A 288,358-nucleotide genomic window follows, 5' to 3' on the forward strand; every position below is an offset into this window, starting at 1 on the left:
GATTCGGCTGCTGCCCGAATCGCTGCGTTCTAAGAAGTGACATGTCACTTCTTTCGTGCGGTTTGCATGCTGTCTATAGGGAGAGGCAGCAGGCAGAGCGCACGTTCTCTGACAGCACCATGCGCTTCAGAACCTTTTCGGTGCGGTGCAGAGTGCACACGTGCGCACATAGCCTTAAGCAGTTTGTATAGTGTGGGCAGTATACCCGTCCAGGCCACATGTTGCCATTAGTGTTGGCTTCTTTTTCTGAGTGAAGCAACAACTGGTCCTGGCAAGCCAACACTAATGGCAACATGTGGCCTGCACGGGTATACTGCCCACACTACACAAACTCACACACCCAGCCATGACTACATCTTTCATGTAACATGCCGGGGTGACCAGATTAAATCAATCCCTCGCCTACAACTGCAGTCCCTCTTGCTGCTACAGAGGTATCCAGTCTCCAGCAGCTGTTCCCCCAATGATGCAACCTCAATGAGTTGGACCAGTTCACATATGGGAGCTAGTGGGAGGTGAGTGCGCAGCTCCTCTCACTATGAGCTGGTGCTGTGTGGTGGCTGCTGTTGTTGTGGTGGTGCCATGTCGGTGGGGCGGCGCGGCCTGGAACCTTGGGGGCTTTGCATTGCAGCATGGGTGCTGTGAGGCACCAGGTCACCTGCCCTGCTGGCGCTTTGTCGCTGCAGCAGTGGTTAATGCACAGTGCCGCACTAAAAGGTTTAGTATAGGGACCCACTCAAGAGGTTTGCCGTGACGTGGTAGTGGGCTTAATACAATCTGATCAGAATGGTAACAAAAGAACCTCATGTTCTATTTAAGTTTTTGCTTAGTGGCTTTAGATAATTGTATTTTTTGGGATGTGCGATCCATGTCTTTTTCTTCATAGTGTGTTCAATGAGCTGGAACATTGTTGTCCATGAAGATGACATTAGGCCTGTGTTGTTCATGCCGAATATAATGACTGGATTAATGGTGTTACTCAAGTAGTAGGGGCTAGTTACTGAACCATTCACAAAGTGTAGGACAGTTCTGTATTGACTAGACGCATCAGCCCCCACTGTAACATCACCAAACACGCGTCTTGTGACAACAGTGAGAGTGATGCCCTCCTGGATGTCTCCAACATCGTTGGTGGCCATCATTTCTGCTCAGCAAGATCAACTTTTATCACTGAACAGCACTGCGGCTCACTGATCCTGTGTCTAGCGGAGATGTTCCCGTGCCTGGTGATGTGGTGAGGTACCCTTTCCAGGTCATCTAGGATGCAGAATACTCTGTAAACAATTTTGAATGCTCTGACATGACACTTGGGTGATTCTCATCTCCCTTAACCCCTTAACGACCGCCGATACGCCTTTTAATGGCGGCAAATTAGGGTACTTCTTCCGATCCGCCGCTTTTTAACGGCGGTCGGAAAAAAGGGTCTAGCGCCCCCCAGAGTCAGAAAATTTCCGGGGTCTCAGCTGCCGGGGGTAGCTGAGACCCTGGAGATCATGATTCTGGCCGTTTTTTCCGGTCCCCGCTCACCTGATGACCGGTATACACCGTATACCGATGATCAGTTTACAGTAAATGACCGCGCCGGTAAAAAATGATTTATCTCCCATCTGGCATGATCAAAGATGCCAGATGGGAGATAAATCTTTTTCCCGGTTCCCTCCAGTCCCCTCGGTATCCCCAAAGTGCCCCCCCGACCCCCAACCCCCTCCCGAAAATCCAAGATGGCCGCGCGCACCGGCGATCACAGCAGCGCGCCGGCCGCATTTCCCCCTTTCCTATAGTTTCTGTCGCATGTGCCATAACACATGCGACAGAAACCTGCTCCCCATGCCCTGCCAGGTCCCCCCTTATCCCCCCGGTGTTCCCCGGTGTCATACATACCTGTCGGAGCGCTGATCCCCCGCGGCCCCCTCCTCCGGCTCCTTCTCAGCAGACGCCGGTCACATGTGCCGAGCAGCTGACAGCTTCCTGTGTTCAGGACGCTGGCTGCTGCTGCTGCTCGGCACTGTGCAGCTGTGACCCAGGGAGGGTGGGTGCAGATTCTTTGCACCCACTCTCCTCAAATGGAGGGTCTGCCCTCCTAGAAAATGGGGGATACGTTCCCTGAACGTGTCCCCCATATTCTAGAAGGTCCAGAGTCGACGTGGGACGTCCAAATGGATTACAGTGGATTTTTTTTTCTTTTCTTTTCAATAAATTGGTCAATCAGGGAATGTTTTGGGGAGTGTTTTTTCAAATAAATTTTTTTTTGTTGTGAATTTTTTTTTATTACTGTCAATTAGTTATGTCGGGTATCTGATAGACGCCGTGACATAACTAATTGCTGGGCTTGATGCCAGGTGACATTACACATCTGGTATCAACCCCATTTATTACCCCGTTAGCCAACGCACCAGGGCGCGGGATGAGCTGGGGCGAAGCGCCAGAATTGGCGCATCTAATGGATGCACCACTTCTGGGGCGGCTGCGGCCTGCTATTTTTAGGCTGGGAAGAGTCCAATAACCATGGCTCTTCCCACCCTGAGAATACCAGACCCCAGCTGTCAGCTTCACCTTGGCTGGTGATCTAATTTGGGGGGACCCTATGTTTTGGTTTTTTTTTTAATTATTTATTTATAAATAATTAAAAAAAAAAAAACAGCTTGGGGAGCCCTCCAAATTGATCACCAGACAAGATGAAGCTGTCAGCTGTGGTTTGCAGGCTACAGCTGTCTGCTTTACCCTAGCTGGCTATCAAAAATAGGGGGGACCCCACGTCATTTATTTTAATTATTTTTTTTTTCTTTTTGGGCTAAATACAAGGCTAGGCACCCTTTTGTGCCACATGAAAGGCACTAAAGGGCGCCAGCTTAGAATATGCAGGGGGGTGGGACGTTATATATGTTTGACATCTATCCATTCATCCATTGTAGCATTTTAGGCTATGTGCCCACAATCAGGGTTTGCAGCGTTTTGGGCGCAGATTGTTTTCCCTGCGTCCATAACGCTGCGTTGTGCAGTAGAAGCACAGTTGAAGGATTTTTAGAAATCCCGTGCCCACTGTGCTTCTTTTCTCCGCAGCATAAACTGACCTGTGGGGCAGCTTCCCGAGCCTCAGCATGTCAATTTATGCTGCGGAGATGAGTGTGCTCTGCAGGTAGCATAGAGCTCCACAGCAGCCTGAACCCAAATCGTGGGCATGGGCAGCTGCGTTCTCCCGTGGACAACACTCACATCTCTGCAGGAGGCTGACACTGTGTACTGGACGCCGTGTCGCTGGATCATGGCCACATAGCCTAAAAGAGAGAAATTTGTTGCTACAGCAACATTTTTGTGAAGTACCTGTGGATTAAAAATGCTTACTATACTCCTTAATAAAATCCTTGAGGGGTCCAGTTTCCAAAATGGAGTCACTTGTGGGGGGTTTCTAATGTATAGGTACCCAACAGGCCCTGCTAATGTGACAGGGTGCGCGCAATTTATTTCAACTTTTCCAAAATTCAAATGGTGCTCCTTCCATTCCAAGCCCTGCCATATATCCAAACAGAGGTTTTTGGCCACATATGGGGTATCCCTGCGATCACAAGAAATTGGATAACAACCTGTGGGGTCCACGTTTTGTTGTTGCCTCTTGAAAAAGTGAGAAATGTGATGCTAAAGAAACATTTTTGTGAAAAAAATGAAAATTTTCAATATGGCAACCTAAGCTTATCAAATTCTGTGAAGTATTCGTGGATTCAAAATGTTCAATATACACCTAGATTAAAGCCTTGAGGTTTCTTGATTCCAGAATGGGGTCACTTGTGGGGGGCCTCCACTGTTTAGGCACTTTAGGGGCTTTCCAAATGCGACATAGCATCCACTAATTATTCCAGCCAAATGTTCAGTCAAATTGCACTCCTTCCCTTCCAAGACCTGCCGTGTGCCCAAACAGTTGATTTCCACCACATATAAGATATCACCAAACTCAGGAGAAATTGCAGAATACATTTCATGGTGATTTTTTTCCTGTTACCCTTGTGAAAAAAAAAGCTACCTGGTTGAAGTAACAATTTTGTGGTAAAATATTATTTTTTTATTTTCATGGCTCAACGTTATAAACTTCTGTGAAGCACCTGGGGGTTCAGGGTACTCACCAAACATCTAGATAAATTCCTTGAGAGGCCTAGTTTCCAATATGGTGTCACTTGTGGTGGTTTTTTGCTGTTTACGTACCTTAGGGGTCCTCCAGATGCAACATGGTGCCCGCAATCTTTTTCAGCCAAATTTCCTTTCCAAAATTCAAATATTGCTCCTTTCGTTCCAAGCCCTCCCATTTGTCCAAACAAAGGTTTCAGACCACATGTGAGGTATCACCGCGCTCATAAAAAAGTGGGTAACAAACATTTGGGTCAAATTTTTGGAATTACCTCTTGAAAAAGTGAGAGAATTGATGCTAAAGCAACATTTTTGAGAAAAAAATTACAATTTTCAATATGACAAAGTAACGTTATCAAAATCTGTGAAGTACCTGTGGGTCCAAAATGCTCAGTATACCCCTCGATAGAAGCCTTAAGGGGTCTAGTTTCCAAAATGGGGTCACTTGAGGGGGGTTCCTGCTGTTTAGGTACCTTAGGGGATCTGTAAAAGCAACATGGTGCCCGCAATCTGTTTCAGCCAACTTTGCTTTCCAAAATTCAAATATTGCTCCTTTCATTCTGAGCCCTCCCATTTACCCAAACAAAGGTTTCTGACCACATGTGGGGTATCGGCGCGCTCATAAGAAAGTGGGTAACAAAGTGTGAGGTCCAATTTTTGGTGTTACCTCTTGAAAAAGTAAGAAAATTAGTGCTAAAGTAACATTTTTAGGTAAAATGTTAATTTTTATTTTTTTCATTCCATATTACTTTAGTTCCTGTGAAGCATCTGAAGGGTTAATAAACTTCTTGAATGTGGTTTTGAGTACCTTGAGGGGTGCAGGTTTTAGAATGGTGTCACTTTTGGGTATTTTCTGTCACCCAGGCCTCTCAAAGTCACATCAAATGGGATGTGGTCCCTAAAAAATTGGTTTTGTAAATTTTGTTGAAAAAATGGGAAATTGCTGATGAACTTTGAACCCTTCTAACTTCCTAACCCCAAAAAATTTTGTTTCAAAAATTGCGCTGATCTAAAGTAGACAAGTGGGAAATGTTATTTATTAACTATTTTGTGTGACATAACTCTCCAGTTTATGGGCATAAAAATTAAAAGTTTGAAACTTGCAAAATTTTTAATTTTTTTGTCAAATTTCAGATTTTTTCACAAATAAAATAAAAAAATATCATCCTAAATTTACCTCTAACATGAAGCCCAATATGTCACGAAAAAACAATCTCAGAATCACTGGGATCCATTGAAGCGTTCCAGAGTTTTAGAGTTGAGCGCGGTTCGTGGTTCGTGGTTCTCCAGTTCGCGGCTCGAGTGATTTTGGGGCATGTTCTAGATCGAACTAGAACTCGAGCTTTTTGCAAAAGCTCGATAGTTCTAGAAACGTTCGAGAACGGTTCTAGCAGCCAAAAAACAGCTAAATCCTAGCTTGGTTTCTGCTGTAATAGTGTAAGTCACTCTGTGAATCAAACTATTATCACATTTCAGTGTATAGTGTGCGTGAACAGCGCCTTCAGATCACTGCTGTTTCTATAATGGCGATCGCCATTTTTTTTTTTTTTTTTCTTGTCTTCCTTCCCTAAGCGCGCGCGTCTTGTGGGGCGGGCCAGCATGTCAGCCAATCACAGACACACACACACCTAAGTGGACTTTGAGCCAGAGAAGCAACGGCATGTGTGATAGGATCTGCATGTCACATGTCCCTGCATTATAAAACCGGACATGACCACTGAGGAAGGATTCTCCGGTCGTGATGGTTAGTATACCCAACTTAACCTAATAAATAATACACCGACTGCATGCGACTTGGTTAAACAAATTGGCCACAGCAGCCTTTATTACCTATTATTAACATTCTAACACAAGGGGGCGCCGTCCAACGGGCGACCCCAAACCAATAATAGGTAACACATAAATAATAACAGTCCATGTAAACCCATGTAGGCCCGGTCCAGAAACCACTTCCTCCACCAATATCCCTGGCCGCAACACTCCGACCCAGAGATGAGGTATTAATCACCCCGTGGATTAATACCCCCCAAACTTTGCAGAACCCCGTGCCTGCAATTTACCGGAACCCGGAGACACCATACCAAGACAGTGCCTCTCAGTCCAGCCACCAATCCCTTACAACCGCCTCTGGACCAGACCTACCCCCGCTGCTGCGACAGAACATACGACTCTTTCCAACCTGTATACCTTTTTTTTTTTTTTTTAAAAAAAAAACTGCATCATTCCATTTTCTCATTTTGTTTTCTTTGTTTTTTTTTGTTTTTTTTTTAAAAAAAAAAACAAACCAAAACATAGCCAAACGAACTCGCAAAACACAAGGGCGGGTGGGCGGGAATCCTTTGCTGTCCGGAGTCACAAGGAAGGTAAGACCCCTCCCCTATAGTTTATATACTAGCCCCCTCCCCACCCTACAGTGACCCTATTCCACCAATCCCCTAAAAGGGCCCATAATGCCCTTTAATTCACTTTATTAACCCCTCACTCCCTCCCTTCCCTCTGGTCATGTCGCCCCTCCCCCCTATGGGGTCCATGGCTTTCTTGACCACTGAGGAAGGATTCTCCGGTCGTGATGGTTAGTATACCCAACTTAACCTAATAAATAATACACCGACTGCATGCGACTTGGTTAAACAAATTGGCCACAGCAGCCTTTATTACCTATTATTAACATTCTAACACAAGGGGGCGCCGTCCAACGGGCGACCCCAAACCAATAATAGGTAACACATAAATAATAACTGTACATGTAACCCCATGTAGGCCCGGTCCAGAAACCACTTCCTCCACCAATATCCCTGGCCGCAACACTCCGACCCAGAGATGAGGTATTAATCACCCCGTGGATTAATACCCCCCAAACTTTGCAGAACCCCGTGCCTGCAATTTACCGGAACCCGGAGACACCATACCAAGACAGTGCCTCTCAGTCCAGCCACCAATCCCTTACAACCGCCTCTGGACCAGACCTACCCCCGCCACAGGACAGGACACGTGACACCTTACGTGGCCTGGACCCGCCACACACCCAAGGCTTGCTCCACCATCACGCAAACCCGAGGCCCATAGATCAGAACCCAATCTCATTAAGGTGAACCCCATCACCCCTCCGAAACTGCCACTTCGGCGACTCCAGATCCGCATGTCGCACTACAATACCGCTGTTTCTCCGCACGAAATGCGCAACCACCCTGTTCACTTGAGCCCGGGCGCGATTAAGCTTCTCAACTGCCCGTGCCCCCCTCCACACCAATGTGGCCACAATATCCGACCATACCACTATCAAACCCGGATACCTGGTCCATAAATGCAATAGATCCATCATGATGTCCCGGATCAAATCACGTGATGCCTGCGCTCCCAAGTCATTTCCCCCCCCACGTGCAAAAACCAACACGTTCGGAGGTCTATCCGCCCTGCAATAGCATTCAAACTCCGTCACGACCCTGCTCCATTCCATGCCCCGCACACCGAACCACTTGACCAACGCAAGCGATCTGTCCCCACCAAACTGCCGACCATTCAGGCGAGCGTCGGCCCGACGGGCCCCCCAGAACACGAAGGAGTGCCCCAGAATCCATATCAGGCAGATTCCTACAACCACAGAAACTTTAACAAACACACCCCACCAACACCAATTTGCAGCAAGGAACCCCAACAAAGCCACAACCAACTACTCCATAAAGCCCTCACTGGGACAACAACTGTGGGCGTACATAACCCCGAAAACGATAAGACTCCCACCAACCGATTCGTCTCACCATGTCATCACCCACAACGCGAAGCCTCCGCAGCCGCCCCGATCCTGAAGGAATGAGGCCCGTAATCTCCCGGGCATTCCCCCGCACAGCGCAAACAACTCCTCAGTACGGCCACAAACTGGTAACGAGACAACCAAGACCCATCCACGTGTCGTAATAGCGGGCCCAGAAGACCGCCTTCCTCACCATCTGCACCGGGCACAACGCATCCATCACAACCAACCTGCCTCGACCCATCTGGTCTGTTTTTGGACCGCTTAAGCCGACACTCTACTCTCCGTCCCACCACTGCCACAACCTCGGACATCAGACCACCCCCCCTGAACCTGGAAGGGCTCACCAACGCCCCAAAAAAGGCTAACACAAAAGCCGTTTCAAAAGCACCCTCTCATAAACTGAGACACAAATTTCCCGCAAACCATCCACCAATCGCCGTAACAAAACCAAAGAAACGGGCCGCCTAGTGTCCCGCTCCTTCGCCCCTTTACGAAAACCCTTCAAGGCCTGCCGCACCCAAAATTCCGCGGCACGCCCCACTCACCCCTGACCTTCAACCAAAGGCCACAGCCGCCACCCTAAGTATCATTGCTGATGCTGACTTCCCAGCCCTGAAATCCTCGCTCACCAGTGCCAGTAGCGCCAACAAGTAATTTGCTCACCCGTCACCAAACATAACTCCCAGCATCTCCTGCCACTCACCGAATTCCTAATTAAACCCACAATCAATGCCTCACCAGGCTCCACAAGTCCTCTGGACACACTGCTCCGATCTCGTCTGCCCCCCGGCATTAACTCCCACAACCTGCGGACTGAAAATGAGATAAAGCGTCCGCCACCCCGTTATCACCCCCACCACATGTTTCGCAACTACATGAACGTTCCACAGTAAACACTTGAGCACCAAATGCCGCAGATAAGCCACTACCGGTCCGGACTCTGCTGACAAGCTGTTTATCGCATGCACCATCGCCCGATTATCGCAGTGATAGCACACTTTACGTCCTGAAAATTGCGACCCCCCCACAATTCCATCGTCACCACGATCGGAAATAACCAAAGCAAGGCCAGATTCCTTACCAGACCAACCTGCCGCCATTCCTCAGGCCACCTCCCAACGTACCAATGTCCCTGAAAAAGGGGTGACGAAACCCGCCGACCCGGCCGCGTCCCTGTACAGTTCGAGCACACCATTGGGCACCACCGTCTTCAACCACAAGGCTCGGCCGTTAAAACATTGCAAGAAAAACATCCCAAACCAGAAAATCCTCCTTGATCTCCCGCGTGACCCGCACAAAGTGCGCCGGGGGGGACGTACGCCTGCCATAGCTGCCGCCAAAATCCTGGCGAACACCCGCCCCATTGGCATAAGCCTGCACGTTAAGTTCAACTTCCCGAGCAAAGACTGCACCACCTTCAGCCGCCCTTTCCCTGCTGCCAGCAGTGCTGCTACCACTCACCACAAGTCCACCATCTGCCCCTCCGGCAGCCTGCATTCCATAGCCAAAGAGGCAATCTCAATCCCCAAAACCGCATAACCATCGCCGGCCCCTCCGATTTATCCTGTGCCAAAAGGAATCCCAAAGCTATCCGCCACTCTCTGTAAGGTGAACAACGAGCCAGCGCAAACCATGGATCCCGCCGGACCGACACCAAGAAAATCATCTAGATAGTGGATAATGGAGGACAAGCCAGACACGGCCCGCACCACCCACTCAGCCAAGGAACTAAACGCCTCAAAATACAACAAGAAATTGAAACAGCCCATAGGCAAACAACGATCAACATAAACTCATCACCCCACCAGCAACCCAGAAGGTGCTGGCTCTCCGGATGCACCGGCAGCAAACGAAACGCCGATTCTACATCCACCTTTGCCAGCAATGCACCGCGTCCCGCCGCCCGCACCAAGTCCAGCGCCTTGTCAAACAAGACGTAGTACACTGCCGACAATTCTGGCGCGATGCCATCAGTCACTGACGACCCCCCCCCCCGGAAATGAAAGATGATGGATGAGCCAAAATTTATCCGGCTCCGTCTCTGGCACCACCCCCAACCGGGACACCACCAAATTACTGCACTGCGGGCTCTCAAATGGACCCCCCATCCTGCCCAACTCAACCTCCGTCCCCAACTTCCCACCCACAACCATAGGGTGGTCCCTCGCCGACCGTAAAGTACGACAAAACCGGAGGCAATGCCTCCACCGCTGACGGAATCTGAAAACCGTATAAAACCAAACCGCAAAATTGACGCCGCTGCCCCGTCCGGATACCTATGTAAAAATGGCGCCATTGCCCCTATGTTCACTGGCGTCCTCCCTTTTACCAAACCCGTCCCCCCCGCAGCCGGAGCACTCATGCTTGAACCTGCATGCTGCCCCAAATTTGCACCGGCCGTCGTGAACTTGCCCACACACTCCCTTTTTCTGGGTACCCGAGGGCCCGGCTCCCTTCCCCCCCAGCGCCGCCATGAAAGGGCTGGCTCGGGGCCGCCATTAAACGCATCCATAAGGAAATGTCCTCATGGTCCCATCGCATGCCAGGCCGCAACGCCTTCCGCTGCCTAAACTGCTCATCATACCGCAGCCATGGCAAGCCCCCTGTCCGTGCGATACGCCTCCCCCATTGCATCCAGATAACCAAACAGAGCCGACCAGTGCTCCGGCTCCTTTTCCCCTATTACACTTGCCAAAATTCCGAACGCCTGCAGCCAATTGGAAAAGGAACGAGGAATGAGCCCATAACGGCGGTTTTCTTCCTCTTCCCTTTCCTTCTTGGAGTCGTTCGGCTACACCTTGTCCAGATTAAATTTTTTTTTTTTTTTTCCAGGGGTAGCAGGGAAAATATCTTCACATACTCCCCCTTCCCAAATCTCGTCCCTCACCTCCCTCTTGAGGTGAGCCCCTAACGGTCCCTCAAAGCATACGTAAACTTGGCCCTATCATCCAAACGCACCACCTCATCCCCATTTACCTTTTTTACCGCTGTGTACCCCGCGGGCTCCACTACTCCACCAACCGCACCCGTCCCTATCGGCGCCGCCTCGCTGCTGACCGACGCTGCGCCATCCACCGCCGACCCGTCCATGCCGCTGCTGCCGCCGACGCGCGCGCGCTAAACCCCGCACCAAGCCCAGCAACTGACTAAACAATGCTGACCCCCCCCCCCCCTCTGGCGCTGCCGTGCCCGCAGCCACCTCCCCAAAACCAGCAACCCGCGCCGCAAGCAATGCCGAATCCACGGCTAGCTCACCCGACCGTGGCGCAGAAATGGAAATTGGTACCGCGACGTCCTCCGCCATCCACTCGTCAGATTCGTCCCCCGACCTGAGGGCTCCCTCTTCTTCCTCGCTGTAGGCGTCCTCCACCATTCCAGCTCCAGAGGACGCAGCCGATGCGTCCCCTCCACCACGGCCGCCCTCCTGGGCCGCCGCGTGGGCACTGGTGGTCGACATCCGTCGCTTGCTGTGCGGCGACAGCCCACGAGACCGTCCTGTCCCCTGGGCCGCCGCTGACCGAGGCCTCTTCCTGGAGGAGCCGCTCCCCGGACTCAGGGGGCTCCCCACCGTCGTCCCTCGCCCTCCAGGGCCTCCGACCAGAACCTCCTGCTGGTCCTCCCCCGCCCGGGGGAGACCGCGGCCGCCGGGCGCAGTGCAGCTGCTATGAGGGACCTGGCAGTCACCGCCGGGCTCCCGCCGTCCCCCCTTACTCTCCCCAGCCTAGCAGGTATCCGGGTGGCGCCTGCCCACACCGGTCCCCCTGCTGGCTGCCTGCGCTCGGCTCCCTCACGGTCCTTGGAGGGTACTGCCAGCCTCATTTCTCTGCCGGGCACGCTCCTGTGTGGTCGCTGCCGCCGGGACGTGCCCCACCGCCGGGGGCCTGGCGTCCAGAGCGGGCCCCAGGCTGGACACGCCCCCTCCCCGGGCCTCCGTCCCGCGCCGGGCACGCCCCCGATCCCGGGCTGCCGCCGGCCTGGAAAATTGAGCCCGAGGCCTGGGACCGGAAGTAGGCCCCAGGCCGGGCCCGCCCCCATCCAGGCCACCGCTGGCCTCACATCATCGCCGGGCTCGCTCCCGGCCGGGAGACGCCGCAGGGGTTCGGACTCCAGCCCGAGGCCGGAGACCGGAAGAAGGCCCCCGGACTGGCCACGCCCCCTTCTCGGCCACCGCGGCCTCGCCGGAGATTCCTCCCGGCGGCCGGGGCAGACGCAGGGAGCTGCCGCTGCCCGCCCCGCCGCGGAGGGTCCCGAGGGGGGCTCTCGCTGTGCCTCCTTGCCCCCCCTTGCGCCTGGGGAATATCGGATGGGGGGGGGCCTGGAACGCCGCCCGCATCTATGGGGGGGTGCAAGGGGCAGGTGCCGACGGGGAAGCCCAGGCAGCCCTGACGTGGGACTGCACTGCCTGGGCCCCGTGCACCGCCATCGCCGCTCTGAGGAGCCTATCGAGCTCCTGGAGGCCCCTGGGTCTGAATCCTTTGCTGTCCGGAGTCACAAGGAAGGTAAGACCCCTCCCCTATAGTTTATATACTAGCCCCCTCCCCACCCTACAGTGACCCTATTCCACCAATCCCCTAAAAGGGCCCATAATGCCCTTTAATTCACTTTATTAACCCCTCACTCCCTCCCTTCTCTCTGGTCATGTCGCCCCTCCCCCCTATGGGGTCCATGGCTTTCTTTTTCTTCACGAACGCCATTATCTGCCTTCTGCGTCTTTGGTGTCAGACATCAGTGTCGCAGCTCCGTCCTCCTGAGTCCTATAGCCGATACAGCTGTATGCGCTGCATACACAGCGTTAGACAGCTTAGGGAGAGCACATTCTAGCAGTCCTTTTAAGGGCTCAAAGCGGCAGGGTCAGAGAGCCATAAGTGACAGGTCCTGCAAACAGCAACAGCGTCTGTGTAGCCCAGGTCAGGGATTTCCTCCCTGCATTTCACCATTAGGAGGGAATAGAAAGGCAGGCTTCCATTCCTCTACCCAGAGCACCACAATCCTGCCACTGTACCCTCTTGTCCTCTGCACACTCCAACTCATTCTAAGTAAGCCATTATACTAGCAAACACTCAGTGTACCTAGTGGCATCCTATACGTGGCTATTGGACTTTGCTATAGTCCCACTAGTGCAAAGACATTTGCAGAGCACGTCTGCCTGCATTGCACACTACAACTTTTTTAAACTAAGCAATTTTACTAGCAAACACTCAGTGTACCTAGTGGCATCCTATACGTGGCTATTGGACTTTGCTATAGTCCCACTAGTGCCAAGACATTTGCAGAGCGCATCTGCCTGCGTTGCACACTCCAACTAATTATAACGAAGCCATTATACTAGCAAACACTCAGTGTACCTAGTGGCATCCTATACGTGGCTATTGGACTTTGCTATAGTCCCACTAGTGCAAAGACATTAGCAGAGCACATCTGCCTGCATTGCACACTCCAAGTTTTTTAAACTAAGCAATTTTACTAGCAAACACTCAGTGTACCTAGTGGCATCCTATACGTGGCTATTGGACTTTGCTATAGTCCCACTAGTGCAAAGACATTTGCAGAGCACGTCTGCCTGCATTGCACACTACAACTTTTTTAAACTAAGCAATTTTACTAGCAAACACTCAGTGTACCTAGTGGCATCCTATACGTGGCTATTGGACTTTGCTATAGTCCCACTAGTGCAAAGACATTTGCAGAGCACGTCTGCCTGCATTGCACACTACAACTTTTTTAAACTAATCAATTTTACTAGCAAACACTCAGTGTACCTAGTGGCATCCTAAACGTGGCTATTGGACTTTGCTATAGTCCCACTAGTGCAAAGACATTAGCAGAGCACATCTGCCTGCATTGCACACTCCAAGTTTTTTAAACTAAGCAATTTTACTAGCAAACACTCAGTGTACCTAGTGGCATCCTATACGTGGCTATTGGACTTTGCTATAGTCCCACTAGTGCCAAGACATTTGCAGAGCGCATCTGCCTGCGTTGCACACTCCAACTAATTATAACAAAGCCATTATACTAGCAAACACTCAGTGTACCTAGTGGCATCCTATACGTGGCTATTGGACTTTTGTCAATTCACAGTATTGGAACGTTATTTGCAGGACATCTGCCTGCCTTGCACACTCAAACTTTTTTAAACTCAGCCATTATACTAGCAAACACTCACTGTACCTAGTTGTATCCTAAACGTGGCTATTGTACTTTTGTCAATTCACAGTATTGGAACGTTATTTGCAGGACATCTGCCTGCCTTGCACACTCAAACTTTTTTAAACTCAGCCATTATACTAGCAAACACTCACTGTACCTAGTTGTATCCTAAACGTGGCTATTGTACTTTTGTCAATTCACAGTATTGGAACGTTATTTGCAGGACATCTGCCTGCATTGCACACTCAAACTTTTTTAAACTCAGCCATTATACTAGCAAACACTCACTGTACCTAGTTGTATCCTAAACGTGGCTATTGTACTTTTGTCAATTCACACTACTGCAAATCTATGTGCAGCACCTCTGCATGACAACCTCGTGCTCTGTTTTTAATAAGCTATAATGATAGCACAAAATACTGCCATTTTGTGGCATCATAGAACTGGCTGTTGTATTCCATTAGTGCCCCACTGGTGACAAGCTATTTCTAGCACCTCTACATCACACCCTCATGCACATTTTGCTACGCTAATGTTATAGCAAACTCATGGAATTCATTGCTGCATTTCATAATTGGGAGGGATAGAAAGTCAGGCTTCCTTTAGCTTTTCCTTCTGTTCATAGACAGCATCTCCAAGACAAATTTCCCCTCCACGTCTAAGTGTGGAGAGGCAGCTAGTGCGCATGCGTGTGCCGATGTACCCCAGCTGCAGCATAATTACAGTGTTTCGCCTAGTGAGTATGCTCAGCCTGACTGTGCCATTCCTGACGCTAAGTTTTCATTTCGGGATTCAGCGCATGCTCCCACACTAAGTGTGAAAAGCCTCTTTGCACAGGTGCTTGCATTCCGTGCCGGGTATAAGTCCTGTTTTGGGCATAGACACCATGCTAAAGCTGATAGTCTTTTTTCAGAGACTGTATTTCATGCTACTGAGCATGCTCAGGCACTTCCTGCATCAGAGACTAGGTCCGGTAATGAACTCTTTGGCCCTGGCCCTGATGTGGGGGTCCCATATAGACCACAGGGCATCAGGTGTCCTCCCAAATGGCTTGCAGAGGCCCACACCTATGACTTGTCACCGCATTATTGATGCTCAGACGATGACTGGTGAGGTGTTTGGGTCATGGCAGCCATGAGGTCATCATTGAAGTTGCGTTTCCAAATAGGACGCTAGTTATGCCACTCATGACGTGTCACTCTACTTTTGTCTCCAGGAGGTGCATTGTGGTTCACCCTGGTTTGGGGCGGACCCAGGTTATAAAAGGGGCTGGAGCCAACAAGGAGGTGCGCAGTCTTCTATTATGCTCCGAAAGAGCACACCTCCATGTGTTGAACCCATTGCGGCTTTAGGCCAGAGGTAGGCAGGGATCGGGTGGTGGATGCAGGCCACCACCACAGTTGGTAACGCAGAACGGTTAAGACCAGCTCCTGTCCTAACAGTCCTGCTTGTGCAGCCCAGTGGCATTAACAGGCCTGCTGCTGCTGATGCGCCTGCTGTCCACAGGTGTGGCCCCTACGCACACGGTCAGCGTACTCAATGGCCCCTGTGTTGTTAACAGGGAGTTCCTGGGCTGGGTGGGCATGTGGACCCTGTGACGCTAACAGGGCTCACAGTCTCCAGATCCGAATGGCGTCTAACTCGGTTCAGGCTACTATTAGTTTCATAGCCACACAGCTCTGTATCCTCCACCAAACCTTCAAGTTGCCAACCTCTCCTTTTCCAACTGGGAGCACGGTGGACACTGACTGCTGATGGGGATATATACCTTTCTCTTTCTTTTCTTATTAATTTTCGTTATATAGCGGTCACAGATTATATACCACTTTATCCAAATCTGCCAGTCCCACTGTAACAGATGTTGTTTCTTCAGCAAATGTTACAGTTGCTTAACCACCAAATCCACGGACCAAAACTTTTTTCCCCTTTCCAACACACCTGTTCCCCTTTCCAACAGCATCTGTCCTTTTTCAACTCATTTTGGGATATGACCAAAAGTGCAACTGTGCAGGGACACCGTACTCAACGCCATCTCAGCACAGCAGCCATCCCTCGGTCCCTCCGATGTGGACAAGTAAAAGACCATTTCCTCCTATCCATGACAAAGCGTTGAGATTCACTCTGTGCAGCACTGGTGTTTAGTGGACAAGTAGATCTAAGATTGCGTACCACATTCTGCAGATACTCCTGTATACGTGCGTCTATTTCTATGGCAGGAATTAGTTCGCCAAATTTTGTCTTGTACCGGGGATCTAACAGTGTGGCAACCCAGTATTCAGGATTAGTTCAAATTCATACAATCCGAGGGTCATGTAGGTAGTGCAGCAAGAAGGCGCTCATGTGTCTTGTGCATCCAGGAGGACCAAGTCCTTGGTGTGTTGGTGGCAGAGAGGTGAGAATCGTGCATCCTTCCTCTGCCCTCTCCCCCCAACCTCGCACAACCGAAATGTGAGCAAGCTCTCACTCATCTGCTGAGTCTTCCATGCCCATCGCCAGTTCGTCCTCCATTTCTTCATGGGCTCCTGCACTTTCATCAACACTTTTTGCTGATACTATGCGCCCTTGTTAATCCCTCTCCCTCACCATGACTGCCGCATAGGTGCCGCTGACCATCTGGACCTCGTAGATCTTGTTATCCCTTCCGCATATGACTCCTCCTGTACTTCCTCCCCTTCCTCTTGTCCCAACACCTGACTCCGAATAATAATTACAGTGTGCTCCATCATGTAGATGACCAGAATTGTCACGCTGAGAATGACATTGCCAGTGCTAAACATCTTCGTCGACATTTCAAAACTGTGTAGCAGGGTGCATAGGTCCTTGATCTGACACCACTCCAGCAGCGTGATCTGCACCACCTCTGGATCAAGTTATCCCAGGCTATATGTCTTACCGTATTTCAGCAGGGCTCTGCGGTGCTGCCACACACGCTGCAACATGTGCAGATTCCAATTCCTGCGTGTCGAAACATCGCATTTACGGCGTTTAACTGCCAGACCCTAAGACTTCCGGAGTGATGAAAGTTGTTGAGCTGCTGTGTGCGCACGATGGAAGTGAGCACATAGCGAGCGTGCCCACTGCACAAGGCCATGTAGGCCGTGATGGTGTTTTAAAAATTGCTGGCGAATTCGGTTCAACACGTGAGCCCTAAAAGGCACGTGTGTCACATTGCCCTGAGGATGGCCCGCAGCCAGGTTTGCATCATTGCCGCACACGGCTGTTAAGTCACCAACGGAGTCCGCTCCGTCAATTTGTACTCCGGTCGCCAGGTGACAACGTGTTCCTTTCATGAATAGTGCTGATGATGGGAGAGTAGTCGATGCCAGCGGCGCAGGTGGACGCAGGTTATGCTCACCCACTGGGCTGCATTACCTTGACAGATGCAGAATCTCTGGCTGAATGTAGCTGGTGGGTATCTCACAGATGAAATACCATCATTCAGCTACAACCAATGGGAAGACACCACACCCTTTTTTATGCCCATCCTGTCTGCAGACCACTGCCAGACATAGCTATGAACCTCTGGTTAATTTTACCCCCAGTTCAGTTTTATGATTTTGTGTGCTTGTTACCTGACTACTTTTCCTGCTTGCTGTTTATGTACCTTGTTGGCCGATACGCATTTCACCTCTGCTTGTTTTCTGATTCTTTCCTGGCCGTCCCATTCTGTTCCTGTTCCTCAATTAATGTTTTGACCCTGCCTGACTACGGTGTGGCTCACATTTCCCATACATTTCAAAGTAAAACTTTGACCGCCTGATGGCATTGAGCTCTGCTGCCAGCATAGTAAGGAGGTGTGTGGTAGTCCTTGTGCGCAGTTGCAAGGAAGGGTGGCCTGACCACACAGGGTTTGCGCCAAGGTAGAGGACCCACACGAGGTTGAAGAGGCAGAAGCAGTGTATTAACTTCTACATACAGAACAAGGATTGAAACAACTCGTGGGGACGGCAAGACTTGTACAGCAGACCCTTCTCCATCTCTCACCATAGTTTGCCAGTGCCCAGTCAGTGACATGTAATGACCCTGTCTATGCTTACTGGTCCAAGTATCTGTGTTGAAATGCACCCTGTCGCACACAGATTTTCTCAAGGAAGTGGTGATGTTGTGTGCGACATGCTGGTGTAGCGCGGGCATGCTTTTCTTGGAGAAGCAGTGGTGATTGGGCATCTGGTACTGGGGCACAGCGACAGACATAAGGTCTGTAAAATCCTGTGTGTCCACTACGCGTAAAGGCAGCATTTCGGTAGCCAACAGCTTACAGAGGGATAGAGTCAACCACTTAGCTTTGTCATGGGTCGCAGTAAGTGGCCTTTTATTTGACCACATCTGAGGGACAGAGATCTGGCTGCTGTCTGTAGACGGTGTTGAGTAGGGTGTCCCTGGAAAAATGCAGGTTTGTGAGAAAAGTGCAGGCGGAGACATGATGTTGCCTTCATCTTGCCTTCAGATCTGTTCATCTTGTATCATTTTTAAAAAACACAGCAAGCAAGGGTTACTCCAAGCGGAGTCTACCTTTTTTCCCCAAATTGGGCACACAGACACCCCATCAGTGGCAGGACTTGTGCCCTAGTTGCAAACAGGATGTTTTGATTTGCATCAAGCACATTCCAAATCCACAAGCATTTACTCTCCCCAGGATGACACAGGGGTAGTAAATTCCTTCTGGATCCATGACTTGTTCATTTTGATGAACGTCAGTCTGTCCACATTGTCACTGGACAGACGCGTGCGCTTATCTGTCAGCACACACCCAGCAGCACTGAAGACACGTTCAGAGACAACGCTGGCAGCTGGACACGACAAAATCTTCAAGGCGTAACTGGAGAGCTCTTGACATTTTTCTAGATTTGAAGCACAAAAGGAGCAAGGCTCCATTTGCAAAGTCATTGCATCGATGTTCATTTGGAGATACTCCTGTATCATCCTCTCCATCCGTTGACTATGTGACACACTTGATGTCTCTGGTGGCCTTGCAAAGGAGGGTCTAAAAAAATTATGAAAAGATTCCATAAAATTGCTGTTACCAGCACCAGATACGGTCCTACTGGTACGGGTAGACTGTTGAAGATGACGAGGCCGTTCCATGTTTGTCAAGTTACAACTGGGAGAATCACTCCCTTCACCTGCACGGTTGTTTGGTGGAAAAGCCGAGCTAAGATCGAGTAACAGCTTCTGCTGATACTCCTGCATACGTGCGTCCCTTTCTATGGGTGGAATTATGTCACAAAATTTGGACTTGTCCCGGGGATCTAATAGTGTGGCAAGCCAGTAGTCATCATCACTTCTAATTTTGACAATACGAGGGTCATGTTGGAGGTAGTGCAACAAGAAGGCACTCATGTGTCTTGCGCAGCCATGCGGACCAAGTCCACGCTGTGTTTGTGGCATAGAGGTGCTAACCGTTCTTTCTTCCTCTGTCATCTCCCCCCAACCTCTTTCAACTTAAATTTGACCAAGGTCCCCCTCATCAGCTGAGTCTTCCATGTCCATGGACAGTTCGTCCTCCATATCTTCATGTCCTCCTGCACCTTCCTCAACATCTCGCCTGCTACCATGCGCCCTTGTTGATCCCTGTCCCCCATGGTCCCATGCCTGCCGCGTTGGTGATGATGAACGTCTGGACCTTGGTGATGTTGTTGTGTCTTGCGCATATGAATCCTCCTGTAGTTCCTCCCCTTCCTGTTGTCCCACCCCCTGACTCCGAATAGTGTTTAGCGTGTGCTCCAGCATGTAAATGACTGTAATCGTCATGCTGATAATGGCATTGTCAGCGCTAAACATATTCGTCGCCATGTCGAAACTGTGCAGAAGGGTGCATAGGTCCGTGATCTGAGATCACTCCATCAGGGTGATCTGCCCCACCTCTGCATCTCGTTGGCCCAGGCTATACGTCATGACGTATTGCACCAGGGCTCTGCGGTGCTGCCACAGTCGCTGTAACATGTGGAGAGTTGAATTCCAGCGTGTCGCCACATCGCATTTCAGGCGATGAACCGGCAGGCCGAAAGACTTCTGGAGCGATGCAAGTCGCTCAGCTGCGGCGCTTGAACGGCGGAAGTGAGCACTGCAGACAGTTTCCGTGCCCTGGTCAGAAGGCCATCTAGGCCGGGATAGTGTGTTAAAAATTGCTGGACAACAAGGTTCAACACGTGAGCCATACAAGGCACGTGTGTCACCTTGCCCAGGCGAAGGGCCGCACCCAGGTTTGCAGCATTGTCGCACACGGCCTTACCAGGCTGCAGGTTGAGTGGAGACAACCATTTATTAAACTCGGACCGCAGAGCTGACCACAACTCCTCAGCTGTGTGACTCTTATTCCCAAGACATGTCAAGCTAAAGACCGCCTGATGCCGTTGCGCTCTGCTGCCAGCATAGTAATGAGGGGTGCGTGATTCCTTCTGCGCAGTGAGAACGCTGGTGGCCTGACCAGGCAGGCTTGGGGCGGAGGTGGAGGACCCAGATGAGGTGGAGGATGCAGAAGCAGTGGCGGAACTTGGACAGACAGAGGATTGACACACAAGTCGTGGGGACGGCAAGACTTGTGCAGCAGACCCTTCACCATCTATCACCATAGTTACCCAGTGCCCAGTCAGCGACATGTAACGTCCCTGTCCATGCTTACTGGTCCAAGTATCGGTGCTGAAATTCACCCGTTCACACACAGAGTTTCTCAAGGAAGCGGTGATATTGTGTGCGACATGCTGGTGTAGCGCGGGCACACCTTTCTTAGAGAAGTAGTGGCGACTAGGCATCTGGTACTGGGGCACAGCGACAGATATAAGGTCTCTAAAATCCTGTGTGTCCACTAGGCGGAAAGGCAGCATTTCTGTAGCCAACAGCTTACAGAGGGATAGAGTCAACCTCTTCGCTTTGTCATGGGTCGAAGGAAGTGGCCTTTTATTTGACCACATCTGAGGGACAGAGATCTGGCTGCTGTGTGTAGACGGTGTTGAGTAGGGTGTCCCTGGAAAAATGCAGCTTTGGGAGGAAAGTGCAGGCGGATGTTGCCTTCATCCAAAGTTGGTGCTATCGATGTCTGAGAGAGCTGTACACACTCACTTGTTTCCCCTTCCAAACCAACTGACGACCTACCAAGCAAACTGCCTGTTGCGGTTACAGTGGTGGAAGTTGTGGGTGGAAAAACAGGTGTGACAGCTGTCCCCACAGTCCTAGAAGATGACGAGCGCGCGGATGCCCTGGAAGGGGCAGGCGGTGGATGGTTGGCTCCACTAGGCCGCATTGCAGCACGGTGAGCTTCCCACCAGGCCATATGATATTTATTCATGTGACGATTCATGGAAGAAGTTGTCAAACTGCTGAGGTTTTGACCTCTACTAAGATAACCATGGCAAATGTTACAGATCACATAATTTGGCCGATCTTTTTTTATGTCAAAAAAGGACCAGGCTAGGCAAGGCTTAGAGGCCATGCGACCTGTTGATCCACCCCGAATAATGCTCAGAGGCAGAGTGGTGGCTGAGGATGCAGTTGTAGACGCGCTACCAGTGCTCCGACTGTGTCCAGGAAGGCGCCAGGTTACTTCGACGTCGGTTGCATCCTCCTCCACCGCCTCTATTGACCTCCTCGAGTGTCTGACTGTGGGTTGACAGTAGGTGGGATCTAGAACTTCATCATCAATTGTTGTGTTTGCACTCCCCTCCCCCTCAGACCGAGTTTCTTCTTGCCCTGACCGAATATTTAAGTTGTCATCCCAATCGGGTATCTGCGTCTCATCTTCATCAGTATGTTCCTCATTGCCTATAACCACAGTTGTTGGAAAGGCAGCATTTTGGTAGCCAACAGTTTGCATTTTATGAAAGTCAACCTCCAAGCCATGTCATGCCCTTCTAAAAGCATGTATAACACAGCGAGGGGACTCCAACCACAGTCTCCCTCGTTGCCACTCACTGGGCCACACACACCCCACTTGACTGGCATCGGTTGAGCCCCCTTTTGAAAAAGAAAAAGATGCTTTGCATGAAGCACTCTCAAAAATACGCGTGCCTTTCCCGTCCCCTGGCTGACCCCGGGGAAGAAAAGTCCTCTGAGAGCCATGACTTGTTCATCTTGGTTCTTTTAGAAACACAGCGAGGGGACTCCAACCACAGTCTCCCTCGTTGCCACTCACTGGGCCACACACACCCCACTTGACTGGCATCGGTTGAGCCCCCTTTTGAAAAAGAAAAAGATGCTTTGCATGAAGCACTCTCAAAAATACGCGTGCCTTTCCCGTCCCCTGGCTGACCCCGGGGAAGAAAAGTCCTCTGAGAGCCATGACTTGTTCATCTTGGTTCTTTTAGAAACACAGCGAGGGGACTCCAACCACAGTCTCCCTCGTTGCCACTCACTGGGCCACACACACCCCACTTGACTGGCATCGGTTGAGCCCCCTTTTGAAAAAGAAAAAGATGCTTTGCATGAAGCACTCTCAAAAATACGCGTGCCTTTCCCGTCCCCTGGCTGACCCCGGGGAAGAAAAGTCCTCTGAGAGCCATGACTTGTTCATCTTGGTTCTTTTAGAAACACAGCGAGGGGACTCCAACCACAGTCTCCCTCGTTGCCACTCACTGGGCCACACACACCCCACTTGACTGGCATCGGTTGAGCCCCCTTTTGAAAAAGAAAAAGATGCTTTGCATGAAGCACTCTCAAAAATACGCGTGCCTTTCCCGTCCCCTGGCTGACCCCGGGGAAGAAAAGTCCTCTGAGAGCCATGACTTGTTCATCTTGGTTCTTTTAGAAACACAGCGAGGGGACTCCAACCACAGTCTCCCTCGTTGCCACTCACTGGGCCACACACACCCCACTTGACTGGCATCGGTTGAGCCCCCTTTTGAAAAAGAAAAAGATGCTTTGCATGAAGCACTCTCAAAAATACGCGTGCCTTTCCCGTCCCCTGGCTGACCCAGGGGAAGAAAAGTCCTCTGAGAGCCATGACTTGTTCATCTTGGTTCTTTTAGAAACACAGCGAGGGGACTCCAACCACAGTCTCCCTCGTTGCCACTCACTGGGCCACACACACCCCACTTGACTGGCATCGGTTGAGCCCCCTTTTGAAAAAGAAAAAGATGCTTTGCATGAAGCACTCTCAAAAATACGCGTGCCTTTCCCGTCCCCTGGCTGACCCCGGGGAAGAAAAGTCCTCTGAGAGCCATGACTTGTTCATCTTGGTTCTTTTAGAAACACAGCGAGGGGACTCCAACCACAGTCTCCCTCGTTGCCACTCACTGGGCCACACACACCCCACTTGACTGGCATCGGTTGAGCCCCCTTTTGAAAAAGAAAAAGATGCTTTGCATGAAGCACTCTCAAAAATACGCGTGCCTTTCCCGTCCCCTGGCTGACCCCGGGGAAGAAAAGTCCTCTGAGAGCCATGACTTGTTCATCTTGGTTCTTTTAGAAACACAGCGAGGGGACTCCAACCACAGTCTCCCTCGTTGCCACTCACTGGGCCACACACACCCCACTTGACTGGCATCGGTTGAGCCCCCTTTTGAAAAAGAAAAAGATGCTTTGCATGAAGCACTCTCAAAAATACGCGTGCCTTTCCCGTCCCCTGGCTGACCCCGGGGAAGAAAAGTCCTCTGAGAGCCATGACTTGTTCATCTTGGTTCTTTTAGAAACACAGCGAGGGGACTCCAACCACAGTCTCCCTCGTTGCCACTCACTGGGCCACACACACCCCACTTGACTGGCATCGGTTGAGCCCCCTTTTGAAAAAGAAAAAGATGCTTTGCATGAAGCACTCTCAAAAATACGCGTGCCTTTCCCGTCCCCTGGCTGACCCCGGGGAAGAAAAGTCCTCTGAGAGCCATGACTTGTTCATCTTGGTTCTTTTAGAAACACAGCGAGGGGACTCCAACCACAGTCTCCCTCGTTGCCACTCACTGGGCCACACACACCCCACTTGACTGGCATCGGTTGAGCCCCCTTTTGAAAAAGAAAAAGATGCTTTGCATGAAGCACTCTCAAAAATACGCGTGCCTTTCCCGTCCCCTGGCTGACCCCGGGGAAGAAAAGTCCTCTGAGAGCCATGACTTGTTCATCTTGGTTCTTTTAGAAACACAGCGAGGGGACTCCAACCACAGTCTCCCTCGTTGCCACTCACTGGGCCACACACACCCCACTTGACTGGCATCGGTTGAGCCCCCTTTTGAAAAAGAAAAAGATGCTTTGCATGAAGCACTCTCAAAAATACGCGTGCCTTTCCCGTCCCCTGGCTGACCCCGGGGAAGAAAAGTCCTCTGAGAGCCATGACTTGTTCATCTTGGTTCTTTTAGAAACACAGCGAGGGGACTCCAACCACAGTCTCCCTCGTTGCCACTCACTGGGCCACACACACCCCACTTGACTGGCATCAGTTGAGCCCCCTTTTGAAAAAGAAAAAGATGCTTTGCATGAAGCACTCTCAAAAATACGCGTGCCTTTCCCGTCCCCTGGCTGACCCCGGGGAAGAAAAGTCCTCTGAGAGCCATGACTTGTTCATCTTGGTTCTTTTAGAAACACAGCGAGGGGACTCCAACCACAGTCTCCCTCGTTGCCACTCACTGGGCCACACACACCCCACTTGACTGGCATCGGTTGAGCCCCCTTTTGAAAAAGAAAAAGATGCTTTGCATGAAGCACTCTCAAAAATACGCGTGCCTTTCCCGTCCCCTGGCTGACCCCGGGGAAGAAAAGTCCTCTGAGAGCCATGTCCACATTGTCAGTGGACAGACACGTGTGCTTATCTGCCAGCAGACCCACAGCAGCACTGAAGACAGGTTCCGAGAGAACACTGGCTGCAGGACACGACAAGATCCCCAAGACGTACGTGGCGAGCTCAGGCAATTTATCAAGATTGGAAGCCAAGAATGAGCAGGGCTCAAGTTGCACAATAATGGCATGTTTCCTTGCATATACTCATATATCTGTGTGTCCTCCTCTTTTTCCTTGTCCAGCTCTTTTGTTTTCGCATGAGTATATGTCCTTGTCACTTTCCCATGTGTTGTGAGTTGTTTGTGACCTTTTGGACACCTTTGAGGGTGTTTTCTAGGTGTTTTTCTGTGTTTGTGATTGCCTGCCATTGTTTCCTATGCAGTTCGAGTTCGGTTCGTCGAACGTTCGACGAACCGAACTCGAACGGGAGGTCCGTTCGGCGAACCAACCTCGAGCCGAACCGCGACCGGTTCGCTCATCTCTAGTTATAACCTCATAAAGTGACACTGGTCAAAATTGCAAAAAATGGCCTGGGCATTAAGTACAAATCTGGCTTCGTCCTTAAGGGGTTAAATATGCCTGGAGTTGTGTGGAATTAATGTTCTAAAGGACATTGTTTACAATGAAGTAGCCATCAGTGTTGGATGTAACCAAAGGACGCCCACTTCTATGCTGTTTCTCTGTTGCAACCTGGTGATGACACTCTGTGACACTCTAAGGTCCTGTACCCATGAGAAAATGTACCTGCGGAATTTTCTGCAGGTATTTCCATTGGGTCATCAAGCAGCTCCCCAGAATCTGCAGCTATGCATTATTGTGGATTTCATGCGGAATTGTTGCGTAAAACCTACGGAAAATGTGCTAAATTTGTGCATTTGTACTGCGGATTTGCCCCCCTGTATCTGGACAATCTGCAGGAATAATTGACATGCAGTTCTTTGCGGCGGTGGAAAATCCGCAGCATTTCCCGCAGTTGCAAAATCCGCAGCATAGAAACAGCACACCTCAAATCACATAGGATAACATGGGGAGTCTCTGTACTTGCGCAAACCTGTGGATTTATCTGGAAAATCTGGAAAATCCGCAGCAAAATCCTCAGGTATTTTCTCCCGTGGGCATAGGGCCTAAGCTCAATGGCAACTTCCGTTTGAGAACATCCTGCTTGAAGCTTCACAATGGCGAGGTACTGTTGATCAATTGTTAGGTGTCATCTTGGTCTCATGATGTCAAAATGTCAACAGCATGATAAGGAGGGCAATTTAAATACCAATTCTAATTGAACCCTGAAATGTATAGGACGATTCATGAATTTCAGAAATCTCATGCACACATTGCTTATTTTTGTGGGGAAAAAACATAAAAATGTGTATTTTATGTAGCGCTTTTCCTGCTAACGCAAATCCTGAACATGTGTACATAGCCTTAGCCCCTTTCCTCTGTGTCCCCCCCACACCCACATTCATTATAAATTCTTGATAGTGTCATGATTTAAGGTGTGGAAGAAGATGTTATCAGGTCTGATATAATGAATAATAATCTGAATAATGAATTGGGGGATCGGAAAGGATGCTATCAGGTATTTAGCAAAATTTGGACCTGGTTCCTCACCTACATGCTAGTTTGTATCGGCCCATGTAGCGTTCTAGATCATGTAAAGAAGCGTGTTCACCCCTATATAGTGATGTTCCCATCCTAGTGCCTTTTTGGTATAGTGTCCCCATCCTATAATAATGTTCCCCATTTCTGAGACAATTCCTCACATAATGTCCCTCATCCCGAGCCCCTTCCTGGTATAATATCCCCCATTCTGGGCCCTTTCAAGTAATAATGTGCCCCATACTGGGCCATTTCCTGGGATAGTGTCTCCCAACCTGGACTCCTTCTTGGTATAATGTGCCCCTTCCTGGTCCCCTTCCTGTTATAATGTGCCCCATCCTGGGTCATCACTATCATTTGTCAGTCGACATGAGCTGCCGGCCTCTGATTGGCCGGTGGTGTGTAATGCAGCATAGGAGGATGGCACATCCATCTAAAATAGTTGCAGGTGTCGGTGGGCCCCCCTCCAACTCTGGGCCCCGGTGCAACTGTACTGGTGATAGCATAATGTCCCACATCCTGTTATAATTTCCTACATCCTTGGTCCAGGTATTATGGCCCCCAATCTGGGCTCCATCCAGTAAAAATATTCTCCATCCTGGTATAATGTCCTCCATCTTCGACCCCTTCCAATAATAATGTCCCTGTTCCGCAGCTCTTTTGCAACAAATGTAAAAAAAAAAATTATTCTCCATACCTTCCTCCCGATCCTATGACATGTCATGCGCCACCTGTGACTTGCACACCAATATCAGCTGCTGGCCTCTGATTTGCCGGTGGCATGTATTGCAATGCATTGAGCTTTTGGGTCTCTGCACTGCACTAAATTCCAGCTGAATGTGTGATTTCCTTTCAAATTGTACAAAAAAATCATATACTCCAGAATATTTTTTCCAGATTGCTGTGCATGAATTCAGCAATATAGTGGCCAGTTCCAGATGCCATTTTTCAGAGCCATAGAAATCAAGAAAAAAAGTTTAGAGGGGTTGTCAATGTCAATGTCAATGTCAATTGATGATAGGTCATCAATGTCTATTCAGCTGGGGCCTGACACCCCACATCTCTGCTGATCAGCTGTTGTCCGTGTCGGCAGCAGCAGCATGCATATGAAAATGCTTACCTCCAAAGTTGCCGAGTTTTCTGATAATGGCCACTGCCAGGTACTGCATATCCGCCTCCTGTTGATTTGAATTGGAGGCAGATGTGTAAGAGGTGGTAAAATCCTTGTGGAACAGAATGTTAATACAATGTGTACTGTGATATGATGTAAAGTGTAATATGTTTCTGCATAGCAATGTATAGTACTATGGAATAATGTATAGGGTAATATACCGTACCCTAATACCGATATAAGATAGGTTGCCTGGCAACCGACTGCAGGTGCAGGACAAGTGACAGTTGGCAGTTGGGATTAGCTCTTGGGGCGAGGAGCTCGTGCTGAGGGAGAGGACAGCATCCATCTTGTAAGTCAGATAGGGTTTCTGACTGAGAAGAGAGTGGAGTGCTAGCTTAGGTTCGAGGCGTTACCAGATATCTCATTGTTAGCGCCTGATCGTCTTGACCGTCGGCTTGTATTTGGTGCCAGGGTGAGCATTCATTTTTCCTCCAACAGGGGATTTGGACATGGCATTCGACAGTGGGAAGAAGTAACAAGCCTGTTAAAAATCGCAGACCTAAGCCATGGGGGTTCGGAGTATAATGGACAGACTTAATGGAGATATATCAGCTGGAAACCAAAAGAAAATCTTGAAGTGAGTTGTAACCCGGATGGAAGGCAAGAAAGTGTCTTGGCGCATGTGTTGTGCCACCATTTGTGGAAAAACACTGTTCAGTAAAGTAAGTTTTGAAGAACTTTGGTGTCCTGTGATTCATATGTGGCCAACCCCGAGTGCTGAAACTTGGAAGATGGCAGCAAAATACAAGAAACCTGTGAGTGTAATGCACCGCACTCACATCAACACACACAACCAATAATTCTTCTTCAATGGGAGGTGCCAGGGTGCAACAATATGGCCTCGCCCACGACTACCGCCCTCTGTCACCTTACAAAAAGTGGCATAGGGGAGGAATGTAAGATGGTGGTTGAGTTCCTACCCCTGAAGACACTAAATGTGTTCTTAAATACATAAGTACTTGAGAAATGGATATATATTTTTAATCGAGTTGATATAAATAAAGAAGCATTTTTATTTATCCCTTTGGAGTCCAGCTGGATTTTTCCACTGCTTTCTTCTTAAATACATGTGTCATAAGAAACGTAATGTAGGAAAGTAATGTAAAATATAGGAATGCATAAGATGTACTATAATGTATAGTTGTAGCAGTGCTGGTAGTTATAACATAGGCTGTTGATAAGATATGTTGCTTGGCAACCAACTGCAGGGCAAGTGACAGTTGGCAGTTGGGATTTGAGTTGAGCTCATGGGGAGAAGCCAGTGCTGATGGAGAGGACAGACTCCATCTTAAAGGTCAGTTGGAGAACAACTAGAGTTGGGTGCGGACGTATGGGTACGTCAGGTCATTTTGGTCGCATTCTTTGGGTGACTTGTGGAGGATGCAATGTCGATATTGCACAAGAGTAGTGTGAGAAAACATATGGACACATGGAGCATGTTTGTAGCCCAAAATGAAAACCAGTAGCAAAATCTAGGATTGGTCGAAGGCCGTAGCACCCCTTGTGGGTGGGGACTGATGTTGCACATGAGACGAGTATGCAGTCCAGTGTGGCAGAGCCAAGAGCGTCGCTAGTCCCTGTTGCTGTGAGGATGTGGAACCACATAGGGACTTGATGACTCTCACAGATGGCTCCATTGTGCAAGGTTCTGCTTTGGCAGGAGGACTGAGAACATCCACAATAATAACAGCTGAGGTGAACTTAGAAGAAATGTGTCTATTGGTGTTTGAAACTAATCATACATACAAGTGCATCTCAATAAATTAGAATATCATTAAAAAGATAATTTTTTTTCAATAATTCAATACAAAAAGGGAAACACATATATTATATAGAGTCATTACACACAGTGATCTATTTTCAAGTGTTTATTTCTGTTAATGTTGATGATTATGGCTTACAGCCAATGAAATCCCAAAAGTCATTATCTCAGAAAATTAGAATATTATATAAGACCAACTGAAAAAATGATTTTAAACTCAGAAATGTTGGCGCCTACTGAAAAGTCTGTACAGTAAATGCACTCAATACTTGGTCGGGGCTCCTTTTACATGAATTACTGCATCAATGCGCCATGGCATGGAGTCAATCAGCCTGTGACACTGCTGAGGTGTTATAGAAACGCCCAGGTTGCTTTGATAGAAACCTTCAGCTCATCTGCATTGTTGAATGTGGTGTCGCTCATCTTCCTCTTGATTTAGATTAGGCGAGTTTGCTGGCCAATCAAGCACAGTGATACTGTGGTTATTAAACCAGGTATTGGTACTTTTGGCAGTGTGGACAGGTGCCAAGTCCTGCTGGAAAATGATATTTCCATCTCCAAAAAGCTTGTCGGCAGAGGGAAGTATGAAGTGCTTTAAAATTTCCTGATAGACGACTGCGCTGTCTTGATAATACAGAGTGGACCTACACCAGCTGATGATATGGCTCCTCAAATCATCACTGATTGTGGAAACTTCACACTAGACCTCAAGCAGCTTGGATTGTGGCCTCTCCACTCTTCCTCCAGACTCTGGGATCTTGATTTCCAAATGAAAAGCAAAATTTATTTTCATCTGAAAACAACACCTTGGATGACTGAGCAATAGTCCAGTTCTTTTTCTCCTTGGCCCAGGTAAGACGCTTCTGGCATTGTCTACTGGTCATGAGTGGGTTGACAAAAGGAATGTGACAGTTGTAGCCCATGTCCTGGGTACGTCTGTGTGTGGTGGCTCTTGAAACACTGATTCCAGCAGCAGCCCACTCCTTGTGAATATTCCCCAAAATTTTGAATGGTCTTTTCTTAACAATCCTATGAAGGCTGCGGTTATCCCGGTGCTTGAGCAACTTTTTCTCTACCTCACTTTTTCCTTCCACTCAATTTTTCATTAATATGCTTGGATACAGGACTCTGTGAACAGCCACCTTTTGTGGCTTACCCTCCTTGTAGAGTGCGTCAATGACTGCCTTCTGGCCATTTGTCAAGTCAGCAGTGTTCCGCATGATTGTGTAGCCTACTGAGCCAGACTAAGAGACCATTTTAAATGCTTAGGAAGCCTTTGCAGATGATTTGTAGTAATTATTCTAATTTTCTGAGATAATGACTTTTGGTTTTTCATTGGCTGTAAGCCATAATCATCAACATTAACAGAAATACACACTTGAAATAGATCACTATGTGTAAGGACTCTATATAATATACAGTATGTGTTTCCCTTTTTGTATTGAATTACTGAAATAAATTAACTTTTTGATGATATTCTAATTTATTGGGATGCACTTATACTATGAGATTTGTGCCCACCACTATAAAGAGTGGAGAAACAAAGTTAATGGGGAGGGGCAGAATTGAAGCTTATGCTGTTGTCTGAGCCGTCTCCAGAGGCAGAGGGAGTTAAAGGTATAGGGAGACAACTGCACCAGTTTCTTATAGAGAAACATGGTTTTTAGCCTTATTCTCAGCCTCTGTCCTTGCCAGTTATAGTTTGAGATGAGCCTATGGATGTCAGAGAATGTTTTTGCGCTGATATTGATGGCGAAGGATCAAATAGATACAAATATCTGGGAAGTGTAATCACTTTTATTGAATTCTGCCAATCCAGGATAGGGAACTAGGGGCCCATTTGTTAAGATCTCTTACGAACACCTGTATGAGTGGCGTATAATGCCATTTATAAAGGATGGTTTTATTGGAGGTTAAATTAATACCTAGGTAGGTGAGGTAGCATTCATTTCTTTCTAAGCCAAATTGTTTTGTGATGTGCAATTGCTCATGCTCTGTCATATTAAGAAAAAAAGCTTCTGCTTTGTCTTTCAGCCCTGATATTAATTAAAATTTTCAAAGGAGGGAAAATAAATAAGGTTGTGACATCTGCAAATAGACTGGCTTTGTATGTTTCAGTAGGGCTCTCAAAACCCTTGATGTCCGGGTGATTCCTGATGGCATCCGCCACAGACTCCATTGTTAGGGCAAACAGAGCCAAGGATAAGGGACAGCCATGTTTGGTTCCTGTTTGGATGTAGATTGGGGTTGGCTCTTCAGTGGGTAATTTAAGCTATACCATGGAGGAATCATAGAGCAATTGTAGAGCGGATATTAGTGAGTGATGAAATCCGAATCTGTGAAGTCTGGAAGAGATAAGGCCAAGTGACAGAGTCAAAGGACTTTTCTATGTCTAGTGCCAACATCAGAATAGGTTTCTTGTGTTGGTTAGCTTTTTGTATTATGTTTAAGTTTCTTCTGATGTTGTCTGTAGCTGGTCTAGTAGGGATGAATTAATGCAGCACAAATACCAGTAAATACGCTTAATTGTCATTCAAAAGTTGAGGGGATCAGCAAATGGCTAAAATTTAACTTTTAATAAATATCCTGTGGAAGGGGAGTCTTTGGGTGTTAGTAGGGATTTTAGTTTCCCCAGGAGATGTTACGGTCAGTTTCATTATTGGATAACTGTGGACCCCGCCTTGGTGGAAATATCCTTGCACCCCGACTTATATGGAATAGTCTCACCAAATCTATATATCTACGCAATATAGATTGTACATGGTTGACCACTGTCACTGTGAAAAACTGAGTATTCTGTATAACTGAAAGGAACTGTATATTCTTTGTTTACGGTTTTGTTTTTTTGTGACATCATCATTAATGGCATCCTAGGTTGGTTATGGTCAAGATTCTTGACATGATGTAAGATTATGATTGATTGTATGACATTTATCAATCAAAAAAATATTGACCATCCCAGGAGCCTGTTGGTATATGTTTGTCATGAGAGACTTTAAAAACGTTTTTATGTTTTTTTTTATTAAAAGTTAAATTTTAGTCATTTGCTGATCCATTAGTGGGGATGAAACCTACCTGATCAGGATGTATTAGGGATGGGAGTATGCTATTACGGTAATTTCCTAGGCAATAATAGTCGTACATGAGGAACAAGATTTTTAAAGTAGGGAGCCGAGGAGGGCAACATGTTTCGAATGCAAACCAACGTTCTTTGTCAAGCCTGATGGAAAAAAAATCTCATCAACCCTATATATTGTCAAGAGCCAATCACAAACATAATTTAAAAACACGTTGCAAGCCATAAAGAAATATATCTACATAAAAAACAAATAAAACATTCAAAACACATAAAAATAATAAAACAATAGAATGTGACAATATTAGCAGTGAAACGTCACAGGTTTAATCCATTAGGAAATCCGGTCCACAAATTGTCCAAAATGTTTCTCTGGTCAGCAGAAGCCGTTTGGTATCACTCAAGAAGACGGTTTAACTCTTTAAAGCCCAAAAATCCGCAATGAACTTGTTTGACATTCATGCTGTGTAATGAAGTGTCGAGCTGCAGATATGTTTTGTTAGTCTTCGTAAGTTTACTGGAGTTGGTGATGTCATTTATATGTTCATTAATACATATTGTTAATTTATGGATGGTGCAACCTATATATAATAGCTGACAAGATGTACATTTGATACCATAAATTATGTTTTTGGAATTACAGTTAATATATTCTTGAATTGGATAAGATTTGGTATGATCATGATTCCAAAAAATATTACATGGTGATGCATGGCTACAGGTGAGGCCACAATTTCTGCTGAATTTAAAAAGAAAAAAAAAAAAGCCTTGCCCTCCTCGGCTCCCTTCTTTAATATCTTGTTCCTCCATGATGTATGCCACAAATTTTAAAAAGGATGAAATAAAGACTTCTTGTTTTACATGAAATCGGAAGTTGGAACCACAATTTCTTTCTTCAGAGTCTAATATAAGACCTATAAGGTCTATTGCCAAGTGGGGGAAGTGCAAGATTTTTAATATTAACCTGTTCCACTAATAGGTAACACCATGCCATATTTACTTTAGACACAGCCCAATTAACCCTACAAATGTGTATCGGGGGCCTTTTAGGCCCCCATGCTTACTTTTTTGCTATTATATGCAAAATTACTTTAGTTAGAATTTTGAAACTATAGGTATTCCTCAAGTATGTCATTGTTGATATTATCCAGTTGTTCATATAATTTTTTTGATAGGCATTTTGGTGTAACAATGCTTTTTTGGGAAAAACCACATCTGTACGGAATGGGGGCCTTTTAGGCCCCTGCTATTTTTATCATGTACTCAGCAGTGTTTGTGTCTCAAGTTAGTTTTTTGTAGTCAGGGTTGCTGGTGGAGGAGTCGGGGGGTGGATCATGCCATGTGAGGATGTCATATGATTTTGGGAAGGAGGGATAAGGCCATGACATTGTCGCGGGCGGGGGGGTGCGCTGCTCGACCGCGCTTGCGGCTTGGGTCCGGCTGCTGCTGCTGCTCGGTGGCTCGAGCGGTGGGCCGGATCCGGGGACTCGAGCAGCGCTCCTCGCCCGTGAGTGAAAGGGGTGGTCTGTTGGGGTTTGGGATGTCGGTTTGTGACGCCACCCACGGTGTGTGGTGAGGTTGGAGCACCACCGCTGCTCTGTATGGGGATCCCGGGAGCGATGACAGGGAGCAGGCTGGGATGTTTCTCTCCCCTCCGTGGGTAGGGGGATTTTGGTAGTCCCGGGGCTCGGAGTTGTTGACGGTAAGGTGGATTGCGGGGCTTGGCCGGGTGCAGGGTCGCGGGGGCAGCGCAGTGCCAGATGGCACGGTGGTACTTACTCAGCCAGTAACGTACACGGAGTCTCTGGTAAAACAAACGGCTGGATGGACGAGTCCCACAGACGGCTGCGGCGGTCACTCCCGTAGGTTGGCGGTAACTGTCTCTCCCTGCACCGGTGTTGTGTTCTCGGCCCCGATGGCTTCCCACTGGTAACCCGCTCCCCAGTGGTATATTTGCCAGAGGAGCCCCTTTTGCCCGCAGGCGCTGGCCCTGGGAACTCTAGCTGTGGCGGTAGCTGTATTTCCCTTCACGGTTGAGCGGTTGCCTTTAGTCGGGTCTTTACTGCTGGGAAACCCCGGAGGTTCCCGTCGCTGACGGATTTGACTGGTTTAACGGCGACTCCAAGCCTGGTCGGGGTCCGCAGGCCCTGCCGAATGGTGCTGGCCTCTCTTCGCTCCCCGGTCCGGTACCGGCGAGCCACCGCCCGTCCCCGGTCCTTACGGTTGTGCGTCAATCGGCCTCGCCTGCAGATGGTCACCACCATCTGCCAACCTTGCTGTTTCTGTGCCCGGGCCACGTACCCGGACACGGCCAGTCAGCTCCTCCACTACTACTTTCTCAACTCTCCAAACTCAACTCCCAACTCAACTCAACTGAACTCTTTTCCCGCCTCCAGGACTGTGAACTCCTCGGTGGGAGGAGCCAACCGCCTGGTTCCTCTCTACCTGGTGTGGACATCAGCCCCTGGAGGGAGGCAACAAGGATTTTGTGTGTGTGGCTGATGTGCCTAACCGGGGTGTGTTGTTGCAGTACCTGTGACGTCCTGGCTTGTCCAGGGCGCCACAACATTATCTCAGGTTCTTCTGAGCACAGTAATGAGCTGTGTAGAGAGTACCGAGTACAGTATACACCAGTGTTTCCCAAACTCCAATCGTCATGGCCCCCAACAAGTCATGTTTTCAGGATTTCCTTACTATTGAACAGGTGATGGAATCATTATCAAGGCATCACCTGTGGTATATTAAGGAAATCCTGAAAACATGACCTGTTGGGGGTTGTCAGGACTGGAGTTTGGGAACCACTGGTATACACTGTGAGCTAATTGCTGAAGGACCTGTGATGATATGAGGTTGGGAGGAAGTCTGACTCATTTTCAGTCTCTGTTTCTATAAGAAGCTTGCAAAGGGTAAAGCTTGTGAGCCACAAAAATCCAGAGAATTGTGCACCACCTAGGGCCCCCTTCACATGATTTTCACGGACGTATCAAAGGTGCGTATTGTCCTCCATGAGCCGGTTTTATGGCACAACGTGTGTTCTCCATGTCTTATCCGTGATAAGACTCGGAGAATGGGAACGTTCTGCTCACCTGTCCCTGGCGTTGCTTCCGTGGTGCTGATCTTCGGTCTCCGGTCCTGCCGACTCCCCGCTGCTGCTGCTTCCGGCCCGCAATGGAGTGAATATGCAATGAGCATAATGAGCGGGGGTCGGAAGCAAGTGACAGCAGCGGCAGAGACAGCAGTGCTGGAAAAGGTGAGTATAGAAATTATTATTTTTTTTTTACAAACATGTGTGTTTTCTTCGGTGCGTGTCACACGAATCACATCCGTGCGGGCCGTGTGACACCCGTGATGCCGCAGAAAAATGGACATCTCTACATGTGGAGCACACAGGCACACGTATGCTTCACACGTACACACGGTCCATAGCAAAACACGTGTGCGCAGACCCATTGATTTTAATGGGTCGACGTGTGCCCATGTCTCCGGCACGTGAGGAAACAGAACACACACGTACCGGAGACACAGGCGTGTGAAGGAGGCCTAAAAGAAAAAAGAAAATATAAAAAGGTAAGAGCTGCTGAGGATGATTGGAGGAAGGGGGCACTTTACCCTTATAGTGTGTCACACACAAGCAAGTAGTGGACAATCCTGATTGTGTTCATTGTTTTTTTTCTTTTAGTTTGCTAACATCTAGTCAGCAATGGCACGGTCTTCTGTGGCGCCCTAGGACCTGGTCGCCACAACGGCATTGCCCTCCTGAGGGTTAATGCTGAGCCTGGAGGTAATGGGGAAATCTACTGGCCAGTAAGTTAACATCCACCGCAGTTTCTCCCTCAGGCCAGTAGGGGGAGCTCTGAACCTGAAGTTTCAGGGAGCTTCCTTAAGCCTGACCTGGGGGAGGAGTTAGTCAGTCTGTAGGGAGCAGTAGAAGTGAACAGACGCAGAGTGAGCTGTCCTGTGAATCTGGGGCCTGGAGCTAGAGTAGCTTGGTCCAGAGAAGCAGGAGTAGCTGAGAGGCAGCAGAGAGACTCGGACATCGGAGTCTGTGGCCACCAGGGCTTAAACATATTCCCTGGTAGCCGAATCCGAAGGGCAGGAGAGCTGCAAGCCCCTGGCCCAAACATCCCAAAGGTACAGCTGCAGCATCGAGGCCCGGTGTGGACTTCAGCAGAGAAGCACTAGAGAGAGGGCCTGCGCAGCCTGCTACAGAGGGAAAGGGACGTACCATCAGTCCCAGCAGCAAAGAGGGCCATTGCTGGATTCAGAGAAGCAGGGTCCTATGATAACAAAGAAAAGCACAGGAGTAGGCCTCATACTCAGCTGGCCAGAAAGATCACCCCAAGTACTTCCAGGCCGACTGGATCCCCATCACCACCTGTAACGGTCTCCCAGGACTGGACTGTGTTCGAAGTAAAAGAGGAAAAGGTAAAGAGACTGTTGTTTATGCCTGATTCTTTCATTGCCTGTCGGCCCTGCACCGTGTTAGCCGCACATCCCCATAGACTCTCACAAGCACCAACAGCGCCCCGGGCATTGCTCCACCTGTGGGGAGCAGTACCAACATTGCTGCCACATCATCACCCCGGAGGCCTTACACAGCAGCGGCGGCTTAATAGCCGCATACCACAGGTGGCGTCACGAACACAAACTTTATTACTTCAAGCCACATATTTTACTGACACCCACCAGGGCCACGGAGCCGGGCCCAGCCACCACTGACTATCACCGGACCAGTTCTGCCCGGCACCGGGTGTCCCATAGCCCTGGGGTGGGCGAGTCACTTCCTCCAAGCGTCTGACTGACCAAGATATTGAAGCAATTACAGTCATATGAAAAAGTTTGGGCACCCCTATTAATGTTAACCTTTTTTCTTTATAACAATTTGGGGTTTTCCAACAGAAACAGCTATTTCAGTTTCATATATCTAATAACTGATGGACTGAGCAATATTTCTGGATTGAAATGAGGTTTATTATACTAACTGAAAATGTGCAATCCGCATTTAAACAAAATTTTATCAGTGCAAAAGTATGGGCACCCTTATCAATTTCATGATTTGAACACTCCTAACTAATTTTTATTGACTTATTAAAGCACTAAATTGGTTTTGTAACCTCAGTGAGCTTTGAACTTCATAGGCAGGTGTATCCAATCATGAGAAAAGGTATTTAAGGTGGCCACTTGCAAGTTGTTCTCCTATTTGCATCTCCTATGAAGAGTGGCATCATGGGCTCCTCAAAACAACTCTCAAATGATCTGAAAATAAAGATTTTTCAACATAGGGGGAAGGATACAAAAAGTTGTCTCAGAGATTTAAACTGTCAGTTTCCACTGTGAGGAACATAGTAAGGAAATGGACGAACACAGGTACAGTTCTTAAGCCCAGAAGTTGCAGGCCAAGAAAAATATCAGAAAGGCAGAGAAGAAGAATGGTGAGAATAGTCAAGGATAAGCCACACACCACCTCCAAAGACCTGCAGCATCAACTTGCTGCAGATGGTGTCACTGTGCATCGGTCAACAATACAGCGCACGTTGCACAAGGAGAAGCTGTATGGGAGAGTGATGCGAAAGAAGCCGTTTCTGCAAGCACACCACAAACAGTCGCCTGAGGTATGCAAAAGCACATTTGGACAAGCCAGTTACATTTTGGAAGAAAGTCCTGTGGATTGATGAAACAAAGATTGAGTTGTTTGGTCATACAAAAAAGCGTAATGCATGGAGGCAAAAAAACACGGCATTCCAAGAAAAGCACTTGATACCCACAGTAAAATTTGGTGGAGGGTCCATCATTCTTTGGGGCTGTGTGGCCAATGCCGGCACTGGGAATCTTGTTAAAGTTGAGGGTCGCATGGATTCAACTCAGTATCAGCAGATTCTTGACAATAATGTGCAAGAATCAGTGACGAAGTTGAAGTTACGCAGAGGATGGATATTTCAGCAAGACAATGATCCAAAACACCGCTCCAAATCTACTCAGGCATTCATGCAGAGGAACAATTACAATGTTCTGGAATGGCCATCCCAGTCCCCAGACCTGAATATCATTGAAAATCTGTGGGATGATTTGAAGCATGCTGTCCATGCTCGGCGACCATCAAACTTAACTGAACTGGAATTGTTTTGTAAACAAGAATGGTCAAATATACCTTCATCCAGGATCCAGGAACTCATTAAAAGCTACAGAAAGCGACTAGAGGCTGTTATTTTTGCAAAAGGAGGATCTACAAAATATTAATGTCACTTTTATGTTGAGGTGCCCATACTTTTGCACCAGTCAAATTTTGTTTAAATGTGGATTGCACATTTTCTGTTAGTACAATAAACCTCATTTCAATCCAGAAATATTACTCAGTCCATCAGTTATTAGATATATGAAACTGAAATAGCTGTTGCAAAAACCCAAATTGTTATAAAGAAAAAAGGTTAACATTAATAGGGGTGCCCAAACTTTTTCATATGACTGTATGTTTCAAAGTGATGGTGAAAGTGAACTATCTTTTTCCGAGTACCTGCCACCAGCTAATCAAGCATCCTCATCCAGTAGATATTCCAGGGCCAGGAGAAAGAAAACGAAAGCATTGTTTCATTTGTACAAGAAGCTTAGAGCGGAAAACTGAGCGATATTTTACTACTTGTGGGGAAAATGTCTGTAAAGAACATTCTTCAGAAAAGATAATTGTTTGGAAGACCAATAAAATTGAAAAGAAAAAGTTAGAAAAGAAATGTAGCTGCAGCTAGTTTACTCTAGATTTATGTACCTTTGTGTGTTTTTAAGATCGTAGAAATTTTGAAAAAAAATGTTTTTTGGTGTTTTCTGCAAAAAATTATAATTAAAATGTTGTAGATTTGTGATGTCACGCATGCTAGGGTTAAACAATGGTAACGTAGATTTACTATTGGTCTTTTTTAACAGTAACAGTCACACACTTTTTTTAATCGAACAAGCCTTTTATACAGCAAGATGTATATTATCATCAACATACAATAGCATCACTTCCATAACAAAGTTAATATTTCACAATACTCCATGGAAAAATATTATATACATTACTTTCAATTGAAGTTTAGAAAAGTCGCTGAGACTGTGACCACTTCAGATAACTCACAGCCTAAACAAAATGCCTGCGTACAAAAATACACCCAGAATGGCCCTCGATCACACAGTATGCTGCCACCGCTGCACAATGCCACTGGCTGCCAGTCCCTGCCGCAGGACACCCCACTTTGTCACAGAGGTCGTATTATGGGGGTAGTCTTACTAACTTTGCCAAAATTTGATGCATTTCCTGCCACTTTTGGGCACAAATTGCGGAATTTTTAAACCAATTACTTATGTATTTAAAACACTATTTAGGCATCACTTCCAAAAGGGTGTGTGACTTTACAGTACATGGTTTAGCTGGCTGCAGAATGAGTTAACAGAGAATCCATCAGTGAGCTTCTTCTGAATGGAGACATGGTAACGCTCACCTTCCCTCTTCTGAGCTCATGTTTGCCGATTTATGACCATATAAAAGTTGGGCTGAACTTTGTCATCATAAATCAGCTGAAAATAATAATTAAAAATGTAAATCATGAGCTTAAGTGTCTTCATTGTCCTTTAACAGGTACTCCACACACACTGGAAATCGGCTGTATCTTATGCTCTTTACAAAGGGTTGATTTTACAATATTTATTTATTTCCTTTCTAACCGAGAAATAAAATTGACACATAGTAGTATAGTGACTGGGATTCGGACGGTGGGCTTCTGAATCTGCACAGAATGTATCAGCCAATGTGAAGAAGAAGAGCTGCAGTGTAAAGTATTAGAGGAAAAGCCTGAGCATCTGTCTGGAAAGATGACATATTTCAGGCTAAGACCCTGTTCACACCACATGCTTTTATTTTACAAATAGTGTACACGGTAAATGTGCCTATTGTCTCCATTGTCAGATACAGGCAAAAGAAGTGTCGACGTTTATAATACTACAAAAAAGCGCAATAGAATAGCTTGGTACACCGTTATTTCATCCGTTAAATTGATATATCCTAAGCTTTACAATAGCTGTTCATGACGAATGTGTGCCATCCACCATCCATGGGCTATATTGGCCTTCATTTAATGGGTATATCATGAAACTGCTCCCAATGACTCAGATAACGGGATCCCATATTAGTCTATAGGTGACCGCTGACGCTGTATATACCTCAATATACGCCAGGAGTAAAGCGGTGTTTTCTGATCAGGACTATAAATGGAGCAAAACTAAAATTATAAATAGCTGTAAAAATACTAAAAAGGTAGTAACTACTATTTTAGGCCCAGATCTGGAAGACCCCTTTAAGTGCATCCCATACCTAGAATCCAGGAGTCCTCTCCAGTCTACACCTCACAATATGAGCCGTGTCTGTAGATTACATGGGACTGTTCTCAATAATGGCCGCAGAACTAGAGCTTCTGTGTTTTCTAATCAGAAACTTTTCACCGCAACCCAACCTAATATTTTATACCAGGCAATTAATGAAAAGACCAGACATCAAGTAGGACACGACTATTATACTCCCCCCTTCTACAAGTCTACTATATAGACACATGTCCCTTATATAAACCAAATATTGGTTCCAAAAGCAAAGAAAAAACATGGTAAGAATCATGGTGTTAAGAAAAAAAAAAAAAAAGAAGAAATCTGGCCTATGGCTTATGGGGGACGCCATACCAGATTGTTCAGCCCCATATGTTAAAAGACACTTGCTATTCTTTGCATAATAAAAATGAAAATAAGGTAAGACGCTGTTACGTCTCCTCAGCCCGACCCTCCGTAAACCATTCATGTTCACTACGTTTAGTTCTTCAAATATAATAAACAGGGGTCAAGGATTATGGATAATAATAAATGTTTCTCTAATACAATCCCTGAGTATGTAACAATTAGCAATTGTCAGATCCTTCAACAACTTGGAATTAGCCCAACAGAAAAGGGATTGTCTCGGGAAACGCACAAAATTAATAGATTGTACAAGTCTGCAGATACAGCCATGGGTTTCTCAGCCAGCCTTACTTCACGCCTCTATCCGTGCAGCCTCATAGCCGTACATATAACACGTATTATGTGTCTGGGTGAAGCACACGCAGTTCGGCCTCCTATGATACAGTGCAGGGTCACTGAGCATTGATATCAGCCGATATATTAACACAAGCTGATCACTGATGAATTACATTATCTTCTACGTTGCAATAACCCATCTGACGGCCGTGACGGGGACGGGCGGAGAGTCACAGCTGGGGCTTAGAAAATCTTTTAAATACTCAGATAAAGAAAACAGATTCAATTAGTCCATAATATACACACAAGGATCTGACAGCCGCATGTAATGTACCCACACAACCTCTGAAGCTTGCCCATCAGACAGCCATTGCTGGAGGTGGGGATTCAGCGCGGAGAATCTCCCGTATGTGCAGACAGTAACTCGAGGACTTGTCCATGATCTATGGCTGCTGTTGATATTGCGCTTCTGTTGCTGTGTAGAAATCATCCAAGACACTTTGCAAGTAATCGAATGTGGGTCTCTCCTCAGCTTTCTCTTTCCAGCATTGTTTCATGACCTCGTACAGTTCTTCAGGACAGCTGTCCATGCGTGGTAGCCGGTAGCCGCGCTGCAGCGCAGACATCACATCTGTATTACTCATCCCTAACGAAAAAAAAAAAAGTTACATAATGAGAATTTTGCCCCAATATTAGCTGCATGGTTTTCCCAACTCTCTCCTTATACATGTATTCCTACTTCATTTTTTCATTAATGGCGTTGTCTAGTTTGGATAACTCTAGTCGTTTTGTTGGAGCTGTAATTGACTAGGTGACGACGGGCTGAAACCCAACACTATCCTATGGGGTAACATAGGTTGAACTCTGCGGACGTGTGTCTTCTTTCAACCTTAACGTGAATCTGTCATCATGGTTTTGCCACTTAGTCTGAGAGCAGCAATATAAACAGACAGAGACCCTGATTCCAGTGATGTGTCACTTGATGAGCTGCTTGCTGAGTAGTTTTGATAAAATCACTGATTTATCAGCAGGAGATTATCACTAGAAGATTAGTAGACCTGTTGCCATGTACTTCTCCATATTCATAAGCTCTGTGTAACATCACCCCCACTACTGATTGGCAGATAAAACATCACATCAGTGATGTGGGTGCGGTTATACAGAGCTCAGCATTCAGAGAACTGGTAGATCTGTATCAGATAAGGCATATAAAATACTACAAGCAGCCCATTAAGTGACACATTGTTACAATCAGGGTCTCTGCCCCTTTATTATGATGCTTTCAGGTTATTATTATTATTATTATTATACAGCCTTCAGCTCAATATTGAGTCCTCGCAACTTGCTGGATGAACGCTCTGTAAGAAGATCAACCATGTGCAAGCCTAGATGGGTCCACCAGGGTCAGGAAGCAAAAATCTATCAACAGAATCCCTTTAAATCTATGAAATATTAAAGGTATTTGTCCTCTCCACAGACAACCCCTTCTCAATCTGTATGTCTCCTCCTTTTTAAAATAATAACAACACTTATACTCCCATCCGGTGCCGGCGCTGTTCCAGCGGTATCACATGACCGTGTTCTTTCACAGAATCATGGTGGCCAATCAGTGGCTCCTGCCTTTGGACGTATCACATACATTCAGAGGATGTGAGAGCAGTAGTGCTCATTTACTCAATGTAAACGGTGTGTAAAGGTGGGAGGAGAGAAGTGGCTGCTGATTGGCTGCCATGATCATGTGATGTAACACTGTTATTTGATCCCGCTGGAACAACATCGTCACCGGAGTATAAGCGGTATTATTTTAAAATGTGGAAACACATGGATTGAGAAGGGGTTGTATGAGGAGTGGACAAACACCTTTAAGAAATAGAAGAGCTGTCCATTTATATTAATACATATGTAAGGTGCTCCATCACTGACTGCACCCTTATTTATAAAATGGCCATTTTATTCATAGCCCAACTAAATACATTTCTTCAAAATGTTTGAAGGATAAGATTTGCATTGGTTACGATTTTTTTGGAAAAAGTAGATTTTATTCCACCTATGTACTATAAAGAAATGTTTAACCCCTTTAACACCCACCAATCTGTAACTTACCTGGATATGGTATCTTTCCATATGTTATAATTTCATACAGCAGAATTCCAAATGACCACACATCTGACTTAATGGTAAATGAGCCGTAGTTGATCGCTTCTGGAGACGTCCATTTGATTGGGAATTTTGCACCTGAACAGCAAATAGATTAATCAAACACAGGAAAGAATAGACATTTCTATAGAGCTCTTCTCACTTGGGACTCTAAGTGCTAAGGAAGTCACTCCATACACATTTCTGCAGATGTTCTGTCCAGATTTGTAGGCCGGCGTATAAGACGACTGGGCGTATAAGACGACCCCCAACTTCTGCCCTAAAAATATAGAATTTGGGATATACTCACTGTATAAGACTACCCCGCTCCCAAATGAAAAAAAGTCTGCTTTGATTGCAACATGTTAATTTTAATTCCGCGAGAGCCGTACAATATGTTTTTAAAGGGCCATTGACAGATCAATTGCTCCAATGTTCACTTAGTACAGCAAGGAATGCTCCTCCCTGCTGTATAAAGCCACAACTGGACTGAAACAATGGTACTACACTCTGCTACAAACAGACACACACAACTCTGCTACAAACAGACAAACACACACAACTCTGCTACATACAGACAAACACACACAACTCTGCTACAAACAGACAAACACACACAACTCTGCTACATACAGACAAACACACACAACTCTGCTACATACAGACAAACACACACACACAACTCTGCTACATACAGACAAACACATACAACTCTGCTACATACAGACAAACACATACAACTCTGCTACATACAGACAAACACATACAACTCTGCTACATACAGACAAACACATACAACTCTGCTACATACAGACAAACACATACAACTCTGCTACATACAGACAAACACATACAACTCTGCTACATACAGACAAACACATACAACTCTGCTACATACAGACAAACACGTACAACTCTGCTACATACAGACAAACACATACAACTCTGCTACATACAGACAAACACATACAACTCTGCTACATACAGACAAATACACACAACTCTGCTGCTCTGTGGGGCCTGCACCCGCGGCTCGGCGGGTACAGCACCCGCGGCATCGGCGGGGGGGGGATTGGCAGGGCATACATCTGGGGGGTTAGAAGCAGCTCACCGGGGCCCATAATGGGCACAAGTCCCCCTGTGTTAGATATCTCCCCCATAGTGCTGCCCATGGCCCCTATATAGATCGCACAAGTCCCCCTGTGTCAGATATCGCCCCCATAGTGCTGCCCATGGCCCCTATAGATCGCACAAGTCCCCCTGTGTCAGATATGGCCCCTAGGCTGCTGCCCAAAGTAAAATAAAACCCTCTTTCCTTATCTCCTCCAGCGCTGAGCTCCCTCCTGTCTCCCTCCGTGCTTCTGTTCTTCCACTTCCTGGTTCTCAGTGCGGTCATGTGATCGGCACAGCAGCCTGAGATCTCTGCCTGATCACAGTGGAAGCAGGGACACGGGGAGAAACGCTGCAGGGGTAAGTAAAGCTTTTTTATTTTAGAATGAGCAGCAGCCTGGGGGCCAAATCTAACACAGGGGGGACATGTGCGATCACACTGGGACGCAGGCTCATAATATGCACCGCTGCCCCAGCCCCTCACTGCGTGCGATTTCAGCACCATTGGAGATGGACAGCGGCTGTGCATATTATATGAGCGGGTGCAGGAGATCAAAGGATGCAGCCCGCAGCGTTCCCCTGTGCTCCAGAGCTGCTGCCCCCACCTCCCCTGGACCCTGCAGTGTACATACACCCCACCCCCCCCCCGTATATCCGGCGTATAAGACGACCCCCCACTGTAGCCATTATTTTAAGGGGGTAAAAAGTTGTCTTATACGCCAGTATATACGGTAATTAGCAACATTACAGTACCATCAAAGTGGAAGAAGTATAACATACATTATATCTTCCACTAGCTGGGCTAAAGATCAATGCAGGAATTGACATGGAAGTGTTCAGTTTCAGTTCTCAGGACGTTGATTCTTTCAGCAGACATTAACTAGACATTTCACCTAGTCGAATGCATGTTTAATCCTTTAAAGAGTCCACAACATTTTTTTTCCTCACATAAGGACATATCCTTATGGCACTAGAATATCGTTGTGGTTTGATAGTGTAAGGAGGTGGTCGGCGTACGAAGAACTTCCCACCGAAGACCCTAACCAAAATGTTTTATGATATTTTATGCTGGTATTGTTGTAAGTTTGGCCGGCGCCATCTAGTGGCTGAAAGGGTACAGTGTAGTATTGAATTTTACGTTTTTGTAATGTATACTGTGTTCATACATATGCCTATATGCCTTTAAGTGTAGAGAGTATAATGTGTTCTATATAGGTCCTTTTATGATAGGAAAGACTATATTGTGCAAAGTATAAACACGTATTAGATAAGGCTTAGTGCAACTAGGTACAAGGGAGCAGGAGTAGGTGAAGTGGTAGATAAGGTGTTAAATGTTAGATTAAGGTTCAGCAGGTAGCTATTGAGTCATTGGTAGTAAATGAATAGGCTGGATGGAATGCAATAAGCGGGTACTGCAGCTGCATTTAACAGCAAATGCACTATGGATTAAGGATAAGGTTTAGCCCCTGGGAGGAGTTTGGGAAGTAAATCCCTGGACAGGGAAAAGTACAGAGAGAAGAAGATGGCTGCCTGAGGCGCAGGGTGTGAGTTGTGCCGGGGTCGGACCAGTCCCCCTATGAGCAGGCTCCGTTGTCGGTGGGCCTGCTGGGTGAACAGGTGCACGCAGGACCCTCAGAACACGGAACAGTGCAGTGCTGGGACCCTAGATAACAGTTAGGGTTGGACCTGTCTGCTGTGACGAAACACTGCTAATAGAAGAAGTTCAGTATAGTGCAAGAGTGCACAGAGAAAGAAAGGAACAGACTGAAAGGAACAGACTGAAAGGAACAGACTGAAAGGAAGCAGTAGAGAGGAAGGATTTATAGTGACTATAACCTGTATGAGAAAACCCTGCTGAAGTACAAGTAAAGTTGTGTTTAAGAAAAGAAACCCTGATTGTTGTCGTCTCCTTGCTTAAATCTGACCCCAGAGAAAAGAAGGACCCGAAGTATCCCAAGTGGCAAGTAAGTGGAAGAACCCCAAATGTCTACTGGCCTGACAACCTGCCTGTAGCAGGGCCTTGAGGTTGCACTTTGAGGACACAGACCACGACTACAGCACTCCCTGTGGCCCCTGTTTACAATCGGCCCAAGTTATTGACCATTTTAAATGTAAGGAGGTTAGTCTACAATAAATAAGATGAATATTTTTGGGGTACATTTCCTAGCAGCCCATCTTGTGCCACCTCTAACGCTTCAGGTCCTTTTCTACATGATCATCTTATAGCACATTACTTCACGAGTGTGGAAATAAAATGCCTGTATATATTGTCACAATTTTTTGGGATGAATCTTCTGCTTGGTGTGCCATCTTCCTAAAGATTTTCCACCACCACTACTATGCCATGCTTCCTACAAGTTTACTGGATTATGCAATGTGAAAAATATTCACAATAGTGTACGAGACACTGGAGTGGTGCTTTCAATCTAAGCTCCATGCCCCCGGTCTTAGACTCACTATCTGGCATTTTCACCATTTATTGGCACCACTTAGGTCCTGGGGCACCATCTTTTGACTACAACGTCTGACTGCCTGGTAGTCAGAAGTTACGTCACAATCGCTCAATGCAAGTCTATGAGAGCCAGAATGAGGCCAGAATGAGGCTCTCAGACTTGTATTGATTTCTTAAGTCCAGCACGCTCCATGAAACACTGGAGCAGCCGGGAGGTCACAAATCACCGCAGACTGACTGGAGCGGCGGTGATGAAAAATGAAGATAATGGCAGCTAAGTATGAGACAAGAGGCAGGGAAATTAGATTGGAAGCTTCATTCCAGCAGTAAAATAATGAAAACAAAATGCTAGAGTGGTGCTTTAAGCACACAGTCTGGAGGCCACTTGCTGTCCCACAGGTGGTCATCTGTGGTCCATAGGTCACTGGAGCTCCCGAGACATCAGGAAAACAGAGATCAGAATGGAAGAGGAGCGTATCAGCAGCCCTTAATAACATTATGCTGGAACACAACATGTCAAAGCACAGTGTATGGGGCGGACGTGCATCTTACTGCATTGTTGGTTGTATGGAGAAAGTTTTTCTTCATAGTCTTCCCAAACATCCGCCATATTTGTACGGCATAGCAGGTGGTGATTCCACGCAAATAGACATTTACAGCTCAGTGATTGCGTCAGCACCATGTGTGGCCAGTCAGCTTCAAATTTCTGCTACATTCGTCTCATTTACCTGGCTGAGTTTGAGACCCCTTGTGTATGTGGCGCCCTGGACAAGCCAGGTCGTCACAGGTACTGCAACAACACACCCCACACCCCGAGATAGGCACACCAGTCACACACAAATCCTTGTTGCCTCCCTCCAGGGGCTGATGTCCACACCAGGTGGGGTGGAGCCAGGCGGTTGGCCCCACCCACTGAGGAGTTCACAGTCCTGGAGGCGGGAAAGAAAGTCAGAACAGAGTGGTTAGGGAGAGTGAACGAGCAGGAGTAAAGTGGCAAGTGAGGAGCAGACTGACCGTGTCCGGGTACGTGGCCCGGGCACCGAGAGCAAGGTTGGCAGACGGTGGTGGCCGTCTGCAGGAGAGGCTGATTGACGCGGTACCGTAGGACCGGGGACGGGCGGTGGCCCGCCGGTACCGAACCGGGGAGCGAAGAGAAGCCAGCACAAACCGGCTGGGCCTACGGACCCCGACCAGGCTTGGAGTCGCCGTTAAACCGGTCAAATCCATTAGCGACCGGAACCTCCGGGGTTTCCTAGCAGCAAAGACCCGACTGAAGGCAACCGTCCAAACCGAGAAAGGGAAACACAACTACCACCACAGTTAGAATTCCCATGGCCAGAGCCTGCAGGCAAAAGGGGCTCCTCCGGCCCATATCCGAGTTGGGGAGCGGGTTACCGGTGGGAAGCCATCGGGACCAAAGATACACAACAGGTGCAGGAAAAGGCAGCCACCACCAACCTACCGGGAGTAACCACAGCAGCCGGCTGCGGGACCCGTCCATCCAGCCGTTTGTTTTACCGGAGACTCTGTATCCATCATTGGCTGAGTGAGTACCTCCGTGCCGTCCGGCACCGCGCTGCCCCCGCGACCCTGCACCATTCCAACCCTGCCTCCCTGTCCCACCTCACCGGGCCCCGGGACCACCAACCCCCCTATCTACGGAGGGGAGAGAAACATCTCGGCTGCTCCCTGTCATCGCTCCCGGGATCCCCGTCCAGAGCAGCGGTGGTGTCCCAAACTCACCACAAACCGTGGGTGGCGTCACGGACCAACTCCCCAAACCCAAACCACCCCTTTTCACTCACGGGCGAGGAGCGCCGCTCGAGTCCCCGGATCCGGCCCACCGCTCGAGCCACCGAGCAGCAGCAGCAGCAGCGCCGTACCCGAGCGCCAGCGAGAGCGCAGCAGCGACGGCTCCCTCCCCGCCCGCGACATGTACAGTATATATTTGAATAGGTTTCATGATATTCAGGAATGATTAGGCCATACCTTCCCTCGCTGTATATTCATTATCTTCAATAACACGAGCCAGGCCAAAGTCTGCTATTTTACACATCAGAGCCTCGGAAACGAGCACATTCGCTGCTCTAAGATCACGGTGAATGTAGTTTTTTCTTTCAATGTAGGCCATACCTTCAGCAATCTGAAAGAGATAATGTAATAAGAGAATATTCATGTTGCACATACTCATAAATTATACCTTGATACTGACTATAGTGTAGATTCTTCTGATTGTCACATACAGTAAGCGTATAATCTACTGGACACTTTTTCCCAGTTACAGTATTCTTGATATGGGTTATTCCCCTGCCAGCACCTGGTAGATCTACTGAAACCTGAACCAACAGATCATTTAACATTTCTGTGCACTAAGTGATCTGGTAAAACACGTTTCTAGTAACTGGAAGAATCCAGCAGAATGCAGTGAAATATGCACTACAATGTGGAAAGGAAATGTAAGAAATACAGGTAAAGAAAATATCTAACATAAATATGGAAAATAACCAAGTATTCAAAAACAAAAAACCCATGCATAACTACAAGCATCAGTCCACTAGGTAAGGAATATACGGAATTCCCGCAGCGGAGCAGCTCCAGTGATGCCGCTCCAGCGATGTCGGTCACATGACAGTGTTGTGTCACCTATCTAACTAGACAATCAATCACTGCTGATCAGCTGCAGCCTTTATTTTGTGGTCAGAGAAGATATCTGCTCTGATGGAATATTGATGAGCAGCAGCGAATCAGCGGCAGCGGAGACTGCTAAATGACAGTAGCTCATCAATATTCCATCAGGGTGAATGACCACCTTGACAAAAAAGTAAGCAATCAGGGATGGCCGATTAGCTGCAGCAGTTACGTTACACATCAATGTCACATGATCTGCGGGAATCCTGCAAGGGGAGAGTAAAGATTGTTGGGGGGGGGGTTATTGAACATTGCCGTTATTAAGCAAGGATTTTCCAGGAACGGACCCTTTAAGCTGCATGGATTTCTCGCTTTTTAGGTAAACCTCCATGCTTCTCTCGGTGCACATTTGGGATTGAGTGTTCATACAACATCTGTGTCAGGTATGGCCAAAATTGTCTCCATTAGTAGATTTACGGGCTTCATTCTAAATAAGCAATGTTGGGTGGACTCTGGCTTTTATAATTTGCCACAACAACACAGAACATATGTACTGTATAAATAGATATATATTATGAAGACATTGAGCCTTGGCAGCATTGTGTCTTAGTTCCCCTTCTGGGGCTTCATTATATTTTTTCACATTCTGACCGTGAAGACTCTCAGTTCCTCTTTATGCTGCTGGTTTTACAGTTACGATTATACTAAATGTAAACTTATTGCCTTCATTATACTATTTAAGATTGATGTTATCACCACTAAAGGCCTCCATACACTCACTAAAGTTGGCCGAACCAGCCAATATAGTCTGGATCAGACAACAGTCTAATGTGTATGGGTGCCACCTGACTCTTCCCAGGCAAATCATGTTGGGGGAAATAAGGGCTGGGCATTTCTCATATATCGACCATTTTTCAGGAGATAATCCACTGCAGAGTTGTTTGATAGAGGCTTTCTCCCCTCCTCTGTGATAACATATGAAAGTTTGGCTGAGGTGCATGGGGAAATCAGGAGAGAGAGCGGTTGATCTTGGTGAATGACAGTCGTTAATGTGTATGTGATCTTTAAAGGGAATCTGACACTAGGATCAACCCTCCTTGGCATCTATATGGGCATGCAGGTCATAGAAGGTTACATAAAATGATTCTTTGATATCTGATTGTTTTCTTATTAAGGAACACATTGATTTCTCTGAAATATGTAAATGAGCTGTTACGATCTATGGGCCGGTCACAGATCTCCCTGAGAATCTGCCTCCAGAGATTATTGTAAATGAAAGGGGCATTACCAGTGTGAGACATGTAATGACTGACAGTCTGCTCTCCTGATCTACATGTCTCACACTGGTAACATCTATGTTCATTTAAAAAGTTCTGGAGGCAGATTCTCAGGAAGATTGGTGTTCGGCCCATAGATCTTAAAGGGAACCTGTCAGGTGACTTATGCCCTCAAAGCATGCAGCATTTACATGTCAAAGTTCCCTTCCTAACCTTCCCTGTATAACATCATTCTAGACTAGTCGGCTCGCTTTACATGTTATCACACCCTTGTGGGCATGATGATTTCCATGAGCTGGCAGGGTGAGGTGGAACATTATGGAGAGGTGCGAAGTGTGGGTGATCATTATTGAGCAGTGTGGGGGATATTATGGAGAGGTGCAGAGAGTGGAAGAACACTATGAAGCAGTGCAGGGTGTGGGACAACAAAATGGAGCAGTCCAGGGTGTGGGACAACATTATGGAGCCGTGCAGGGTGTGTGGGAACATTATGGGGCATGCGGGGGAGTATTATGGAGCGGTGCAGGCTGTGAGGGAACATTATGGAGCAGTGCAGGGTGTGGAGGAATATTATTGAGTGGGGTTGGGTGCGGGAGAACATAATGGAGAGGTGCAGGGAGTGGGAGAACAATATGGAGTGGTGCAGGGGATATTTGTATAGGAAGCACAATGAGGGTGAAATATTTATTTAGGGGCACAACATGGGAGACAATTTTATTTTTAAGGACACCATGTTGAGTTGTGCTGCAGAAGACCAGAGAAGAGGGAAGTCTTCAGGGGCAGGTTATGGATGTGAAACGTCATCATGGCGTTGGTACTATGATAAAAGGGTTGGTGACAAGAGATGGGAACGACTCCAATCAAAGATGATGTAAATGATCATTTGTGATATTGACTATGTCTCATCACTATTGTGGTTCCTGTATGACCTGATGACTGATAACTGCCCAGTATTTAATTACCATTGTTATGGACATAGTAATAGTAGGTTCATATGATACAGGTGTATCATGGGGATGACCTGGACCTGCAATTGATCACTGGTGATTTATTCCTGAACTGACTGTGGTTTTGATCATGCAGCAATCCAAAACAAGCTTCATGTTAAAACTGAAAATTTTTCCAAACTTAGTTTAGAGATTATGAGTAGGATTTAGTTGAGTTTCTACTCTAAAACCTCAGTGTAAGTTGGGTGTGTTCACATTGAGCAGAAACTCTCCAGATCCTTCCCAAACACTCAAAACTTGATTCTGCTGATATATTAATTTAAGTACCGGTACCCATTTACATTCATTTGCTGGTCTTTGGATTGGTGCAGTATGACAATGTGACCCTTGGCCAAAAATGTGCAGTCTTGCATTCTATAAAACTTGTTGAAAAGTGCTCATTTTAGTTACACTGATTTCTGCATATTCGGAGAATTTGAAGCATGTTTGACGTTATAACCACTTTCCATATTTTGGACACCAAGGAATTTGTGGCCACTAGCAAAAACTTGTACCAAACTTGTTGACTGTCAACTAGGAGTAGCCTCGATAATAACTTGAAACATATACACCGCTTAATAGAGGTAGAGCGGGTGATTAACAGCTGATGAGGCCCTCAACCACTTCAGTCAGCTCTGTGAAACTGTGCATGAACTCAGAAGCCACTTCCATGGGTCAGTCTTAGAAGAAAAACTAACTCCTGAACTACTAACTGTGCCACAGGATTTTATCACTTTGTGACCATCGTACCTTCTACAACTGTGGTGAATAGCCGCTATTTTTTGGGTACTAGATATGCTGGTGCAATGCACATATTGTGATAACGGACCTTAGGTGGAATTTCTGCTACAATATAATTTTTTCTTAAGCACTGTCACTTTGATAGTCCCAAACTTAAGATGGCGGGACAAAAATGGTTGCCACCATGAGACATCTACCTCATGGACTATGGGACTATCCTTATCAGCACAATTCCATCTAATGACTATTGCTTGCCAATATTCTTCAACATGGCTCCCACTCACAAGCTCTTTTTTATTCTGTCTTTCTTCTTCCTTCTGGTCAAAATAAACGTGAACACAAACATATAATGGGAACAACAGACACCCATAAATGAGGAAAGAACAGACGGGACACATATCCATGGGAGAATGCAGACACAAATATTAGTCTGCTCTGGTACCTGACTACAGGGAGGTGCGCTGCGAGGACTAATTGTTTTTGAGTGTAACTAACCAAGTCTTAACCCTAAAACGCATACCTGAGGCCTCGCAGGCCTGCTAGGTACTTGTTTTCTATTGTAGATTTCTATGGTTGCGCGTTCTAGGGTTAAATTACTGGCATTACAAGGTTACATCAATGGTAGAAACTGTTGATAATGCTGAACGACACGAAATCTGACACATAACTTCTGTCGCATTAGATTAAAGGGGACCTGTCAGGTGCAATATGAACCCAGAACCACGAGCAATTCTGGGTGCATAATACTAATCCCTGCCTAACTGTCCCAGCCTATAGTAGCATAGATAAAGAAATCTTTAGAAAAAGTATTTCTAAAGATCCTTTATAGTTACATAGTTACTTAGGTTGAAAAAAGACCTAGGTCCATCTAGTTCAGCCTTCCTCCAGCAGTTCTACATTTGGTCACTTAAGGGTGCTTTACACGCTGCGACATAGCTAGCGATTGCTAGCGATGTCGCGAGCGATAGCACCCGCCCCCGTCGTTGCTGTGATATGTGGTAATCGCTGCCGTAGCAAACAATATTGTTACGGCAGCGTCACACGCACATACCTGTTCTGCGACGTCGCTGTTGCTGCCGAACAATCCCTCCTTCAAGGGGGAGGTGCGTTCGGCGTCACAGCGACGTCACAAAACGGCCCTCAAATAGCAGAGGAGGGGCGGAGATGAGCAGCCGAAACATCCCGCCCACCTCCTTCCTTCCTCATTGCTGGTGGACGCAGGTAAGGAGATGTTCGTCGTTCCTGCGGTGTCACACATAGCGATGTATGATGCCGCAGGAATGACAAACAACCAGCGGCATGCACCACCAACGATATTATGAAAAGGAGCCACGTGTAAACGATCAACGTTTTTTGCCATTTTTGCGATCGTTGATCGTTGCTCCTAGATGTCACACGCTGCAATGTCGCTAACGGCGCCGGATGTGTGTCACGAACAACGTGACCCCGACAATATATCGTTAGCGATGTCACAGCGTGTAAAGCACCCTTAAGTAATTTATAACCAACAATGTTTTGTGTACTGAGGAAATCATCCAGCCCTTTTTTAAAAGCTGTTATAGTATCTGCCATTACTACCTCTTGTGGTAGGGCATTCCACAGTCTGACTGCTCTAACTGTAAAGAACCCTTTTTATTTAGCTGCCGGAATCGCTTTTCTTCCACTCGCAGTGAGTGCCCCCTGGTCCTTAGTATTGTCTTTGGAAGAAATAAGTCATGTGCCAGTCCTTTATATTGACCACACATGTATTCATACATATAAATGAGATCTCCTCTGAGATGTCTTTTTTCTAAGCTAAACATATCTAACTTTTTCAACCTCTCATCATATGGGAGGCCTTCCATTCCTTGTAATAGTCTAGTTGCCCGCCTTTGAACTGACTCTAACTTCTGAATGTCCTTTTTAAAATGTGGAGCCCAAAACTGGATTCCATATTCAAGATGTGGCCTTACAAGTGATTTATAGAGGGGTAACAATCGTCCTTGGCGATTTTTGTTTCAGTAGCTAATTTTGCTTGCTTGATTTCTTTTTTACATTTCCTATTGATATCTTTATACTTCTGAAATGCTATTTCTGTATTCTCAGCCTTTACGATTTTAAACGCCCTTTGTTTTTGTTTTATTATACTTTGTACAGTCTTATTTATCCATAGTGGTTTCTTTTTATTCCTGGACATTTTATTACCAGAGGATATAAGTTTTTTACAGGACTCTAGCAGTATATCCTTAAACTTACCCCATTTATGTTCGGTATCCCCAGTTACCATGACTTTGTCCCAATCTACACATTTAAGCTCTTCCCTTAATTTGTTGAAATCAGCTTTCCAAAAATTGCAGGTTTTAGCATTTGCCCTTTGAAATGTTCTATTGAATATTACGTTGAAGTTTACCATATTATGATCACTGGTGCCCAAGTGCTCCCGGACCTGTAGATCTGAAATTGTATGATATGCTAATGAACACAGTGACTAGTCTCAAGGGCATTAGTTCCTTCGCTCATTTCGCCCTCTTAGAATGTTAGTATGCCCACAGGAGCGTGCTAACATGCTATTCATTGCCCATGGTCCAGCATCATCATCAGCAGTGACGCGCATGCCTGTGTCTGTTGCACTGCCTCATACTCTGAGCTTAAAGTTAGTGTGCATGAATCAGAATGCCCTGCACTTCTGGTCATGCGCACTATGAAGCCGGGTATAAGCATCCCTGCTACAGAGAGGTCTGGTGCGCATGACTGGAAGTGCGGTGACTTCTGATCTATGCGCACTGACCCTAAGCTCGGCGTCTTAGGCGGTGCAACGGAGACAGGTATGAGAGTCACTGCCGATGATGATGCTGTGGGCGTACTAACATGCTAAGAAGGCGGAATGAGCGAAGGAACTAACGCCCTTGCAACTAGTCCCCACGCTCATTAGCATATCATAAAAGTGAAGCGACCGATGGGAGGGCCGCGGGTGTGTGTGTATGCTCTATTCCAACAAAATCCCCATACTCAGATTTTACCGGTAGTAACATTTCTTTACTAGGAAACATGTTTATAATACAATCAACTGAGCTATCTGCACACATGGGTATAGGAAGCCCCTGGACTTTCACTCCTTCCGGGTATGCAGCAAGAAAAAAAACAACAACAAAAAATGGCGGCAACTTTCCCTAACTTTCCCTACAAACACGTACCAGTCTATCCCGAAAGAAGATGTCGCTCCCACGTCGCAGGCCTGGGGTCTCGCGGTGATGGGTCCCGGTGCAGCGCTGGAGAGATGAAGCTCCTCGGTCTTTTCTTTTCTTTTATCTTCCCCAGCTGGTGACGGATTATAAGTAGTCTTTTGGTCCCGGAGCACGCCGGGCAGAAGAAGGCAGGTCACAGTCCCTGCAATTACACTCAGATGGCGGTGCTCGGTAGTCCGGTTAACTCCCTGAGGAAAACAAAGTTCTGCAGACTGGGAGTGACAGAAACTGCTTTCACCGGGTGATTTCTTCCTGACTTTTGCGGCAAAACGAGCCCTCTCTTCAGGGAGACCACACGCAGGACTCTCCTCACTGAGCTCCGGAGCTGAACACCACTTTCCCGCGTCTTCTCTTCTGGTTTTTCACACACCAGCTCCTGTGGGGAATTTCCCAGCTCTGTGTTTGTCGTTGTACAGTACGACGCTGCCCCCTTGTGGGCAATTGCTGGAACAGTATTCAAAGCCATTTCTACAGAAGGGATACAGTCGGACTTGTTGACCCCATTACATACCCCCCCACTTAAAGGTTGGCAGTCCCTGTCAACTACCGTCGGTTCCCAGGCAGCGATGACTGCAGACGTTACAGGGGTTGGTTGAGAAGTGGGCCATACGTACTGGTCCCTGTAAGACCGCCCGGGCGGGATCCCAGCAGTGGTGCGGTCAGTGCGCCTCAAGGGTCGGTTGTTCCCCTCCCTGTCACTGTCTCTACGCCCCACTCCAGTCAGCACCCCGGGGAAAGAACTGGGTTGTGTAGGGAGGTCACTGATCTCAGAGTCAAGGTGATCACTGTGCCGGGAAACGTCCGTGTCGTCAGTCGTGTTGGTAGTGTCATCCCCTCCGGGTACTGTGGTAGGGGAGTCAGGCTGGGATCGGCAGGGCCGCAACATATTTCGGTGCACAGTGCGGATGCTGTGATTGTCTTCACCCCGCACTCGGTATACATGCCCGTTGGGGTAGGGGCGTTCGATTACCCGGTAAACCTCAGTCTCCCACTTGGCTCGAAGTTTCCCTTGGGGCTTCTTGATACGGAGCAGGACTGGCTGTCCCAACTTCAAGGGTTGCTCTTGCACGGGGAGTGGATCAGCATGTATCTGGCCCCGGATTTGTTTGCTCACCAGTCGGTGTACCGTCTCCATCTTCTGTCGGTGAGCATTTAGCCAGGAGGGGTAGTTATGGCAGACGTCAACTCCAGGGCGAAATAGGTTCAGGTCATGGACCCCTTTTCCGGGGCGACCAAAGAGAAGGGTGTGTGGAGTGTAGCCAGTCACAGAGTGGACCTGGTTGTTATAGGCCCATACTAAATCAGGAAGGAATTGAGGCCATTGGTCTTTCTTATCATCGGCCAAGGTGCGGATCAGCTGGAGTAGGGTCCGGTTGAAGCGTTCACATGCACCGTTCCCTTGTGGGTGATAAGGAGTGGTCCTCGACTTCTGGATCCCATACATCTGGTGCAGCTCTTCGATGACTCGGCCCTCGAAACAAGCCCCCTGGTCGGAGTGCAACCTCTCCGGGCACCCGTAGACATGGATGAACTGTCGACAGATGGCCCGAGCAGCCGATTCAGCCGTCTGGTCTTTGGTAGCGACAGCGACAGCGAATTTTGTGAAGTGATCCACCATGACTAAACAATACTGATAGCCACTGCTCGCCGTCCCAACCAGCAGATAATCCACCATCAACAGCTCAAGGGGTCTGGATGTTTTAATTGTCTGAACAGGTGCACGCTGCTCAGAGGACTTGTGTAGTTCACAGGTGCGACAGGTCTGGCAGACGTCTTCAACCAGCTTGCGGAGCCCCGGACAATAGATGGACTGTTGAACCCACCGAAAAGTCTTGTCCATTCCGAAGTGTCCATTCCTTTTGTGGGCCTGGACCACCATCTCACGGGCCAATTGTTCAGGCACTACAACTTGTGCGCATTCTTCCAGCATGTGTGACAAGAGAACCTTCCGGTATAGCACTCCTTCTCTCAGAATCAGCCGGTCCCACTGGCTGAGCAGGGTCAAGGTCCCGGTAGACAGTCGCGCCCGTATATCGGCGGGAGGCTTCTGCTGCCGTTTCACCCATTGTTTGAGTAGAGCCCAATCGGGGTTCTGGTCCTGAATCCTGCACCACTCCTGGGGTGGCAAGGCGACTCCCACCGGAGTTCCAGCTTCGCCCACAACGAGCTGGCGGTGATCCACCATCTGTTGGGCGAGCTTTGCAAAGTCAGGTGTCTCGTCCCCTTCTAATTCTTCATCCCGGTCTCGGTTGAGTAAGGGGTATGACACTCTAGACAGGCTGTCCGCATTTTGGTTCTCAGCGCCAGCCCGATACTTGATCTTGTAATTGAACTTGGAGAGCCGAGCCATCCAACGCTGCTCCATGACTCCGAGCTTCGCATTTTCTAGATGGGCCAACGGGTTGTTATCGGTCAGGACTAGTACTTCGGTCCCCGTGAGATACCCTGCAAATTTCTCCGCCATAGCCCACGTTAGGGCCAACAGCTCCAGCCGGAACGAGCTATAATTGGTGGGGTTCTTCTCGCCCTCATGTAGGGACCGACTGGCATAGGCTATGACCCGTTCCTTGCCGTCTTGGACCTGTGAAAGTACTGCCCCTAGACCCTGTAAACTGGCATCGGTGTGTAGTTGGAAGGGCAGGTTGTAGTCCGCATATGCCAGGATGGGGGGAGACGTTAAGGCACCCTTTAGGGCTTGGAAGAAGTCTTCCTGGCTGGGTCCCCAGCGGATGAGTCGTCCTCTGGGGCTGTTGGTGGTCCCTCGAAGCAGATCCTGCAAGGGTGCAGCAAGCCGGGCGAAGTTTTTGACGAACCGGCGGTAGTAGCCGGCCAACCCCAGGAAAGCCCTGACCTCCTTGACGTCTGTGGGCTGCGGCCAATCCCGTACGGCGGCTATCTTCTCTGAAGATGGCTGGACGCCTTCGGCTGAGATCCGGTGACCCAGGTAATTGATCTCGGGCTGCAGAAGACGGCACTTGTTGGGTTTCAACTTCAGGCCATGTTCCCTCAACCTACTGAACACACGGCCCAGCTGCTGCAGGTGTTCTTCAAATGTGGCCGAATAGACTACAATGTCGTCCAGATAGATGAGGGTGAAGTCGAAGTTGAAGTCTCCCAAGCAGCGCTCCATCAGCCGCTGGAAAGTCCCCGGCGCGTTGTTCAGACCAAAGGGCATCCGGTCAAACTCGTACAGGCCCATGGGTAAGATGAAAGCAGTCTTCTCTCTATCTTTCTCATGCATAGGTACCTGCCAATATCCGCTGGCCAGATCCAACGAGGAGAAGTATTTGGCTTTCTTCAGGGCTGTCAGGGATTCTTCGATCCTTGGCAGAGGGTACGAGTCCCGGATGGTGCAAGCATTCAAACGGCGGTAGTCCACACAGAATCTCAGGGATCCGTCCTTCTTCTTGACTAACACTACCGGCGCCGCCCAGGGGCTCTGGCTTTCCCGTACCACTCCCGCGTGTAGCATGGAATTCAGGAGATTTTTCACTTCTTGGTATTGCTGGGGAGGAATTTGGCGGTACCTTTCACGGATAGGAGCAGTGTCACCGGTGGGGATCTCGTGTTTGATACTGGTGGTGCACCCAAAATCGGTGTCGTGCCGGGCAAAGGACGCCTGATGCTCTTGGAGTAGCTCTTCCACCTGAGACACCTCCCGTTTGGAGTATTGGGATACGTCCAACTGACACTTCTCTCGGAGTTCTCGCCCCACGTTGGTGTCACCCGCGACAGCGGCCATGGTAGAGACCGTCACTGTCCAATCTCCCTCTGTAGACGGTACAAACTGGAGGGGGCTCATAGGGGTCACCTCTTCGGTTAGAGCGTAGACTCGGCCGAGCTGTGTCCCGGCTTCTAGGTCAACGCTCACATTAGCCGTGTTGCCCAGCCTGACAGGAATTCTTCCCTTTCTCACTACTGCTAGAGTTCGAGCGACTAGTGGGTTCAGCTTCCCCTCCCTCGGGGAGCGCGGCTCAATCAGCACCTCCACGCCTTCAAACTGTCTCATGGTGCCAAGGGGTAGTGAGATAACTGTCTCTTTTCCAGCTGGTAAGGTGATCCTAGTATGGCGGGGTACGGTGACCGTGGCCAGCGGCAGCTGTTCTTCGGTCATTCGCTGGAGGTTGCAGGTCCGGACCACTTGTTGAAAGGCACGGCGGGTGGCCTTATGTGCGGTCACTCCTTGCCAGTACTTGGGCCCCTTCTTGGTAAACAGCACCAGATTCAGGTCCTTCAAGATGTTCATCCCAATAATCATGGGCGTTTCTGGTTCAAAGCCTTCCCTGACCACAATTATCCCTCTCTTCCCGAGATCTTGGCCACAGATTTCGGTGTTCATCCAGGCAACTCCCGACACCGGAATGGGTAGATTATTGGCTGCTTTGATCTTGATGGCGGTATCAGGGTCATAGGCAACTCGCGGTTTTAGACATTCTTCGTAGAACTGCTCGGAGATAGTGGATACCTGAGACCCAGTATCCATTAACCCTTGTACGGCGATCCCTTCCAGTAATACTTCTAGGGTGGGGCTATTTGATGCAAGTTTGTTCCGTGGCTGGCTCTGTTTTCCTACACCCCTCTCTTTGGCATCCCCTGTCGAGTGAGCCTCTTTGACAGGGGCGTCTAGTTTAAAGGCGGCCTCTGTTGTGGGACCTGACTTGCTGGTTCTGGTAGATCGGACTGTGGAGGAGCTTGAAAGTTCTGAGGGCAACGGTTGGCTCTATGGCGGGGATCGCCGCATGTCCAGCATCTTCCCATCGGCCGGCTGGGTTGTTGTCTCGCTTGCCGGCCCGCCTGTTGATCTAAGGTGAGCTGTAACACCTGTTTCTGCAACTCTGCCACCATCTGTTTCAGTTCCTCCGTGTTGCTGTTCGGCGTCCCGATATCAGATATGGACCTGCAAGCCGCGGTATATGTCTGTGTCTCCACGACAGGCCCCCTTGAACGTTCTATAGCTTCTTGTTTGACCTCAGCGAACGTAAAGGCCGGATTTATCCGGAGTAGATCTTGCAATGAGCGGTTAAGGTACGGGTCTCTCAATCCGGTCACAAACTGATCTCTCAACACCAGGTCACGGGTACCCGTACTAGCTATCTGTTCTTCTTTTCTACAGGCTTGTTCTAGTAGCACTTGAAGGGCATTGGCATATTGAGGGATGTCCTCCGACTCGAGTTGCGTCCGCCGGAAAAACATATAGCGCAATGTTCCCGCATATGTGGTCGGTCCATAGGTGTTCTCCAGCACCCGCACTAAGTCATCCAACGTACGCTGGCCCCTAACCGTCTCCAGCCTGACTGTCGTCCACGCTTCCCCTTCTAGTGTTAGCATGGCCATTTCTGCTAAGGTCTTAGGGTCAGTGTTATACATTTCCCCCACTATCTTAAGTTGTTCAGTCCATTCCGTTACAGGATAGTTCCGTCCGTCAAACTTCCTCACCTGATTGACAATAGACGGCGGGGGAGCTGTCTGGTTATAAGTTACTACCGGGGGATGATTTTGTTGGTCACACATCCTGCCGACTACGCCACATGAAGCGACCGATGGGAGGGCCGCGGGTGTGTGTGTATGCTCTATTCCAACAAAATCCCCATACTCAGATTTTACCGGTAGTAACATTTCTTTACTAGGAAACATGTTTATAATACAATCAACTGAGCTATCTGCACACATGGGTATAGGAAGCCCCTGGACTTTCACTCCTTCCGGGTATGCAGCAAGAAAAAAAACAACAACAAAAAATGGCGGCAACTTTCCCTAACTTTCCCTACAAACACGTACCAGTCTATCCCGAAAGAAGATGTCGCTCCCACGTCGCAGGCCTGGGGTCTCGCGGTGATGGGTCCCGGTGCAGCGCTGGAGAGATGAAGCTCCTCGGTCTTTTCTTTTCTTTTATCTTCCCCAGCTGGTGACGGATTATAAGTAGTCTTTTGGTCCCGGAGCACGCCGGGCAGAAGAAGGCAGGTCACAGTCCCTGCAATTACACTCAGATGGCGGTGCTCGGTAGTCCGGTTAACTCCCTGAGGAAAACAAAGTTCTGCAGACTGGGAGTGACAGAAACTGCTTTCACCGGGTGATTTCTTCCTGACTTTTGCGGCAAAACGAGCCCTCTCTTCAGGGAGACCACAAGCAGGACTCTCCTCACTGAGCTCCGGAGCTGAACACCACTTTCCCGCGTCTTCTCTTCTGGTTTTTCACACACCAGCTCCTGTGGGGAATTTCCCAGCTCTGTGTTTGTCGTTGTACAGTACGACGCTGCCCCCTTGTGGGCAATTGCTGGAACAGTATTCAAAGCCATTTCTACAGAAGGGATACAGTCGGACTTGTTGACCCCATTACAAAAGATCTTTAGAAATACTCTTTCTAAAGATCTCTTTATGTATGCTACTAGATACAGTGACAGTTAGGCAGGGATTAGAAATATACGCCCAGAACTGTTTGTGGTACTGGGTGCATATTGCATCTGACAGGTCCCCTTTAAGCTACATCTGAAATGACTTTTCTTCATATGGAAATGATAATTGTATTGCATGATGCATAAACTAATACCATTTACTATGCAACTTTTAGCTTTTACACCATTGCCCAGAAAGCCTCCGGCATAAAAAAAAAGCAAAGGAGATAAAGAAATCAAATGTGGTTGGTTTGTAAATGCTATTTCATGAATTATTTTCCTTAGACCCTTGAGTAATATAAAAGGGAATATAAGAAAAGTGCCTGATGTGTGCGGATGAGTATGAGACATTAGTCGGTCAGTTACACAAAGTTGTGCAATGAATTCTGTACAGGAACCAACATAAGAATCAATAGCAGACAATTATTAACCTGGGATAATACGCTCATAAAGAGAGGGCTGAGGCTTCATTCCTTTCCACTTGAGTTATTGGAGATAAAGGAGACAAGCGTTCCTCCAGGTTTTATCTAACCTCCACATTTTTGTGGGTCGTTACTCGTGTAATTTGCATGCCTATCTCCACTTCCTAGTTTCTCGGCTATAACCTTACAGTGAGCCCTTTGTCTGGGGCATCTGTGTGTTCTCCTTTACATATAAACAGACAACATCTTCATGGACACATAACACGGGACCGCCGCGGCCCACGCTGCTCACAATGACCCATTGAATGTGAGCTCAAGTAGAGGGCTAAACTTTGCATCCTTGGTTTATATAAAATGGTGGCTGGGAGCCAAAGACTGACACTCACAGTTATATTGTTGGAGAAAAGAGCGGACTACGGCCTCCTCTCCAATAGGAAGATGATTATTTTCACTGTAAACAGTTTCCTGTACCGTAAACAACAGGTAAGAATCTGCCAGTCAAGTCAATCATTTCTCTTTCACCAGAAGAGGTCATTAAAACACAACGCTTTTCCAGGTCAAACCCAACCAAGTCATCTGAAAAAGCACTTAAAAAATTTGCTATGCATTACAGTGTCAAAAAAATTCTTCAGTATACGGCCAGTCCTTCTGAATTTCTTTTAACTGTTTCACGCTTTGAAAACCACAAAGCAGTTAAAATAAAACACTGGTCTATTCTACAGGTGGAAGGGGCTCACTATGTTATACATACATATAGGGGGGTTAACAGAATTTAAAAAGTTGGTGGCAAGGCTGCTGCCATAAAAAGTCAGAAAAGACACCTAATAGGATTCTTCAGGAAAACACTGCCGGTGTTTTTTCCTGAAGTGTCTTATACTTGAAAAACTTGAGGAGTTCATCAGTAGAGATGAGTGAACCTATGGACGTTTGGTTCACCAGGAACATTCGAACCTTAAAAAAGTTTGGTTTTTGACCCCGAATTGATCAGAACCTCAATGGAAGTCAGTAATTGGGAAGTTCCAGTCTCTGCCACATGCAGCCAGCCATAAGCAGAACACTTCCGGGGGAGGGTGGGCAGGTTTTTTCAAATTCTTTTTCTTTGCATGTGTGTTCACACTACATCTGATCACGCTGATTTTAGCCCAGTGCGAGCCGTTCAAACACTGCACGTGGCTCACACAGGACTGAGCATCACTCATACCCCAGCACAGCGCTGCTCGCTTGATTGGTTTGCACTCGTAACTGACTCTTAACTTTGTTTTATTGGAAGTCCATTTCCGAACACAAACATCGAACCTCTGGTTCACTCATCTCTATTCATCAGCATCTAAAATAAATTGGTTGTACACACCTTAGGGTGCATTTATGCCTCAGAATCATCATCAATGACAATTCCTAAGAATGCTCAGATCCTGATAATTATTCAGTATATGCAGCCTGCCCATGACTTCAAGGACGAGCAAAATGCTATTTGGTTGAAATGAGCATTTGATCAGCTACAAAAGCAACCTCGTCCTGTGTAGATAGGATGTGCTGCTGAGAGCAATGATAATGGTTGTTTAATAGCCTGTTTGGACATCTATATTACTGATCGTTCTGTGTGAGTGGGAGATGCGATCTGCCAGTCTTAACAGAATATTAGATGACCACCAAACACCAAATATGTATGTAACCCATTAGTGGTCATTCAACGCCACATGTTGTGCTGTCTAAAGGAGCTCTTAGACATTTATGGCATATCTAAAAGATTCACAAGATATACCATAAGTGTCTGATAAATGCCAATTCCTTGCGTGGGCAACTTTCTCTCTGACTGAGTCCTATGAATCAGAACTGGCAGCCGCTAAGTAGTATTGGCTTACTAACTACATGACAGCCATATTTAGGCCTGGGCTGCGCAGACTAATACTGCGCTACTGATGGATTTTTATTATTTAATGACAGCAGAAGTCCGCAGAATTGGATACAACTTAACACATGTTGGTGAAGATTCGGCTGCGGTGTGGTTTCAACATGTGGACCCAATAGTATCCTTAGATAGATACAATTGTCATAGAAAGAAAATAGTATAATCCACAATGCAGACACCATAGTACACATACCTGAGCAGAGAAGTCAATCAGCTTTGGAAGAAGAACTTTAGAACCTTCATCGCTCTTCAGAAAATCTAGCAAGCTTCCTGATAAATAAAGAGAGGTAAAAAAGAGATGATGCTATGAGAGTATGAGTATAAGACTATAGTACACAAGAGTATTATTAAAAGGAGTTGCTGGTCATATGATATTGATGACCTACACTGTAGATAGTCATCAATATCACATCAGTGGAGGTCTGACAGATCAGCTATCATTAGCGCCATCAGACCTGCACTGCGCAGCTCCTTTCTATGTGTAACAGACACTGCAGAGTACTGCAGATCGGTGACTGTTCCGCTGCATAAAAGCGGATTTACAACTTTTAATATTAAATATTGTGTTTTTCCAAAAATAAGACCGCCCCCAAAAATAAGCCCTAGCAGGAATTTTCAGCATTAGGCTTCTACAGTTAGGTCCAGAAATATTTGGACAGTGACACAAGTTTTGTTATTTTAGCTGTTTACAAAAACATGTTCAGAAATACAATTATATATATAATATGGGCTGAAAGTGCACACTCCCAGCTGCAATATGAGAGTTTTCACATCCAAATCGGAGAAAGGGTCTAGGAATCATAGCTCTGTAATGCATAGCCTCCTCTTTTTCAAGGGACCAAAAGTAATTGGACAAGGGACTCTAAGGCTATGTGCGCACGTTGCGTAAATTCATGCAGTTACGCTGCGCTTTGCAGCGCAGCGTAACTGCATGCGTCCTGCGTCCCCTGCACAGTCTATGGAGATTGTGCAGGGGCCGTGCGCACGTGGCGTCTCAGAGCGCAGCGCTTCGGCTACTGCCGAAGCGCTGCGCAAAAAGAAGTGACATGTCACTTCTTTCCTGCGCTTTGCCGGCAGCTCCTGCTCTGTCTATGGCAGGAGCTGCAGGCAGAGCGCATGGAATCGGCGCTCACTACGGACATTTCTGCAGCGATCTAAAGCGCACATGTGCTCTTCAGATCGCTGCAGAAATTTCTGCAGGCTAGTACGCAACGTGCGCACATAGCCTAAGGGCTGCAATTAACTCTTAAGGCGTCTCCCTCATTAACCTGTAATCAATGAAGTAGTTAAAAGGTCTGGGGTTGATTACAGGTGTGTGGTTTTGCATTTGGAAGCTGTTGCTGTGACCAGACAACATGCGGTCTAAGGAACTCTCAATTGAGGTGAAGCAGAACATCCTGAGGCTGAAAAAAAAGAAAAAATCCATCAGAGAGATAGCAGACATGCTTGGAGTAGCAAAATCAACAGTCGGGTACATTCTGAGAAAAAAAGAAATTGACTGGTGAGCTTGGGAACTCAAAAAGGCCTGGGCGTCCACGGATGATAACAGTGGTGGATGATCGCCGCATACTTTCTTTGGTGAAGAAGAACCCGTTCACAACATCAACTGAAGTCCAGAACACTCTCAGTGAAGTAGGTGTATCTGTCTCTAAGTCAACAGTAAAGAGAAGACTCCATGAAAGTAAATACAAAGGGTTCACATCTAGATGCAAACCATTCATCAATTCCAAAAATAGACAGGCCAGAGTTACATTTGCTGAAAAACACCTCATGAAGCCAGCTAAGTTCTGGAAAAGTATTCTATGAACAGATGAGACCAAGATCAACCTGTACCAGAATGATGGGAAGAAAAAAGTTTGGAAAAGAAAGGGAACGGCACATGATCCAAGGCACACCACATCCTCTGTAAAACATGGTGGATGCAACGTGATGGCATGGGCATGCATGGCTTTCAATGGCACTGGGTCACTTGTATTTATTGATGACATAACAGCAGACAAGAGTAGCCGGATGAATTCTGAAGTGTACCGGGATATACTTTCAGCCCAGATTCAGCCAAATGCCGCAAAGTTGATCGGACGGCGCTTCATAGTACAGATGGACAATGACCCCAAGCATACAGCCAAAGCTACCCAGGAGTTCATGAGTGCAAAAAAGTGGAACATTCTTCAATGGCCAAGTCAATCACCAGATCTTAACCCAATTGAGCATGCATTTCACTTGCTCAAATCCAGACTTAAGACGGAAAGACCCACAAACAAGCAAGACCTGAAGGCTGCGGCTGTAAAGGCCTGGCAAAGCATTAAGAAGGAGGAAACCCAGCGTTTGGTGATGTCCATGGGTTCCAGACTTAAGGCAGTGATTGCCTCCAAAGGATTCGCAACAAAATATTGAAAATAAAAATATTTTGTTTGGGTTTGGTTTATTTGTCCAATTACGTTTGACCTTCTAAAATGTGGAGTGTTTGTAAAGAAATGTGTACAATTCCTACAATTTCTATCAGATATTTTTGTTCAAACCTTCAAATTAAACGTTATAATCTGCACTTGAATTCTGTTGTAGAGGTTTCATTTCAAATCCAATGTGGTGGCATGCAGAGCCCAACTCGCGAAAATTGTGTCACTGTCCAAATATTTCTGGACCTAACTGTATATAAGCCATAACCCGAAAATAAGCCATAGTCGCAGTTCAATAATGAAGTGTCCATGCAACTAAAAAAGTTACAGAATACTATAGGATATTTCATTATAGAAAGCAGACACCCCCAAAAAAGAGAAGAAAGAAGAAAGAAGACCCTGCAAGCATACTCACCAGACACCAAACGGGAGGATTTGCAGTGGAACGCACACCCACACACATCAGATCACACACCCATACACATTAGATTAGATCACATACACAATCGCACATCAGATTGCACACACACACACACACACACACACACACACACACTCACCACATCGGGCGATACCGATTGCTTCTGGCTGGCAGAAAATCATGGGAAGCAGTGCAGTGGAATGCATAGAGGACCTACGGTGGAACGCATCGATGCATTCCACTACAGGTCCTCACACTCCACTGCACTGCATCCAATCTTCCCCGGCTGGCCGGAAGCAATCCATATCACCGGATGTGGTGTGTGTGTATATGAGTATGAGTGGGTGCATGCGATCTGATGTATGTGAGTGTGTCGACCAGAAGTAGGGGAGGATGCGTGGAGCATACCTGCTGAGAGCACCCATCAAAGATCTCAGGAGGACCTGGGAGCGACGCAGATTTGGGTCTGCTAAGTATGATTCTCCTGGGAAGGGGGTTCTGTTTTTTTGGGGGGGGAGGGTATAAAATTACCACGAACCGTGTTTCCCCAAGAATAAGACCTACCCGAAAATAAGCTATAGCGCTTTTTTGGGGCAAAAGTATAAGACAGTGTCTTATTTTTGGAAAAACATGGTGTGTAAAATACATCAATAGTTCTATTTATTACATTTACTAAAGTAATGTATCATGTTCAATACTCCGTTCGGTCTTACAGGATTGGCTTATCTGTAGGCAGTTTACTTACCCTTTGCCATATATTCAGTAATAATGTAAATTGGTTCCTCTTTAGTGACCACAGCATAAAGTCTCACTAGTTTGTCATGTTGGAGCGTCTTCATCAAGTTGGCTTCCTCCATGAATGCTTCCACAGACATGGATCCTGGCTTCAAGGTTTTAACTGCGATTTTTGTGTTGTTATTATAGAAACCTAAAGTGGATGGAAAGGTGACCAGAAAAAAAAATTATAGTTACTAGGAAGAAGTGTTAGATTTTAATTACTAGAACATGCAACATAAAATGCTGGGTAATCCTATGGCAGTGTACATAAGTGCGGTTGTCTCATTCTGCCGGTGCTTTCAGCAAACAGCCGATTTTGCCAGGGAAAGCAAACATTTTCCCTCCAGCGGCCATTGTGGTTTTAATGTTGCAATACATGGCAGCCATTCTGATAAATACAAAGACGATTGGAGTCTGCCAGAATGAGAGAAGCCGGGACAAAGGAAGGGAACCCCTGTATGATGTCCAATGCCCTAATAAAGGAACTATTTTCACCTAAATGACACAATGTTTTGTGTAGAACGTCAGTCTCCGTACATAGCAAAAGGAAACATCTTGAAACTCATATTTCAGATGATTTGCAAAACTGCTGAAGTCATTTCCTGTTCTGTAAATGTGGAAAGGAAGAAGCGGCGAGTGTCCATTACATTCCAGGCTTTGTGACTGGTGCACATATTTCTCTCTTCATTATTAGAATTATATTGAGGAGAACAGTAATTTCAGGTTTATTCATTCTAATGCCTTTTATAGGACTACATTATTTACCTTCAAATTATTTACATTGGTAATTTTCAAAGGAAATCACATTGAAAATATTAATGCATTCTGAAGACCATTAGATTTCATTGTTCACAACCTTAAAGGGTTAAAGGGAACCAGGCTGTCACCAGAATTGGCAACTATAGGCTGCAGCCACCACCACTGAGCCCTTATATAGAGCATACCAGAATACTTTATATAAGAGCCCAGGCTGATCTGTAAAACGTAAAAATCACTTTTATAATACTCACCTGCGGGGGGTGGTCTGGTCCGATGGATGTCACTGCTCTACGGTCCGGCGCCTCCTCTCTGCTGCAATATCAGTCCTTCTATCCAGCCCAGCCTTGCATTGCTGTCCTGCGAAGGCGCACTTTGATCTCCCCCACTAAGAGAAGATCAAAGTCCTGTAATGCGCAGGTGTGAGGAAAGGTGAAAGACCGCCCGCGCATGTGCACTACAATACAGTTTTTTGATCTGCCTTGAGCAGGACCTCAATGTCGGCTAGTGTGGATGACGTTAGACGCGTCATCCATACTGAGCTTGTCGAAGGAGAACGACAATTGTCGCAGAGAGGAGGCACTAGACTAGAGAGAGGAGGACCCGGACTGGAGAGAGGAGGACCCGGACCGGAGAGAGGAGGCGCCGGATCGGAGAGAGGAGGCGCCGGAGCGGAAAGCAGTGACACTCATTGGACCAGACCGCCCCCATAGTTGAGTGTTATAAAAAGTGTTTTTTTTACTTTATACAGAGCAGTCTGGGCTCTTATATACAGTATTCTGGAATGCTGTATATAGGGGCTCACTGGTGCTGGCCGCAGCTTGTAGTCACCAGATCTGGTGACCGGTTCCCTTTAAGTGCATGTACTTTGATGCCATTTTCACACTTGTATATTTTGACCAGTATTTTATACCAGGGGTTGTAAGCTAAAACCAGTAGAGCGTTCAAAGCACAGGTGTAAATCTGTCCATTACATTCCATGGTTCCGGCTTGTAATATATAATGCAAGTACCTACTACAGTGCCTTGCCAAAGTATTCGCCCCCCTTGAATTTTTCAACCTTTTCCCACATTTCAGGCTTCAAACATAAGGATAAAAAAATTTAAATTTTATGGTGAAGAATCAACAACAAGTGGGACACAATTATGAAGTTGAACGAACTGTATTGCTTATTTTAAACTTTTTTTCGTTTAATATTTCTTTATTATTTCAAAAGTTTTCATATAACAGAAGATAAGAAATGCATAAGGGTCTTTCATGTTACCCAATGTTACAGCATATGAAGATTATAAAATAACCTATGTCTTGAAGTCTCGTAAAACGTATGGTACTATGAAATGTATCGCAAATCATGTGGAAGGTAAAATCTGTAAAACATCCTATAGAACATCTTAATTTTAACATGTAATAATCTTCTATCTTTATATTTATTCCGTGTAAAGTGTTAAAGGCAACTCCTTCTGTATAGTCTGGTTCAATAGGTATGAAAACATGACCCTATGTATATCAATTAGGTGAGAAAGAGATATAGAGAGAGGGAGAGAAAGATAGGTAGAGAAAAAGGGAAAGAGGGGAAGACATGGGGAAATGGGGGGGGGGGGGGGGGGGAAGGTCTGTATTGTGATGCCGCGCCACTCCTGTGTCCGGGAGCCCATCCCGGCTTCTTGAATATTTATTGTGATAGAGCGCCTGTGAGTAACCAGGTTTGGAATTGCTGTGTTTCTCTATACTGAAGCCACGGGTACCAAACCGAGAAACACAAGGAGTCTTTCCCTTCGTCAAACGCTCTCAACTCCTCCAGACGCCGCAGGCTATCCATAGCCTCTACCCAGTCTGCTCTCCTCAATGTACAGGGGGATCTCCAATGCCTCGGTATGATTTGCCTCATTGAAATCATAAAGTACGAGAGCAAGCCTTTCTTCGCCTTGGAGACTGCCCCTGTATACATTGATAAGAGGGCCACTTCCGGTGAGGGTGTCACTTCCGTGTGATGTAAATGGTTATAGAGAGCAAAGACATCTTTCCAAAGACCCTGTATCCCTGGGCAGGTCCACCAGATATGTAGCATTGTGCCCACTGAGGTCTTGCACCTCCAACAGGCGTCAGATACCTCTGGGAACATTTTATGTAGTCTGGCGGGTGTCCTATACCACCGTGAGAGGATTTTATAATTGAGTTCCTGCATTCTACAAGAAATGGTGGATTTATGTGTTAGGTTAAATGACTTACACCATTGTGCCTTGGGAAAAGTCTGGCACAATTCTGTTTGCCAATGTCTAACGTAGTCAGGCAAGTCGTCTCCTCCACCCCCCTCGGGCACTGCTATGTTGTAGATTATTGAGACTATGTGAGGGGGTGTTTCTCTAAGGAAGCATAGTTTTTCAAATGGAGTCAGATCCTTATGTATCTCAGATCCCGGAGCCAGAGAATCTATGAAACTACGTAGTTGTAGATATTGGAACCAGTAACCTGGTTCCCGTGGCCGGTCTCCAAGCAGGGATATCAGTGGTTTGCATCCCTGTTGGGTAATTACGTCTTTAACTCGTGGAATCCTTCCCATTGGCGTTGAAATCAGTCTGGGATGAGGTTCGTGAAACCAGCATTGAAACGCGGGGTTGCCCACCAGAGGCGTCATAGGACCCGGTTCTCCTGTCAATCTATATCGTCTATTGGCTGTCCTCCACGCTGTAGCCAGGGACAAGAGGATCGGGGAAACTCCCAGGGTCCCAAGGTTAGTTCTAGATGACAACCAGAAGATTCCGTGTGCCATATTCGGGCATAGTTCACATTCAATCTCCACCCACAATTTTCTGTCTTTACTGTGCAGGAGATCCAATATGCAACCACCCACCGCTGCTGCGTGATAAGCTTTAAGATCCGGGAGCCCCGCCCCTCCGTCCCAGCGAGATTTAGTCAGCATTGAGTATTTCAGTCGGGGTTTGGTGCCACGCCATATAAAATTGCTGATCATCTTCTTTAACTTGAGGAAGACATTTTCTCCTAGGTTCAGTGGGATAGTTTGAAACAGGTATAGTATTTTAGGTAGGACATCCATTTTAATTGTATTGACCCTGCCGAACCAGGAAATGGGGAGGTTATGCCATGCTATGAGGTCTTTGTGGATATTTTTTAAAAGGTCTGGGAGATTGTAATTATATAGATCTTGGTGGTTGGGAGAAACCCTGATCCCCAGATATTTAATGTAATTGCTGGCCCACTTAAAGGGGAAGGCGGGTTTGAGAGTATTCTCTTCTACGGATGGTAGCGATACATTTAAGATCTCTGTTTTTTGTAGGTTTACTTTAAAATTGGAGAGTCTGCCAAAGATCTCAAACTCCTGCAGTATGTTGGGCAAACTAGTCTTCGGCTGTGTCACATATATCAAGAGATCGTCCGCAAATAGTGCTAATTTATGAGATGTTTGTCCTATCTGTATCCCTTTTATCGAAGGGTTTTCCCTGAGTGCATTTGCTAAGGATTCCATTACCAGGATGTATAGGTATGGCGATAGGGGGCATCCCTGTCTGGTACCGTTTCTAATATTAAATGGAGCTGACAGGCGTCCGTTCACGCCCACTTGTGCCGTTGGTTCGTGATATAATGCTTTTATCCATTGTAGTAAGCGCGAACGGACGCCGATTGCCTGCATCGTGGCTTCTAAAAAAAACCAATGGACTCTGTCAAATGCCTTTTCGGCATCTACTGTCAAGAGGCACATTGGGATTTGACGCTGACGTGCCTGGGCCACTAGGGACAGGGTTCTAATAGTGTTGTCCCGTGCCTCCCTCCCTGGGACAAATCCCACCTGGTCTTTGTGGATTAGTTTGGGTATGAGGGGGCCTAGTCTCAGGGCTATCATTTTAGAGTACAATTTAATATCCACATTTATTAGTGAGATAGGTCTGTAATTAGAGCAGGTCAGTGGGTCCCTGCCAGGCTTGGGGATTACAGTTATTCGGGCTTGGAGTGTCTGTTTAGGGAACTGGCATGTGTTGGTTATGGAATTGAAGGCTTTCAGCATTATAGGGCTGCAGGCCCCTCCACATATTTTGTAAAACCGGGGGGTGAACCCATCAGGACCAGGGCTTTTACCCACTTTAAGGGTTTTAATGGCATCGCTTAGCTCTGTGTCTGAGAAATCCTCGTCTATGTCTTCAGCTACCGCATCTTCAAGGGGGTCTGGGGCATATTTGTTTAAGTATTCCCAAATGTCGCGATGTCTCGCATCAGATGATGGGGTATGTGGGGATGGGATGTTATAAAGTTTTGTATAGTAGTTTCTGAATTCTTCTAATATGTCAGGGGTGGAATGTATCTGGGTACCTGTCTGTGAGTTTAACGCTAATATTGGGGTTTGTGCCTGTTTGGGGTGAAGGGTCCTGGCTAACAATCGTCCACTTTTATCTCCAAACTCAAAGATATTCCTACGAAATTTATCTCTGATACACAGTGATTTTCGGTCAAGGATAGATAATATTTGGTGGCGGATAGTAGAAATTTCCGTTTTAATGGTGTCACTGGATTTGGTTTTGTTTATCGTTTCTTTATGGCCTAGTTGTGCTAACAGTTCTTTTAGTTCCCTTGCACTTTCTTTTTTAATTCTTGATCCATGGGATATGCAGACCCCCCTGATCATACATTTCAACGCTTCCCATTTGACCGGGGCAGGTGTGGGATCTGCCATATGATCTATTTTGAAGTTTGCAATGGTTTTATGAATATCCTCCAGGCATTGCTCATTCTTGAGCAGGTTGTCGTTCAGTCTCCATGTGTGTCCCACCCCCCCCATATCTCTCACCCCAATTTCCCCATATACTGGTGCGTGGTCCGACCAGAGAAAAACATCCATTGAACAACCCGGGGATTTGTCTAGCAGGTCGTGGGATATGAAAATGTGGTCTAGTCTGGTGTAGCTATTATGAACTGTGGAATGAAAACTGTAGTCTCTGACTCCGGGATGTAAGACCCTCCAAAGATCGACTAGTTTAAGGGATGTTAGTTCTCGTTTTAATCTGCGTAGTGCCGAGGAGGGGATTGCAGACCTACCAGAGGACGAATCCATGGCTGGATCCAGCACAAGGTTGAAGTCTCCTCCCAAGATGATACAGGTGCCACCCGCAAACTCTGCCAGCTTCTCCAGAGTCTCCACTCCAAAGGATACCTGGTCCTGATTTGGGAAATAGATGTTAGCGATTGTATAAGTATTATTCAGGAAAGATATTTTAAGAAATAGCCAGCGTCCCTCCGGGCTAGTGAGCGTGTCGAGAACTGTTGGCTGGAATGTCTTGTGAAAAGCAATGGAAACCCCACATGCCTTCTTGTTGGGGTGTGGGCCATGGAACCATGTCGGGTAATTCTTGGTTTTACAGTTGGGAGTGTTGGAGGCTATGAAGTGTGTCTCTTGAAATAGGGCTATTTTAACTCCCTTCCTGTGCAGGCGATATAGGATCTGACTTCTCTTTTCGGGTTTATTTAAGCCTTTAGTATTGTAAGTGCAAAAGGTGAGGTGCGACATCACAGAAAAGGGTAGGCAGGGTATAGGGAAAACCAAGGGGAGAAGAGAAAGAGCAGAGATAAGATAGTGGTGAAAGGTAAAATTAGATAAGCTAAGTAGGACTAGGGTGCCTACTGATCTTAGGTATCTACTGGTAGACTATTGTCTAATGTGGCACTCTGCCACGTCCCTAATAGAGGTGCGGGAAAGCCTACGGTCTTTCAGGAACTCCCTTCTGCGGCGAACGCCCACAAGTAATATGAATAACAATCAACGTATACAGTCTAGTAGTGATTAATCACTTTTCCATTCCCCTCCCCCACACCCCCAATTACTTGGTGTGTTTTGGGTATGGATCGCACATCGGGAGGAGAACACGAGGCTATCAACTCAATATAAAATGCCATTAAACCAGAGCTCAGTATCAGATCCAGATGTAAAGAATGAAAGGGGGAGCAACAGATTGAGTGAGACAATAAAAAAAAAATAAAAAAAAATAAAATAAATATGAAGTGGTGTAGGGCAAAGGACCAGGGGGAAGGACGTGGGGAGAAGTGGGAGGACGGAGTGTAGGAGGCGTATGGAGTGGTGTATGTAGAGAGCATGTCTAAGAGGGGGGGAGAGGAAGGAGGTAGAAATTAGTGTAGGGCATGTGTCCTTTGTAAGTATGTGTGCTGGGGAGGGAAAATGGGTTGAGTAGAGTTAGTTTGTAGGAAGTAGTGCGCTCATAGAAGGTGTGTGAAGAGGAAGACGCAAGGTGGGAATGATACGAAGGAAGAGGTATAAGGGGAGGGGAGAGGGGGCGAGTGGAGGGGAGTAGGGAGAGAGAGAAGGAAAGAGAAGAAAAGAAGAAAAAAAAAAAAAAAAAAAAAAAAAAAAAAAAAAAAAAAAAAAAAAAAAGGGGGGGGGACTAGGAAAGTAAGCGTGAGGAGAGAAGATACTGATACATGACGCTCTATGAACAGGTAAGCAGTCCAATACAATCAATTTATATCTCGCCTCCTGGTTTTCCAAGAAGTTTTTGTCCTTTTCTTTGGATGGTCAGCGATATTCAGCGGTGTATATCACGGGGGGATCCTCCACCCCTTCTCTTCTGGACTTGTCGCCAGTGCTCTCTTGGTGGTAAGGGTGCAGGGCCCCCCGGGGTTGGCCAATCTGGCAGGCTGATCATAGGCAGTTCAAAAGTCCCTAGGAAGTTGGGGAGGTCTCCCAAGGACCGGAAGACCGCCGACTTCCCATTTTTCTTTGCTGTGAGTTGGAACGGATATCCCCAGCGATATGGAACATCCTTATCTTTGAGGGATTGGAGTAGTGGTCTTAAGGCCTTGCGTAGTTGCAGTGTCCTCCGTGCTAGGTCTGGTAGGACAATCAGAGGTGTCCCTTTATATGTACCCGCTCCTTTCTCTCTGCATCTTTGTAGTATGGCCTCCTTTTCTTTATAGAAGTGGACCCGACATATCACATCTCTTGGTCTGGCCGGATCAGGAGATTTGGGGCCTAGGGATCTGTGGATGCGGTCCAGTTCTATGCGTTGTTCTGGGTCGCGTTGGAGGAGACGGGTAAAGAATTTTTGTGCCCATTCATCCAGCTGTGGTGGTGCCACTGCTTCTGTGAGACCTCTAATTCTTAAGTTATTACGGCGATGTCTGTTTTCAATATCGTCTAAGTGGGTCAGAATGTCCTGTATCTGGGCCGTGTGCTCTGATAGGACTTGTTGATGTGATTCTATATGGGAAAATACCTGTTCCTGCACCTCTTCTGTAGCTGCTACACGCTGGCCAATTTGTTTGATTTCTGATTGTATAGAGGCCATGTCTTGCTTATGGGATTCCCTCAGTTTCCCCAGCAAAGAGTCCATTTCCTGCCTGGTTGGAATTGATCTGATATGTGCTTTCCAATCCCAATCTTCTTCTTGCTCCTGTGTCTGGTCTGATTTATTCTTCTCTCCCTTGTTTCTGCGGGTGGAGGTGTTGGAGGTGGGGAGTCTTTGTTCTTTAGGTGATGTGTGCTGTTGTTGTGGTATTACAGGCTCCTCTCCGGGTGTCACAGATCTGCATCCCATGGCTGCTGGGGTCTGCTGTATCACAGAGCTGGGGCCCTGCTCTACCTGCAGTTTATCTGGCAGTCGCTTTTGTGGCTGGGACAGGGGGTTTTCAACACTCCGTTCTGTAGTGTCCTGCTGTGCCTTATCTATGTTTATGGCTGAGCTGGCTGCTGTTATGTGAGGAGACAGTGAGGTCGCTCCACTGCATGTTTGCTGAGCGTTATCTCCTGCCTCAGTGTCTGCCGGCGCCATGTTGGAGAGAGCAGAGGTATCAGGCTGGGAGGCTGAGGTCCCGAAAAAGCGGGTGATATCTGTACCTTCCCCCTCTGGAGTCTGTACACTCGTCCCCCGTCCTCTCCTGCGTGCCATTACTGATCCTGGACCCGGTGAGTGCCTTTGAAGTGTGAGAATTCACCGCTGGTATGTGGGAGCTCCTTCTTACAGCGTCTCAGTGTGCCATCGGCTAGCTCCCATTTTAAACTTTTTTTAAAAAAATAAATAACTGAAAAGTGGGGCATGCAATATTATTTGGCTCCTTTAAGGCAATACTTTGTAGCGCCACCTTTTGCTGCGATTACAGCTGCAAGTCGCTTGGGGTATGTGTCTATCAGTTTTGCACATCGAGAGACTGAAATTTTTGCCCATTCTTCCTTTGCAAATAGCTCAAGCTAAGTGAGGTGGATGGAGAGCGTTTGTGAACAGCAGTTTTCAGCTCTTTCCAAGAATGGTCCTATATTTGTCTCCATCCATCTTCCCATCAATTTCAACCATCTTCCCTGTCCCTGCTGAAGCAAAGCAGGCCCAAACCATTATGCTGCCACCACCATGTTTGACAGTGGGGATGGTGTGTTCAGCGTGATGAGCTGTGTTGCTTTTATGCCAAACATATCGTTTGGCATTGTGCCCAAAAAGTTTGATTTTGGTTTCATCTGACCAGAGCACCTTCTTCCACATATTAGGTGGCTTGTGGAAAACTTTAAATAACACTTTTTATGGATATCTTTGAGAAATGGCTTTCTTCTTGCCACTCTTCCATAAAGGCCAGATTTGTGCAGTGTACGACTGATTGTTGTCCTATGGACAGACTCTTCGACCTCAGCTATAGATTTCTGCAGTTTATCAAGAGTGATCATGGGTCTCTTAGCTGCATCTCTGAGCAGTCTTCTCCTTGTTTGACATGAAATTTTTGAGGGACAGTCGGGTCTTGGTAGATTTGCAGTGGTATGATACTCCTTCCATTTCAATATGATCGCTTGCACAGTGTGCTTCTTGGGATGTTTAAAATTTTGGAAACCAAATCTAGCTTTAAACTTCTCCACAACAGTATCACGGACCTGCCTGTTGTGTTCCTTGGTCTTCATGATGCTCTCTGCGCTTTAAACAGAACACTGAGACTATCAGAGAGCAAGTGCATTTATACGGAGACTTGATTACACACAGGTGGCTTATATTTATCATCATCAGTCATTTACGACAACATTGGAACATTCAGAGATTCTCAATGAACATCTGGAGTGAGTTTGCTGCACTGAAAGTAAAGGGGCCGAATAATATTGCACGCCCCAATTTTCAGTTATTTATTTTTTACAAAAATTTAAAATAAGCAATAAATATCGTTCAGCTCCACAGTTGTGTCCCACTTGTTGTTGATTCTTCACCATAAGATTAAATTTTTTTATCTTTATGTTTGAAGCCTGAAATGTGGGAAAAGGTTGAAAAATTCAAGGCGGCCGAATACTTTTGCAAGGCACTGTAATATACGAGCATGTGAAAGTGGCCTCACAGTCCTCCAAAAGAACCAGTACAGTGATCAAGTACACCGAATTGGGGTAAATATAGGATATTTGTCTTTTACCATTTGTATTTCACTCTAATTCTATCACATTGATATGTTTATCACCATACTCCATTGGATTTTGGGCTGGTCACAAAACTGATGCTGAATTTGTAAACTTTAAGGAAGTTGGCCACTTTATATTCATCTTTACAGATGAATTGGGGACTAGTTTAGTAGTACTTACTAATGTAAAAGTATTACAGGTTTAGTGGCCATCTCCTCCTTAGGACGCGCTCTCCATTTGTTAGTGCAGCGGTCTCAAAGCCAGCACATCTTTCCTATTCTCAATACAATTGCCAGTGGATGAGCGTTTCACCACACCGGTCTATCAAGCTTCTGCAACTGGAAAGCAGATTTCCCATATGTAGCGTTTTAAACTGGAGGCGGCTTAGACAGGTCTGGTCACATGTTCCTCCACCACAGCTGCCATTCTGAACTGAACATTTTTGATGTGTGTAGTGGATAGAGGTTTATTGGTTATTATTAACATTTTTATTCTCCATTCCTTTAATTCCTACTATACAATCAAATGACCCTGAAGAAAGTAGAAAAAGATCAAAACCCCTGAATACTTTTAGGTGGATGCAATCAGCATGTACATACTGTACAGCCCTTAGGATCTGACAGCAGCATTCATTAAAGGGAAGCGGTCACCCAATTCATGCTGTCCAAACCACGGACAGCATAAATCAGAGCCAGGCTGCATGAGTGCAGTTATCTATCTGTGAAATAATCAGATGTTTTAGAGAAAATATACTTTAAAGATCCAGCCAGAGATCAGACTAATCTGTCTACACCCCTGGCCGACCTTCCCTCCGCTGCAGGTGATTGACAGGTCTCTCCCATAGCAAGAGATCTATCAATCACCTAAAGTGTAACTGGGAACGGTTATCTGGAGTCTGAGCTGGACTTGTCTGCTCTCTGACTATGGTCCTTGGCCATGTCGTTACTTTTAGCAATACTGGATTTTTATATCTTTTTTTTTAGTTTTTGTAAGCATTTTAAAATATGTTTGCATACTCACCCATCCAGACTTCACCAAACTGTCCAGCTCCAAGTTTCCTCACTAGTTTAATGGACTCTCTTGGAATCTCCCAAGCGTCTTTATCCCATGGCTTTTGTGGTTTGGGACTATAACAGGGTTTCTCCAATTTCCTGCAGAGGCCGTCTGCTTGTTCTAAAGCATCAAATAGACAATTGTTCAAAAATCAAGGCACTATAAAATACAGAAAATATTTGAAAGAGGAAAAGACGCATGAAGCTGGAAAATTTTAAAGAACACTGTGCTAAAAAACAAACAAACATCATGGTCCTGACAAGTTGGGCCTTTCTTGTGACATTAAATGACTGATTATATATATATATATACCGAGGTTTAAGGATCTTTAGCTAAACTTGACTAAAAGGTCAAGAGATAGAGATCAGGGAAGTTGGTGACATGATATACTTAATATTCTACACGACAGTATAGAAGTGAAAAGACAAAAATGACAGGTCTGTACTCTGGGTGTGAAAGAGCAGAGCGGACATCTACAAATCGAAACACTTCCAAAGTGGTTCTATATTAAACTGTGTTAAGAACCATAAACCAGCTTTACCGCATGAGTCACATTATTTTATATTTTTTCATGGCGCTTTACATGTGAAAAAGCGCTAAACATAATAAAAACAAGTTCACATAAGACCAGATCATAAGCCACTTACTTTGGTAATGCTGGATCATGTCACTGATGCACGGGAAAGTAATCCTGGGAGAAATGTAAAATCCGCCATTGTCAAGGGTCCTGATCTTGTAGTGCTTGATGACATCCCCGGAATCTGCACTAATATCCCTTATTGACAAGGAGTAGCTGCCTGATGAGGAGACAATTATGGGTTGACATTGAGTTAGCAGGATAACAGTAGGTCACAAATGATCAACAACAGACCTGATCTTATTGATGTGGCGGACATGATAATATGAAATTTAGTGTTCTAAGATGCATCTTGTGCTTTACTGCAAGGAAATGGGCTGCAAATTTTTACAAAGTCAAGTGAGGATTAGTGATGGGCTAATAGTTCGGATAATGCTCACTGACTACCGAGTACTATTCCATTATTTACCAAGGCAAGAAAAATGCTGGGGTTCCCTACTGACTTGCATTAGGTTTGTTATTTGTGACGAATACCGGAATAGCACTTTAGGATTTGTAACAAATAATCCAAACACAAATAGTTACTATTCGCCCATCTATAGTGAGGATATAAAATAAGTTAAAAAAAAAGTTAAATTACTAATCTTGCAATTTTCACAATGGATACTGACTTTTAGACTCATAATTCTTGTCTAGAGATGAATGAGCCCAAACCGTAAAGTTCGGTGTTCGTACCCAACACGGACGACACTAAAAAAATCAGTGTCTGAGTTCACAGTTCAGGTGCTTTACGTATGCTAACCACTCAATCGAGCATTACTGTGGTCGGGTACACCCATTGCTCAGCCCACTGCGAGCCGCATGCAGTGTCGGATATAGTGTGTACAACCCTCCCTCCACCAGAAGTGATCTGTTTATGGCTGGCTGTATATGGGTGGAGACCCGAACAACCCAATCAGTGACTTCCATTGGGGTTTAGGTCAGGTCCGGTCCGGGTCCAGAAAATAACTTAATCTAAAGTCCAGCTGAACCTAAAATTTCTATGGGTCCATTCAACTCTTTACCTGTCCTTTCAGAAACAGTTTTCAGTAGACTCCTTATCACTGGTTGACCATTCCCCTCGTTCCCCTCAAAAAACTATATGTATATACATTTAACACAAAAACTTCATTTAAACGATAGGCCATTTTCTGAAGACAGCTTTCCTTTAATGGTAGAGTAGCTAATAGGAGAGAGAGGAATAATGAATGACCTGTAATAAGAGGAAATCTGTAATAGCTCAATACCAAGTATGTGGTCACCCACCAGCTACGATGCTACATGACTGGAAGTACCACAGCGCTCCACTAACATGGTCATCAGACACTGCCCCGATTGGGGGGGGTCACAATTCCTAGTAGAGTTACAAATTCCTATATGTACAGTATGTATAGTGTGTGGAAGGATCCCCAAGTACTTGTCGTAACAAATTAGTCCAAACTTCCAGAAAACACTAACTCTGAGCAGATTTTGTGATTTGTCTGATTTGATCTACAGAGTGGAGGTCTGGAAAGTCATGGAGCCAACCATTTGAGTCACCATATGGGTGCTTACTGGTACTGGTACTGTGAATGGTCACCGGAGTTACCTTTGAGGGTTTCACTCTCTCTGATGAGAAAAGCTCCAGCAGCATTCCCCGGTGCTAACAGCTGTCTTTCCGCATCTTTTCTTGTTATATCTTTGAAAAACCATCTGGAAAATATATGGCAAATTCAGCATCTGAAGCTGATCAATAAGAAACAATAAGTAACACAAATCTGCAGAACTTACTCTTCTGTTTCTAATGTGTTAACCTTGGCCACGTAGTTGCTTGGTATGTACCCTTCTTTTTTTGTAGATAAGGACTTTGCTTTCCACCATTCTCCATGCCTGTAAGAATTACCATATACGCAGATATGAAAAAGTGACAAATAAAGACAAAAAAGCAAAAAAACATAGACCTTATTGCCTTGCAGCAAACATACAGATGAACTAACAACAAGGAGACATTTTCGAAAAAAAACATCCAAGTAGTAACGCCAAGCGTTGTTTGCCTGGTGCCGGCTATGACAATAATATTGTATGGCTTTTTTGGCCCAGGTGAACTGGTTTCGTTATGAGGATTGTGTATTTAGAAGGCATGAAGCCAAATAAAACAGGAATTCTCATCTTTTTAAGCTTCATGTTCCTTGTTCTGGCACCATTCAGAAACATCCCAGCTCCATCCCTCTAAACTGCACCAGAATCTTAACCCATAACCTTCATTAAATGAAAAATTACAATTTTACAAAACAAAAAAACCCCACCAAACATCAAAACGATGGAAAGGGGGACCTAGTCCAAAATTGCATATATTGCCCCAAATTTGATGCAATGCTAATTTTCCGCATCCACTTTAATTTAATGGACTTATTTAACTGTTCTCAGCTTCTAAACACTGTTTTTATTTTAGAAATATTCCCCCAATATTCTCTACACTAAATTTTAACCTACAAAAACCCCTGAAAATGCGATGCTATTAATCTGCAAATACCTCTATCATTAATAGCACTTACTCTTCAAGTACTCTCAATTTTTCTCCCTTCTTGAAAGACAAGTCATCTTGATGGATCCCTTGATATGGATATAAAGCTACTACTAAATTCCCAGACTCCTCCGCTTCTGATATGAATGAAATAAGAGAATTGTATTACATGCGGCAGATGAATACATGGGACTGTGGTTATTGTAGGTTTAGGTAAAACGCACAACCTTACCTGCAATCCTTTGCCCAGGTAATAGGCTTCCAGCACGTTGTGGCTAGAAAGGAAATTCAACATTGTAACTATGGGACAAAGGACAATGGTATGGCTTTTACAATACATGGAGACCATTAGAAAGGAATAGCTAGTTAGTAACCCAATCCACCAAAAACAGGCCAAGATTTAGGAAAAAGCACAAATCCAAAAGGGTATCCCATGCTGAAAACTAACTGCTAACACCGGAGTGGGGAAAGACTGTTGTGTTTTTCTATATTTCAGGTTATAAGAAGGGGCAATCCAAATATTCCTGTTATTCATTATCCCCATAGCTACAGTGGCATGCAGAAATTTGTGAACTGTTAAGCAAGTTGAAGATGAAATGATCTTTAAAAGCTAAAGATGACACATTTCCTTTGTATTATAAGCAACAACAAAAATAATTTTCATCTTTTACAATGTTTAATTAAAGAAAAAAGGAAAATGGGCCAATGCAAAAGATTGGGTGCCCAGCATGGTTAGTACCTGCGGGAGAGAACCCCCAAATCGGGACAGTCCCGCTGAATCCAGGACGGTTGGCAGGTGTGGGTTTACCTGGCCCTCACTGATCTGGACTGGCACCATTTGTCTACTTATGGTTAGTACCTAATAGTACCCTCTTGACAAGTATCACAGCTTGTAAACATTTTTTTTGTAGAAGTCAAGTCTTTCAAATCTTGTTTGAGGGATTATCGTCCATTCTTCCTTTGAAAAGTCTTCCAGTTCTGTGAGATTACTGGGTCATCTTGCATTCACTGTTCTTTTGAGGTCTAGCCACAGATTTTGAATGATGTTCAGATCAGGGGACGATGAAGGTCATTGTAAAATCTTCAGCTTGCACCTTCTGAGGTAGTGTATTGTGGATTTTGACATGTGTTTAGGATCATTATCCATTTGTAGAAGCCATTGTCTTTTCAACTTCAGCTTTGTTACAGATGGTGCTAAGTTTCCATCAAGAATTTGTTGAAATGTCATTAAATACATTCTTCCCTTTACCTGTGAAATGTTCTCCATGCCATTGCCGGCAATTTAACCCCAACGCATGATTGATCCACCCCATGGTAAAATGGTTGGTGATATGCTATATTCCTGAAATTCTGTGCCCTTTTTTTTCCTCATATACCTTTGATTTTTGTAACCAAAGAGTTCTATTTTAAACTCACTGGTCCACAGGACTTGAATCTAAAATGAATCAGGCTTGTTTAGATGTTCTCTCGCATACTTCTGATGCTGAATTTTATGGGGAGGATGCAGGACAGGTTTTTTCTGATGACTCTTCCATCAAGGCCATATTTGTGCAGGTGTCTCTGAACAGTAGAATAATTTACCACAACTTCAGAGTCTGCTAAATCTTCCTGAAGGTCTTTTATAGTTGAGCTGGGATTCTTATTTGCCTCTCTAGCAATTCTACGAGCAGCTCTCACAGAAATGTTGCTTGGTCTTTTAGACCTTATCTTGACCTCCACTGTTCCTGTAAACTGCCATTTCTTAATTACATTTCAAATTGAGGAAAGAGCAACTTAAAAATGCTTTGCTATCTTCTTAGAGCCTTCTTCTGCTTTGTGAGCCTCCACTATTTTCATTTTCAGAGTGCTAGGCAGCTGCTTAGAAGAACCCATGGCTGCTGTTTCTTGGCACAAGGTTAGATGAGACTGGGTTTTTATAAAGCTGTGAAATTTGCATCACCTGGCATTTCCTAATGATAAAGGGGAACAAGTGATAAGCCTACAGACTAATTAAGGTCTGAAATCTTGGTCAAAGTTATCTGAGCACACAAATCCCCAAATGCGTCCAAACTTTTGAATTGGCCCATTTCATTTTTGCAATTTTTAAAATATAAAAGATTTAAATATTGTAATTTTTTTTTGCCTAAAATACAACGCAAATGTGTCCTCTTTAACTTTCATCTTCAACTTGCTTAACTGCTCACAATAACAGTAATTGTGACCAGGAGTGCCCCAACTTTTGCATGCCACTTTATAATCCCCTATCCTTACTTCTATCGCCCCAGCATTTTACACATGGCCCTCTTTATGGTATTCATTTTCCATATGAATGAAGTAATAAATTGGCATTCCTGACTAGGACTGCTCTTAAAGGCATTCAATAAAATTTGTCACCAGGTTTTTTGCTATATAATATGCAAGCACCATAATGTAGGAGTAGAGACCCTGATAAGAGCAATGTGTCACTTACTGGGCTGTTTTGCAGTTTAAATAAAATCTGTGTTTTATCAGCAGAAGATTATCTTTACAGGGCAAGCTGCCTCAAGCCTCCTAGTCCAACCTTACCCCAAGCACAAATTTACAGCTCTCTTTCACCATACAAGAAATCTGTGGTGTGGACAGGGTTATATATTGATATAATATTATTTATTCACTTATATAGCGCTATTGATTCCATAGCACTTTGCATACATTGGCAACACTGTCCCTCATTGGGACTCACAATCTAAGGTCCCTATCAATATGTTTTTGGAGTGTGGGAGGAAACCGGAGACCCCGAAGGAAACCCACGCAAACATGGGGAGAACATAAAAACTCCTGCAAGACTCCAGTGCTAACCACTGAGCCACCATGCGGCCCCCAATATCTGCAACAGAGAAAACTGCTGTTCCCAGTATACCAAGTGATATATCGCTGGAATCAGGGTCTTTGTTCCTATCTCATGGTGCTGACAGATTCTCTTTAATTACATTTTACACCTAATTCTGATGAATACTCTAAATTATAATGCTTAGATAATGGCAGATGATCTGTGGAAAGTACCCTGAAAGTTAAATGTCTGCTCACACCTAACCAGACCACATACCAAACCCAATGCCGGTAATATTCACAAAGGGAACACACAATTATATGTTCCCGATAACTCTGTAGATACACTAATGAAGAATGTAGCAGGGTAAGCAATAACTTGACTTCTAGATTTCTGCCACTATACCGGTGTCAAGAAGTTCATCACATTCTATAGTCCCAGCATGTATTTTGGGTCCAGGTTTTGTACTTGCTGTGTTAATAGACCCTAATATATTGCTGAGGAGACTGATCTGCCATCAGTAGAAGCTCCAAACCGAATAACAGCAGATGAAAAACCATAACCTTCACAGACAAACCAGTAAACGACAAGATGGCCGAAAATGGCCATCTGAGATCCCATGTATTGGCTGCCTAATGTCATCAGTCTTCCTCACAATGTTCATTTGGTAACAAAAATAGTTTTAATTATCAAACACAGCCAAAGTAGAGCTGACGTATCTGCCCATACTCTCTGACCCAAGGCTTTACGATATGTGCACATGGCGTCTTATAGATGACAGTGTACCTGCAGCATTTTTTAAGCAGAAGACACTTCAGGACAACGCAGTTGGTGTTTTTCCTGAAGCGACTTTTCTGATGTCTCTGGACGTGTTTGTGCAGCAGCTTTACCACCGACATCTTTTTTTAACAGTCTATATATAAAATAGTGGTGAATGTCAAACAGACTGGGCAATCTTTTTAGCTGCTTGGAGGCTTTGGAAGCAGGAGGCAACTACAATGTGACAAAAGGTGGAGCAGAGACACAACAAGCTGTTTCCACATTGCTGTGCATATGTTCATTCTGTTTGATTTTTTTTAAGAAATTTTTCAGGAGGGTTTCAGGTGGAATCAGTCTAAAAAAGATAACTTTTTTTTCCTAATTCCCTTCTGTCAAGAGCCATAACTTATTTTTTTTTCCATCAACATAGCCACATGTTGGTTTTTTTTTGCAAAAGACGTTTTAGTTTTTATAGGACACATTCTAAGGTGAATCTATTGTTTTAAGGGTTTTGTATTTACGCCATTCAGCTTGTGCTAAATAAAAAATACAGTTTTTATTTGTATCATTTTGAGGTTACCAGTTGCTTTTTTGATAACTTTTTATTCCTCTTTTAGGATGAATAGTGAACATTTTTTTTTCTTCACAGCATATACCTTATACATCAATTTATTTTAGATTTTTAATCAGCCTTCTATGGAAGTGGTGATACCAAATGTGCAATTTTTTACACTTTCAGATGAGTTTAACTTTATATCTTTAAAGGGAACCTGTCAGGTCCAATATGCACCCAGAAAGCACGAGCAGTTCTGAGTGCATATTGCTAATCCCTGCCTAACCGTCCCTGCATCTGGTAGCATACATAAAGAGATCTTTAGAAAAAGTGTTTCTAAAGATCTTTTAACATATGCTAACGAGTTCGGGGACTAGTCCCAAGAGTCTTACTTCCCTTGCCAGTCGGCTCCATTAGCATGTTAGTACATCTCTGTGGGTGTGCTAACATGTTAATGAATGTGCAGCGTCAGAGGAGATCTCACTCGCCTCTTTGCTCCATTGCCGCCCGACACTGGATTTCGGCTCAGTGCGCATGACCCCCGGAATTTAGGTCATGTGCACTCTGAAGCATCCTGGCTTCAAACTGAAATAGTGCGCATGACCGGAAGCCCGGGATCATGTGCACTGAGCCGAAATCCAGCGTTGGGCGCCGATGGCAGCAAAAAGGTGAGGGAGATGATCCTCTAACGTTGAATATTCATTAGTATGTTAGCACGCCCACAGAGGCATATTAACATGCTAATGAGGCCGACTAGCGAGGGAAGCAATGCCCTTGGGACTAGTCCCGGAGCTCATTAGCATATGATAAAAGATCTTTAGAAATACTTTTTCTAAAGATCTCTTTATCTATGCTAGTATATACAGGGACGGTTAGGCAGGGATTAGCAATATGCACCCAGAACTGCTCGTGGTTCTGGGTACATATTGGACCTTACAGGTTCCCTTTGTTTTATGTTTTAGAACCAATCCTAGGGGGACTTTAACCTGGAATCAATTGATTTATTTCACTATATACTGCAATACATCGAAAATCGAGAAAGTCTTGTAATAGGCTAACCTTCAGAGAAGTACCAAGTACCTCCCAATCATCCTGGATCCCGGGACAAAGTCCCAAATTTGAAGGGCATTAATAGATCAAAGGAATGAACTGCAGACCTGAGGAAACGTGTAGATACTTCAAATGGTTTTTCATTTCCATTAATTACACCACAGTAAGTATAGTATTATGTAGCGTTTCAGGTATAAAACCCTTCATCAGACATTTAGGCAACGGTCACTGCACATAATTCAGAGGTACGGAGGACACCCACCTTACACTACACTAACTTTGCTGGGTGTGCCACCTTTCTATTTGCTAACTGTGGTGACCTGTCAGGGGTGTGACCAAACTTAAAGTTTGTGTACCATGGGCACAGATACAGTTGAATATAATGGTGGAGCAGGGAGCAATCAGATCCCTGCTTCACCATTTTTTCTGGGTACACACTGAAGGACTTGCAAGGACCTTCAAGTCAAGTGGCATTCTCAAAAGTGTCTGGGCAGCAGAGACCAGAGGAGCAAGGATGTGACAGGCAACTGGGGTGATAATGTTAGGGACAGCATTATACTGTGTGCTTCTGTATGAGGGGTTAATCATATTGTGAAGAGGGGCTGACTGTGGGAATTTTACTGTTTGGGGTGATACTATGGGGAGCATAATACTGCATGTGTGTGTGGAAGGTGACACAGTAGGACCTGAAAGAGTATCATATTTTGTATGTGGGGGGGGTGGAGGTGTGTGAAAGGATTATCATACTGTGTGGGGGAAACTATGAGGGCTATTCAAAGTGTACCATACTGCATGGAAACACTAATAGGCTTCACTAGGAGAAATATTTCTGTGTGGACAATGGTTTGGGCAAGGTTAGAGAAGTGCTTTAGCAGAAAATTAAATTTGTCACGACACAGTCATTAACCTCCTTTCCTCCATTTAAAGGTTGGGAGGTATGACTGATGCAAAGAATATTTATTACCATACACCAATATAGAGATGATGGCAGAAGAATATCAGTCTTAGTAATGTAATTTTTCTTATACCATTCTTATTTCTCATTTGTCTTTACAAGTCTATGGGTGTCCATTTCGAGCAGAGCTGTCAAGAAAATGCATGAATAGTAACAAGAAATGTAGACCAGACCCTGTGTTTTGCTAGGAACCAGGGATATAGTCAGCAGTCATAGTTGTGTTGGGTAATGAAATCAACCTGTTTGGGTTTCTAAGTGACCATCTGCATTGTCTTCTCCTTCCAAAGGTGAAGGTATTTTAAGAGGGGATCTCCAGTCTAGAAAAATCATTTTCATACATTCTAATAGAGAAGGCTGAGATAATAAGAGGGAAGTTCACAATCCAAGATCCTCATATCTCGGTCAGATTGGAGAGCTGTTACTAAGAGTTTCTCTAGTTCCGAAAGACCCGTCCATCCTGCATTACACAGACCACACTATGATTTACAGAGCTACAGAAAAATTGAAAAAAAACTGCTGCAGATTAACACTTTGTGATCAGATTCTTGCAAAGGGACTCCAGTAACAAGTAGGGATGATTCATAGCAGATAACTCCTGTCCATATGCCCTATTAAGACAAAGTCATCAGAGAATGGGTCTGACACTCAGCTCCGTGCCAGAATGAAAAGCTGCTCTTGCTCTTTTGGATACGACCCATGAAATATATCGACATTTCCAGATATTTCCTAGTAAATTGCGAGGCCTAGGGTTAGTCTTATGATAATAACTCCAAAGTATTTTCCCCATTTGGGTATGTAGTGTAAGTGCCATACAGGGGTGAAACTCACAACTGGAACCCATTTTCCTTGAGCTTTGAGCACTTGGCCACAAAAACGATGCCTTCGAGATGGAAAATGAGCAAGAGAAGGCAGCAAAATAGATAGGAGTCTTGGAAAACCTTAGTTATCAATTATCAGGCATTAAAGAACAAACATTAAGGATTTCAATACAGTAAAAATTACTAAATGGTTTATTAATTAGTGCTAGCCTAAAAGATAGAATATATGACCAGGGAGCCAGTTAAAGGTTCACCATGATGTGGCACCGGGCTTCATACAGTCTGATCAGAATACTAAACTAAGAACCTCATGTTCAGTTTTGTACATTTTTGCCTAAAAATTATCTTTGGAGGTGTGGTCCATGTCTTTCTACAGCTATGGTATCCAGTAGAAATGATTGAATGGTCGATTAATTAATGCCAGCCTAAAAGATACAGTATATGAACAAGCAATTTTTGTTATGTTACAACCATCTTTTATATACAAAGTCTATCAATTAAAAATAAGAAATCAATGTTGTTACCCCATAATTAAAGGTTCAAGCAGTGAGGAATTACAGTTGTGCTAAAAAATTTACATACCCCGGCAGATTTTTTTGCTTTCTTGGCCTTTTTTCAGATAATATGAATGATAACACAATTTTTTTTCCACTTATGGTTAGTGGTTGGGTGAAGCCATTTATTGTCAAACAACTGTGTTTTTTCTTTTAAAATCATAATGACAACCAAAAACATCCAAATGACCCTGATCAAAAGTTCACATACCCCAACCCCAGTTCTTAAAACCGTGTATTGCCCCCTCTAACATCAATGACAGCTTGAAGTCTTTTGTGGTAGTTGTGGATGACGCTCTTTATTTTCTCAGATGGTAAAGCTGCCCATTCTTCTTGGCAAAAAGCCTACACTTCCTATAAATTCCAGGGCTTTCTTGCATGAACTGCGCGCTTGAGTTCTCCCCAGAGTGGATCAATGATATTGAGGTCAGGAGACTGAGATGGTCACTCCAGAGCCTTCACTTTGTTCTGCTGTAACCAATGACAGGTCGACTTGGCCTTGTGTTTTGGATCGCTGTCATGTTGGAACGTCCAAGTACATACCCATGCGCAGCATCCAGGCTGATGAGTGCAAATTTGCCTCCAGTATTAGCTGATGATGTGCTGCATCCATCTTTTCTTCAACTTTGACTAAGTTTCCTGTTCCTTTGTAGCGCACACATCCCCACATCATCAGCGATCCACCTCCATGCTTTACAGTAGGAATGATGTTTCTTTCATCACAGGCCTTGTTGACACCTCTCCAAATGTAACGTTTATGGTTGTGGCCAAAAAGTTTGATTTTGGTATTATCACACCAAATTAACTTCCAGAAGTTTGGAGGCTTGTCTCTGTGCTGTTTGCTGTATTGTAGGTGAGATACTTTGTGGAATTTGCACAGTAATGGTTTTCTTCTGGCGACTCAACCATGCAGCACATTTTTCTTCAAGTGCCTCCTTATTGTGCTTCTTGAAACAGCCACACCACTAGTTTTCAGCGAGTCCTGTATTTCAGCTGATGTTATTTGTGGGTTTTTCTTTGCATCCCGAACAATTTTAATGGCAGTTGTAGACAAAATGTTTGTTGGTCTACCAGATCGTGGTTTGGTTTTTACAGAGCCCCTGATTTTACATTTGTTAATCACGGTTTGAATACTGCTGACTGGCATTATCAATTCCTTGAATATCTATTATATTAATATATATTTTGTATCCCTTTCCTGTTTTGTGCAGTTCAACTATCTTTTCCCATATATTCGTTGACAATTCTTTTTGCTTTTCCCATGACTCACAATCCAGAAATGTCAGTGGCTGGATAAAAGATGCAAGAGTCTGTCTGCATCCCAGAAACTCACTCATCTTTTATGCACACACACTGATTACAAGCAAACAGGTCACAGGTGAGGATGATACTTTTATTAGCCATTCAAACCCATTTATGTCAACATCTGTGCATGTTATCAGGCCAAAATCACCAATGTATGTGAACTTATGATCATAGTCATTTGGATGTTTTTGGTTGTCATTATGATTTAAAAAGAGAAAACACAGTAGTTTGACAACAATGGCTTCACCCAACTACTAACCATGAGTGAAAAAAAAAAGATTTTGTGTTATCATTCATATTCTCGGAAAAAAAAAAGGCCAAAGAAGCAAAAAAAATCATCCTGGGTATGTAAACTTTTAAGCACTACTGTAGGTCTCAGTTGTGTCAGTAGATTTTCCTGGGGCCATTAATAAGTCTAATGGCGAAATGAATGCTATTTGTAATTATTGCACAGTGGAAAAAAAACAAGACATATACTTCCTTCGTAAGACTAGATGTTGTTCCTCTTTTGTGCTGGGAAACGAAAGCCATCTGCTAAATTTATACTAGCTAAGGCTTCAATTTGTGAAATAAAAAATCCCAGAATTTAGGGTTGAAAAAAGTACAGATATTTTCACAATTCTTTCTGCATAACTCATACTTCATCATCCTTCTACATCAAGTCCTGGCCGTTCACATAAAATGCGCATGACCACAGCTACAGTGCATATTATATGCAAGCAGAGTGTGGTCATTGACACGGGAAGTCGGTGACAGATGTGAAGGATAAGGCATATTGCAAAGCACTTTTTTTGTTCTCCAAATTAGAGAAAAAGCAATTTTTGCAATGGAAATTGTCGCCAACTAATGAAATTCGGGGCTGGTTGGCGGACGTATCTCTACACACATAGGACAGTGTCACTGTAAAGTGCAGATGCATTGCAAAAACTATTGTGTTACCCTGAAAAAAAAAAAAACACTACTGTTGAAAGACCAATATCTATATGAGCTGCTAAATGGGTGGTCGAATAAGTAAAGGTCCATTTACATGAGTGATAATGATCTGTACTAGCATTAGTAGGGATGCTCGTCCGCAACGGTCTCCGCTCGTCCGCAACGGTCTCCGCTCGTCCGCAAAAGGTCTCCGCTCGTCCATTACTTTTGGGGCCACAATAATGACTGACTAATTGCCAGCCTCCGTCAAAGAAACAATCATGTGCTAATTTTTCCATATATTCCCCTCACTAAACATAACCCTTATTTCTCAGAGTGATTGAGCTATACTGTATATTCAAAGATCGCTGCTGAGGTGTCCTAAAAAGGAAATCTTTCTATATTTTTATCTTCACAATGGACCCCAACAGAACTTGCACACTGGTGCCACCACACAGCTGTCCCCACTATTATGCCCATGAGAGATTGTAGTCTATATAAAAGTTGCTGCTGTACAAGTACTATAAGAAATGTGGGAGCAACGTCAATAAATCAGCCAGTACTGTGCAGGTATGACTTTACCACCCACAATGACACTTATTTCCTCCATGGTCCCTAATTTGTAGTCCACAAATGTACAAACAAGCAAAATGCAGCAACTTGAAAGCATTTATTAGGATCTGCAATCCATAGAGCACCAGCGTGGCAAAAATGTAAATGTGATATGGAGTATACAAGCATCCAGGAGTTATTGTAGTCTGATCACTACTAACTAAGGACAACAGATATTGCAGGACAGTACATAGGAGCGTACACTTACTACTGAGCTCATCCAACTTACGGTGGGTACGGAAAGTATTCACACCTCTTTAAATTTTTCCCTTTGTTTCATTGCAGCCATTTGTTAAATTCAAAAAAAAGTTCATTTTTTTTCTCAATGTACACTCTGCACCCCATCTTGGACATCAGACTTGGCAAACTGTTCCCCTTCCAACAAGACAATGACCCTAAGCACACAGCTAAAATAACAAAGGAGTGGCTTCAGAACAACTCTGTGACCATTCTTGACTGCTCCAGCCAGAGCCCTGATCTAAACCCAATTGAGCATCTCTGGAGAGACCAGAAAATGGCTGTCCACCAACGTTCACCATCCAACCTGACGGAACTGGAGAGGATCTGCAAGGAAGAATGGCAGAGGATCCCCAAATCCAGGTGTGAAAAAATGTTGCATCATTCCCAAGAAGACTCATGGCTGTACTAGCTCAAAAAAGTGCTTCTACTTAATACTGAGCAAAGGGTCTGAATACTTATGACCATGTGATATTTCAATTATTTTTCTTGTTTAATAAATTTGCAAAACTTTCTACATTTCTGTTTTTTTTCTGTCAAGATGGGGTGCAGAGGTACATTAATAAGAAAAAAAATGAACTTTTTTGAATTTACCAAATGGCTGCAATGAAACAAACAACAGAGTCTGAATACTTTCCGTACACACTGTACATAAAACCCATAATGTTCCACTAATTAAGTTGATAGCTTACAGGAAAAACATGGATATGATAAGGCGCTGGTCACATTCACAATGATCATTTTGTACTCTTTGACGCAATCTCCTACAGCTTTGCTCAGAAAATGGCTATAGAATACTTGGCTGCAAAACTTCATTTTTTTGCATGGGTCTCTACAGAAAAAAAAAGATGTACTTCCCCAACCAAACAGGTTATAAATAGCTAGGTTTCATTAGATTTCTCACTGACTGTGCCCCTTTCCTTCCTCACTGTAGTTTACAGGACAATATAAAACAAACTTAAAGGAGTTGTCCACTATTTTTACAACTCCTTCCTGTTCCTCAGGTTTGCCTCCATTAACATACCGTAAATTAATAAAAAAAAGCTTATAGTCCCCTCCGCTGCCGGCTCCCTTCCAGTGGTGTCTGCACTCGCTATCCCTGGGCTCACGTGAAGTTGTTAGGTCACAAAAGCTTCGCGCCCAATCAGCGCTGGCGTCACTGTCCCCGATTTCGGATTATTAAGTAATGAAGTGGAAGTGAGTGATCAGCCACAGCTCTCACTTTCTGTTGATTACTTATATGTCCGAAGACGGAGCTGAGAGCTACTGCCAACACTACTGGAATGGCGCCAGAATGGGCGAAGAGTATATGTTTTTTTTTATTTTAACGGGGCAAATATAGGGGATGAGAAGGGATTGTCCTAATAGTGGATAACCCCCTTTAAACAGAATGCATCATCAAGATTTTACACCCCAAATTGATGATGATGGTATGTATGTAAAGGCACTTTAAAGGGAACCTGTCACCAGATTTGGCGACTATAGGCTGCGGCCACCAACAGTGGGCTCTTATATACAGCATGCCAGAATACTGCATATAAGAGCCCAGGCCACTATGTAGAAAGTAAAAAACACTTTTACAATACTCACCTGGGGGCCGGTCCAGTCCGATGGGTGTCGCTGCTCTCCAATCTGGCGCCTCCTCTCTCCAATCCAGCACCTCCTCTCTGCTGCAATCTCCATCCTCCTTCTACCCAGCCCAGTGTGGATGACGCGTCTACATTATCCACACAGGCCGACACTGTGGTCCTGCGCAGGCGCACTTTGATCTGCCCTGCTAAGTACTAAGTGCTAAGTACTGTAACGCGCAGGCGCGAGGAAAGGTTCAAGACTACAAAAGTTTGATCTGCCCTGAGCAGGGCAGATCAAAGTACACCTAGGCAGGACCTCAATGCCAGCCAGTGAGCAATACATAGGACGCGTCATGCACATGGGCCTCAGAAGAAAGAGGACTGTGATCGCAGCAGAGAGGAGGCGCCAGACTGGAGAGAGGAGGCAATGGACCGGAGAGCAGTGACACCCATCGGACCAGTGGAGCAGCAGCAACTGAAGGAGGTACTTAGTTTAAATTTTAAAAAATCCAGTAAAAAGGTCCTCAAATAAAAATGGGGCTAATTCTTAAGCATATCCTCGAGCACTTCCCTTATAAATAATAATAATTTTATTCATTTATATAGCGCTATTAATTCCACAGCACTTTACATACATTGGTAATACTGTCCCCATTGGGGCTCAAAATCTAGAGTCCCTATCTGTATGTCTTTGGAGTGTGGGAGGAAACCGGAGTACCCGGAGGAAACCCACGCAAACACGGGGAGAACATACAAACTCCTTGCAGATGGTGACCTTGGTGGGACTTGAACCCAGGACCCCAGTGCTGCAAGACTGCAGTGATAACCACTGAGCCACCGTGCCGCCCAATAACTATATAATTTGCCATATGCAAATCCTAAACATTGGAACATACCCTAGTTCTAATTAACTTTTATTTACTAGTAACATATCAAGAAAAGAGACAACTTTAAGCAGGCAGAATTTCGACTCTCGTAACAGAATATAAAAATCTATTACTTGTGTTCTAATATACTTAAATGCTTAGTAGCAGGGGTGTAATTATCTCAGTCGCAACTGGACCTGGAAGTGGAGGGGGTACGCTAGTGCATATTTCAGCTAGATTTGCTACCTCGTTCGCACATTCAGCTGAAGTTCATTGCTTTTCAGGGACCCATTGGGTCCTTGCACTGCAATACACGCTGCTGGCCAAACAGAGGCTGGCAGCTGACGTCTGTGCACCTGTGACAGGGGGGCATGGCAGTGAAGTAATGCATTGCCCGTCACTTGCACACTGAAGTCCATTGCCAACATCAAAAGAGGATGCCGAGTGCCTGGGGAGAGGAGGGAATGTGAGTAGCATTGTTTATTTTTTTTTGTATCTGTTAAAAAACAGCGGCAGAATGGGAAACATACATCAGGATGCGGGACATACATACTACAGTGGGGAAAATAAATATTTCATGCACTGCCGATTTTGCAGGTTTTCCCATCTAGACAGAATGGAGAGGTCTGTAATGTTTATCGTAGGTACACTTCATCTGTGACTGACAGAAAACTGCCCAAAAATAAAACAGAAAATCACATCATATGATTTTTAATAATTAATTAGCATTTTATTGCATGAAATAAGTATTTGATCACCTACCAACCAGCAAGAATTCTTGCTCTCACAGATGTGATATTTTTTCTTTAAGAAGTCCTCCTACTCTCTACTCATTACCAGTATTATTTGCACCGGTTTGAACTTATCTATATATATAATTGCCTTATTCTGTCTGTCTGTCTGTCATGCTCCAAAATTGTGTCACGGTGACATTGTGTCACCGTGACATGTCCTTACGGTGACACAAAGCTGATTGGCCGCTGGGTTCGCCATGGCCCCGCCACCCCACACTGATTGGCCTCTCGCCCCGGCTGCGCCCCCACACGGATTGGCCAGCCGCTCGCCCAGGCTCTGCCCCCCCCCAGATTGGCCTCTCGCCCCGGCACCCTGCAGGCATTGGCAACTCGCCCACGCCACGCCCCGCCCCCCTCACGCAATAGACGTTAGCTCTCGCCCCCCCCCCCCCCCCGCATTGCCCGAACTGACACGGTCACGGAGCCACGAATCCCAGGTGAGTACTGTACTCCCCCCCCCTTTCCCCCCTCACCAACGGCAGCCCACATCAGCGTACGCCGCCGCCGTATGCTGGTGTTGGCTCCCGTGCGAGCGGGGGACGTGTTGCGCTGGTAACCATGCTTGCATAGTTACCAGTAAATCAAGGTCCTGCAGCGGCGGGACTTCCACACGCACAAACAGCACACACACACGCATACACACACACATCAGATCGCACTCACTCTCACAAACACCTCACACACACCTCACACACACCTCACACACACATCGCATCCACACACTCACAGCATCCGGCGATATCGCTTGCTTCTCGGCCTCGATACTGTGCTGTTGTGATCTTCCAGGACCTGACGGAGGATCACATGGCCAGAGGCATGTGGTATGTCCGGATGTTGTGAGTATCAGCGCGTATGTGCGATATCGTCAGTGTCTGTGTGTGTGTGAGTGGATGCGATCAGGTGTGTGTGAGTGGATGCGATCGGGTGTGTGTGAGTGGATGCGATCGGGTGTGTGTGAGTGGATGCGATCGGGTGTGTGTGAGTGGATGCGATCGGGTGTGTGAGTGTCGGCAGAGGAGCACGGCGTGCTGGAGGAGGCTGGGAGCAGAGAGGCTCATCATGGGGAAGGCTGGGAGGAGAGAGGCTGATGCTGGGGGAGGCTGGGAGGGGGAGGCTGATGCTGGGGGAGGCTGGGACGAGGGAGGCTGATGCTGGTGGAGGCTGATGCTTGGGGAGGCTGATGCTGGGGGAGGCTGGAAGGAGAGAGGCTAATGCTGGTGGAGGCTGATGCTTGGGGAGGCTGATGCTCGGGGAGACTGGGAGGGGAAGGCTGATGCTGAGGGAGGCTGGGAGGAAGGAGGCTGGGAGGAGAGAGGCTGATCCTGGGGAAGGCTGGGAACGGGAGGCTGATGCTGATGGAGGCTGGAAGGAGAGAGGCTGATGCTGGGGGAGGCTGGAAGGAAAGAGGCTGATGCTGGTGGAGGCTGATGCTTGGGGAGGCTGATGCTGGGGGAGACTGGGAGCGGAAGGCTGATGCTGAGGGAGGCTGGGAGGGGGAGGCTGGGAGGAAGGAGGCTGGGAGGAGAGAGGCTGATCCTCGGGAAGGCTGGGAAGGGGAGGCTGATGCTGAGGGAAGCTGGAAGGAGAGAGGCTGATGCTGGGGGAGGCTGGAAGGAGAGAGGCTGAGGCTGGGAGGAGAGAGGCTGATGCTGGGGAAGGCTGATGCTGAGGGAGGCTGGGAGGGGAAAGCTGATGCTGGGGAAGGCTGGGAGGACGGAGGCTGGGAGGAGAGAGGCTGATCCTAGGGAAGGCTGGGAGAGGGAGGCTGATGCTGGAGGAGGCTGGAAGGAAAGAGGCTGATGCTGGCGGAGGCTGATGCTTGGGGAGGCTGGAAGGAGAGAGTCTGATGCTGGTGGAGGCTGATGCTTGGGGAGGCTGGGAGAGGGAGGCTGATGCTGAGGGAGGCTGGGAGGAGGGAGGCTGGGAGAGGTAGGCTGAGAGAAGAGAAGCTGATGCTGGGGGAGGCTGATGCTGGGGGAGGCTGGGAGAGGGAGGCTGATGCTGGGGGAGGGTGGGAGGAGGGAGGCTGGGAGGAGAGAGGCTGATGCTGGGGAAGGCTGGGAGGAGAGAGGCTGAGGCTGGGGACAGAGAGGAGAGGCTGATGCTGGGAGGAGAGAGGCTGATGCTAGGATGAGAGAGGCTGATGCTGGGAGGAGAGAGGCTGATGCTGGGAGGAGAGAGGCTGATGCTGGGGGCAGAGAAGCTGATGCTGGGGGCAGAGAGGCTGATGCTGGTGCAGCATGGGGGATGGAGCACGATGGGGGGGTGCGCAGCATCGGGGATGGAGCATGATGGGGGGGTGCGCAGCATCGGGGATGGAGCACGATGGGGAGTTCACAGCATGGGGGATGGAGCACGTTTGGGAGTGCGCAGCATGGCGGGTGGAGCACGTTTGGGAGTGCGCAGCATGGGAGATGGAGCACGATAGGGGGTGCGCAGCATAGGGGATGGAGCACGATGGGGAGTGCGCTGCATGGGGGATGGAGCACGATGGGGAGTGCGGAGTATGGCGGATGGAGCACGTTTGGGAGTGCGCAGCATGGCGGATGGAGCACGTTTGGCAGTGCGCAGCATGGCGGATGGAGCACGTTTGGGAGTGCGCAGCATGGGAGATGGAGCACGATGGGGGGTGCGCAGCATAGGGGATGGAGCACGATGGGGAGTGCGCTGCATGGGGGATGGAGCACGATGGGGAGTGCGCTGCATGGGGGATGGAGCACGTTTGGGAGTGCGCACCTCCCCCCAAAACACACACACACACACGCGCGCGCGCACTGCACAACACACCACACACCACACACACACACACACACACTGGGAACCAGAAACAACTGCCCTACACAGACACCCACACACACAGACAACGCTGCGCACACACAGCACCCAACACACAAACACCGCGGCACACACAAATATACGCACATACCGCACAACACACACATTGCACAAAACATACCTCCCCCCAAAACACACCACACACACACAAACCGCGCAACACACACACAACGCTACAGACACACAGCGCTCCACAAACAACGCAACACACGCAACACACATACAACACCGCTCTCACCCCCCGTCACACCCAGACAACACCCAGAACATGTACAGCCCCTACACAAACACTTGGTAACTACACACAACAACATCTATATATATATATATATATATATATATATATAACAAAAATCATACATGAACTACACAATACGTAAATTCTAGAATACCCGATGCGTAGAATCGGGCCACCTTCTAGTTACCTGTATAAAAGACACCTGTCCACACACAATCAATCACACTCCAACCTCTCCACCATAGCCAAAACCATTGAGCTGTCAAAAGGACACCAGGGACAAAATTGTAGACCTGCACAAGGCTGCAATGGTCTACAGGACAATAGGCAATAAGCTTGGTGAAAAGGCAACAACTGTTGGCACAATTATTAGAAAATGGAAGAAACACAAGATGACTGTCAATCTTACTTGGTCTGGGTTCTGATTCTGAGAAAGGACAGGAATCACACTAGAAGTACACGGTAGGCCCTGTTCAATGACCTGAAGACAGCTGGGACCACAGTCCTGTTAGTAATACACTACGCCATTATGGATTAAAATCCTGCAGGGCACACAAAATTCTCCTACTCAGGCCAGCACATGTTCAGGCTTATTTGAAGTTCCCCAATAACTATCTGGATAATCCAGAGGAGGCATGAGAGAAGATCATGTGGTCAGATGAGAAAAAAATAGAAAATTTTGGTATCAACTCCACTCTCTGTTTGGAGGAAGAAAAAGAAGGATGAGTACAACTCCAAGAACACCGTCCCAACCATGAAACATTGTGGTGGAAACATCATACTTTGGGGTTGCTCTTATGCAGAAGGGACAGGACGACTGTGCTATATTGACGGGAGGATGGATGGGGTGACACATCGCAAGATTTTGGCCAACAACCTCCTTCCCTCAGTAAGAGCATTGAAGATGGGTCATGCCTGGGTCTTTCAGCATGATAATTACCCAGAACACACAACCAGTGCAATTAAGGAGTGGCTCTGTAAGAAGCATTTCTATGTCCTGGAGTTGCCTAGCCAGTCTAAAGACCTGAACCTAATAGAAAATCTTTGGAGGGAGCTGAAGCTCAGTGTTGCCCAGCGACAGCCCCGAAACCTGAACAATTTGGAGAAGATCTGAATGGAGGAGTGGGCCAAGATCCCTGCTGCAGCTGTGCAAACACTTGGGTCAAGAACTACAGGAAATGTCTGACCTCAGTAATTGCAAACAAAGGTTTCTGTACCAAATATTAAGTTCTGTTTTTCTATTCTATCAAAAACTTATTTCATTCAATAAAAAAGAAATTAATTATTTAAGAATCATACAATGTGATTTTCTGGATATATTTTTTGGGATAATGTCTGTCACAGTTGAAGTGTACCTATAATAAAAATTACAGACCTTTCCATTCTTTGTAGGTGGGAAAACTTGTAAAATCGGCAGTGTATCAAAAACTAATTTTCTCCACTGTATAAGAATAGGGCCAGGATGGGAAATGTGTATACAAAGATAGGAAACATATATATCAGGATGGAGTATATGTATACCAAGGTCAGCCCAGAATGGGAACCATATATACCAGGATGGGCATAGGATGGAGGACATATATACCAGGATTGGCATAGGATGGAGGATATATATACCAGGATGAGGAACAGATACCCCTGGATGAGTTACATATTTACTATGATGGGCCCAAGATGGGAAGTGTATACAACAAGATGGGAAACATCTATACAAGGATTGGGCCTAACATGGGGGAAACATATACCAGGAAATTAGACATATATACCAGGATCTAGACATATATACCGGAAGTAAGGTCTAGCAAATTACGTAGTAGTAGTAGTAGTAGTAGTAGTAGTAGTAGTAGTAGTAGTAGTAAACCACAATTTGTAATATGTTAAAAGGGACAGCTGATACCTGCTGCCCAATTCACAGGCAGCATGTATTTAAGACTGGCTGTATGATCTCAGCCAGATATCTCTGACTCTGAAACACTGCGGCGTTTCAGAAAGCAACACACTTTAAAAGCCCACTGCCCTGGATTGACAAGTCTCTCCCTATGTGTGTGTATAGGGAGAGATTAGTTGCAAAGGAAAGTCCTTGGCAAATTCTTCCAGATGCTGCCCTGGAGTAACAAGTCTCCTGAGCAGCGCAGTTCCCAGTCTTTTAAAGTATGTTCTTCTCTGAAACGATGCAGCTTTTCAGAATCAAACATACTTGGTTAAGATCATACAGCCAGTGCCTGATGAAGCTGGGGTGCGTACAACCGAGTTACTGCACAATGTTAGCCAGGCAGAGATTTGCAAAGAGTCGGTGGTGACACAACTCTTGCAAATAATGTCCCTCACGCCCACAATGGGAGGATTAGTCCTAGTCTCCCACTAATTAATATAGCACAGGCCAAGTAATATTATGATTTTATGGCAATAGACAATGTAACAAGTCACCAAAAAGGGCCTTGTTTGAATGTATATTAAAAGCAGAATTAAACATGGGGGTGGTTTGGATGGAGGGGAGGGTTTTGGGTTGGGGAGGCCGACAGGTTCACTTTAAGAGTGTCTCTAGAAGCCAAGTATAACCTATAGGAGGGGTCGTTCACTTAGGGACCATTTTGTACACATCTTCTATAGGAAGCCAATGCCAACAGGGACGTGGTTAGATAGAAAGGTGTGTGGATTTTTTCGCTGTGGGGATTGCTCCTATTGTGGTTATATGAGACCATCTAAGTCTGTTAAGAGTGCAAGAAACGGAAAGGAGTTCTTCATTAGGGACTTTGCCAACTGCAAAACTACGGGTGTCGTTTATGTGGTTACCTGCACCTGCCCCCTGGACTATTTGGGTAAGACGAGGAGAGAGTTCAGGAGGCGGGTGGGGGAACATTTGGGCGACATCCGCAACAAGCGGGATACCCCTTTGGCCAGGCACGTGATTGAAAAACATGGAGGAAATCCACACCAGGTGTCCTTCTGTGTCATGGAGGTTGTCAAGCCTAATCCTAGAGGGGGTGATTTTGATAGGTGTATACTACAGAAAGAGAGCGAATGGACCTTAAGACTGGATTCCCTAACCCCCAAGGGAATCAATGAACAGTTATCCTACACGTGTTTCTTGTAACAACAGGGTGACACTGGAGGTGGTCTTAAGATAGAAAGTCTGGCATTAGCTGTCCTGCTTTTTAGGATAGCTAAAATTATTCATCTATGTATCAAATCAGGTGTCCTCCAAGATCCAGAGTGTAACAAGGAGGTATCATTGTAATGTGATACATCTCTAATATACCCGCACCACAATAAGTCCACCTAGCATCAAATTCTCCATCCCACCACCCCTCCCCCTGTCTAGGAATCCGGCTGGAATATTATACTTCCCTAACCTAATAAATACATCTATAAGACGAGTAATTATGGTACCTCTAGACCTGCTTACACTGCTATGTATCGCTATGTGTGCGGGTTGTATGTGTGGAGACCGGTTAAATATTTAATGCACTGTAATCTACAATACAGAAGTGTCATAGGCATGCGTTCCACTGTGGAACGCGGAAGTAATGAGGTTATTATACTGTTCGGCCGACTTGGCATGAGCTCTGGACCCACCTTGTCTGGGGGAGGAGTCGGTTGACATTGTGCCTGTACCCGTTCTGGGATCCGCCCCTTGGAGCACGCGCATTGACGCGGCCCCACGTGTATGGGGGCGGGACGCGCGGGCGTTCCACTGTGGAACGCGGAAGTGAACGCGGGCACCATTGTAGGACATGTGGAGGAGCAGCAACGGATCATATTGTCACAGCGAATAAGGTAATAGAGAATCATAATGCTTATTGGCTAGAACCTGGAATTGGAGGACACCTGAGGGGTTATAAGGTAAATTAATCACCTGGTGGTCCCCTTAGCATCATGTGAATCTGGCAGCACACTGGCTGCCACAGGTTTATCGTACCACAACAGATGGATATCGGCCTCCTGATGAACCATGAAATGGGGAAACGCGTTGAGGCAGCATAAGCTAAGTTCTATGTCCCTGCTATAATTGAGATTCTCATTGAGAAAGGATTGCGGCCTCTTATCTTTTGAGGTTGATTGTGAGCTCCATATTGGCACAGTATCACTTTATGGTTTTGCACTGCACTTTATATATGCGCACTGCACTTTATCTTTTGGCTAGGGGCTCATAGGGTCATAGCAGGGACAGTCGTCGAGGAGTGGCGGCTCCACTACGTATCTTTAGGGTGCCAACCTCCATGGTTAGGTAGAGCACAGGAGGGAGTGGACATTGTAGGGATTTATTTTCCCTCTCTCTTCTGTGCACAAAATCACTTTATTCACACAATTGTGGTATTGTACCTTTTAGTATTAAATTAAGAGTAAATGTTAAGTTTTAGATAGGGTTTTATGGTAATTGATTAGTCCTAGTCTCCCACTAATTAATATAGCACAGGCCAAGTAATATTATGATTTTATGGCAATAGACAATGCAACAAGTCACCAAAAAGGGCCTTGTATGAATGTATATTAAAAGCAGAATTAAACATTGGGGTGGTTTGGATGGAGGGGAGGGTTTTGGGTTGGGGAGGCCGACAGGTTCACTTTAAGAGTGTCTTTTTCCTCTACTCACTTATAGTGAAGATATATCACCGTAATGGCAATAATGTGGCTATTAATGGATTGCATGGACTCCTGTTCTTGAAATTCGCTTTAGGAATTAAAAACTTAGGGAAGATCATATTACTACCATGTCTGCGCTTGATCATTAAAAAACCTAACTGCATGATCAGAAGATTTTACTACCCAGTTTGTATACCTCCATGTGAAATCTCTACGTCACACGAAGCAGTGTAAATCAACACTGCAGCCAAGCATGCACTCGCCACATTGTTTTGTACTCAATAAATGGAATAGATGGAATAAGAAATTGGCAATCCAAGTTGAATTTTGACTAACAAAAAATTAATTCTGACTACTAATAATAGGAGAGCTTAGTCATCTACGGCCCAAAAAATGTGGTGGGAACATATTTTTTTAATAATCCATGTATTATAAGTGTAGCTGAGATACCTTTGGCTAGAGAGATTCAGTGATTATAATTATGTATTTGTATAGAGAGAGTAAAATAAAACCCGTGAAGACTAAAGCACCAGCAGCTAGAATGTCAGCTATTGGCCAAAAATCCTACACATAAGAAAAGAATGGTAACAGTATGAAAAAATGTGGGTGGCACTGAATTCATTCTCTCCTCATCTATCTACTTACTGGCCTTTGCTGCTTATTGGACGTTGGATCTGGTACATAAATAGTTCGTTCAGGTTTACGTACTGGATAGCTCTTGATATCGTTTCCAATCGTAGATGTTGGGTCTTTCGTTTTTGATTTGATACATCCCATATTTCCTGCAATAATAAATGCAATGAGATTGAGTTTAGACAGATGAAACACACTAAAGATTCACACCTAAAGTCATGGCCGAAAGTGTTAGCAAAGAAATTCAAGCTGTCATGCTGGCTCAGGGTTCATCAGTGTCAGCACAAACTATCCATCAATATTTCAATGAAATGAAACGCTATGGCAGGAGACCCAGGAGGACCCCACTGCTGACACGAAGACATAAAAAAGCTAGACTGCAGTTTGCCAAAATGTATGTGAGTAACCCAAAATCCTCCTGGGAAACAGTCTTGTGGAGAGATGGGAACAAGATAGAGCTTTTTGGTAAAGCACATCCTTCTACCGTTTATCGGAAAAAAACAAAACAAACTACAAAGAAAATAACACTGAACCTTTACCATATTTCATTTTAGGTACTAAGATGTTTTGGGGTGGTTTTGCTTAGTCAGAAATATGAAGATTATCAAAGGATTTTGGGTTACAATGTAGTGCCCAGTATTAGAAAGCTGGGTTTGTGTCCTAGGTCTTGGATCTTCTCGCAGGATAATGAACCCAAATATTCTACAAGAAGCCCGCAGAAATGGAAGGAAACAAAGAGCTGGAGAGTTCTGAAGTGGCGGCAATGAAATTGGTTCTAAATCCTTTTGACTACCTGTGCAGAGATCTTAACATTGCTGTTTGGAGAAGGCACCTTCAAATATGAGAGACCTGGAGCAGTTAGCAAAAGAAGAGTGGTCCAAAATTCCAGTTGAGAGGTGTAAGAAGCTTGTTAATGGTTATAGAGAGCGATTGATTGCAGTTATTTATTGCAAAGGGTGAGCAACCAAATATTGAGTTAAGGGTCCCAACAATTTTGTCTGGCCCATTTTTTGAACTTTGTGCGAAATTATGTCCAATTTGCCACCATTTTTTTTTCTTATTTTTTGTGTTGTTCCAATACACACAAAGCAAATAAACATGTATATAACAAAACATGTAATTGTAATAAGTATATGGGAAATAAACTTCACTTTCTGAAACAATTTTAAGGGTGCCAACACTTTGGGCTGAGTATATGTAGTTGTGTAAATTAAAATATCCATTTGTTCAATTATGGCATATGATGTCACAGAGGTAGGGGGATTAAGGGGGCTCTCGCTGGGAAGAAAATCTAAGAATCAGATTGGAGAGCTGATAACATGTGGCTGCACTTATATTAAAGGGATTTTCTATTAGGAAACACTTATGGTACATTAACTACAATGAAACCTTCCCAAACAGACCAACCCTTTATCCAAACTCGATTATCTATGACCAAGTATAATGCATAGAGGCCATCTTCATTGAGAATATTGAGAATACCACCAACGAAACAAACCTAATATCTAAGAGACTGAGTGACAACCTCTCATTGCCGATAAGACCACCCATAGAACGTTTCGCCTCATTAGCAGGAATTATTAATCTTACTGTACTGCCTACATAAAATGTAAACTTGACGGTAGACATGGCATTGAATTTATAAACCAAAGCTCAGGATGAAACGGTCAAGGTCTATTTGTTATGAGAAAACAAAACACACCTTCAAGTTTAGATTTCATGGAACAATACTGTTAGATACATGATTTCAATGTATGTATTCAGGACAGTCCCGGCAGTGTCTATACGAAAATACAAGCACCATCACGTTATGCAGTTAGAGACTCCTCAAAATCTCCTCTCAAGGATCACGTTTTAGGCAGATTACCAAAATACGAAGTAAAACCGATACAAAGTCAAGGAGTAAAACTACATACTGCACAGAACTTGGTGCATGCATGTGTCTGAGCTTACATAGAACAGCTAAAAAAAAAAAAATAACTTATGGTATAATGCGGAACTTATTCCCAGCCTTAAGATCAAGTTAACAAATATCAAGGCATAGAAAGGGAAACTCGGGACATACAATCAGCTTGAATCTGCTTCTGACTGTGTTTTTGCAGCAGTGTTCTTTAGGGCGCAGTCACAGGACCGTTTGACTCCCCCAAAGATGGACCTCATTGCTCAGACTGGCCGGTGGCTCTCCTGACCTGAGCATGTCACTATGCACTCTCAGAATAGGAGAGCTGCTGGCCAGTCCGAGCATGGTGATGCTCAGACCTATTCTCAATCCCCCACGTCCCCACCACGAAATAGAATAAAACTTCTGCTCACCTATGATACCGTTCCATCAGTGCCAGTACTAAAGGCCCCTTTACACACTGAGACTTTCTAGCGATCCCACCAGCGATCCCAACCTGTCCGGGATCGCTGGAAAGTCTCTGGTGAGCTGTCCAACAGGCAAACCTGGCCAACGACGCAGCAGAGATACGGACCTGCAGAATAATCTAGCTGGTCGTAGGGCACGTGTCAAAGCAGCTATTTGAAAGGGAAGTCGCTAACGAAGTCTTTATAACTGTGTCAAACACAACAATGCATGCTGCACAACGGGAAACAAAGGACCAAAAAATGTTCCTGAGAGATGTGTAGCGATCAGCGACCTCACAGCGGGGGCCAGGTCGCTGATGCGTTTCACACACTGCAATGTCGCTGGGGAGGTCGCTATTATGTCACAAAACTGGTGACATTACAGCGATATCACTAGCGATGTTGCAGTGTGTAAAAAGGCCTTAACTCTTCTGGGGATTGCGCAACATTATTATGTTAAGCGATCCCTGCGGTCAATCAGCGCTGGCTTCACTATCCCCTCGTTAGGGCAAATCAGACATCCAGCCGTTGCTCTCGTTTCCTCTCAATGTCCAATGTGTATGAAGGAGGGGATAGTGAAGCCAGCGCTGATTGGCTGCAGGGATGGCTTGACATAATAATGTTGCGCAATCCCCCAAAGAGCAGAAGCAGACACCTTTGGAACAGTACTGGAGGTAAGCATAAGTGTCATTATATTACTGGGATGGGACATGGGGATTGAGAAGGGCATGACAGTAGTGGATAACCCCTTCAAGATGCAAAAATATGCTGACAGATTCCCCTTAAGGTTCCACTTCAGTTGTAATGAATGCCTTAATATTGGGCAAAAAAAAAAAAAAATCTTCAAACCTGTATCACCATCTTTCTCATGAGCACTGCAACCTACTTACCATACAACACTATATATGTGCATAATAATACCCAGCGGCAAACTCTACGGATTTATCGTACTTCTTTTTATTGTACGCAACTAAAGTGCAAGTAACCTGGGAATTACTGATCATGTACACTGTAATAAAAACCTCTGGCACCCACTCATCTCCCATGAAATATATAATGAGCCTGAAACTTACAGTCAACATCAGCATTCGGTCACCTAAACCAGGAGCGGACATACCACCTCCCCCAATGCAACTTATGCAGCCGCACAGGAGCCAAGCGGTAAGGGGGTCACTTCTACCAAAGCAGGTGGAATTGTGCATTATGATGAGCCATAAGTCTAGCAACGGCCTGTTCCTGAGCTCCTCCACACACAGGTCAGTAAGTGGTCCTGCCGAAACCAGTGAATTTAGCTAACACTCCTCGAATGTGTATGTCCACCTAAAGCCCCTTTCACACATCAGTTTTTTGCCATCTTTCACAATCCCTTTTCTCGACGGATCAACGGATACGTCGCAGATTCTGGCTAATATGCGACGGATCTGATTTTCAAGGGATCAATCTAGTTGGGGACTAAATAATAAATTGGAGCATGCTCAGTTTAAAAAAACGGAATCAGTCGCCGGATTCCGTCATTTGACGGATGACGACAAATCCTGCGCCCATAGGCTTCCATTCTACCAAACGATGAACGGCGATGGATGCGTCGCTGTCCATCTTTTCAACGTACACAAAAAACGTTACTGTGGATGTTGTCTCCGTCGGACGGACAAACATTTTTTGACGGATCCGTCGAACGACGGATGAAATGTGAGGCCATCCGTCGCAATCCGTCGCTAATACAAGTCGACGGGAGAAAACCTGATCCAGCAACATCGGTCGCCGGATCCATTTTTTTTCAAAATTCGACGGATTGTGACTGATGGCAAAAAACTGATGTGTGAAAGGGGCTTTAGTTAGAACTAATCACTGACATTGCTGAGAATATCTGGACTGAAAATACTTTCCATTGCGCCCCCCCCCCCAAAAAAAAAGTCAGGAAGAGCAGTCCTAAAAAACACTCGCTCTTCAATAATAATCCTATTTCAACACATGGCAGCATTCAACTGAACAATGAGCAAGCACAGATTAACTTGTTATATTGCCACTGGCGACTCTCTATGGGGAGAAATGTGGCTGTATAAACCCTTCTTTGGTGATCAAATGTAAATAAAACTGAGCCCTTAAGGGTACGTGCCCACAATCAGGACCCGCTGATTCCTGGATGCCGTGGGTCCTGATCTGCGGGGCCACGTGTCTCCTCCACAGGAGACCGCAGCTGCTCATACCCATGATCAGGATTCAGTGTGCTGTGGTCTCTCGCTTGTGTTCTCCTTGCAGAGAACGCTTGTGGCTCCGCAGCAAAGAATTGACATGTTTGTGTATCAGAAAGCCGCACCGCAGGTCAGTTTACGCTGCGGGCCACACATGCAGGGTGGGCATGGGATTTCTAGAAATCCCATCCACTGTGCATGTACTGTACATCGCAGAATTTTGAAAGCAGCTGAAACACGCTGCGTCCAAAACGCTGTGAGCCCTGATCATTGACATGAAACCTAAAATGGCATTCCACTCGCAATCAACAGTAGAAAATACACTTTGTAGTCACTCTATTAGAACGTGTACTTAAAGAGTTAAGCGGGCTTTACACACTGTGACATCGCTAGCATCGGCTAGCGATGTCGAGCGTGATAGTCCCCGCCCCCATCGTACGTGCGATCACTGCCATAGCGAACATTATCGCTACGGCAGCTTCACATGCACTCACCTGCCCTGCGACGTAGCTCTGGCCGGCGATCCGCCTCCTTCCTCAGGGGGCGGGTCGTGCGGCGTCAAAGCGACGTAACACGGCAGGCGGCCAATAGAAGCGGAGGGGCGGAGATGAGCGGGCCGTAAACATCCTGCCCACCTCAGTCCTTCCGCTTAGCCGGCGTGAGCCGCGGTGACGCAGGTAAGCTGATGTTCCTCGCTCCTGCGGCTTCTCACACAGCGATGTGTGCTGCCGCAGGGGAACGAGGAGCAACATCGTACCGTCGCTGCCGCGCAATTATGAAATTGTCGGACACTACACCGATGATACGATTACGACGCTTTTGCGCTCGTTAATTGTATCAAAAACGCTTTACACACTACGATATCGACAGCGACGCCGGATGTGCGTCACTTTCGATTTGACCCCACCGACATCGCAGCCGCGATGTCGTAGTGTGCAAAGTACCCCTAAGTGCTAAGGAAGTACTGTAGCTCCATACACATTTCATACGCACTTACCTGCCCTGCGACGTCGCTCTGGCCAGCGAACCGCCTCCTTTCTAAGGGGGCGGTTCGTGCGGCGTCACAGCGACGTCACACGGCAGGTGTCCAATAAAAGCGGAGGAGCGGAGATGAGCGGGACGTAACATCCCGCCCACCTCCTTCCTTCCGCATTGCTGGTGGAGGCAGGGAAGGAGATGTTCGTCACTCCTGCGGTGTCACACATAGCAATGTGTGGTGCTGCAGGAATGAGGAACAACGTCGCTAATAAACAGAAAACGATTTTTTGTTTCAGGACGACCTCTCCGCGGCAAACGATTTTGACCGCTTTTGTGATCGTTTAAGGTCGCTCATAAGTGTCACACACTGCGATATCGTTAATGACGCCAGATGTGCGTCACATACACCGTGACCCTGACGATAATTCATTAACGATATTGTAGCGTGTAAAGCCCGCTTTTTACAGTCTAAGGCTATCTGCACACGTTGCGTAATTGCATGCAGTTACGCTGCGATCTGCACCGCAGCGTAACTGCATGCGTCCTGCGTCCCCTGCATAATCTATGAAGATTATGCAGGAGCCGTGCGCACGTGGCGTATTAGAGCGCAGCGTTTCGGCTGCTGCCCGAAGCGTGCGTTCTAAGAAGTGACATGTCACTTTTTTCGTGCGCTCTGCCTGCAGGTCCCGCTCTGTCTATGGGAGGGGCTGCAGTCAGAGCGCATGAAATCAGCTTTTTTTTTTTTTCATTACGGACTGTTTTGAAGCGCACGTGTGCTGTTCAAATCGCTGCAGAAATTTCTGCAGGGACAGTACGCAACGTGCGCACATAGCCTTAGGCTATGTGCACATGTTGGAAATTTGGTTGCAGAAATTTCTGCACCAAATCTGTGTGGCGTCCTGGACAAGCCAGGTCGTCACAGAACAACACCAACACACCCCACACTCCCGGTCAGGCACACTGAAGTCAGACGAAAACCCTTGTTGCCTTCCTCCAGGGGCTGATGTTCACACCAGGGGGTGGGCCAGGCAGTTGCCCCGCCCACTGAGGAGTTCACATTCCTGGAGGCGGGAAAAGTAGGGAGTTCAGTTTGGAAGTGGAGGTGAGAGGAAGGAAAGCGGTAGAGGAGCAGACTGAAGTTGGTCCGGGTGTGTGGCCCGGACGGAACAGCAAGGTTGGCAGACGGTGGTGACCATTTGCAGGAGTGGCCTATTGGAGCTAGCCGTAAGGACCGTGGACGGGCGGTGGCCCGGCGGTACCGGACCGGTACACTAAGAGAAGCCAGCACCATCCGGCAGGGGCTTACGGACCCCGGCAAGGCTAGGAGTCGCCGTGATTTTGCCAAATCCGTTAGCGAAGGGAACCTCCTGGGTTTCCCAGCAGCCAAGTCCCGACAGAAGGCAACAGTCCAACCAAGAGAGGGAAACACAGTCACCGCCAAGGCTAAAGTTCCCAGGGCCAGAGCCTGCGGGCAAAAAGGGCTCCTTCAGCAACCTTCAAGCTGGGGAGCGGGTTACCGGTGGGAACCCATTGGAACCGTACACACTACACAGGTGCAGGGAAAGGCAGTCATCATCAACCTGCCGGGAGGAGAAACACCGCAGCCATCTGTGGGACCCGTCCATCCAGCCGTTTGTTTTACCGGAGGCTCTGTGAACATCATTGGCTGAGTGAGTACCACCGTGCCGTGCGGCACAGCACTTCCCCCGCGACCCTGCACCTGGCCAGGCCCCGTAACCCGCCTGCCATCCAAACCTACCCCCTCACCGGGCCCCGGGACAACCAACCCCCTACCCACGGAGGGGAGAACCAACATCCAAGCTGCTCCCTGTCATCGCTCCCGGGATCCCCGTCCAGAGCAGCGGTGGGGTCACCAACCTCACCACAACCGTGGGTGGCGTCACGGACAATATCAAATCCCCACAATCAATCCCCACCCTTTTCACTCACGGGCGAGGAGCGCCGCTCGAGTCCCCGGGATCCGGCCCACCGCTCGAGCCACCACCGAGCAGCAGCCGCAGCAGCAGCAGCGGCCGGACCCGAGCAGTGGGAGAGCGCAGCGTCCCCTCCTCCGCCCGCGACAACTGCATCTCTTGGCAGGAAAACCGCAGAGGCAAAAACACACGTTTGCCTCTTTTTTATGCGTTTTGTTCATTGCTTTCAAATGGTGAAAACGCAGCCAAAACCTCAGGCAGAATTGACATGCTGCAGATATTGTCTGTAAGGAAAAAATCCTCAATGTGTGGACAACACTTCAAGATTCTCATTGACTTTGATGGCATAAGGATTTCCCTGCAGATATGGGCAAATCTGCAAGTAAAAATGTATGGAAACAAAAAAACGCAATAAAAACACAATGTGTGCACACAGCCTTATTTTTATTTTATAAATTAAAAAGTATAGAAAAATAAGAATATGTAATTTTTATTATCAAAGAAATATTTTTCTAGATTCATGGGTAAAATCTGACTTAACTGAACAGTTTTTTCCATTACCGAGATAGGAAATGACAATTGATGTTCACACGGTTCTAACGGTGGGTGCACATGATCAGATGATCAGGACATGCCGAGTCCTGAATGCAACGCGTCCTCTCCTGAGGGGCTGCGAGTGTTCTCCGCAGGAGAACACAGGGTCTGTGCCCACGATCAAGGTTCGGGCTGCTGCGAACTTTGTCTGTGTTCTCTCTGCAGAAAACACTTGCGTCTCTGCAGCATAAATTGACATGCTGCGGCCCGGAAAGCTGCGCCACAGGTTGGTTTATGCTGCTGAGATAGGAAACACAGTGGGCATGGGATTTTTATAAATCTCATCCACTGAGCTTCTACTGTACAACGCAGTACTTTGGAAGCAGCGGAAACACAGAACGTCCAAAATGCTGTGAATCCTGATCGTGGGTACGTACCCCAACTGTTGTTTCAGAAGATCCGGCAGCAGAGTGTCTGTTTCTGTCTCCAGGTCTTCCTCCCTTCTGCACAGAATTTTAAACGCACCAACTGCCATCCTCACCAACTGCCATCTCCTATCTCAGTAATGTGAACATATGTCTACATTGAATACAGATTTTACTCAGGAATTGATATTTAAGAACAATTCAGGGCATAAAGCAGCAGATGTGTCTGATAAGATATATAACAAAGTTACTCATTTTCATGTGCTCTATTAATTTATTAAATACAAGTTAAAATGTGGATTACTCTTTAAACTTCTATCTTGAACCAGTGATCTGTGAACAGTTATCTTGTTCCTCATACTACACGTTCTCACACTACATACCTTTCTATCAAATACCAACAATGTAATTAAGGCACAACAGAAAATCATATGACATTTTCAGCTGCAATGATTCACTATTAAGACATACATGAGTACAACAAGACCCTAAACCATGCACACAGACACTAAGCTTCTTTCCAGTCTGCCACTTTAACTTGACCAGAAAAAAAAAATACTTACTACATCAAGGTGCTAAAGAGCCATAAGATACATCTCGAGTCTTTCACGATCTCGCCAACATGATCGTCTTCGGTCAGTTCTCTCCACACCCTGTGTTTTTTACCATTCTGTGTACATGCAAATGTTTCATAAAAAATATTTTCAATTCCTTTTTTTGTTTTGTTGAGCTGATAGGGTTGACAGCACTGAAACAGGAAGTTTTGCTCTTGAATCAGTCTATTATAGTTAAAAGGACATTTCCACATTAGGATAGAAACAAAAACCTGCTAAGAAAAAAGTCACCAACTCACCCGATAATGGAAAATTATCAGCTGGAGGTTCCGTAATGCTGAATGTAGTATGAGAAGAGTATGTTCACAAGAGCCTGATGCTGTGGGAAAAGTCCACCAGAAATCTCAGACATCTGCACCTCCAAATCCGCATCACACTTGTCTGCGGATCTGACAATCCCAGGGTCAACATCTCAAGTGATTTCCTAATGTAGCCTGAAATTACCTTTCATGGTCCATGAAATACCATCTCAATTGACCAAACTGTGCAGAGACTGAAAGGAACCGTGGTGGAGCCTGCATGGTACTCCATTTGCCAAAGATAGAGGGCTATACTTGGCAATGGCTGGCAGGCCCAAACACTTTACACTGTGTGCAGAATTATTAGGCAAGTTGTATTTTAGAGGATTTTTTTTTATTATTGATCACAAACTATGTTCTCAATCAACCAAAAAACTCAAATATCAAAGCTTAATATTTTTGGAAGTTTGAGTGGGTTTTTTTTAGATTTGGCTATCTTAGGAGGATATCTGTTTGTGCAGGTAACTATTACTGAGCAGAATTATTAGGCAACTTAATAAAAACCAAATATATTCCCATCTCACTTGTTTATTTTCACCAGGTAAACCAATATAACTACACAAAATTTAGAAATAAACATTTCTGACATGCAAAAACAAAGCACCGAAAAATTAGTGACCAATATAGCCACCTTTCTTTATGACACTCAACAGCCTACCATCCATAGATTCTGTCAGTTGCTTTATCTGTTTATGATCAACATTGCGTGCAGCAGCCACCACAGCCTCCAGACACTGTTCCTAGAGGTCTACTGTTTTCCCTCCCCGTAGATCTTACATTTGAGGGACCTCAGGTTCTCTATGGGGTTCAGATCAGGTGAACAAGGGTGCCATGTCATTATTTTTTCATCTTTTAGACCTTTACTGGCCAGCCACGCTGTGGAGTAGTTGGATGCATGTGATGGAGCATTGTCCTGCATGAAAATCACGTTTTTCTTGAACGATACTGACTTCTTCCTGTACCACTGCTTGAAGAAGTTGTCTTCCAAAAACTGGCAGTAGGTCTGGGAGTTGAGCATCACTCCATCCTCAACCCAAAAAGGTCCCACAAGTTCATCTTTGATGATACCAGCCCATACCAGTACCCCACCTCCACCTTGCTGGCGTCTGTGTCGAGTGGCGCTCTCTGCCCTTTACTGATCCAGCCTCTGGCCCATCCATCTGGCCCATCAAGAGTCACTCTCATTTCATCAGTCCATAAAACCTTTGAAAAATCAGTCTTAAGATATTTCTTGGCCCAGTCATGACGTTTTATCTTATGTTTCTTGTTCAAAGGTGGTCGTTTTTCAGCCTTCCTTACCTTGGCCATGTCCTTGAGTATGGCACACCTTGTGCTTTTTGATACTCCAGTAATGTTGCAGCTCTGAAATACGGCCAAACTGGTGGCAAATGGCATCTTGGCAGCTTCACGCTAGATTTTCCTCAATTCATGAGCAATTATTTTGTGCCTTTTTTTGCCCAAAACGCTTCTTGAAACCCTGTTGGCTATTTACCATGAAATGTTTGATTGTTCGGTGATCACGCTTCAAAAATTTGGCAATTTCAAGACGGCTGCATCCCTCTGCACGACATTTCACAATTTTGGACTTTTCAGAGCCCGTCAAATCTCTCTTCTGACCCATTTTGCCAAAGGAAAGGAGGTTGCCTAATAATTAAGCACACCTTATATAGGGTGTTGATGTCATTACACCACACCCCCTCCTCATTACAGAGTTGCACATCACATGATTTACTTAATTGGTAGTTGGCTCTCAAGCCTATACAGCTTGGAGTAGGACGACATGTATAAAAAGTATTATTTGAGCAAAATACTCATTTGCCTAATAATTCTGCACACAGCGTAGATGTAGTTCCAGTGTACATGGTTATCCACAGCTCTATTCAAAAGAGGAGACTCTTGACCCTCATTTTTACGCAGTCCCTGCAGGTCACGATCAGTCCGTAGGGCTGCAATAGGATCCTTGTGCATCCTTTTGTTGTTACGTGGGCATGTGACCCCTGCAGTCAATCACTAACCACAGGGGTGAGACTTACAACTGTAGACAGGGAGTCACTTCCGTGGTCTCTTGCATATCCCCCTAGAAGAGGATGCCAGTAGACCAGGAGAGAACATGAGCATCATTACAACAAAATTATGAGGGATTGATAGGTGTGTGTGTTTTATTGAAAAAAAGATGCTGGGCTTGTGATTACAGCAATACCATGGAGAGAAGTGAAAAATGTTCCTAGAGGTCTACTGTTTTCCCTCCCCGTAGATCTTACATTTGAGGGACCTCAGGTTCTCTATGGGGTTCAGATCAGGTGAACAAGGGTGCCATGTCATTATTTTTTCATCTTTTAGACCTTTACTGGCCAGCCACGCTGTGGAGTAGTTGGATGCATGTGATGGAGCATTGTCCTGCATGAAAATCACGTTTTTCTTGAACGATACTGACTTCTTCCTGTACCACTGCTTGAAGAAGTTGTCTTCCAAAAACTGGCAGTAGGTCTGGGAGTTGAGCATCACTCCATCCTCAACCCAAAAAGGTCCCACAAGTTCATCTTTGATGATACCAGCCCATACCAGTACCCCACCTCCACCTTGCTGGCGTCTGTGTCGAGTGGCGCTCTCTGCCCTTTACTGATCCAGCCTCTGGCCCATCCATCTGGCCCATCAAGAGTCACTCTCATTTCATCAGTCCATAAAACCTTTGAAAAATCAGTCTTAAGATATTTCTTGGCCCAGTCATGACGTTTTATCTTATGTTTCTTGTTCAAAGGTGGTCGTTTTTCAGCCTTCCTTACCTTGGCCATGTCCTTGAGTATGGCACACCTTGTGCTTTTTGATACTCCAGTAATGTTGCAGCTCTGAAATACGGCCAAACTGGTGGCAAATGGCATCTTGGCAGCTTCACGCTAGATTTTCCTCAATTCATGAGCAATTATTTTGTGCCTTTTTTTGCCCAAAACGCTTCTTGAAACCCTGTTGGCTATTTACCATGAAATGTTTGATTGTTCGGTGATCACGCTTCAAAAATTTGGCAATTTCAAGACGGCTGCATCCCTCTGCACGACATTTCACAATTTTGGACTTTTCAGAGCCCGTCAAATCTCTCTTCTGACCCATTTTGCCAAAGGAAAGGAGGTTGCCTAATAATTAAGCACACCTTATATAGGGTGTTGATGTCATTACACCACACCCCCTCCTCATTACAGAGTTGCACATCACATGATTTACTTAATTGGTAGTTGGCTCTCAAGCCTATACAGCTTGGAGTAGGACGACATGTATAAAAAGTATTATTTGAGCAAAATACTCATTTGCCTAATAATTCTGCACACAGCGTAGATGTAGTTCCAGTGTACATGGTTATCCACAGCTCTATTCAAAAGAGGAGACTCTTGACCCTCATTTTTACGCAGTCCCTGCAGGTCACGATCAGTCCGTAGGGCTGCAATAGGATCCTTGTGCATCCTTTTGTTGTTACGTGGGCATGTGACCCCTGCAGTCAATCACTAACCACAGGGGTGAGACTTACAACTGTAGACAGGGAGTCACTTCCGTGGTCTCTTGCATATCCCCCTAGAAGAGGATGCCAGTAGACCAGGAGAGAACATGAGCATCATTACAACAAAATTATGAGGGATTGATAGGTGTGTGTGTTTTATTGAAAAAAAGATGCTGGGCTTGTGATTACAGCAATACCATGGAGAGAAGTGAAAAATTTCAACAGGTTACAAAGTGAAAACAAGATGCCATCTATTCACAGGATAGGAACGGGTCTGACCGCAGGGACCCACAGCGATAGGCAGAATAGTGCGCGCTTCTCAACCACTCCACTCATTCCCTAGGGGGCTGCCGAGTGCTCTACTCGATGTTTGTGCCCCATAGAGAATGATTTCAGCAGTGACTGGGCATGTGCTCTGCCAATCCACTCTGCTGGGGCTAAAACGTGCCTCGTTGAGCATAAATATTCCCCATTCTGCCAATCGGTGCGGGTCCCAGCAGTCCCCCATGGTCAGTTATCACCTATGCTGTGGATAGGCTACAACTTGTTTTCACCAGACAACCCATATTAATTTTAACCTAAACAGGACTGGAGAACTAAAACAAACTTATGAAAAAAATAAGCACAAGTATTTTTAAATATATTTATCCATGGAAAAATATTTTAGAGGTTTAACGGGCACTGCAGGTAATAGGGAGAAAAGATGTATAAAAATATCAAAATTTATTGGGCACAACGCGTATCCAGGACATCAGTCCTCTTCATCAGGTGCTAATATAATGTCCTTACAAGGATCTTTTTATAGCTAATGTTTAAGTATATTTAAAGGACCCTCTAAAGTGCCGCTCAGATTGTCAAAAATCTCTCCCATGCTCCTCTGTTAGAGGAGAAATACTCATACAAGAGATTTTTTCGAAACAATTGTGGACAAGTGATGAACAAGCCAAGTTGATAATGAATATTATTAAAGCCACTGTCAAGTCAGGAATTCTATGTTCCAGGTCAGCGCACAGCTACGCTTATTTCAGAATTAATTTCCGCATTCTTTGCTACTTTGCCGATTTTAGGGCAGAGCTGTGATCTTCAGTTAATCTACAGAACATCAGGAAGTGTCTGCAGTAGTCATAGACACGCCTCCCATCTCATTATTGGCTCAGGATGTTTCTCTCTCCCTCATATTAGCTGTGTTTATAAAATAACAGCCAATCACAAGTTCACCAGGGAGTAAGAAATCTGATGTCCAAGAACTATTATATTGTTGTGAAAGTTGAAAATAAGACATAGGCTGAACCTTTCTCTATCAGTTAGAAATTCTTTTTTACTAGATAATTTTCTAATACATAAAGCTGAGTGTACAGTGTGTATATATGTATGTATGTGTGTATGTATGTGTGTATGTCCGCTAAAGGAATTTTTTTCACCGTCACATGTACAATCACAGACAAGCACAGACACTCCATTTGACTCCGGGAACGTCATAGACTATGTTTTGAGGGGAAATTTTAACCCCGCGTTTTACAGTTATTCGCCAAAACACCTGCCTCCATTAAAGTCAAAGGAGCTGGGAGCCACAATGCAGCCAGAAGTCAGAAGAATGCGCAGCCACGCCCCTGAATGGAATGTTAGCATATCACAATGCAGCCAGGGAAAGAGACAGACAAACAAGAGACAGACAGACAGGCAGACACAGACTGACAAAGAGACAGGGAAAGATAGGGGACAGGGAAAGAAACGGACAGACAAAGACAGACAGGGAAAGAGACAGACAGGGAAAGAGACAGACAGGGAAAGAGACAGACAGGGAAAGAGACAGACAGGGAAAGAGACAGACAGGGAAAGAGACAGACAAAGAGACAGGACAGGGAAAGAGACAGATAGACAGAGACAGACAGACAAAGACAAAGAGACAGACAAAGAGACAGACAAAGAGACAGACAAAGTGATAGAGAGCAAGACAGAGAGACAGACAGAGAAGGAGACAGAAAGAGACTGGGAGAGAAACAGAGAGACAGTTACTATCCCGGGCAGCTATTTATTTATAATGCACAATGGCATTTGTTATGAGAAAAGCAAATAGCTCTTTCTTAAATACTGGTTTTGTACCCACCATTACCACATCTTGTGGTCAGGCATTCCACAGTTTGACTGCTCTAACTGTAAAGAACCCTTCCTCTTTCATTCTGGAACTGCCTTTTTTCCCCGCACAGGATGAATGTCCCTTGGTCATTTGGAAGGGATAAATCATGTGCCATTGCTCTGTATTGACCACACATGTATTTATCCGTATTACAGCAAGGGCAGAACGATTAAAGGGGTGTTCACCAATATTTTTTATTGTCTAGTTCGAAATTATATTGAGAAACAACGTTTCTCTCAAATACCTTATGTTGGCAATAGTGCCTGTGAGAGGCGCTATTGCAGACCGCTGTTCCCCGCCCCGGTGACGTCATATCAAGTTCCGCACACGTCACATCCCTGCGGCCGGCTGCAGTCTTCCTGACTCACTGAACTGTGGGCGGTGTTGCACCGCTCATCACAGCCCATCTGCTCCCTGCTCACTCCTCCCTCACAGCAGAACGCTGCAAGCAGGAGACGTGCTGCGCTGTGACAAGTGGTGAAACACCGCCCACAGCTCAGTGAGTCAGGAAGACTGCAGCCGGCCGCAGGGATGTGACGAGTGCAGAACTTGACGTGACGTCACTGGAGCGGGGAACAGCGGTCTGTAATAGCGCCTCTCACAGGCACTATTGCCAACATAAGGTATTTGAGAGAAACATTGTTTCTCAATATAATATCGAACTACACAATAAAAAAATATGGGTGAACCACCCCTTTAAGTATGTGTAGTAACTGACAGCAGGTAGTTTCTGCGCATATACTGAAACATTAGACTTCGTAAGATTGAGCCTGAAGGGTCACTTTAAAAGTGAGGTCATAGTTGTGTTCTTCAATTACAAGAAATGTTGTAGCAAACTGCATTTAAAAGGACATATTATCTTACAAGGTTTCAGAATTTCCCAGCAAATTTTCCCCTAACTTATCACAATACTGGAAAAAAAAATCTATCCATCTATATACTGTACAAACAAAACTACTTCTTAGCTACAATAGCCTACTATGCATGGAGGTTTACACAGTGCGCTAAAGGGCTTCTGTTACCTGAAACCTCTAAAACTAGTAGAACCAGTTCTAGAACAGATACCATATATAAGGCCGAAGAAAGAAAGGGAATATCTGGTTAAGGAAATAAGTGTCAGAAAATATTTCATAAAATAGACATTAGAAGGTCAGATGTTTGTATAATGACTTCATGAGAAACACATTTGTACGCAGATTTGTTTGTACATGGCGCTCACAGAGGTATTCACAATAGGTAATGCAGCTCGGAGCATTCTTGCTGATGCTAGGTAACGACGACACTCCTCACCCGGCCACGAGAACACTGCTCCACGTTTAGTTGAAAGATTTCTTAGAAATGTCAATCAGGTTCTCAGGAACGAACTACCGGGAATTTTTCACAGGAGGTTTGAGAAATCGGTCCTTGTTGATTGATCTTAATGTTTTCTTCAAATAGTGCACTCTATCAGGCCTCTGCTTTCACAATCAGAACTGTATCTACTGTCCATGTGACTGCTGACTTGAAGGCAATGAGCACCATACAACCCAAGTGAGTGCCCAAACCACAGACCACACATCGGCTCCCTCATTACAGACAGTTAGGTTTTACTAAGAAACACTAATGTTTCACAGGAAACAAACCGGAAATGAATACTTGGGTCCACCAGGTATCTCTCTTTGGCGGATCTTCCCCAGGATTGTCTCTCCCTACATATAAATAGTGAAAAATGTCAATCAAACCAAACTGGACAGAGAAAAAGAAAAACAGCCTGATGTACTTGTGCTTAGCTCGTTTTTATAGCAGTTTTCTTTGAAAATCTGCAGCACTTCTTAGTAAAACCTAGCTCTAAGGGCTGACATCTTCCCTTTTAAACATTCTGACATATCGTATTGTGTAAGTTCCACTTGTGCCACCCACAGCCTTGACTCTCTGAGTAATGGACTTCACAATATCTCTGGTGTATCTGGCATTAAGTCATTACAAGAAGGTCGTTCATGATACAAGGATAGCCTTGATTTTGCAGGACCTCCCACTGATGCTCAGGTCAGATGACCTCTGAGTAGTCATCGGCCGTCTCACAGATAACTTTGACTGGCGGGACTAACCAGGTTACAAAAAAAAACCTGGTTCCGGCCCGAGATTGATTCCGGTTATCTGGCCAGATGCCAGTCCCCCATATAAGTCTATGGGGACCAGAATCCGGCAATTAAAAATGGTGGAAGAAGGGATAGGGGGATAGGAGCAAGGGTCATTCCGTTACATTCACAAGCCAAAAATTGAGTTAATAATGGCTACAGACTGTTCTTTGAAGTCAGGCACAAAAATGAGTGAATGTATATTGTACATTGAACTATTCTCAATAGATTTCAACACAATTTGATTTTTCAACAATAGAAATTAAATACAAAATACAATGTTATTACTTGGTAACTTACGTTACACAAAAGTAACGCAAGTTACCAAGTAATGGAAATGAAATACAGAATTCAATGTTATTAATGAAAAATCAAACTGTGTTAAAATCTATTGAGAATAGTTCAATGTACAATATACATTCACTCATTTTTGTGCCTGCCTTCAAAGAACAGTCTGTAGCCATTATTAACTCTGTTTTTGGCTTGTGAATGTAACGTAAGTTACCATGGAATGACCCGCAAGCACTTCATACTTACCAAGTCTCCAGCATAACTGTAACTGCTTCCAGGCCGCTCATTCACCTCTGGGGCCGCTCATTTATCTTCATGCATATGCACTACTTTCTCCACCCACCAGTGTCTGTGGTTACAGTCAGACTCCGCCACACACCCTGAGTGTCAGAATGTCAGCTGACTGCTCCCAATCACAGACCCTGTGAAGAGAGACCCATGCTTATTAAGCTCCCCAGCCTAAAAATAGCAGCAGTCTACAGCCGCCCGAGACTGGCGCATCTATTAGATGTGACAAGCCTGTCACTTTACCCGACTCTTCTGCGATTGCCCTGGTGTGGTGGCAATCGGGGTAATAAGAGGTTAATGTCAGGTCACAGCTGCCACTAAGCCCTAGATTGGTAATGGGAGGCGTCCATGAGACCCCCCATTATTAATCTTTAAGACAAAGTAAATAAAAACTTCTAATGCATGTAACAATCCCGGGCAGCTGCAGGCTGCTATTTTTAGGCTAGGGGGCCCAATAAACATGGGTCACCCCAGCCTGAGAATACCAGCCCTCAGCTGTCGGGCTTTATCATGGCTGGGTATCAAAATTGGGGGGAGCCGCACGCTATTTTTTAAAATTATTAATTTAAATAAATTACACAAAAATGCCAAATGCGATTCCTCTTATTTTGATACACAGCCAAGATGAGCGCAGAGTTGGGGGCTGCAGCCTGTAGCCGTATGCTTTATCTGTGCTGGGTATCATAATATGGGGGGACCCTACAACAATTGTTTTATTTATTTATTTTTACACCACGATAGACCTGCAGACAGCGCTTGTGATTAGTTGCAGTCAGACGCTGTCCCACTTCTACAGTCTGGGTCTGCCCATTACTGCGTCCGAGTTATGCTGTGCTTCAAACAATTCCTGAAAAGTGCAGTATGGCTGGACACATTAACTTGCTTTTTTAAACATTTATGTTGCATATTTAGAAGAAAATATATACTTTTTTACAAAAGCAAAAAAACAGGACTTGGTATGGTCGCAGCATAGATGAATTAGTTGTTTTTGTCTCGTCTGGTGATGTAGCACCAGTGCCATTGTAGTGACTGAACCACTCAGGGCACTACCAGGTACTGCATCCTCACCAGGATGCAGGGCTTACCCCCAGGGATCTTGAACACCAATGCCAGTGACATCAGCACACACCAAAATCACAGTTTCCACTCCACACCAGGGGTAATTGGCTAGTCAGAATCCAAAGGGATGGCCACCTAGAGGGCGGAGCCAGTCCAGGGGACTAGACAGCCTAGTGGGAGGGGACAGTGAGCAGTCAACTGTCAGCAGTCAAAAGTAGAGACTCAAGCGGAAAGACGTGCCTAGAGCTGGGTCGTGTAATGGCGACCACTCTCCTGTGCCCCCGGGTCACCAGGGTTTGGTACACCCGAGTACCACTGGGACCAGAGCACCGATGGGGCACAGGGCCCTAGTTCAGGTGTCATCTTCACGCGGCCTGGCAAATACCTGCACAGTGAGGGAACCTTCACGGAACTCACTGACCCACAGATCCAGGGACATCAGCAGTAACGCGAGGATCAGGATTCGGGACCACGGTCCAGCCCTACAGGGTCCACACTGCCCACCGTACGGACGATGAGACTGCCAAAAGGACAGTCGGGCCCTAAATCAGCTCCAAGCTATGGGGACCCACAGAGGGTGCTGGGGACAGAGCAACCGAGTCATCAAACTGGCACTGGAACTACAGGGACCTGAACCAGCCGTCCACAGGCCCAACTGTGAGTAAAGATTGTTAAATTACAATCCACACTGTAGCCTCCTTTCTTCGGCGAAAGTCTCCACCATACATCTCCCGGGGCTCAGCCCTACCTGCGGAGGGCCTACCACCACAGCTGCCATTACCACCAGCCCCAGGGATAACAAACCCCGCAGCGGCGGTTCTATCATCTTATCCGATACCCACAGGTGGCGTCACACCAATGACTTTAATCCCCCCTGTAAATACTCCCCAGGGTCACGGAACTGGGCAACGGCCAGCATTCACCCGTGACACAGCATCCCTGTAAATATACGGCCCAGGACCGAGTACCCCATAACCCTAGGCGACACAGCATAATTTATCCAATAACTAAATGAGAATCCTTTCATCTTACATTTTAAGCATACATGGAATCAACATGAAATTGCATTTCTAGATTTACTAATAAAAATAGATGAAACGGGAGGACAGATAAAACATTCTGTGAATCTATTGCAGGAAACACCATTGTAAGTGCAAAATAGTGGCACGAGATGAATATGTATTTAAAGGGGATGTCGACTACTTTGACAAACTCTACAAGTTCCACTTTTACGCCCCCGTAAAAATAAATAAGGCTCTAATCACCTCCGGTGCAGCCACGGTTCAGTGATGTCTGAAGCCACAGTCCTAGGGCCCATGTGACATTGTTATGATACGCGAGTTCTGCGCCGTATCAGCACCCAGTGTCTGTCTGCCTGCCTTCCGACATTTGAGCAGGTTGTGAGTGACTTCCTGCTCAAATGTCCAAAGGCAGGGATAAGGAACCGGCGCTGAATGGTCGCGGCACCAGTGTGTCATAATGTCACGTGGGCCCCAGGAACGCAACTTTAGACATTGCTGGAACCGTGGCCGCACCAGAGGTGAGTATAGTAGATTTATTTTTCTGGCACGAACAAGGGGAATAAGAAGGGGTTGTCTAAGTAGTAGTTAAAAAGTATTCCAGTTTGTGAAGCGACAAGAGCGAAATACAATTACGGCTAGTCATTCCTTTCAACAGAAATAAAAATCTATATGAAACAAACTAGTTCCTTAATAGGGATTATCCAAAATGGATATTTGATAGAACGAAATGTTTTGCACAAAATCGGAAGTGAATGGATTTGATTAAATAAATTAAAAAATGCAGTAAGAAATAAAAATAGGCCTGCATTTGTTACCACAAAAATGCTCATGAATATATAATTAGGCTATATGTTCCAAAGTCACATCAGGATTATGTACTATAATAGGAGTGTAACTTCAATGAAAGAAAAAAAAAAAATCTACATTCGGAAGCATGCTATAGCCTATCATTATTAAAGAAAAAAATTAAAAGTTAAAAAACAAATCAAGAAAAAAAAACACATTGGCACATGGTTAAGAAAAAAAAAGTTATTTTTCGATAAAAGGGAACCTGTCATGAAATCAAACTATTAACCTGCAGATATTGGGTTAATCGATATTTGAACCTTCCGGTTGCCTTCACTGCCTGAAGTAAATGATATTTATCCCTCCCTGCGATTACAGCTCACTATAGACTGATTGGTGACAACTAGCACCAGCACTGCCCCTATGACTGGAAGCCGAATGCTGCCAGGAGGAATAAAAGTTAATTTCCTCCCGGCAGCGATTCTCTTAGAGCAGGCGTCAGGCAGGTTCAGAACGCTATTAACCTGCAAATTAACACCATATCTGCAGGATACTAGCATTTTTCACTTGACAGATTCCCTTTAAGTGCAGTAGAAATATACTGTGAATAATGCTCCTTTTGTAAATGTGACCTTAAAACTAAATATGATGAAAATACTATTGACAATAACAACTAGAAAATCAAACAGTTCATAAACTGTAAAGCACATTCAATATATCAAATGTGATGTACTGTATATTGTGCAACGTAATTTACATTAGGTGCACTACAAAAAAAAACTAAAGCTAGAATACATGAGCATATCAGAGCCTCCAAAAAGCAACATAATCAAAATCCTTTGAATGTATCCAGACAATTCTATAATGTAGCTGTGATGACAGGATTCTCTTTTGTTGGTATAAAGAGTTAGAGGGGTTTAGACCATTGAGAAAAGTAGTAGAGAAAGCAGTCAGTATGTGTCTGCAAATAAGCAAATCACATGAGCAGTCACATGACAGCCGCCAGGAGTATGAAAATGATTGGGGACGTAGGAGGATAATACGCATGAAGTTTTACGTTCTCCTTAGTTCTACACATGATCTTAATAGAGAACAAGGAGGAAATTGGAGTTGAGAGCTTCTCCATATCTTAAAGGTGTTGTCCACTACTTTTACACTGATTGCCTATTCTTAGGATAGGTCATTAATATCTGATCGGCCGGGGTTAGACACCCTGCACCCCCACCACTCAGCTGTTCTTGGTCCGGTGGCTGAAGCAGGCAGCCGCAAATGCTCAGTTCTGGCGCTGTTCTGTCTTCTGATAGTGTCCATTCTAATCAATAAAAGGCAGATGTGCAGTGCTCGGCCTTGGCCGCTATCAGAAGACAGAGCAGTGCCGAAATGGAGCATTTCTGGCTGCCTGCTGCCACCGCCGGGACAAAGAACAGCTGATCAACGGGGGTTCGGGGTGTTGAACCCCGGCTGATCAGACATTGATGACCTATCCTAACAATAGGCCATCAATTTAAAAGTAATGGGCAACCCTTAACTGTTACTTATCTTACCGGTCCTAGCTTTCATTCTCATCTACAATTACGCAAGAAGAGTTAATTAACACAAGTCTGCTGTCAGAGTTCCGGGATTTCCAGGTTTCTTTTGAAAGAGCTTGCCCTTTGTTAACATGGAGTTTTCTGTTCTGTTGCCCTACTTCCTGTCCATCTGTTTAAAAGGCCGCCCCTAAGCTTAGTCCAGTGCCTGAGTATACTGCTTGCTGTGTACTCCTGCTTTGCTGCTCTTGGTTCCTGATTGATGTTTGGATCCTCTTGAAAAACAACCGACACCGACTCTGGACTTCACCTGGTCTCATCAAGTTGTGCCCGGACTCCGTCTGCCGTCTTTGGTCAGCACTTCTGCCCGGTTCCTTCCGTTTCGTAACCACTCTGGACTCTGATCTTGTACGGACATTTTTGGACTATACCTATTGCCCTTTGTGTCCCGGCTGCTGCGCATTTAGGCCTTCTGGGGTGATTGCCAGACAGTCCCTGTATAGGGGTTCGCTCTTGGTGGTCTCCCTGGGGGAGTCCGGTGCGTGGCCCCGGGAATTCCCCTTCGCTCCGATCCGGGAAGGTATTTCCTGTGTTTTATGTTCTACTGTGTTTGTGTTCCGTTTATGTACATATTGTTGGTTACATCTTATAAACATCTTTTGCACCAAGAACTCGTCTCTGGTTGTCATTGCCCTAACGCAATCGAAATCCTCAGTACATACAATAGTATTACATTATACTCAGGCCATAAAAGGATTTCGCTGGGGCAATGACTGAGACATGAGTAGATCAGCTGTTTTCCATGATTAACTCCTTGCAGCAGGAGATGGAGGCGGTGCAAACTAAGCTTAGAGATGTGGAGGTACAGCTGGGCCATGATCACCAGGTACTGGGTTCGGCTATTCAGGATTTGCAAACCAGAGTGGAGGCTCAGGAAGCCGCCCCCACTACGTCCCTATCAGCTGCCGGTATGCCTAGGTTACCCCCATTTCGTTTCAGTGGTGATCGAAGTCAGTTTCGTGGATTTGTTAACCAGTGTATACTGTTTTTTGATGTACATGCTGATTATTACCGTTCTGACCGGTCAAAAGTGTTATGTATAATCATGTTGTTAACCTCCCGAACACTGGCTTGGGCTAATCCTATGATAGAGAATCGTGATATCCGTTTAAATCATCTGGATGACTTTCTAACAGCAATGGCGCAAATGTTTGATGATCCGAATCGCCGTGCTACCGCTGAATCGGCTCTCCTTTCCTTACGTCAGGGAAAGCGGTCTGTCGTAGAATACGCCACTGAGTTCAAAAGGTTAGTGGTAGACACCGACTGGGGAAACAATGCGTTATTGTCAGTTTTCAGAAAAGGTTTGTCCGGTACCATCAAGGACGAGTTAGCTCGTTCCGAATCTCCAGGGGATTTTGAACTGTTTCTCCAACACTGTGTGCGTATCGATACCCGCTTGACGGAACGTAGACAGGAAAAATGGGCAGCTGTAAACCGGGTAATCAACTTTGCGTTTCCTTCCAGAGAACCCGCTCTCAGGACGCCACGGGAGGCCGAGGATGTTCCTATGCAAGTGGACTCTCTACAAAAGCGAGAGACCAACGAACGTCGTGAACACCGGCTCCGTGAGCGTTTGTGTTTCTATTGCGGTCAATCAGACCATTTTCTGATTGACTGCCCGAAACGTCCAAATCGCCCAAATAAGGTATTGGCAGCCATGGCAGAGTGTGACAACACGGACGCAGAGTCCGATATCTCTGAGGCAAGTGGACACCTGGATGCGGTATTTCCCTTGACTGTAATGTCAACTTCACCTAAGGGCTCAGAAGGGAAATACACCCATTGCTCGCTTCCCATTCAGATACGGTGGGAGGGACAGTTAATTCCTACATCTGCTATGATAGACTCTGGGGCAGGGGGAAATTTCATGGACTCTTCTTTTGCCAGGAAACACGGTATCCAGACTCAACAAAGATCCTCACCTGTTACCATGGAGACGGTAGACGGATCTCCATTAGTTTCTGGACCAGTTGATCGGGAAACAGTACCCCTAGAATGTGTGATGAAGCCAGGTCAGCAGGAGACCCTTGTTTTCATGATAATTTCTTCTCCCCACTTTCCGATAATTTTAGGAATTCCGTGGCTGCGGTCTACGAATCCAGTCATCGATTGGGAGACTAAAGAAATATCCTTCCCACCGCAGAGTGGTCCGACCATTAGTCCAACTGTACCGGTTCCAGTAACACCGAATGCGGAGGGCACTGTACAGGTACCTGTTCTACCCCCGGTATATCATGACTTCGCTGATATATGCGACAAAAGAAAAGCAGATCGGCTTCCCCCACATAGACCGTATTATTGTCCCATAGACTTACTCCCAGGGGCAGAGATCCCGTTTGGTCATGTCTACCCGTTGGCGGCACCTGAGTTAGAAGCACTAAAGGATTACATCGATGAAAGTCTAGCCAAGGGATTTATTCGACCTTCTACCTCACCAGCAGGGGCACCCATCTTTTTTGTGAAAAAGAAAGAGGGGACTCTGAGACCTTGTATCGACTACCGGGAACTAAATAAGATAACCATCCGGAACCGGTATCCGTTACCGTTGATTCCTGAGCTATTGGAGAGAGTCCAACAGGCAAAGATATTCACTAAATTGGATCTCCGTGGGGCATATAATCTACTCCGCATACGTCCCGGAGACGAGTGGAAGACAGCGTTCAGATGTCGGTATGGACATTATGAGTATTTAGTGATGCCGTTTGGACTTTGTAACGCTCCTGCGGCTTTCCAACACCTAGTCAACGATATTTTTAGGGATATAATGGACCAGTTCATGGTGATTTACCTGGATGATATCTTGATCTTTTCTGATTCCCTACAGGAACACCAGGAGCACGTAAAGACAGTACTTGCCCGACTGAGGGATAACCACCTGTATATTAAACTGGAGAAGTGCGAATTCCATTGCTCAAAAATACAATTTTTAGGATATGTCATCTCTCCTCAGGGACTGAATATGGAGTCTGGCAAGATACGGGCAATTCTAGACTGGCCGGAACCAGGAAACATCAAGGAGGTACAACGCTTTGTCGGTTTTGCCAACTTTTACAGACGCTTTATCCGTAACTTTTCAGAGATCGTCCGTCCTATTACTCTGTTAACCAAGAAAGGACAGAAGTTTGTGTGGTCCGCCCAGGCCCAGGAAGCTTTCAATCGTCTCAAGGTTTGTTTTACCTCAGCACCAATACTAATACACCCGAATCCCGCACTCCCCTTTATTGTGGAAGTCGACGCTTCCGATTATGCATTAGGGGCTATCCTTTCCCAAAGAACTGGGGACAAGAGTCTCTTGCATCCGTGTGCTTTCTTTTCTCGCCGGTTGTCCCCTGCAGAAAGGAACTATGACATTGCGGACAAGGAATTGTTGGCGATTATTGCAGCTTTTAAGGAATGGAGACACCACTTACAGGGAGCAGCGCAGCAAGTGATAGTTCTCACAGACCATCGTAACCTGGAATTCCTTAAATCTGCCAGGTGCCTGTCTCCACGGCAAGCCCGTTGGAGCTTGTTCCTTAACCAGTTCAATTTTATCGTTACATACCGTCCAGGTTCACGTAATGGGAAAGCCAATGCCTTGTCCCGAATCCACGCCATGGACTCCGTGCCTGGAACCCCGTCTCAGACCGTGTTATCTGATGCCAATTTCGTTGGAGTAATCCAGGACCAGGACTTGTGGAAGGACATCAAGCAGGCCTATGATGGTGACGTATTTCTTGCTGCCCCCCCGAATGATGTGACTCTTGTCCTTCGGAATGGTGTGTGGTTGAGAGAGCGACGTATTTATGTCCCGGAGGCTGTAAGACTTCGGGTTCTCAAATTGGTCCATGACTCCGTGTTGGCAGGTCATAGGGGTTTTTTCTGGTGGCCAACCTGTTTAAAGGATGTGAAAGACTATATCCACTCATGTGTGGTTTGTGCCCGGTGCAAGGTCCCTCGTGTGGCTCCTACGGGACTCCTTCAACCGTTACCCGTTCCATCTCGCCCTTGGGGATCCATCTCAATGGATTTTATTGTGGAATTGCCAGTCTCAGGCGGTAACAATACCATTTTAGTGGTGGTGGATCGGTTGACCAAAGCTGCTCACTTTATTCCATGTACCGGTCTTCCCTCAGCCGCAGAGACAGTGGATTTGGTTATCCAGAATGTATTTCGATTGCATGGGGTACCAGATGAGATCATCTCTGACCGGGGCGTGCAGTTCACGTCTAAATTCTGGAAGGGGTTTTGTTCGGCACTCCGTATTGATGTCTGTTTGTCTTCTGCATACCATCCTCAGACGAATGGGCAAACCGAACGGACTAATCAAACCCTGGAGCAGTACCTACGCTGTTATGTCAGCCATCTGCAGGATGATTGGTTGAAGCTGCTTCCTTTGGCGGAGTTCTCATATAACAACACTCAGAGCAGCTCCACTAAGGTAAAGCCCTTTTTCGCTAACTTGGGTTACCATCCGAATGTTTTGCCTAGGTCACCGGTGGCGGTCTCGGTGCCAGCGGTGGAGGACAGAGTGACGGAGCTACGACAGAATCTGGAGGTTTTGAAGGATTCTTTGGCTTCGGCTCAGGAGCGTTACAAGAAGTCGGCAGACACTCACCGGAAACAGGCACCCATGTATAAGGTAGGGGACTCGGTGTGGTTATCCACCAAAAATCTGAAATTGGGTGTTCCTTCGCAGAAGCTGGGGCAGAAATTCATCGGTCCGTTTAAGATCACCGGGATCGTGAGCCCTGTGGCCTGTCGGCTGAGGTTGCCGCACCATTTGAAGGTACACCCGGTCTTTCATGTTTCTCTACTCAAACCTGTCTCCCCTAACACGTTTCATGGTCGTATCGTGCCTCCTCCTCCGCCTGTGATGGTTGACGGCCAGGAGCAGTTCGTGGTTGAGGACATTATTGACTCCCGGCTCCATCGGCATCGGCTTCAGTATCTGGTACGTTGGCAGGGGTACTCCCCCGAGGACGATTCCTGGGAACCTGTGGGTAACATTCGAGCGCCCCGGAAGGTTGCTCAGTTTCATCGACGGTACCCGGACAAGCCAGGCCCTGATCCGTCCTGAGGCCGTTTCTGGGGGGGGGAGTACTGTCAGAGTTCCGGGATTTCCAGGTTTCTTTTGAAAGAGCTTGCCCTTTGTTAACATGGAGTTTTCTGTTCTGTTGCCCTACTTCCTGTCCATCTGTTTAAAAGGCCGCCCCTAAGCTTAGTCCAGTGCCTGAGTATACTGCTTGCTGTGTACTCCTGCTTTGCTGCTCTTGGTTCCTGATTGATGTTTGGATCCTCTTGAAAAACAACCGACACCGACTCTGGACTTCACCTGGTCTCATCAAGCTGTGCCCGGACTCCGTCTGCCGTCTTTGGTCAGCACTTCTGCCCGGTTCCTTCCGTTTCGTAACCACTCTGGACTCTGATCTTGTACGGACATTTTTGGACTATACCTATTGCCCTTTGTGTCCCGGCTGCTGCGCATTTAGGCCTTCTGGGGTGATTGCCAGACAGTCCCTGTATAGGGGTTCGCTCTTGGTGGTCTCCCTGGGGGAGTCCGGTGCGTGGCCCCGGGAATTCCCCTTCGCTCCGATCCGGGAAGGTATTTCCTGTGTTTTATGTTCTACTGTGTTTGTGTTCCGTTTATGTACATATTGTTGGTTACATCTTATAAACATCTTTTGCACCAAGAACTCGTCTCTGGTTGTCATTGCCCTAACGCAATCGAAATCCTCAGTACATACAATAGTATTACATCTGCTTTCCTTTATAAAGGAAAAGATGAGAAAAGCCCTCCAAACGTCAGAAGACAAAGAGTTATTTATTCACCCAAGCTTCAGAGACCCAAGTTTTAGATCCTACATGAAACTATTTCCTTACACTTTGACACGAGCCATGAATAAAAATTATAATGGTATGAAACGCGTTGGTCAATCGGCATTTCTTTCATGCTGATACACTTTACCAGTCTTAATTTTTAATATGAAGTACTGGGGATGAAGATATTTTTATAAGAACTATGTGCTAGCTAATACGATTGAATTTTAGACTGGTGAAGAGAGAAGTTGCCATGCACAGGTTTTAGTGAACTGATTGATTGTGTAATTAGATCTAAGGGATATGTGTCAAAATAACAACTACATGAATGACAAATCAGGGTTTCCCAGCAGAACTTCAAGTCAAGCCTTCCCAATTTGGACCCTCTCAAAGTCATCAAAAGGGGCCATTGTAACGATATAATCAACCTTAGTCACGTCACTCAAAAAGTGATTGGTGTACACCACATTTACGAGTATGTGGGGGGGTTTTCTATTATATACTGCACTTACTTTTGACAATACTGTAAAATATAGCATCGAGCCAGTTAGTAAGTCTATGATCGGTGGCTGATAGTTGGCCCAATGTGGCTCAAGGGTTCACGTTAAACTAGAAACGGTGCTATATTAAAATAAAGATAGACATCAGTTTTCCCAAGGAGGAACCTTTCAGTAACTGTGATAGGAAAAACTAAGTCAATATTTGGTAATATAAATATTTATTTTGTTCAAGTGTGAACAAGCCCTAGTGTGATGACAATGGTTTGCAGCAGTGTTCCCCAACTTTTCTTGCAGCAAGAGCAATATTCAGCTGTGATAGATGGTCTGCTTTACACGAGTCGATCTATTGTGCGATAGCACGAGCGATCGTACCCGCCCCCGTCGTTTTTGCGTCACAGGCATATCGCTGCCCGTGGCGCACAAACTCGTTTAACCCCCGTCACATGTACTTACCTTCCAGACGACCTCGCTGTGGGCGACGAACGTCCACTTCCTGAAGTGGGAGGGACATTCGGCATCACACAGCAGCTGGCCAATAGAAGCGGAGAGGCGGAGATGAGCGGGATGTAAACATCCCGCCCACTTCCTTCCTTCCACATAGCCGGCGGGTGCCGCGGGACGCAGGTAAGCTGTGTTCATCGTTCCCGTGGTGTCACACGGAGCAACGTGTGATGCCACGGAAACGATGAACAACCGGCGCCATTTTAATTAAACAATTTTATGAAATCTAGCGACGAGTACACGACTCACGATTTGTGAGCGATACTGCGTCGCTAGGAGGTGTCACACGAGACGACATTGTGTACGATGCCGGATGTGCGTCACAATAAGAGTGACCCCGACGACACATCGCACGATAGGTCGTCTCGTGTAAAGCACCCTTTACACTTATACCATATTGACACCGAGAACCGTACAATCCCGATATAATGGCAGCCAAAGGAAAGCACAACAAAACCTTGCGTCTCCCTCCATTATGCTTCCATCCAGGAGTTTCCAGTTTGCCCCTTTCGGTATTCTTGCATCAAGCACTCCCATCACACTAATGTAGCCAGATTCGAGCACCCCCTCTAACTGGCAGTATCATTCTATCTCCAGTTTACTATATTTATCCTCCCATCCTTATCAGTATACATGCATCCAGATGTGTGAGGCTACTCACAAAAGTCACCACCTGAAGACCTTTTCTTCATAGTGGTTTGATGCACCAAAATGTCAAGCCGCTGCAAGCCATACAACATGTACCGGCGAGCCACATGTGGTTCCTGAGCCACACAACATGCACCAGCAAGCCACTTGTGGTTCCTGAGCAACACAACATGCACCGGCAAGCCACATGTAGTTCCTGAGCCAGAGGTTGGGGACTCCTGGCTTACAGGATAAACTTTACCTCTTGCACCTTTGAAAACTGAACAGCCCTTATCCCCATGCACTATTGCTATTGGAGCTACAGATGAATAGAAAAAAAAAAGTTCATTTTCTGAGAATCTAAGGAAATACACGCCAGCTGCCAGGGAAGATATCTCCTGACACAGCTATTTCTGAATCTAGCTGGGAGTACAGAACTGAACAGATCCATAAACCTCAAAACTGATGAGTGTTTAATGTGACTTATGTTAAACTTCTAATCTATAATAGACAAATGGCATGGTTACTCACTTTAACATTTAGAATCACTGGACATATTTATCTGTCCAAATCAGTAATGCTTCTGCAACAAATGTGTGCATTCATTCCCTTCCAACACAAAAATACTAAAGGGTGCTTGACACGCTGCGACATCGCTAGCGACTGCTAGCGATGTCGCGAGCGTTAGCCCCCGCCGTTGGTGCGATATGTTGTGATCGCTGCCGTAGCGAACATTATCGCTACGGCAGCGTCACACGTACTTACCTTGTCAGCGACGTCGCTGTGACCGCCGAATAATCCCTCCCTCAAGGGGGAGGTGCGTTCGGCGTCATAGCGACATCACTGCGGCGTCACTAAGCAGCCGGCCAATAGCAGAGAAGGGGCGGAGATGAGAATATCCTTCCCACTTCCTTCCTTCCTCATTGCAGGGTAAGGTGAGTTTCCTCGTTCCTGCGGTGTCACACATAGCGATGTGTGCTGCCGCAGGAACGACGAACAACCTCGCTACTCACCTGTCAACGATTTTTGGTGTTGGAGCGACCTCTCCAATACCAACGATTTTTACCTCTTTTGCGATCGTTTTAGGTCGCTCCTTGGTGTCACACGCTGCGATGTCGCTAACGACGCCGGATGTGCATCACAAACACAGTGAGCCAGACGATATATCGTTAGCGATGTCGCAGCGTGTAAAGTGTCGCGGGCGGGGAGGGGGACGCTGCGCTCACCATGCTCGGGTCTGGCGCTGCTGCTGCTGCTCGGTGGCTAGAGCGGTGGGCCGGATCCGGGGACACGAGCGGCGCTCCTCGCCCGTGAGTGAAAAGGGGTGGTTTGGGGTTTGGGGAGTTGGTCCGTGACGCCACCCATGGTTTGTGGTGAGGTTGGGGGGCACCACTGCTGCTCTGGACGGGGATCCCGGGAGCGATGACAGGGAGCAGCCGAGATGTTTCTTTCCCCTCCGTGGGTAGGGGGATTTGGTGGTCCCGGGGCCCGGTGAGGTGGGACGGGGGAGGCAGGGTTGGTGAGGTGCAGGGTCGCGGGGGCAGCGCGGTGCCGGACGGCACGGTGGTACTCACTCAGCCAATGATGGATACAGAGTCTCCGGTAAAACAAACGGCTGGATGGACGGGTCCCGCAGCCGGCTGCTGTGGTTACTCTCGGTAGGTTGGTGGTGGCTGCCTTTCCCTACACCTGTTGTGTATCTTCGGTCCCGATGGCTTCCCACCGGTAACCCGCTCCCCAGCTTGGATATGGGCCGGAGGAGCCCCTTTTGCCCGCAGGCTCTGGCCCTGGGAATTCTAACTGTGGTGGTAGTTGTGTTTTCCTTTCTCGGTTTGGACGGTTGCCTTCAGTCGGGTCTTTGTTGCTAGGAAACCCCGGAGCTTCCGGTCGCTAGCGGATTTGACTGGTTTAACGGCGACTCCAAGCCTGGTCGGGGTCCGTAGGCCCAGCCGGTTTGTGCTGGCTTCTCTTCGCTCCCCAGTTCGGTACCGGCGGGCCACCGCCCGTCCCCGGTCCTACCGTTCCACGTCAATCGGCCTCTCCTGCAGACGGCCACCACCGTCTGCCAACCTTGCTCTCGGTGCCCGGGCCACGTACCCAGACACGGTCAGTCTGCTCCTCTACTACTCCTTCACTCTCCGTTCTCTCTCCTCCTCCACTACACTCTCCTCTGCTCTGACTTCCTTTTCCGCCTCCAGGACTGTGAACTCCTCATTGGGTGGGGCCAACCGCCTGGCTCCACCTCACCTGGTGTGGACATCAGCCCCTGGAGGGAGGCAACAAGGATTTGTGTGTGACTGGTGTGCCTATCTCGGGGTGTGGGGTGTGTTGTTGCAGTACCTGTGACGACCTGGCTTGTCCAGGGCGCCACATTCCGCCTTGGTTAAATGCAGACCGTCCGCAGGCTGCCCATCCATCACCGGTTTTATTTTCATAACTGAAAAAGGTAAAAACAACATGTAAACACAAGCATATTTTTATATATCTTCCCTTAACGGGAGGCACGGTACTTAAACGTTACTAACGGCAGTCATTTTTATTAAAACGTATGGCTTCCGCTCTCTCCCACCAAAACAACCTGGCCCTGATGCTGCCCCTAAGAAGTGGGCAGCACCCCTTGACCCCAGTTCATATCCAGGCTGCCCGAGCGGGTACGGGTACGGTGTTTCGCACCCTACGGTCTTTTCAGGGGACCCACGTCCATGGGGAACCCCTGACCACCGGAGGATGGCCACCGGTCCAGGTGGTGAACGGGCCCCAGCCTACTCCGCTGCGGGCCCTTCCTCCAATCTACCTCTCCAGAGGTGGCAACGGAATTATGCTAAATATTTACATTTCCACTAGTTTGTGGTTGCCCTACAAGTTCTCGGGCGTTTCCGTAAGCAGTTCCTTACGCATGGTGCAACAGGTCTCCACTGGGACAAACTTGCCGGCAACGGCCGGTTCAATCACGGTTGACAATCTGGTTAAACTTCGGTTGATTCATTCATTTATTTATACAATCAGTGGACTGCACCCCTAGATGTTGGTTTCCCTGTACCTAAGCGGGGGTCTACCTAGGTTGGAACGTGTGGACCTACGGGGCCTCATGTCAGTGGTGACAGGCAGTGGGACAGAGAAAACGACTGGTTCCTCTTCCCGTCTATCGTGTGGGGCAGGCGGAGGCATAGGGGAGCTGGGTACAGGTGCATCCCTGGGCGCTGGCTCATCATCGACCACTTCCAACACTTTCTCATCCACGGGTTGTGGGAACAGTATTACTGGAAGAATCACTGCTCCGTTCTGCGTAGGCCAATCTGCCGGGAAATCGCCCATCATGGTGTGGATTACCCCTTTTCCTTTCTCTTCAGCCGGTCTGGGGACCGGAGCTTCAGTTGCTACCCTCAATGGTGGCGGGCATCTCTTCAGGTGGTCCCTGGAAACCGTGGCCAAGGTCTTCCCCTGGTCACGACTGATCTGGTAGGCCTTCCCATTCTCCCACTCGGTGGGTTGGATTACATACGGGGTCTTTTCCCATTGATCATCCAGCTTATGGGTTCTTCTTTTCCGCTTCAGCACTACATCCTCAGGCTGGAAGGGGCCTGCAGGGGCCTTCCTGTTGAAGCACTGCTCCTGCTGCTCTCGAGTCCGGCACAAGTTCTTCTCTACGTATTCTTGAACCTGTCGGTACTGCGTTCTTCGCAGAGCGTCCCATCTAGCAGTCGAAGGGAGGGCTTCTGGGGCTTCCAGACCCATTTCTAGGTCCACTGGCAGCCGACCGGGCCGAGCTCTCATGAGGTACGCCGGTGTGCACTTCGTGGAACTGGAGGGGATGTTGTTGTATATATCGACCAAGTAAGGTAGCTTTTCTGGCCACAGGTTCCGCTCTTCCAACGGTAATGTCTTGAGGAGCCCCAGGACCAGGTGGTTCATCTTTTCACACATGCCATTGGTCTGGGCATGGTAAGGCGTGGTCCGAATTTTCTTGCAGCCGTACAACTGACAGAATTCCTGAAACACCTCCGCTTCAAAAGTTGGGCCCCTGTCGGTAAGCACCCTCTCCGGGTATCCGTGCGGGCGGCAGAAATAAGCCTGGAATGCTCTAGCGGCGGTACGGCCGGTCAGGTCCTTGACTGGGACAACCACCATGAATCTTGAATAGTGGTCTACAATGGTCAGAGCGTAGATATACCCACTTCGGCTAGGGGTGAGCTTCACGTGGTCGAGGGCAACCAGCTCCAGTGGTTGGTGCGTAATGATTGGGCGCAGCGGGGCTTTCTGACTGGCCTCGTCCCTTCTTCTCAGTGCACAGGGACCACATTCTCGGCACCAGGCCTCCACAGACTCCCGCATCCCACTCCAGTAAAACCGCTCCCTCAGCAGCATCTCTAGCTTCTTCCACCCAAAGTGCCCGGCACCGTCATGGTATGCCTGCAGGACAGTGGGCACGTTAGTCTGGGGAATCACAAGCTGGCGAACCTTTTCGTGGGTCTTCGGGTTGATCAATTCCCGGTACAGATTTCCCTGGTGCAGGTACAGCCGGGCTCGTTCCTTCCACAGTCGTTGGGCCTCGGCGGGAGCAGCAGGGTCTATCCCGGCGGAGCCCTGATCCACCAGGGTCTTCACCAAGCGGACGGCAGGTGCCCGATCCTGGGCTTCTTGCCACCCTTGGCTAGGCAGCGGGTCTAAGTGCACCTGTTGTTGATGGACATGTAACTTCTCGGCTGGCAGCCGGTGGAACGCTGGCAGCTCGATCTCTTCGAGGTCATCATCATCCGGCCCTTCTCCCAACAGGTGGGGCATCCGGGAGAGTGCGTCCGCATTAGCATTCTTACGGCCGGCTCGGTACTTGATGGTGAAATCATAATTAGCCAACCTGGCCACCCACCGCTGCTCCAATGCACCCAGCTTAGCTGTATCCAGATGGGTTAGCGGGTTGTTGTCTGTATAAGCGGTGAACTTGGCCGCTGCTAGGTAATGGCGGAATCGCTCAGTGATGGCCCACACCAGTGCTAAGAGCTCAAGCTTGAAAGAGCTGTAGTTCTCAGGACTCCTTTCTGTAGATTGGAGTTTCCTGCTAGCATAAGCGATAACCTTCTCTCTTCCGTCCTAGATCTGGGACAAGACCGGTCCCAAGCCTACATTACTGGCATCGGTGTAGAGGATGAATGGGAGACTGTAGTCTGGGTACGCCAGGATTTTTTCCCCAGTCAAAGCCATCTTCAGCTGACGGAAGGACTCTTCCTGCTTTTCCTCCCACACCAACGGGGTTCCAGGGGACTTGCCACTCTTGGTCTGTCCCACGAGGAGGTCTTGCATGGGGGCAGCCACTCTCGTGTATCCCTTAATGAAGCGGCGGTAGTAGCCTTCCAGACTCAGGAACTGTCTCACCTCTCTCACCGTGGAGGGTCTCGGCCAGTCTTGAATGGCAGTGATCTTTTCGGGGTCTGGGGCGACGTCTTCCGCGCCCACCACATGCCCGAGGTATTGCACCCTGGGCTTCAATAGATGACACTTTGAAGGCTTCAATTTCATCCCGTACTTGGCAAGGGACGCGAACACCTCAGCTAGGTGCTCCAGGTGGGCCTCATACGTCTGTGAGTACACAATTACATCGTCCAGGTAAAACAAGACGGTTTCGAAATTCAGATGTCCCAGACAGCATTCCTTCAGCCGTTGGAAGGTTCCAGGGGCATTGCACAGCCCGAACGGCATGCTGTTGAACTCACAGAGTACCATGGGGGTAGCGAAGGCGGTTTTCTCACGGTCTTCAGGCGCCACGGCCACCTGCCAGTACCCCTGGTAAGGTCAAGGGTAGAGAAGTAGTTAGCGGTTCTCAGCGCGGCCAGAGACTCCTCAATACGGGGCAGAGGGTAGGCATCCTTATGCGTTATCTGGTTAATCTTCCGATGATCCACACACATCCTCATGGTGCCATCCTTCTTCTTGACCAGCACCAACGGGGTGGCCCAGGGACTACAACTATCCCTAATAACCCCCGCCTCCTTCATGTTCCTCAACATGTCCTTGGCGCATTGGTAGTGTGCAGGGGGAATAGGTCTATATCTCTCCTTAATAGGGGGATATTTGCCAGTGGGGATATGGTGTTGGACCCCTTTAATCCGCCCAAAATCTAATGAATTTTTGCTGAAAACTCGCTCATACTCCTCTACCACCCTGTATACCCCTTCTTTGTGATGTGTAGGGGTATCATCAGTGCCTACGTGTAACTCTTGACACCACTCATCTAACCGTCCCGGAGATGGGTGAGGACTGACAGTAGGCGGTGGGGTCGGAGGAACGGCCTCCTGGATGGTGTGGGGGTCTAAAGTGAGCAACCTGGCGAGGGTAGCGTACCGTGGAAGCCTAATCTCCTCCTCCCCACAGTTTAACACCCTTACGGGCACCCTCCCTTTCTTGACGTCTACCACCCCTCGGGCGGCCATTACTGTGGGCCAGTGTTCAGAGGGCATGGGTTCTACCATGGCGGGGCAGTCTCGCCCCTGGGGACCTACCGCTGCCCTACACCAAATCATCATCTTGCTCCTGGGAGGCACAATCAAAGGGGCCGCATCCATCACTCTCACTCCCCCAATCTCCCCTCCTGTTGAGTTCATTTGCTGCCGATACATCAAGGCTCGGATCTCACGCTGCACAGCCCTCTGTTGGCCTCCCGCTGCAGTGGCAGCTAACTGCCGCAATAGGGTCAATACCTCACTCATGCAGTGCTCCATCACGTTAGTCCCTAGCACTACCTTCGGGTTATGATCGCTGGGTTCGTTCATTATCACAATCATTCCCTGGTGCTGCAGTTCAGCCCGTCCCACGTTCATGGCCACTTGTTTGTACCCCACTTGGGTCAAGGGGAGTCCATTGGCTGCAACCAGTGTCATGCTACTGTCTGGAGGGGCAAGTTCATCAGTTCCCCAATACCGCTGATACAGTGTGTAGGGTATCGTAGTTACCTGGGATCCAGTGTCCAAGAGTGCCATCAGCGGGACGCAGTCCACGGCTAGGGGGAATATGGTCCGGGCCCCGATGTTCCGGTCCCGCCAGTCGGGGGGCCACTGGGTTCTACTCCTGAGGATTGGCCCGTGGCCCCAGGGGTTGCTCGTTTAACGGACACCGTCGGGAGTAGTGGCCGGGCTTGCTGCACCTGTAACAAATTGGAGGTCCATACCGTGAGTCATTGGCCCTTCTCCGCTGCATCCAAGGGACGTCTTCCGGGCGGTCGGCGAGCTGCATCCTCCCCGGGGGCTGGGGTCTTGTCGGAGGCTGGAGTGTGGCAAGGATCTTGGCGAGGTCCCCATCCATGCGACGGACCTGGGCAGCCAGCTCCTCCATCATTCCGCCTTTGGCTGCAGGCGCTGCGGGAGCTGGGAGAGAAGGGGCCACCACGATGGGAGCCGTTTCAGCTGGCCATGGGGCTACTTCGGGGACATCAGACTCTGGGGGTTGCAAAGCTTTGATGGCCCGTTCTTTCAGCACGGCAAAGTCCACGTTAGGGTGCTCTAGGGCCCACAGCCGGAGCTGCTTGCGGTCTTCCGGGGATCCCATCCCCTGCACGAACTGTTCAACTAGCATTTTGTTGCTGTCCGCATCATTAATGGTATCCACTCGCTTCCTTCAATGTGCGGAGGGCGGTTTGTAGGCGCAAGGCATAGTCTCTAATAGTATCTGCAGGCCGCTGTCGGCATTGATAGAACCGCATCCGCAGCTCGGCCTCGGTGCGGGTCTCGAAGGCAATCTGCAGCTTCTCAAAGATGGCGGCCACAGAGGACCGGTCCCCCTCAGCCCAGGTCTCCGCCTCCTGCTCAGCCGCGCTGGTTAGGTGCCCCAGCACTACCGCTGCACGTTGCTTATCGGTCAGGGGGTACAATTCTAGGACCGGACTAAGCTTCTTCCGGAAGACCTGTAAAGCATCAGGTTTACCGTCGTACTTCGGCAACCAGGTAGCTCCGGGCACATAGGGCAAGGAGAACTTCATCACCTGGGCAATGGCGGGGGCCGCGACCTCCCCTGCTCGTGCGGTCAGAGCACGGCCGGGCCCATTCTCATTCGCGGGCGCCGCTGCGGCTGCGACCGCCGCTCCTCCAGCGGCCTTGTCGGGCGCAGACATCTTGTTTTCGCCCCCCCTTGGTCTTTTCTCAGCACCTCCTCTTCATGGGCGGAGCTTCGGCTTTCGCGCCTCCACTGCTCGAGAAGACGCTCGAGCGGGAAAATCTTCACGCCCAAGATGGCAGCTTCTGAAATTTTTCGGCCGGACACCACCAGTGGGACACAAGGCGCACTTCTGCCAGCCGGCAGAATGGTAAGATCCTGTTCATGACGCCAAGTTGTCGCGGGCGGGGAGGGGGACGCTGCGCTCACCCCGCTCGGGTCCGGCGCTGCTGCTGCTGCTCGGTGGCTCGAGCGGTGGGCCGGATCCGGGGACTCGAGCGGCGCTCCTCGCCCGTGAGTGAAAAGGGGTGGTTTGGGGAGTTGGTCCGTGACGCCCCCACGGTTTGTGGTGAGGTTGAGGGGCACCACCGCTGCTCTGGACGGGGATTCCGGGAGCGATGACGGAGCAGCCGAGATGTTTCTTTCCCCTCCGTGGGTAGGGGGATTTGGTGGTCCCGGGGCCCAGTGAGGTGGGACGGGGGAGGCAGGATTGGTGAGGTACAGGGTCGCGGGGGCAGCGCGGTGCCGGACGGCACGGTGGTACTCACTCAGCCAAGGATACAGAGTCTCCGGTAAAACAAACGGCTGGATGGACGGGTCCCACAGCCGGCTGCTGTGGTTACTCCCAGTAGGTTGGTGGTGGCTGCCTTTCCCTGCACCTGTTGTGTATCTTCGGTCCCGATGGCTTCCCACCGGTAACCCGCTCCCCAGCTTGGATATGGGCCGGAGGAGCCCCTTTTGCCCGCAGGCTCTGGCCCTGGGAATTCTAACTGTGGCGGTAGTTGTGTTTCCCTTTCTCGGTTTGGACGGTTGCCTTCAGTCGGGTCTTTGTTGCTAGGAAACGCTGGAGGTTCCGGTCGCTAGCGGATTTGACCGGTTTAACGGCGACTCCAAGCCTGGTCGGGGTCCGCAGGCCCAGCCGGTTTGTGCTGGCTTCTCTTCGCTCCCTGGTTCGGTACCGGCGGGCCACCGCCCGTCCCCGGTCCTACAGTTCCACGTCAATCGGCCTCTCCTGCAGACGGCCACCACCGTCTGCCAACCTTGCTCTCGGTGCCCGGGCCACGTACCCGGACACGGTCAGTCTGCTCCTCTACTACTCCTTCACTCTCCGTTCTCTCTCCTCCTCCACTACACTCTCCTCTACTCTGACTTCCTTTTCCGCCTCCAGGACTGTGAACTCCTCAGTGGGTGGGGTTAACCGCCTGGCTCCACCCCACCTGGTGTGGACATCAGCCCCTGGAGGGAGGCAACAAGGATTTGTGTGTGACTGGTGTGCCTATCTCGGGGTGTGGGGTGTGTTGTTGTAGTACCTGTGACGACCTGGCTTGTCCAGGGCGCCACAAAAGCACCCTTAAATGGTGACAGGATGATCATTTCATATGGAATGGCCAAAATATGCTTCAATAACAAAAGTTTTTTTATTGATGCTTAGAGCATAACCGAGAGGAAGGAGGGGCTAAAGGCAAAGGGAGGTGCTAGCTCTAAATGCAAAGCCCCACCCCTCCTCCCTTTTCTATCTACATAGAATCTCATCAGCACCAGCCGCCATCTCCATCTCAGTAATGGGAAATTCTTCACTGAATACAGATTTTACCTCAGAATTGAGAATTTTGATAATGACTGATCAATTCTGGCAGAGAAAGAAGCAGATTTGTCTGATACTGTCACTCTCCCCGGGTCCCCTGCTCTGTTCCCCGGCTCACCTGCCACGCTCCCCGGCTTCCCTGCGTCGCTCCCCGGTTCTTCTGTCCGGTCTCCGCCGCTCCCCGGTCTCCAGCCTCCATTGCTTGCGGTTCCCAGGCGTCCTGGTCCCTGCTCCCGGCGCCCGTCGGCTTCTCAGCCCCAGCCCGGCTCTGCTGCTTCCTCCTCACCGCTCCCAGCCCTGGCTTCTGGCACCCGGGCCTCGCGCATGTGCATTAGGGCGCGCGCGCGGTCATTGACCCTTTCTTAAAGTGCCAGCGTCCACTAACAGGAAATTGGGCACACAGGTACAGGGTATAAAGGGGTTAAGTGTCCAAGTGGGCGGGGCCTGTTCTTCGTGTTTCCCAAGCTAGGAGTCAGGTCTCCTTGTGTTCCTGTGAGATACTCACCTCTCTCTCTTCTAGAGCCGATCCTGCCTCGCCATCCGGTCCTGCCGAATCCCGAACCCCAAACGCTGCCTATCTGCCATCCTGACAGTTCGTTCCATCTCTGATCCCTGCGGTGACCCGTCTGCTCGCTCCATCGGTTCCGGACTCCGCCTGCCAACTTCTTGGCCTCCGAACCTGAGCTCCGTCACCCGGACTACCATCAGTGACTCCGTGGTCCCAGGGACTTCTGCATTCTCCTCTTGTACACGGACTGTTTTGCTACCTGTAGTGCTCCAGCTACCGGACCCCTTACCATCATCAAGGAGTTCGGCCCAGTGGATCCACCTCCTGGGTATGCCCGTCCACCTGGCCCTAACAGATACGATATATTACAAAGCTTGTAATTTCCATGTGTATTATAGATTTATTAAGTTAAAACGATGGTTATGCTTTAAGATTCTTTAGATTCTCCAATGCTGGCAGTGAGCCCAAGTGGTCATGTGACCACAAGTTAGCAATATGCATACTTCGGCCAAGGCCACACGGAGACTAATGCAATTCTCGCATGACACTCGGCTCATGTTGGTAGTACAGCAGGAGCCGAGTGTCATGCGAGTGTCACTGCGACTGAGGTCCGATCATGCGATTGGACCGCAGCTGCGGGGGACGGGCTGGCACTGAGGAGGGGCGGGCCAGTGCTGAGAAGGGGTGGGCTGGTGCTGCGGAGGGAAGGGAGGGATTATGTCCCTCTCTCTTCCGTAGCCGGCTATTGCCATTCTCGCTCTGTACTCGCAGTACACCGGTGTACTGCGAGTGCAGTGCGATTTTTCTCTAAACCCATAGACTTGAATGGGTGCAAGAGAAAGCCTCGCATTACAATCGTAGCATGCTGCGATTGTCTTCTCGGTCCGATTGGGGCTCATGGGTGCTGGCACATAGGCTAATACTGGTCCGAGTGGAATGCGATGTTTTATCGCACTCCACTCGGTCCGATTTTCATGCAGTGTGTCTTAGGCCTTACAGCAACACTCAGACTAGACATGTGTGGCTTTGCTCAATACAAGTGAATTAAATACTAATGGCATTGGTTACAGAAGAATTCCCAAACTACTGAAGGTTCCAATGAGCACTGTGAAAAACTCTCAATTGCTTTCAGAAAAAGAAAATAAAGCTACTAGAATGGCCCAGCCAATCACCTGACCTGAATCCAATGGAAAATGTATGGACAGAACTAGAGCTGAGAGTTCGTAGAAGGAGCCTATGTAACCTTCAACATTGGAAGAGTGGTAGTGTGGAAGAACAGACCAAAATCCCACCTAAGCAATGCATGCGACTAGTTTCTCCCCACAGGAGGAATCCTGAAGCTAATCAGTAATATTAAATAAATTTCAGTAAGCGTGTTCAATACTTTTTTCTCAGTGTCATTTCTAATTATTATAAATCACTAATTTATGGACATCTATGGTTACATTTCTTTTCTTGTGTGGATTGGATGAGTTGTGACCGACATCTGGTGAGAAATTAATGTCAATAGCACCTTTAACACTAGAAGTCACAGAGAGGGGTCATTTAACATTTCTACCTTTGGAACCCAGGGAGCTCGAAATTTCTGGGACTTCTAGTGTTAAAATTGGTGACATATTCAATTCATATTTCATACGCTGTATGTGATTAGCAAACATGCAGAAAATGGGTTGGTTTTAGGCTTTTAAATACTGAAACATTAGATGACAATATTAGGAATAAACTTTGTAATACATTTTTCCACATTTATAGCCCAGCAAGTTTAGTCTATAAATGCAAATTTTTAAAATTCTTAAAAGTACAGCCATTGTAAGACCAATACCACCATTATGTAGTTTGGAAGAGACATTGTGTGTAATTCTACTGGTCATTGAAAATTTTGCTTTAGAAAGTAACACAGCTCAAATATTTTGTAATATATATATATATATATATATATATATATATATATATATATTCTGTACTCATTTTATTACAACTTTGGGGATTTTTAAAGGTTACTTACTCGCGAATATTCGATGCGCAATGTAAGTCTATGGGAAACCCGAATAACAACTATTCGGAACTATTCGGGCACTTCACATAGACTTATATTGCGAATCGAATATTCGTATAGCGGCGAGGTATTCGTCGAATATTCGCGAAGCCGAATATTTGAGGTATTCGATCATCCCTATTACTTATTAACAATCATAACATCTTCATGTGCAAGTTGATATCACACCAGAACAACATGTAGTCAGAATAATTTTACCAGGTCCTACAGCAAACCTAAAGACATAGACAATACAAGATCATCACGTTGAAATAGAGCAATAATGACGATTACAGGCTAAATATAATCTGTTAAATAAGATTAAAAGAAAAAAAAAAGTATAGATGATGGAGCGATATCAGGTCAAAAATAGTGAGCTTGCCAATAAACCATCAGATCTCAGATCTCTTTTTATATCAATCCAAAAGATTGTAGAGGGGGTCAGTCCATTGCCTCGTTCTCAGGGGCAGTGGGTAATAGGATGTCCTGCGATCACTTAGCCTGTGGATAGCTGAATACTTAAATTTCTACTATGAAAAAAAAGTATACGTAAATGTACTTCTTTTAAGACATAGAAGACAGGAAGATTTGGTGATTGATTCCACTGTTTGGTATCCACCACAGACATCCATTAAAGCTTTTCCATTCAGTTGTCATTAGAGCCTATGGGGAATGCATGTCTAGGACAAATGTCTACGAGAAGCCTTCATCAAGGACTGGCTTAATGGCACATGACATCAGTCAAACAGTACCATTATAAACTAGAAGTGACAAATTGTAATATTAGGATGTTCGTGCTTCCATTTAAATCATATGTTGGGATGGGAGCGGAGGGGGAAAGTGCTCAGACGGACATAATCTCCTTCGAGGCTGAAGACCTACTCAAAGGAAAGTCTGTGGCACCAATTCAAGTGTTTTACATCAGTCCTGGACAACTCCACATCCTTTTTGTTAAAAGGGCAGAACTTCGGCATGGCCAACAAATTCATCCCAATGTACGCCATAAAAGGTAACAAACTATAACAGAAATGTAATTCTGTCTCTGATTGGAGTACATTTCTTGAGATGGTGCACAGATCTTAGAGGATGCAGCAAATTAAGAAAGAATGTCTCATCTTATTCCACTGCAACCTTCAATACTGGTGTATAAACTGTTAGGGGTACTTTACACGTTGCGACATCGCTAGCATCGGCTAGCGATGCCGAGCGCGATAGCACCCACCCCCATCGCACATGCGATATGTGGTGATTGCTGCCGTAGCGAACATTATCGCTACGGCAGCTTCACACACATACCTGCTCGGCGACGTCGCTGTGACTGCCGAACTATCCCTCCTTCAAGGGGGAGGTGCGTTCGGCGTCACAGCGACGTCACCGCAACGTCAGTAATCGGCCGGCCAATAGACGCGGAAGGGCGGAGATGAGCGGGACATAACATCCCGCCCACCTTCTCCCTTCCACATTGCCGTCGGGACGCAGGTAATGAGATGTTTGTCGCTCCTGCGGGTTTACACAGTGATGTGTGGAGCTGCAGGAATGACAAACAACATCGTACCTGCGGTCGACCAAGCATTATGAAAATGAACGACGCTACACAGATCACTGATTTTTGACACTTTTGCGATCGTTTATCGTCGCACCTAGGATTTACACGTTGCGATGTCGCTACCGGCGCCGGATGTGCGTCGCTAACGACGTGACCCCGACGATATTTCAGAAGTGATGTCGAAACGTGTAAAGCCCGCCTTAGTCTTGATTAACCGAAGCCTATCTTCAGCCAAGAAATTGTCAACAGCTGTGCGATTCTTCCTCTTTGTTTTATTGTTTAAAGGGGTCTCAACACCCAGATCCCCACCCATCACAGCTTCTCACACGTTCCTTTGACATATCTAAAGTTTTGTGAAATGCAGATGTACTTTAAAACAAAATTACTAGATCTATTTTAGAGAAGTACATGGAGAGACTCATGAACATTTACTAGAAGTGAACATCATTCGCATCTTTTAAATTTCACAACATGTAAGTTTTGGAAAGCTGAAAGTTCCAGAATTCACCTTGTAGAAAGCCATGAGCGATTCACAAATTTTCTTGACAAGAAACAAAAGTGACCAAAATACCAAATCTAGAAAAAATTAAAAAAAATAAATAAATGAACTTGATTCAACAAAAAGGTTTCATAGGACTATCGAAGGGAACTGGCAAGTTATGGGGCTTATATAGACTTACATACAACAGGTTGGAACTCATCAGTTATTATGGGATCCTTTCTTGGCATAAAACAGTAGGATTAGGAAAGTCCTGGGTAAAGTTCTTGGTAAAATAAACCCCCAAAAAACAACTTTCTATATTATGTAACAAATTAACGAACCTATATCAGCCAATAGACTTTAAAAGCAAATGAAACATTTTATAGGTTAATTTATTACGAGAAATCGGAGTCTTCTAGGCATTAGAAACATGAGCTTGTAGAATGTGCAGCAAAACAGGAACTGTATTTTACTTCCTTGTAGTCTCTGTGATTATACAGTAAACGGATGCTGCAATAACTACTTGTTAATCACTGGTGTCTATTAATTATTAATAAGAATTGGATTTCCAGAGGGAATATGTCTGTTATAAGCTGAAATGTAAAAGAGGAAATTGTACATTGTTAACTTCCATGTTCACGGGTAACAATGGGGATAAATCTATATGGAACCCTGGGTTTACACACACAATATTTATCGGCTAGAAATGTTAGATCATAACCGTTGTTATAAGGATTTCCCATATGTGAAAGATTCTACTAATTCTACTAAATAAACCGTCAAATACAGTAGCTGTAGTCAACCTAAAGGAAATGCATGAAATGTTCTCCTTTCCAATACTGCCGGTTTCTATACCTCGGGCACCCACCAGATATAACAATTCAAAAATAATAGAAATTGTTAGACAATGAGTAAAGCATACCTCTCGTTCCAATTATACATTTCCAGTAGGTTTTCCCTTTAGTGATTACTCGGCCTACAGCTATGTATTATGTGCTGCAGCTTTATTCTCCTCAAGCCCCAAGTCTTGAGCTGTACCAAGTCACGATATTGGTGACTTTACAACAGGAGTAGGAAAGGGTGGAAGGAACTCCTACCACTGTGACAGTATTACATTGTAGTGGCCTTACAAACCATGGCCGCCGCTCACCTTAAAGTCATATATGCAATGTATGATATAATTGTATATCTTTGTTCTGTGCCATTCCCATTGTCAGTGAACATTTTCCGCCTGGTCTTTGCCTTGGTTACAGACTTAGTAAGAATTTAATTTTATTGGGCAATGCCTTTATTACAGATCTTTAAGGATCTGGGCCCATCTGTAGTTATCTAACTGTCTAATTAAAGGGGTGGTTCACCCATATTCATTACTGGCTACATTGATATTATGTTGAGAAACAAAGTTTCTCTCAAATAGCTTTTTGCCAATAGTGCCTGTGAGCGGCCCTATTGCAGTCCGCTCTTCACCATCGCCTGACCCCGGGCTCCGTAACCTCGGGGATCCAGTGATGTCACATCAACTTCCTGTTCACCTGACATCACCGCAGTCGGCCCCTGACACCATGAGTGACTGGGCTGTGGGTGGAGTTTGAATGCTCATCACAGCACAGCATTACAGTGCAGCACCTCCCTGCCCCCTCTTCCTTCACTACAGAGCGCACAAACAGGAGGGATGCTGGGTTGAGATGTTGGGCTGTGATGAGCGGTGAAACGCGGCCCACAGCCCAGTCACTCATGGAGACTGGGGTCAGCCGAGGTGATGTCAGGTGAACAGGAAGTTGATGTGACATCATCGGATCCCCAATGTACAGTAGTCAGTGTACAGCTTGTATAACAGTGTCAATTTGGTGTGCTCTCTAAATAACTCAACACACAGCCATTAAGGTCTAACCTGCTGGCAAGAAAAGTGAGTACATCTTTAAGAAAAAATGGCCAAATTGTGACCAAAATGTCAATATTTTGCACTGCTTTTAACCAATTAATGACAGAGCCAATTTTGACCTTATGACCAGGCCACATTTTAGGACTCTAAGGCAGCACTCACATAAACCAGATCCGTTACAAATGCGTTTCAGTTCCATCCATTTCCAATGGACTCGCGGCAAGATGCGGTTACATGCGGTTGTGTATGACGCACGCAACCGCATCTTGCCACGAGTCCATTGGAAATGAAGGGAACTGAAACGCATTTGTGATGGATCTGGTTTTGCGGCAAAATACCGCTGATGTGAGTGCCGCCTAACCAGTGTCAATTTATGATGTAATAACACTTCAACGGATCCAGTGATTCTGAGATTGTTTTTTGTGACATATTGTACTTATTGGTAATAGTAAATCTAGGACAATATTTTTTGCTTTTATTTGTAAAGAATAACTCAGAAATTGAGGGGGAAAAATCAAAAAAAATGTTCATGTCTTTAAACCAGAGTTTTGTCACACAAAATAATAAATAACAATATTTCCCACATGTCTACTTCACATCAGCACAATTTTTTAAACCATTTTTTTGTTAGGAAGTTAGAAGGGTTCAGAGGTTATCAGCAATTTCTCATTTTTCCAACAAATTTTACAAAACCAACCACATCACAGTTTAAGTGACTTTGAGAGGCCTAAGTGACAGAAAATCCCCAAAAGTAACACCATTCTAAAAACTGCACCTCTCACACTGCTCAAAACCACATCCAAAAAGTTTATCAACTGTTCTGGTGCTTCACAGGAATGAAAAAATATATATATATTTTACCTAAAAATGCTGCTTTAGCCCTAATTTATTCACTTTTACAAGAACTATCATAACAAAATAGACCACAAAACACTGATACTCCACATATGGTCAGAAACCTCTGTTTTGACAAACAAGAGGGTTCAGAAGGGAAGGAGCACCATTTGAATTTTGGAAAACAAATTTGGATGAAATAAATTGCGGATGAAATCGCATTTGCAGGGCCCAGAAGGCACCTAAATAGCAGAAAATTCCCCCACAAGTGACCCCATTCTGGAAACAAAACTCATCAAGGATTTTATCCAAGGGTATAGTGAGTAAAACTCACACAATTTGATAACATTACGTTGTCATATTTAAAATGTTCAATCTTTTCACAAAAATGCCGCTTTATCACTAAATTTCACACTTTTACAAAAGGTAACACCAAAAAGTGGACCCCACAAATTTGTTACCCCTTTTTCTGATGAGTGCAGCGATACCCCACATGTAGTCAAAGTTTTGTATGGACAAACGGGAGGGCTCAAAATGGAAGGAGCAATATTGGAATTTTGTAAAGCAAATTTGGCTGAAATAGATTTCGGGCACCATATCACATTTGCAGGGCCCCTTGGGTACCAAAACAGTAAAAAATCCCCACAAGTGACCCAATCTTGGAAACTAGAACCATCAAGGAATTTATGTAGGGGTAAGATGATCATTTTGAACTCATAGGGGCTTAACAGAACTTTTTAAAATGTGGCTACAAAAATGATGGCTACAGTTTTTCCGCTAAAATTTTATTTTAGCCCAAGGTTTGAAATTTTGACAATGGATAATAGGAGAAAACGGACCCCATAATTTGTTACTCAATTTCTCCTGAACACATCGATACCCCATTCATGGTCAAAAAGTAAAGTTTGGATACATGGCAGGGATCCGTAAGCGAACAGCGCTATTTGATTTTTGAAGTGCAAATTTGAACGTGTTGCATTTGTAAAGCCCCTGAGGTTCCAAAAATGTAGACACACCTACATGTGATTCTATTTGGCAAACTAAACCCTGTAATGAATTAATTTATTGGGATGTTGAGTATTTGTAACCCACAAAATGTTATTAGACTGGGCCGTGAAAATGAAAATAGTGTTTTTCCGCTAAAATTCAATCTGTCACCAGTTTTTTCATGTCTGAGCAAAGACAAGCACCTTCAGCAGCGCCCATGCTGCATTTCAAAATAATTTATATCATCCCTTGACTCCTCCTGCATCCACCCAAAATCTTTGTTTAAATTGTCACACGCTCTATGTAAATTCGAATGGTTCTCCAAACAGTTCGGCGTCATTGCTGCGGCGTCTATCCCTCCTTTCCACTGCGGATCGCTGTCCTCTTGCTTTAATTGACGTGGATGATGCCTCCTGTGTCATCCACATAGTCGGGCGAAATCTTGCGTCTGCATAACGACATTCCTGGATTGAACATGCCCACTTTGCTCTGCCCTGCTGCAGGCAGAGTCTAAAACATAAGTGCACATGTGTAAGCTGGCAATATTTCTGCACAAATGCAAGTGCTAGATTTCACCCAGCGACGTGGCTAATGCATGCGCACTTATGTTTTAGACTCTGCCCACATTAGGGCAGAGCAAAGTGCACGAGTGTAAGATGGCTTACAAAAACGTGTGAACGAGGGGGGGTATTTTTCATGTTTTTTTGGAGTAAGAATTACTGCACCACAATTGTGAAAAAAGTATACAATTTTTATTATTACAAAAAAATACAAAATACTGGAAATCACATGTGATTGCAGTTAGTGATTAGAGATACATAGTTAAAATCCAATTAAATGAGACAGAGAAAAGAAGGTTACAGGGAGGAAGACAGGCTACCCCTTAATTTCTGTGCGGGGAACAGGATAGTAAGATTATATCCCAGATGGCCATATAAGTAACCAGAGAAACATAGGTATATCCCCTAAGATAGTAAAGTAATGGAGTGCTTATACATGAAAAAACATGAAAAATACCCCCCTCGTTCACAAGTTTTTGTATGTATTCTATGGGGTTCATGTACACTACCATCATTATGAGGTTCGCTGTACTTGGTCTTTGTTTTTCTAAGTGTAAGATGGCGATGTCTCTGCGCAGATACAAGATTTCACTTGGCTATGTGGATGACGCAGGAGGTGTCTTCCATATCAATCAAAGCAAGAGGACGTCGATCAGCAGCAGAGAGGAGGCACAGAGACCGCACCAAGAATGCCCAGCTGACCGGAGGACTGTCCGGATTTACATAGAGTGTGGGAGACTTTAAAAAAAGGAATTTTGGGGGATAATATACACCTTTGTGAAATGTGTCATAGGTGCTGCTTAAGGTGCTTTGTGCAAACATGAAAAAAACTGATGACCTGTTCCCTTTAATGGCTATGTTAAGTTATTTAGAGGACACACCAAAGTTACACTGTTATACAACCTCTGCACTGACTACATTGCATCAAAGTGCCATATTTTCAGTTTTATCCCAAAAATGTGAGGGGTGTACTCACTTTTGTGATATACTGTACAAAAGATAGCAGTCAGGTTTACCTCATGCTTTGTCTATACTTGCATACACAATACAATATTGGTTTAATGATCAAACAAAAAAAAAATCTATATTTCCTCCCGAATTTAGCCCTGTGTCCCCCACCGGTCTCCTGATATAAACAGTGTTGCGTGATCAGACCCTTAGGCTGCTTTCACACTTGCGTTGTTTTGCATCAGTTGCAATTGTGCCGCCCCCGCAGCAGCCGACAGGCTGCTCAGATCCGCAGTGGCTCGAGGGATCTCTGGACCCGAGGCGGGGTCGCGCGGCCGCTCGAAAATGAAAAAAGGGAAGAAAGGGTGGATTGGATAGTGTTTGTGACGCCACCCACGGGTCGTGGTAAAATGAGATACCACCGCTGCTGCGTTTAGGAGAGAGGGAGAGAGCCAGGGAGCGATGGCATGGCAGCTGGAGATGTTAACCCCTCCGTGGGCAGGGGAAGGTGTCCCAGGGCTCGGTGATGGGCAGGCTGGGGACCTGTTGGAGGCAAAAGGGGCACATGTACTCACACAGTCCAGAGATGCTGACACGAACACCGGGTAAACCAAAGTCTTGAATGCCCTGCAGCCTTAGTCCGAGCACGCTGGGTTCGTGCCCTTTTGGCGTTGCTGGTTGGTCTGAAGCCTTGTCCCTTGGCACTGTGTTTACACTTGGTGGATCCCTTTCGCCTAAAACTACTCGGGTCCCGCTCACCTGCGTGGCTAGCAAGGTGAGCCTGCTCTCAGGGTTCACGCTTGGGATTTTCTGGACAATATTGGGAAGTCCTATCCCCCTCGTTGCGCTAGTACCCCGATTTTGGAGAGGGTGGAGAGCGGTTCGTTAAGATTCCGTCCTCGTTGGATGAATTACTTGGCTGCATAAAGGTACTTCCCAGTCTAGGGTCCGCGTACCCCGTCGTGTCCTGGCCCCTGCCCGGTTGTAGCTCAAGGCCGCTGGCCGCCCTCCTCGGCAGTCCGTGCCCCTTGCCACTATCCCCTGCGACCGGAGTTCCAGCTCCTTCCAGGCCAGGCCAACGTCTGCCACCTGGGACGAGTACAGGAGCCCAGCTCCGCAGCGTGACCTTTTCCTGTCACTGCTCATTGACACTCTCTGACTACAACTGACACTTCTGGCCCTCCTTCTACCATCCCTCCGTGTGGGCGGCCCTATTCCCCTCAGGCTGCCCAATGGGTGTTTGGTGAGTGTGGTGCAGAGTGTTCCCTAGGACTTGTGTATACCTGTTCTTAGCAACACCAAAGGGACAGGACCCGTAACCAAGGAGGAACAGGTACCATGCATAAGGGCAGATTGCACGGCACCCTTGTGACGACCTGATAGGCCAGGGCGTCACACAATCCATCACCTTGAGGAAATACGGTATCCTGCAAAATATTTTGCAGGATTCCATTTTTTCCCCATAGACTTGTATGGACGACAGATTGCGACAGATGGTCTTGCATTGCATCCGCCGTGTGACGGATCACTGACCATCGGGCGGCAGGAACACAGCATGTAGCGTTTAAGCAGCGGAATCCCTTTTTTTTTAGCTTTTTTGTTTAATCATTGAATTCAATGTCTCTCTCTCTTTCGGAGGCCGAACGATCAGCTGATCAGCCAGTGGCGGCTTTTGTGAACGATCAGCTGATCGCCCGGCGGCTGGCTACTGTGAACGATCAGCTGATTGATCGTTGGCTGGCCGATCAGTTGATCGTTCACAATAGCCAGCCGCCGGTAACACAGTAAAAAAAAAACAAAAAAAAAACAAAAAACAGACGGCTAATATGGTATTCGCTCCGATACTTTCATTTTCATTTCTGGACTTTCTGGCGCTTTTATCCAGCCAATGAACACATCTGATGTTGCTTGCACTCACAGTAACGCTGCAGCCATCTTTGTTGTGCTGTTACTGTGATTGGCTTGGCCGCACAGCATCATAGAGGCTATATAAGGCTGCCACCATTTTGTGTGCACGCATTCATTCCGGAGCTGCCGGTGTAGCTAGACTGTACTGTGTGCGGTACAGCTTTTCTCCAGCCAACTAATACTAGTCCTTCTAAGGGCTGAAGCTATGTAGCATTAGCTGTTAGTGATTGTGTAAATCATAGAAACAGGTATAGGGACAGTGCAGTTCGTTCTATGAGATAGTGTTCCTGCTGCAGAATCCAAAATAGTCCTTCTAAAGGGGGCTTTACACGGTAGCGATATCGCTAGCAATTTGTAGCGATAGCGAGCGTGTAAGTACCCGCCCCCGTCGCGCATGCGATTGTTTGTGATCGCTGCCGTAACGAACATTATCGCTACGGCAGCGTCACACATTCTTACCTGGTCGGCGGCGTCGCTGTGACTGCCAAACAATCCCTCCTTTAAGGGGGAGGGACGTTCGGCATCACAGCGACGTCACCGCAACGTCACTAAGCGGCCGGCCAATCAAAGCGGAGTGGCGGAGATGAGCAGGACGTAACATCCCGCCCACCTCCTTCCTTCCGCATTTTGGCTGGCGGCAGGTAAGGAGACGTTCCTCGCTCCTGCGGTGTCACACATAGCGATGCGTGCTGCCGTATGAGCAATGAACCACCTGGATAAACAACCCTTACCGATTTTTGAGTTTTGGACGACCTCTCCATGGTGAACGATTTTCACCATTTTTGAGGTCGCTTAAGGTCGCTGGTCAGTGTCACACACACTGCGATATCGTTAATGACGCCAGATGTGCGTCACTAACAACTTGACCCCGACGACAAAACATTAACGATATCGTAGCGTGTAAAGCCCCCTTAAGGGCTGAAGACAGTGTCCACTGTGGTAGCAGATGTGTAAATCATAGAACTGCTGCTGCAAAAAAAATCCTCTTATTAGTGCTGCATACGGTCTGTTACTGCAGTGTGTGATCTACGGACAGCTAGGGACAGCTTACTTATAGACAGGGAGAGATGTCCTGACATCTGCTACCAATAATCAACAATCTCAGCACTGCTACATCCCTTGTGTCTGTTATACTAGCAATAGGTATTACAACTTGCAAAAAAAAGGTTCCAAAATTGTAAAAACAACGGGTTCAGGTGTAGTGTAGTGCCTGTCAGCCACCATCTCAATTCACAGTCTTAGTGTTACCAAATTTTTATTAATACTAGGTGTCAGTAGCACAACTTGTCCCTGAAGCAAAATACCTTCATACCATCAAACTAGCCTAATTTTGGGGATCTTCATATCTTACAAAACATATGTGGGTGTCACACGATACGATCTGTCGTGCGATCACATGAGCGATCGTACCCGCCCCCGTCGTTTGTGCTGCCCGTGTCGCACAAAGTCGTTAAACCGCCGCCACACGTACTTACCTGTTGAGCGACCTCGCTGTGGGCGGTGAACATCCTCTTCCTGAAGGGGGAGGGACGTTCGGCGTCACAGCGACGTCACACAGCCACCGGCCATTAGAAGCGGAGATGAGCGGGACGTAAACATCCCGCCCACCTCCTTCTTTTCGCAAAGCCGGCGGGTGCCGCGGGACGCAGGTAAGCTGTGTTCATCGTTCCCGGGGTGTCACACGGAGCGATGTGTGCTGCCCCGGGTACGATGAACAACCGGCGCCATGAAAAATAAACGATTTTTTAAAAATAAGCAACGTGTACATGACTCACGATTTGTGACCGATTCAGCGTCACTCGGAGGTGTCACACGAAACGACGTCGCAAACGATGCCGGATGTGCTTCATGAAAACCGTGACCCCGACGATGCATCGCACGATAGATCGTCTCGTGTGACGCCCGCATGAGATAGTGGCCTGCTACAACTAACACAGTCTCAGTGTTACCCAATTTTTATTAATACTTGATGCCAGGGTCACTACTTGTGCCTCAAGGCCAGTACCTTCCTAGCAATAACCTAGCATACTTTGGGGGCTTCATATCTTACAGAACCTACATAGTGGCTTGGTCTTATTAAAACACAGTCTGAGTGCCAAAAACCAATAGTAAAATAAAAGTGTTGTCAAACCCTGTTTTCTTTTGGGGCTGAAAGACATTCACAACGTCTTTGTCGACTCCTCCAAGTGGTAGTTTATCCAATAAAAATACCTTTTGGTTTTTAGACTTACAGAAACAGTTATCGTGAGAAACTATTAGCACAAGTTTAACAACCCGGTATAAGTGTTGTTCCACTGCCTGTAGAAAAGGTCACGTTACAGTATTCACCTTCAATAATCAAAACAAAAAAATGGGAAAAAGAGGGGGTAAGGGCCGTGGACGAGGTGGTAGTGACAATGGTGGTCACCCAAGCAGTGTGATCGAGCAAAAGAAAATGGTTCCTGCTTTATCTACCTCTGCCTTCCTATACCAATTTTCTTGTCCAGGTGGGAAAGCACTCTTGCGCCCTGAACAGTGCGAACAGGTAACGAGTTGGCTAGCAGAAAATGCCTCAGTTACTTGTCGAGTAGCAAATTCCAAGGGACCACACAGATAGACTTGAGTAGCCCAGACGCTGGCCCATCAAATCCTCAGCCTGGTCCTCCTTCCTCACAACATCAGTATTCTAAGGAAATATATGACACCAAAGCAGGTTACTCTGAGGAACTGTTTACGGGACCCTTTGACCTTTCTTGCCTCTCACCGCGCAACACCACCAACGCAGGTGAGGCCGTGGTGTGCAGTGATGCACAGATCTTTGAGCACCCAAGAGCAGAAGAAAGCCATGTTGTTGGCCGTGACATGCTGGGCAATCAGGTGGAAGTGTTGGAGTATGATGAGACACAGTTGCCCTCAGGTCAGCCTGAAACCTCCATTCCCGAAAGATATTGACCTTCAGGAATTTGAAAACGACATGGTCGATGATGAGGTGACTGATCCAACATGGACGGGTAGCATGGATTGCGAGTGCAGCAGTGCAGAGGAGCATGTGCCCATAGTCCGCAAAAAGGCTGTAAGACATAAGCGGGGTTTACACGCTGTAACATTGCTAGCATCGGCTAGTGCTATCGCGCTCGACATCGCTAGCCCCCATCGTATGTGCGATATTGTGTGATCGCTGCCGTAGTGAATATTATCGCTACGGCAGCGTCACACGCACATACCTGCTCTGCGATGTTGCTCTGGCCGGCGAGCCGCCTCCTTTCTAAGGGGGCGGTTCGTGCGGCGTCACAGTGACGTCACACGGCAGGCGTCCAATAGAAGCGGAGGGGCGGAGATGAGCGGGACGTAACATCCCGCCCACCTTCTTCCTTCCGCATTGCCGGTGGAGGCAGGTAAGGAGATGTTCGTCGCTCCTGCGGTGTCACACACAGCGATGTGTGGTGCCGCAGGAACGAGGAACAACATCGCTAATAAAATGAAAACGATTTTTTGTTTCATGACGACCTCTCCGCGGCAAACGATTTTGACCGCTTTTGTGATCGTTTAAGGTTGCTCATAAGTGTTACATTGCGATATCGTTAATGACGCCGGATGTGCGTCACAAACAACGTGACCACGACGATAATTCATTAACGATATCGTAGCGTGTAAACCCCGCTATAGGGTTTCGACCACTGCCAAAGGTCAATCAACTGTGCACATGACACCACCACCTCAGCCATCTCAGAGTCCAAGGGTCTGTGCACCACCTCAGCCATCTCAGAGTCCAAGGGTCCGTGGTGCGATTGTCTGGGAGTTTTTTTCCAAGAGTCCTTTGGACCAAACGGTTGCAATTTGTCAAATCTGTCAGACCAAGCTTAGCAGAGGCAAAAATACTTCCAGCTTGGGCACATCTAGCATGAGAAACCATATGTTAGCCAGGCACACCACTAGGTGGTTGACAGCTCTACATGAAAAACACAATTTCCAGACTTAAAACTCTGCCACTTCCCCATGGCTGCCTGCTTCCCAAAGTGGTGAGCAGAAGGTGGTGCTGATGCCTACTTCTCACAACCTGATGTTGGTCAAACTCAATCATCAATGACCACATCAGCTTCGGTGTCACAGTGTTCCACTCAGTTGTCCATACCACAGACCTTCAAAAAGAAGCGAAAATACCCCGTTACGCACCCAAGGGCAGAAACTATAACTGCACACATTGCACGATTGATAGCCCTTGAGATTTTGCCGCATCGGCTTGTGGGAACAGAGGCTTTCTGCGACCTTTTGCAGGTGTGAGAAAATGAATGTATTAAACTCCTTGGCATGTTATGCTCTGTTGCTTATGCTACCATTTTTAAAAAAAAAAAAAAAAGCTGTTGGGAGTACCTACTGATGCAGTGCTCCATAGTGTCTTAACCATTATCTTCTGGGGAAACAGAATGTATTAAACTACTTGGCATGTTATGCCCTGTTGCTTATCCTACCATTTTTTTTTTTTTTAAAAAATAAGCTGTTCGGAGCTGTTGGGAATACCTTCTGATGCTGTGCTACATGGTCTTTGAACCATTCCCCACTGGGGAAACGTAATTTTTTTAAATCCTCGGTGTTATCTAGTAGAATAAAGCCTGAGTTCCAGAGTGAAACAACTCTCACTTCCACGGTGCTGCATGCTTCACAAACTGAGGTCTAGGAAGCAGGCGATGATGCCTCCTGCTCCCAACCTGCTTTTGGTCAGATGCAATCATCATCAACGACATCAGCTTCGATGTCCCAGTGTGGCGTTCGTTTGTCCATAAAACATACATTTCTGAATCATTTGAATAGAATTTGAATAGAGGGCCACTGGAGCTGGTGGTGTTGGTGGAGGAGGAGGAGGGCAAGGCCAACATCCAAATGGCTACAATGGCAATAGCACTGTAAAGTGTTATGGAGTATGTATTCCAACTTTCACACTAATGATATAGGGGACGCAGAAAACTACAAAGGACTGCCATCCCTCCTCAATGTATATTACAGGGCCCACCTGAGAGCTCTAAGAAGTCTGAGATTTGAGGAGAGCCAGTGGCCCTTGGAGGGCCACTGGAGCCGGTGGTGCTGGTGGAGGAGGAGGAGGAGGAGAGCAAGGTCAACATCCCAACGGGCACATTGTAGCTGACTTTTTAAAGTGCTGTCAAATATGTCCCTAAAAAGGAGGTGTGAGACAGACACCAATATAATGTATGTTACAGCCCTTTCTAATCGAAAAAGAAGGACAAATATAAAAAACGAAACGTGTGAACATATGGTAAAGTGGTTTTTTTTAGCAGGTCGGGGCTTGATTTGACGTTTTATTACAGTTATTAGGCACTAGAAACTGTTTCTTAGCAATTTCCCCTCTTTTACTTTGAGCTGTTCTGGCGACTACGTAAACGCCGCGTGCTGCTCTGACCACGTTATTCAAAGACACCAGAAATGCAGTCAGGCACCTTCTACAGGCTGTGCCCATACTGTTTCAGCCTTTTCCCATCCATTTCAGCCTTTTCCTCAGTCACCACAGGTCACCGACAGGTCCGAGGTAAAATTATTCTGGTTTCCTATAGGCTTACATTGGGGGTCGAATATTCGCGAATTATCGAATAGCGGCGAGAGGTATTCGTCGGATATCCGTCGAAGCGAATAATAGGGAATTCGATCATCCCTACTTTTAATCTCAAGCACAGCTTCAAGAAATGGCTCATTCAGATATCACCTTCACATGCAATTTGTAAGCGTGCATTTTATGAATAGCACCCATTAAAGTGTAATGGTCTGTTGTGTCCATCATTTGGTGACCCGACACAGACATGTCCAATTTTGATCTGAGCTATGGATCAAATTCACCAATAAAAGTCTATGGGTACATCAAAAACTCAGCACTCAGATGCCATACTAGTTGCATCCTAGTTCATGTTTATTTTAGTCTCATGCTATATTTCCTACCTAGCAGCCGCCTCCCTTGACTGATTGACAGGTCAGTGGTGTGAACCAGAGAAAACAACTTGTCAATACAGGAGAAACGTTTTGTGGTCATAAAGGGACAGACTTGCTTATCTTTTAGGGGTCTACACAATCATATTATTGGTTGGTTAGTGGGGTGGGGAGGTAAAAGTTGACAGGTTTCCATTAATTAGATGTTAGGCCAACATAAAACCTAAAGGTTGGTAGCATAAGGGATTTTTATTTACAGGCAATATTCTTTTTTAAAGATAATTCTCTGATGTGAATATGTTTTATATATATTTAATATTTGTATTATTCACTAAGTAAAGTATTGAGAAATATTAATGTTCTATATTATTATTCTTTATATAGTGGATGTTGCCATGCTTTATTAAGCATCGTTTCAGGCTTTCCCTTCAGGCTTGATTCTACTAGAGACCAGGGAGGCTTTTGTTTTTTAAAGGCCACGTCTCACTAAGCAACATCGCTAGCAACATCGCTGCTGAGGCATGACGTTTGTGACGTAGCAGCGATGTTGCTAGCGATGCTGTGTGTGACATCCAGCAACAACCTGGCCCCTGCTGTGAGGTCGCTGGTTGTTGCTGAATGTCCTGGACCATTTTTTAGTTGTTGCTGTCCCGCAGTGAAGCGCACATCGCTGTGTGTGACAGCGACAGAGCAACAACTCAATGTGCAGTGAGCAGGGAGCCGGCTTCTGCAGACGCTGGTAACCACAGTAAACATCGGGTAACCAAGAAGCCCTTACCTTGGTTACCCGATATTTACCTTCGTTACCAGCGTCCGCCGCTGTCAGCTGTCAGTGCCGGCTCCCTGCTCTCTGCACACGTAGCCGGAGTACACATCGGGTAATTAACTCGATATGTACTGTGGCTAGGAGTGCAGAGAACAGGAGCCAGCACTGGCAGGGTGAGAGCGGCGGACGCTGGTAACAAAGGTAAATATCGGGTAACCAAGGTAAGGGCTTCTTGGTTACCCGCTGTTTACCGTGGTTACCAGCGTCCGCAGAAGCCGGCTCCTGCTGCCTGCACACGTAGCAGAGTACACATCGGGTAATTAACCCGATGTGTACTGTGGCTAGGTGTGCAGGGAGCCAGCACTAAGCGGTGTGCGCTGGTAACCAAGGTAAATATCGGGTTGGTTACCCGATATTTACCTTAGTTACCAAGCACAGCATCGCTTCCACGCGGCGCTGGGGTCTGGTCACTGGTGAGATCTGCCTGTGTGACAGCTCACCAGCAACCCGTGTAGCGACGCTCCAGTGATCCCTGCCAGGTCAGGTTGCTGGTGGGATCGCTGGAGCCTCGCTTAGTGTGACATCTCACCAGTGACCTCCTAGCAACTTACCAGCGATCCCTATCAGGTTGTATCGTTGTTGGGATCGCTGGTAAGTTGTTTAGTGTAACTGGGCCTTAAGTTTCATGGGTTCAGCAGAAAATACTTTCATTTCTCCTACATTCAAGGCTTTGAATAGTAAATAGTCAAGTCAACTATTCTTATCTTTATGGCACCTGATAAGAATGTGGCAGGACAGGTGAAGTGAGAGGTCAGGACAAAGGCTTCATTACATAGAAAGCAGTGGTACTCTTCTATGCAAAATGCATGTCCCACAGGGATCTCACATGTTGTATACAAAGTAACTAGTGAGGAGCGAGCACTACCATGCTCAGTACGAATAGTCATGGGTGAGCACTACCATGCTCAGTACGAATAGTCATGGGTGAGCACTACCATGCTCAGTACGAATAGTCATGGGTGAGCACTACCATGCTCAGTACTCATAACGACTAGTGATGAGCGAGCACTGCCATGTTCGGGTGCTCTGTACTAGTAACAACTAGTGATGAGTGAGCACTACCATGCTTGGGTGTCAGTACTCGGAATGACTAGTGTTAGGTAAGTACTACCATCTTTGGATGCTCGGTATAAATAGTGATGGGTGAGCACTACCATGCTCAGGTGACCGGTACTCCTAAGCAGCAGTTTATCACTGGTCGTTTTGAGTACCGAGCACCCGATTATGGTAGTGCTTGCCCATCACTGGTCATTCCGAGTACTGAGTACAGTACTGCTCACTCATCACTAATAGTAACCCATGTATATGATTACATACATTTACATTGCCTCAACATCTAGCCACCAAGTCAGTCTTCACATAAATTCACGTCTCCAATATACCAGCAATTGTAAGTAAATTTTTTCTGAATATTGCAACAAAATGGAGTAGTATAGTGTACACCGAACAAATGGAAATTTTATTAGTAAATCATATAAACCATCCTTTAATCCCTAGATAACCAACTTATATGCCTATGTGACAGCATATACACATACAGAGGAAATATGTCCTGCTGTAAAGGAACTCAAACTGGATATGACGAGATGTTCTTTTCAAAGAACATTAGTGCCAGTATCTAGATGTCATGGTGTTGCATAAATTGTTCCAGCAAAGTTAGTTTACTTCTCCTTTTCACAGAAAGTCATGTATTAATGATAAACCTTCATATTATGAGACATTTACATACACACATCAGTAAAATCCTCTGTATACAATTACACATGAACCATTATTACACACACAATGACAATCACTCTCATTATGTTCTAATATCACTTTGCTAAAGCATGGCCAGAAACACATGCAATAGAACGCTGCAGGCTCACCACACAAAATTAATATGATATAGATTGTGGATACATTATTACTTTTCTGTACAGACAGTATACTCCAACAGAGTGAACAAGCTTATCCACCGGCAGAACCGTATGGCTGTGTGTACACATTGTGTTATATATATATATATATATATATATAAGTGAGATGCCGAGGGGAGAAGTACTAGAGAACAGGTATGTTTCCCCTCGGTTCATTTCATATGTCTCCATGTATTGATTGTGGAGCGGTCGGCCCATGCAAATGGGCTGGGAAAAGCTGGGAAAGTTATATCTGGCTCAGCAATAAGTTAGTCACTGAAGCCTGTTTATTTCAGTGTAATTTTGGGCTCGGTTTTTCCTGGAGCAATCAGTAGGAATGGCAATGGGACTGGTTGCTCCCTCCTCCACATTCAATCCAGGGTTTTGATTCCTCACTGGATCAGCTGAAATAATCAGGAGGCATTTCAGAACAGAGAGACTGCTGAAGAGAGCAGTACAGGCTCATGGCTGCTAGGACTCAATACCTCCGCTTGCTGTGGTGAGGAACTGACACAGTAAGAGAATACTGTTTTGTTTGTTACATAGGTTTATTTTGTAGTTAGCATTCTGTTGTTAGTTAGTGGCCAGACGGCCTTAGACATTTATTTTCCTGTTTTTGCATGTGTAACACTGAGAGATAAGTGTACACAATAAACACGGCAGTGGCCGTATCTGTTTGGAACCTGCCAGTCTGCCGCTGTCATCTGTGAATCCATAGCCACTCGCTTGGACCAAAGCAAAGAGCCCAGCTGAGCTATATTCCCTGTCTCTCTCTCTCTCTCTCTCTCTATATATATATATATATATATATATATATATATATATATATATATATATATATATATATATATATATACACACAGTACAGACCAAAAGAGTTTGGACACACCTTCTCACTCAAAGACTTTTCTTTATTTTCAGGACTCTGAAAATTGTAGATTCACATTGAAAGCATCAAAACTATGAATTAACACATGTTGAATGACATACTTAATAAGAAAATTGTGAAACAACTGAAAATATGTCTTATATTCTAGGTTCTTCAAAGTAGCCACCTTTTGCTTTTATTACTGCTTTGCGCACTCTTGGCATTCTCTTGATGAGGTAGTCACTAGAAATGGTTTTCACTTCACAGGTGTGCCCTGTTAGGTTTAATAAGTGGGATTTCTTGCCTTATAAATGGGGTTGGGACCATCAGTTGTGTTGTGCAGAAGTCTGGTGGATACACAGCTGATAGTCCTACTGAATAGACTGTTAGAATTTGTATTATGGCAAGAAAAAAGAAGCTAAGTAAAGAAAAACGAGTGGCCACCATTACTTTAAGAAATGAAAGTCAGTCAGTCCAAAAAATTGGGAAAACTTTGAAAATGTCCCAAAGTGCAGTGGCAAAAACCATCAAACGCTACAAAGAAACTGGATCACATGAGGACTGCCCCAGGAAAGGAAGACCAAGAGTCACCTCTGCTGCGGAGGATAAGTTTATTCGAGTCACCAGCCTCAGAAATCGCAGGTTAACAGTAGCTCAGATTAGAGACCAGGTCAATGCCACACAGAGTTCTAGCAGCAGACACATCTCTAGAACAACTGTTAAGAGGAGACTTTGTGCAGCAGGCCTTCATGGTAAAAAAGCTGCTAGGAAACCACTGCTAAGGACAAGCAACAAGCAGAAGAGACTTGTTTGGGCTAAAGAACACAAGGAATGGACATCAGACCAAAGCACAGATTTCCACTGGTCTAATGAGTCCAAATTTGAGATCTTTGGATCCAACCACCGTGTCTTTGTGCGACGCAGGAAAGGTGAACGAATGGACTCTACATGCCTGGTTCCCACCGTGAAGCATGGAGGAAGAGGTGTGATGGTGTGGGGGTGCTTTGCTGGTGACAGTGTTGGGGATTTATTCAAAATAGAAGGCATTCTGAACGAGGATGACTACCACAGCATCTTGCAGCGGCATGCTATTGCATCCGGGTTGCGTTTAGTTAGACCATCATTTATATTTCAACAGGACAATGAACCCAAACACACCTCCACGCTGTGTAAGGGCTATTTGACTAAGAAGAAGAGTGATGGGGTGCTACACCAGATGACCTGGCCTCCACAGTCACCAGACCTGAACCGAACCGAGATGGTTTGGGGTGAGCTGGACCGCAGAGTGAAGGCAAAAGGGCCAACAAGTGCTAAGCATCTCTGGGAACTCCTTCAAGACTGTTGGAATACCATTTCCGGTGACTACCTCTTGAAGCTCATCAAGAGAATGCCAAGAGTGTGCAAAGCAGTAATCAAAGCAAAATGTGGCTACTTTGAAGAACCTAGAATATAAGACATATTTTCAGTTGTTTCACACTTTTTAGTTAAGTATTTCATTCCACATGTGTTAATTCATAGTTTTGATGCCCTCAATTTGTATCTACAATTTTCAGAGTCATGAAAATAAAAAAAACACTTTGAATGAGAAGGTGTGTCCAAACATTTGGTCTGTACTGTAATTATAAATATATATATATATATATATATATATATATATATACACATACACACACACTACAGTTCAAAAGTTTAAGGTCGCTTAGAGATTTCCTTATTTTTGAAAGAAAAGCATTTTTTTTTTTAACATTAAATTAAACAGAAATACACTCTATACATTGTTAATGTGGTAAATGACTATTCTAGCTTCAAACATCTGGTTTTTAATGCAATATCTACATAGGTGTGTAGAGGCCCATTTCCCACAACCATCACTCCAGTGTTCTAATGGTACATTGTGTTTGCTATGTTAGAAGCCTAATGGATGTTTAGAAATCCCTTGAAAACCCTTGTAGTAGTATGATAGCACAGCTGAAAACAGTTTTGCTAATTAGAAAAGCTATAAAACTGACCTTCCTTTGAGCTAGTTGAGATTCTGGAGCATTACATTTGTTGGTTTCATTAAATTCTCAAAATTGCCAGAAAGAGAACTTTCATGTGAAACTCGACAGTTTATTCTTGTTCTTAGAAATGAAGGATATTCTAGGCGAGAAATTGTCAAGAAACTGAAGATTTCCGACAACGGTGTGTACTACTCCCTTCAGAGGAGCGCACAAACAGGCTCTAACCAGAGAAGAAAGAGAAGTGGGAGACCCCGCGCACAACTGAGCAACAAGACAAGTACATTAGAGTCTCTAGTTTGAGAAAGCGACGTCTCACAGGTGCTCAACTGGCAGCTTCATTAAATAGTACACGCAAAACGCCAGTGTCGACGTCTACAGTGAAGAGGCGACTCTGGGATGATGGCCTTCAGGGCAGCCAAAGAATAAGCCATATCTGAGACTGGCTAATAAAAAGAAAAGATTAATATGGGCAAAAAACAATAGACATTGGACAGAGGAAAATTGGAAAAAAGTGTTATGGACAGACGAATCAAAGTTTGAGGTGTTTGGATCACACAGAAGAACATTTGTGAGACGCAGAACTACTGAAAAGATGCTGGAAGAGTGCCTGACGCCATCGGTCAAGCATGGTGGAAGTAATGTGATGGTCTGGGTTTGCTTTGGTGCTGGTAAAGTGGGAGATTTGTACAATGTAAAAGGGGTCTTGAATAAGGAAGGCTATCATTCCATCTTGCAACGCCATGCCATACCCAGTGGACAGCGCTTGATTGGAGCTAATTTCATCCTACAACAGGACATTGACCCAAAGCACACCTCCAAATTATCCATGAACTATTTAGGGAAGAAGCAGGCAGCTGGTATTCTATCTGTAATGGAGTGGACAGCCCAGTCACCAGATCTCAACCCTATTGAGCTGTTGTGGGAGCAGCTTGACCGTATGGTACGCAAAAAGAGCCCATCAAACCAATCCAACTTGTGTGAGGGGCTTCTGGAAGCACGGGGTGAAATATCTCCATATTACCTTCGCAAATTAACAGCTAGAATGCCAAAGGTCTGCAAAGCTGGAATTGCTGCAAAGGAGCATTCTGTGACGAAAGCAAAGTTTGAAGGAGAAAATTATTATTTCAACTAAAAATCATTATTTCTAACCTAGTCAATGCCTGGACTATATTTTCTATTCATTATGTAACTCATTTGATAAATAAAAGTATGAATTTTTTCATGGAAAATACAAATTTGTCTGGGTGACCACAAACCTTTGAACTGTAGGGTGGCTATCTTTATAGCATTAATTGGAGTCCAAAAACGTTAGTAAAACACGCATACAAAAATGCATTGAAAAGAAGCAAAAACATGTTTTCCTACCAAGGGATGAAGAAAATTCAACGTGTGCACATAAGTTTGTCTGGATTCTCAAGATCGTATTCTATATCCAAGAAAAACGGACCAATTATGCTGATCAGAGCGAGATACATTTATCTCGCATTTGGAGACGAGGAAACAAAAGTTTCTCCACCTTCTCCATTTTATCAGTCTGTGAAAATCAGACCGCACTCAGAGTCTGGTCCGATTTCTTTCCATGGACAAAAAGACTGGAATGTCAGAGTGCCATTCTGTAATTTGTACATGCTGCGATTATTTTCCTCGAACCGATTGGTCCAAGAGAAAAAAAAAATCAATCGTGCACTATATTGTTGAATTACATTGGTCTGAGCATAATTTAAATTTTTGACGAATAGCACTCAGACCGAAAATACCGTCATCTACACGAGCCCCTTAGCGGAGAGCTATTGTAGCGCCCCTGAAGCCATCAGGAGCTACAAGGTACTGCATCCTGTTAAAGATACAGGGCCTACCCCCAGGAACCCAGAAGACTAGTGCTGGTAACACCAAAGCACATATATAATCCCTGTCTTTCCCTTTCCCAAAGACTGGTGACAAACTAGAGTTGGACCCAATGGATAGCCACCCAGGTATGGAGCTGATCCTGTCCACTAGACGACAACCAGGGGAGGAGGGGTCAGACAGTCAGTAAGTGGAAGTAAGAGGAGATGGACGTAACCGTACTGATGGGAGTGTGTAACAGTGAACTGTCAGGCGCAGGCGTTTGGTTGCCAAAGGAGTATGGTGGAGTACTCTCGGAACCATAGCACCGATGGATACAGAGCCCTAGGTCAGGTAAACGCTCCAGGCAGACCTGATAAAATCTGCACAGTGAGGGGACTATCCAGAACCTCACTGACCGTAAAGTCTGAGGGCAACAGCAGTGACGGGAGAACCAGGGACCGGAACAGAGCACCGACCCTCCAGGGTTCAAACTGCCCGCTGTATGGACTAAAGACTGAAAGACTACCAGGAGGGAACACCCAGATGCTCCAAGCCACGGGGACCCACCAACTAGAAACAGGTGTAGGGGAAAGAAGCCACCAGGTCACCACACCGGCACTGGGACTAAGGGGACCAGTGGTGAGGACCAGCCTTCCTCGGGTTACCAGCCATCACAACACTGTGAGTAAAGAAACCAGTTACACTGTAATCCCTTGTGTGGCCTACCTTCTTCCGCGCCTAACTCCATCACCTACCCTCTGGGGCCCCAGCCCTACTTGCGGAGGGCTTAACATCCAGGCTGCCATTAACATCAGCCCCAGTGGTGAGAGACTGTGCAGCGGCGGCCCCATCTACTTAGCCGCAACCCCCAAGTGGCGTCACAACAAAACCTTTATTATTATTCCCCTGTACATAACCCCTTTCAAGCGACCCCCAGGGTCACGGAACCGGGCAACGGCCACCCAGTGACCTGTCCCCGTAAATATACGGCCAGGCACAGTGTACCCCATAGCCCTGGGGTGAGTCACTATCTAGAGTGTGGCCGCCTGCACACACTTCATGGATTGTAGCAGAAACGCACCCACTGTGTCTCTTAACCCAAAAGTATCTGCTTCATACATAAGACTGTTACTTGGAGTCAAAATGCTCGAAGTGTAGAAATGCGAAATGTGAAGCTGGCCTAAAGCTGACCGCACACATTGGATAACTATCAGTCCAATGCCCGAGTGACCGACAGCTATGGTTCCTACACCTGCCGTACACACACCCGCTCAGCTTACTGAAGCATGCACGTCTGCTGAACATGGAGAAGGGAGGAAGCCAGACACCTCTGGAGGCAGTTTATTCCCCTAGAAATGGAAGGATCAGATGCCAGTCCTTCTTCCTGTAGAGTAGAGGGGTACACACATACCCATAAGATGGGCAGCCCATCAGAATCAGCTGCATCAGCGCAACATGAATGTAATGTGTATGGTCAGCTCCGAGGGTCCTTCCCATCCCATTCATAAGATAGGTGGTAGCTTACTGATGGGTGGGATCATTGTGACCCCCCCACTGATCTGGAGCATGGGCTCAGTCTAAATAGCAGGACATGAGCATCAGCACTAAATTCATTTTCTATGGCACTGCTAGCACCGTCCTCTGACAGATCTGGCAGCTTCATACAGAACGAGTGGTGCACATATGTCCAACTCACACAGGGCTTGTTCTGAGGATTGTTGGGGTCTCAGCAGTCGGCCCCCTGACAATTAGTGAGTTACCACCTATTTTATAGACTGATTATAAATTGTAAAGATGGGCACAACCCTTTACATTTTTCCAACATTAATTTACTGTCCACGTCCTGGTGATTACATTAGATTATTAGAATGGACGCTCTGTCCAGACATGGAGCCAGGCATGCTGGGAAACTGCAGCTCTGAAGCCTGCACGTGACAGTCTGCAGCTCACAATCACAGAAAGTTACTTCACTTTTAAATGGGATTAGGACAGATCCCGCAGTAATACGTTTTCAAAAAAGTTTTTAAATAACTTATTGCTCACAATTTTTTTTACATTGGAGTCTATGGAAAATGGATCCGTTAGCGGATTGATATTTATCTTCCATTTAAGGCTAGGTTCACATTTCCATTGTTTTAAATCCGTCAGGTCCATCAGCAACGGATCAGTCGTTTTTTTTAGATGTCACTGACGCAACTAATGTGTTTTTCACAGGAATCCTGTGAAAAAAACTGATCCGTCGCATCCGTTGTGCGTCCGTTTTTTGACGGATCAGTCATGATCCGTTTGTGTTTGGGACAGCCCAGTGGGTGTGCCAAACATCAGTAGAGCATGACGGAATCCAGCACCATAGACAAACATTATAAGCTTGACGGATGGCGACGGATTCTTGCGCGGTGCGTTAATTTTGACGGCCCGAAAAACGTTACATTATGCTTTGTTTCCGCCCGGCGGTCTGTCCAAAAACGACTGACAGCGGCGCAGCGGATGCAATGCAAGGTAATCAGTCACAATCCGCCACTAATACAAGTCTATGAGACACAACGGAATCCGCTAAACGGATTGCGTTGTTTACCAGAGCCGCGGATTTTGACTGATACAATTTAACGGGAATGTGAACCTAGCCTAAAACTGATGCCATAAAAAGAAAAACAAAACCCAAAAAACAGATCCTTTATAAATGAAAGAAAAATGGATGGCTAATTAATGGATCCGTTTTCCATAGACTTCAATGTTAAAAAACAAAACAAAACGTGAGAAATAGGTTATTTAAAACAGACGAGGAAATTGTCTCCGCAGAACTTTTTCGCCAACATAGGATCCGTTCTAATGGATGATTACTGGAGGCGAACTCGGCCGAACTTTGTTATTTTACATTCCTGCCAGTATAATGGGGTCTACACACCTGAAAATGGGAAAACCCCTTTCATACAGATTATTGATCAGCTATAAAATTAACAAACTTCACATTGTGGCATGTATAGGTCCTGATGGCGCTTTTCTGGCTCATGGTCGTCTGGTGGCCACACTGTACCTATAATATGCCTGAGATCGGATGTGGAGGCACAGAGGACAACAGGGTCGTCATTGGGATATTGTCATTTCTTGGTAAATTAGTCAAATATCACTGACGACCAATATCATAACTTATTAAGTGGAATTAGAAAGATATAAGAAAGCATTTCTATACAGAACACTTCTGAATGTATAATCCTGAGTGGACGTGGGACATGGCGACAGCATGGGTCAGTACAGCACATAGGGTGGTGGAGTAAAGGAGTCCACTAATCCCAACCATGGCATAGCATTCCCACCAATAATGATACCGGTGTCCTCGGGCAGCTCCTTTATTTCCCCCTCGGCATCAGCTTTACCCCCCGGGCAGCACCTTTATTTCCCCCTGTCAGCAGCTTTACCCCCCGGGCAGCACCTTTATTTCCCCCTGTCAGCAGCTTTACCCCCCGGGCAGCACCTTTATTTCCCCCTGTCAGCAGCTTTACCCCCCGGGCAGCACCTTTATTTCCCCGTCAGCAGCTTTACACCCTTGTCAGCAGCTTTCCCCCGGGTGGGCGCACTCACCTGCTCGTCTCCTCGGGGGGCACAGGCTCGTCGTCCGCCAGGTGACCGCACAGCTCCGGAGTCGGTGACGCTGCGCGCTGCAGCCGCTCACTATGAGGAACTTCGCTCACTTTACTCGGGAGGTTTTTCTCTTTACTTCCTGGTGTGAAGCCTCAGGCGGAATTTGCATAAGTGTAACGGACAAGAGGGAAAGGAAAGTTTCCTGGCACCAAGGAAATGGTGGTGAGGGCACACGGCACCAGCACTGCTGGGCAGGGCTTATATCTGGCATGTCTGATGCCAATGTCTCGGCACTGCCAGCACAAGTCAAGTGTCCGGAGTCGCACCTGCTTCGTAATCATGGACCTGTGGCACTAGGGACAGCTATCAGGCCATTATCACCAGTTTTCTTTTGTTTTTCCCAGAAGAGGCTCCAAGATATTTTTTTTTCTTGAAACATCTTATTTTTGCCTGTTTTTGGTTGTTTCCTGAGCGCTTCTTTGACATCTTTGTGTTTTTTAAGCATTTTTCCAGCATTTGGGTTTATGCACACAGCGTCCCCCCGGAATTCTCTGTAAATAGCACCACAAAAGCGTCCCATAAAATAAAACGCACACAGCAATGTCAAAATTACATTATGGCACTTTTTGTCTCATGCCACTATAAGGGATGGACCTGAACTGGTTAAAAGAAGCGACATGCTCATTCTTCCGGTGGATTCTATTGGGAAAGCGCCTGCTTTCTATGTGTTATGGTCGCCGAGGGGCAGCGAGCGTCCGGGAGTGGACCCACTGAGCCGTACACCGGACTCCCGTGGTAGAAGCTGACCTGGAGCTAACTCTAATACAGGGATTGTCAGGCGCAGCCTCAAAGGGCCTCTATGCACTGCAGCCAGGACCAGTGGAGTCGGCTCTGACAGACTGATGAGACTCTGATGTCCGGTACAGTTGTGCTCAGATGTGGCAACACGGAGGTTGAGGCTCGGACATGGAAGCACGGAAGTAGTGGCTCAGATGTGGCAGCACGGAGGTAGTGGCTAAGACGTGGCAGCATAGAGGTAGTGGCTCAGACGTGGCAGTACAGATTTAGTGGCTCAGACATGGCAGCACAGAGATAGTGGCTCAGTCATGGCAGCACAGAGATAGTGGCTCAGTCATGGCAGCACAGAGGTAGTGGCTCAGTCATGGCAGCACAGAGGTAGTGGCTCAGACGTGGCAGCACAGAGGTAGTGGCTCAGACATGGCAGAACAGAGGTAGTGGCTCAGACGTGGCAGCACAGAGGTAGTGGCTCAGACGTGGCAGCACAGAGGTAGTGGCTCAGACGTGGCAGCACAGAGGTAGTGGCTCAGACGTGGCAGCACAGAGGTAGTGGCTCAGACATGGCAGCACAGAGGTAGTGGCTCAGACGTGGCAGCACAGAGGTAGTGGCTCAGACGTGGCAGCACAGAGGTAGTGGCTCAGACGTGGCAGCACAGAGGTAGTGGCTCAGACATGGCAGCACAGAGGTAGTGGCTCAGACGTGGCAGCACAGAGGTAGTGGCTCAGACGTGGCAGCACAGAGGTAGTGGCTCAGACGTGGCAGCACAGAGGTAGTGGCTTAGACTTGGCAGCACAGAGGTAGTGGCTCAGACGTGGTAGCACAGAGGTAGTAGCTCAGATGTGGCAGCACGGAGGTAGTGGCTCAGTCGTGGCAGCACAAGGTAGAGATGGTAACAAGCTCTGCAAAATGACTCAAGTTAGCAGGAACGAGTCACTGGTACCAAACACAAGGGTGCAGGGTCAGACACAGTAACACGTATTGGACCTGAGAACTAGCAATGCGCTAATGATAGGCAACGTTGCTCAGGCGCCTCCTCTAAGGGGAAGCAGGCTTAAATACATTCAGGTTAATCGCTGACTTCAGGGATCACTTCTGGGTAATGGGACACCGGCCCCTTAAGAAAGAGGCATGACTGTGCACACACTCTATGGCAGTGATGGCGAACCTATGGCACGCGTGCCACCAGGGGCACGCTGAGCCCATTCTGGTGGCACGCGTGCTGTCGCCCGATGCTGCAGGTTTGATCTGCTAGTGCAGTCGCGCCAGCAGATCAAATCTGTGTTGGAGCGGAGGAGACATTTCTCCTCCGCTCTGACACTCCTCCTCCCCCAGGCTGCAGTGGGTTGCCTAGGAGACGGAGGAGCGTCAGAGAGCAGCGCCGGCGCCGTCTGCTGGCCGCGTGGGAATTGAGGACCCAGCAGCGCGCAGCGGGGGAGCGTGTGCAGGTAAGTTGTGTGTTGCTTTTTTTTTTTTTTATAACTCGTGTGCGGCAGCGCCAGCATGGGGTGGGAGAGGGGGAACGCACATGGCAGCGTGGCGTGGGAGAGGGGGAACGCACATGGTGGCGTGGGGTGGGAGAGGGGGAACGCACATGGTGGCGTGGGGTGGGGGAGGGGGAACGCACATGGCGGCGTGGGGTGGGGGAGGGGGAACGCACATGGCAGCGTGGGGTGGGGGAGGGGGAACGCACATGGCAGCGTGGGGTGGGGGAGGGGGAACGAACATGGCAGCGTGGGGTGGGGGAGGGGGAACGCACATGGCAGCGTGGGGTGGGGGAGGGGGAACGCACATGGCAGCGTAGGGTGGGGGAGGGGGAACGCACATGGCAGCATGGGGTGGGGAGGGGGAACGCACATGGCAGCGTGGGGTGGGAGAGGGGGAACGCACATGCCAGCGTGGGATGGGGGAGGGGGAACGCACATGGCAGCGTGGGGTGGGAGAGGGGGAAGGCACATGGCAGCGTGGGGTGGGAGAGGGGGAACGCACATGGCAGCGTGGGGTGGGGGAACGCACATGGCAGCGTGGGGTGGGAGAGGGGGAACGCACATGGCAGCGTGGGGTGGGAGAGGGGGAACGCACATGGCAGCGTGGGGTGGGGGAGGGGGAACGCACATGGCAGTGTGGGGTGGGAGAGGGGGAACGCACATGGCAGCGTGGGGTGGGAGAGGGGGAACGCACATGGCAGCGTGGGGTGGGGGTGGGGGAACGCACATGGCAGCGTGGGGGTGGGGGAACGCACATGGCAGCGTGGGGTGGGGGAATGCACATGGCAGCGTGGGGGTGGGGGAACGCACATGGCAGCGTGGGGGTGGGGCAATGCACATGGCAGCGTGAGGGTGGGGGAACGCACATGGCAGCGTGGGGGTGGGGGAACGCACATGTGGGGGTGGGGGAATGCACATGGCAGCGTGGGGTGGGGGTGGGGGAATGCACATGGCAGGGTGGGGGAACGCACATGCCAGCGTGGGGTGGGGGTGGGGGAACGCACATGCCAGCATGGGGGGGAAAACATGCATGACAGCATGGGGGGGATGACATGCATGCCAGGATGGGGGGGAAACATGCATGCCAGGATGGAGGAAACATGCATGGCAGAATGGAGGAAACATGCATGCCAGGATAGGAAAAACATGCATGCCAGGATGGTGAAAACATGCATGGCAGGATGGAGGAAACATACATGCCAGGATGGGGCAAACATGCATGCCAGGATGGAGGAAACATGCATGCCAGGATGGAGGAAACATGCATGCCAGGATGGAGGAAACATACATGCCAGGATGGAGGAAACATGCATGCCAGGATGGAGGAAACATGCATGCCAGGATGGAGGAAACATGCATGCCAGGATGGAGGAAACATACATGCCAGGATGGAGGAAACATGCATGCCAGGATGGGGAAAACATGCATGCCAGGATGGAGGAAAGATGCATGCCAGGATGGGGAAAACATGCATGCCAGGATGGAGGAAAGATGCATGCCAGGATGGGGAAAACATGCATGCCAGGATGGAGGAAACATGCATGCCAGGATGGAGGAAAATATGCATGCCAGGATGGAGGAAACATGCATGCCAGGATGGAGGAAACATGCATGCCAGGATGGAGGAAACATGCATGCCAGGATGGAGGAAACATACATGGCAGGATGGAGGAAACATGCATGCCAGGATGGAGGAAACATACATGCCAGGATGGAGGAAACATGCATGCCAGAATGGGGAAAACATGCATGCCAGGATGGGGAAAACATGCATGCCAGGTTGGGGAAAACATGCATGCCAGGATGGGGAAATCATGCATGCCAGGATGGGGAAAACATGCATGCCAGGATGGAGGAAACATGCATGCCAGGATGGAGGAAACATGCATGCCAGGATGGGGAAAACATGCATGCCAGGATGGAGGAAACATGCATGCCAGGATGGGGAAAACATGCATGCCAGGATGGAGGAAACATGCATGCCAGGATGGAGGAAACATGCATGCCAGGATGGGGAAAACATGCATGCCAGGATGGAGGAAACATGCATGCCAGGATGGGGGAAACATGCATGCCAGGATGGAGGAAACATGCCACGATAAGGTACATTTACCAGGAAGGGGTACATTTACCTGGATGGGGTAAATTGACCAGGATTGGGAACATTTACCAGGAATGGGGTACATGCCGGGATGGGGGAACATTTACAAGGATGGGCAATATGTCAGGATGGGGTACATTTACCAGCATGGGGGAACGTGCAAGAATGGGTAACATTTACCAGGATGGAGGACATTTACCAGGATGGGGCCATGATGGGGACAAATATACCAGAATGTAGGAAATCTATATCAGGATGGGGGACATGTTTACCAGGAAGTGGCCGAGGAAGGGGACAGAACTACACAATGAAAGGGGAGGGGAGCAACTCGTACGTCTTTATGGGATTTCGAGATGTTCAGACTTTGAAATGTAGATGTGGATTACAGGGTGACCTCTGATTCCATTTCATGCTAAAATCTCTGTCTAATATGCTGCAATTTTTTTCCAGAAAGATCAATCCAACTGCTGTGTCTGGAAAGGGCAGGGCCTCAGCTTCAATGTGTGGTAAGCATGAGCGTGATGCCCCCTGCTGAGGAGAAAACTGCAAAGATAAGATTACAATCAATTATTTACATAATAGGATTGGTTGGCACTTCGGAAAAAAAATTGGGTTTAGGGCTACAGTTTGGGCACTCGGCCTGTAAAAGGTTCGCCATGACTGCTCTATGGGCACTCCCAAAAGGCCTGCATGTGGTGTGGAAGCAAGAGGAGGCTATGACAAACCCTGGGGCAGGAACAGGATGCATGGAACCAGCGGCAAGATGAGAGCGGTGCCCCCGCCGCAGCCTAGGAGCAGGTGCCGCACCAGGCCACAAGATTACACTAATACCACTGTTGAAACCACCACGGGAAAACGTCCTCCTATGTTTTCCAGAAATGGCTTTGCCTAGGAAATTTTAAGGCTGTGACGGTGTCTAAGAAGTGCCCATAGACAAACCCTAAGACTATGTGCACACCACGTCTCTGTTCACTGGTCTTTTTCCTGTAGTGGCTTCACCAGCAGCTTTGCCATCGTATTTTCCGGCAGCTCCAACGTCAAATGTTTTCTTTATATCTTAGGCCTCCTTCACATGTTCGTGTTTCCAGTACGTGTGATAAACATTTTTTTTTCACAGATATCACACATACCCATTATAACCTATGGGGCAGCTCATATGTCCGTATTTTTATACTGACCGTACGTCCATGTAAAACACACGGATACATGTCCGTTTTTCCAGCAGCTCTAATGACAGTGTCCAATACAAGTCTATGGGTCCATGAAGAACACGTCCAGCACACAGATGGCTTCATGGTGCCATCTGTGTACTGTACGTGTTTAACATTGCAAAGTATAGGAGAAGCTTTCTAATATCATTCTTTATCTATACCGGAAAAACACTGGTGACATACATTGCTGAAACACAGCCATAGCTAACTTTTATCACCGCTCCGTGACATAGGTGTAAATGTCTGATCGCTCCATATGGACCACCACCAAACTCTATAATGGGCATCAGAAGCCCCCCATTCCTCCTCGGTGCACGATAATGGTGAGAAAGAGTTTGAATGGGTTAAATGTAGTGTTGAGCGAGTATGCTTGTCACTACTCGGTACTCGCACGAGTATCACTGTACTCGGGCTACTCGGCGGGGACCGAGTAATCTCGCGATACTCGTGCTGTACTCGTGGTCTTTATCCCTGCATGTTGGTGCTCTTTTGAGAGCCAGCCCTCATGCAGGGATTGGCTGGCAGACCACTGCAAAGCCACAGCCCTGTTAGTTGTGGAATTGCAGTGATTGGCCGGCCCGCACAGCGTGACCGAGCCTTTATACCGGCGGGCGCGCTGTGCTCTGCACACAGCCATCCAGACAGTCAGTGCAGGGAGAGTGTTGCTGCTTCAGGGAAAGGTTTGCGGCCCTTTATAGTTATTTCCGTAGCAGGGCTGCAAACAGTGTGACTAGAAGTCCTTCTCAGGACTATTGTAGTTGTATACAGGCAGGCAGGGTATAGCCAGGTCGGAGTACAGGAGCAGAGTCCTTCTCAGGACTATTGTTGCTGTATACAGGCAGGGCAGGCAGGGTATAGCCAGGTCGGAATACAGGCTAGTGACCAGAAGAGTCCTTCTCAGGACTATTGTAGCTGTATACAGGCAGGCAGGCAGGGTATATAGCCATTCCTAGTGGTGACCGTATACCAGCCTTCATCATATCTGGGGCTGGTGTACACAGTCTAAAACGGTCCTGATAGTGTCAGACTTCTCAGTAATTGTCGCTCCTAAAAAGCTGTTAGGTTCTTAGTGCGTCCGTGCGTGCATTTAAAAACCGCACGTGTGTGCCTGTCGGTGGCAGCGTACAGGTGCACTTGTGTGCGTTTTGCACAAACTAGTATATAACGCACAAGTCTAGTGAATAATACACGTCAGTCGGCAGTGTCTGATAGTGTCAAACCTCTCAGGAATTGTCGCTCCTAAAAAGCTGTTAGGTTCTTAGTGCGTCCGTGCTTGCATTTAAAAAACGCACATGTGTGCCTGTCGGTGGCAGCGTACAGGTGCACGTTTTGCACAAACTAGTATATAACGCTCAAGTCTAGTGAATAATACACGTCAGTCAGCAGTGTCTGATAGTGTCAAACTTCTCAGTAATTGTCGCTCCTAAAAAGCTGTTAGGTTCTTAGTGCGTCCGTGCTTGCATTTAAAAAACGCACGTGTGTGCCTGTCGGTGGCAGCGTACAGGTGCACGTTTTGCACAAACTAGTATATAACGCACAAGTCTAGTGAATAATACACGTCAGTCAGCAGTGTCTGATAGTGTCAAACTTCTCAGTAATTGTCGCTCCTAAAAACCTGTTAGGTTCTTAGTGCGTCCGTGCTTGCATTTAAAAACCGCACGTGTGTGCCTGTCGGTGGCAGCGTACAGGTGCACTTGTGTGCGTTTTGCACAAACTTGGATATAACGCACAAGTCTAGTGAATACACGTCAGCACAGCATTGCAAAATGCGCAAGGGCGTTGGCAACGAACAAGGAAGTGGACGTGATGGTGGTGCAGGCAGAGGCCGAGGTCGTGGGCAAGCTCTAATTTCGCCACAACAAAGGGCCACATCTACTCGCTCGCACGTCCTGTCCCAAATTCTTGGGGACCGCAGCAGTACACCGCTCTTGAACCAAGACCAGTGTCAACAGGTTGTTAGTTGGATAGCGGATAATGCTTCCAGTCAGATTGGCACCACCACAAACACTCTGTCTTCCACACGGTCAAGTGTCAGTAGCCGTGATACTGCACCGCACATTTCAGAACCTGATCCTCCTTCCTACCACCAGGCCGAGTACACGTCCACGGACATTACTGATCCCACACTTGGACACTCGGAAGAGCTGTTCACGTTTCCATTCGCACATTCTGGCCTCTCGCCAGCTCATGTTGAAGTGGGTCATGAGGAGATCGTATGTACAGATGCCCAAATATTTGAGCAGCCACGTTCTCACGAAGTTGGCAACGTGTCTCAACAAGGGGTGGACGATGATGAGACACAATTGTCAGGAAGTCAGGAGGAGGAGCAGGGTGCAGAAGAGGAAGACGTGGATGATCCAGTAACTGACCCAACCTGGCAGGAGGATATGCAGAGCGAGGACAGCAGTGCACAGGGGGAGAGAGGCGTAGCATCCCAACAGGCAGTAAGAAGCAGGGTGGTGGCCCCAGGCAGAAGTCAGGCAACCGTTCCCCGGAACAACAACACGACACAAGCTTCCTGTACAAATGTTAGGTCTTCCCGAGTCTGGCAGTTTTTTAAGTTGGCTCCAGATGATTCTAAAAAGGCCATTTGCAACACCTGCCATGCCAGCATCAGCAGGGGTACCAAAACTAGCAGCCTGACCACCACCAGCATGATCAGGCACATGTCAGCCAAGCACCCGACTTTGTGGGATGTACAACAGAGTCGAGGAGCAGTGCTTGCTGATGTCACTGCTACGTCTTCGCTTGTTGTGCATGCGAGCCAATCCCCTCTCCATGCTGCCTGCGAACAAGCCTCCTCCGGCCCTGCACCTGCAGTTGCCTACGCAGAAATAACACCATCATCAAGTACGTCCTTGTCCCAGCGCAGTGTTCAGTTATCCATTCAGCAAACCTTTGAACGCAGGCGCAAATACACTGCCAACGCCCCACATGCCACAGTTCTAAATGCTAACATTTCGCGACTGCTTGCGCTGGAAATGTTGCCTTTTAGGCTGGTGGAGACAGAAGCATTCCGCGACCTGATGGCGGCAGCTGTCCCACGTTACTCGGTCCCCAGCCGCCACTATTTCTCCCGGTGTGCCGTCCCCGCATTGCATAACCACGTGTCACAAAACATCACACGTGCCCTGAACAATGCTGTTTCAGCCAAAGTCCACCTAACCACAGACACGTGGACAAGTGCTTGTGGGCAAGGCCGCTACATCTCGTTGACGGCACACTGGGTTAATATTGTGAAAGCTGGGACCCAGTCTGAGCGAGGGACGGAACACGTCCTTCCCACACCAAGGTTTGCAGGCCCTACCTCAGTCAGGGTATCACCCACACTCTACAGCTCCGGAATGTCATGCTCTTCAGCCTCCTCTTCCTCCTGCACATCCTCATCCACTTTACCCTCCACACCAGTCCCAAGCTGGAAGCACTGCAGCACTGCCTCGGCGAAGCGGCAACAGGCTGTGCTGAAGCTAATCTGCATAGGTGACAAACCCCACAATGCAGAAGAGGTGTGGACAGCTCTGAAACAGCAGGCAGATCACTGGCTCACACCTCTGAACCTAAAGCCAGGAAAGGTCGTGTGTGACAATGGCCGGAACCTGGTGGCGGCTTTGAGGCGAGGCCAGCTGACACATGTTCCATGCGTGGCCCATGTGCTCAACCTCGTGGTTCAGCGGTTTCTAAAGTCATACCCATAGCTGTCTGATCTGCTGGTAAAAGTTCGCCGCCTGTCTGCACATTTTAGAAAGTCACCTACTGCTTCAGCCGGCCTTGCCGGCTTTCAGCGCCGTTTGCATCTTCCGGCTCACAGACTGGTGTGTGATGTCCCCACGCATTGGAATTCAACTCTGCACATGTTGGTCAGGATATGGGAGCAGAAGAGGGCAGTTGTTGAGTACCTGCATCACCTAAGCCGTAGGGAAATGGGTCAAACTCCACACATAACACCTGAGGAGTGGAGATGGATGTCCGACCTATGTACCATCCTCCAAAACTTTGAGGACTCCACCAAGATGGTGAGTGGTGATGACGCCATTATTAGCGTCACCATACCGCTTCTCTGCCTTCTAAAACGGTCTCTGCTCAAAAACAAACATGATGCATTGCAGGTGGAGTGCGATAAGTTGGAGCAAGAAACAGTAGTGGGTGTGGGTGATAACACACAGCCCAGCCTCGTCTCATCACAACGTGCAGTGGAGGACTATGACGAGGAGGAGGATGAAGACATGGAGCAACTCTCCGGCCAAATTGAGGATATGACATGCACACCAATCATATCCTCGGTTCAGCGTGGCTGGCCAGAGGACAGGGTAGATGAGGAGGAGGAGGAGGAGGAGGACAGCATGTTCAGTCATCGTGTTGGTCAGGATACTGAAGTACTGGCTGTTAAGAGTCTGGCGCACATGGCTGACTTTATGGTAAGCTGCCTGTCTCGTGACCCTCGCGTTAAGAACATCTTGGCTGACAATCATTACTGGTTGGTAACACTGTTAGACCCACGCTACAAGGAGAACTTTATGTCTCTTATTCCCGAGGCGGAGAGGTCAGCCAAAATACAGCAGTTCCGGAAGGCCATAGTCACGGAAGTAGGCAAAGCATTCCCATCACAAAACGCTAGCGGCATAGGTCAGGAATCAGTGGACAACCAAGGCGTACAGCCGAGAGGGGCACAAGTCCAATCCGCCAGAGGTAGGGGAACAGTCTTTAAGATGTGGGAGTTTTCTCAGCCCCTCACGTACCACAGCCCCTGAGGTGCGGGGTAGTGCCACAAGAAATCCTAAGTTTGCCCAGATGCTCAAGGAGTACCTTGCAGATCGAACAACTGTACTCCGACATTCCTCTGTGCCTTACAATTATTGGGTATCCAAGCTGGACACGTGGCATGAATTGGCTCTCTACGCCTTGGAAATCCTGGCCTGCCCTGCCGCTAGCGTTTTGTCAGAGCGTGTTTTTAGTGCCGCAGGTGGAATCATTACAGATAAACGCACCCGCCTGTCAACTGAAAATGCTGACAGGCTGACTCTGATCAAGATGAACAAGGGTTGGATTAGGCCAGACTTCACCACACCACCAGCAAATGAGATCGGAATTTAAAGTTTGTAACGGGAATTTGCCATGTACCTCCACTCACCCATGGGTACACACTTCTGGACTTTGGATAATCGCTGGACTGCTCCTCCTTCTCCTCATGCGCCACCATGATGACCGTTACAATAGTTAGGCCGTTGTTTCAGGTATACCCCCAGTGGTAAATTTTTTCGCCCATTCTTTCAGAATGGACATTACAACGACAGGAGACCCGCTCCTTTGCAATGGGAACAATGTTTTGAGGCCCTCATGCACATCTCTATCCAGGTACAATGTGGAGCCTCCCAATTTTTGGCTGCCCTGCCAAAGGGCTATACTACAATAGACCCACTTCCTTACAATGGGCACTTCAGGTTTACAGGCCCTCATGCACGTCTCTATCCAGGGACAACGTGCAGCCTCCCAATTTTTGGCTGCCCTGCCAAAGGGCTATACTACAATAGACCCACTTCCTTACAATGGGCACTTCAGGTTTACAGGCCCTCATGCACGTCTCTATCCAGGGACAACGTGGAGCCTCCCAATTTTTGGCTGCCCTGCCAAAGGGCTATACTACAATAGACCCACTTCCTTACAATGGGCACTTCAGGTTTACAGGCCATCATGCACGTCTCTATCCAGGGACAACGTGGAGCCTCCCAATTTTTGGCTGCCCTGCCAAAGGGCTATACTACAATAGACCCACTTCCTTACAATGGGCACTTCAGGTTTACAGGCCATCATGCACGTCTTTATCCAGGGACAACGTGGAGCCTCCCAATTTTTGGCTGCCCTGCCAAAGGGCTATACTACAATAGACCCACTTCCTTACAATGGGCACTTCAGGTTTACAGGCCCTCATGCACGTCTCTATCCAGGGACAATGTGGAGCCTCCCAATTTTTGGCTGCCCTGCCAAAGGGCTATACTACAATAGACCCACTTCCGTACAATGGGCACTTCAGGTTTACAGGCCCTCATGCACGTCTCTATCCAGGGACAATGTGGAGCCTCCCAATTTTTGGCTGCCCTGCCAAAGGGCTATACTACAATAGACCCACTTCCTTACAATGGGCACTTCAGGTTTACAGGCCCTCATGCACGTCTCTATCCAGGGACAACGTGGAGCCTCCCAATTTTTGGCTGCCCTGCCAAAGGGCTATACTACAATAGACCCACTTCCTTACAATGGGCACTTCAGGTTTACAGGCCCTCATGCACGTCTCTATCCAGGGACAATGTGGAGCCTTCCAATTTTTGGCTGCCCTGCCAAAGGGCTATACTACAATAGACCCACTTCCTTACAATGGGCACTTCAGGTTTACAGGCCATCATGCACGTCTGTATGCAGGGGCATCGGTGAACCTCACAATTTTAGACTTCCCTGGCAAAGGAAAATACTACAAAGACTCACTTCCTCAAAATGGGCACATTAGACTCAAGAGGCCTTCATGTACGTCTCTTCTCAGGGACATCGAAGTGCCACACAATGTTTTCACGTAAAATCTTTCATGTAATCTCCAAAAGTAACATACACCAGCTCTATCTCACTATTGGGTATGTGCCCTTAACATTTCCGCCATGAAAATTCATTTTGGTGTCATTTTTGAAGGTTTTCGTGTGAGTCCGTAAAAATGGCGTAAAACGCGGACAAAATTGTTCACAGCTGTGACTTTTGAGTGATAAATGCTTCAAGGGTCTTCCCCATGCTGTTGCCATGTCATTTGAGCACTCTTCTGAGACTTTTGTGACATTTTTAGGGTTTCTACATGCTGCCGGGGGTCATTTCATAAAAATACTCGGGTCTCCCATACGATAACATTGGGCTCGGTGCTCGGGCCGAGTACACGAGTATCTTGGGATGCTCGGCCCGAGCCTCGAGCACCGGAGCTTTTTAGTACTCGCTCATCACTAGTTAAATGTCTATGGGGTGGATGAAACAACTGTGACTCCGTATATACTGAGGTACTAGAAGCAATTGCACTAGTGGAGAGTATTTCTTAACATCCAGCACCCAATATAGCCAGTATTGCAGCACATTGAGGCTAAATACCAAGGAGCCATATGGCTTCTGCCCTCTAGGCTTCTTGCATTTGATTTGCCACATGCGCAAACCTTTATTCTCTGCTACATTATCATGACCTGATAATAGCTAGAAGTGTGGATGATGTTTGGAAACAACATCCAAACATGTGGCCCATATTGAGGAACGTTGAGCACCCAGCCGTACCATATGTAAACGGCTGCTCCTGGGTGAACAGCAAGTGCCAAGGTTCCTGAATCGCGGAGTCAGACATGAACCAGATATTGATGGATGGTCCTCAAGTCTTTCTGTCAATGATAAAGTCTTCCAAAATAAACTGAAAACAGTATCTGCAAATGGGTGCCTTTTAATGAATTTATTCAAGAGAGGAAAAAATGGAAGCAAAAACTATCCAAGGAATATGAAGATAATTAGAAGAAATATGTAATCTTTATGAAACTCTGAAATGTACCATATACCTATACATGAAAAAACAATCTGAAATACATGGAAAATATTTATGATGTGCACTGAACGGATGGAAGCCGTGTCCTACATGCCGGAAGGAGAGGAAGGAAGGCATAGTAAACAGGGATGAGTCATTGATCAAAATGGAATGTGAGGGAAAAGAAGTCCCCATAGAAACTGAACACACAATCCTAGGAGCACGTTCTGGACGTAAAATAGCAATACCCTACTATATTATAGAAGACAGTGATCTAAATCAACTAAATATGGGTTCAAATTCCAAATATTAACAAATGGCCTTTTTTTTTAGTTATGTCATATGTCGCTGGCATCCAGTTACCAGCCACACTGGTGGCACCTTACCTTTACTGATAATACCAATCACTGACTGGTGTAAACACGTCAAGATTGGTGTGGAAGACAGTGTAATTCAGCTCACCAAAACAGGAGAAATTCTTAGAGGAGAATCCAGACGGTGCTCGCTGGAAGAAGGAGGCTGAAGGCAATCAATAGAGGGTGGACCCCGGCACAAAAACGTCCATTTCAGAAGTATAATATAAAACTTCACATTTATTGCAAAAATAAAAACAGCATAAAATAAACTCCTCCGATCAACGCGTTTCAGACGCAATCGTCCTTAGTCATAATCAATCATGACTAAGGATGATCGCGTCTGAAACACGTTGATCGGAGGAATTTATTTTATGCTGGGTTTTTTTCCAATAAATGGGAAGATTGGTGTGGAACCTGGGACTCGCTGGTGCGAGAACAGTGGGAGTTGTGGAAAGTACATCTGCACCTCTCTGCTGTGTGAGAACGAATGTGAAAGGGGAGATGCCGGGACCCTAGAACCGGCGAGTTCTGTCTTTTGACAACCTCTTCAGAGGATTATTCCCATTTTAAAAATAATAATAATTTACTGATCTGTGGAGGCCCCACCGCCAAATTTAAGTTTGTAGTTTTCTGGAGAGCTCATTAAAAATTAATATACAGACACATTGGAAAATTAGAATAAATCATTGAGATGTTAAATGACATATCTACAGCTCATATTTCTGACTTAAAAACATCACCGGCATTCACCATGACCTGTAGAATGATGATAATACTCATGATAATTTATACAAGTTTTTCCAGTTTAAAAAAAGTCACTGACATATCAAATTTTTTTTTATGGACAGGGGAAAAAAAGCGCCCTTTTTCATGGACTGTTTGATTGGCAACCCTTCTGGTTAATGAAGTCCCCTCTGATTCTGAGAATGGGGTTCTGCAGATCTTCAGGAAAAGAAATCATATTACAAACAACAGGCCACAGGACCTATATATAGGAATACAAGTAGCCACATATACATCTGGGAAGTGAACAGCCCATATGACTCAGAGCCAATCATATGAGCTGTTCACTTCACTGTTCACTGTTTGTAATATGATTTCTTTTCCTGAGGAAGGAGACGGAGATGTCTCTGAAACGCGTAGAATTCTGAAATAAAGGAAATCTCTTTATCTACAGCATCTGTGGTTTTTAGCGCGGCATTTAAAACCGGTTTTCTATTTGATTTATATGATAACCTGCTTTCCGGGGCCGCTGCTAAACCACATAAAACCACTCACATGCGATCATAGGGGGTTGTGACTTGCACAACCCTACCAGGTGAGTGTATCTCTTTCCGTTCTGTCTCTCTACCCTCATACCGGGTAAGACCCTATTGCGCTTTTTTCCCCCCTACAGCTTTATCATTTATTTTTCAACAGGACAATGACCCCAAACACACCTCCAGGCTGTGTAAGGGCTATTTGACTAAGAAGGAGAGTGATGTGGTGCTACGCCAGATGACCTAGCCTCTACAGTCACCAGACCTGAACCCAATCGAGATGGTTTGGGGTGAGCTGGACCACAGAGTGAAGGCAAAAGGGCCAACAAGTGCTAAGCACCTCTGGGAACTCCTTCAAGACTATTGGAAGACCATTTCCGGTGACTACCTCTTGAAGCTCATCAAGAGAATGCCAAGAGTGTGCAAAGCAGTAATCAAAGCAAAAGGTGGCTACTTTGAAGAACCTAGAATATAAGACATATTTTCAGTTGTTTCACACTTTTTTGTTAAGTATTTCATTTCACATGTGTTAATTCATAGTTGTGATGCCTTCAATGTGAATCTACAATTTTCAGAGTCATGAAAATAAAGAAAACTCATTGAATGAGAAGGTGTGTCCAAACTTTTGGTCTGTACTGTATATACACTTATTTATATACACATTAAATATATATTATGATTCTTTTTTCACTGTTATTCATTTATCTTGCACTCACATTTACACAAAATTTACACCAAATAATATATATAGAAAAACATATAATTTTATTACACTAACTTTGTGTCATGGCATATATGGATGTATAATACTAATGTCTATACATATTTAATATAATATTAATAATTATTAAATATATTTTTTATATATTTTTTTCATTCTTTCTAGACTTATTCCTTGTCACGGGTTGTGTGGTCACTTGGTGTTTCTATTTCTTTTTATTTATTTTTTGGTTTTTTTTTGTTATTCATTGAGTTAGTAATAATTTATATTTTTATGGGTTCACATGCATATGGATTTTGTTTTCTATTCTGTGCCCGGATCGCTCCGGGCATTATGTAGAAGCAACTCCTGTTGATTAGTTAGAATACAACGATTCACCATATATTTAATTCTATTTTTTTTTATATATATAATATGTAAATGTATCAATTAATTATTTATTAATGCACTTTATATTAAGGTGGAATTTTTAGGTAGAATTTATTTTGGTTTCTCACAGTGTGCGACTGGTCCCCCTTTTTTGTCTTGTATTTATACACATCACCCAGATACGCACCTGTCCACATTGTAAAGGTGCTGCCAGTCCAGTTTGAAGTCAGGTTAGTACGAGCGTGTGGAACCAGCAAGGGAACACCTGTTTCATTCTGTTTATGTTCTATTGTATAATGCATATAACAGGGAGTGATGTTCTGTTTTGCTGGATTTGCACTCTAAGGGCGGCTTTCGGCATCGTACTGTGTAAATGCTAGATGATACGATGAACGAGCACAAAAACGTCGTTGTCGTATCATCGTTGCATTCACCGACATTTCCATAATGCCGGTGCCGCGACAGGTACGATGTAGTTCCTCGTTCCTGCGGCAGCACACATCGCTGTGTATGAAGCCGCAGGAGCGAGGAACATCTCCTTACCTGCCACCACCATGCGGAAGGACGGAGGTGGGCGGGATGTTTACATCCTGCTCATCTCCGCCCCTCCGCCGCTATTGGCCGCCTGCCGTGTGACGTCGCTATGACGCCGCACGACCCGCCCCCTTAGGAAGGAGGCGGGTCGCCGGCCAGAGCGACGGTCGCAGGGCAGGTGAGTGCATGTGAAGCTGGCGTAGCGATAATTTTCGCTACGCCAGCTATCACACGATATCGTACCTGCAACGGGGGCATCGGCTTGCGATGTCGCAACGTGCAAAGCCCGCCTAACTCTTGGCAGCTTGATTAGCCCTTTTTGTTCACCAGCTGATCTTGTAGGTTTTTGAAGCCCAGAGAAGATGCAGTGTAGTGTAGGACCCAGCAAAGGAGGGTGCCGTGAAGGACGCTGAGCTAGTATTACAATGGCCATTATAATATTCTAAATACCTATTCTAAATATGGTTTTTTACAATGTGCGACTGGTCCCCCTATTTTGTCTTGTGTGTATATATATATATATATATATATATATATAGAGATATATATATATATATATATATATATATATATATATATACATACACATGGTATTGAAATATTTGGGGATCTGTATTTAGTATCATAGTATCATAGTTTTTAAGGTTGAAGGGAGACTCTAAGTCCATCTAGTTCAACCCGTAGCCTAACATGTTGATCCAGAGGAAGGCAAAAAAACCCCAATGTGGCAAACAAGTTCCAATGGGGAAAAAATTTCCTTCCTGACTCCACATCCGGCAATCAGACTAGTTCCCTGGATCAATACCCTGTCATAAAATCTAATATACATAACTGGTAATGTTAAATTTTTCAAGAAAGGCGTCCAGGCTCTGCTTAAATGTTAGTAGTGAATTTATATTAATATGTTTGGTTTTAGTGTACATGCTTTTGAATAAATTCATATACAACGGCCGCTTTTTGTATACATTGTTGATTATATCTATAGAGGTGATTATGGGAAGCAGGTGTCCGGCCATTATATCTTTTATTAGCAGGGTGACTCAACATACACTGCGGTATGGAGCAACCGGATGTGACGCATTTTTCATAGTAATGAGTCCTTAACAACATGTATCACGATATTGAGCGACCGGACGTGACGTAGTTTCATAGTGACGAGTCCTTGACTAAATATACCGCCACATGGAGTGACCGGACGTGACGTATTTCTTCTTAGTAACGAGTCCGTAACTATTCACACCGCCGCATTGGGTGATCGGACATGTCGTTGTTAGCGTCATGTTTGGCAGAGGTGTATTATGTGAACTTGTTCCGGAGGCGTAATTACATGGACTTTTTCATTGGATATCGGCACTATATAGAGGGACCTGAATTGATTCACATCGCTCCTGGAAGAATCGCCGCAAGTGCGAAACGTGCGTTGAGAGTGTGTGGGATGCCATCTACCTTTTGTCTATTGTTTCCCCTGTAGGTATACTTTTGTGATTATGGGATTTCAATAATTAATTGTAACCGTTGAGCTACTATAACGGCACACGTGTGTTGTTATTTTGTACCTTGTATCATCACATAATTTTTGGCTTTGTTATTATTCCCATCATTACTATAGGCTGTTATTATTTATGCTACAGGGGAGATTTTTGACTTGGTGTTCCAAACATAATATCCTTATTACCCTTGGAGGGGTCTGTTTTTCTGGAGACATCCTGTATATGTCGTCTTTTTTAATGTTGTTCTATATTTAATAAAATTGATTGTTATATGCAAATGCATATCTTGTTGGTGATTTACAAAAATGTCTTTGTCAAGCTTGACAAAGACATTTTTGTGTGTCGAAACGTCGCACTTTCTGCACTATGATGGAATAAAAGGAGAAAAAACTTTTTCACCCAAGAGGACGCTGTCATTTGCTTTATTGTTAGGAATTCTCAGCGATCTGACCCCTCAGTTATCATATGGATAGCACATAACTTCTCAAGATGCTAATAACCCTTTAAGCATAAAGTCCTTTCGTTCTTAAAATAAAATTGTTTTCATTTCAAATATATAGAGGTAAAATATATCTTTGTACCGTGTTAACCAGTAGAGATAAAAAAAATGGTTTACAACTGACAAACTCAGTTCTCTTAAACAATTTTTTTAAATATATAGAAATCACCCATGTCCATACAGGATTTCTAGAATATCGTGCATACCTATGACATATAAAGAAAAAAATATAAAGAGGAAAAGACTATTCTACAGAACCACCTGATCCCAACATATCCTAGAAACTAGGTACCATCTTGGTATATGTGCCGCTCCTGCAGCGGTCAAACTGCTCGGATCTGAGGTTGCTGTGGCTCGAGGGTCTCCAGACCCGGGGGCTTGTGGCCACTGAAATGTAAAGGGACTATTTACAGGGGATAAGAGTTTGTGACGCCACCCGTGGTTCGCGGTAAGGGGAGTACCGCCGCTGCCGATGGCAGTACCCGGGGGAGATGGAGTTTGACAGCCAGATGATGTTCCCTTCACAGGTAGGGGAGGCCCTAGGACTCTGGTGAGATGCTGGTGTAGGGGAGCGCAGGGCCGGTTGGAAGCAGGGGAGGACCATGTACTCACTCAGGCAGCATCAGTGTTGGTTTGACCGCAAAGCAGACTCTGACAGAACCAAGTCTCTGGGTGCCACTGCCCTCTTGGGGGAGCACGTCCGGGTATCCATCCCCTATAGTACTGCCGGGTGGTCCAGAGCCTGCCTCCGTGCACAAATTAGAAGTGTTCTGGTGGCCCATTGGCGTTAAGCTGTCCGGGCCCCGCTCCCTACTTGTTGGTAGTGGAGCTGTGCTCTCAAGGGCTCACGCTTGGGATTTCTGTGGGCTGCGTGGGTAGGAAAGCCCTATCCCACTCATTGCGCTAGTGCCCCTGATCTCTGAGCTTCTTGAGGACAGTCCATAAAGTCACTATCCTCCACAGGTTAATTGCCGGGTTGCCTGAAGCTACTCCCCGACCTAGGGTCCAGTACCCCACCGTGCTTTCGATCCCGGACCGGTTGTTAGACTCAGATGCCTCCCATCCTCCAAGACCGGGTCCAGGCACCCAGCCTCAATACCCTGCGACCGGACTCCTCCGGGCCCAGACCACCGTATGCGACCCAACCTCTAACACGCAGGGAGCCACACAAGTCCAAAGCTCCTCACTACTCGAGGGCTACCACTGTTCCGGGGAGTTGCTACTCCCAGCTCCTCACTCTCTGGGAGCTACTTCTGTTCTGTTCTACTTCCCTCCGACCAGTCTGCCTCACCCCTAGGTGAGCAGCCCACTGGTGTGTCTGACAGGGTGTGGTATAAGGTGTGGTTGGGATTTTGGATGCTGATGGAGGCAGTACCATAGTTTGGGAACCCAGAACCATGGGGGGTTGAGTCCTGCACCAAGGATAGGAAGTGCAGTACCCTGTGACGCCCTGAATAGTCCAGGGGCATCACACATACATTTGCCAAAAGTGTATAAATACCCTGGTGTATTTGTAGGGAGATTTTCCCATAATACAGTACATGCTCTTGATGAACAAATAAAACATCAATTTTTACACCTCTGCATACATAAAGTATCATATCAAGATACTAATGATTGAGTGACATATAAAGCCTGTAAACTGCATAAATCTTATACAAACTGTGCAGATATCCAATACTACAGACCGTAACAGCAAACTGTTCTCCATAGGGCATAATTTAGGAATCAGACTCCTTCGTGTTTTCATGAGATAGATGTCACATCCTCATGGGATAATTGCTGCTGACGTACAAGTCACAATATAAGACACAATAGAATAAGAATTGCAGGAAATGCACAGAAAAACAAGTGTATGAAGCACAGAAACAGGAGTGAAGGAAATGGCTGGGAATCTTCGACAATACAGTGGCAATAAAATGTTATAAAAATACCAAAATGTTATAAATAGGTGCAAAGGCAATAAAATATGCCATAGTCATATCAATATGCTGGATCACCTTTTTCTTTGTGTTTCACTGCTTTAGGCCCCCTTCACACGTCCGTCAAACACATGCGAGTTTGGTCCGTCCCGTATATACCAGAGACATGGACAAACGTGCACCAGTGTTATTTAATGTTTGAGGACACATGTGCGTTTTTCATTAAGGTCCGTGTGTCTGTGTGCGTGCTACGTTTGATCGCGCTACTCACCTCATTTGCTGCGTGGAGCTGACAGGGGTGGCAGTGTATTCTGCTGCTCCTGTCACCTCCATGTAGCAGAGCTGGAAGCGACGCTGGAACTACGTGGATTACGCCAGACATGGAGGGCTTTTTCGGGCTGAATAAAGTGGTGAATGAGGGTATGTGTTAGTGTTTTTTATTGCAAATAAAGGATTTCTTCAGGTGTGTGTGTGTATTGTGAGACTGTGACCGGAGTTATCTATGACGGCCGGTATGTCTCGCCCCGGTTGTGCTCACTCCATGATAGAAAGTAAATCCACTCTAGGGTTAATACTGTTTCCCTACAGGCTGAAGGAAGGGTTAAATGGAAACAGGAACAAGGGCAGGTGTGCCGGGTGTGGGGGAGTGAACAGAACTCCCTGAGTTCTCTGCTGGAGAGGCACATGTATATTGTTGTGGACTTTTGTTTGGACAATAAAACCGTGTGCTGTGAACCTTAATGCCTGGATCCCGTGTCTTCTGCTGCGCAGCCGACCGTGCTACCTCACAGTATTTATTTACTGTAATTTACAGATTAATCATGGAAGGTATCTCGGGGAGACGCCTGACATTAAAAAAAGAATACAAAAACGGAAAACGGACCCGAAAAACGGACGTAACACACGTGCGTGTTTTTTCACGGACGTGTGAAGGGGGCCTTATATAGTTTTTTGGAAGCCAAATTTTTACCTAGAACAACATGAAAATGCTATACTGGACTGTGCTGGAAACCAATATTGGGCTGGTCTTGCCTGCAGCACAGCGTCTCATCCTGGTCTGTGGTGTCTAGTGCTGCAGTATTCCAGTAAACCCAAAGTATTTCTTATTCATAGAATAGGTGATAATAACTAGATCATGCGATGTCCATCCTCTTAGACCTCCACTGCTTATCAGAATAGGTGATAGTGATGAGCAAGCACTTATATGCTGGGGCGATGGGTATCCATAACAAGCATTAGAAGGAAAAACAGGGAGGGAAACAAATCCAGCACTGTTGTCTTTAAAAATCTTGAAGTTTGTTAGGTCACATTAAAAAAAGTTAATGGATCAACAAAATCTCTCCATAAGCCTTTCCACGCCTTACGCGTTTCAGAGAAAAAACTCCTTAATCATAGGCAAATTCGGTATTGTTATTCGTGTAAAGCCCCCTTTAGTGTATGTAAACGTTTGACCTTGCAGAAAGTAATAAAAAATACCTTAAAAATGTATTGATTTATTATTATAGCTCCATTTATTTGATGGCACTTTACATGTGAAAAGGGGGGGCATACATAGACAAGTACAATAATCATGAATAATACAAGGCACAGACTGGTACAGGAGGAGAGAGGACCCTGCACACAGTCTACAAGGGGTGAGTGAGGATACAGTAGGTGAGGGTACAGCTGGCCATGCAGTGGTATAGGAGACTCGGGGTTACTGCAGGTTGTAGGCTTGTGGGTCTTCAGATTCCTTTTGAAGGTTTGCACGGTAGGCGAGAGTCTGATATACTGTGGTAGAGAGTTCCAGAGAATGGGAGAGGCATAGGAGAAATCTTGTATGAAATTGTGGGAAGAGGAGATAAGGGGGCAGGAGCGAAGATCTTGTGAGGATCGGAGGTTGCATGCATGTAAGTACCGGGAGACTAGGTCACAGATGTAAGGAGGAAACAGTTGTGGATGGCTTTGTATGTCATGGTTAGTGTTTTGAACTAGAGTCTTTGGGCAATGGGAAGCCAGTGAAGGGATTGGCAAAGAGAAGAGGCTGGGGAATAGCTAGGGGACAGGTGGAGTAGTCGGGCAGCAGAGTGTAGGATAGATTGGAGGGGTGTGAGAGTGTTAGAAGGGAGGCCAGAGAGCAGGAGATTGCAGTAGTCAAGAGAGGAGATAATAAGGGAATGCACTAGTGTTTTTGTAAATTCTTGGTCAAGGAATGTACGGATCTGGGAAATATTTTTCATTTGGAGTCAGCAGGAGGTGAAAAGAGTTTGGATATGTGGCTTGAAGGAAAGAGCAGAATCAAGGGTTATTGCCACAACCAACCGGGGCCTGGGGGCACTCGTTACCGGGCCAGGTTTGTTCTGCTTGGGGGAGGATGATGTCACGATGACAGGGCCCGGGTCCATGACCCCAGCGTTGTTGTTAATAAGTTGGCGATGGGGATTACACTGGTCTACACAAAAAAAGCAACAAAAAAAAAAAAAAAAACATTTTTCTGGCATGGACTTTAAGAACAGATTTAGACTAATTTAGAGCGCTGAATTCAAATCTGATCTTATAATTTCTCTATCACATCATGTTTTTGTGCTATAGGTAAATATCCCATTTTCATGAATTCCATGAAAAATATAAGTAGTGTATCAAAAGTGCCGGTTTATACGGTTCACTAAGGTAAATTTAGTTTTCATTTAGTCTCCCAATAAATGTGAGAATATCTTTGCTTTCTTTGAACATGCTTAATTCCCATTTGTTATGATAAGAAAGTAAACAAACAGTTTTCAACGTACACAACAGTCGTGTGCAGGTCCTGTTTTATTTATTGAAACTTTCAATGAATTTTGATATTTATTGTTTTTAACCTGCTGTTTTTCTATTTTTTGTTTGTGAATCAATACCTAAGGTGTGTGTGTGTGTGTGTGTGTGTTGGGGGGGGACAGAAATTCAATGAACAACTCAAATAGCTAACAACTTTTATCTTGTATTTCTCTGCAGGATGTTTTGCTGATCTAACAATGGCCTCTACATCTCACTGAAGACAGTGTTCAAATGATCCACATATTTTTTGTTACATCTGTGGAAACTTTACTGTGACGACTCAGAGGCGCAACATTACTGACTTTGTTAAGAGGGTGTATTTTGCGTACTTCAAACTTTAGTTTGGAGTTCCTATGGTTTGGAGAGAACCAAGCAATCATTTAGAAGACTGCTATTTCTGCCTTGTCAATAAGAAAAACAATCAATATTTGCAATACCCGAGTATCCCTTCAGCTATTCGACCAGTTGCCCATAGTGAAGACATACCCGTTCCAAAATATACTGCGCTTCCATAAAACGTTGTCACAGATCTCTCCTCACATTGTTATACTGATGAAGAAGACAGTCCAGATATTTTTCAGCCATTGATGAAGATTGTGAGAAACCAATTCTGTTTACTCAGTCTGCTTTGAATGATCTGGTTAGAGATAATTATTTACCAAAAGAGTCTGCTGAACTATTGGCTTCAAGACTACAAGAGAATCGAATGTTGAAACCCGGACAAGTGTCTCATTTTATTATAACAGGGACGCAGAACTGCATAAGTACTTCCATTCAGATGGCCAGCTTGTCTATTGTACTGATGTTGAAGGGCTACTTCTCTTTATGGGACTTCCAGCATATGATTCAAGGGATTGGAGGCTTTTTATTGAACTTCCAAAAGAAGTTTAAAATGTGTTCTGTTACACAACGGAAATAAGTATGGCTCTGTACCAATAGGTCATTCTGTAAAACTTAAAGAAAAATATAAAAACATCAAGATTGTTCTAGAGAGGTTACAATATAATGCTCATAGGTGGTTAATTTGTGTTGATTTGAAAATGGTTAACTTTCTTTTGGGTCTGCAAAGTTGGTACACAAAACACCCTTGTTTTCTGTGCTACTGGGACAGTAGAGCTACAGCAGAGCATTGGGTGAAAACTTAATGGCCTCAGCGACAGAGTTTGGCATCTGGCAATAAAAATGTCATCCATGATCCTCTAGTGGATAGGAAGAACACTGTCTTTCCTCCCTTGTACATAAAACTTGGATTGATGAAGCAGCTCTCAATCACAGTGGAGAATGCTTTAACTATATATGTTCAACTTTTCCTGGTCTTAGTGAAGAGAAGAAAAAGGCTGGAATATTTGATGGACCTCAAATAAGAACACTTATGAGAGACCCAAATTTTATCACATCAATGAATGAGACAGACGAAAGAGCTTGGAATGCATTTTGTAATGTGGTGCAGAATTTTTTAGGAAATAAGAAATCAGACAACTATGAAGAGATTGTGGAAGAGCTACTGATGAGTCTGCGAAATCTTGGATGTAGAATGAGTATCAAGATTCACTATTTACACACCCATTTGGACTTTTTTCCAGAGAACCTTGGGGATGTGAGCGAGGAACAAGGGGAGCATTTTCATCAGGACATTAAAACAATGGAAGAACGGTATCAAGGCCGGTGGGACTCACATATGATGGCTGACTATTGCTGGAGCTTGATGAGAGACAACCCAGAAGCTGTACATCACAGATCAGCCAGGAAAAGAAAGTTAAAAATAACTGCTATTTGCCATTCATCTGTGTGCCATATATATGTGTTTTTATATTTTGTTGTTTAATTCTTTAAGTATATTTGATTTGCTGTACATAGACTTTGTAATCTTTGTTATTCCTTGATTAAAAATATACAAAATGTAGTACCTAAAATCATGTGTTTAATCATAAAACATTCGATATGAGTAATTTTCAGCAAAAATTGAAAATATCTCGAAATCCTGATGTGATTGCCAAAAACGGAGTTCATATTCATAATCAGCAGGCAAAATTGACTTAAAATATGTTTTAAAACCTTTTGCCAAAAAAATGCGTTGACCAGTGTTATTACAGGGGATGATAATAGTTTGTGATGTCACCTGTATTATGCGGCAAGATAGGTGCTGCCTCTGCTATTCAGTTCCCTGGGGGTTGATGGTGATGCAGCTGAGTTGGTATTGCTCTCCACAGGTAGAGCTGGGCCCCAGGGCTGTCTATGGGAGATAGGAGATGTAATGGCGGGATGCAGGACTGGAGATGCAGGCAATAACTGTGCAACATAGAAATGCAGTCACAAGGTCTTTACTCACAGTTGTCAGTTCCAGCTTACCACGACTAGTCAGAGGCTGCTTTTGGAGTGCTGAATCCTGCTGTGATGGGCCCCGGCCGATCCCCGGATAGTTCAGAGGCAGAACCCGTTACACCCTTCTGTGTTCCTTCCCTGGTCATCTTCCTGCGCTGCCCTCTCCCGCCTGCCCCGCGCCTAACACACAGAGCCCTGAGCCAATGTCCACGGATACTTTTTAGAGGTGGCTTTCCTGCCTGGTCCCTTGGTCCTATATGGTGACCTTTTCACTGGATGTGTGCAGATGTGGCTTTGGTACCTGCAGTAACCTCAGCCTCCGGTTTGCCAGCTGAGCCATGAATTTCTCCGCTAGTTGAGGGGCCGGTCCCCTATGCGGCCAAGTCCCTCCACTTCAATATGCCGGCTGTGGATCGAGACCTCGGGTGTATGGCGCACTTCCTGTGGGCTCTTGGACCCCTTCTTTCCTGATCCCGGAACGAGCTGCACCAGCTCCAGACCACAGGTCCTCACTCCTCCACTCCTACTTCCTGACTGACTAACATTCTACACTTTGCTCCACCTCCAAGCTGGCTTCTTGGGACTGTCCTGTCCTTAAAGATACAACTTGCTCTAACCATGGCCTGATGTAGTGTCGCTAAATCAAGAGTGTGCCTGCGTGTGTGTGCACCGACTTGTGACCTCCTCCTTACCTGGGAATGGGATACCACACCTCCGGCTGAGGTGCAATGCCTCTGTGGCGACTGGAGCCTCAGGGGTGCCACACTATCCCCAAGCAGTAAGCATGCGGGATGGGTGAGAGTGAGCAGCCATTGACTTTGATAGATAGGTCAGGTGGGGTGGTAGAGTGAGATGGGGGAAACATGATGAATTCTATTTTGTCCATGTTCAGTTTTACAAATTTAGCAGAGAAGCAGGATGAAATAGCAAACAGACATTGTGGGATTTTGGTTAGTAAGGAGGTGATATCAGGTCCAAAGAGGTAGATCTGCGCATAAAGCATAAAGATGATACTGGAAGCTGTGGGACTCTATGAGTTGTTGTCGCGGGCGGAGGAGGGGACGCTGCGCTCTCCCACTGCTCGGGTCCAGCTGCCGCTGCTGCTGCGGCTGCTGCTGCTCGGTGGTGGCTCGAGCGGTGGGCCGGATCTCGGGGACTCGAGCGGCGTTCCTCGCCCGTGAGTGAAAAGGGGGATTTTTGATTGTGGAAGTTTTTGATTATTGTCCGTGACGCCACCCACGGTTGTGGTGATTTTGGTGACACCACCACTGCTCTGGATGGGGATCCCGGGAGCGGTGACAGGGAGCAGCTTTGTTGTTATTTCTCCCCTCCGTGGTTAGGGGGTTGGTTGTCCCGGGGCCCGGTGATGGGGGTAGGGATGGATGGCAGGCGGGTTACAGGGCCTGGTGAGGTGCAGGGTCGCGGGGGCAGCGCTGTGCCGCACGGCACGGTGGTACTCACTCAGCCAATGATGAGGACACAGTTCTCGGTAAAACACACGGCTGGATGGACGGGTCCCACAGGCGGCTGCAGTGTTTTTCCCCTGACCCCAGGTTAATAATGTAAGTCCTTTCCTGCACCTTCCGTACGCTCCTCCTGCGCTCCGGTTTCCAGCTGGCTCCCCGATTCAGTACCGGTGGGCCACCGCCGAGCCCCGGCCACCTACGGTTCCACCAGACTGTCTTCCCGGCTCTCGCAGATGGCCACTACCGTCTGCCTGACTCTCTACTAGAGGGCCCTAGGCTCCAACCTAGGCCCCAGTCTGTGTATGCCTTTCTCCAGACCTCCTCTCCCTTCCTCTCCTGGACTTCTCTGGACCTGCTTCCTGCCTCAGGCCAGTTAGACTCTTCGGTGGGCGTGGCTATCTGCTTGACTCCGCCCACCTAGTGTATCTGTCTGAACCCGAGGGAAGGAATCAGGTTTCACTGGAGATGTCTGCTGTGAACTGCTGAGGGTGGGGGTGTGTTGGTGTTGGTCTCTGTAGCCCCTGGCTTGTCCAGGGCGGCACACTGTCCCAGGATGAGGTGTAGATGGAGAACAGCAGAGGTCCAAGAACTGAACCTTGGGGGATACCGACAGATAGGGGGCGAAATGAGGAGGAGCTAGTGTGAGAGTGGGAGACGCTGAAAGTCCTGTCTGTGACATGAAATGATCCGGGATAGGGCCAAGTCTGTGATACCAAAAGATGAGAGGTATGAGACACGAACATGGACAAATAGAGGGACCATATTAAAGGTTAGTAAGTAGTACAGGCCACTCCCAATTAATATTAGGATAACACATAGAGACACAGAGGACCAATATAGAGCCCGTAGAAAATGAAAGAATATTCCACAAAATAACCTCTTTACCAGAAATAGAAAAACCTTTATTAATCCTAGAATTTTTTTTAGAGGAATAAAATAACTACAGAATAAGCGTCAATTACAAAATATAAACACAGGTGAGTAGAAAAGTTGTAAAGACACCACTAGTCAGTGGAGCTCCGGGTGTGAAATTCAGTCCACATAAAAACAAAGGTCATGCATAGTATTGCACATACAGCTCTGGCAAAAATTAAGAGACCACTGCAAAATTTTCAGTTTTTCTGATTTCTCTCTTTATAGGAATATTTTTGAGTAAAATGTAAATTGTTCCTTTATTCTATAAACTACTGACAACATTTCTCCGAATTTCCAAGTAATACATTTTGTATTTATTTTCTGAAAATGAGAAATGGTCAAAATAACAAAAAAGTGTATTGCTTTCATACCTCAAATAATGCAAAGAAAACAAGTTCATAATCATTTAGAAACAATAATACTAAAAATGTTTTATCTCAGGAAGAGTTCAGAAATCAATATTTTGTTGAATAACCATGATTTTTAATCACAACTTTCATGCGTCTTGTTATGCTTTCCACCAGTCTTTCACAATGATTTTGGGTGACCTTATGCCACTCATTATATTCTAGAGGTTTTCAATGGGGTTCAGGTCTGGAGATTGGGCTATGACAGAGTTTTGATGTGGTGGTCCTTTATCCACACATTGATTGACCTAGCTGTGTGGCATGGCACATTGTCCTGCTGGTGTTATATAAAGTGGCAGCAGCATCTGCGTTGAGTAAGGAAGCAATGTCTGTGAGAGGGATAAGTGATTGAGAAAGTGAGTGTAAATCAAGGTGTTTGAGATTTCTACGAGGGTGCAAATGTTTGTGGTGGGGGTTGTGTATTTGGAGAAGAGAGGGAAGAGAATCTGAGTAGGTTGTGGTCAGACAGGGGGAGAGATGAGTTTGAGAGGTTAGATAGGGAACAGAGGTGAGTGAAGAAGATGAGGTCCAGCTTATAGCCACCTTTGTGAGTAGATGCAGAGAACCATTGGGTGAGGATGAAGGAGGAAGTAATTGTTAAAAGTGTTAAAAGTTAAAAGATGTCAATTGGGTAAAGCAGCATTTGTCAGACAGGAGTAAATCAACTCCTCCATCGTGCTTGTTACTGGGGCGGGGGATGTTAGAGAGATGGAGCCAGGTAGTAAGAAAGTATACATATATGTCATTTTAGATAATTGTATATATATATATATATATATATATATATATATATATATATATATATATAGGGGCAATTATATATATATATATATATATATATAGGGATTGTAGATGGAGTCCACTATATATACACAGGTGATATAGTATAGCGCAATAGGAGAAATCATGAAAGGAGGCACAGTATTGTGTGTGGGGGATATTATACAGAGGGGCAGTGTGTGTGGGGTGATATTATACAGAGAGGTAGTATGTGGGGGGATGTTATACAGAGGGGCAATATGTGGGGGGATATTATACAGGGGGAAACATAAAGATCTGCACTGGTGCTGTTAAAAAATAATCAGCCATTTGCTTAATTTTTTTTATTTTAGATGCAACTAAAATGTATAAGAATATGAAAAATAAATGTAGGGTCTCCCTAAAGTAGAGCATAGCAGTTTTACATATCTCAGTTGCTGTCATATAGTATAACATATAGAATCATGACCTCTCTAGCAAAATTTTTCTAGTTTTTCCTCAGTAGACGTTGCACTGATTAGAATTAATTACAGATTTTTAAATGGAAAATATCAGCATTTTTTATTCTCTTTTTGATTTTCTGTTCCTTTTTCCTTTTACATTATAGCAGTTCTGGCCATTAAATGATCACTTTATCTGTTTGTGGAAGTAAGCCATATTTTTTAGCAAACAAGTGAAAAAGTCACCATCTTCATACAAGGGTCTACTAGACCCTTAAGGCCCATTTACACGCAACAACATCGCTAACGAGATGTCGTTGGGGTCACGGAATTCGTGACGCACATCCGGCCTCGTTAGCGACGTCATTGCGTGTAACACCTACGAGCGAGTGTTAACGATCAAAAATACTCACCAAATCGTTGAGCGTTGACACGTCGTTCATTTTCATAATATTGTTGGTCATTGTGGACACAGGTTGTTTGCCGTTCCTGAGGCAGCACACATTGCTACATGTGACACCCCAGGAACGACGAACAACACCGTCCTGCATCCTCCGGCAACGAGGTGAGCGTGTCTTTCCTTCGGCTGCTCTCCGCCCCTCCGCTTCTATTGGCCGCCTGCCGTGTGACATAGCTGTGACACCGCACGAACCGCCCCCTTAGAAAAGAGGCAGTTCGCCGGACACAGCGACGTTGCAAGGCAGGTAAGTATGTGTGACGGGGACTAACGATATTGTGCACCACGGGCAGCGATTTGCCCGTGACGCACAAATGACGGGGGCGGGTGTGATCGGCAGCGACATCTCTAGCAATGTCGCTGTGTGTAAATGGGCCTTTAGACCTGTCACTCTCATTTGCTAAATTATTTTCTTTCCTTTACATTGCTAAGTTTTCATACATGAACTGATGCTTTAAGGCCTCAATGACATAAGACTACTTTTGTGTTTTATCTATCAGTCTGTAGAATCTTACATAGCAATTTAATTTTTCAGAACCAATACATCAAATCCTAATCATATTGAGCATTTTCCTAGTCTTCTAAAATGACTTCATAATTGCTGCAGTTTTTCCAAAATGGCAAAACATGTTGATGTGTGAATATAGCCCACTAGTATAATATATCAAAAAAGTCACTAAAATCTCAAAAGACTATATTCAGCACTATAGGTCTCTCTACCCATACATTTGGCATGTTGTACACATTTCTACGGATGATTGACATTCACTGAAAGGGAACTTCGATTTCAAAAATTCATATCAAATGTATAGAATTATACACACGTCACTATAGCCATCGCCTTTTCTGTGCTCAATGTTTTGCAAGTTGCACAGTGTGTCTCTGACATCACCTCCCCAGGCCTCTTAAGATTCAGTAAGAGACACACCGGTGTCTTAGTATTGAGACTCTATACTTTCGTTTCTTGGAGTGCTCCATCATCCGTCCAGACTGTGCATTTGTAGCACACCTGAGGTACCAGGTGCCACAAATGAACGTGGAAACCCAAACCCCGGAATATCCATGCCAGTCAACACACCAGCACCTTCAGGCCACATACACAACCCCAATGCCAAACTGGGAGACTGCCAAGCAACAGGTAAAAGGGATGGGCACTGACTGAATAGTCGCCACCCAATCTGTAGGGAGAGACCCAGTAAGGGGACGGGCCAGTAGTCAGTTGGGAAGTTGGCGGGAGGAAGTGGTAGTGAAGTAAGAAAAGGAAGTGAAGGAGAGAGGAGTTAAGAGTAGTAGTCAGAGGAGTGAAAGTAAAGAAAGAAAAGTGTAGAAAGACCTGCAGTAACAACATAAAGCTGTAACAGGAGTGAGGAACTGTGGAGTAAGGAACCAGGGCTCCAGGGACCGTGGATTACCTGTAGAAGTGGAATACTCCAGGAACTGCGGTGTGGCTGTGGATGTCTGGAATCTAGGACTCAGCATGAGGCGGGGTGCAGACCCTAGGACAGCGGGACACTTTATGGTCAACTGTTAAATCTGCCAGGCGAGAAGATCTCCAGAGTCCATCGCCAACCAAAGAGTCTGAAACATCAGCAGCAAAGAGGGGACCGGGGATTGACCCGGTGCGCCGCCAGCTGCGAAGGGTGTGAAACCAAAGACCCTGCACCCTGGAAGTGCCTAAACCATGTAAAGTGAAACTAATGCAGGGACACCGGAACCCTGCTGAAGAAAGTTTCCGGAAAGCAGAGCGACAACATGGCTGCCCCAGGGGACAGAGCACCAGACCGTCCAGAAGTGGGGACTGCTGCCTGGCTGTAAGAAGAGCTGGATTTACTCTGCATTCGGATGCGGGCCTAGTTTCTCTGCCAAATGGCCGAATGGAGAGACGAGATGCAGAGGATGGTAGCAGCAGTGTGGGGCCAAGAAAAGTGGACCTTGCATGAGGAACAGCACCAGGAGCAGGTAGGAGCAAAAACCTCCCTGGCCCCATCGGCTCCCCCGGTCGCTGAACCCATGCCATCCCAGGCCGCTGACCGGGCCGCGATACCACCTCCAGCCCAAGTCGCCAACCGGGCCATTCCACCGCCACTGTTCCCGGCCGATGTCCAGGCCGCACCGCCTTCTGACTCAGCAGCAGAGTACCCAGAGGCTTGCCAGCCCAACCTAGAGTGGGGAAAGATCCGACCAGCCCCCACAGCGTTCAGGCCTCCAAGCTGAACGCCGCAGTCTCGGAGGAGCTCCGCGCGGCATGCCAGGCCACGATCCGCCAGTTGGCCTTGGAGCAGGAGGAGCGTGAGGCATGGGAGGTGCAAGTACAGCCCCGCGACCTCCATGAAAAAGAGAGTCTGGGGCGGGCTAGCTGGAAGGACCGCGGAGTCTAGTACCAGGGTGTGGTGGATGAGTTTAACCAAAAGAAAGGGTGGGGCTTCATCACTGAGCTGGGGTTGCAAGTTGGAGTGTTCATTACCCGGCGAGATGTGATGGCCCACCTCCCTAGGGACACCCAGGTCGGGAGCTGCACTCAGGTGACATAGTTACCTACACCCAGCATCGTAGGGAGTGGGGCTGGTATGCCCTGGATGTGAAAGTGCATCCAGCAGGGGGCGCTGCTGTAGTTCCAGTCCCCGTGTCCTCCTCAGAACCCAGCTCCCAATGTTAAAATGTGTGGTAACTGCTATTGGGGTATAAGAATGTTTTACCGTTAAAATGCTGATTCTTTTGCCATTAAAAATGTTATTGCTGCATAATGTTGCATAGTACTGCAATTTGATAAACATGGACCTGCAGTCAAAGGACTGGATGTGACAAAAACTTTATTTGTATATAGTTGCACAATTGTGCCAATACCAGCGTATTACCTCACCAAAGGACCCTAATGGACACCGCCACCAAGGAGAGGCTTGTTGCAGGAAGGGTCTGCGGTAGAGTAGGCCGAGACCCGGTCACCATGGAAACCTGTGACCTTCCTCCTAGAGGATTTTGGGACCAGGACCTTTGGGTGGTGGGTGACAGGGGGAATGCTCAAGTTTGCAACAGTTCAAGCAATACCTCCCCTGCGTGGGAAGAAGTTTGATTTATGTAGTGTACTGTTTACAAAACTTTAAAAAAAATGTACCTTGTTATTTTTGCAGCCCGCGGACATGCTGGAATTAACGAAGGGGGAATGTAGCAACCCTGATGTACCAGGTTCCACAAATGAACGTGGAAACCCAAACCCAAAATATCCGTGCCAGTCAACACACCAGCACCTTCAGGCCACATACACAACCCCAATGCCAAACTGGGAGACTGCCAAGCACCAGGTAAAAGGGAGGGGAACTGACTGGATAGTCGCCACCCAATCTGTAGGGAGAGACCCAGCAAGGGGAGGGGCTAGTGGTCAGTTGGGAAGTTGGCGGGAGGAAGTGGTAGTGAAGTAAGAAAAGGAAGTGAAGGAGAGAGGAGTTGAGAGTAGTAGTCGGAGGAGTCAAAGAGTGAAAGTAAAGAAAGAAAAGTGTAGAAAGATCTGCAGTAACAACAGAAAGCTGTAACAGGAGTGAGGGTCTGTGGAGTAAGGAACCAGGGCTCCAGGGACCGTGGGTTACCTGTGGAAGTGGGATACTCCAGTAACTGCAGGGCGCCTGTGGAAGTCTGGAACCTAGGCTCACAGGACTCAGCACGAGGCGGGTTGCAGACCCTAAGACAGCGGGACACTTTACGGTCAACTGATAAATCTGCCAGGCGAGAAAATCTCCAGGGTCCATCACCAACCAAAGAGTCTGAAGCATCAGCAGCAAAGAGGAGATTGGGGATTGACCCCCTTAAATAGTCCAGGCTGCCTGCAATAGGACCGAGACTGAAACAGAGAGGCTCCCTCACAAGCTCTATGCCACGGGAACCCAATACAAATGAGAGTGCATGGAGGACAGCTACTTCAGGTCACAACTGGCATGGAGAACAAGGGGAGCGGGAACACCTGGAACCGGCACCAGCAGGTCCAAGCACTGAAACCAAGTAAAACAAGGAAAGTTGAAACTGCAATACTGGTGTGGACTGTTTCCATATCGCCTCCGTACACTTACACAGACGGTTCCCCACTACAATCCCCATCATCCACTGCTGGGGCCTAGCCCTGCTTGGGGAGGGCCCAAAACACCTAAGCTGCATTACTCCACCAGCCCCAGTAGAACCCTGTAGCGGCGGATACAATAACCTGGCCACATACCACAAGTGGCATAGTCGAAAAACTCTTTATTTTTATTTCTCCCTTTTCTTTTATTTCTAACCCTTTTTATTCGGACCGACCCCCAGGGTCACGGAACCGGACATTGGCCGCGACCACGACTCCCCTGAGTGTCACACAGCCCTGGGGCGTCACACATATATGACTTTGAGGTGAGCGGCGGCCATGGTTTGTAAGGCCACTACAATGTAATACTGTCACAGTGGTAGGAGTTCCTTCCACCCTTTCCTACTCCTGTTGTAAAGTCACCAATATCGTGACTTTGTACGGCTCAAGACTTGGGGCTTGAGGAGAATAAAGCTGCAGCACATAATACATAGCTGAAGGCCGAGTGATCACTGAAGGAAAACCTACAGGAAATTTATAATTGGAATGAGAGGTATGCTTTACTCATTGTCTAACAATTTCTATTATTTTTGAATTGATATATCTGCTGGGTGCCCGAGGTATAGAATCGGCATTATTGGAAAGGAGAACATTTCAAGTATTTCCTTTAGGTTGATTTCAGCTACTGTTTTTGATGGTTTATTTAGTAGAATTAGTAGAATCTTTCACATATGGGAAAATCAAGTAACAATGGTTATGATCTAACATCTCTAGCAGATAAATATTGTTTGTGTAAAACCCCTTGTTCCTTGACTCCCCTGAGTGTCACACACCCACCGGGACAGAGTACCCCACTGCCCTGGGGCGTCACACATTCATCTTCTAATTTTTCATTGACATGTGCATACCCACAGTCCTTACAGATCTACTAGCCACCTTCTGGGTTATCCCATTGGTCATCGGTTGCAGGAAGCATAACGAATGTTTATTGGACTCTCTTCATGTTGTGCATCCATCCTTGCAAAACACCTGTGGTTCCTTTGCCTTCCTTTGTGTGCTGCTACAGTCTTTCATTTCCTTCTGGTCAGTCCTCTTGGTCCTGTGGTGTCCAGAGCGGCCAAGTCCTTGCTCATTCACACGCCCTCCAGTCCATGTGACCACACTGGGATGTGGATTATTTGACTATACTGGTCTTGCAACTTGCTGTCAACAGGAGCTAGTCCAGGCTGTGCAAAATTTCTCAGCCCATATGGGCGCACTGCTTCAAACATCACTGTACCGTACACTGAGTTACATCCCCAGCATAGTGGCAAACATTTTTTTTTTTACAGAAATAATTTGGCGTGGGCCAGACTATTATGAGGGCGTAACGATCCTATAACGCATTCTCTTCCATCCTTCCTGTCTGGCTTCTCCAGAGTATTTGATGAACAAGGTCATGTTCCATACTGTGGCCCAGATAAGTGACTAACTCTGTGGGACATTATTCCATCAAATTTCGTACCCTCTCTTTATTTTTAACCTGGAAAAATTAGGCTCCTTTGGCTATATTCTATGCCATCCTATCTAGTAGGATCAAAAATTGCTGGTAGAGATTTACCTTCCTCCCTTGATTTCATTTTCTTTTTCCACCAGAATGAACTTTCTGTTTAAAGAGGGGTCAAGAGAAAAAGAATTCTAGATTCCCATGTTCCACATTCTAGAGGGCCTTCAAAATCTTCTGCAGAGTTGTAATGATGGTCAAATAGGAAAACTTGAAATCCTAGTCAAAGAAGGAGGGACTAAAGCAGGCTTTACACGCTACGATATTTCTAGCAATTGCTAGCGATATTGTACGCAAAAGCACCCGCCCCCGTCGTGCATGCGATATCATGTGATCGCTGCCGCGGCAAACATTATCGCTACGGCAGCGTCACTCACATTTACCTGGTCGTCGTCGTCGCTGTGACTGCCGAACAATCCCTCCCTCAAGGGGGAGGTGCGTTCGGCGTCACGTCAACGTCACCGCGACGTCACTAAGCAGCCGGCCAATCAAAGCGGAGGGGCGGAGATGAGCGGGACGAACATCCCGCCCACCTCTTTCCTTCCTCATTGCGGGCGGGACGCAGGTAAGGTGAGGTTCCTCGCTCCAGCAGTGTCACACACAGCGATGTGTGCTGCCGCAGGAACGAGGAACAACATCTATAAACAACAATTAACAATTTTTGGTTTTAGAACGACCTCTCCATGGTGAATGATTTTCACCACTTTGGAGAACGTTTAAGGTCGCTGGTCAGTGTCACACGCTGCGATACCGTTAATGACGCCAGATGTGCGTCACTAACGACGTGACCCCGACGATAAAACATTAACGATATCGTAGCATGTAAAGCCCCCTTAACTTTATCCTCCACTAAAGACAAATTGTCTGTGTCTATGTTTGTTTCCTTCTGTTCCTTGGTGTTCACTGGAAAAGTGTTCATTGGTTCCAAATCAGCAGATCATTTTATTTCACTTGTTTCTTTGTGGATGCTCTTGAGGCTGATCTTTGAGAATCTTTGTACCATTCCTGGTGGAAGTATACAATTCCAGAAAGAAAATACTACTTTTCGGATTGTTGTACTACACTTTGAGGACATTTCTTTTTGAATTTTGCCACTTTGACACAGGTGCTTTTGGGAATTTATAACTATGGCTATTTGCTCCAATCATTGACTGGTAATCGAACCGGATCATTCAGTGGGAATAATCTTTTTTTCATAACTGCCTTAAAGCTCTACCACCTCCTCTTAAATTCTTTTCTGCATCCATTGACTTCCATTTGATTGCCTCCTATCAAGACTTTGCAGATGTCTTCTCTAAGCAGAAGGCCAAGACAGTACCTCTTCATCATCCATTTGACTTTGCTATTCCACTTCTTCCAGGTATGGAATCACTTTGAGGGAAAATGTATCCTTTATCTCTCCGAGAAACTCAGGCTAGCTCCACTTACATTAAAGAGAACCTTGCAAGGAGATCCACCTGAAAATCTTTATCCCCAGCCATTATAAGCTTCTTTTATTTTTTTTATAAAAAAAGAGGAGTCTCTGAGACCTTGCACAGACTGTTGGCATCTTAATAAAATCACACTGAAATACAGTTATCCATTGGTCTTCATCCCTGAGTTATTTCACAGGATTAAGGATACTAATTGCCTTCACCTCCATGCAGTTTATAATCTAATCCACATTAAAGATGGAAGACTGCATTCAATTCTAGTGATGGTCACTATCAATACCCAATTATGCCTTTCGATTTATGCAATGCACTGGCTGTGTTGCAGGACTTTGTGAATTAGATGTTTCATAATGTCCTGGATCAGTGTGAGTTAAGCGGGCTTTACACGCTATGAGATCGCTACAGTGATCGGGTTGGGGTCACGGATTTTGTGACGCACATCCGGACGCTCTCGTTGTGTGTGACTCCTAGGAGCAATTTTGGATCGTTGCAAAAAACATCCAAAATCGCTCCTCGTTGACATGGGGGTCCATTCTCAAATATCGCTGCTGTCGCGTGGGTGAAGTTGTTCCTCATTCCTGCGGCAGCACACATCGCTACGTGTGACACCGTAGGAACGAGGAACCTCTCCTTACCTGCCACACGCCAGCAATGAGGAAGGAAGGAGGTGGGCGGGATGTTCATCCCGCTCATCTCCGCCCCTCCGCTTTGATTGGCCGGCCGCTTAGTGACGTCGCGGTGACGTCGCTGTGATGCCGAACGTCCCTCCCCCTTGAGTGAGGGATTGTTCGGCAGTCACAGCGCCGCCGCCGACCAGGTATGTGCGTGTGACACTGCCGTAGCGACAATGTTCGCTGCGACAGCGATCATCAAATATCGGCATAACGATAGGGGCGGGTGTTATCACGCTCGCCATCGCTAGCATCGTCTAGCGATGTCGCAGCGTGTAAAGCCACCCTTAGTCTATCTGCATGACATCTTAATCTTCTGCAGTGATTTAGAATCTGATCATCTTTATGAACGCTGTAATGAAACCACCTTAATGGCAAGTTGGAGATATGTCTTTTTGAAATTGATAAATTGCCCTCTGATACATCGTCTCATCCTGAGATCCAGACATGGATCCAGAAAAAGTTTCTGCTACTTTGTATTGGCCACAAGCTGCTGTCCTAAAACTCTCAAAGATTCTTCAGCTTTTCAAACTATTACCCCAGTACATTAACTATAGGCCTTCCAAGAAATTAAATCTTGTTTTTCTACTGCTCCTGTCCTACATCATTCTGATGTCAATAGACCGTTCTTCCTTGAATTGGATGCCTCTATTGCTGTAGGAGCAGTTCCTTCTCATTCTTCTGAGATTTCCTCTGCAGCCAGAAGTCATAATTGTGAATTCTTCTGCTAGAAATTTTCTCTAGCAGAAAGGAATTATTACATCGATGACCATGAGCAAATTAACCCCTGAGGAATGATGATATCAACTTGAAGGAGCTAAGTTTATGGTGATTATCTACACTGACCACAAAAATCTGGAATATCTTCAGTAAGGCTGATGCCTGCCAAACTCGATGGTTTCTCTTCTTCTCAGAATAGACGAGTATGAAAGTAGGGAGTAATTGTGTATTATAGAATATTATTTTTTTCTTTTACAGTACAAAATCTTAAATACTTTATTAAATGCTCGTTAAAATATCACCAACTCAAATGTGATTTAGTGACATTAAAAAATCTTCTGCTGATATAAGGAAATAAGTAAAGGAGGTACAAAACCCCTAAATATAAATTAGGTAGCAGGTACAAATATATTCAGTAGCATTATGGAGAGAAAATTATGCATATACCATGGGATAGGGAATAATATTTTTGTTTCTGTACTCCAAACCCTACATATTGTTTCCTGCCTGACAGCGGAGTTTTGCACCCTAAAGGTTTGTCAGTGGCGTCTCCGCAATCTACTCACTGTTACTGTGCCCTTGATTCACAATATGTCTGATGATGAACAATGAAGACTCATGAGGGGGAAATGCGTTGAGACTACTTAATCCCTGGATTTAGGTATCACTATGAGTATTGAACTCATAGTTGATTGAACTCATAGTTAAGAGTGGATCTCGAAGATTGATTCAGAGTAGCCACAAATTAAGTAACTTACTCTGCCTATCTTAAATTATCTTACCCCTTTATTTATTGGAGCTTTCTTGGAATTATAGGGGGAACACCACTAACAAACTTTTAGCCCCTGTGCACACACTGCGGTTTGTACCACGTTTTTGAGGCATTTTATCCGCATTTTTGGGTGCAGTTTGTTGTCCTAAACTGCATGCAGTCCTCCCCCATCAAAGTCTATTAGAATTAAGAAAGGCTTCGCGCACGATACTTCTTTTTGCCTGCAGTTTTGGATCCAGAAAAAAAGAAGCAGTAAGTCACTTCTTTCTGCATTTTTCCCTGCATTTTTTACCCATTGACTTCGATGAAGTCATTTAAAAATGCAGGGAAAAATGCAGTTAGCTAATTCTTTGTGTTACCCACATTTTTCCACATTTTGTCCCTGCATTTTGGAGGACTGGCAGGGACAAAATGAGGGAAATTGATCCACGGTATCTGGCCAGATGCTGGTCCCCATATAAAGTCCATGGAGACCAGAATCCGTCGCTACTCACCGATCACCCGGGCGGCTGTCACACTGCTCCCATGGCAGCTCTTTGTTCTTCCCGAGCTGGTCGCTCATTAAGCTCATACATATTCACTGCTTTGCCCGCTTACCGGTAGCTGTGATTGGTTGCAGTCAGACGCGCCCTCAAGCTGAGTGACAGCTGTCTGACTGCTGCCGGTGGGCGGGTCATTATCATACAGGAAAATAAATAAATAATTTTTTTAAAAATGGCGTACGGTCCCCCCCAATTTTGATACCAGACAAGATAAAGCTTCACAGATGAGGGCTGGTATTCTCAGGCTGGGGAGACCCACGTTATTGGGAGAACCCCCAGCTTAAAAATATCAGCCAGCAGCCGCCCAGAATTGCCACATCCGTTAGATGCGACAGTCCCACGACTTTACCGCCTCTTCCCAATTACCCTGGTGCAGTGGCAATCGGGGTAATAAGCACATAGCTGCCACTAAGTCTTAAATTACTGATGACAGGTGTGTATGAGACACCTCCCATCATTAAAGGGAACCAATCACCAGGATTTTCCTATATAACCTAAAGCCAGTGCTATACTGGCACTATCAGGCAGATTCTCTACATAACTGTAGTGGTCAGCTCGGATGTTTAGGTTTTCAAATCCAAAAAAGTAAAGTTTATAAAATTAGCTGCTTTTTTAGTGCCATCAGCAAAAGAGCAGATAATATATTCATAGTTATCAAAGTTATTCACTTTGTCTCTTGCAGGACCTGTGTGACATCATACCCATGTGACCTGGTATCCAGCTTTGTTGGCTGAGGCCTCGCCCCTTCTGGTCACATCGGTATGATCTCACACAGGTCCTGCAAGAGAAAAAGTGAATCGTTTGTATAATACTTATGCTAATTCTAACAGGGGGAGGGGATAACTATGAATATATTATCTGCTCCTCAGCTGCTGTCACTCAACAAGCAGCTAATTTTATAAACTTTACTTTTTTGGATTTCAAAACCTAAACATCCAAGCTGACCACTACCGGTATGTAGAGAATCAGCCTGATAGTGCCAGTACAGCACTGGCTTTAGCTTATATACGAAAATCCTGGTGATTGGTTCCCTTTAATCTCTAAGGGAAAGTAAATAAACACAAACACCCCAAAAATCCTTTATTTGAAATAAAAGACAAAAAAGCACACTCTTTCACCACTTTATTAACCCCCCCATACACCCCTCCAGGTCCGACGTAATCCACATGAGCTCCCACCATGCTTCCACCACTGCTACATCTCACAGTAAGATTTCCATAGACTTTATTACTGATCTTCCTGAAGCGCAAAAGTCTATTATCTGGGTCTTATTAATAATAATAATTGTATTCATTTATATAGCGCTATTAATTCCACAGCGCTTTACATACATTGGCAACACTGTCCCCATTGGGGCTCACAATCTAGAGTCCCTATCTGTATGTCTTTGGAGTGTGGGAGAAAACCGGAGTACCCGGAGGAAACCCACGCAAGCACGGGGAGAACATACAAACTCCTTGCAGATAGTGTCCTTGGTGGGATTTGAACCCAGGACCCCAGCGCTGCAAGACTACAGTGCTAACCACTGAGCCACCATGCCACCCATTATGGACCATTTCTCCAAGATGTCTTGTCATATTTCATTAATAGGCATTCCATCTGCTCCACAAGTGTTTTCTAAAGAAATGTTCTGGTTCCACAATCTCCCAGCTCACTTTGCTTCTGACCGTAGTGTGCAATATGGTTCCAAGTTCTGGGGTGTGCTCTTTAAGAACTTAAAGTTCTTCTTGGACTTCTCCTTAGCGCATCACCCCCAAAGTAATATGGAGACAGAGAGATTCAATCAGTCTATGGAACTATATTTATATATTAATATATGAAGATAAATGGTCGGATCTGCTTCTTTGAGCCAAATTCACTGAGAACAATTCAATTTCAGAATCTTTTGGAAAGTCTACGATTGTTACTGTGTATGGCTAGGAACCCCATTTCCCCCTGCCAATTGCACCTAAAAGTCGACTTCTATTTCCGTCTGTGAACGTCATCCCTTGGGATATTTATAACATCTGGACTGATGTAAAATACAATTGGTGGGGGGTGTAGATAAAGGAAAAATAAGTATGCGGGAAACTGATGTTAAATGTTCGGCTAATGCAAAGGTACACTGAGCGTCTGTACTTGGTTTGAACAATCATACTTTGCTTATAGACAACATTTAGCACCCAGTTAAAGACACACTCATGTCTTAGTATTGAGACTCCTGAGTTCAGTTGTTGACTTTTTATGTGTGCTGCTTTGGACTTGCAATTTCCCTTTGATCTTTTTTATCCTGGCCCTGTAGTTTCCAGTGTGCCCAATTCACGTTCTCCCATGTGCCCTCCAGCCAACCATGCAAATGCCCTTGGTGCATTTATCTACTCTGACAAGTGGCTTTTTTTAGGAGAGCCTAACAATAAAACTCCAACAGAAATCACATAACAGATTCCAGGGCACCAAGTGGACTCTGGACTTTTATTGGGTCTGTTTGGTTTCCTTCATAGTGAAATTTAATAGAGCTTTCAACACAGATATGAACGAAGACTTAGGCGGGCTTTGCACACTACGACATCGCAGGTGCGATGTCGGTGGGGTCAAATTGAAAATGACGTACTTCCGGCATCGCATGCAACATCGTAGTGTGTAAAGGCTCGATGATACGATTAACGAGCGCAAAAGCGTTGTAATCGTATCATCGGTGCAGCGTCGGCGTAATCCATAATTACGTTGATGCGACGGTCCGATGTTGTTCCTCGTTCCTGCGGCAGCACACATCGCTGTGTGTGAAGCCGCAGGAGCGAGGAACATCTCCTACCGGCGTCACCGCGGCTTCCGTAGGATATGCGGAAGGGAGAAGGTGGGCGGGATGTTTACATCTCGCTCATCTCCGCCCCTCCGCTCCTATTGGCCGCCTGCCATGTGACGTCGCAGTGACGCCATACGACCCGCCCCCTTAATAAGGAGGCGGGTCGCCAGCCAGAGCGACGTCCCAGGACAGGTGAGTCCATGTGAACCTGCCGTAGCGATAATGTTCGCTATGGCAGCTATCACAAGGATATCGCAGCTGCGACGGGGGCGGGGACTATCGCGCTCAGCATCGCAGCATCGCCTTGCGATGTCGCAGCATGCAAAGTACCCCTTAGTATGTGCCAAGATATCAGAAGGTTGATATCTTACTATAGACACATTTGTGTCATAGATATGGTAAAGGAAAAAGGTCTCCATATTCATGGTTCAACCATTGGAACCCTCAATGATTACAAACATGAAAGATCTATGGCATTTCAGAGCCTTGAGAACCCTCATCACCCTCAGATCCTTTGAGGAGTCACCAAGCTGACAACTTTAAAGATTGCGGAAACTTGTTGTCTCTTGTAAGTGATGTGATTCTAGCAAAGCTAAACTCATGTAGCTGCAGCCATGACGCGTTCATTTTTTGATCAGTGCCAATCCAAAGAGCAAGCCCTCCCTGATAAGACATTTATGGTGGAGTATATCTGTGATAATAAACTTCTTTTTACAGTAACCAAAATGCTAAACATATAACCATCTCATAGGTAGCTAAATACGTTTGCACAATCAACTAATGGTAAACAATTAAATAAGATATAAAAAAGAGGAATAATTTGCCCCAATGAGAACCAAATATGAAAAAAGTGTCCATACAGTATAGGCCGACTGAATCAGCTGGGACAAGAACCTGCTGTTAGCTATTCTTTACTGTGGCTTCCACACTTGGTTTACTTTTGTATCACATATCATAACTTCCAACTTTTAGAGAAGAGAAGAAAAGAGAAAGAGGGAATAATCATTACATGCCGTGGCAAGTTTGTTGACTATGACCTTAACCACACAAACTAGGCACATCCAATTACCATTTTTTCCTTCCCAGGCAGGAGGAGATGTCTGAGGTGGCGGCGGCAGTGAAAGACGTTCAGCAGGCAACCTGGTCTCTCTTAAGTGCTCAGCTAGGCTGGTCATCGACGAGGTTGTTTCACTACTCCCAGCCGTGCAGAAGTTAATCCTTTTTTGGAGCAGTGTACTACTCTTCTAATAGCCAGGTTGCTGATTACCTTCCACAGCTGGTCTCTTGCTAATTAAGGCTGGAGAGTGTAGTAAGAGACTGCTGAAGATAGCTTCTACTTAGCTGTTGCGATATCCCAGAGTCCATAGCGATTTTCCATTTGGTGACCAGCGACTTGTTGTCTGTGCTGTATGAAAGTTCCTTGGTGTGACTTTCTCCTTCCCCTTTGGCTTATCCCGCCTAGTGTCTGTTGTCTCCACTCTGTGAATATTTGCGGTGTGCGTGAGTTTCAGTTTTACCCCCTTGTCTTTGTCTTTTAGGAAGTTTAAGTTACTTTGTGTCCTGCCCATCCTTGGGTTGGAGGGTGTAGGGGTATTAGGTCAGGGCCCAGCAGGAGACAGGGCCAGGTCGAGGGCCCGGACCCCCTACCTTTAAGGGTACCTCCGGGGTGAGGGTGAGTGCAGGGGTCCCAGTCTTAGGTCCCCCTGATTCTTCTTGCCACCTATGACAGTTGTAGATCCAAATCCAGGACAGTCCCACAGTACCTGGGATAAACCCATGGACGATAGTTGCAGCAGCCATACATTTTCCATTTTTATGTAAGCTTTGCTATATTAGGTCTTGCTTTTTTACAAGACTAGCTGTAGGTTTTTTTACATGCCATTTTGCTAAACACTTCTTTTTTCTGCTGCTTTTAATCTGCATTGTCCGTACCAAACACAATGACAATTTTCTTTGGTTAGTGCATTTTTGCTGATCTTTTTATTCATTTTCCTCTCTATTTGATACATTTTTGGTCCATATTTGAAACAACATTTTTCATGTGTTTTTTAAAGTGCAAAAAATCTTTCATTCTGCACTTAAAAAAGCAAATGTGTTTTTTTTACTTATTTTTAATGCTCCATATAGAAGGGCACTTATGGGGCATTTAACTTCAACATACAGTATGTAAGGGTCACAGTTGGCATTATTATGTGGGTCTCTGAGAAGAGTACTGGTACCATGACACAGGAGGTCCATTAATGGGGGTAAATACAGTAGCAGCAGCGCAGCATTGGAATGGGGTGTGTGTAGGTTGGAAATGTATGGGGACAGTGCTTGACGTGAGAAATCAAATGTTTCATAAACTTTGAAGCAGTCGTACTGGTGGTCTGGGCCAGATGGAAAAGATAAGGAAAAGTGAATGATCACTTCAGAAAGATTGTCACCCATACATTACAATTTATATCTGCACTGTAATTGTGTCGCCCTGGGCAAGCCAGGGGACACAGGTCACAACACCACCACACCCCACACTCCAGGTAGGCACATCACAGCTAACCACAAATCCTTGTTGCCTTCCTCCAGGAGTCTGTGATGCACACCAGGGGGTGGGCCAGGCGGTTGGCTCCGCCCACCAAGGAGCTCACAACACTGGAGGCAGGAAGTAACCAGGCAGATAGCTCAGGGACGAGCTTGAGTAAACAACAGAGTTCTGTCAGGGAGGAGGAAGTGGAAGGAGTGAAGCCCAGGCAGGGCAAGAGTAAAGAGGAGCTAAAGTGGAGGAGTTAAGGGAGGAAAGTAGAAAAGACGGAAAGCAAGTAAAGTGACAGCGAAGGAAGACAGCCTGAAGGGTCCAGCTTTGTGAGGGCCAGAACAGCAAGGTCAGCAACGGCGGTGACTGTCTGGAGGGGGACCGTTCGGAAGTTCCTGGAAGGACCCCGTTGGCTGTGTGCCCGGTGGTCTGGAGCAGTGTTCCGAAGGACAGTCAGCACCAGGGCAGGGGCCTCTCGGACCCCGGCAAGGCTAGGAGTCGCCAGATTTGCCAAATCCGTCAGTGACGGGGACGCAGATCCCCCAACAACCAAGTCCCGATTGACGGCAACAGCCCGACCATTACCGGGGAGACACCGCCACCGCCAGGGCACAAGTTTCCCCAGGGCCAGCGCCTGCGGGCAAAGTGTAGAGCTCCTCCGGCCCAGATTGCAGTCGGGGAGCGGGTAACCGGAGGGAATCCACCGCTACCATCAGACAACACAGGTGCAAGGAAGAGGGACATCACCGTCACCTACCGGGAGTGCAGGTGCAGCCGTCTGTGGGACCGTCCTACCAGCCGTTGGTTTACCGTACAGACTGTGTCCGTGTGTCAGGCTGAGTGAGTACCATAGTGCCGCAAGGCACAGCGCTGCCCCCGCGTCCCTGCGCCCTCCAGGCCCTACACTTCACATCTCATCACCGGGCCCCGGGATCACCAACCCCTACCCACGGAGGGGCAACACAACACCTGGCTGCTCCGCATCACCATCCCCGGGACCCCCACACTGAGCAGCGGTGGTGCAATCACCACAACCGTGGGTGGCGTCACGAACTATAACAATCCCCACACCCAACAAACACCCCCTTTCACTCACGGGCGGGGAGTGTCGCTTGAGAAACCCCGGGATCCGGCCCACAGCTCGAGCCACCAGGAGCAGCTGCCGGACCCGAGCAGAAGGGGTGAGCGCGGTGTGCTGACACCCTCCTCCCCGCCCGCGACATAATCTCTTAATATGTTCTGCAGAGCTGGTATCTACCATCCCATGGTCACTGGATGGCCGTAATATTGGTCTTGTTCTTTGTATTTTTTTCAGCGCCATGGTCATCTGCTGAATTTCCTCAATACCCACTATGATTTGTGCTCAGTTGTAAAAATGATCACCTAAGTTAAGGGGCAATTAGATGTGTTTTGTTGTTCCTCCTACTGTCCACGCTCTGTCCTGAACCCGCAGCTACTTCTCTGGTTATACCTATAGTAGGTTGTATTCATAATTGGGTTCGGAAGCCAGGATGGCCCAAAAGGTTCCTTTGGCCCGTGGCACCATCTTAGGCCCGTCACGTCTGACTTTGTGGAAGTCAGAAGTTATGTTACAAGCGCTCAATCCAAGTCTATGAGAGCCAGAAGGAGGCCAGAATGAAACTCTCATAGACTTTTATATTGGTTTGTGACCTCCGGCTCTCTCAATGAAACACTGGAGCTGCCGCCAGGTCATATATCACTGGAGACCGACCGGAGCGATGCTAGGAACTTATGAAAATGCTGTAGAGTGAGTATAAAACAGAAGGCAGGGGTCGTGAATTTAAAGTGCTACTCCAGCACTGTAATAAATGAAACGCCTTAAGCAACTGATCCATTTTGGGCAGGAATTTCATAAGTTTGCAGAATAAGACTAGCAGAATTCTTAAATGCACATATGAACCGATCCTAAATTTTGATTGAAAACTAGGACTAAAGACAGGATAATTAGGATGAGTATTTGGCACAGTGTGGATTTTGCAGTACGGCACATTATTTTACATGTGTTGATTTGGTGGATGCCACATTAACATTAGCTAGCTTTTCTTAAAGGTCTGACTTACTTTTACAGCATTTTTTTTTACCATGTTGTGAAATTTGTTCGACATTAGCTAAATGGGCTGTAGTCTGGCTGCACTTCAGTGCCCCTAATTTGTAGCAAAGAATTTTCAGCATAGTCAGCTTTGGATCTGCATTACAAAGAGACCATGTCAGTAAAAACAGAAACAAAGAAAACAGTATTTACCTGAAGCCGTATATAAGCGTTTAATCAGATGTTGGGCATTGTAAGTGAGCAGCTGCAGGGAGAAAATAACTTCATGTTCTCCCTGCAGCTGCACTTCCAGTTAAGCGGGCTTTACACGCTGCAACATCGCTAGCCAATGCTAGCGATGGCGAGCGTGATAGCACCCGCCCCTATCGTTATGCCGATATGTGAAGATCGCTGCCGTAGCGAACATTATCACTACGGCAGCGTCACACGTACTTACCTGCTCGGCAATGTTGCTGTGACCGGCGAACCACCTCCTTTCTAAGGGGGCGGTTCGCTCGGCGTCACAGCGACGTCACTAAGCGTCCGCCCAATCAAAGCAGAGGGGCGGAGATGAGCGGGACGAACAACCTGCCCACCTTCTTCCTTCCTCATTGCTGGCGTGTGGCAGGTAAGGAGAGGTTCCTCGTTCCTGCGGCGTCACACGTAGCAATGTTTGCTGCCGCAGGGACGAGGATCAACTTCGCCCAAGCGACAGCAGCGATAATTGGGAGAGGACCCATATGTCAACGAAGAGCGATTTTGGACGTTTTTGCAATGATCCAAAATCGCTCCTAGGAGTCACACACAACGAGATCGCTACAGCGGCCGGATGTGCGTCACAAAATCCGTGACCCGAACGAGATCGCTGGAGTGATCTCGTAGCGTGTAAAGCCACCCTTAGACTGCCACATACAGTTTGTGTAAATCAGTATTTACCTGCAGATTATCACAATGTCTGCAGGTAAATACTGATATTTCTTTTACTGACAGATTCTCTTTAAAGACACACTTTGGGAATACCTGATACATTGAGTTATGACTAATCTAATTCTATCTGTAGCCCACTGAAGTTCTATACGTATAACACTTATTTGTCTAAAGTGTGCCTTTTAGGACTTTGATGTTTTTGTTTTTTTTGAAGACTTCCTGTGGTAAGATGTGTGTTTTCTTCACATTGCAGGTAGCCATACTGGTTAGTCAGGTTGATAAATGTTTCCGTAAGATATTCTTTGGAGATTTCAAATTATTCTCAACATTTTTTCTTTTTGATCTAGATTTAGTTAATAAAATATATTATAGAACTACAGTATATGTATGGGTTAGTAAAACCTATATTGGCCTAACTGCCCTGTTTTGTTAAAAGGGGTTGGTTACTTTATCTTCAGTGTAACAAATGTATTGAGGAATGATTTTGCAACACTAATATGTACAGAAAGTATTACAGGTTCTCCACTTACAATTTTTAGTGCAGTCTTCATTACAGACTACACAGCTCTCCTGTCCTCAGTCAGTATAGCTGCCAGTGGATGAGCTTGTGACCGGACCTGTTCATCAGCCTCCTCCAATTGGAAAACAGATTTCTCATGAAAATTGATGTACAATTGGATGAGACCTTGGACAGGTCTGGTCACATGCTCCTCCACCAGAAGCCATTTTGTGGACAGCAGAGCTGAGCAGACTAAGGATGGCTGTGCTAACAAGTGCAGGAGGAGAAGCTGTAATTCTTATACATTAGTAATTTTCAAAAAATCCTGTGTCAGCACTTTGGGTAAAGTAAAAATAAAGTAATCTGTCTCATTAACTGTGTTAGCTTCAGCCCAGCGCGTCCTCTTCTCTGCTGCTTCGGTGGCAGTGTGATGATGGCCGCTGTGTCGGTGCGGGGCTGAGCAGCTCCTCCACCTCAGTCCTGTCTACGGCCGCACTGTTCAGATGTACGCGCGTCGAAAGATGCGCGTACATTTGAAAAGCGGCGCGTTCTCCAGGACAGGTCTGGGACTTCTGCAGTGCAGAACCTACGGTGATATCACATGACTGTGATGTCACCACAGGTCCTTCTGCAGCTGCGGAAACTGCAGCGATAGTACGGAACTTGTGCTATCGCTGCAGTTTGTGATTGAAAGGCTGGGAGGCCCTCAGAGCGTGGGAGGGGGGCCCATCAGAGCGTGGGGGCCCTGCCCAGTCTGCCACACCTAACGCCGGCCCCGAGAAACTGGCGGCCCCACGGCGCTATACACTGCCCCGCACTATATAAGGCACAGGGGCCCACTGAGGGGATTCCCCGCTACCCCGGCGGGCCAGACCGACCCTGGTTATATGTACCTGGTGTCATATGTACATTTGTCAGAGACTTACATGCACTAAAGATGAGCGATTATGTTATATATGATTTGAAATGGTTTAAGTCTTAAAAAGAATGATTTGTTGTATAAATGTAATCTGTACTTACTGTGATGTGCAGTGGTGCAACTAGAGTCTGATGGGCAAAATTTGAACCTAGTTTCCCCTGCATACTGGTCAGATGCATGGGCTCTTTTAGCATTCTAAATCCTATAGCTATACCTGATTTGTATGTAGTAGTGTCCCCCATCCTGTACTAATGACCCCCATCCTTGTATACATATTTCCCATCCTGGTATATATGTTCACCATCCTGGTATATATGTTTCTCATCCCGGGCCTATCCTGGTATATATGTTTTACATTCTGGTATATATGTTCCTCATCCTGGGCCCATCCTGGGGTATATGTTCACCATCCTGGTATATACTGTATGTTTTGCATCCCAGGCCCATCCTGGTATATATATTTCACATCTTGGTAAATATGTTCCTCATCTCAGGGTTATCCTGGTATATATGTTTCCCATCCTGGTATATATGTTCCCCATACTGGTATATATGCTTCCTATCCTGATATACAGTGCCTACAAGTAGTATTCAACCCCCTGCAGATTTAGCAGGTTTACACATTCGGAATTAACTTGGCATTGTGACATTTGGACTGTAGATCAGCCTGGAAGTGTGAAATGCACTACAGCAAAAAAGAATGTTATTTCTTTTTTTTTTTTTTAAATTGTGAAAATTTTATTCAGAGGGTAATTTATTATTCAACCCCTCAAACCACCAGAATTCTGTTTGGTTCCCCTAAAGTATTAAGAAGTATATCAGGCACAAAGAACAATGAGCTTCACATGTTTGGATTAATTATCTCTTTTTCCAGCCTTTTTCTGACTAATTAAGACCCTCCCCAAATTTGTGAACAGCACTCATACTTGGTCAACATGGGAAAGACAAAGGAGCATAAAAGGGCCATCAGAGACAAGATCGTGGAGGGTCACAAGGCTGGCAAAGGGTACAAAACCCTTTCCAAGGAGTTGGGCCTCCCTGTCTCCACTGTTGGGAGCATCATCCGGAAGTGGATGACTTATGGATGTTAGCCTTCCACGGCCTGGACAGCCTTTGAAAGTTTCCATCCGTGCCGAGGCCAGGCTTGTCCGAAGAGTCAAGGCTAACCCAAGGACAACAAGGAAGGAGCTCCAGGAAGATCTCATGGCAGTGGGGACATTGGTTTCAGTCAATACCATAAGTAACGTACTCCACTGCAATGGTCTTCGTTCCAGACAAGCCCGTAAGGTACCTTTACTTTCAAAGCGTCATGTCAAGGCTCGTCTACAGTTTGCTCATGATCACTTGGAGGACTCTGAGACAGACTGGTTCAAGGTTCTCTGCTCTGATTAGACCAAGATCGAGATCTTTGGTTCCAACCACACACGTGACGTTTGGAGACTGGATGGCACTGCATACGATCCCAAGAATACCATCCATACTGTCAAGCATGGTGGTGGCAGCATCATGCTGTGGGGCTGTTTCTCAGCCAAGGGGCCTGGACATCTGGTCCGCAACCATGGGAAGATGGATAGCACGGCCTACCTGGAGATTTTGGCCAAGAACCTCCGCTCCTCCATCAAGGATCTTAAGATGGGTCGTCATTTCATCTTCCAACAAGACAACGACCCAAAGCACACAGCCAAGAAAACCAAGGCCTGGTTCAAGAGGGAAAAAATCAAGGTGTTGCAGTGGCCTAGTCAGTCTCCTGACCTTAACCCAATTGAAAACTTGTGGAAGGAGCTCAAGATTAAAGTCCACATGAGACACCCAAAGAACCTAGATAACTTGGAGAAGATCTGCATGGAGGAGTGGGCCAAGATAACTCCAGAGACCTGTGCCGGCCTGATCAGGTCTTATAAAAGACGATTATTAGCTGTAATTGCAAACAAGGGTTATTCCACAAAATATTAAACCTAGGGGTTGAATAATAATTGACCCACACTTTTATGTTGAAAATTTATTAAAATTTAACTGAGCAACATAACTTGTTGGTTTGTAAGATTTATGCATCTTTTAATAAATCCTGCTCTTGTTTGAAGTTTGCAGGCTCTAACTTATTTGCATCTTATCAAACCTGCTAAATCTGCAGGGGGCTGAATACTACTTGTAGGCACTGTATGTGTTCCCCATCCTGGTATATATGTCTCCTATCCTGATATATTAGGTCTCTATTAAGGGCTCATCCTGGTATGTATGTTCTCCATCCTGGTATATATTGTATGTTTCCTATCCTGGTATATATACAGTATACCTCATCCTTGTGTCTATTTTCCCTTTCCTAGGCCCATCCTGCTATATATCTTCCCCATCCTGGTATATACTGCATGTTCCCCACACTGGTATATATGTTCTCCTTCCTAGGCCCGTCCTGGTATGTATGTTCCTCATTCTGGGATATATGTCTCCTATATTGGTATATACAGTTAGGTCCAGAAATATTTGGACAGTGACACAAGTTTTGTTATTTTAGCTGTTTACAAAAACATGTTCAGAAATACAATTATATATATATAATATGGGCTGAAAGTGCACACTCCCAGCTGCAATATGAGAGTTTTCACATCCAAATCGGAGAAAGGGTTTAGGAATCATAGCTCTGTAATGCATAGCCTCCTCTTTTTCAAGGGACCAAAAGTAATTGGACAAGGGACTCTAAGGGCTGCAATTAACTCTGAAGGCGTCTCCCTCGTTAACCTGTAATCAATGAAGTAGTTAAAAGGTCTGGGGTTGATTACAGGTGTGTGGTTTTGCATTTGGAAGCTGTTGCTGTGACCAGACAACATGCGGTCTAAGGAACTCTCAATTGAGGTGAAGCAGAACATCCTGAGGCTGAAAAAAAAGAAAAAATCCATCAGAGAGATAGCAGACATGCTTGGAGTAGCAAAATCAACAGTCGGGTACATTCTGAGAAAAAAGCAATTGACTGGTGAGCTTGGGAACTCAAAAAGGCCTGGGTGTCCACGGATGACAACAGTGGTGGATGATCGCCGCATACTTTCTTTGGTGAAGAAGAACCCGTTCACAACATCAACTGAAGTCCAGAACACTCTCAGTGAAGTAGGTGTATCTGTCTCTAAGTCAACAGTAAGGAGAAGACTCCATGAAAATAAATACAAAGGGTTCACATCTAGATGCAAACCATTCATCAATTCCAAAAATAGACAGGCCAGAGTTAAATTTGCTGAAAAACACCTCATGAAGCCAGCTCAGTTCTGGAAAAGTATTCTATGGACAGATGAGACCAAGATCAACCTGTACCAGAATGATGGGAAGAAAAAAGTTTGGAGAAGAAAGGGAACGGCACATGATCCAAGGCACACCACATCCTCTGTAAAACATGGTGGAGGCAACGTGATGGCATGGGCATGCATGGCTTTCAATGGCACTGGGTCACTTGTGTTTATTGATGACATAACAGCAGACAAGAGTAGCCGGATGAATTCTGAAGTGTGCCGGGATATACTTTCAGCCCAGATTCAGCCAAATGCCGCAAAGTTGATCGGACGGCGCTTCATAGTACAGATGGACAATGACCCCAAGCATACAGCCAAAGCTACCCAGGAGTTCATGAGTGCAAAAAAGTGGAACATTCTGCAATGGCCAAGTCAATCACCAGATCTTAACCCAATTGAGCATGCATTTCACTTGCTCAAATCCAGACTTAAGACGGAAAGACTCACAAACAAGCAAGACCTGAAGGCTGCGGCTGTAAAGGCCTGGCAAAGCATTAAAAAGGAGGAAACCCAGCGTTTGGTGATGTCCATGGGTTCCAGACTTAAGGCAGTGATTGCCTCCAAAGGATTCGCAACAAAATATTGAAAATAAAAATATTTTGTTTGGGTTTGGTTTATTTGTCCAATTACTTTTGACCTCCTAAAATGTGGAGTGTTTGTAAAGAAATGTGTACAATTCCTACAATTTCTATCAGATATTTTTGTTCAAACCTTCAAATTAAACGTTACAATCTGCACTTGAATTCTGTTGTAGAGATTTCATTTCAAATCCAATGTGGTGGCATGCAGAGCCCAACTCGCGATAATTGTGTCACTGTCCAAATATTTCTGGACCTAACTGTATACTCTCCATCCTGATATATATATATATATATATATATATATATATATATATATATATATATATTTGATATACTGTATATGTTTGATATCCTGTTTTATATGTTCCCAATTCTGGTATATATGTTTCCCAACATGGTATATATATTTTCAATCCGGGGCCCATCCTGGTAAATACTGTATGTTTCATATTCTGATATATATGTTCCTCATCCTGGTGTATATGTTCCCCATACTAGTATATATGTCCTCCATCTTGGGCCCATCCTGGTATATTTGTTCATCATCCTGGTAGTTATATCACACATCCTGGTATATGTCTAATATCTTGATATCCCAGTAATCTCACAGATTGATATAGTTTTGGGAGAAAGATTCAGTAAAACTTGGTAATTTGGTGTGTTCTTCTTCTTTCAAGAACAAAGTTAATTTTAAAGTTCTTTTTAATCAATAGATCTTAGAATAATAATAGGTTCCGCAATTTGATGTGTTTAAAAAAATATTCCTGTGCTGAGATACCATAATCTTATATATGTGTCTTTGCTATTATTGCCAATAATAAAAAAATATATATATTTAACAGAAAAATCTATTAATAATAGCTTCCCTTTAAATAAAACCTGTACTTAACTAAGCATATAAATGGAACAGTTCAAAGGTTACATTTCAGTGGATTTTACTATGTAAATTCCGACTGGAACTGAAGAATTAATTGTGCTGAACTAGTGAATAATTATCCTGAAAGTTTTTCACAGGGAAATTCCCAAAGAGTCTCAGTGGGCCCCATCCACACGTAGACATGCACATACAGATACATATACATACAGGCATACATACATATACATATTTGAAGACAAATTAAAAAAAAACACATTAACAGAGATAAATCTGTACACAGTCATATATATTAGAGATATTTTTATTATTGGGAAGCCGGCAAAAAGCCTCACTGACCTCCCTCTGGCTTGACTTCCATCCAACTTCTCCCAGGCATGTGTGATGGCCGTCACTTTAACAAACATGGCCGCTCACCGTGCACTGTACAGCTGTGTCTGCTAGCAATGACGCTGGCAGGCCGACACACCAACTTACCAACTTTAATTCTGTTTGTGTGCTGACCCGGCAGTGTCTCTGTGACGTCCTGGTGCTGCCAGGTGGTCATACACAAAGTAGACCCCCACACAACACCTCCGACACCGGAGAACCGACCCGGAAACCGTGCACAGAGGGGGTACATAGACCCTGAAGCAAGGACCGGAACCAACGGCTTTGTTAATTCACAAGTTGAGGACAGGATTATAGGTCCTGTCCTACCCAAAGTCCCAAAAGTGCAGACCAGCAGCCCACCGGGGGATATAGGGCATCCGCCAGGGCCCCTTTAGATCTCACGGGTCAGTGTCTGCAGGCAAGGCTCCCACCCATGTTCCACACCGAGAAGCCCAAAGAGAACTAAACCGTGCAGAGGAAAGTGACACAGACCATCACCCCGGGTGAGGGAACAGAATACACCCGGCCGCGGCGGCCGGCCACTGGCACCTTGGTTTACCGCTGGACTTGTGTGATTTCTTTGACTGTGAGTACACTAACATCCCCCGGTCCGACCGGGCGCGCCGGCCCCTGCAGAAACCAACCTCAGTACAGTGACACTGGACCCCGGGGCATCCACCCCTAACCACAGAGGGTTAAAAACAACTAGCTGTCATTCGAACGCCCTCGGGTGCTCCCTAATATCAGTGGTGGTACCCCATCTTACCACACGCCATGGGTGGTGTCACGGACTATATAGAAAATCCCACATCCAACCAATTCCCCTTTATATTTGAAGTGTCTGCGAGACCCCCGGGTCCGGAGATTCCTCGAGCCACACTGCAGATCCGGATCCGAGCAGCCCGGCTGCTGGTGTGGGGGCGGCACATCTCTTGCTAGCAGACATGGCTACACTAAGACTGCTGAATATAAATCACAGGAGACGTGGGGGCTACTGTGTATACATCACAGAAAGTGCTGGGTGCAAATACATCACAGTGGAGGCTGGGGGCATAGACAGCACTGGGAGCATAGACATTTCTGGGGGCATTGACATCACTGGGGGGCACAGACATCACTAATGGCATAGACATTACTGGGGGCTGTACACATTACTGGGGCGTACACATTACACATTACTGGGGTAGCAAACATGTTACTGGGATGTGGGGCATATAGCACTGGGGGGGCAAGCACATTGCTGGTGCACTTACAGCACTTTTGGACACTGGCACTGTTGTTCATCTGTGGGAAATCGGGACAGTCCCACTGAAACCGGAACGGTTGGCAGCTATGACAAAATACATAATATTTGGCCAAAAAATACACAAGCTCACAACCCACATCTAGGTTCCTCATTGTCTTTTTAGCCCCTACATTAAAATCAATTATAATTAACTGAAAAATACATTAAAGTAAAAAAAAAAATCAAAGAAAAAAAGATATTTGCCAGTGCCTATTCACAATACTAATATGCTTCAGGTTGCAGGCAGGCTCTAAAGTGAGGGGAGGGAGCACAGGTGTAGAATACTGCTGAATAACCACACACACCCCTATCATTCATCATTGCGTATTTTGGCCATAATATCAACTAATATCTCATGTATTTTTTTTAACTTTGCAGGATGCAGCCAAACCTTGCAGTTATATACTGTTGGGCAGCCCGTCTGCCCTAATAATATGGATGTCACTAATAGGCCGTAAGGCGGCATGGTGCACTACATGTTTCTGTACGACTGGCACCTTATATAAGCCATATCTGTGTATACCTGTAATACTAAGCAGCTTCCCCCCTCATGGGGGATAATTGTGTTCATCAGTATTTTACACCTGTGCTACCTGCACCATATATCACATATGTCTGCATCCTGCAGTATATTGGAATTGTGGCTAGGTATTGATAAGTTTGGCCTTTTTTTCGGTGATTTTTTTTTGGTATTAACTCTAGTGAAGAGTTCACATAATATTATAACATATCAGGTGCCACAATGTCAGCAACTGTCAGCAATTGGGGTTCCCCATATATATCGGACCTAAGCCCTACTATGGGTGGGGAGACAGGATGGTAGCAAAGGAGTTACATGAACTTGATGTTGCAATGTCTTAATCTATATATATAATTGCCTTATTCTGTCTGTCTGTCTGTCATGCTCCAAAATTGTGTCACCGTGACATGTCCTTACGGTGACACAAAGCTGATTGGCCGCTGGGTTCGCCATGGCCCCGCCCCCCCACACGGATTGGCCTCTCGCCCCGGCTGCGCCCCCACACGGATTGGCCAGCCGCTCGCCCAGGCTCTGCCCCCCCCCACAGATTGGCCTCTCGCCCCGGCACCCTGCAGGCATTGGCAACTCGCCCACGCCACGCCCCGCCCCCCTCACGCAATAGACGTTAGCTCTCGCTCCCCCCCCCCCCGCATTGCCCGAACTGACACGGTCACGGAGCCACGAATCCCAGGTGAGTACTGTACTCCCCCCCCCTTTCCCCCCTCACCAACGGGAGCCCACATCAGCGTACGCCGCCGCCGTATGCTGGTGTTGGCTCCCGTGCGAGCGGGGGACGTGTTGCGCTGGTAACCATGCTTGCATAGTTACCAGTAAATCAAGGTCCTGCAGCGGCGGGACTTCCACACGCACAAACATAACAGCACACACACACGCATACACACACACATCAGATCGCACTCACTCTCACAAACACCTCACACACACCTCACACACACCTCACACACACCTCACACACACATCGCATCCACATACTCACAGCATCCGGCGATATCGCTTGCTTCTCGGCCTCGATACTGTGCTGTTGTGATCTTCCAGGACCTGACGGAGGATCACATGGCCAGAGGCATGTGGTATGTCCGGATGTTGTGAGTATCAGCGCGTATGTACGATATCGTCAGTGTCTGTGTGTGTGAGTGGATGCGATCGGGTGTGTGTGAGTGGATGCGATCGGGTGTGTGTGAGTGGATGCGATCGGGTGTGTGTGAGTGGATGCGATCGGGTGTGTGTGAGTGGATGCGATCGGGTGTGTGAGTGTCGACAGAGGAGCACGGCGTGCTGGAGGAGGCTGGGAGCAGAGAGGCTGATCATGGGGAAGGCTGGGAGGAGAGAGGCTGATGATGGGGGAGGCTGGGAGGGGGAGGCTGATGCTGGGGGAGGCTGGGACGAGGGAGGCTGATGCTGGTGGAGGCTGATGCTTGGGGAGGCTGATGCTGGGGGAGGCTGGAAGGAGAGAGGCTAATGCTGGTGGAGGCTGATGCTTGGGGAGGCTGATGCTGGGGGAGACTGGGAGGGGAAGGCTGATGCTGAGGGAGGCTGGGAGGAAGGAGGCTGGGAGGAGAGAGGCTGATCCTGGGGAAGGCTGGGAACGGGAGGCTGATGCTGATGGAGGCTGGAAGGAGTGAGGCTGATGCTGGGGGAGGCTGGAAGGAAAGAGGCTGATGCTGGTGGAGGCTGATGCTTGGGGAGGCTGATGCTGGGGGAGACTGGGAGCGGAAGGCTGATGCTGAGGGAGGCTGGGAGGGGGAGGCTGGGTGGAAGGAGGCTGGGAGGAAGGAGGCTGGGAGGAGAGAGGCTGAACCTGGGGAAGGCTGGGAAGGGGAGGCTGATGCTGGGGGAGGCTGGAAGGAGAGAGGCTGATGCTTGGGGAGGCTGATGCTGGGGGAGACTGGGAGCGGAAGGCTGATGCTGAGGGAGGCTGGGAGGAAGGAGGCTGGGAGGAGAGAGGCTGATCCTCGGGAAGGCTGGGAAGGGGAGGCTGATGCTGAGGGAAGCTGGAAGGAGAGAGGCTGATGCTGGGGGAGGCTGGAAGGAGAGAGGCTGAGGCTGGGAGGAGAGAGGCTGATGCTGGGGAAGGCTGATGCTGAGGGAGGCTGGGAGGGGAAAGCTGATGCTGGGGAAGGCTGGGAGGACGGAGGCTGGGAGGAGAGAGGCTGATCCTGGGGAAGGCTGGGAGAGGGAGGCTGATGCTGGAGGAGGCTGGAAGGAAAGAGGCTGATGCTGGCGGAGGCTGATGCTGGGGGAGGCTGGAAGGAGAGAGTCTGATGTTGGTGGAGGCTGATGCTTGGGGAGGCTGGGAGAGGGAGGCTGATGCTGAGGGAGGCTGGGAGGAGGGAGGCTGGGAGAGGTAGGCTGAGAGAAGAGAAGCTGATGCTGGGGGAGGCTGATGCTGGGGGAGGCTGGGAGAGGGAGGCTGATGCTGGGGGAGGGTGGGAGGAGGGAGGCTGGGAGGAGAGAGGCTGATGCTGGGGAAGGCTGGGAGGAGAGAGGCTGATGCTGGGGACAGAGAGGAGAGGCTGATGCTGGGAGGAGAGAGGCTCATGCTAGGATGAGAGAGGCTGATGCTGGGAGGAGAGAGGCTGATGCTGGGAGGAGAGAGGCTGATGCTGGGGGCAGAGAAGCTGATGCTGGGGGCAGAGAGGCTGATGCTGGTGCAGCATCGGGGATGGAGCATGATGGGGGGGTGCGCAGCATCGGGGATGGAGCACGATGGGGAGTTCACAGCATGGGGGATGGAGCACGTTTGGGAGTGCGCAGCATGGCGGGTGGAGCACGTTTGGGAGTGCGCAGCATGGGAGATGGAGCACGATAGGGGGTGCGCAGCATAGGGGATGGAGCACGATGGGGAGTGCGCTGCATGGGGGATGGAGCACGATGGGGAGTGCGGAGTATGGCGGATGGAGCACGTTTGGGAGTGCGCAGCATGGCGGATGGAGCACGTTTGGGAGTGCGCAGCATGGCGGATGGAGCACGTTTGGGAGTGCGCAGCATGGGAGATGGAGCACGATGGGGGGTGCACAGCATAGGGGATGGAGCACGATGGGGAGTGCGCTGCATGGGGGATGGAGCACGATGGGGAGTGCGCTGCATGGGGGATGGAGCACGTTTGGGAGTGCGCACCTCCCCCCAAAACACACACACACACACACACACGCGCGCGCGCGCACTGCACAACACACCACACACCACACATCACACACACACACACACACACTGGGAACCACAAACAACTGCCCTACACAGACACCCACACACACAGACAACGCTGCGCACACACAGCACCCAACACACAAACACCGCGGCACACACAAATATACGCACATACCGCACAACACACACATTGCACAAAACATACCTCCCCCCAAAACACACCACACACACACAAACCGCGCAACACACACACAACGCTACAGACACACAGCGCTCCACAAACAACGCAACACACGCAACACACATACAACACCGCTCTCACCCCCCGTCACACCCAGACAACACCCAGAACATGTAAAGCCCCTACACAAACACTTGGTAACTACACACAACAACATCTATATATATATATATATATATATATATATATAACAAAAATCATACATGAACTACACAATACGTAAATTCTAGAATACCCGATGCGTAGAATCGGGCCACCTTCTAGTTAGTAAATAAATTCATTTATTGCAGTTATCCAAAGATTTATGAATGAAGAACAGGCTTATCTTACTGTTAAACTCTTCACATGTATAAATTGAGGAAGAAAACATTAGCTTCAGATGTCAAAATGTAGCTAAACGGATATTACAAAAGAAACAAACCATAGTAACATTTAGCATCAAAAGAGGAACTTTACAAAACTAAGAAAACACAGGATTTTACAGCAGTTTTACTTAATAGATGAAATGAAAACTGTTGTGTCAAACATTATAAACGTACAATCAGCTGATTGCCAGGGGCTCCTCATGTAGAGGAGGGCTCTTGTGTTGCATCTGATACTGAGGTTCACCTGCAATATTGCTCACAGTTTATTTGTAAACCCTGTCAATTTTGTCTATGTTGTGTCCACAGCTCCTTTAACTTTAGGTTAAAGGGGTTGTCCACTAGTTTTACATTGATGACTTAATGTCTCATTGGCCAGGGTCCGACACCCTGCACCCTTGCCCATCAGCTGTTCTCGGTCCTGGTGGTAGCAGCAGTTGGTCGGAAATGCTCAGTTTCGAAGCAGTTCCGTCTTCTGATAGTGGCCGCGGCCGGGTACTGCACACCCGCTCCTATGGATCTGAATGGGAGGCGGATGTACAGTACTCGGCCTCAGCCACTACACTGTGTGCAGACTTATTAGGCAAATGAGTATTTTGATCACATGATCATTTTTATACAAGTTGTCCTACTCCAAGCTGTATAGGCTTGAGAGCCAACTACCAATTAAGTAAATCAGATGATGTGCATCTGTAATGAGGAGGGTTGTGGTGTAATGACATCAACACCCAATATAAGGGGTGCATACTTATTAGGCAACTTCCTTTCCTTTAGCAAAATGGGTCAGAAGAGAGATTTGATGGGCTCTGAAAAGTCCAAAATTCTGAGATGTCTTGCAGAGGGATGCAGCAGTCTTAAAATTGCCAAACTTTTGAAGCGTGATCACCGAACAATCAAACGTTTCATGGAAAATAGCCAACAGGGTCGCAAGAAGCGTGTTGGGCAAAAAAGGCGCAAAATAACTGCCCATGAATTGAGGAAAATCAAGCGTGAAGCTGCCAAGATGCCATTTGCCACCAGTTTGGCCATATTTCAGAGCTGCAACGTTACTGGAGTATCAAAAAGCACAAGGTGTGCCATACTCAGGGACATGGCCAAGGTAAGGAAGGCTGAAAAACCACCACCTTTAAAGAAGAAATATAAGATAAAACGTCAAGACTGGGCCAAGAAATATCTTGACTGATTTTTTAAAAGGTTTTATGGACTGATGAAATGAGAGTGACTCTTGATGGGCCAGATGGATGGGCCAGAGGCTGGATCAGTAAAGGGCAGAGAGCTTCCCTCCGACTCAGACGCCAGCAAGGTGGAGGTGGGGTACTGGTATGGGCTGGTATCATCAAAGATGAACTTGTGGGACCTTTTTGGGTTGAGTATGGCGTGAAGCTCAACTCCCAGACCTACTGCCAGTTTCTGGAAGACAACTTCTTCAAGCAGTGTTACAGGAAGAAGTCGGTATCGTTAAAAAAAACATGATTTTCATGCAGGACAATGCTCCATTATATGCATCCAACTACTACACAGCATGGCTGGCCAGTAAAGGTCTAAAAGATAAAAAAAATAATGACAATGCCCCCTTGTTCACCTGATATAAACCCCATAGAGAACCTGTGGTCCCTCATAAAATGTAAGATCTACAGGTAGGGAAAACAGTACACCTCTCGGAACAGTGTCTGGGAGGCTGTGGTGGCTGCTGCACGCAATGTTGATCGTAAACAAATCAAGAAACTGACAGAATCTATCAATGGTAGGCTGCTGAGTGTCATCATAAAGAAAGGTGGCTATATTGGTCACTAATTTTTTGGGGTTTTGTTTTTGCATGTCAGAAATGTTTATTTCTAAATTCTGTGCAGTTATATTAGTTTAATTGGTGAAAATAAACAAGTGAGATAGGAATATATTTGGTTTTTATTAAATTACCTAATAATTCTGCACAGTAATAGTTACCTGCGCAAACAGATATCCTCCTAAGATAGCCAAATCTAAAAAACCCCACTGCAACTTCCAAAAATATTAAGCTTTGATATTTATAGCTGTTGATCAATAATAAAAAAATCCACTAAAATACAACTTGCCTAATAAGTCTGCACCCAGTGTATCAGAAGACGGAGCCGCTCCCGACACTGAGCTTTTCCGGCCACCTGCTGCTGTTGCCAGGACCGAGAAGAGCTGGTCTGCGCGGTTGTGAAGTGTCGGACCCCGGCCAATCAGACATTGATGTCCTATTCTAAGGGGTACTTTGCACGCTGCGACATCGCAAGCCGATGCTGCGATGTCGAGCGCGATAGTCCCCGCCCCTGTCGCAGCAGCGATATCCTGTGATTGCTGCCGTAGCGAACATTAGCGCTACGGCAGCTTCACATGCACTTACCTGCCCTGAGACGTCGCCCTGGCCGGCGACCCGCGTCCTTATTAAGGAAGTGGGTAGTGCGGCATCATAGCGACATCACACGGCAGGCGGCCAATAGAAGCGGAGGGGCGGAAATGAGCGGGAAACATCCCGCCCCCCTCCTTCCTTCCGCAGAGCCGGCGTCGGTGACGCAGGTAGGAGATGTTCCTCGGTCCTGCGGCTTCTCACACAGCGATGTGTGCTGCCGCAGGAACGAGGAACAACATCGTACCTGTCACTGCTGGCAAATTATGGAAATGTCGGAATGTTTCAATTCAATTGTATAGGAGAAAGATTGCAGTACCACTAATGGTCACTACACAGTAGGTGCCTCTAATGTACTGTAGCCCCTTCAATCAGCTGATAGGTGATGGTGTTCAGAATCAAATCAACACCACCCGAATAAAATCCAAGAAAATTCCTTTTGGTGAATTAGGGTTCCAGTACCCCTCTAGTGTGTATATATTTTCCCATGAACCATGACAGCACCAGAGAGAGGAGACTCCACCCTACAGCTAAACAGGAACCTTAAGAATATTAGAAGACAACACCTTCTTTAGTTCTTTGCTTTCCTTTGGACAGAATATCCTAGATAATGTGGCTTGAGAAGCCGTGAAGGTTGACAAAATTGGTTAAGCCTGGTAAAACGAGTACAGTCTCAGGCTATGTGATATACCAACACTAAGCAGCCAGTATTTGTGAAGTTTAAAGGAAATGATACGTGGTTTTCTAAATATTTTAAAAATACAACTCTCAAAAAATTGTGATGTGCATTTGTATTCAATGCCTCTGAGTGAATACTTTGTAGGACCACCTTTTGCTGCAATTACTGCTGAATGTTTTTTGGCGTCTGTCTCTACCAGCTTTGTACATCTAGACTCTAGAGGCTGAAATTTGTGTCCATTCTTCTTTGCAAAATCGCTGTAGCTCAGTGATATTAGATGGAGGCGTCTGTAACAGCAATTTTCAAGTCTCACCACAGATTCTCAATTCAGGTCTGGTCTTAACTGGGCCATTCACACACATGAATATGCTTTGATCTTAACCATTCATTGTAGCTCTGGCAGTATGTTTAGGGTCTTTGTCCTGCTGGAAGGTGAACCTACAGGTGCATCTCAATAAATTATAATATCACCAAAAAGTTAATTTATTTCAGTAATTCAATACAAAAATGGAAACGCATATATTATATAGAGTCATTACACACAGAGTGATCTATTTCAAGTGTTTATTTCTGTTAATGTTGATGATTTTTGTTTACAGTCAAGTAGGCACTTCTGACGATCAAAATAGTCAAGTAATGAAAATCCTCAGGAAGTACTGGAGTATTCTCAAACAGGATCCAGATATAAAAGACAGTATCCTCCCCTACCCATCGGTGACTTTCCGCAGAGGCCGTAACTTGAGGGATCATGTGGTGAGAAGCCATTATGTGGCCCCCGGGACATCCGGTAGTGCGTGGCTTAGGACGCGTGAGAATGGCACATTTCGGTGTGGAGCTTGCAAGTTTTGCAAATATATTTCTCCATCAAACACATTTCAGAGTGTCACAACAGGAAGAACGTACCAAAATAGAAACTTTGCCAGCTGTAGGACCCAAGGAGTCATCTATTTATTCAGTTGTGGTTGTCCAAAAAATTATATTGGCAAAACCAAAAGGCAGCTCAGGGTACGTATTGGCGAACACCTTGGAGATGTTCGCAATTTACGTGACACACCAATAGCACGCCATATGAATCAGCAACATGCAGGTAAAATGGAGGGTGCTTGTTTTAAATCTATTGAAACGGTACCAGAACCTGAGAGGAAAGGAGATTGGGATGTCCTCCTATTACAAAGAGAGGCAAGGTGGATCTTCTGGATGGCCTCTGTGCATCCTGATGGCCTAAATGAAACAATCAGTTTCACGCCCTTCATCCAATAGCAACTGGATCCAGCAATCATATTTGGGAAAATTGTGTCTGTAGTGGACCTCCCTTTTTAAATGAATAGACCCCTAATATTGGAAATGGGTCCTCAGTTACAGTATCATATATTGCTGTTTCTTTGTACTGTAGTGTAATTTACATACATAATATCTCTATGTGTTCTCCTAGGAGAACTCCTCCCCCACCCCCTTTTCCTCATCCACCTTATAATGACTATGTCCAACGATCCAATTATTGTTATATTGAGGCCAAATTATTATATTCAGCTCCCCTTGGTCAAACCCAATAGTGTCCCAATATAGTTAATGGGACATGGTGATTCTGCACAATCATGGATGTTATGAGTGTGTAACCCCGTTTTAGTAGTATACTGTTGATGTCCTTGCACATATATCTTGACCAATTAAACCATATACCGGTGTAGTGTGGACCCGGCGGTTCTATAGCTATCCACCATTAAATGCTGATAATCTATTCAAGTAAACATGATAATAATTTCATTGCGCATGCGCAAATACTTTGTGCGCAAATTAACAACTAGGAACCTAGCTCACTGGTTCCGGGGCTCTCATTCAGAGGTGCACATCTCCCGATCATGTGACCGGAAGTGACGAGAACGGCTGGAAAGCACGGTGAGATGATGACGCGAGTATGCGTAACGTCATTTCCGGCTTATCATAGACTGGCGCCAAAAGCGGCTTTAAATAGCCCAGTATGGCTGCTGAGGTTAGCGACCGCTGGACGCCGTACCTGGTACCTCCCACAGAGACTTCCTTAAGGTAGGACCCTTATAAACCTTCCGGTGAGCAATATCAGACTCAGGTGACTTCATTAGCTCTATGTTTTTTGCACTGTAGATACTGGTTGCTGTGGATCCCTGTGGTTACCCCCTGCCCCACTGTGGGATAGCAACCAGGTAGGTGGTATGTGTACTGCAACTGATGATGGGATAAGTGAGAAGGGTAAGCTCCATACCATATATGACCACAAATGTATTTGTCTTGGTATATACAGGACCTGGAGTGTATGTACCCCCTCCTTTATTGTTGGAGGCTGTATATCCTGGGTATATTGCCAAGAATACGTGATTGATAGTTCAAAGCGCACTCAGGCCTGTGGATGAATTTGAGGTATTTCCCTATGATGGTTTGATAATTTTAATCAAGCTGCTTTGAATTGTATGTGGGGCTGAATATGGTTCCTTTTCACTTTTTCTCCCAATAGGTCCCCCTGATGGGAGTTATTTGATACTCTGGGAGGTTTTTATAGATTCATGTGAACATATTGCATGGTCCAGTGTGGGCATCTATAACCAGTCTAGGTAATATTACATAAAGATGGAGTATGAAATCATGTATTTTAATCTGGCCTCATCATCTGTCCTCTCTTTCCATAACTGTGGAGCAATTTGTTGTCTGTTTTTTTATTGACAGTATTCATTAGGACCCCAACCTCAGTGGGTTATGAGTAACTCATGAATTATTAATCAGAAAGGTACTGTTCTTTTAATAATGGTTCCTAACCCTGGATATGAGGCTGTTATCTGAAGATGAATTTACTTATAGTGTGTCTACCCATATAGGTGATAAAGTCATCCTGACACATTTTATAATAAATCAGCCATACAGACAGCACGGTTGTCCCCCTACATTTCTTTGAAGTGGCAATCAGCGATTATTGGTTAGTATCGGTGTTTTGATGTACACCTACATTTGCTATTTAAATTGGATTCTTGGACTTATAATTTATTTGGGTTTTATCTCATTGTATTTGTCACAGATCTGTCCAAAGACGGAAAATTCTCTCAAGAAATTGTTGAAAAGCCCCTGATGAGCCCCTGATATTGACAAGGGCGAAACGCGTCGGGCATTTCTTGAATTGAGCTCCATAAGAAATGTTATTTACCTCTTATTGAGCATTTCTTGGTTTCTCATTAAGTGTGACTTATCTGTCTACCTTTAACTGAGCACATTGACCTATGTAGAAATTCGACTCATCTATATCCTTAGTTGAGCACATAGATATATGGAACATCTGATGACTTCCCTATGCCCCGTATCCCTACTCGTCTGAGTGGTGATACAGACAAATTAGCCACTGCGGACTGAGCACCTCTTCCTCACTGTGGTGTTACTACTGTAGGGGTTGTTTCCATCTGAGAGGGATCACGGTCACCATTAGGGAGGGCAAAACCCAGGGATAGCCGTCGTTGGAACGGGGGCGTCTTTACATTAGGACGCCGACCCCCGTAGTGAGGAAGGAAGAGTGATAGGGATAGACAATCCTTCCTCTATCTGCATCTTGTTTTTAATTGTATGTTATGTACGTGAATTGATAATAATAAAATTATACGATTTTATATAAAAGTAGTGAGCAATTGGTTTTGGCAAAATATCTACTTTAGTATCCAGAATAGGTGTAGTATTGAAGAAAATCTTCCCAAGATTATGTGACGGTGAGGATTATGTTTTCAGGGTAATGTGTAAGGTTAGTTTTTCGCCACACATAGCATTTTCAATTTAGCACAAAAAGTTCTAGTTTGCTCTCATTTGACCAGATCACCTTTTGCTACATGCTAGCTGTGCCCCTACATGGCTTTTTGCAAACTGCAAACAGGACTTCTTATAGATTGATTTAAAGGGAACCTGTCATGTCCCCTGTGCCCTCCAGCCCTGTAGCATTCATACCTGTATGCCCAAATTCCCTGCCTAACCAGCCCCCTGTATAATCGTAATCACTAATAGAAACATTTAAAAAAGCTAATTAGGGCCTTGATTAGTCGAAAGGGCATTGTTTCCCTTCAATAGTCTGTCGGCCCTCTTTTAATCTTATCTCATCCCCGTGGACATCATAACAATATTTCCACGAGCCGACGCCACTGCAAGCTCCTAGAAATCTTGCGCATGCGCACTACTCGTTTCGGCCATGTCAGTGCGCCTTTGAAGCCAGTTGTACACTTTCCGACATTCATATTAGTGAATGGCATTATACAAGGTTAATTAGGCAGGGAATTTGGTCATACAGATATCAATTCTGCTAGGTTGTAGGGCATGGGGGACCTGACAGGATCCCTGTCATGTAAAACCCTCGAAGGGTCCTCACCCCTCTCCTTTCTGCCATCAGCCACAGATCGTCATGACGATTATCTAATCGGCCTGAAAGTTTAGGTATTTATGACTTTGGGTGATGGTAGAACAGCAAACAAAAAGATACAGAGAAACACAATCCTTTGTTCTATTGGTGGGAAAAGAACCTTCCAAAACAGTTTTAAGCGCTCCGTTAATTCTAGAAAAATTAAAAGCATATTTCCAGAATCCCTGTGGAGCGCTGAACCTGGCGCACTGTTTTGCTTGACGGGGAGATCGCCGGTATCACGACAAATTAGTATTGGCCAGTAAAATCGTGCTAGACGCGTTGTGTTTGATGTCTATGTAAATGTAAAATCGAGATATAAAATATGACTAATATCTTTCACTTGTGTGGCCCAGGGGCAAAGATATGAAAAAAGCTAGAATTAAGGAACTTTGTGACCATCTCAGCACAGCCCACAAGAGACTGGATGGGGGGTTAGCTAAAGTATAAAAGCAACTAGCCCCTTGAGGGGGGGTCAGTCAGTTGGACGGCATCAGAAAAGATGATGCTGACGGATAGTAACATCTTCTTCTCTTGGAGTCCCTCCCTCCGTAAATTCAGACGTCACTTCTATGGCACGAGCTTAGTAAGTTTCATGTTTATACCTTTTATTTTTATGTAACTGTCTATACTGCAATTGTATTGTTCCCTTTTGTAAATTCTTGTATATTTTTTTAAACACTGCCTATTTTCGGATTAAATATATAAAATTTAATAGTTTCTTTCCTCATGCTTTATATACGAATCCAAAACCCCAAAAGGCCTTATGCTATCTGAAACGGGTTCCCAGCTATCCCGAAAAGCTGGGTGGTGGCAGCGTAATTGTTATTGCATAGAATTATTGGAGTGCTATCATTAAGGGTACCGAGGTATATATATATTCCATTAGCGGGAATCGGTGATATATACATTTACCCTTGCTGTGAGACCTCCAATGTTTGGCTTATCAGCTCAGCAGCCTCATTCTGTTCATTGTCCTGCAGTCCCAAAAGTGGCCTGCAGACAAGGGGGGAGCTAGAGAGTAGTCGTGTTTGTAACAAATCAGCGAACAGCTGCGGAATATCCGAGTGACTCCCCCGGCTGTTCATACAAATTGGTGGCAAGCGGTGGGATATAGAGCATTAGTGATCTGGTTTGAGCAATCATCCCTTTCACTATAAACTTGCAAAAGTTTTGAGGATTGAACTCAGTGTTTAAATATACCTGGAACAATACTGTACATGTAGCAGTTACCCTCCTCGTGTTTGTAACAAATCAGCGAACAGCTGCGGGATATCCGAGTGACTCCCCCGGCTGTTCATGACAATCCCTTTAAAAAATGTATTTTTTTTATTTTGCCTGTCCTACTTAATAGTCAGTTGTCAGTTGGTACAGGGAAACGTGAGTGAGAGACGGTGTGTGTAGTCCGGAGGGGCCTCGGTAAATGAAAAAGGAGACCGATCGCCAGAATGGGAACAGAGCCAGTACCCTAAGGGACCGAGCATGACGGGGCACAGGACCCTAGTTTGGGCAGAAGTTTCATGCCCACCCAGTAATCCTGCAGGTGGTTAGGGACTATAAGGGTCCGTCACCACTGAAGGTACGGGACACAGTAACAAAGAGGGAACCTGGACACTGAGACAGAAAGAAAGGTCTGACCCAAGAGAGGTTCAAGTTACCTGTTATACATACCCAGAAGGACAAGAGGGAGAACAGAGAGGGATCCCAAGTTGCTCCAGGCCATGGGGACTCTAATACTAAAAAAGTGCAATGAGGAGGTTTTACCGGGTCACCACGCCAGCACTGAGACAAAGGGAACCCAGGACCCTGAAACCAGTAAGAAGCATGCTGCGGCTACCAGGACTCAGTGAGTAAAAGCCAGTTAAACCGTAGAACCCGTGTCGTCTGAATTATTGCTATACCTTCCTCAGCACCAACTGCTACCTCTAACATTGATCCCCTGGGGCCTAACCCTACTTGTGGAGGGTTCAACATCTATGCTGCACTACACCAACAGCCCCAGCAGAGGACATTAAGCAGTGGCGGCTTTCCCCTATATAGCTGCGCACCGCAAGTGACGTCACAGACATTTTGTACATACTCCCTTGTAAATATCCCTTCTTTTTCAAGCTAACTCCAGGGTCATGGAAGCGGACATCGGCCACCTGAGTGACATTGTCCCCCTGTATCCAATGCCCGGAACAGAGTACCCTAGGCCCTGGGGCGCCTACTTACATTGTTGGATGATGGATTAAACAGTGCTTTACCTAACCCTGATTTACTCTTGTCCATAACATTATCCCTCACCTGTCTGGTATGTTCTTTGGTTTTCATGATGCCATATGATCTCTAAGGCTCCGTACCCACGATCAGGGTTCATAGCGTTTTGGTCGCAGAGTGTTTCAGCTGCGTCCAAAACACTGTGTTGTACAGTACAATAACAGTGGATGGGATTTCTAGAAACAGATAACATCGACATCCAAGATCCCTCCAGAGATGACCTCACCAACCAGAGACAAGATGACTTCAGATCCGATCCAAGGAAGAACCCTGCAGAGACTGCTGTCCCAGATGAGGTATCCACCTCCCCACCCCCCCGTACGAAAGGTCAGAGACAGCTACAGGATGTAAAGGTAGGTATATATAAACCTAGAAAAAAAATATCTTCAAGGACAAAAGGTCTAACTGTGACGCCCTGGACCCCAGGGGTCACAGAACAACACCACATACACACACACCCCCTCCCCTGGTCAGGAACACCAGTCAAACAAAACCCTTGTTGCCTCCCTCCAGGGTCTGATGTCCACACCAGGTGGGGCGGAGCCAGGCAGTTGGCCCCACCCACCGAGGAGTTCACAGGCCTGAAGGCGAGAAAAGTAGTGAGTCAAGTTTAGGAGTTGAAGTGGAGAGGTGGACGTGAGAGGAGAAAAGACTGTGTGTATCTGGGTTGGAGCTCAGGCACAATCAGCAAGGTCGGCAGACGGTGGTATGACCAGGGTCGGGCGGTGGCCCGCCGGTACGGAGCAGATTGAAGCCAAGCACCAAGGCAGGGTACTCAAACCCCGACTAGGCTTGGAAGCCGCCGTAAAGGTCAAATTCTCTGATTGCGGTCTGGACCTCAGGGGTTCATTCCCAACCAAGTCCCATCAGAAGGAAACAGCCCAACCCGTCCGGATAAGAGCCACCGCCAACGGCCAGAGATCCAAGGGCCAGCGCCTGCGGGCAAAACGGGCTCTCCCGACACGTACTAGCCGGGGAGCGGACTACCCGTGGGAAGTCATAGGAGTCAAACACTTACACATAGGTGCAAGGAACGACAGCCACCATCAACCCGTCTGGGGGGGTGAAAACACCGCAGGCGACTGTGGGCGCCGTCTATCCAGCCGTTTGGTTTACCAGAGACTCTGTTCTTGTCTACCTGAGTGAGTACACCAGTGCCATCCGGCACCGCGCTGCACCGCAACGTCGCACCCACGTCCACGCTGCCTCCACACATCGGCACCTGCACCTATCCCTCCTCCCTACTCCCCACCCGGGGCCCCGGGACCAACAGCCCCTACCCACGGAGGGGTCATCACCTTAGCTGCTCTCCGCCATCGCTCCCGGGATCCCCCGTCACCAGCAGCGGTGGTGCTCACCATCACCACAACCCGTGGGTGGCGTCACAACCGACATCCCACCACAAACCTTTCCCCCTTTTCACTCGTGGGCGAGTCCCCAGGTCCGGCCCCGCGCTCGAGCCACCGAAGAGCAGAAGCACCGGACCCGAGCGCCAGCGAACCCCCAGGCAAGCGGCGTTCCCAACCCCTCCGCCCGCAACAACCTGGCGTCACGAACAGGATCCTACCCATCTACTTACCAGTAGAAGTGCGCCTTGCAGTCCCCGCCGGCGGTGTCCGGTCGAAAAGTTTGAAATTCTGCCATCTTGGGCGCGAAAAGTTCCCGCTCGAGTCGTCTTCCCCGAGCAGGGAAGGCGTGAAAGTGAAGCCCCGCCCCGAAGAGAAGGAGGTGCCAGAGAGAACCAAGGGGGGGAGGGTGTAGGCCTGCCTGATATAACCGCAGGGATAAAGGGCAGGGACGTCAGGACTCTGCCATTCATCCGGTTCCTGGAAGCATCCGCGCGAGATGTCCGTCCCGTCCGGCAATCCTGAGATCCCGGAGCCCGTGCCAAGAACAGCGGCGTTGGTGGAGGCCTGGACAGCACAGATGTATTGCCGCCTGCAGGCTCAAGTCCGGTTCCTAATGGAGCGATGGGCGGCCAAAATGGAGGAGGTGGCGGCGGCTATGCGGAAACGCGAGGCGGAGGCAGTGCTGGAGGAGCGGGTAAGCGACCCACGCCCCTGTGTCCTGGAGGGACCGGTCGCTGCAGCTGAGGAGCCCGGTCTGTGCCAGTTCACCTTGCTGCCTCCCCAGCCACCTGTACCGGTTGTCGCTGCCCCCCCCAATCGGTCTGCTGCCCCCGGTACCGGCAGTGGAGTCCGGCTCGCCCGCCCCACTGGAAAAGCCTGTAAGCGCAGCCCGCGGACAACCATACGAGCAACCCGCACCGATCCCGCTACCGTGGAAGGTCCCTCGGGAGGTGTCCATCCGTGAAGTGACCGCGCCCAAGAGAGTCCTGGCTCCGGCAGTCTGCCCGGCCGCGGATGTAGTGGAGGCCACCAGCAGGAAGGCCCAGCAGGTGAGGCCTGCCGTCCCTGAAACCCACGCCTCAGCTGAGGCAGCCTGGGTCGCCGCTGTAAGGCAGCATCCCAGGCTGCGTCACCGCGGGACTCCCCAGCAGTGGTACCAGTCGTAGCCAGTATGGGGGAGATCCGGCGGGGCCTGACCCGCACGCAGCAGGGGTACGCAGGTGCTCCATTTTGGGATAGGCAGCCGAGCCAGCTGGGCCGCGAGATTGCCGCCAGGGAGCAGCAGAGATCCGAAGTGCTGGCCCGCACAATCCGAGAGAAGGATAACCTCCGGAATGCCACCTACCGGGTGCGGGGCACAATCTACGAGGGCCAGGTCAGGCGAATCGATCCCCAACGTGGGTATGGATTCATCTATGAGCCGGGCCTGGAGGCCGAAATCTTTGTAGCTCACAGAGATGTAAACTCTCACCTCCCAACGGGCCACCCAAGCCGTGACCTGCAACCGGGTGACCTGGTGACGTACACCCGACACTGCGGGGAGAGGGGCTGGTTCGCCCTTGATGTGAAGGAAAGAGAAAGCCGCAGTGTCCCTAGGCGGCCCCAGTCCCCTCCCCCACCGTACCGTCCGGATGTAGAGCTGGAGGAGGAGTACGAGGAAGGTGACCTCAAGTGATTGGCAGCGGACTTCCGTTGCAGAAGAACTGTTGTCCCCGTTGGGACCCTCAGTATGTTGTCCCCCTTTTTGCCACGTTATCTCCCTAAAGCAGCCCACATGAGAAACTGCTCATGAACACGGCCGAGAACTAGCAGGCCACCCACGAACTTGTGGGCTTGTAAATAATTCCGGGCTTGAGTCCCGTTAACTGACTCCAGAGAGGCAGGTTGGAGGAGGGAACCGCAGCAGAGCAGGCTGGGGTCCGGTCACCACCAGGACCGGTGACCATCCTCCGTGGTCAGGGGTCCCCCTGGATGTGGGGCCCCTTGAATGACAGTCGGGTGCGAGATACCGTACCCGTTCCCGCTTGGGCAACCTGAACCAGGTTCTGTTTTCCGGACTGGGGAAAAGGGGTGCTGCCCACTTCTTAGGGGCAGCATTAAGGTTTAGGTTGTTTGGGTGGGAAAGCGGAAGAACTGGGACACGTCCGTTGTTATTAAAAATGTTTATTACCGTTAGTAACGTTAAAGTGCCATGCCTCCCGTAAGGGAAGATTTGAAAATGCATACAGTTGTTTGTTTTATATCTTTTTCAGAAAAAAAAAAAAAAATAAAACCGGTGATGGACGGGCAGCCCGCGGACGGTCTGTGTTTTTTCAAGGGGGAGTGTGACGCCCTGGACCCCAGGGGTCACAGAACAACACCCCATACACACACCCCCCTCCCCTGGTCAGGAACACCAGTCAAACAAAACCCTTGTTACCTCCCTCCAGGGTCTGATATCCACACCAGGTGGGGCGGAGCCAGGCAGTTGGCCCCACCCACCGAGGAGTTCACAGGCCTAGAGGCGGGAAAAGTAGTGAGTCAAGTTCAGGAGTTGAAGTGGAGAGGTGGAAGTGAGAGGAGAAAAGACTGTGTGTGTCTGGGTCGGAGCCCAGGCACAATCAGCAAGGTCGGCAGACGGTGGTGGCCGTCTGCAGGAGTTGGTGGAAGTCAGTGGAACCGTAGGACCGGGGTCGGGCGGTGGCCCGTCGGTACCGAACCGGGGAGTAGATTGAAACCAAGCAACAAGGCAGGGTACTCAGACCCCGACTAGGCTCGGAAGCCGCCGTAAAGGTCAAATTCTCTGATTGCGGTCTGGACCTCAGGGGTTCATTCCCAACCAAGTCCCGTCAGAAGGCAACAGCCCAACCCGTCCGGATAAGAGCCACCGCCAACGGCCAGAGATCCAAGGGCCAGCGCCTGCGGGCAAAACGGGCTCTCCCGACACATACAAGCCGGGGAGCGGACTACCCGTGGGAAGCCATAGGAGTCGACCACTTACACATAGGTGCAGGGAACGACAGCCATCATCAACCCATCCGGGGGGGAGTGAAAACACCGCAGCCGACTGTGGGCCCCGTCCATCCAGCCGTTTGGTTTACCAGAGACTCTGTTCTTGTTTACCTGAGTGAGTACACCAGTGCCATCCGGCACCGCACTGCACCACAACGTCGCACCCGCGTCCACGCTGCCTCCCCGCATCGGCACCTGCACCTATCCCTCCTCCCTACTCCCCAACCGGGGCCCCGGGACCAACAGCCCCTACCCACAGAGGGGTCAACACCTTAGCTGCTCTCCGCCATCGCTCCCGGGATCCCCCGTCACCAGCAGCGGTAGTGCCCACCATCACCACAACCCGTGGGTGGCGTCACAACCGACATCCCACCACAAACCTTCCCCCCTTTTCACTCGTGGGCGAGGAGGTGCTGCTCGAGTCCTCAGGTCTGGCCCCGCGCTCGAGCCACCGAGGAGCAGAAGCACAGGACCCGAGCGCCAGCGAACCCCCAGGCAAGCGGCATTCCCAACCCCTCCGCTCGCGAGATAACCACAATCCATATAACACCACAAGAGTGGAACTCTACATCTAAGGTGAGTGGTGCAATAACCTCATAGGGAATCAATAAAGAAGTACCAAAGATAAATAAATTGAGTAAATATATTTAATGAAAAAATTGATAAAATAATTGTAATTACACATGGACAATGTACACCATTAACAGTAAATACAAAAAGAGGCACTAAAATTGACCACACAAACTCCCTACGTGCTGTGTGTGATCAGCGCAGTCCCCAGGAGGAGATGATTCGGAATGCAGGCTAGGTAAATGTATACTCGTAGTTAGAGAACATGTCAATATGCAGTGCATAAGATTGTAATATGGAGCACTGATCTCAACATGCAAGGCAGATCAATATCCGACCCGGGGAAAATAGCACACAGTAAATTAAGTAGATGAAGCTCAAATTCAAGCAAATATATGAAGTAAAGGGTTAAATACCTGTAGACATGATCACCAGAATCATGTAATATCGGTATGGCTTGATTGTATCTCCAATTTGAAAATTTAAACAGGTATGCCAAAATAGACGTGCTCAATTTAATATCTTGCTTTACTATGATTTGTTTTCAGATTAATTCCCTCTTGCCCAAAAAGGATAACTTAAATGCCAAGGTAAGGACACGGCATGAAAATGCTGCAGTACAGTATTATGGGATGTTCGATTGCCAAAATGGAATATTAGTACAGATATGCAAAAAGCTAAGTCTGTATAATGCATGCAGTTTCTTTTAACCTCTTCACCCCTCAGCGATTTTCTGTTTTCGTTTTCCCTCCCCTTCTTCCAAAATCCTGACACTGTGCACTAGATAAAGCATGCCTTTTTGCTAAATAAAGGTATTTAGAAAAATGTTCAATATTTAAAGTATTTTAATTTATTTTCTCACATTTCTAGGAGAACTCCTTTAGGAAAAAAAAAGTGGCTTGATAACTTATCCATCACACAAACCAGAAAACACACGGGCCTTGCTATCGCCTGTTTTTTACTTTAGAAGCAAATTTAAATTGATGTCCAAAAAAAAAATACTTTAACTCTAACTGTAGTTCCTTGATCTTGTCGGGGTAATCACCGCCGGCTGCTGCTGCGGTGAGCCGGTGGTGATCCCTGCACGTGTGCTGATTTAAACAGCAGACATGTGGGGCTAACAGGCGCAGGTGGATCGCATGTTAATCCCTTATATTGTGCTGTTAAAATGTGACAGCATGATTTAAATGGCCGCAGCAGTGAACGTGCCGTTCCGCGCCTCAATAGGCGACCCCATGACGCGATCATGGGAAGCTGATGGTTGCCATGGTAGTGACGGGTTGTCGGATGACTCCTGTCATTATCATGACGTATTTCCTGTTAGAGGCGACAGATCGCCGCATCTCACAGGAACGCAGCATTTCTGCTGATCAGAGCTGTGCAGCTCTGATCAACAGAAATACACAGGTGAGACTGCTGATCCATAAAGTCCCCTAGAGTCCCCTAGAGGGACTAGTAAAATAAATAAAATATGTAAAAAAAAAAAAAACTTGTGAAAAAATGAAAAAACAAAAAAAAACTAGTTCAAATCACCCCCACAAAAAAAATTAAATATACACATATTTGGTATCAGCATGTTCAGAAATGCCCAATCTATCAAAATATAAAATCAAATAATCTGATTGGTACACGGCGTGGTGAGGAAAAAATTTCAAACACCAAAGTTACGGTTTTTGGTCACCGCAATTTTTTTTTACATGCAAATAGCAGGCAGTCAAAATGTTGCACCTAAACAAAAATGTTATAATTAAAAACATCAGCTTAAGACGCAAAAAATAAGCCATCACTGAGCTCCAGATCCCGAAAATTAGAAAGCTACAAGTCTCAGAAAATTGCGGCAAAAGCGCAATTCTTTTTTGGACAAACTGAATTTTTTTTAACCCCTTAGATAAAAGTAAAAGTATACATGTTTGATATCTACGATCTTGTACCAACATGAGGCATCAAACTAGCACATCAGTTTTCCCATTTAGTGAACACGGTCAATAAAATATTCCAAAAACAATTGTGCAATTGCATTTATTTTGCAATTTCACCGCACTTGGAATTTTTTTTTTCAGTTTTCCAGTATACTATATCGTAAAACTAATGGTTTCATTCAAAAGTACAACTTGTCCCGCAAAATATAAGTCCTCATATGGCAATATTGACAGAAAAATAAAAAAGTAACGGCTCTTGGAAGAAGGGGAGCAAAAAACGAAAAATATAAAATAGCCCTGGGGTGGAGGGGTTAACCCCTTTACCCCAGAGCAAGGTTTTCACCTTAATGCCCAGGCCATTATTTAAAATTCTGACTAGTGTTACTTTGACAGGTTATAACTCTGGAACGCTTCAACGGATCCTGCTGTTTCTGACATTGTTTTTTTGTGACATATTGTACTTCATGATAGTTGTAAAATTAGGACAATATTTTGTGTGTGTATTTGTGAAAATATCATACATTTGGTGAAAATTTCTCAATTTTCAATTTTTTACATTTTATGCCCATAAATCTGAAAGATATGTCACACAAAATAGTTACTAAATAACATTTCCCACATGTCTACTTTACATCAGTGCAATTTTTGAAACATAGTTTTTTTGGGTTAGAAAGATAGAAGCGTTCAAAGTTCATTCTGCAATTTATCTGTTTTCCAAAAAAATTTACAAAACCATTTCTTTAGGGACCACATTACATGTGAAGTGACTTTGAGAGGCCTAAATGACAGAAAATACCCCAAAGTGACACCATTCCAAAAACTGCACACCTTACACTGCTCAAAAAGACATCCAAGAAGTTTATTAACCCTTTAGGTGCTTTTGTTTCACAGGAAACAAAGTATTGCGTAAGAAAAAAATGAAAATTTTATTTTTTTACACAAAAATGTTACTTTAGCCATAAAATTTTGCATTGTCACAAGGGTATCAGGAAAAAAATTCACCATAAAATGTATTGTGCAATTTGTCCTGAGTATGCTGATACTTCAAATGTGGTGGAAATCAATTGTTTGGGTGCACAACAGGGCTTGGAAATAAAGGAGTGCCATTTGAATTTTTTAAGGCAAAATTAGCTGGAATCATTAGCGGATGGCATGTCGCATTTGGAGATCCCCTGAGGTGACTAAACAGTGTAGCTCCCCCACAAGTGACCCCCTTTTGGAAACTAGACCCCTCAAGGAATTGAACCCCCAGGAGCTTCACAAAAGTTTACAACGCTGAGCCGTAAAAAAAAATATATTTTTTTTTTACCATGAAATTGTTACTTCAACCAGGCAGCTTGTTTATCACAAGGGTATCAGGAAAAAATGCACCATACAATGTATTGTTCAATTTTTCCTGAGTACACAGATACTTCATATGTGATGGAAATATAGTGTTTGGACACATGGCAGGGCTCAATAGGGAAGGAGCACCATTTGAATTTTTGAAGCAAAATTAGCTGGAATCTTTAGCGGACATCATGTTGTGTTTGCCAACCCCCTGACTCAGTAGCAATCTCGCTGTGTGTGAAGTACCCCTAAACCTCTCATGGAATTTATCTAGATGTTTGGTAAGCACATTTGAACGCCTTGGGTATTTTTTTTTTACCACAAACTTGTTGCTTCAACCAGGTAGCTTTTTTCACAAGGGTATCTGTAAAAGATGCATCATACAATTTATTGTGGAATTTCTCCTGAGTATGCTGATACTCCATATGTGGTCAAAAACTACTTTTGAGGCACAGTGCAAAGTGACGAAGGGAAGGAGCACCATATTTGAGATCAGATTTAGTTACAATGGTCTGAGGTGCCAGAACAGTAGAAACCCCCCAGAAGTTACCCTTAAGATGTTACAAGCTGCACCCCTCAATGAAGTCATTCATGGGTGCAGTGAGTATATTGACTCCCCAGGTGTGTCACAAAATGTTATACTATTGGGCAGTAAAGAAAAAATAATTACTTTTTTACCACTAAAATGTTGTTTTAACCCCATATTTGCAATTTTCTCAAAGGTAATAGATAAAAAAGGCCCCATAATGTATTGCACAATTTCTCCTATATGTGGCAATACCCCACATGTGACTGTACAGTGCTGTTTAGCTGCACCACAGGGCTCAGGAGGGAAGGCGTGCCAATTGTTTTTTGGAGCACAGATTTTCCTATAATAGTTTGCAGACTCCATTTACAGAGCTCCTAAGTGCCAGAACATCATAAACCCCCTGAAGTGACCACATTTTGGAAATTACACCCATCTAAGTTTTTATCTACTAGTCTAGTAACAATTTAGTCTCTGGAAAACACCCATGGTGTCAAATGCAGTGAATGTTGCAGAATTAAAGATTGCAAACCTTTTGGATTAGTTCCCCTTTATCCTGTGCTCTATGTTGAGCACTTACATTGGGGATTCAAACTACATCTCTGAAGTATAAAAAAAAAAAAAAATGAAGAGAACCATACGACCAAAATCCAAAGTGCAAAAAGTGAGATCTTTATTGGTAGGGGTAGGTGCAGGGCGGCACAGTACAAGTGAGGCAACAGACAATCAAACACTGACCATATTTGTAAACATTAGTCAAATCGATAATACATCCACATAGAGATCACAGAACCTCAATCACCATATGTACATAGGGGGGGACCATTGAAATCCGTACTTCAAAAAATTGAAAAATTACAGATGTCCACAGAGTGGAATATGTCATCACAAGGAGGGGGGATTTGCCCATATATCCCATGTATCAGACTATACAGTTGAATCCGGTGTGTTGACAATTTCAATGGAATCCCAAACTATGCACATTGATGATGGGATCTCACTCTAAGCATATCCTGAATAAACATCAATCTAGAACTACCACGATACGCATCAAATCTACACTGTGGAAAATGTATGGGTGTCAACAGGTGAAATTATATCATCCAAAAGAGGGAAAATCTCCCCACATCTCCCAACAATCAAGATATCCAATTAATATCAGTATCTTAGTAATCTCAAAGGAGACTCAAATGTATATATAAATGATGCGCTCATCACCATGTACACAGTCTGCACTGACATCACTCTGTGAAACCCACAATGGGCATCATTAACAGACTGTGGTCATAGCTGTGATCAGGAAATGCACACAGATTATAAGTGGACGTGTGACACCACTCAGGAAGTGCTATACCATTATGTGTATAGGAAGAAACAAGCATTTCTATATGCCTTGTTAACGTGAGTCCTCGCTATTGTACCAAGGTACCTATATATAGAGGGAACCTCACATAAATCGTAACAGTATTATGGTAAAGCACTATACCTGAAGGATTGGTGGTCAGTGGATGTTGTCCGCGTCCTTCCCGACGGCCGTTTCGGCGAGAAGCCTTCGTCAGGGGGCGTGTACAAAGTGAGGGAGCACGTGGTTTAAAAAGGAAGCGTCAACCAATCACCGCCGGCTACGGTATTGGTGACGCAGGCAGTAACCAGGGCAGCATAGGACGCTCACCGCCGGCCGCGCGCACCTCCTGCCCGACGGTTCCGGTCACATGACCGCCACGTGTGCGCATCACGTGGCCGTCACGTGAGCGGACGTCACACCAGGAAGACGGCGCGGCAGCGCAGAGACGCCCACTGCCCTCATAACGCCTGCGCATATATACACCACTGTGTCGTATGTAGTATAAAGTCAGCATTAATGTAAGGAGAATTTTATGAACGGGACAAAGTGTTGGATATATAGTATAGCCGATACATATGTATGTCATGGATGTATGGGTGCTTCATATACACAATGGCAAATGTAAACATGACATATATAGAAGCATGATATTCAATAACTATGGATAGTGAACATATAAGTGGTAAGCGGCCGAAGGATCAACATGGAAAATATACAAAGCATTATGCAATCCCATTTCCCCATAAACAAACTGCAACATGTGGGAACATCATGATATTGTGAGAAATCAGTTTATCGGAATTCCATACCTGGTGGTATATCCGAACTATGGACATGACATCATGAAAAAGGTAGGATGCCATCATGCCAAATCATGTTGATCCCCCAAATACATTCCCATAAGATGCAGTTACGTCATGTATATCAGGAAACCTACCCACTATTAATAATAGCAGTAGCATCCAAAAAAACCATAATGCTCTGCGGATATAGACTCCAAGATGTGGGAACTTCATGATATCATGAAAAATCGAAACTCCATACTTGGTGGTAATTCCAAATAATAGTCATGACATCACGAAACAAGCAGAATGCCATCACATACAATCATGCTGATCCTCTACATATATACCCATAAGGTGCAGTTGTATCATATATATCTCATGGGGACTACCCAATATTGACCATAACCATAACATCCAAAAGGTACAATGTTCTATACATATACACAGACCAACACACAACCGGAATATCAAATGCTCCTAAAGCTTGGTGCAGTCCCGGCTCTTCATATAAATATAGAGACTTCATGATGATATAGGAAATTCTTCCAATTTCAGTCATGCAGATATGTCCGGAGGATGAGAGGGAGACGCCTACGATGAATGGATTAAAATTAAAAACTGATATGGATAACATACATTAAAACCAGAATATAAAAACCACATAGAATACCCCCCACATATAGATGACACAAGGAGGACCATGGTTATCACAAAAAGGGGGCATAAGAGATGTTTTCGTTCAATCCCAGAGGGTGAAGAGTTTTTAGTTCCCAAATCCATCTTGTCTCCATTTTGGCCAGTCGTTGGCTGATCTTGCCACCCCGGATGTTAGAATCGAGATGGTCAATGCCCCTGACTCGTAACAACATAGGATCGGATTGATGGTATTGTTTAAAGTGACGTGGGATGGTTTTTAATGATGGGATATCGGAGCAGTTGACTACTGCGATAATCCCATTAACGTGTTCCCGAATACGTACTTTAAATTGCCTTGTTGTCAGGCCCACGTATATTTTGGGGCAGGGGCAGATGGCATAATAAATGACTGCCGACGTTGTACAGGTGATAAATTTTTTAATGGAGAAAGTGTGTGTGCCCATAGAGTCCGTAAATGTATTCGTCCTGTCCACATTCGGACAGGCCACACAACGACCACATGGTGCACAACCAACACGAGGAGCCACAGGGCCGAATGGAGTTGGCTGAATGTTCTCGTCGTAATGACTTACCACAAGATGATCACGGAGATTTTTAGATCTCCGAATACTTAACATTGGTCTCTCAGAGATCATCTGAGCCAATATGGGATCAGCCTGCAAGACTGGCCAAAATTTCTGCAGGCAAAGTCTCATAGCTGAAAATTGGCCATGGTAGTCAGTTACGAATCTCACGGTTTCCTGTGATGGAGGTTTCTTGGGAGCGTACAACAGGGAGTGGCGGGAAGAATGCCTCGCTCTGTTGTAGGCTCTCTTCACGCATCGTTTACTGTAACCTCTTGCATAAAATCTATGCTTGAGGTCCAGTGCTCGTTCTTCAAAGTCCAGATCGGTGGAGCAGATCCTGCGATTGTCTGTTGCCTCACTTGTACTGTGCCGCCCTGCACCTACCCCTACCAATAAAGATCTCACTTTTTGCACTTTGGATTTTGGTCGTATGGTTCTCTTCATTTTGCTATTAATTACGACTTATCCTCAGTCCCCATCCAGGATTCTATGCATATTATAATGGTTACTATTTATATTCATGTCTGGTAAATCATGGTGTGGCTGTGGTTCTTTTTGAATATTAACTTTACTGTGTTTTGCACAGATTGTACTCCAGCCATGGACTACAAGGCAAAGGAGAAATGTTGGCTTGATCAGGCCAACCAGGTGTATGGTGAATTGGAAGGCGGTACGACACCTACAAGTGATCACAATCTGGAGGAGGCATTTTCTATAATCCAACAACTACATTTAAAAAGATCCAAAATATGGTGGAATCGTCAATTCCTACAGAGATATATTTCTAAGAAGTTCATACCCCGAGGGCTGAGAGTTCGTGTTATTCCCACCTTCTTCATCGATGACCAATCTTTCATCACGAGATGGGAGGAGGCATGCAACATATGTTCCTCAACCTTCATGGAATTGTTGGTTGAGTCTAACACCAAGAGCATCTCCAATATAGATATTTTATTGGATGAGGCACAATCCAAATTTAAGGAATCATGTCCGTTGGATCAATTATCTGTCTTTGATTCAAGACTTGAAAAAAATCTCGATAACTGTGTCAAGAAAATCCATGACACACAAGCTAAAAAGTGGGCCCGTGATCTACGGGATTTCTCCCAAAAGACGGTCTACCTCTGGAGACAGGCCCCCTCCGGATCACCTAGGGCAGCTCGTTCCGCCTCTTTTTCCTCTGTGTCTTCAATTAGCGACCAGTCGGATGTAACTTCGGCTCAATCCAGTATTACCACCCGATCTGGCTTATTGATTGGGAGATCGAGAGAGAATATGACACCTGCTGTAAAAACTAATAACTATAGAACACCTGGATACAAGTTCTCAAATAAGGTGATTAATCTTAGCTCTTATGTCCTTTCTCCCTCTGATCTCTCCCTCTTGGAAAAGGGTCTTTCCTTTTCACCAACTTCCAGATTTGATCGCTTTCTGGCTACGAAGGACTTGCATTTATTTGCTCGTTCCTTAATTTTCAAAAGATATTTTTTTGACACTAATTTGAAAAAACTCTTTCCTACAGAGGAGGAACAAGTAGCCCTACGTGATCTCGAGGAATTGGCCATGGAACATATTACTCCGGAAGGAGGTAAGATTCCTCTTTCAATACGTCCACGGTCTAAAAAATTCCCTCCCCTGTCATCATGCCCAAATGTGGAGTTATTTGTGCAACTGGTTTCCAAGGAGTTCGACAATATTCCAGCTGGTATCTCTCATGATAACCTTTCTTGGCAGGAGCGTATCAGGTTGCGGGAATTGCGGACATTGCCTGGAGTGGTGCTGAAGCCTGCGGACAAGGGTGGTAACGTGGTGGTGTGGCCAAGGGATCTCTACGAGAGGGAGGCGTTCAGACAGTTGCGGGACAAGGTCTGCTACAAAAAGCTGACCTTTAACCCGCTTTCTGCCTTTACGTCCCTGCTTCAGGGGATTCTCAAAACCGCACTAGCCACTAACGTTATCACCCAAGACCTAGCTTCGGCCCTCCAGGTATCTGAGCCGACAATTCCAACACTGTACCTCCTGCCTAAAATTCATAAAGGTATTAGCCCTCCTCCTGGTAGACCAATTGTATCCGGTAGAGGGAATTTTCTGGAACATGTAAACCGTTGGATAGATACCAAGCTCCAGCCGCTTGTTGAGGGTCTACCATCCTTTATTAAGGATACAGGCGATTTCCTCAGGAAGGTCGATGGACTGAGCATTGGTGATGATTCTGTGCTGGTGACGGGGGATGTGGAATCCCTCTACACCAGCATAAGACACTGTGACGGACTTCGAGCCACCCGATTCTTTTTAGAGATGTCAAATTTACCATCTGACATGGTGGCTCTTATCATGGAGTTATTGGAGTTCACTCTAACTCATAATTTTTTTGTTTTTAAGGGGTCTTTCTACCTGCAGCTCCAGGGAACAGCGATGGGGGCTTCCTTTGCCCCCTCTTATGCCAACCTGTTCCTGGGGCTGTGGGAGAGGGACCTCTTCCTGTCAGATCAGCTGCCGTCGATGGACCGTGTCCCCTTTTGGACACGGTACATCGACGACATCTTTTTGATCTGGCAGGGTACTGAGACTGAACTCCATGACTTCATGAAGAGCCTGAATTGTAATGACTGTAATATTCATATTACCTACACTCACCATGCTCAGTCCGTCGATTTTCTTGACGTGATCGTCAAAAGAGATCTTAACAATATTATCCAAACGGACATTTTTCGAAAGAAGACCGCAGGGAACATGTTGTTGCATGCGTCCTCTTCACATCCTGGTCATATGATTCGGTCCATTCCGGTGGGCCAGTTCCTGCGGCTTCGCAGGATCTGCTCCACCGATCTGGACTTTGAAGAACGAGCACTGGACCTCAAGCATAGATTTTATGCAAGAGGTTACAGTAAACGATGCGTGAAGAGAGCCTACAACAGAGCGAGGCATTCTTCCCGCCACTCCCTGTTGTACGCTCCCAAGAAACCTCCATCACAGGAAACCGTGAGATTCGTAACTGACTACCATGGCCAATTTTCAGCTATGAGACTTTGCCTGCAGAAATTTTGGCCAGTCTTGCAGGCTGATCCCATATTGGCTCAGATGATCTCTGAGAGACCAATGTTAAGTATTCGGAGATCTAAAAATCTCCGTGATCATCTTGTGGTAAGTCATTACGACGAGAACATTCAGCCAACTCCATTCGGCCCTGTGGCTCCTCGTGTTGGTTGTGCACCATGTGGTCGTTGTGTGGCCTGTCCGAATGTGGACAGGACAAATACATTTACGGACTCTATGGGCACACACACTTTCTCCATTAAAAAATTTATCACCTGTACAACGTCGGCAGTCATTTATTATGCCATCTGCCCCTGCCCCAAAATATACGTGGGCCTGACAACAAGGCAATTTAAAGTACGTATTCGGGAACACGTTAATGGGATTATCGCAGCAGTCAACTGCTCCGATATCCCATCATTAAAAACCATCCCACGTCACTTTAAACAATACCATCAATCCGATCCTATTTTGTTACGAGTCAGGGGCATTGACCATCTCGATTCTAACATCCGGGGTGGCAAGATCAGCCAACGACTGGCCAAAATGGAGACAAGATGGATTTGGGAACTAAAAACTCTTCACCCTCTGGGATTGAACGAAAACATCTCTTATGCCCCCTTTTTGTGATAACCATGGTCCTCCTTGTGTCATCTATATGTGGGGGGTATTCTATGTGGTTTTTATATTCTGGTTTTAATGTATGTTATCCATATCAGTTTTTAATTTTAATCCATTCATCGTAGGCGTCTCCCTCTCATCCTCCGGACATATCTGCATGACTGAAATTGGAAGAATTCCCTATATCATCATGAAGTCTCTATATTTATATGAAGAGCCGGGACTGCACCAAGCTTTAGGAGCATTTGATATTCCGGTTGTGTGTTGGTCTGTGTATATGTATAGAACATTGTACCTTTTGGATGTTATGGTTATGGTCAATATTGGGTAGTCCCCATGAGATATATATGATACAACTGCACCTTATGGGTATATATGTAGAGGATCAGCATGATTGTATGTGATGGCATTCTGCTTGTTTCGTGATGTCATGACTATTATTTGGAATTACCACCAAGTATGGAGTTTCGATTTTTCATGATATCATGAAGTTCCCACATCTTGGAGTCTATATCCGCAGAGCATTATGGTTTTTTTGGATGCTACTGCTATTATTAATAGTGGGTAGGTTTCCTGATATACATGACGTAACTGCATCTTATGGGAATGTACGTGGGGGATCAACATGATTTGGCATGATGGCATCCTACCTTTTTCATGATGTCATGTCCATAGTTCGGATATACCACCAGGTATGGAATTCCGATAAACTGATTTCTCACAATATCATGATGTTCCCACATGTTGCAGTTTGTTTATGGGGAAATGGGATTGCATAATGCTTTGTATATTTTCCATGTTGATCCTTCGGCCGCTTACCACTTATATGTTCACTATCCATAGTTATTGAATATCATGCTTCTATATATGTCATGTTTACATTTGCCATTGTGTATATGAAGCACCCATACATCCATGACATACATATGTATCAGCTATACTATATATCCAACACTTTGTCCCGTTCATAAAATTCTCCTTACATTAATGCTGACTTTATACTACATACGACACAGTGGTGTATATATGCGCAGGCGTTATGAGGGCAGTGGGCGTCTCTGCGCTGCCGCGCCGTCTTCCTGGTGTGACGTCCGCTCACGTGACGGCCACGTGATGCGCACACGTGGCGGTCATGTGACCGGAACCGTCGGGCAGGAGGTGCGCGCGGCCGGCGGTGAGCGTCCTATGCTGCCCTGGTTACTGCCTGCGTCACCAATACCGTAGCCGGCGGTGATTGGTTGACGCTTCCTTTTTAAACCACGTGCTCCCTCACTTTGTACACGCCCCCTGACGAAGGCTTCTCGCCGAAACGGCCGTCGGGAAGGACGCGGACAACATCCACTGACCACCAATCCTTCAGGTATAGTGCTTTACCATAATACTGTTACGATTTATGTGAGGTTCCCTCTATATATAGGTACCTTGGTACAATAGCGAGGACTCACGTTAACAAGGCATATAGAAATGCTTGTTTCTTCCTATACACATAATGGTATAGCACTTCCTGAGTGGTGTCACACGTCCACTTATAATCTGTGTGCATTTCCTGATCACAGCTATGACCACAGTCTGTTAATGATGCCCATTGTGGGTTTCACAGAGTGATGTCAGTGCAGACTGTGTACATGGTGATGAGCGCATCATTTATATATACATTTGAGTCTCCTTTGAGATTACTAAGATACTGATATTAATTGGATATCTTGATTGTTGGGAGATGTGGGGAGATTTTCCCTCTTTTGGATGATATAATTTCACCTGTTGACACCCACACATTTTCCACAGTGTAGATTTGATGCGTATCGTGGTAGTTCTAGATTGATGTTTATTCAGGATATGCTTAGAGTGAGATCCCATCATCAATGTGCATAGTTTGGGATTCCATTGAAATTGTCAACACACCGGATTCAACTGTATAGTCTGATACATGGGATATATGGGCAAATCCCCCCTCCTTGTGATGACATATTCCACTCTGTGGACATCTGTAATTTTTCAATTTTTTGAAGTACGGATTTCAATGGTCCCCCCCTATGTACATATGGTGATTGAGGTTCTGTGATCTCTATGTGGATGTATTATCGATTTGACTAATGTTTACAAATATGGTCAGTGTTTGATTGTCTGTTGCCTCACTTGTACTGTGCCGCCCTGCACCTACCCCTACCAATAAAGATCTCACTTTTTGCACTTTGGATTTTGGTCGTATGGTTCTCTTCATTTTGCTATTAATTACGACTTATCCTCAGTCCCCATCCAGGATTCTATGCATATTATAATGGTTACTATTTATATTCATGTCTGGTAAATCATGGTGTGGCTGTGGTTCTTTTTGAATATCTCTGAAGTATGTAATTCAGATGAAACCCACCACAGATCCATTCAGTAATGAGGCAGCAGAGTTACTTGGACTCCGTTTGGCCTCTGTTCAGCAGTGTCCATCTTTTCAATGATGAGCAAAAACTGTTGCTGACTGCATGCTTGTGCACGTCTGAAAAGACATAAAAATATGGACACCGCTAGACCACAGGCCAGATGTGAGGTCAAAGTGACTTCCTCTGCCTCATTACAGTGAATTTTCAATTGGGAATTATGTATGAAACACGTTTTTTCAGAGAATAATCCCAGGTGTACACACTCAGAAAAGAGCGCAGAATCAATATGAGCCTCGCCGTTATGCAAGCTTTTAGCGGCAGAATGAACTAATCAATAGCGATTAAAGAATTAGCTTTATTTATTTACTTTTTATGCCGTTCTCCTTTTGGTATAAATGATAAGGCGGCTTTATTCCTCCGGTCAGTATGGTCACAGCGATCTAAGATTTATATATTTTTTTTAGGTTTGGCTACTATCAAACTAAAACTTTTTAAAAGATTTTTACAAAATAAGGACTAAAGTTTTTTTTATTTTTAGGCTGACAGTGTCATGTGAGGGCTTGTTTTTTGCAGGATAAATTGGAGTTGTTATTAGTACCATTTTGGGCCACATTTTTTGATCAATTTATATTCCACTTTTTGTGAGGCAGAATCAAGAAGAAAACAGAAATTCAGGAATTGGTTTTTTTTGTTGTTTTTTTTTACTGTGCCATAAAAGTGATTAAATAGTTTTATTCTTTGGGTTGGTACGATTACAGGGATACCTCGTGTATATTTTTTTTATATTTAGCTGCTTTTACAAACAAAAATCTATTTTATAGGAAAACAAATAGTTTTTGCATTGCTGTATTCTGAAAGCTAGTTTTTTTATTTTTTTGCTGAAGCAGCTGTATGGCGACTTGTTTTTTTGGAGGACAATATGAAGTTTTGAGCTGTACCATGTTTATTTACATGTGACTTTTTGATCATATTTTATTCCACTTTTTTTGGTAGGTGTATGATGAAAAGACTTCGTTTTTGCTACGTTTTTTATTTATTTTTTTACTGTGTTCACTGAAGGGGTTAACTAGTGTGACAGTTTTATAGCTAGAGTTGTTACGGACGCGGCAATACCAAATATGTGCAGTTTTTTTGTTTTATTTTTATTTTTTTACATAAATATACATATTTATAAGAATATTTTTTTATTTTTTGTTTATTTTCACCAAATTTTTTTTAATACTTTTAACATTTTTTTTTACTTTATTTTGACTTAACTTAATTTTTACTTAGTCCCTTTATGGGACACTAACATTCAGTGATCTGATCACTGATAGAATCCCCTGCAGAGCTTGATCACTGCAGGGGATTATAAATGGCAGGGCAGCAGCTCTGCCACTTCTTCTTACACATCATGCAGGCAGCTTGGTGTCTGAAGCTCTCCCGTAGTTCAGTAACCCAGGGTCGTCATGGTCAGGGCCGGCATCAGGACCCAGCATACCCGGGCAAATGCCGGGGCCCTGGAGAGCTGGGGGGGCCCACTCGGCCTCGTCAGTTCTGCTTCCCCCGGGCCGGGCCCACTCGCCTTCATTTCTGCTGCCCCCGGGCCGAGTTCCGGGGACCGCAGTCTTCGGCAGGAAACTGTGGCTGCCGTCCCTTTAAGGCGCACAGACCACAGCGTTCGCTGCGTCCTCGTGGATTGAGCTTCATCTGTGGGCGGAGCTACCGCCCGGCATCCTGCTCGGTCCCACAGATGAAGGAGGCGCAGTGTGGAGACACGGGGCTCAGTGGGTGCTCTCGTCCACTAAAACCCGCCGCCTTTAGAAAGACAGCGTGGCTCAGGGCTCATCCCAACTGAACGCCGGCCTCCTTAACCGTGGGCGTAACACTACTCAGACAACACAGGGTGAGCGAATCACAATAATTAGACTTTATTGGATCCCCAAACAATTAACGGCACATAACACATAACCAGCAAAACACACAAATGTAACGGGCAACAGAGTCTCACCCTTCCGCTGGCTCACCAGGGATTTAGAATGTCCTTGCCTCAGAGGTTCCAGGGCCGCTTACTCCAATCCAGCAGCACCCCGCTTTTGGCGGGCACCCACCGAGAAAGGAATAATGCCAGATTTAGGAAGCTGTCTGAGGTCTGCAAAGTCTGTAACAGGTGACTGAACTGTCCCAACCTGAGTGTCCTCCTTAGGTAGTCCTGGTTTGATGTTACAATCCTGGCAGCCGGAGTCGAAATCCCTAGGCTGTGGATATGGTCTCCAACTGGAACCGGAGTCCCTAGATTGAAGCCATAAGATATCCTGATCCTCTAGTCAGCTCCTTAGAGCTTAGACTGGATCAATCAGCATCCATCAACAACCCCCTGGTGGCTTAAAGAAACCCCTTTTATAGCCACAGCCTTCCATTTGTATACACTGCGTCCTCATCGATTGGTTGGACAAGATCGCCTCTCCCATTGGATGAATCTCAAGCTGCATGGACAATGTTCATCCAAATGATGTGCATAGAAAGACTGAAGCTATCTACATGGAGTCTGCAAGTCACAGACTCGACAATGGCTACTAAGGTAATTTACATTAGATTAGCAATACACAACTACATTACAATGATTGCTCCGAAGGGTCTGGCCCCAAACAATAGTTAAGCAAACATGAGTTACCACACAGTAGAACAATACGTCTGGCTTTCAGTGGCCAACGCAATTACATTGAGTCAACAAGAGTCTTGTAAAAACAATGAGGGACTTCTCCCCCGTCTATAGACAATCTATCATGCTGTCTGGCTGAATTTTAAGAAACTTTAACCCATGAGGGTCCATGTCGTCACACGCAGTGCCAGCCAGCGACCCCCAGCACAGCACTCCCCTCCGGCACTGTGTGGGCCCCATCTCCTCCGTGACCTGAGCGGTATGTGGGACACCCCTCCCCCCCACTCGATCTGTATGTGCCCTCCCCACCCCCCCGATTTATGGGCTCCGGTGAACTGTATGGGCTTCTCCCCCATGCGATGTATGCCCTGCCACCCCCCCCTTCCCGAAGCTGTAAGTGCTGGCCCCCGGAGCCGCATGTGTGGGCTCTGCAGAGCCGCGTGTGTGGGCCCCGCAGAGCCGCGTGTGTGGGCCCCGCAGAGTCGCGTGTGTGGGCCCCGCAGAGTCGCGTGTGTGGGCCCCACAGAACCGCGTGTTTGGGCCCCACAGAGCAAGGTGTGTGGGCCCCGCAGAGCAAGGTGTGTGTCTGTCTGTCTGTATGTATGTATATATGCAGCAGAGCAGTATGTGTGTCTGTCTGTATGTATGTATATATGCAGCAGAGCAGTATGTGTGTGAATGTCTATACGTATGTATGCAGCAGAGCAGTATGTGTGTGACTGTCTATATGTATATATGTAGCAGAGCAGTATGTGTGTGTCTGTATGTATGTATGCAGCAGAGCAGTATGTGTGTGTCTGTATGTATGAATATATACAGCAGAGCAGTATGTGTGTCTGTATGTATGCAACAGAGCAGTGTGTGTGTCTGTCTATATGTATATATGCAGCAGAGCAGTATGTGTGTGTGTGTGTGTATGTCTATACGTATGTATGCAGCAGAGCAGTATGTGTGTCTGTCTATATGTATATATGTATCAGAGCAGTATGTGTGTGTCTGTATGTATGCAACAGAGCAGTGTGTGTGTGTCTATATGTATATATGCAGCAGAGCAGTATGTGTGTGTCTGTATGTATGTATGCAACAGAGCAGTGTGTGTGTGTGTGTCTATATGTATATATGCAGCAGAGCAGTATGTGTGTCTGTATGTATGTATGTATGTATGCAACAGAGCAGTGTATGTGTCTGTATTTATGTATGCAGCAGAGCAGTATGTATGTGTCTGTCTATATGCATGTATGCAGCAGAGCAGTATGTTGGTGTCTGTATGTATGTATATATGCAGCAGCGCAGTATGTGTGTGTCTGTATGTATGTATATATGCAGCAGAGCAGTATGTGTGTGTCTATGTATGTATGTATGCAGCAGAGCAGTATGTGGGTGTCTGTATGTATGTATATATGCAGCAGAGCAGTATGTGTGTGTCTATGTATGTATGCAACAGAGCAGTATGTGTGTCTGTCTATATGTATGTATGTATGCAGTGGAGCAGTATGCGTGTGTTTCTGTATGTATGTATGCATGCAGCAGAACAGTATGCTGGTGTCTGTCTGTATGTATGAAGCAGAGCAGTATGTGTGGGTCTGTCTGTATGTATGAATATATGCAGCAGAGCAGTGTGTGTGTGTGTCTGTATGTATGCAGCAGAGCCGTATGTGTGGGTCTGTCTGTATGTATGCATGTTTGTATGCAGCAGAGCAGTATGTGTGTCTGTATGTCTGCATGCAGCAGAGCAGTATGTGTGTGTCTGTCTTTATGTATGTATGCAGCAGAGCAGTGTGTGTCTGTCTGTGTGTATGCAGCAGAGCAGTGTGTCTGTGTCTGTATGTATGCAGTAGAGCAGTGTGTGTGTCTGTATGTATTCAGCAGAGCAGTGTGTGTGTGTCTGTGTCTGTATTTATGCAGCAGAGCAGTGTGTGTGTCTATGCATGCAGCAGAGCAGTGTGTGTGTCTGTATGTATGTATACAGCAGAGCAGTATGTGTGTGTCTGTCTGTATGTATGCAGCAGAGCTGTGTGTGTCTGTCTGTATATGACTGTATAGATTTGTCTGTTTAAATGTATTTTTGTGAGTTTGTCTTTAAATATGTATATGTACGTATCTGTGTATGTGTGTGTGTCTGCGTGTTTATGGGGCCCACTGGGACTCTTCCGCCCGGGGCCCACAAAAACCTGGAGCCGGCCCTGTCATGGTCATGATCCAGGGTTACCATGGCAGTGATTGGGTCCCTGTAATCACATTCCAGGAGCTTGATTGCCAGGGAGAGGTGATTGCTCTCCCTGCCTCCTGCGATAGCATTGATTGCAGCATTTAGGGGGCTAAACTGCAGGAAGCAGGACGGGCACCTCTCCTGGCAGTGACAGCTTGGTCTTAGCTACAAGATAAGCCGGAGACCCGACTGCGATCTCAGTGGTAGAGTGCAGGAACCCCCACGATTGTTACTTCACGTCACAGACCGTGCATCCAGCATGATCTGTGAGACGATCTGTAGCTGGGAACATAAGGATAAGGCTGCACATCAAAGTTAGATAATAGTATAATGCTATAAGCATACCGAAAAACATTGAAGCACACAATGAAAAATGCCACTTGCTAACTTGAAAGTGTGAATAATGAAATGCATACCTGCCATGAATATTAGGAAAAAGGAGATATTTAGCTATCGCATTGATCAATGTAACTGAGCCCCAAAACCTCGTCAAGGTATATCTCTATATTGGGGTCCCTAGCTCTATGATCCTAACTGTGTGTCATCTCATTGCAATTAAAAACTGCTGTGTGTGGAGAGGGGTAACCAAGGACCTTCTTATATAGGAGATGGAAAAAACATGGCCGAAAGCTGTGTTCACATTCAGAAAAAAAACCTTCATAATACTAAGGATAACTGAAGTGAGCACTAATATATGTTATATGAGTTTTTTTCTGAATGTGAACACAGCTCCGCCCCTTTCGGCCATATATTTTCCATCTCCTATATAAGAAAGTCCTTGGTTACCCATCTCCACACACAGCAGTTTTTAATATAGAGATATACCTTGACGAGGTTTTGGGGCTCAGTTATATTGATCAATGCGATTGTTAAATATCTCCTTTTTCCTAATATTCATGGCAGATACAGCACCTCCCTATCACTACAATCTTTGGATTATTATTCACAGACAGATGACTATTCCCATTTTCAAGTTGCTTCAGTAGTATACCACATTTAGAGTCAGGCAGTTTTCTATCCCTATATATAATGAGATGTGCACTCTGACCTATCCTTAATATGTAAAATCTTAAAATGGCACTGCTGGCCCGGCACACATACTCTATAGTGATTATGATAGGCCTGTCTGTTTATCTGGGCTAAACCATGTGATGTGCATGCTCAAGGCATTATGAGGAAGCCAACACAGCCGCGCCCGGCGTTATGAGTCTCTGACTGCTGACATCATGTGAAATAGTTCTGGACATTTTTTTTGTGATTTTTGAAAATATTTTGAATTCACAGGAACATACGAATTTCTAGAAAATCAACTCGAAGTCGATCTGTAGTGGATCAAACCAACAAAGTGCTACTGAGAAATAGATGACAGAAGAGATCAGAGTGTGAGAACTACAGAGAAAATTTACATTACTGAGGTGACATAATAGGACTGCCTAGTAAGATGTCTTTAGGGCATGTTTAAAAGTGTGGACACTGAGAATTAAGCTTGTCTCAGGTAGTACATTTCAAAGAAGTGTTGCACCATGATATTTGTAGTACATTCCCTTCTGACTGAGCTCTCTGCTCACAAGCCCAGGGCATTTTAATTATAATTATAGCTGGATCCTACCTGCCCTTTAAATTGTAGGCTTTATGCCCAGGTGGAGGAATTCCAGGTTAGCGTCCCAACAATGGGGTACACCTTGTTGCTGGTTATTGGGCATATCATGAATTAGCCAACTTTTTTATGTACCAAATACATAATTTTTAACCTAGTTTCTATGGCAGTAATGCAGTAACAAATCTCTTATATTCAATGTTTACCTAGCATAGCATTTCATTGTGCAGCTGTATTTGCTTTAATTGTTGCACCCTGGGAACATTCTTAGCAATGGGAGTGGGAGGTTTGTCTTAGATCATTAGCATGGCTAGGGTAGTAGACACAAATGAAGGAAGAAATATAGGGCGTTGCAGCATGAAGGCTATGTACGCACGTTGCGTTTTTTCCCGAGTTAACGCTGCATTTTGAACTGCAGCGTTTCAGTGCCAAATTGCATGCATTCTGCTTCTCCAGCAAAGTCTATGAGAAGTCCGAAAATTCAATGCGCACGCTGCGTTTTTAAACGCAGCGTTTTGGATGCCAAAAATCGCTGTGGAAAAAAAGCAGCATGTCACTTTTTTTGTGCGTTGTAGCTGCGTTCTCCAACCATTGAAATCAATGATGTGGGTCAAAACGCAACCAAAATGCACTTGGATTGCATTTTTGTTGCGTTCCGCATGCTTTTTTAACAACCAAAACACAGGTGTTTTCAGTCTCTCTCTGTCGATGTCGGTCAATCTCTCTTGTCTGTCGATGTCGGTCAATCTCCCTCTGTGTCGGTCGGTCTCTTTCTCTGTCAGTTGGTTGCTCTGTCTGTCTCTCTCTCTGTCCGTCGGTCGGTCTCTCTCTCTCTGTCTATCTCTTTGTCTGTCGGTCGGTCTCTCCCCCTCTCTCATACTCACTGATCACCAATGCGGCGCTGCACGACTGTCACAAAGCTCCGGCGGCTTTTCCTCTTTTGAAAATGCCGGCCGCTCATTATTCCATCTCGTATTCCCTGCTTTCCCCGCCCACCGGTGCCTATGATTGGTTGCAGTCAGACACGCCCCCACGCTGAGTGACAGCTGTCTCACTGCAACCAATCACAGCTGCCGGTGGGCAGGTCTATATCGTGCAGTAAAATAAATAAATTTAAAAAAATAAAACGACATGCAGTCCCCCCTAATTTTGATACCAGCCAGAAAAAATCCACACGGCTGAAGGCTGGTATACTCAGGATGGGATGCTCCACGTTATAGGCATCCACCCAGCCTAACAATATCAGCCAGCAGCCGCCTGGAATTGCCGCATCCATTAGATGCGAAAGTCCCAGGACTCTACGCGGCTCATCCCGATTTGCCTTGGTGCGGTGGCAATCGGGGTAATAAGGAGTTAATGGCAGCCCATAGCTGCCACTAAGTCAGAGGTTAATCATGGCAGGCGTCTCCCTGAGATACCTTCCATTGTTAGGGATGTGATTATCATTATTATGAGTATATAGGAGTTACATGGAGATATCCATAAAGAACAAGATTTAAGATGTTGTTTGAACTGTACCCCACATATCTCTTGGCATAAGACTCAGACAGACAGTCTGGGATATTCTTGTGACAAGTGAATAATGCTGACATTGCATAATATAAATGAGGAACCAAGCACATTACAGTAAATTGTATATCACAGAATAAGCTGTTCTACTTTATCCAATAGGAGACGTGTTACGTATTCTTGGCACCTAGCCAATAAGGTTATATATATTTGTAACACTTCCGGAAATAAATCAGTCTTGCTTTCTATTCAAAAAAAAAAAAAAAAAAAAAAAAAAAAAAAAAAAAACGGAAGGCAACTACACGAGAGGTGGAGAATTGCGCAACTCCAGCTGCAGGTGAGAAAATTTGTATAATCTCACCTTGCAAACCTCATGCGTGTACTTGCATTTCGAAGGGGGGGTTGGGCTGTCCCAGTCTAGACACCTAATGACCGCCATCTCGCATGAGATAAGCCGTCTTAAGGTGAACCTGACCACCTTGGTGTGGGATCTCTTAGGACGGCTTATCTCATGCGAGATGGCGGTCATTAGGTGTCTAGACTGGGACAGCCCAACCCCCCCTTCGAAATGCAAGTACACGCATGAGGTTTGCAAGGTGAGATTATACAAATTTTCTCACCTGCAGCTGGAGTTGCGCAATTCTCCACCTCTCGTGTAGTTGCCTTCCGTTTTTTTTTTTTTTTGAATAGAAAGCAAGACTGATTTATTTCCGGAAGTGTTATATTCTTGTGACAAGTGAATAATGCTGACATTGCATAATATAAATGAGGAACCAAGCACATTACAGTAAATTGTATATCACAGAATAAGCTGTTCTACTTTATCCAATAGGAGACGTGTTATGTATTCTTGGCACCTAGCCAATAAGGTTATATATATTTGTAACACTTCCGGAAATAAATCAGTCTTGCTTTCTATTCATATCTGAGCACGTCTCTCTGGTGTGAGTGAAAGAGAGGGTAATGCATGCTACCACGAGTGACTCATAATTTGGACTGCAGACAGTTTAAGAGGGATGCATGATTAGATTGCATCAACCTAAATTACGGCCTTCTCACCATGATTAACCTATAAGAAAATAAACACATACACTTGAAACAATCCTTTATTTGGAATAAAAGACAAAAAAAACACCCTCTTTCACCACTTTATTAATCCCCAAACACCCCTCCAGGTCCGACGTAATCCACACGAGGTCCCGCGACGCATCCAGCTCTGCTATATGAAGCTGACAAGAGCGGCCATAGACCACAACTGCTCTCTGTCAGCTGCACACAGCAACTGAAGTGAGCCGCACGATCAGCGATGTCACTCAGGTTACCCGCGGCCACCGCTGGATCCTCCAGCTGTGACAGCAAGTCGCCCGAGTAACTGAAGTGATCAGCGGTGCCATCACTCAGGTTACCCGCGGCTACCGCTCTCAGGTGGAGAACTCCAGCTGTGGCCGCGGGTAACCTGAGTGACGGCACCGCTGATCGCGCTGCTCACTTCAGTCACTCAGGGGATTAGCAGTCACCGGTGAGTCCTTCACGGGTGACCGCTAATCAGGACGCGACACACAGAGCTGGGGGATGACAATGAAGTCGAGTGAAGTTCATCTGAGTTCATTCTCATCGTGCGACTCTGTCTGTGTCTGCTGTCAGCGGGCATGTAACAGAGCTGAATTGCCAGGGAACGCATTGTAAAAAATGCATGCAAAATACATGGAAAATGCATCCAAAATGCATTCGTTTTGGATGCATTTTTTTTTACAAACGCAGTGTTTACATTTGTCCAGTCTGCCAGAGGGTGCCTTCTTTTCCGCACTGCACAGAACGCAACGTGCGCACATACCCTAAGGACAGCTTTGTGGGCAATAGTTAAACGTTTATATTGCATAACGAGGCAGATGGACAACCAGTGCAATGACTGGCACAAGTAGGAACCATTTCTGTAGTGGCTGGACAGAAAAATGAGCATGAAACAGAGAAAGAAGACCAATTAGCAGTGTGCTGCAGTAGTCAAGAATGAGAGCAACAATAAGAGATTTGGTCAGAAAAGTGAAGATTCTAGACATGTTTTTTTTAGGTGCAAGTGACATGAGCATGCAACTGCACATACAAAGTGAAGAAAAGATGAGTCAAATAAAATTGCAAGACAATGGAAATATCAGGTTTATTGTTCATTATTCATTGCTATTTAGTGCCATCATATTCCTCAGTATGTTACTGACATTATCTTCACTATCTCTATTGAGGCTCACAATCTAAATTTTCTATCAGTATGTCTTTGGTATGTGTGAGGAAACCGACACAAACATGGGAAGAACATACAAACTTCTTGAGATGTTGTCCTTTGTGGAAATCGAACCAACAAAGCAACAGTGCTAACCACTGAGCCACCATGCTGCCCGGAGGTTTACATAGGTTAAGGCCGCTTTACATGCTGCGATATCGGTACCGATATCGCTAGCGTGGGTACCCGCCCCCATCTGTTGTGCGACACGGGCAAATCGCTGCCCGTGCCGCACAACATCGCCCAGACCCATCACACTACTTACCTGTCCGGCGATGTCGCTGTGACCGGCGAACCGCCTCCTTTCTAAGGGGGCGGTTCGTTCAGCGTCACAGCGACGTCACAGCTGCGTCACTGAACCGCCGCCCAATAGAAGCGGAGGGGTGGTGATGAGCGGGACGTAACATCCCGCCCACCTCCTTCCTTCCGCATAGCGGCCGGGAGGCAGGTAAGGAGAGGTTCCTCGTTCCTGCGGTGTCACACGGAGCGATGTGTGTTGCCGCAGGAACGAGGAACAACTTCGTTACTGCTGCAGTAACAATTTTTGAGAATGGACCCCCATGTCACCGATGAGCAATTTTGCACGTTTTTGCAACGATGCAAAATCGCTCATAGGTGTCAGACGCAGCGGCATCGCTAATGCGGCCGGATGTGCGTCACCAATTCCGTGACCCCAACGAGTTTGCATTAGCGATGTCGTAGCATGTAAAGCCCCCTTTAGTGAAAGATTTACTTTTTATAAGGATTGCGTTTCATGTAGAGACTAAACATGATGCTATAGACAATCACTGCTATGTTACTGTAGTGGACCTAAGTTATGTTAATCAGACATACAATCCAAGCTGTATTTTCTGTAATGGTATTCTCAACAAGGAAATAGAAAATGAGGGGAATTCCAAGTAAAAAGATCAAATGACTCTTCTGTATTGTTGATATATTTGTATCCATTCCAAACATATTTCTTAAAGTAACTGCTGATAGATGTGACACTACAGGTGACACCTCATTACGTGATTTGGAAGCAAAGTTTTATACAAGAAGACATGTACAATATACACATAATTACCGGATAAAGAGAGGACTGGCCATTACATCATTACAGGTGTCCTTCTGGAGGTGTCTCTCTATTACCTGGCCATTACCCAGCACTTTCTGTAGCAAAGCCAATGTCAACAAGCTAAGAATATTTCAGGTCAGAGTCCATTAGTAATTTATCTGAACTTACTGCTGAAATGTCTATTTATCTATTTTATCAATGTCTAATGAAACGACCCTGCTACCCTGTACAATATAGCAGCCAGTGACAAGGCAGTGTTAAGATAATGGTGCTGAGTAGTTATGATCTCGAGAAGGAAAGCAGAGAGTTATGAAGATCAGTAATGGATAGATTGCTTTCGGTCTAAATATAGCACAATAAGGACGTCTGCTGGTGATATTTGTTGTACTTTATTAATTAATTAGGTACTCCTATTGATACAACGCGTTTCAGCAGAAATGCTTTCATCAGGTATACCTGATGAAAGCATTTCTGCTGAAACGCGTTGTATCAATAGGAGTACCTAATTAATTAATAAAGTACAACAAATATCACCAGCAGACGTCCTTATTGCGCTATATTTAGACCGAAAGCAATCTATCCATATACCTTCTCCCTATTGGGAATCGGTAATAGCTGCAAAGGACCTGCTGACCCATTAAAGAATCCAGCTGGTTAGCTGGAGGATCGAGGACCAAAAAAAACTGAATTCCATGGTGCCGGTGGAACTCAGTAGCAGACAACGATATCCCAAGTCTGGATTCTTTAAGCCTGAACACAGGATTCAGATCGGAGGAACTCCAGACTGATAAGCTTTCACTGAAGTTGTGTGGGGGCGCACAACCAGCAAAGGTGAGCAGTTCTTATTATTTAAATGCTAAAAGGTTTCCACGGATGCTTCTCATAGTGCGCTTGTTCTGTTATCTATTTATGAAGATCAGTAAGACATTCTATGGCCATTAGATCAAAGGCAGACATATTTGCTTATTTTATGTCGATGGGACAAATCAAGATCAACCTCCTACATACTGTATATGGTGTTGGCTGGATGCCTTTGTTCTTAGAGATGATAAGCCTCCACCACGTGTCCAGCAGTAGCTGCCGTCCTTCTTCCACAAGTCCTTTACTTTTCAGAGGTTGAATCCCATACAAATGTAATAGGATTCCATACGTTTGCTTCCTAACTTTAACTGAAAGGAACGAGCGATAAATTAAGCTTTACTTGGTTACAGTATTTCCTTTGCTATGCCACACCTCATGAAACACAAACAAAAGCTTACAGGGAACTTGTCACCAGAGTTTGGCCTTCTAAACTAAAACAAGAACCTTAAGCAGCGCATTTGCTGCATTCTATAAAGGTGCACATTACTCCCTGATCCACCCCTGTAGACCCCTAAAATACTTTTATAAAATCTCCTGCTCTGTATGTAAATTGTCTGGTCCGAAGGTCATTTTAATCCGCACCTCCTGTCCCTCCTTTTGCCCTCCTCCTGTTCCGAATGACGTGGATGACACCTTGGACCGCATCCACGTAGGTAGGCAAAATCTCCATATTCCCAGCTTGTGAACGGGCGAGTTCTCTGCACAGGCACGAGATTTTGCCTGGCGATATGGATGACGTTACCCACTTCATCCACATCAGCAGGCCAAATTCTCGCGCCTGCGCAGAGAACTCGCCGCTTCGTGCAGACGCACCTTTGTTTTCGGCTCTGCGAGCAACAGGGCAGAGCGAAGTGCGCCTGTGCAAGCTGTAAATATGGAGATTTTGCTTGAGTACGTGAATGGCGTCTGAGGCATCATCCACGTCAGTCAGCATAGGAGGAGGGCGAAAGAAGGGACAGGAGGCGGAGATTAGGACACCTATCGGACCAGACAATTTACATACAGGATGGGAAATTTTATAAAGGTATTTTTAGGGTTTACCACGGGTGGATAAGGTAACGTGCACCGTTATAGACTGCAGCACATGCACTGCTTAAAAGGTGCTAGTTTTAGTTTAGAAGGCCAAAATCTGGTGACAAGTTCCCTTTAAAAAGACCCAATCACCAGGATTTTCATATATGAACTAAACCAAGTGCTATAATGGCACTATCATGCTGATTCTGAACATATCTTTAGTCATGCAATCGGGTGTATACTTTCTGAAATATAGGAAAGTAAAGTTTGTGAAATGCAATGTTATTTGATGAGAGGTGCAACAGAATAGCTAATATGTGGGTCGGGTTTTGTTACTTATTCCCGGACCTGACTGCCTGCCTGTCCTTCCTCTTAAGTGTATATGTGGCGCCCATGGGCTTCAGGCGCCACAGGGTATTACACCACTTTTTAGGGGTAATCTCTATCCCAGGTCAGGAGGGGGTTAACCTGCTGGTGCTTTCACAAGCTGCTGGTTGGACTAGGGCAGACAGGGGAGTTAGCCATCAGGAAACATGGGACTTCCCTAGTTGCTAGGACAACCACTGAGGGCAGGCACCACATGGGGTAGAAGTAGGTGTAACCATCACACTTAGGGCGCTTTTCCATCTGCAATTTTCTGATATGAGTGCGATTCGATGCAAAATCGGATTGCACTCACACCAGTATTAATCTATGTGACCATGCCATCCTGACCGTTTATTCTCCACACGAATCGCACTCAGAGTGAAATCGCAGCATGCTGCGATTGTCAGCGAGACTCAGCTCTGGCAACCCCATGCACCCCTATGGGAGGGAAAAAAATATCGCAATACGGATGGCATACGCATGTCACACGGATCCTTGGTATGAAAAATCTACAGACTCGCATGCCACTTGCACGGCACTCGCATGACACTCGCTTGTCTGAGTGAACTGAGCTTGAATGCTAGGTGAGAAAAAAAAAAACGCAGACCATACCCATGACACTCACCACACTTTCTGGGCGAGAATCGCAGAGACTATTTAATCGCAGATGGAAAAGTGCCCTTAGACAGAACCTTCCTGGGAATAGCTTGGGATAACACCTAGCACTGACAACTGGAGTTAGTGTTTCTCTCTCTTCGTAGGCCCGTGGCTTGGAGCAGGAGGCTCGGCCTGGGTTCCGGATAGCAACCGAGGGACATTTCACTAAAAGACTTTCACGGGCACCGGCAGAGACAGCAGACTATCCGTGATCGGCTGGAGCCCATCATGGCAGAGATCGGTACTCTGGGGCAGCACCTGAACTACTTGTGAGTAAAAGACCTGGAACCGCAGCCCCTGTCTCTGCCTCTCCTTTACTGGTGCCGTCGCCCAATGCTGCGGTGCCAACGGGGATTACCATCACCCTGTCATCCTCCCAAGGTAATCCCGCTCCGCCTGTGGGGAGCGACACCATCCTGGATGCACCCAACATCTTCCTCGGTGATAGACCCTGCAGCGGTGGCCCATCCCTGGCAGCGTACCACAGGTGGCATCACGATCATCTAATAGACTTTCCTAACCGTCACTACCATCCTCATCCTCTATCCTGCCTCCCTACCACCCTCCTATCCTCCATTCTGTACACCTTGGGGCAACGGATCCGGGCCGGGCCACCCAGTGACGACGCAGAGGATCTGCACCCCCGGCCTGGCAATGAGTAGGTTAAAACACCTGTCCCGTGGGGTGCTACATATACCTTTCCGTATGTAATTTTTTCAACATATTTCTACAATCAAAAAGCATATAACGATTTAAAAATTATGTCCAAGATCATGGCTAATAGACTGGCCGAGATCTTACCTAGGATCATTACGAATCACCAGGTGGGGTTTATCAAGGGGAGAAATGCCGTTACCAATATCCGAAAGACAATTCTAGTGGTAGACGCGGTTAGACTGGGTCTCACTGAGGGAGGGGCTAGACCTGCCCTAGTTACACTTGACGCAGAAAAAGCGTTTGATAATGTAAATTGGGGGTGGTTAGACAGGGTAATGGAGGCCATAGGGATTGTAGGCAAGATGAGACTTTACATTAGAAACCTTTATGCCAACTCGGGAGCTAGGGTACACACTCCGGGCTTTCTATCAGACGTGTTCCCTTTGATGAAGGGAACAAGACAGGGCTGCCCATTATCTCCTCTTTTATTCAACCTGGCAATCGAGCCGTTGTCAAGAATACTACAGGGACAAAATAGCTTTAAAGGAATCAAGATAAGGGGTTCAGAAGTAAAGACAGCGCTTTTTGCTGATGACATCATACTTTATATGGGGGACCCCGGTGCGGATTTGCCACAGACTCTTGCCTTGATTGAAAAATTTGGCTCATTCTCCGGTTTCAAACTGAACAAAAAAAAATGCGAGATCATGTTCCTAAAGGGGCATCATGGGACAATGGGGGGACAAATAAGGGATGGCTGTCTATGTGGAATTCCTATAGCACAATCTTCAATTAAATACCTGGGAGTGCATATAGGAAGATCGGTGGAAACAATCTATAACTTGAATTATGGACCGCTAATCAGGAAAATTATAGTTCAATTAAAGGGATGGAAAGGTCTGCCACTTCCATTACTGGCAAGATGCCACCTGATAAAAATGATGAGCTTTCCTAGGCTGCTGTATCCCTTCCAGACAATCCCGCTATTGCTAAAACTAAAGGATGTGAATAAGCTCAACTCCGCGTATACAGAATTTCTGTGGAGGGGAAGGAAACCCAGAATAAAGCTGCGTACGCTGATGAAGTCAGCAGAGGAGGGAGGTCTAAACTTTCCAGATGTCCAAGGGTATAATCTTGTATGTATCATGAGGCATGTAATTGATTGGGTGAGAGGAACGAGTAGGCACTCAGATCATGCGATGGAAACTAAATATGCGTCACCGTGGGATCTGACGTCCATTCTGCACTCCCCACTATCCAGGGTTGAAGGGCACATAAGGAACTCAATTATATTCCGAGACACCATGCTAACATGGAAGTCGGTAAGGAAAAAACTGGGGCTCTCATGGAAAGTGTCCAAGTACTTGAACCCCTGGGCATTCCCAAATTTTCCCCTGGGACGAGAAAACAAGCTATTTACTAGATGGAAAGAGAGGGGAGTCAGGAGAATGATAGATGTTATGAATGTGGAGGACAGGAGGTGGATGACAGGTCGGGAAGTGTTGGATAAGTACAACCTTAATAGCTCACATGTCATCCAGTATGAACAATTGAAACATGGAATAATAGGAGACCTGGGTGTGGTTGGAAGAGAGCTGAACAGAAGTTCGATTGATGAGTTACTGGAATGTGATGTAACAAGTATAGATGTCTCTAAAATTTATCGATCGCTAAGGGGGGTGCTTATCTCACGGGAGGATAGTCGGACTTTAAAAGCGTGGGGGAAACAATTGGGAAGGGAAGAAGTGGTGGATGATATACTGAGAGGATGGGTACAAGTGCGGAAACATATTACCAATGAGAGATGGAGAGACACTCAATTCAGAATTCTACATAGGGCCATTATAGGTTTCAACATACCAGGTAGGGATAGGTGGTGTCCTAAGTGTCAAAAAGAAAAAACGGATATGCTGCATGGGCTATGGGAATGAGAGACAATCGCTAGGTTCTGGAACCAAGTCAGACTATTTGCCCAGTCAACATGGGGAATTTTCAGCAAACTAGACTTAATGGTGTGGATTTTCCACTCCTTTGAGGGAGGAGTAGGAGGAGGACCGAGCACGCAGGAAAAGAGGAAATACGCAATAATGCATGACATAGCCATGATAGCTAAGCGTTGCATCTTAAAACACTGGATTCAAAGGGAGGGCCCATCCATAAAGGAGGTTGTGGGCGAACTACACAACCTTCTGAAGTGGGAAAAACTAGAAGCGGAGAGGGATAAAGATGGGTTGACAGCCAAGTTTTTTGTGAGATGGAGACATTTTATTGAAAGCCAATTCACACAGGGAGAAATAATTAACCTGATGGCACCTTTTGTTCACTCGGAGTGGTATATCCTGAGCGATATTCAGGACAGCCTGGGTAAACTGAGAATCACCTAGGAGGGGGCTCTGGCGGGAGGGGGAGACGAGACGGTTGGGAATACCAAGACACGCTAGCAAAATTGAAATCATTCAGGGACGACACAGAGATTTAACGAATTGTATTGCATATGTTATATTATATTTCATTACCTATGTTTTGGTTTAATGTTACTGTATACTATCTTAAATCGAACAGCAACATGGAACTCCAAATTGGGGTATCACCCACCTCTATGTCACATTTTGTCAGACGAATGTTCTTCTTTTGCAATGATACTTGTCATGTTTTTACAAATTTGAAAAATCAATAAAAAACGTTTTGGAAAAAAAAAAAGCATATAACTCAAGATGCTGACAATTTGGTAATCCTATAAAAGCACACTACACAAAGCCAAAAGCTGGGAGCACATACAGGGGGTATGGAAAGTATTCAGACCCCTTTAAATGTTTCACTCTTTGTATCAATGCAGCCATTTGGTAAAATCGAAAAAAGTTCATTTTTTTATCATTAATGTACACTCTGCACCTCATCTTGACAGAAAAAAACAAAAATGTACACATTTTTGCAAATTTATTAAAGAAGAAAAACTGAAATATCACATGGTCATAAGTATTCAGACCCTTTGCTCAGACACTCATATTTAAGTCACATGCAGTCCATTTTCTTGTGATCCTCCTTGAGATGGTCCTACTCCTTCCTTGGAGTCCAGCTGTGTTTAATTAAACTGATAGGACTTGATTTGGAAAGACCTCACAGCTCACAGTGCATGTCAGACCAAATGAGAATCATGAGATCAAAAGGAACTGCCCAAGGAGCTCAGAGACAGAATTATGGCAAGGCACAGATCTGGCCATGGTTACAAAAGAATTTCTGCCATAATAAAGGTTCCTATGGGCCCAGTGGCTTCCATGATCCTTAAATGGAAGAAGCTTGGGACCACCAGAACTCTTCCTAGACCTGGCCGTGCAGCCAAACTGAGCAATCGTGGGAGAAGAGCCTTGGTGAGAGAGGTAAAGAACCCACTGTGGCTGAGCTCCAGAGATGCAGTAAGGAGATGGGAGAACGTTCCACAAAGTCAACTATCACTGCAGCTCTCCACCAGTCGGGCCTTTATGGCAGAGTGGCCTGATGGAAGCCTTTCCTCAGTGCAAGACATATGAAAGCCCACATAGAATTTGCAAATAAAAAAAACACATGAAGGACTCCCAGTCTATGAGAAATAAGATTCTCTGGTCTGATGAGACGAAGATAGAACTTTTTGGTTATAATTCTAAGCGGTATATGTGGAGAAAACCAGGCACCGCTCATCCCCTGGCCAATACATTTCCAACAGTGAAACATGGTGGTGGCAGCATCATGCTATGGGGGTGTGTTTCAGCTGCAGGGACAGGACGACTGGTTGCAATTGAAGGAAAGATGAATGTGGCCAAGTATAGAGATATCCTGGAAGAAAACCTCTTCCAGAGTGTTCTTGATCTCAGACTTGGCTGAAGGTTCACCTTCCAATAAGCCAATGACCCTAACCACACAGCTAAAATAACAAAGGAGTGGCTTTAGAACAACTCTGTGACCATTCTTGACTGGCCCAGCCAGAGCCCTGACCTAAACCCAATTGAGCATCTTTGGAGAGACCTGAAAATGGCTGTCACCAATGTTTACCATCCAACGTGACGGAACTGGAGAGAATCTGCAAGGAAGAATGGCAGAGGATCCCCAAATCCAGGTGTGAAAAACTTGTTGCATCATTCCCAAGAAGACTCATGGCTGTACTAGCTCAAAAAGGTGCTTGTACTCAATACTGAGCAAAGGGTCTGAATACTTATGGCCATGTGATTTCAGTTTTTCTTGTAAATCTGAAAAAAATTCTACATTTCTGATTTTCTTTCTGTCAACATGGGGTGCATAGTGTACATTAATGAGAAAAAAAAATAATTTTTTGAAGTTACCAAATGGCTGCAATGAAGCAAAAAGTGAAAAACTTAAAAGGGGTCTGAATACTTTCTGTACCCACTGTACATATGATTTGGTTTAGTTGTGGCTGGATTTTTCTGATCTTCCAAAACCAGATATGGCCCGTTATAACTTATCCTTTAATGAAACTGAGCAGGTTCTTTTTCTGCTGGGTGCTCTCCCTTAAATATGGGTCAAGTTACGCAGTTATTGCGGACACTAGGAAGCATTGAAGTGTCTAGGTACTGCCTCTTCTCTACCAACGTCGCCCAAAAGGGCACTTTGTTTGTCTCTACAAAGGAGTTATGCAAGCACCCTGAGAATTTTTTTGCCTCCTGCAGAATGTGGGCTCAGATCTTTGACCACCTATTGGAGGCTCGATCGCCAGGACTGACATTACAAAATACCAGATTTTGGAAATGTATATCTGCTGAAGAGCGACGCCTGTTGACCAAGTCATTGATCCTTACTTGGACGTCTTTTGTCCAAGTTTGGACACGGGATGCTTGCGTGCGTCTGAAACATGTAGTTATTGCCACCGGTGGTCACAATCACTTGGACCAATTTGGTCAAAATGTCACTCTTACATTTTTCTTCAACAGGTATTTGGATTTTAATCTTTCAATAAAGATATAAATATTTGATCTATTTTTTTGAGCTGGATTTTCATATTTCCCTTTGAATATTTCTATGTAGTTTTGTTCGCCATGGTTGACAGCAACTAAGCAACTACAGGTTTCTAATTGTAGACATTGGGACCTATGGAAGAACCTTCAATTTTTCCTTAATGGGTCAGTGGCTTCTGAACAACAACATAGGAGTCCCTCCTCCATTGATACTTCCTGGATCTAATGGTGAACCGGTTCCTTATATGTTGGGGATTAGGCTATTCAGCTGACCCGATATGTCATGATGCCTTTTCAACACAGAAATTTGAACCAACAATGGAGATTCTTTAATTACTGGCTTACCAGGGTTAGAGCGTGCCTTTGGCATTTTTTGCACTAAATAGTGGATAATGATGAGTGCTCTACAATTAAGCGAACAAAATGTCAGTCAAGCATGTGTGAGCCCACATAATTTCACACACATCCATGGTTGTCCTGATTCTGTGTATGTTAGAGGAAACATCCCTGAATCACTTTCAGGATCTAACCTTATTGAAGGACAGTGTGAACCTGCAGGCATCATGGGTACGCATCCATGGGCAGATAATGTTAATATTTAATCGTTTTGAGCATTTATACGCTAATGTGAACAAACCCTTACATACATAATACATTATTTGGTGGTTTTGAAACACAGGGTGGAATCACTTTTGCCATCAGAAGTCTGTGTGGACCAGAACATGAAGTGATCCCTATTGTGTCCCTCATGAGGTTAGCACAGGCCGCCACAAGAAGGTGAGAGGGGGACTGTATTAGCCATGTTGGTTATGAATTACAACAAGATACCGATGAAGATTCTCTTTTTACAATATAACCTTTTTCTAATATTTCTAATAGTCAATGGTGAATGTTACAACGTAAGACTAGCAGGGGTACTTGGGCTTCTAGTTGAACAAAAAAAAAAAACAAAACCCTTTAGAATTATCAGTGTTGAACCGTGGCACAGTGAATAATAAGACATATTAATATAAAGCTATCATTGGTCATAGCCCATCGTCTGATTAAAGAGGATGACAAATTTATTAGCACTAGAGTCATTTTCTGAGGAGTGTGCCTTCTGCTGACCGTCAGCACATCGGCCCATAAGAGGATCCTCAGATGGCCCGGTCCTAATATTCCTATGTGGGCATAGTACTGGGTATTAACTCTAATCCCAAAAAAACCACAGCTCAATAAAATACTCATAAAATCTGCAATACTATCAAATATAACATTATGAAAAGAATGGCCACACAGAATCATTTTAATATGCAATATAACCATTTATTAATTGCAAAATTTTATTTTTCAACATATAAAAATATTTTTACAAAATGAAAACACCATTGTTGTAAGAGATATCCATCATGTGACAGAGTCACATTAACCTTCTGTAGAGAAACCCCCCACCCCCACACACACTAAACAATAAAAATATACAAGAAAGCAAATTAGACTTAAAGGGAGTATATTATCACCAGGTTTTCAGAGCCGCACGATGCAAGGGCAGAGACCCTGATTTCAGTGATGTGTCGCTTACTTTACTGCTTTTTGCAGTTTTAATAAAATCACTGATTTATCTGCTGCAGATACACTGTTCCCTAAATGCTGAGCTCTGTGTAATCCCGCCCACACCACTGATTGGCAGTTTCTGTGTACACTGTGCATAGGCAGAAAGCTGCCAATCAGTGTGGGGGAAGGTGATTGGACTACATGGATGCGGGTTTACTAGCCCTCTAGTGATCATTTCCTGATGCTAAAACAGTGACTATTTCAAAACTACAGAAAACAGCCCAGTGATACATTGCTGGAATCAGGGTCTCTGTGTCAACAACAGTCTGCTCTCCTCTCACCGTAGGTGGTAAAAACCAGGTGACAGATTCCGATTTAAAACAGTCTACTGGATCTTTTATTTGAGTTTTTATGCCAATGGGTACAATATTTTTTTGGGGAATAATACCTAATCAGTCCTCATTTTAATAATGGCCAATTTATTAAAATGTAAATGCTATTGGTTTACATATTACATTCTATAAAAGGGGTATGAGAATGTAAAAACATGGTTATGTCAAGAAGCCCCTGTTCTGTCCATGGGCTGTGTCGAGTGTTGCAGTCCAGCTCCATTTCAATGAGATATAGATATGAGAGATTATAACCTACGGTCAAAGTGACATTGTTTCTCAAAAATCAGCATCTGTGTTTTAGCTCCATTTGTCAGAAGTCGGGATGCGATCATAGCTCGGCCATGTCTCCCTTTTACAGCAGATACATATAGTGAAGACAATTTATAAGTAGAGCTGAGCGGATTGCTCATAATGAGAGAGAGAGAGAGAGACACACAGACAGACAGACAGAGAGAAAAAGATAGAGAGAAAAAAAAAATCCCGAACCCGGATCGTGCAGCCGGATTCCCAAGTCGAGGTCGGAACCGGATTGGACCCTGAAACCGCGCGGATCCGGACTTTTACAGTTCGGGTCCGCTCAACACTATTTATAAGGCTCATACTCAAAAACTATGGGATAGATATGGAAAAACAGAACAAAGTGTAGCTAGTGTCTCCCATCCTATAGAAGTCACAGTTTAGAAAAGGTGAAAAATGGGACATCATATACATCATATTACAGGCTCAACAAATAATATTACAAGCTCATCAAATAATCTCTTTTCAGAACAGGATGTGTGATAGTTTTCGTGAACGGCATACAGTGGGTACGGAAAGTATTCAGACCCCTTTACATTTTTCACTGTTTCATTGCAGACATTTGGTAAATTCAAAAAAGTTAATTTTTTTTTCTCACTAATGTACACTCTGCAGCCCATATTGACAGAAAAAAAACAGAAATGTAGACATTTGTGCAAAGATGGGGTGCAGTGTACATTAATGAGAAAAAAATTGAACTTTTTTGAAATGACCAAATGGCTGCAATGAAACAAAGAGTGAAAAATGTAAAGGGGTCTGAATACTTTCCGTACCAAATGTATAATGTCTCAGAATTCTAACATTTTAAAATATCATATTAAAACCTTTTTTTTTTTTTTATAAACAGCCTTTACACAGAACTTAAAAAAATAAAAACAAAAAAACAACCTCTTTGACACATCCGGTCATTATTAGGTTCCCAGACATGAGCGTTCATAATTTTCTGATTAAATCTCCAAAATAAATAGTCATAGTCTTCAACTTCTTATTTAGGAAATTCTGCTCTATTTCAACTTGTCCGCCAGGGCCAGCGAGTGATGCCACCTAGGACAAAGGTGACATATTGTTAGGACAACCATCCACACAATTATGAGAATGATGACGCTTTTATCACTTTATTCTGGTAATAGAAGCATTTTAATGCAGAAATGACAGCATATATATATATATATATATATATATATATATATATTAGTACAACACTATGAAATGGTTAGGCACTGTTCATATGATGGCTAGGTCTACTTCAAAACTAAAGAACAGCACACAAAGTCATTGTGTAGTCCCATGTGACCAATCGGTGCAGAGAGGGGCGCGGAAATGGTGACGTAACTACACGCTATTGTTCTCAGCGCCAACCAATCGGTGCAGAAGGGGCGTGGAAATGGGGACGCAACTATACGCCTGCGTGCATCTCATCTAGGTCGTCAACGAAATCGTTAGTAGGGTGTCAAACATACAGATCCATCCAGCCCAGCAGTACTCCAACGAGCCAAAAATGGCCCAAGCTGTTCGGCATTGATCAGCGATTTCGCCGCAGGGGGTGAATCGTTGGTACGTGTCAAACGTGACGAGATCGCTATTAAAGTCGTTCTTGCGTCACAGAAACTGACGTAGTAACGATCTCGTTCACGATCTCGTTATGTGTGAAGTGGCCTTTAGGTGTCAGTTTAACAGCCTGTAATAAATTAGCCCTATAGCGGAAGAAAGTGACCATAAAGCAACTCTTTTTTTTTTTTTTTTTTTTTTTTTTTTTTAAACTTTGAATTTTTATTGAGATTTTCAATTTACGTTTTTCATACATAAAATAAAACATAAAATTCACAATTCTTATCGAACCTAGACAAACAATGACAGGACAGGTGAGGAGGGTTAGGAGGGGAGAGGAGAAATAGGAGGGAAGAGGGAAGGGTTTCAAGAGTCCATGCTCCTTCCATAGGACCCATAGGCCTCAGTCTCACAGATCCTCCTGTCCCGCAAAGTAGTCCCATGGTGCCCACACGGCCTGGAAACGGTCAACTGTGTCATGCAATAGTGCCGTGAGATGTTCCATGCGTCTAACGTCCAGTAATCTATACTTGAGGCTCTGGAGTGAGGGTGTCCCTGGCTGCCTCCAATTCTTTGCAATTAAGCATCTGGCCGCCGTAAGGATGTGGGACAAAAGCTTAGAGGCCGTTTTTCCCAATCCCCCATTCCCAAGACCCAGAACATAGATCAGGGGATCAAGATCAACCTCTATATATAGTACTTTATGGATCAACCCTCTAACCCGCTCCCAGAAGGGGACTATCCCTGGACAGGACCAGAATATGTGCAGAATGGTGCCCCTGCCTCCCCCGCATCTCCAGCAACAAGCCGGTATGGAGGGGTCTATGCCATGAAGGAAATCTGGAGTGTGGTACCAAAATAGCAAAATTTTATAGATATTTTCCTTATATAGTGTGCATATTGACGTCTTGGCGGCGTTTCCCCAGATTGCTGCCCATTCCCGAGGAAGTATCCGTCTTCCCAATAGAGACTCCCATTTCCGCATGTATGGAAAAGACCCCTCGGGCCCCTCCCGTGACTCAGAAAGCAAAATGTAAATTTCCGAAATTAGTCCCTTAGTATCAGTGCCCCTTCTGCAAATTTTCTCAAAATCTGTGGGAATCGAGGCCCCTGCCCTGCCAAACAAGGAGCCAGCCAAGTCTCTGATCTGCAGATATTGGAAAAACTCTCGATTAGAGAGAGAGAATTTATCTCTAAGGTACTCAAAGGAATGGATCTGCATTGTACTTCCATCTATAATGTCTGCAAATCTGAATAGACCTGCCTTGAGCCAGGGGTGCACCATGTCCGACTCCAGACTGCTTGGGAGCAAGGGTTGGTATATGAAGGACACCAGAGGGGAGCAGGGGGATGCCAAAGGAAATCTTCTAATGCAAAATGCCCAGAGGTCCCTAGTGAACTGCATCGGTCCAAGAAGAGGGGGGGGCGAATCACACCGGGCCGGGGGCCACAGGAGCGTGTTTGGATGTATAGGCGCCAGCCAAAGTTTTTCAATCTCAGTCCACCTGTTGTATGCCCAAAGGGACACCCAACAGGGGATCCTCCTAAGATGGGCCGCCCAATAGTATTTTAGGATGTCCGGGACAGAAAGCCCCCCCCTGTTTCTCCGAGCCATCAACACCTCCCTGGCCACCCTATGACGTTTGTTACACCAAATAAATCTAAGGATAGCCGCCTGAAGGGACTTCAGCTCCTTTATTGGTACCTTAACTGGGAGGGTTTCAAAGAAATATAATAATTTTGGGAGCAAGCTCATTTTAACCGCCGCAATGCGCCCCATCCACGAAAGAGGGAGGGGCAACCACTTGCTCAAAAGATTTCTCAGCTCTCGGAAAAGGGGGGGGAAGTTAAGGTTATAGAGGGAATCATAAGTAGATGTGAGGTTAACCCCCAGGTACTTGACCGCATCTGTCTTCCAACGAAACTTAAAATTCAAACGCAGGTAATCCAGGGCCACCGGGTCGAGATTCAAGGGCATTGCCTCCGTTTTGCTAGAGTTGATCTTATACCCCGAAAGGCTCCCGTACCTACCCAAGGTGCACATTAAAATTGGAAGGGACACATAAATGTTAGTAAGTGTAATGAGCACATCGTCGGCAAAAAGCGAGATTTTAAACGGTTTATTCCTGACCAGGACCCCCGAGATGTCTGGGTTGCTCCTGACCGAGGCCGCGAGGGGCTCTATGCATAGCACAAAAAGGAGGGGGGACAGGGGGCACCCCTGCCTGGTGCCATTGGAGATGAGAAAAGGCTTAGAGATGTGGAGGGGGAGTTTGATAGAGGCCGTTGGAGCGCTATACAGGGACTTCAAGGCCCGCATAAAGCCACCCGAGATCCCAAAGACCTCCAGTGTCTTGAAGAGAAAAGGCCACGCAAGGCGGTCAAAAGCCTTCTCTGCATCTAGACTCAACACCAACGCCTGTTGCTTCGTCCGATTTGCCACATCCACCAGGTCTATGACCTTCCTGGTGTTGTCACCCCCCTGACGGCAAGGGACAAAACCCACCTGGTCTTTATACACGAGTTGGGGCAACCATCGATTAAGCCTGGCCGCCAAGAGCTTGGTGAACATCTTCAAATCGGAGTTCAAAAGGGCTATTGGTCTATAATTAGCACAGTCCAATGGGTCCCTGGGTGGCTTGGGCAGGAGGATTAAATGGGAGTGTAGCATGGATGGAGGGATAGGGTCACCCTGAAGGAAAGAGTTAAACAAGGCGGCCATGTGTGGGAGGAGCTCCGCCGCAAACACCTTGTAATAAAAATAAGTAAAGCCGTCCGGGCCCGGTGACTTCCCGCCAGGCAGGGCTTCCAGAACTTGCTCCAGTTCCTCTGTAGTAATCTCTTCATTCAAAGCCGCGGCTGCTCCGCAAGGCAGTGAAGGGAGCTCAAGGGCCGAAAAATAGTCCCCAAGTGCCCCAGCCCCGCGCAAAGCCATGCCCGGGGGAACCGGAAGGTTATAAAGCTTGTTGTAGTAATTGAAAAAAATGTCAGCTATTGAAGCGGGGTGATAGTGGATAGTGCCCTTTTCGTCGCGCAGAGCCTGAGGGCATGAGGATGTAGTGCGCTCCTTAAGCTGCCTGGCGAGTAAGGTATGAGCCTTATTACTCCTTTCATAGTATCTTTGTTTGGAAAAGGTTAGCAATTTTTCTGCTCTGCCAATTGCCAAGTCTCTCAACTTTTCCCTAAGGCTGATGACTCTCCTAAGAATAGTCAGTGATGGGGCAGCCGCCAGTCTCCCCTCCTGTAGCTTAAGATGGGCCGTTATAGAGTCCCGCTGACTTGTGGCATTCTTTTTAGCCCTGGCGCCCTCTCTAATGCATAGTCCCCTCATCACTGCCTTGTGAGCTTCCCAGAGTGTTGCCGGCGACGTGACCGTGCCCGTGTTCAACTGAAAGAATTCGACCAGTTGCTTATTTAAAAAGGCCCTAGTGTCGGGATTTTTGATCAGAGATTCATTAAGGCGCCAATGCTGAGGCCTATGTCGAGGACCATCTTTCTTGAAGTCCATTATGAGTGGGGAATGGTCTGACCACGTAATGGATCCCATCTCCACCCGCTCAAGACGCCCCAGCAGCTGTGAGTCAATGAAAAAATAGTCTATTCTGGTGTGCGTCTGATGCGGATGCGAGTAGAAGGAAAAGGCCTTCTCTCCCGGGTGGTCCACCCTCCAAGCGTCGTATAAAGCGCCTCATCTAATGAGCCTACGAAAGTCCCGGGACAAATTTTTCAAAGCACCCGATGGAGGGTGTCCACCCACAGAGAGTCTGTCGGCCACCTCCGAAAAGGGGATGTTAAAGTCTCCCCCCAACACCGTAGAGGCCGGTGCCAGTCCGCCTATCAGATCGAGTATTTTCTTAAGAAAGCGTATCTGCCCTTCATTAGGTGCATAAATGTTGGCCAGTATGTGCGGGGATCCCCCCAGTTGGCCCTCCAGAATCACATATCTACCCTCTGGATCGCAGTGAGAACCCGTAATTTGTAGAGGACAACTGGAGGATATTAAAATAGCAACTCCCCCCCTCTTGGAGCCCGAGTAAGCCGAGTAATGGATGGGAAAGCGGTGGGACGCAAATTTGAAAGTGTTTGATTCCACAAAATGTGTTTCTTGGATAAAGGCTATGTCTGCACCTGATGTTTTCAGTTCCTGTAGCAGCAATTTCCTCTTACGGGGTGAATTCAGACCTTTTACGTTAAGAGAGATAATGCGGGTCATATCTAAAACTTAGAAGTAAGAAAAAGCTAATGGCACACCTATACCGTCGGGGGCATGACTTCCCCTGTGAAGCCGGCCAGAGGAGACGGTCCATACGACAAAGGGCCGCAGCTCCCAGGGACTCTAGAAGGGGTGGTACCTGAAAGGACACATAAGGAAAAAACATCGGGGAGGGGGGAAGACAAGGACAAACATAGAAATGAACATGAATTAAGAACATTAACCAAAATACATAAACCTTAGGCATAGATTCCCGGGGGGTAAACCCGGAAGGGAGAGACCTAGAGGGAGGTTCCCCAACCCGTCTGGGCTGAGAGAGCCACCCACCTCACTCCCCAGTAGCCCTCCTACGGGGGTCAGTCCAGTGGGCACGGGCCCGTGCCTAAAGGAAACAAGGGAGAAAAAAAAAAAACAAAACCTCAACCACTAACTCCAAGTAAGGGGACC

The 288,358-nt window shown here is 46.2% G+C and overlaps 1 protein-coding gene across 5 annotated transcripts; it reads right to left on the minus strand.

The window, feature by feature from the left end:
- Nucleotides 1-39,256: 39,256 nt before the first annotated feature.
- On the minus strand, nt 39,257-172,586 carry LYN (LYN proto-oncogene, Src family tyrosine kinase). Of its 5 annotated transcripts, none has more exons than XM_075353258.1 (13): nt 172,441-172,586; nt 104,607-104,743; nt 82,763-82,805; nt 82,562-82,667; nt 81,798-81,896; nt 81,616-81,719; nt 80,059-80,208; nt 79,379-79,531; nt 68,192-68,374; nt 64,823-64,899; nt 49,041-49,194; nt 43,457-43,588; nt 39,257-41,999 (listed from the first exon to the last, which is right to left on the minus strand). In XM_075353258.1, the coding sequence occupies exons 2-13, from the start codon at nt 104,736-104,738 to the stop codon at nt 41,797-41,799; spliced, it is 1,536 nt and encodes a 511-aa protein (XP_075209373.1). In that variant the 5' UTR covers nt 104,739-104,743; nt 172,441-172,586; the 3' UTR covers nt 39,257-41,796. The 5 variants fall into 5 exon arrangements, with proteins under 5 accessions (XP_075209373.1, XP_075209376.1, XP_075209375.1 ...); XM_075353261.1 differs by having other exon boundaries at nt 104,670-104,743; nt 172,441-172,585; XM_075353260.1 differs by lacking the exon at nt 172,441-172,586 and adding an exon at nt 148,441-148,510.
- Between the last annotated feature and the right edge of the window lie 115,772 nt (nt 172,587-288,358).

The sequence above is a fragment of the Anomaloglossus baeobatrachus genome, chromosome 6 (assembly GCF_048569485.1).
Source record: "Anomaloglossus baeobatrachus isolate aAnoBae1 chromosome 6, aAnoBae1.hap1, whole genome shotgun sequence".
Lineage (NCBI taxonomy): Eukaryota > Metazoa > Chordata > Amphibia > Anura > Aromobatidae > Anomaloglossus > Anomaloglossus baeobatrachus.

Coding starts and splice junctions, on each gene's coding strand:
- LYN (XM_075353258.1), bottom strand. CDS start 104,738: ATGGGATGTATCAAATCAAAAACGAAAGACCCAACATCTACGATTGGA. Junction 81,897..82,561: donor AAATTGAGAGTACTTGAAGA/GTAAGTGCTATT, acceptor TAATTCTTACAG/GCATGGAGAATGGTGGAAAG. Junction 81,720..81,797: donor AACACATTAGAAACAGAAGA/GTAAGTTCTGCA, acceptor TATATTTTCCAG/ATGGTTTTTCAAAGATATAA.